This window comes from Megascapheus bottae, chromosome 14 (assembly GCF_031878675.1).
Source record: "Megascapheus bottae isolate mThoBot1 chromosome 14, mThoBot2.hap1, whole genome shotgun sequence".
Lineage (NCBI taxonomy): Eukaryota > Metazoa > Chordata > Mammalia > Rodentia > Geomyidae > Megascapheus > Megascapheus bottae.
The window spans coordinates 1,680,676-1,969,033 of record NC_143522.1 but is presented as its reverse complement, the minus strand read 5'-3'; the positions used below and the strand labels follow the sequence as shown (position 1 = coordinate 1,969,033).

General features: G+C 38.7%; 2 protein-coding genes, 1 non-coding gene and 2 pseudogenes across 10 annotated transcripts; 1 reads left to right on the top strand and 4 right to left on the bottom strand.

The window, feature by feature from the left end:
* Positions 1 to 2,373: 2,373 nt before the first annotated feature.
* Lrrc9 (leucine rich repeat containing 9) lies at positions 2,374 to 77,879 on the bottom strand. Of its 6 annotated transcripts, XM_090344214.1 has the most exons (34): positions 77,755 to 77,771; positions 76,348 to 76,481; positions 70,707 to 70,783; positions 70,229 to 70,447; positions 67,105 to 67,245; positions 66,311 to 66,374; positions 65,937 to 66,007; positions 62,895 to 63,077; positions 55,727 to 55,882; positions 53,081 to 53,277; positions 51,707 to 51,838; positions 46,979 to 47,155; positions 46,546 to 46,663; positions 41,281 to 41,413; positions 38,168 to 38,290; positions 36,843 to 36,958; positions 35,003 to 35,215; positions 32,483 to 32,602; positions 29,660 to 29,851; positions 27,510 to 27,635; positions 25,209 to 25,343; positions 23,613 to 23,790; positions 21,835 to 22,055; positions 18,670 to 18,792; positions 16,551 to 16,681; positions 15,221 to 15,329; positions 13,819 to 13,958; positions 11,233 to 11,369; positions 9,249 to 9,466; positions 8,311 to 8,379; positions 7,149 to 7,289; positions 5,773 to 5,914; positions 3,838 to 4,006; positions 2,374 to 2,592 (listed from the first exon to the last, which is right to left on the bottom strand). In XM_090344214.1, the coding sequence occupies exons 3-34, from the start codon at positions 70,752 to 70,754 to the stop codon at positions 2,553 to 2,555; spliced, it is 4,482 nt and encodes a 1,493-aa protein (XP_090200340.1). In that variant the 5' UTR covers positions 70,755 to 70,783; positions 76,348 to 76,481; positions 77,755 to 77,771; the 3' UTR covers positions 2,374 to 2,552. The 6 variants fall into 6 exon arrangements, with proteins under 6 accessions (XP_090200340.1, XP_090200339.1, XP_090200343.1 ...); XM_090344213.1 differs by lacking the exon at positions 76,348 to 76,481 and having other exon boundaries at positions 77,388 to 77,879; XM_090344217.1 differs by lacking the exon at positions 76,348 to 76,481 and having other exon boundaries at positions 7,149 to 7,232; positions 77,388 to 77,879.
* LOC150054513 (small Cajal body-specific RNA 4) lies at positions 45,589 to 45,719 on the bottom strand. Its single transcript, XR_016537719.1, has one exon.
* Positions 77,880 to 96,983: 19,104 nt separating the features above from the next.
* Rtn1 (reticulon 1) lies at positions 96,984 to 281,944 on the top strand. Of its 2 annotated transcripts, XM_090344210.1 has the most exons (9): positions 96,984 to 97,368; positions 193,189 to 193,959; positions 201,185 to 201,937; positions 273,150 to 273,357; positions 276,376 to 276,514; positions 278,309 to 278,378; positions 278,905 to 278,951; positions 279,035 to 279,093; positions 281,110 to 281,944. In XM_090344210.1, exons 1-9 carry the CDS (start codon positions 97,143 to 97,145, stop codon positions 281,150 to 281,152), a joined length of 2,316 nt encoding a protein of 771 aa, XP_090200336.1. In that variant the 5' UTR covers positions 96,984 to 97,142; the 3' UTR covers positions 281,153 to 281,944. The 2 variants fall into 2 exon arrangements, with proteins under 2 accessions (XP_090200336.1, XP_090200337.1); XM_090344211.1 differs by lacking the exons at positions 96,984 to 97,368; positions 193,189 to 193,959; positions 201,185 to 201,937 and adding an exon at positions 258,817 to 259,002.
* LOC150054511 (small ribosomal subunit protein eS1 pseudogene) lies at positions 160,487 to 161,263 on the bottom strand (annotated as a pseudogene).
* LOC150054510 (vacuolar protein sorting-associated protein 26A pseudogene) lies at positions 223,417 to 226,247 on the bottom strand (annotated as a pseudogene). The gene is made up of 3 exons (XR_016537641.1): positions 226,204 to 226,247; positions 224,727 to 225,944; positions 223,417 to 223,448 (listed from the first exon to the last, which is right to left on the bottom strand). The product of XR_016537641.1 is annotated as a vacuolar protein sorting-associated protein 26A pseudogene (transcript).
* Positions 281,945 to 288,358: the final 6,414 nt, after the last annotated feature.

The following is a 288,358-nucleotide window of genomic DNA, read 5'->3' as shown; positions in this document are numbered from 1 at the left end:
CTAGTTTGTAGCCTGTCAAATTGTTTATGAAAGTGAAAATTAACATAACTCATATAATCAGTCCTGCATATGACTGACTGCATGCCAAAAATTCTTTCAAGACATTTTCTGGAAACAAAGAAATAATACTTTTACTATAGAAGTTACAAGTTTTACCTAAACTACACTGGAAGACAATGAAGAGTCTTTGCATACGTCAGGATTCCATAACAGCTTATTAAACAGCACATTTGTAATAAATGTCACTTACTTATAATTGGAAAAGTAATGAATTTGGAGGTGAGCATTCTATATAATATATACTGCTTTTTTTAGTTTCTTGGATACAAATGGAGACAGCCATATGTCATGCCTATTTCATAGAGTATTAGTATAAGTAACTGAAGATGTGTGCTAGTGTTTGGTAAGTATATTAAAATAGCACTTGTCTATTTTGTTACAGTTTTCTGGTATACTGAGGATAACTAAAAAAACACCTCAGCTTATATATTATTTACTTAAGGATAACTAAAAACAACTCAACTTATATATTATTTACTTGAACATAAAATCACTGCTACAGTATATTTAATGGAATTTTCATTTCTTTCCTGAAGTAGGAGAGGGATGTAGTTATGAGCTGTTGCCTTATGAATCACATGCAACTAAGAGCTTAACTTATCTAGGTGGCCCAGAGAAGTTGTACACGTCAGTGACACTAGCTGTCATGGTAGAAAAAAATTCACAACCATGTTAATTTTCTTCCTTGCCACTTTTATATGAAGTCACTGTGTACTTCACTGGAAGATGTTTCCAAGGTTGGTTCTGTGTCTGTTGTTTGTAGAGAACCTAATGACACGTAAAGTCACATTTAATTATCACTATCAAATGTTTTAAAGTTATGTTTTCCAGGAGAAATTCAGATGTAATTAAAAGTTTAAAATTTATAGTTAGAATTGTGAAATAACTCAAAATTTAATATTGTAAGCTTAAAAATCAAAGAGCTATATAAAAATTCCATAGGAAAAATGGCTAATACATGCCAAAACGTTAAGTGCCTTTGTTAAAGTTGTGTTTCTTTCTGCCTTAAGTATTTTTTATTCTTGAATATTTTTCTCTACTGAAAAATGTTTGTTTAGTCTATTTTAGTTTTAAAAAGAGACATGATTATAGACATACTCAACATTTTATATGTACATAATCATAAAGGATTTAAAAATGAAAACAGATGATGCCAATTTAGCAGACCTGGCCACAACATTGTGACAAAGTCAGTTGTTGCAACTGAAGTGCAATAAAGACATCTTCTGGACATCTTTAGAACTGCAAAGTTATTTCATAAACAAAGGACCATTTTTCCACCTGAATGTAATAGTTATTTAAAAACCACACAGTAAGACATTCAAATCAATCTGTAATTGGGCTTGACATTAAAAATATTACATGATTAAATTACATACAATATTTAAAAGAAAAAAATCTAAAAATGTTGCATATACATTGGAATTATATAATTTCCAAAATATCTTTAAAACTATTTCAAGATAGATTATTATGTATAAATATTTGGGTAAAAACAATATATTTTAACGCAAAAACTATAAATACTATGAAAACTATGCAGTTTGGAATCAATACTTTTAACATGGAATATTTCCTGAATCATGGAGCCAATTCATGTTAAAATGGGATTGGCAATTTAGTCATCAATTTAAAGAACTGTATTAAGCAGATTCAAAAGCATATTTGATTGATTTGTGATATTTCAGGAAATGTAATAACTTAGAAAAACTATTTCTACTCAAATATTATTTTAAAAGTCAAAACTGCATTTTTCTTTGTAGAGCCTGCAACTGCTTGTAAAATAATATTGCAGTAGGCTTTGTTAACGATTTGCATATGAAATCCACTCTTTTCTCGTATTCCTAAGAGAAGTATAACTGGTTATACTCATGGTTAGAAATATTTTGAAACTAGTTTTGATACTCACTACTTGTATTTCTAAACAATTCTGAGGGTAAGCCTCGTTCAAAATTTTTATTTGTTTTTTTTGAAGTATAGTCCTAAAAACTAATCTGTAGCAAACTCAACTAGCAAAACTCATCTTATTTTAGTAATGGTTGTATTTGGCAAAAAATGTATACTTTTAGTTTCATGTAACTCCAAATGAATAGATATTCTACAAATGAAAGTATGCTCATTTCCTAAAATCACCTTTCTTACTATCTTTATATATAACAGACTATTGCTTTTAATACCAGAACTAAGCATTGGACTTTGTTTCATGTCACTTTCACCTTTTAAAATTGTTGGCATATCTTTTTAGAAGTAGTTCATGATTTTTTTTTATAATACAGAAATTGAAGCAACTAATTAAGGTAACCATAAGGAAAGTTTAAGAGAGATGATCTTAAATTCTTTAAGGGTGACTATCTTCATATGGAACTGAAGTGCCTCAGTAACATAAGTAACATGATTATTAGCTTTTCCCCCCACTGGCCACTGTCTGCTAGTTTTTCTACAACCACTACTGCAAAGAGGTGTCCTAGTATTGCTCATTTCTCTTGAGGCAGTTACATTCGATTTGATCTTGAGAAGTTGCTCCCAGGATCTCTGTAAGAAATCAGACATTTGAGTCAAATAGTGGTGACTTACAACTTCTGAATGTGCCAGTTTGCTTCAGATCATCATTCTGCAGTAAACAGTTTCTGTATTTTACATACATTCAATTGCAAAAAGGCAATGTGAAGTTATTGTGGCGATTTAAAAATTAGGCCATTTTGGGGTCAGGAGTTTGGCCTAGTGGTAGAGTGCTTGCCTAGCATGCATGAAGACCCAGGTTCAATTCCTTGGTACCATATACATGGAAAAAAGCCAGAAGTGCTGCTGTGGCTCAATTGGTAGAGCTCTAGCCTTGAGAAAGTCCAAGGACAGTGCTTAGGCCCTGAGCTCAAGCCCAGGACTGGCAAAAAAAAAAATATTAGGCCATTTTGAGGACTCTCTGAAACACTAGTCATTATACAAAGCAATTTGAGACAGTGTCCTGTAGCCCAGACCTCCTATCTGCCAGGTAGGTTTCCCTAAGAGATGAGCAAAGACACTGACGACAGGTAATGTTTGAGAATCCAGGCAGGGAAGCGTTGGGCAGCAGTGTGGATGCAGAATGGAAGGAACAGCGTTCTTAGGATTGACCTCAGCTCTAGGGCTGATCTGGAAATGAAGGCAGAAGAATGAACTCTAAAGAGGACTTTGAAGAACTGATAAAATTCTTAGCCTTCACAGCTTCATCGAACAGGATTTACTTGCAGTTCAGATATAATGACCTACTATGCACACAGGGAGTAGAGTGAGTGGGGAGGAACTACAATGAAAAGTAGTTCCCTTGTTATTATTTTACTAGTGAGAGCTGAGCTTGATGCTGATTCCATCTTGATGCTAATTTCTAGCCTTTTGAATCAGACGTAAGTCTACTAGATTTGGACAAAGGTTTCACGAATGCAGGAGAATAGAAAGTGTGCTTTCTTAACAGTTTATACTTGGAAAAAATTCATGATGGTATATAACAATATTTCCTATATTTATGATGAGAAAACCTGGAAATTTTTTTTTAAGTCATGAATAATACTAAAACCAAAACAGTGGGCTGGGAGTGTGGCTTACTGGTACAGTGCCTGCCTAGCATGCATGAAGCCCTAGGTTTGATTCCTCAGTGACACATAAACAGAAAAAGCTGGAAGTGGTGTTGTGACTCAAGTGGTAGAGAACTAGCCTTGAGCAAAAGAAGTTCAGGCATAGTGTCCAGGTCTGGAGTTCAAGTCCCAGGATTAGAGAAGGAATAATAAAACAAAACAGTTTTACCTTCCTTCATCTTGGTTGCTCTGGTATATTTGTGTAGTTGGAGGTGCAACATTCTGATGTGATAAAAGAGACGGCGACAGAGTCATTCCTCTGAGTTGTTGAAAAGCGATTTCTGCATGGATACTTCGAGGATTATTTGTCAGAATCCCTGTATTCTTGTTTTTATTGTCTAAAATCAAGAATGAAATTCAAACAATTAAAATTACAAAACAGGCCACAAGTTTGGCCTAGTGGTAGAGTGCTTGTCTAGCATGCATGAAGGCCTTGGTACCACATACATAGAAAAAGTCGGAAATGGTATTGTGGCTCAAGTGGTAGAGCTTTAACCTTGAGAAAGCCCAAGGACAGTGCTCAGGTCCTGAGTTCAAACCCCAAAATGGGCAAAAAAATGTATATATGTGTGTGTGTGTGTGTGTGTGTGTGCGTGTGTGTGTAATACTGTGAGCACCATTACATAATAAAGTATGGATGTGTTTGTTTTGTTTTGTTTTGCTTTTTGCCAGTTCTGGGTTTGAGCTCAGGGCCTGAACACTGTCCTTGGACTTTCTCAAGGCTAGAGCTCTACCATGTGAGCCTCAGCACCACTTCCAGCTTTCTTTTCTATGTATGTGGTTACCGAGGTATTGAACCCGGGTCTTTGTGTATGCTAGGCAAGCACTCTACTTCTAGGCCAAACTCCCTGCCCAAGTGGATGTGTTTTTTAGCTGAATGTATGCTGTACAGGTTCATAATATTAATTTAAAAATTCAAATAAAAATATAAAATGGGGATGGATAAGGTGGTAGGTAAATGCCTGTAATCCCAGAATTTGAGAGGTTTCGGCAGGATGGTTAAGGGTTTTGAGACCAGCTTGGATTACAAAATCAAAAAACAAAACAAAGTGAAGCCTATTAAACATTGTAACATACTGTTAATGTGGCTTAATTTTTTAAGGTAATCAATCATTTATAGGTAATTAAAAATATAACATTCTGATTTTCAGGCTGTAATAATGTACAAATAACATGATTATATTTTTCAAAATTAAAATTGGGATAGCACATCAGCAAACAGAAAATAAATTTAGGTAACTTTCCAGAAAGATCCTATAAAATTGTTGCATGACAAATCTTGAATTTGTATGAGAAAAATATATGAAGATGAATTGACAAGTGAATTAATTTTAAAAAATCTGATATTCTTATGATGACATTATACTATAATGGACACTAGTAACAATAACATTCTGGTATATCCAATTTTGGTGTGCATATAGTTCAAACTTTTGGATAAAAATATACCAATTCTCATAATTAATATGTTAAAGCCATAAAGTATAGAAATGTAAGAAATAAATTAGGTAATTAAAATATTTTAACAGAGTAAAAGAATGCTAGGTTTCTCTGAACAGGGATACTTTAAAAAATTGTTACCATGTAGAACAATCTCCCACTGTCAGTAGGTGATTAGATACATTTTGTTAAGTATTATGATGTTTAGCCAAGTGCAATGGCTCACACCTTTAATAACAGCTACTTGGAAAGTGGAGACTGGGGGAATCCTGGTTTCAGGCCAGCCAGATCATATAACCTTACAAGTTGGACAGATGCTATTCCTACTAATGGCTGACTGTGGTGGCATGCACCTGTTAATCTAGCCCCAGGGGGATAAAATGACTAGGTGTGGTGGCACTGGCCTATTATCCCAGTAGGAAAGGACCCTATGTCAAATGTAACAAGGTAAAAGGAGGACGGGGATGTGGCTCACATGGTATAATGTTGGGGTAGGAAACATGAGACCCCGAGTTCAATCTCCAGTACTAGCAAAAAAAAATTACAATGATGGTTCATTTTATTGTCTAACAGTGGTCTGAGGACAAAGTGAAAGGTAAAAGAAATGAACAAAATGACAGCCAGCTAAAAGGCTTATGTTAACCAGAATTAAAATGTAAAATACCTTCAACTTCAGGAGTTAAGGTGAAATCATGTCCCAAATAATGGCTAAATCCATCAGGTAATAGTACATTTGTTATTTTAATGGGAGATGCTTTTACTTGGCAAAATGATCCATCCATACAAGGGCTAGTAAATGGAATTAACTGCACAACAAAATAAAACAGATAAGTATATCCTAGCTCTAAAGCTCAGATAAACAGCATTCATATTTGTCACAAGTTCTACTTGACAAAGTTCTTTTAATCACTAGTTGTTACTTCTGCCATACCTCTTGCACTAAGTAAAAAAACCTTCCCTCTGAATCTTCTTTTCTTTTTCTTTCTGGCAGTCCTGGGGGGGGGGGGGGAAGGGAGGGAAGCTAAGTACTTGGTAGGCAGATACTGGATCATTTGTACCCTGCTGAGAACCTTCTGCCGTGTTCGCTCAAATTGACTGTATTCAGTTTATACATTTTAATGTTCTAATTTCTATCAGTCTATCAGTAGAGCCCATCATACACAGTATGGTAGGAAGTTTCCCTTCACCCAGAGATGTCTACGCTTCTAACTTTGCGAACCTGTGGAGACTTCACCTGAATGACAAACAAGTTTGTAGGTGTGGCTGCATTAAGGATCTGGGGGATGGGGAGGATGACTGTGGATGATCTAGCAGGATGTATAAGGACAGACTGGAAGAAGGAGATGTGATAGCAGAAGCAGAGGACTCTGTGGTGCTCTGCTGGGAGAAGGCACGGAGCCAAGGGATGTGCATGGCCTCCAGAGGCTAGTGAGGGCACAGAGGAGCTCTCTCCTCTAGAGCTTCCTTCCAGGAGGGATCCAGCACAGACAATGATTTCATTGTACCATTTTCAGACTTCCAGCCAACGGAATTACAAGGAAATAAATTTGTGATGTGTGTGTGTGTGTGTGTGTGTGTGTGTGTGTGTGTGTGTCTGTCTGTCTGTCTGTCTGTCTGTATCTGGTTTCGTGTCTAATTTTGTTCCTCATTGCCTTGGAGCTCAGAAGTAGAAGATCCCCAAATCCTGCCACTATACAGGAAAAGCAGGCCATACCATTCTTTTGTTGTTGCTGTTAGATGACCTACATAACATATAGATCCTAGGGAAGAATTCCTTTCCTTTCCATTGAAATGGAGGTAATTCTGTTAGTCCCTATTACATTACAGTTTCTACCTTCGAGTATCATCTGATAGATTGAGCACAGATATTACACAATTTGCCTAATGCCCAAGTCCCCGAGGACCTTGGTAGGAGTGAGTCATTAACCAGTTACTAAGGTAATTATAAAAACAATATAATCCCAACATTTAAGGCAATGTCTAAGATAAAAGATTCATTTACTATAAATCTATGTGTTTTGAAGATTGAAATTAAGTTACCGAGTTTTTTCTTGCCTGCAGTTCAGAGAAGTGGAATTCAGCTTTTGCCCTATCATCTGAGGTTATAGGAATTCCGTCTAATATCTGTAAGTTAGGCAGTCGAAATATGAGCATGTAGCGGTGTAGTACTTTTCTACAGATCTAAAGAAAGTTAGAAACAATTTATTCCTAAAAGTCACTTTTACTTTAAAGATTAACTCATCATAAAAGACAAGCAAAGGAAAAACAGAGATGAGAACAGAAAATTTACAGCGTTAAATGCTGTAGATATTATCTCCTTAATTTCTTCTCATGCCAAATGAGAATAAAAAAGCAAAACATCTTTTGTCCTGAGTGTGTAGAGTGCTTGCCTAACATGCATGAAGTCCTAGGTTTGATTCCATGGTACCACATATACAGAAAAAGCTGGAAGTGGTACTGTGGTTCAAGTGGTAGAGCACTAGCCTTGAGAAAGCTCAAGGGCAGTACTCAGGCCCTGAGTTCAAGCCCCAGGGCTAGCAAAAAAAAAATCTCCTTTTATTTGCCTTTTTCTAAAATTTTTAGCATTCTTTATTTTTTAAACTTTTTTAAAGAATTTATTAACATTGATTTTTACATCATATTTTAAATGACAAGTTTAACATACACGTGTTCAAGGAGGGAATCTCTATTTACAATCACTGGGACTTAGTATTTAGAACTTAATCACAATTTTTTTTAATTTTTTGAGACAAGGTCTTTGATAGCAAACTTAAAACTTTTTACATCATCCGTCCTGAGGGCTGAGATTATAGTCCAGGCCACATGAGGTAGATACTCACTAGACACTATGTTTGAAGTTAACTATACAACTTGTGGGGGAAGGAGGATTGGGAAGGAAAAACTAGGAGAAAATAAGAAGTGATATTGATCAAAAATAAATTTACTCAATGCCTATGTAACTGAAACTCCTTAGTACATCACCTTTACAATAAAAATTTAAAAATATTAGCCTACTGAGTACATTGTAGAATTGCAAAACGGATCTGCTTATGGGTGACAGTGGCACTTAGTACTACAATCAGGTGGAAGAAGACATGAGTCAATAACTAGCTATGCACGTGGAAATAGATAAATGTGTTATATATGTAAAATAGACTATACACAACTATCAGTAAATAAATTAGAAAAGTAACATACTCACTGGATTGCCATAAACTGTAAGCTCTCTGAGAGAAGAGATAACATCAAGTTTTTCCAGTTCAGCAATATCCTGTTTAAAAGTTAATAAATTATTTGGTAAGACCCAACATCTTCCAATGCATGTTAATTTAAAGTAATTTTATGTGTTAGATGCCAGTAACTATGATTGAATCCTGTGAGTGAGCATGAGGGACAATTTTCTGCATTGTTGAATAAAAGCTGAAGATCCTTACTATATATATCAAATACATGATTGACAAAAAAGACAATATATCATGGAAAGTGTGCCATGCACACTCAAAAGAAATGACCAGGGGCTGGGAATGTGGCTCAGTAGTAAAGTGCTTGCCTAGCATGCATCAAGCCCTGGGTTCAATTCCTCAATACCACATGAGCAGAAAAAGCTAGAAGTGGTGCAGTGGCTCAAGTGGTAGACTTGAGCAAAAGAAGTTCAGGGACAGTGTCCATGCCCTAGGTTCAAGTCATAGGACTGGCAAAAAAATTTAAAAGAAATGATGGGACTTTTGCTCAGAATTATGGGGTATTCTAGAATTCGGATTATATTTAGTTAATTTCTTCATAGTATTGACCCACAAGTGGGCCAAGTATATTTGCCAAATTTTAAGGGCCAATGGAATTCTGGAATTGAGATTCAGGAACAGTTCAGATCAAAAGCAATACAGAAACAAACACAAACTCTGGCAGAAGATGGATAAGACAAGCCTCAACATCCTGAAGCTAACTTTTACCAATAGTGAATTTTCATGTAAGTTTGTCCAGCTTATAAATCTAGAAGCAGTGGACATCGCTGTATCATAGCGTTGCTAATATGCCTCCAATGTATATGCTATATTAAGGATAAATAACATACTTGGCACAAATTTCATCAATGTATTTGGAAGCTTTGTGTTTAGAGTAGAAACTTGCAAGTAATGTTACCTGGATTTTATTATACCCTAGGAAGAGTTTCTCTAGTTTTACTAAAGATTGCAGTTTGCTCAGCTCCCGGATCCTGTTTTCTTCTAGGTGAAGTGCCAGCAGTGAACTTGGCTTAGCAAAGGCAGTTTCATTAAGTGTCCGGATTCGGTTGTGGTCCACGACCAACTCCTGAAGGAGCACCAGACTTTCCAGCCCTTCAAGCTGGCAGATCTCATTCCCTAATACAAGGTAAGTTATCATAGAGTGAGTGAGCTCTGGTTTCCAGAATTAAAGATCTGTGTGCATGCAAATACTTTTTGTCAAATGTTTTTTTAAAAGTACATTAGGTCTTAAAGTTGTTACTATATAAACTAATCTTTTCCTACCCTCAATAAACCACCTTTCCTGAAATGACTTTATCTAGTTTTAGTACCGCCTACTACCAACCTCTTAATGCAACTGGAAATAAAAAGTGATCTCTATCTAGTCACAGTCCTAATGTTTCTTTTTTTTTTTTAGCTGCTTTTTAGATTTGCTATTCCTGCTGACCTCTCTGCAATTCAGGCGCTTATTATTATGTCATTAATGTGGGCTAGAACACATATGTCCTTCAGAGTCAGATGGAGTTTGACCCTATCATTACATGTACTCCTTCAAACTATTTAGCCCCAATGAACTTTTTTTCCTTCCCTCCTTCTTTTCTTCTCTTTCCTGTCTCCTTCCTCTCTCCCCCTATCTTTTCATTCTTCCTTACTTCTTTCCTTTCCTTTCTTCTTTCCTTTCCTTTCCCTCCTTTCCCCTCTCCTCTTTCCTTCCTCCTCTGCCCCCTCTCCTTCTCTTTCCTTCCTTCCCCTTTCCTCCCTCCCTTCCTTCCTTTCTTCTTTCCTTCTTTCTTTTTCTTTTTTTGCCAGTCCTTCTAGAACTTCAACTAAGTGCCTGGGCACCGCCTCTGAGCTTCTTTTGCTCAAGTCTACTATGCTACCACTTGAGCCACAGCCACAGCATCACTTCTGGCTTTTTCTGTTCATATGGTATTGAGGAATTGAACTCTGCTTCTTCATGTATGCTAGGCACCACTTAGCCACATTCCCAGCCCTCCACACATTTTCTAAAAGTAAACTTTTACTAAATAAAGCACTTATAATTGACTCTTTGGATCTGATTATTTTTAGAGACTTTTCCAAAGACTTTATTGTCTTTGTTTTTACTTGTTAACTCACAGATACCAGTCACAGCCAGGAATTCCTTCTTTCCTTCCCCAGCTCACAAAGATTTCACTTATTTTCACTTTCACTCTACATTCTATCAATCCCTCAAGGGTCCTAGAGATGACAAAGACTAATGCTTTGATTTCTCTTTCAGTTTCTATTACACTTAAATTAATAACACAGTCATACCTAATTCATCTATGTCTCAGTGTATATGCATAGGTGGGTTTACAACTACTTTAGGACCAGCATCTCAATTATGTACAACCAAAATATTATAGTGCTTCATATCCTTCAGAATACTGAGCACAATTCTGGCTTTCATAAATACTTGAGAATTACTCAGCTGTCACATGTATTGCTTTTTTAGTTAAATATGATACCAAATTAGATTGTGATGTAGGCTACACATAGTATTGTATTTTCCTTTAAAAAAAAGCTTTTAAAAATATGAAGATAGGGACCGGGAGTTTGGCCTAGTGGTAGACTGCTTGCCTAGCATGCACGGAGGCCTGGGTTTGATTCCTCGGTACCACATACAAAGTAAAAAGAGGCCAATAGTGGTGCTGAGGCTCAAGTGGTAGAGCTCTAGCCTTGAGAAAGTCCAAGGACAATGCTCGGGCCCTGAGCTCAAGCCCAGGACTGGCCAAAAAAAAAAATGAAGATAACTGAAGAAAAATGTATTTTGAGCTATTTTGTAAACAAATGAATAAATGGTAAAGCTTATATTTACTTATCAATACAAGATAACAAAAGTCAGTTTAATACATTTACTCACTAACAGTGTTTCTACTCACCCTGTAAAAAGAGGAATCTTAAGTTTATTAATCTGTTAAGTTGTAGCTGGATTAAATTACAAATTCCATTGTATCCCAAATGAAGAACCTCTAAAGTTTGCATCATGGGAGGCAAATTTTCATTGCTTATTGTTTCTCTGAAACATAAAAGTAATTTCAAATGAGCTATTATTGTATAAAGACAGTTTTGAAGTTAAAAAAAGAAAAAAAAATGAATTCCATCTGGAGCAGGAAGTTTGTGAGAATCCCATCTCCAGTTAACTACCCGAAAGCTGTGGCTCAAGTGGTAGGAGTACTAGTCTTGAGGGGAACAAAAGCAAAAGAACAGCATCTAGGCCTGAGCTCATGACTAAATACAGACACATGCGCACGCGTGCGCGCTTTTGCACACACACACACACACACACAGCTTTTATGTGATAAAGTGAATAAAAAGTAAATAAGGTGTATAAAGAAGTCACAATGAAAAATGATAGCTAATGCAATCAAGAAGAAAAAAATTTCCCACATCTGAAAAGATATAAGAATTCTCTTTACTCTTAGATGACATGATATCCTAACAAAACTTACTTCAACTAACAAAATGAATTCACAAGACAAAATAATGTACAAAAAATCAATTGAATTTCTAAACCAACACTAAATAATCTAAAGATAAAATAAAACAATTTTTTTTTGCCAGTTCCAAGGGCTTGAACTCAGGGCCTGAACACTGTCCTTGAGCATTCTCAAAGCTAGAGTCACAGTACCCACCACTTCTAGATTTTTTTTTTTCCCTATGTATGTGGTACTGAGGAATTGAACTTGGGTCTTCCTGCATACTAGGCAAGCACTCTATCACTAGGCCAAACTCCCACCCAGAAAATAATTAAATTTGCAGTAGTACAAAACAGGATAAAATACTTCAGAATAAGTTTCACTGAATTGTAAATTTTTCACACAGAAAGCTAGAAAATGTCATTTAGAGACAATATCCTTTTAATAAAGACATTAGAGTTTCAGGGACCATTTTAAGTTAATGTTTCCATATACCGTGGGGTGAAGGGTGAGGTGACTATTCACATGTGAATATTCACTTTTTTAAGAACCCTATCCTTTCCTCCACTGAATTACATAGACACTTTTGCTAAAAATTGATCAGCCCTCAATGTAAAGTGAGTTTCTGAAGTCACGCTATTTCAATAAACCATCTTTCCAGTGCCAGATTGATTTCATCACTATATTTAATAATAAAATTTGAAGTCAGGGATTAAGGATATGTATAAGCAAAATATTCATATAGCTTTCATGATAGCTTTGAAGTAGACACAACTCAACTGCCCATCAATGGTAAACAGTCTGTCATGTGATCTATGTAAGAGATTACCATTCAGCTGTGAAATGATACTACTTGCTGACATTTGCAGCAACACAGATCTCAAAGCTTTAGATTAAGTGAAAGAACCAGACACAAAACAGTAATTAGCATGTAATTTCAATTTTAAGACATTCTAGAATTACAGAGACAGACCAAGGATGTGGGAAAAGGGGACAGAGTAGAGAAATGCGGGATTTTTTTTTTTTTTTTTTTTTTTTTTATCATGGGGCTTGAACTTGGCTCTTCAGCTCAAGGCTACCGACCTACCTTTGAGCCAAGCCCCACTTCCCATTTTCTAGAGGTTAATTGGAGATAGGAGTCTCAGGTCCTTTTGTACCCAGGCTGGCTTTGAACCTTGATCTCAGATCTCTGCCTATCGAGTAGCTAGGATTACAGGCCTGAGCCACTGCACCCAGCTGAAATGTTGGAATTTTTATGATGGGAATATTTTGTATCTTGATTGTGGTAGGGATTATACTGGTGAATTTTATTATATATCAACTCTACCTCAATAAAGGTGAGATCAAAAGGAATGTTCTTTTTTGAAAAAACTTTAAAAATATTCTGGTTTGATGATTTGAGTTGTTTGTATGTTTGTATACATCTATATGTGTGTGTAGATATATATGTATAAGAAAAGAGGTGGTACATTCTCATTTCAAAAAGAATCTTTGTGATTTTGTGTAGGTGTTGAGGATATTCAGTTTCCTAAAATTTAATTTAGAAATTAAAAAAAGTAATGTTGGGAAAAAATTAAAGTCCATACTAACTGAGTGAGGGGATTCCTTGTGGCAGGATGAAAATGTTCTAGAATGAGGTTGTGGCAATGGATTGTACAATTCATGAACTTACTAAAACTCACTACATTGTACACAAAGAGTGAGTTATATAATTGTGAGTTGTCCCAGTTGAAAATAAAGAAAACTAAGGGTCATTAAACCTACAAGATTTTAATTTTTCCTTTCTGTACTTAAATTTATACTTAAGTTTGAAATAGAAGAAGCAGGGGAAAATGACTAAAAGATCAGTTTGAGTAGCTTTTTCTTTGTGAAATTTGTTAGTATATTAGCTAATATGTAAGTATAATAAGTAATATTTAAGATTATTATTTAATATTTAGTAATTATAAGTAATTAAGATACATAAAATGCATACACTGGAATATGCTACTTCTTTTTAAATTCCCAACTGATGTTATTTGTAATTGTATAAAAGTAAAAGAATAGTACCTATTTATTTTTGAAGGTCCTTGCTGACCATAGCCACTGGAAGGCACTTTCTGGTAGAGTAGTTGTCTGTTGGTTAAGTGCGCCTGAGGCTTTCCTCTAGGTATTATAGATTCAATGTGGTTATAGTTGAGGCATAAAACCTATAAAATAATAACATATTAATCAGCTATAATCTATTAAGTAAAATGATATGGATAATACTTGGAATATACAACATATTTGAAATATATATTAGTTTTGGAAATAAAGTAAGAACTTATATCCCATACAATTTAGATTTGAATTGTGTGTGTGTGTGTGTGTGTGTGTGTGTGTGTGTGTGTGTGTGTGTGTATGTGTATGTGAGTGTGTGTGTATGTATGCCTGTGCTGGTCCTGGCACTTGAACTCAGGATTAGGCACTATTTTGCCTAAGGATAGCACTTTACCACTTGAGCCACAGTTCCACTTTTTTTTTTTTTTTTTGCTGGTTAATTGGAGATAACAGTCTCCCAGACTTAGGATGGCTTTGAACCTCAGTTTTCAAATCTCAGCCTCTTGGGTTGCTAGGATTACAGATTTGAATATATTTTTTAATGATCCTACATAATAGGAAATTATAATACTGCAACTTCTGCTTTCTCCAAGCTAAATATGAATAAAACAGCTCCTTAGTGAGTGAGAACTTGTTTCCATATGTTTAAAAGAATTTGGCAGATGGTTGAGCTGAGTCAACACAGAAGCAGCTGCTTCTAGAACCTTACTATTAAATTTACTTCATGCCCGTTCACTGAACAGGCAGCTTGTTCTACTACTTCCTCCTGAAGAGTTAAGATTTGCTGCATAAAGGACAATTGAATGAAAATGAGGCCAAGTAAGGCAATACTTTCTTAAAAAAAAGGAAACAAAGGGGCCGGGAGTTTGGCCTAGTGGTAGAGTGCTTGCCTAGCATGCAGGAAGACCCGGGTTCCATTCCTCGGTACCACATACATAGAAAAAAGCTGGAAGTGGTGCTGAGGCTCAAGTGGTAGAGCTCTAACCTTGAGAAAGTCCAAGGACAGTCCTAGGCCCTGAGCTCAAGCCCAGGACTGGCAAAAAAAAAAAAAAAAAAAAAAAAAAAGAAAATAAAGCAAAACTTCAGAAAGCTTATTAAGTAAAATGCTATGGATAATATGTGGAATACACAACATACTTTAATTATATAGTTGTTTTAAAAACAAAATAAAAATGTATATTCCCAATGATTCAGATTTGAATTTTCTGTGTGTGTGTGCTGGATCTGGCACTTAAACTCAGGGCTTAGGCACTGTTTTGCTTAAGGCTTTCTTTACCTTAGTAACCTTGGGATCCATTTTAATCCAAAACAAAGATTGATTACACTGTGTAAAGAAAACAAAGAGAACATTGCTTTGTGTGTGACTCACCTGTATATTAGGAAGATAGATGAGCCCACTAAATGAGGTCAGATTATTGTTCTGTAGATTCACATTAAACACATTTATAAACTGGTCAACTGGAATCAAATCTACAGTTCTAAATTTAGACAAAGTAAATAGTTATTATTATTATTATTTTTATTTTATTTTTTGCCAGTCCTGGAGCTTAAACTCAGGGGTTTGGGCACTGTCCTTGAGTCTCTTTGTGCTCAAGACTAGCACTGTACCACTTGAGCCATGGCACCATTTCCAGCTTTTTTCAGTAGTGTATTGGAGATAAGTGTTTCACAGGGACTTTTCTGCCTGGGTTGACTTGAACTGCAGTCCTCAGCCTCCTAAATAGCTAGGATTACAGGCATGAGCCACCAACACCCGGCAATAGACAGAAAAATATTGGAAAAGATGACTTCTACCATATATAAAACTCCCAAAAGCATTCAAAAAGGCCCTCAACTAACAAATTCAATAGAAAGGGAACATTTTAATTTAAAATGTAAGAGATAATGTTCAACTAAATATATTTTTTACAGTACTGAGGTTTGAACTCAGGGCCTTGCACTTGAGCCACACACTCAGCCCTTTTTAATTATTAGTTTGGAGCCTGAATATAATGCTGTATTCATATTAATGGTATCTGTGTTCGAAGATGCTATTGTAATGAATAAAGTGTGATTAAAAGTGTTAGGTAATTTTTTTTTTTTTTGTCAATCCTAGGGCTGGAACTCAGGGGCACTGTTCCTGAGCTTCTTTTCTCAAGGCTAGCTCTCTACCAACTTGAGCCACAGGGCCACTTCCAGCTTTTTATATTTATGTGGTACTGAGTAATCAAACCCTGGGCTTCATACATGCTAGGCAAGCACTCTACTACTAAGCCAGCCTAATTTTCATTAACTTTGATCTCCATAACTTTCTTAATTAAAAATGTAATTGGATTTTTGCTAGGTAACGAGACAGAACACAAGAAGTAAATCTAATACGTTTGGTTGCAAAAGAAAAAGAGAAACAAAATCTGAGCAAGAAATTGGTAACATTTAAAATCATACCCTTGGGCTGGGATGTAGCTCAGTGGCAAAGTGCTTGTCTACCAAGTTCACTGTCCTGGGTTCAATGTCCAGCACCAAAAAAATACAGTTAAAAAGAAAAAAAATCATAGCCTCTAATAATAAAATTAGTAGCATATTTCAAAGGATTTTATCATGAAATTAGAAGTAGGGAAGATGAATTAATGGGAACCTTTAGAGATCTATAAAAATTTGAAGTAGTAAAATAATAATTACATATTTGAATACAATATCAAATAGCATGTAATGAAATATACCTGATGGATGATGAAGTCCAGTTCAGTTCTTGAATCTGTGTAAAGTTCGAATGTCCTTGTCGCTCTGCTATCATGTCTGAGGTAAGTCTGCCACCAAACACATCCTTGGCACTTTCAATTTCTGGTGGTTCCTACATGAGGACATTTAAAAATAAGATTCTCTCTGGGCACTGGTAGCTCACACCTGTAATTACAGCTATTCAGAGGAGGCTGACATCTGAGGATTGCAGTTTGGAAGTCAGCTCAGGAAAGAAAGTCTGTTCATTCGACTCTTCTCCAATTAGACTGGAAAAAGCCGGAAGTGGGAGCTCAAGTGGTAGAACACTAACCTAGAGTAAAAACAAAGCTCAAGGACAATGACTATACCCTCAATTTAAGCATTAGAACAGGCACACACGCGCACACACACACACACACACACACACACACACACACACACACACACACACAAGTGATGTCCTCTCTTATGGGTGAATTCTATGAATTCATCACATAAATTCTATGATTCCAGATAAAAATGGGGTGGGCTCACTGTTCCTCCACTAAACACAGCTAAGCCCCTTCACATTATGCACCGCATAAAAAGGGAAAATAATTTGAATGACAGCAGAACTTTCCTCATTAACAATGAGACTAGAATATGTGGCACATTTTTCAAGTGACTGAAACAAAAGAAGTGTCAACCTCAAATCCTATATCCACACAACACATCATTCAGAATTGAAAAGGAAAATCAAGACATTATCCAATGAAAGAAAAACTGAGCCAAATGTCATCAGAAATTCATTCTAAAAGATGGCTCAGGAAATGCTTTTGTTTTGTTCTGGATTTTCTTTTTCTGAAGACAGTGCCTCACTACATAGCTCAGATTATCTTCAAACTTTCTGCAAACCTCCTACCTCAGCCTCTGCAGTTCTGGGATTACTAGTTTTTAATCGTTATTGCGAAGACCTGGGTTTGATTCCTTTGTACCACACAGGTAGAAAAGCCAGAAGTGGTGCTGTGGCTTAAGTGATAGAGCTCTAGACTTGAGAAAGCCCAAGGACAGTGCTTAGGCTCTGAGTTCAAGCCCCGGGACTGGTGCAAAAAAGAGATGATGTTTGAAACATCTCTCAATGAAAGCTACCTAAACAAAACCTACTGACAATATTCTAGAGAATTTGTATTTATAGCAGAATGTTTTATACTCTCTATTTGGAGGAAGCCCCTGAAAAAAGAAGGCCCTGAAAAGAAGAAGGCTAAGATTAGTAATCTTTTTTAGAGTATCTCAGAATACTAAATAAACAAGATTTGAGTTTCCTATAAAACCTGATGTGTTTTGTTGTTTGGCTGGAGGTAGGGATTACTGTACAGGTTTTATTCTTCATATATCTGCCATGCACTCCCTTGTAAGTTGGACACAAGAATCTCTGTATGCACTTGTTACAGAACGCATGTCTACATGTTGCTTTTGTATTAAGTTCTAAGTTCTGTGCCTTTCATGACCATTTTTAGCAATATTACCATGAAATTTTATATTTGTTGGTTTAAATATATTATCCTTAAATATTAACAACTATATTTTCCCAGGAAATAGAGAGATGTTTTTGGCCCAAGAAGATGACAGGATTGCCAAGCACAGTTTTTCTATTCTGATCCCTAAAATTGTGGTATTTATGTCTTGTTTGTTTGAGGTGCTAGGGCTCAAACCCAGGGATTTACATATGTTAGGCAAGCACCCTGCCATCAGCTATGGCCCAGCTCTTGTTCATTTTTTTATTGTAATTAATAGAAGGGTTACATTATATTCGCCAGATAGAAGGTGCATTACTTCACAAACATTGATACCCCTTCTCATGTTTTTGTCCCCATTTCCCTCCCCCCTCCCCCAGCTCTTGTTCTTTACTTCTAAAGCATTGCATTTGGTGAGTGCAAATGTAGAACATTGTCTTTTCTCCTTTTCCATCTCAAGTTAATATATAACAAATTTGCTAGATTAAAAAAATTGTGAAGTACAGACCTAAAGGAGATTTGGAGACCTAGGTTTTAATAAGCACAGTGAGTAAAGTGAAGTAAAGGACTGACGACAATGTAGAATATGCAGCTAGGACCAAATGCAATGAGTTATAGAACAACTTACAATTGAGATGCCATCCAAAGCTTTCAGTTCTGGAAGATGAAATATTACAAACAATCGGTAGTTTTCTTGATTCCATATAATGATGTTTCCATACAGGTCTAAGATGACCAAGTTGCATAAAGTCTAGGGAATAAGATACACAGATTTATATATGTATATATATATATATATAGTCCTATATATGTATGTTTCAATATATTTAAGAGGCTAATGATCCTTGAATTTTAATATCTGTTCTATAATTTCATAGAATTTGAGTGATTTTAAGTGTACAATAAGTATACGACAACTAAAGTATGATTCTGGGTAGTATTTCTCTGATCTGTGTTATATGATCAGCATCCCCTTTAGAATATGGGTATTAAGGGCTGGGAGTTTGGCCTAGTGGTAGAGTGCTTGCCTTGCATGTACGAAGACCCGGGTTCAATTCCTCAGTACCACATACATAGAAAAAAGCTGGAAGTGGTGCTGAAGCTCAAGTGGTAGAGCTCTAGCCTTGAGAAAGACCAAGGACAGTGCTCAGGCCCTGAGCTGAAGCCCAGGACTGGCAAAAAAAAAAAAAAAAGAATATGGGTATTAAACACTTTATCAGTGGTATAGGCTTAGAGGGAAGAATTGTTTAAGACAATATACTTTATGAAATACTGAGTTATTTAAATGGTATGTTTGTGTGCTGTATGTAAACACATAAAATTGGAATGGAAGATGCTGTCATTTGGAAACAGATAAAGCTGAAGTGCAGAATAATTATTCTTCAGGTGAAATGTGTTTTCTTGTTAGGCCAGACACTTTGCTATACTTTTTAAAAAAGAAATCCCTGTGCAGGTGTGGATAGGAAAGATTAAACCAAGAGGGAATAAATGTATGAGTAACAAGTTCATTCTGTTGTTGATGTTGATGATGAGGTTGCCTCTTTGGCTTCAGAAATGATATGGGGGGCACAATATGGGGAGGGGGCTGAATGTCCCCTCCGGAAATAAAAGGTAAGCTTTTGGTAAGGGTAAGTTTAACAAACAGTGACATTTGAAGCAAATTCCTATTTTGCACTGTATGAACAGTCAATTTTGTTCCAACATTTGATAAAACTTGTAACAAATTTGAGTTAGTGGTTTATTTTCTTTCTTTCATGTGGCCTTGATCTCAAGGCCAGAGAGCTGTCCCTTAGCTTTTGTGTTCAAGGTTATTGCTCTACCACTTTGAGTCACAGCACCATTTCTGGCTTTTGGGTGATTAATTGAAGGTAAGTGTCTCACTGATTTTCTTGCCTGGACTGGCTTTGAATAGCAATCCTCAGCCTAGCTTAGTGCTTTCTTCAAAGAGAGAAAATCTGAGTGAAAGTGATCAGAAAGAGTCACAGAAATAAAAACAGCATAGTACTGAAACAGTACCAACTAGGTACAGACAGGTAGATCAATTAAGTAAAATAGGAGACTCCAAAATAAACCCACACAGCAATAGCTATGATTTTTGACAAAGAACCCAACAACGTAAGTTGCAGAAGATAGCTCTCCAATAAATGGTATTGGTAAAACTGGAAATCCATATGTAAACCAAAACTTGATTTCTCTCATCCTGTACAAAAATTAACTCAAAATGGATCAAAAACCTTAATGTCAAATGAAACCTGAAAGTTTGAAATGACTGGAGGAAAATGCAAGGGATCTAAACATAAGCAATGGCTTTCTTAACATGACTTCAACAGCTCAGCAAACAGCAGAAATTGACAAAGGGGATTGCATAACATCTTACAGAAAGGAAGATATTTGGTGGGAATGAATATCCAGAACATAAAAATTTGAAAAGCTAAATACCCAAAAGAACAGGGAACACATAAAATGTATGGACAGATGAAATGAACAGATGCTGTTCAAATGGAAAGGTATGAAAAAATGTTCAGCATCTTCGCCATCCAGGGAAGTACACATCAGAAACTTAGATCCCTTCTCACTGCAGTCAGAAAGGCCATCATTGAGAAAGCAACAACAAATGTTGGCAAGGTTTCAGGGGAAAAGGAATCCTTACATACGTAGGTAGGAATATAAATAGAATTAGTGTAGGCACTGTGGAAATCAATTATAAAGATTTTTCAGAACAATAAAAATACATCCAGGGTTGGTACAAAAGAACACTGGCTGAAGAAAAACTGGAATGCTCAGGATGCATGTAATTTAAGCATGATTAAGGTAATGGGGGACTGAAGGCTCTGTATCAATTCAGTTGTGAAATATGCATAGGAACTTTTGACAAACTTTGGCCCAAATTGCATGCAATAAATCAGTGAATAACACAGGCTAACCATACTGTATGATCCAATTACACCACTTCTGGGTATATATCTAAAAGAATTTAAACCAGTTAACTATACACTTATTGTAGAACTATTCACAATAGGCAAGTTATGGAATTAGTCTACATGCCATAAATAAATAATTTAAAATGTAGTACATATGAATGTTGGAGTAAAATGTAATTATGCCATTTTTAAAGGAAAATGGATGGAATTAGAAGTGGTATTAAGTAAAATAAGCAAGGTGCTAGACAAATATCCCATGTTTTCTCTCAAATATAGGGCTTAGAGAGGAAAAAGAATATGAATGTTAAGGAGGTCTGAAAGGGGGATAAAAGAGGGTAATGGAGATGAATACAAGCAAATTATATCACATGACTACAAGGAAATGTCACAATGAAACTCCTTTGAATAATTAATAAGCACTAATAAATTAACACAGAAGTTATCAGATTGGAAGACTGGTGTCATTATAGTTATATACAAACACACATATACAAACATATATACAGATATATTTTAGTAAGTATGTTAGTAATATATTACATAAATATTAGTAAATATATGTAATATATTTACTAAAACATATTTAGTATGCTTTAAAATTTAATGTTATTAAAATTACATATTATATAATAATGTTAATAATATATAAAATGTAATATATTTATATAAATATAGTATTATAAAATACATAATAAAATATACAATATTATATTAGAATATATTTTAATAACTAATGTTATACTTAATATAATTTTCTTCCTTATATTTTCTACACTTTCACAATTCTGTTTGAACATATATTACATTATTTCATAATGTAAATAAACAGTAAATGTTTTTAAAAGCAAAAAGTTACTACCCCAGATGGTCACCTTTAGATTGTGGATCTCTTGATTGAGAGCAATATAGTTATGGCTTATGTATAATTCAATCAGCGTAAAAGTTTTTTGTAAACCACATAGTGAAGTAATTTTGTTGTTCTCAAGAGAAAGGAAGTGAAGGTGAAGCATGTTTTCAAATGTGTGCTTTTCCAGGCCAGTGAGGAGATTATTATTTAGGCTGAGACGGGTTAATTTAGTTAGCTTGGAAATGCCTAGAAAAATAAGAACATTCAATAAAAGATTCAGACAGGACTGAAAAGTTAATTTAAAAATTAACGGGCTGGTCATTTTTACTTTTCTTTTTTTTCTAAGTTCACATGGCTTCAAGGCTTATGGAATAATAACTATCATTGCTTTTCTTTCTTTCTTTTTTGCCAGATCATGTGCATGAAGTCTCATTCCATGCATCAAATTCTAATTTTGGAATTTTAGATTTCCAAGTAGATTCATTCTTTTAATATGTTAAGAAAAAGTCATTAGACGCTAAGATAACATCCTCAGATGCTAAAAAATATGGGTGAAACATTTCCTTTCAAATAACATTAACATGATATAATTAACTTCTTCTTTACACTCATGGCACCAAACTCTACAAAGTTCAAAATAATTACCAGTCCTTATTTGAAAGCACGAATGATAAGAAACTAGATTACAACACTCTGAAATGCATTACTCATAGAATCAGCTGCATTTGGAAAACAGAAAAAGAATTTAGCCCAATTATCCTGCTGTATGCCTAAAAGTACTTTTAAGACAGAAGTTTAGAATATCCATCTTATCAGAATCTGAATGATATACAATGTACTATATGCACTTCATAATTGCAGGATAATGCAAAACTTTCTTTTCTTCCCTCTTCCTCTCCATTTCCTTCTTCCTCTATATCTGGAACTTCTGATCTTCCTATCTCGGCCTCCCAAATAACGGGATAATAGATGTACTACCACTTTGCTGAGGATACAAACTCTGAAGTCATAGTGGATCATTACTAAATTTTCAACCACAGATAAATTATGTAAGTTTCTGAACCTTGACTTCTTTATCCATATAGGGGACATATAAGGTTATAAAATTAAATGAATTTAAAAATAACTTTTATTCAGATTCAAACCAGTAAACAATGTTAAGACTAAAAGCTAAAAGGAGCCAGACAATATTTAGTACATTCCTTTAAATACTACATTTTTAGCCTGCAGATAAGCATAAGCCAAAATAAAATGAAGAATGTTGAAAACTTAGTGAGACAGGGAGAAAAAGTCTCTTGTACACTCTGGCTCAGAGAAGAAGTTTTTGATACTGAACTTTAGTCAAACCCACGCTCCCTTATCATCAGCACATCGCTAGAATGCTTAATTGTATGTGGATATGTATAAAGGGCTGTGTTTAGTGTATTCGATGTTCAGTCTCTAGTGATAGATAATTTTTGTTTTGGGTAAAACTCTTAAAATTTCCAAATAGATCTTTAAATCCATATTTGGTAAAATGAACAGAATTGTTAAATCATTTTCAAAACATACCTCACTCATCCCCACATTTAGCTTTGCAGACCAGTGTGAACATGCTAGCTAGTCTCAACATATTTTGTTATAGAGAAGAGGAGAGGCAGCTTGCTGGGCTCGCTAAATTTAGGAGTTCATCCCAATTCCCATCCATGTTTATTCTGAATTCTCTGCTGCAAACCTTCTTGAAAGTTCTGTCCTCAGTGTTCTATCTTTTGCTTTTATTCAGACATCCATACTGAAAGATGTCAGCATTCCTGTGGGCCTTACCTTCTATCTTTGAGATGCAGTTCCCATCTAATGTGAGCTCTTCCAAGTTAACACAGGATTCCAAGCCTTCTATTTTAGTGAGATTATTATTGCTGAATGAGGCCCATTTCAAATTTTCCAACTTTTCTATATTGGAGATTTCAAAGAGATGTTGTCCATCTAAATTTAAGGCAGTTACCTATACAATAATTCACATCGTATGTTACTTCTGAATCTTGTAAGCAAATTCAATTAGTGTTATTAAATTTCACAAGCTAACAATAATTCAAACATGATAAACAAATGTCAAAATAATTCTTTCAAGAGCTAAAGCTATGGTTTAGTGACAAGACTGTAACAGCACAGCATTTTTATGTCTGTCTGGACACAGTGATGTGCTATTCCAATCCCTGTTTGCACCAAGGGCTTGCTGTAGTCAGGAGCTGTCCTGGCAGAGAGCCTTCTGCTGTCAGCCCCTTCAGGGATGACCTCTGCTGCAGACAGACACCTTGCCCAAGGTTACATTCCTTTTCAGGCTGGCTCATAGTCAACGCTGGAGAGGTAGCAAGGCCTCAGTATCCCATCCCATCTTTTTTTTTTTTTTTTCCAGTCCTGGGGCTTGAACTCAGGGCCTGCGTCCTGTCCTTGGGCATTTCCCTCAAGGCTGGCATTCTACCACTTCAGGCACAGCACCACTTCCAGCTCTTCTATGTATGTGGTTACTGACGAATCAAACCTGGGTCTTTGTGCATGCTAGGCAAGCACTCTACCACTAGGTAAAACTCTGGGCCCCATCTCATCCCATCTTGGCTCAAGCTTAAAGGCTATCCAGAACTCCCCATGGGATCAGCCAGTGCTACATTGGAGCTAATTATCAAAACACATTCCATAAGAAAATAATGCCACTAATAGTTTCTATTTTTAAGAGCTTCTTTTAAAACTCTAGTTCCTATAAAGTCTCTCTCTTCTCTCTTCCCAGGTTCTATTTTTCTTACTGGCTCTAAAACGGATTTTGATATATTCAGGCAACTGTGTGTACACCTTGCCATATGAGTTTCAACTTTTTCTCTGGCTCTGAGCCTTTAAAATTGGCTGGCCTATTGGTTTACAGTGTACCTTTATCCTAAATTTTTGGTGGTATGACAATTATAGTTGAGGATCAGCTCCCATGACATCAGTCCATAAATTAACTATTTTTTGAAATGTGGTATGTTTCTAATGTACTTTTTTCTAATAAATTATTTTGTAGATTCTTTCCAATCTTATCAAAGCAAAATTGACAAAAATTGTACATGTTTAAGGCATGGCTGTATTGCAAATTAAACATTACACAATCTCCATTATATGTAGAGGTGTTGTTGGTCAAAGAATACAGAGTTTCAAGTATAAAAGGTAAATAAATTTTGAAAATCTAATGTATACTATTATAGCTAAAATTAAACATACTATATTACACACTGGAAACTTGCCAAGAAAACTGATCTTAAGTGTTCCTTTCTCACTTTAATTTCATTCTCTGAATTTTCTGACTCTTATCTATGAACATAAATCAAAGCTAAATAAGAAAATCAATTTAAATTTAGACTTTTCATTAATTTTAATAGCATCAGACTTTACCTTTAAGTGCCAGTTTCCATTTAGATGTAAATATGGTCCTGACTTTGACATCTGTGTCAGAATTTTGGCAGTTGGTGATATACTAAGTACTCGTGGTCTTTCCTCTTTAGAACTAGAATGCTGCAAGAGAGATAACTAATAAAATAATAAACATATGATGAATAAAAGATCATACAGATGTTCACTTATTTATATATACATATATGTATATAGTTGAAAAAACATTTGCTTCCCGGAGATGAATAGCCCAATAAATAGAATATTTCATTTACCTTAAAAGTACTTTCAATATCCACATATATTTTATACTTATATAACTTCAAAGGTATTACTGCTATATAGACACTATGAATCCACTTATAAACCATTTTACCACCTAAACTACTACTTATCTCTCTGCAGGCCTCCAATCTAAACTTTTTCTATTCTTCCCCTTAGATGTAATCCCTGTGTCAATTTTTCATTCACTTAGTTTCTCTGTAGTTCTATGTTTGTATCAATAAGCCATTTATTATTTAATCTTGCATGTATTTGAGCTTCACATAACTGCATAATATATACTTTTTGATAATATGCTTTTTAGGCTTAACGTCTTATTTATAAAGTTCATTTAGGCTCTGTTTGTAGCTGTCAAGGCTAGTGCTCTGGTATTTGAGCCACAGTGCCGCTTACTGTTTTTTCTGTGAATGTGGTACCGAAGAATCCAACTCAGGCCTTTGTGCATGTTAGGCAAGCAATCTACCTTTAGTATTCATTCTTAAGTTTCTGACCATGAGCATTCGTGTTGATTGTGTTTGGTTTGCTTATTTATTTGTAATATTATGAGTCCATAGTGATAATCTATGGTAATTTTCTTAAAAAGTTTGGTTTTGGATTTTGCAATGAAGGTCTAAACATGTACCCATGTCTTTTATCAAGTAACCTCTCTGGTCAACAAAGACAATTTCCACAGATGTCTGGGTCTCTATTCTATCTTTATTCTGTTCTGTTTCTGTGTGTGTGTGTGTGTGTGTGTGTGTGTGTGTGTGTGTGTGTGTATGTGTGTGTGTGTTTGTGTGTGTGTCATGGGGATTGAACTGGGCCTGGACATTGTCCCTGAGCTCTTCAGCTCAAGGCTATGGCCCTACCTTTGAGCCAAGCTCCACTTCCTGTTTTCTAGAGGTTAAATGGAGATAAGAGTTTCAGGTCCTTTTGTGCCCGGGCTGGCTTTGAACCTTGATTCTCAGATCTCAGCCTCCTGAATAGCTAGGATTATAGGTGTGAGCCACTGTGCTCAGTAGTTCTGTTTTGTTTCTCAGTGCTACTATTATACTGTCTTAAAATACTTTAGGTTTTTATTTCTGGTAGTTAATTTTCAACTCTTCTTCAGATTTAGTGTATTTTTATTAACACTAAAATCCTCATTTTTAAAATATATCTAAATGATATGTTACATTCTTTCAGGAATTAATGCACAAGTTCTCCATAAAGGGTAAATAGCTAGATAAGTAGAGAAACTTATGATTACTTTGGCTAAAGAATAGCTTTCCCTTTCCTTACAGCTCTGTGTGTGTATGGGGGTAGGGGGCGGTCAAACCCCAAGGCCTCATCTATTTGGGCAAGCATTTTACTCCTGAGCTAAATAAAGTATGGCAGCTCCAAATCTAAACAGGATTAATTTTTTTTAAATGCTGGTAATAGGGCTTGAACACACGAACTGGGCACTGTCCCTACTTTTTTCACTCAAGGCTGGCAGTCAATCATTTGGTTAACCATCTTTTTGGTTAAGTGGAGAGTCTCATGACTTGCCTTCCTGGGCTGGCTTCAAACTGGAATCCTCTATGTAGGATACAGAAATGAGCCAGTGGCACCTGGCCCCAACAGCATTCTTAATCTGCATAATAAAAACATTTCCTCTTTTCACAGGTTAATAGCTTTTGTTCTTTTCTGCCAGACACATTTAATGGCAATATTAAGTAATGTACTAAATGCACTGTCAATGCCTCTAAGCTTACCTCATCTGCAGAAAGTTGCTTATTTTTTTTTTTGGTTGTATAAAGGACTAGTGAGTTCAAGTGACTGAAAAAAAGTTACCACACAGGTATTTTGGCAGTACTATTCAGAACTGTAGAAAGCAAGAGAATCTATACTACCAGTTGATATTAAATGTAGGTACAGTATATTTAATTAGACAAAACAGTCAGTAGCATGATCACTATGTGCTAGGAGGAAACACAACATTTTCAAAACAAATAATCAGTATGGAAAATACCAGTTATATGTTCAAAATAACACAAGAAATACTAACGAGTAAAATCTAACCTGAGTAACCTTTGATCCAGCGATAAATTTCATAGCTGCTGTTGTTTCTTCTTCAGAAATGGAGAGTCCATCTAAATGTTTAAGAGTTTTTAATCTGCCAATAACACTCAGCCTCAATGTGGCTGGCTTGGGAAAAAGAGCAACAAATTAATTTTCACAAAATATTACATGTGCCCTGGAATGGGGTGTTTCTTCATTCCTTTCCATGTAGATTAAGATTGGGCTTCTTGTTTACTACATATGGTTAAAAATAGACTTGATTTCCTTTCATTCCTTCCTTTCCTTCATCTTTCTTTCCTCCACTCTTCTCCACGCTTCCCTCCCCTCTCCCATCTCTTTGTGCCAGCACTGAAGCTTAAACTCAGGAACTAGGCACTGTCCCTGAGCTTTTTTTTTTTTTTCCTTTCTGAAAGCTCATTCTCTACCACCTGAACCACAGCCCTACTTCGGGATTTTTGGTGGTTAACTGTAGATAAGAATCTCACAGACTTTCCTGCTTGGGCTGGCTTCAAAACTCGATCCTCAGATTTCTACTACCTGAGTAGCTAGGATTACAGGCATGAGCCACTGGCTGATTGTTTATTCCTGTGTGTGTGTGTGTGTGTGTGTGTGTGTGTGTGTGTGTGTGTGTGCATTAGTGCATATGCGGGCTACTACTGGGACTTAAAATCATGGCCTCTCTAGTGCTCTACCATTTGAACCACATCTTCACTTGTCATTACTACTTGCTAGTTATAGCCGAAGGTAACTCCAATTTGTCAGCCTGGGCTGGCTTTGAACCTCAATCTTCATATCTGAGCCTCCTGAGTAGCAGGATTAGAGGCACCTAGCTATTTCCTTAAATAATAGTTGAAATTATAACAGAATTCAAATTTTTATGGTATGAAGACGGTAATCTAATGAGCTGTTGGAAAGTAACCATGGGAGAAAAGAATTAAAAGAACAACTGTAGCAACTCTTGTTTGTCTAGACGAGCAGTAATCTAACAAGTGTCATAAATGGCTCAACATGGATCTCCAGCCCTGCAACAGGAAGACAGTTGTTCTGTAGTCATCCAGGAATTCTGCTTTGGCAGAAGAAAACATCATTCAGTTTTACTGAGCTTAAAAGAAGAAATACACCATAAATTTAGCAATATTTTCAATTTAATAGAATTAATCATTCTTCAGTGCCTTTGAAAATGGTAGAACATTGCTTTATAAATATAATTTAGAAGCAGAGAAGACTCTTGAAATGATAAACTTGAGGTTTTTTTGAAAACTTGGAAGTGAGGCACTGGTGACTCACTCCTGTAATCCTAGCTATTCAAGAGGCTGAGATCTGAGGATTACAGTTTGAAACCAACCTGGGCAGGAAAAGTCCATGAGACTCTTATCTCCTTTAGCAACCAAAAAAATAAAATAACTAAAATCTGGAAGTGGAGCTGTGGCTCAAGTGGTAGAGCAGTTAGCCTGGAGCAATAAAGCTCAGAAAAAATTTGCCCAGGCCCTGAGTTCAAGCATCAGGACTGGCACAAATGAAAAGAAAAGAAAAAGAAAACTTTGGAGATACTTCTAAATATATCATTCAAGATTAAGTTGCATATTTTATGAGGATCAAAATAATATTTAATCAGACTTCATTTTTATAAGATGACAAAAGCATTAAAATGCAGGTGTATGAGGATAAGTGATTTCTGGACTTAAAGAACAAATAATGCAAAATGCAAAGTACAACAAGTTCGATATAATGAACTGTGAATAATGAAAGATAAGGATAGATCATAAATAAAAGTATGTTTCCTCTTAAGTAGTATTACTGTAACCACGTTATTCATGGTTCTTGTGTGCCATTACCCATTACAGTAAAAAGTTCTGGCCCACAGATCTATCAACGCTCTGGAGGTCCTGATAATGATAGTAATAGTGGCATTACTCTGAAAGCAATAATGCTTTCAAACTATTAGAGATTATAAAACCTTTAATGGCATACAAGTATAGCGTTTTCTTACAGCAACATTTCAGTTCACTCCATCAGTACACTAAATTCACCATAAGAAGGATTTAAAGGATATGTAGAAAAAGATAATTTGCCTATCCTTGGCTGTTATTAAATAGTAAAATGGTTTTGAGATAAATGCTTGCTTTTTTATAAACATGTTTATTGCATACCTTTTGCCATGGATTATGTTGAATATTAAGAGTAAGAAGGCTTGTTGTGTGTTTGCACAACACATTAATTTCATCACCAGATTTTTTCAGTTGGTTCCAGCTCAAGTCTAAGTGCTTCAGTTTCATCAGACCTCTAAATCCCTCCAGGGTTATCACATGATTGTGGCTTGCATCCAGATACTCAAGGTTACTCTGTAACATATAAAAACAGAACTGAGGCTGACAATCACGCCTTGCATTTACAGAGTTCTTTAGATATGTCTCATGCTTGCTTATAATAACAGAAAACCTATAGACAGTTCCCTCACAAAAACGATCAACATCCTAAGTAGTCACCTACGGAGTGTCAGGTATCTCACTTTCATAATTCCCAACTCATAATTTTATTTTTGTAACATAGAGTACCAGTGTGAACGATCAGGTCCCATGTAAACAGGGAATGCTAGGCGGTTTTTCTGGAACCATGTCTGTAATTATTTTTTATATGATACATAACAAGACACACCGAAAGTCAGACAAGATTCTTGGCCTATGCCATGTACATTACTGCATTTGTTGTAGGACATGAAAGAAGGCAAATCCAAGGCAAATAACATTTACAAATGTCACATTCAGGTAGAAAAGCCAAAACATAAAGAGAAATGACTGTGAATACACTGATGGAAAGAATTAACATTACATATGAAGAAGGGAACTAGAAAATAAAGGAGAAACAGGGACCCTGCAACCCATGGAGAGTAGGCAGTGTGGGAACACAAGAGTAGAAGGAGATGGAACTGGCATTGAATGAAGAACATTTCCAAACCAAGTCTGAGAAATGTACAGTATTATTTCGATGGAGACACATTCCAGATATGGCCACAAGTATATGCTTGTTAAGCAAATGAAATCTACATGAAATACATGTTTTAAAGAAAGTAGCATGATAAAGGATAGTGTTTCTATGTGCTGTATGATCTTGTACATGGTATTAATGAAGTCATAGTTATAAAATAATTTATCCTCTAATTGTTTCATTTCATTTAAGTTATTGTTTTTTTCTCAGTTGTGTGGCTTGAACTCAGGGCCTGGGCACTGTCCCTGAGCCTCTTTGTGCCCAAGGCTAGCACTCTTTTTTTTTTTTTGTCGGTCATGGGACTTGAACTCTGGGCCTGGGCGCTGTCCCTGAGCTCTTCAGTTCAAGACTACCATCCTACCCCTGGGCCTGGGCATTATCCCTGAGCTCTTTAGCTCAAGGCTACTGCCCTATCCCTTGAGCCACAGCGCCATTTCCCGTTTTCTGGTGATTAATTGGAAATAAGATTCTCATGGACTTTTTTTAATGCCTGGGCTGGATTTGAACTGTGATCCTCAGATCTCAGCCTCCTGAGTTGCTAGGATTACAGGTGTGAGCCACTGTGCCTGGCAGCGTTCTACTTCTTGAGCCACAGCACCATTTCTGGATTTTGAGTGGTTAGAGAAAACAGTTAATGGGGATTTTTCTGCCCAGTATGGCTTTGAACTATGATCCTTAGATCTCAGCCTCCTGGATAGCAAGTAGGATTGCAGGCATGAGTCACTGGTGCACAGCTAAGTGTTTTGAAAAGGACAAAAGTTGTCCTTTGAGAAAAATAATTCTAATGGATGGAACTGGGTCACCATATTAAGACAAGTGAGTCTGGTTCTTTAGGACAAATGCCCCATTTCCTCTTAAATGTAGAATCATGCGTTCATACATATTACCTATTATATATGTTATATTATATATGATATATTTAATTGTAATACATATCATATATAGTGAGAGACAGAGAACATGATTATAATTGTGAGACTGGGGAGACAAACAGGAGGGGCAAAGAGAAAGAAGACAATGGAGGATGAATAATAATGAAATACATCTGTGTATGAATATGGCATAAAGAAATGAAAGTTGTCCAATAATAGGGAAGAATGTAGAGATGAGGAAAGACAGCAACAGGAAGGGTTAATCTGATTAAAATACATGTAGATGTAAAATGTTAAAGAATGAATGACAGTAATATAAAAGATTCCATTGTGGAGTAGCACCAATGGGAAGTGGGAAGGTAAACAGAGAGGGTGAATGTGGTTGAAGTATTTTATACACATGCATGAGATTATGAAAGTATTTTTTAAAAAGCGGAAAGATGAGGGGGTAAATTTGACCAGAGCACTTACATGCATGTATAGAAATATAATGCAATCCCAGTGTAGAACAAATACATGTCAACAAAAATGTTTAAAAAGAAGTCATTTTTAAAATGTTTTTAAAAAGAAGTCATTTAAGAATGTTACCTAATTTATCATTTGTCCTTGGTTTTATGATTTCCTTTTTGCTGCATGAATCTTTTTAAATATTAAATTGATAGATTAAGCTTGAGTATATTTAAGGTATACAATGAAATGATCTGGTAAGAGTATGCTATGTAATTGTGTAACTACAATCAAGTTATCACCATCATGATCATCCAGGGTGTACATCAGATACATAGAACTGTAAAGTTTATCTTTTTTCTTCCTTTTTGGTACCAGTTCTGGTGCATGGACTCAGAGCCTGGGTGCTTTCCTTGAGTGGAGCCACAGTTCCACTTGGGTGGTGATAGTCTCAGGGACTATCCTACCTGGGCTGGCTTTGAACCTCAATTGTCCTTCAGTCTCCTGAATAGCTAGGATTATATGCCTGAGCTACTGCCACCCAGGTTGAAAGTTTGTCTCCTCTGATGAACATTTTCCCATGTCCCCACCTCTTAGGTCCTGAAAATCAGCATTTTTGTTCTGCGACTATAAGTTCACCCTTTTTAGTTTTCAAAAGCTAGTGCTTACCAAGTGGTATACATCATCTAAACAAGTAAATTCGTTAAAGCTAATGTTCAGTTTTCGAAGCCACGTTAACTTGGCAAGCTCTCTCAGTTTACTCAGACTATTTCCATGTAGATTTAGGCTCTGAAATAAATGCAAGTTAAGATTACATTAAAGTTACATTCTGTGTCATACTGAAGTATGGATATCTAAAATATTTAAAATAAGTTAATTCAGCACAAAATAAGTTATTTTAAATAACATAAAGAGAATACCAATAAGAAAATAAAATCCAGGCCAGGAGTTTGGCCTAGTGGTTGAGTGCTTGCCTAGCATGCACGAAGACCCGGGTTCGATTCCTCGGTACCACATACATAGAAAAAAGCCAGAGGTGGTGCTGAGGCTCAAGCGGTAGAGCTCTAGCCGTGAGAAAGTCCAAGGACAGGGCTCAGGCCCTGAGCTCAAGCCCAGGACTGGCAAAAAAAAAAATAAAATCCAATGTATGATGGTAAAAGGTAAATGGAGTTTGTAATACAATTGCTGAATCTGATTCTTGATTGAGACAAATTCTCACTTGGTCTAAGCTTATTAGTAATTGGCATCAGTTTCTTTTCTAGAAAATAGTTATTAATTATATGGGTTTTGGTATTTACTGGAGGAGGTATACATTTCAGGTTGGCTAGTAGACAATGGAGGCACTCACACCTCAGGAAAGAAATTAAGGAAAAGAGATGATAAGGATGTACCAGAGTACAGGATGAGGAATGGAAGCATGTTGACCTAGAATATAGAATGTCAATGAAGAAAGAGAGGGTTTAGGACAAGACCTATTTTATCGTTTGGCCAAAGCTTCACCTGTTTCTCATATCCTAGGGTACAAGATGAATGTTAATACCTTTATATCTTTTTTTTTTTTTTGCCAGTCTTGGGCTTAAGCTCAGGGCCTGAGCACTATCCTTGGATTTTTCTCAAGGCTAGAACTCTACCACTTGAGCCTCAGCACCACTTCTGGCTTTTTCTAAGTATGTGGTACCAAGGAATTGAACCTGGGTCTTCGTGCATGCTAGCAAGCACTCTACCACTAGGCCAAACTCCTGGCCAATACCTTTATATCTTTAAAGGAGAGCCTGATGCCCATGTTTCAGATCTTTACTGCATCTTGTTGTGAATGGTACTAAGTAAACACTGTGTTTATGTATAGCCTACAAATTAAATGTTGGCCAAAAAAAACTATCAAGATTGTTACAAGGGAATTTTTAATATTGAATTGTTCATTAAGAGAATATAACACTAATTGTTATATTCTGCTCTGCGGTTTTAATTTCTATTTATGTACATTTTATTTATTTTAGTCATGAGAAAATTCAATCTTGTGAGGAAGACTGTAAAATAAAAGAATAAGAGGAATATATGCTGAATTTCTTTCTTTCTTTCTTTCTTTCTGTCTGTCTGTCTGTCTCTTTCTGTTTGGGTTTTTTTTTTTTTTGCCAGTCCCAGGGCTTGAATTCAGGGGCTGAGCACTGTCCTTGGGCTTTCTCAAGGCTAGAGCTCTACCGCTAGAGCCACAGCACCACTTCCATCTTTTTTCTAAGTATATGGTACCGAGGAATTGAACCTGGGTCTTCGTGCATGCTAGGCAAGCACTCTACCACTAGGCCAAACTCCCAACCCTGAATACCTCTTATAATGGTGCAAAGGAAGGAAAGCCTGTTGAAGTGTAAACATTCTTGTTGCAATACCTACTACTCTTACTTGAGGAAGTCCTATAATTTTTTTCTTTTTCTTTTTTGCAGGTCATGGGGCTTGAACTAGGCCTGGGCGCTGTCCCGGAGCTCTTCAGTTCAAGGCTACCACCCTACCCTTGAGCCAAGCCCCACTTCCCATTTTCTAGAGGTTAGTTGGAGATAAGTCTCTCAGGTCCTTTTGTGCCCCAGCTGTCTTTGAACCTTGATCCTCAGATCTCAGCCTCTTGAGTGTCTAGGATTACAGGCGTGAGCCACTGCACCCAGCCCATACAATTTTTTTTTTTGCCAGTCCTTTCTCAAAGCTGGCGCTCTACCACTTGAGCCACTGCATCACTTCTGGCTTTTTTCTATGTATGTGGTACTGAGGAATTGAACCTGGGTCTTTGTGCATGCTAGGCAAGTACTCTACCACTAGGCCAAACTCCCAGCCCACGCCCTACAAATTTTATTTACCTTTAAGCAGCTTAGGCAAATTTAAGATAAAAGTGTTGATAACCTGAACACCAATGGTCACAGGCAGGGTAAGGGATTATGAAAGTATTATTTTCTTCTGGTGGTGACTTTGATGTACAGAACCAATCTTCTTTTGAAATTGTCTTAATTTTTATTGAATGCTTTTAAACATTTTGGTTAGTGTAAATTAAATTGTACAAACAATTTCCTAGTAGTGTCCACATTTGTTATTTGATCAAGTTTACCTGGCGTCATTAGGCAGCTGGCTTTGTGTCTATCTAGTGCTGCACTCAAATTTAAAATATAAATTTCCTTTTCTCCCAATTTCATTCCTCCTAGTACTTACCACAATATGACTGTAAATGTTAGTCTTGGCAAGAGAAACTATTGTTTTATCATCTAAGGTAATAAGTTTTGATTGGGGCTTAATCCTGGGTTCCATTTTCATAACTTCATCATCAGCTTTCAAATCTTGGGACAATAGGGGTCCTTCTGAAAATTTCTTGCTTTCTTCTAGAATAACATTGTTGAATGAAGAAAATAAAGAATGAGCCTTGACCTAAAAAAGATTATTAAAAACATTGAAAATTTGGTTTCTATGTTTATCATTTGGAAAAACAAATAGGCTAGACAGAAAAGATGGGTAAAATTTTCAGTTATAAAGTAGTATCTATGATGAACAAAATAACAATAGAAAATCTATGAGAGCAGATTAAGATTATAGGCTAGGCAATGATGTGTTACCACCTAGTGAAAATGTGAGATAAGTTAGAAATACTTACTTCCACAAAGAGAGAGTACCAACAAAGGCTGGAAATGGTGACACATAAATCAGAGGAACTTGGGGGGTGGAGGGGCGGGTAATAGGGAACAAGACATGTGAAAGGGTATCAATATATGTGAATTAATGCACCTTCTATCTGGCAAATATCATGTAACCCTTTTATTAATTACAATAAAAAATAAAAAAAATAAATCAGAGGAACTGAACTAAGAACAAAAAGGTAACCTCTAGCCAAAACATAGGAGATAGCCACTGTGATGGAAAGAAACTTGATGCTTAGAATGGATAAGTGAAAGAGCAGAAAGATACTCCAGCTAATTATCAGGAAAATAAGTAACTGCAGTAAGGATTGTGAATGAGGCTGGGTGCCAGTGGTTCACTCCTGTAATCCTAACTACTCAGGAGGCAGTTCAAAGCCAGCCAGGGCATGGAAGATTGTGAGACTCTTATCTCCACTTAACCACCAGAGAACTGGAGGTGCTCCCATGGCTCAAAGTGTTACAGTGCTAGCCTTGAGCTGAAGAGCTCAGGGACAGCATGCTCAGGCCCAGAGATCAAGCCCCATGATCAACAGAAAAAAAAAAACATTGTGAATGAATGAGTAAAAATAGCTCTAAAACATAAAAGAACCCAAATAGTCAATCAGAGAATATATATATATATATATATATATATATATTTTTTTTTTTTTTTTTTAATCAACTAGTGGGCTGGGAGTTTGGCTTAGTGATAGAGTGCCCCCTAGCATGAATGAAGACCTGGGCTCAATTCTTCAGTACCACATACATAGAGAAAGCTGGAAATGGTGCTGTGGCCCGTGTGGCAGAGCACTAACCTTGAGGAAAGCCCAAGGACAGTGCGCAGGCCCTGAGTTCAAGCCCCAGGACTAGTAAAAACAATTAAGTATAATAGGAATTTATAATGAAAGAAAAAAATAAGGTAAACGCTTCAATGCTAAAATAAGAATATTTAAGACATGCTGGGAAACCAGATACATAACTGCAGATCAAATTAACTGCATAGAAGGTAATATTGAGAAAATATCCCAGAAAAAAGAAGTAACAAATGAATATGTAAAATGGTGTTGTTACATATATAAATGCATAGAAAAATGATTGAAAGCAGCCTGCTAAATAGTTTGGAACTTTACCAGTGAATCTATAGATATATGTTACTCCTATAATATAGCTACATAATAACAACATTTAAATGTAACTTGATTTGAAAATTAAGTCCTTCACTGAACTGCCATTATACATGAACAGGCACACAGGAGACCCTCACACATTCATAGATAAAACAGACTAAACTTCATGCTTAGACTTCAAATCGCTATTCTGTTCCCACTTAATTACAATTAAAAAAGAAATTCCTGTTTTTAAAACTTTACAACAATTCATACCATTGTGATATACTCAAATTCAACGATGTATTCTGGCAAAACGAGTTCATGATCAAAGACAAACCACTTGTACTGTCGAATGCTACAATCACAATTTCTTTGTCCTGAGACAGAATCTGTAATAAAACACAAAAACAAGCAAAACACTCAAAATAAAATACATGATTTTACCCTTACAGAGATTAAATATATTATAGTAAGTTGGCTGTTAATAACTTCCAGTTATCGAGTTTGTGAGGCCAACTCCTCACTCCCTTGAAAAGAATTCTGAACTTTATAAATACTAGCATCCTTTTTTTCATAAATTATTGTAATTAATAGAAGGGTTACATGATATTTGCCAGATAGATGGTGCATTAATTCCCATACATTGATACCCTTTCACATGTCTTGGTCCCCACTAGCATCCTTTTACTACATGGACTACTGGGTTTAATTTTATTTATGTTCTTTTTGTAGTGTTCCTGTTACTTCTGAATAAAGGATTTATTTTTAGGAGGTAGTGGTAGTAGTTATAGTTCGGTTTGAGTGTAGGGCTTGCCTTAGGCATGCTAGGGTGGTGCTCTATCATTTGAACCACACACGCTCTAACCTTATGTTTTGCTAGTTATTTTCATGTTAAGAGTCTTTCAAACTTTTCTGCCTGGGCTGGACTTACACTGTGATCCTTCTGCTCTCTGACTCCAAAGGTGCTGAGTATAGATGTGGTCAGCTACTGGCAACAAACTGGCTAGAAGGCTATAAACATTTTAAAACAAATATAGTACTCTAAAATCTTTAGTTTTTTTGACCTTTTGAAAATGGTATATGCATATACATTGTAATCAAGATCTACATGAAGATAACATATTTTGAAAAGTATGCTGAATATATAAATTTTTGTCATTATTCTCTAAACACTATATTAACATAGGATTTATAATGTGTTGTATGTGATCAGTAATATAAAAAGTATTTAAGGTATACAGGAAGACTATGTAAGCTATGTGCGAATGTTTTGCCATTTTATACAAACGACAGGAGAATCCACAGATTTAGGATTTTCATGGCTCAGTTGTGGCCCTAGGACCAACTTCCTAGGAATGACAATGTGTGGGGGTACACTTAATTACAACTTTATAATAATAATTGTAAACTATGTACACATACAAATAAATACTATTGCAGTAGAGAACAGAAAAATACTAGCAGCCACAGATTTTTATAGAAAAGTTTATAAAACTTCTTTGAGGCAGATGTTTAAGCTGTAAGCTATAGTATGAGATTAAATACAAATGTTCCGTATTCAGAGAGATGAGAGCACATTCTCTTTCTGGCAGACATACTTGGTATATAATTCTGAGGGATGAACACTGAATTAACCAGAGGGTAGTTGGCTTGAGTGATTGCGTCATGTTCACGAGCTTGCATACTCTGGCCAAGAAAAACCTTTGTAATGAGGAGGATCCCTAAATATGAAGGAAGAGAAAATGATTAGAAACTACATTTTCAGATCCATTACTTGAAGAGATACTAAAGATTTAGTGATCCCCAAATATTTTTTTCTTTCATATTTTTTATTGTAATTAATAGAAGGGTTACATTATATTCATCAGATAGAAGGTGCATTACTTCACAGACAGTGATACCCTTTCTCATGTCTTAGTCCCCATTTCCCTCCCCCCAATCCCGACCCTCATCTTGTTTTCCCCCCTTCCCTATTGATGTCAAATAACCAAATATGCATATATACAATATATCAGATAACCAAGTGAAATACTGTAATAATATGAGATAAACAAGGGATAGCAAAAGAGATGAGAGATAACATAGTACATTAAGGACAACAGCCACTCATTATATGGCTTTTGTTTTTATATCCTGGAGGTCCTTTCATTTAGCCTCATACTATATGGCCTTATGTATCTAGGTTGTGCTGTATTGTAAATCTCTGCTAGGAGAGCCCAAGGTTTCTACTGATTATGACAAATGAGGGAAACCATTGAGCCTATGTTCTTTACTTCACTTAATATGATTTTTTTCTAAGTCTTTCCATTTCCTTACAAGTGGGGTGATGTCGTTCTTTCTGACAGCAGCATAGAATTCTATTGTGTATAAATACCACATCTTGTTGATCCACTCATCCACTGAGGGGCATCTGGGTTGGTTCCATATCTTTTCTATGGTAAATAGAGCTGCAATGAACATTGTTGTGCTAGTGGATTTAGTATGTCCTTGTTTCTGGATGGTTGGGTAAATGCCAAGTAGTGGAATTGCTGGGTCATAGGTGAGCTCTATGTTTAGTCTTTTGAGGAACTGCCATACTGCTTTCCATAGTGGTTGAATGAGTTTGCACTCCCACCAACAGTGTAGTAGTGATCCCTCGTGGCCACATCCCTCCAGCATCTGTTGTTATTAGATTTCTTGATCCTGGCCATTCTAACTGGAGTGAGGTGGAATCTTAGAGTTGTTTTGATTTGCATTTCTTTTATAGCCAGAGATGTGGAGCATTTCTTCATGTGTCCCTAGGCCATTCTTGTTTCTTCTTCAGAGAAGACTCTCTTTAAGTCTGACCCATCCTTTAATGGGCTGGTTGTTTCTTTGGAAATTAGTTTTGGAGTGATTCAATTTTTTGAGCTGTTGATATATTTTAGATATGAGGCCTCTGTTGTATGGTTAGTGAATATCTTCTCCCACTCTATAGGCTTTCTAGTTAATTTGCTAGCTATGTCCTTTGCCATACAGAAGCTCTGCAGTTTAATGCAGTCCCACTTATCCAGAGTTTCTCTGATTTGTTGTGTTTCCAGGACCTTACTAAGAAAGTTTCAACCTATGCCAAGGAGACCTAGTGTATCTCCTTGAATCCCAAAGATTTAAAGAATCTAAAGGCAAAAAAGAAATGCTCATCTACTAAAGATAAACATTTATTTAGTAGATGAACATTTTAGTGCCACTTATCATTTAAACTACATGTTAACTGCTAATGAAACAAATGAATTTTTCATTCAGTTAACAAAAACACTTCTTGTATTTAATAATCCAAGTGATTACTTTTTTACTACATATAAGATGTGAATGTTTTAGAAAACATGAATCTCTAAGAAAACATATTACAGACAAATATAATTTTTTAAGACAGAAATGGAGTCACTTCTTACCTTTGGCTAAGTAAAAAGTAAGAATGATTTTAAAAGTAGCAAATAGTTTTTCCAGGTAAGGAATCCTTAATGTAGTAATTTAATTTTCAGATTGTTATTAACTGTAGGACTGCATGACACATAATTTATAGTTCACTGTGATTCATCCTAGCAGAACTACAATATGGATCTTCGAATGTCATCTTCCTAAATAACCCACTTTTTTTTTTTATGGAGGTAGATCTCAAATCCAGGACTTCACACATGTTCTGTGAGTATTCTACCAATCAGTGCCATATTCTCCACTATAGTGGGCACCCTTGAGTTAGGTATAACCCAAATGGCTGACTATCCATACAATTCTCAGTAGGTTTGATGATTGAGATCAAAGCTGTGCATTGACTTCATGTGTGTAGCCCTCATGATAATGGTAATTTCACAGTTACATGTGATAATTAAAATTTGTAAACACCACAAGGAGAAATTGCAGAATTTACATGACCTATATTCTTATCACCTATCAATATCTAAACATTCAATGAAAGCTTGAAGAACTGAAGAATGAACAGCAGAAAAATAGGAGTTAAGAGAGAACTGGTGAACTAGTATTTTTCCCTGGGCTGTAGGTAAACTCTCCTGGAATTGTTCTACAAATCATTTCTTATTTATATTTACATCTATTTAAGCCACTGCATGGATTCAAACGACTGGTAACTGAATAAATTAAAATGTACCACCTTTATGCTCCATAAGAAAACTTACAAAGAAATCCATATACTTCACAATTAATCTAGCTGATTTTAAAGTATACTTTGGTTGTCTTATCATCTTATATTAAGATGACTCAATAAATTATCCTGTCTTTGTCTTATAAATTGTATGTAACTAATGTATATTACTATATGTATACATATACACATGTTTACTTTATTTTTGACACACAATAATGAATAAAAGCATGTATGTAAGTATGTGTAAATTGGACTAAACATCTTAGCTACAACTAAGTTTTGTCCTATTAACAGTGATGCATAATATGTATTAGCTGAAAATATGGCTAAATTAATAGGTGAGAAGGTTGTGATACATTACTACGTTGGTAAGTATGAAACAAAATGGTTTGAAGCAGATCTCCTGCTTTGATATAAATATTAAAATTAAAATAAAAGTAATTAACAAGTGCTGAAAATGGGGAAAAGTGATAGAGTCTGCCAAATAACAGGCTCTTAGTTAAAACTATAGTACCATCAATAAAGAAACTTGAAAATAAGAAAATAATTAACAAATTTGATGACAAAGTTTCAGAAACACATTTGTATTACCATGTCTGAATTGCTCATGTTCAACTGAATTTTTCTTGTCATCCTTGTACTTCTGCTGTAGAAACTCAATTCGGGGACATTCACACATACTTAGGTTGTTAGCAAGGACAACAGCTTCTTTTGTGGGAGGCAGCTGCAAAGAAAAACAGAATCTGAGTATTTATTTTTTACAAAATGACAATACTTTGACTTTCAATACAGATGGCTTATTATTTTATGCTTATGTGTCTGGGCAAAGATGTTTGCAAGCCAGACTCAGTGAAAGGAAGGAGATAATTCCAGGTGCAACTTTATTATGTAAAGCCATGGAAACATCTTAAATTCATATGGAAATAGTGATAAAGACGCACTGTATTCATGAACTACTTTGTTGAGTGGCAATTCCATTGTACAAGTACTTAAAGATAGCAAAAAATATATTTTTTTAATGACAAAGAATAAAATTGGTTCCTGGAAAAGCAGCCTAAATCAAGAATTACAACACTGTGTGGCACCCAAACAACAGCTTTCAATGAGCACTCTGCTAGCATTCTTGTTAACTACAAAAAGAAAGTTTAGAAACTGGAGATGTGTCTTAAGTGTTAGCTGTGAGGGAAAAGGTTGAGTAAGCCAAGCAAGTAAGAGTGCAAAAACTCTTGAGTTCAAATCCCAGCACCAACACAGACACAACAAAAAAATCCTTCATCAGTGAAGGTTCTTATTGATACCATAATTCTTGTCTAATAATCTACATTGTTTTCCAGAGCATTTTTATTGTGCTAATGCATGGAAATCTAAATTTTTATTGCTACGTACTTTATTTCTTCAAAGTGTTATATCTATAACACTTTTGTCTCTAAAAAAGAGACAAAGCTCTCTCCCCCCCCCTCTCTCTTTTTCCACCTTTTAAGAAAACTAGAGCTAAAGGAAATTATAAAGTCTAAGGATAGAAATAAAACTGGCAAAGATATAACTTGAACTCAGGCTGATTTTTTTCTTTGTACAATTTCAGAGTTTGGAATTCATATTCATCACCAAAAATTATATTATTTCTAAAATGTGGCTTATATATTTTTTCTTATGGAACCTATTATCCAAAGAAGTTGTTAAAAAATAAATAAATGCAGGGCTAGGAAGGTGGCTTAGTGGTAGAATGCTTGCCTACCATGTATGAAGCCCTGGATTCGATTCCTCAGTACCACATAAACAGGAAAAGCCAGAGGTGGTGCTGTGGTTCAAATGGTAGAGTGCTAGCTTGGAGCTAAAGAAGCTCAGGGATAGTGCCTAGGTCCTGAGTTTAAATCCCAGGACTGGCAAAAAACAAACAAACAAAAACTTCAATGTGTTCATATGATCACAAAGTCCTTACTCCTGGTAAGATAAGTAATCTTTTCAGTGAGCAGTGAACATTACTATGTGAATGACATTATCAGGGCAGAACATGACCCCTGACTCTCATTTAATGAAGGGGAAGACAGACCATATAGCTAATAATTAAAAGACATCACAGTACATGTTAAGTAACATAAACCTTTTAACTGAAATGGCTAGGAAAGAATTTAAAGAGGAAATAGGATTATGGGTAAGCCTTAAAACTGGATATAATCCAAATAACTAGATCTCTGAAGGGAAATTAGTTTTTAAAAAATGAGAAAAACATAGGTATAGAAATAGGTGCAATGGACATAAATCATTTGTTCACCTAATTTCTACTAAGCATTGACTCTATAAAGCCCTTGTCTTGTCCTTAGTTAAAGACTAGTAGATAAGTGGACATAAATGATTACATTTCAATACAAAAATATTCTATAGAAACAATTCTCAACTGATTGTCACTCAATCAGCACATGCTTAACCATTTACAGGATTGACTGGTATTTTCTATTCTCTTCATCGGAAGTATAGATATAGTTGTCTGTTGTAGGGCTTGAAGTCAGGGCCAAGGCACTGTCCCTGAACCTCTTTGTGCTCAAGGCTAGTACTCTACCACTTAAGCCACAGCACCACTTCCAGTTTTTAGGTGATTAATTGGAGATAAGGGTCCCCTAGGGATTTTTCTGCTGGTGTCAGATCTCAGCCTCCTATGCAGCTAGGATTACAGGTGTGTGCCTCCAGCACTGGGCTACATGGCATTTTTTAATACATGGATGTACTTCACTCTTATTTTGTCATGATGTCAATTTTGTTCTCAAAGCTGTTATGCCACTTGTATTTGTTTTGAGGATGTAAATTACATAAAGCAATGAAACAGAAAGGAAAGCTGTTTCATTGAAAATTAAATGAAGAACTGGGTATAATTCAAAAGCATGACTGTTGAAAACTTCTGTCAGAACATGTGGGCAAAGATAACAACAAAGTTTGGCCAAAGAGGGTGAAACATGTGAACTCTATGGATTCTTGTATTCCAGTTGTTTTGCAAGAATGAAATGTGTGTCCAAACTGAAGGAAACTAAAATTAATAGGAAACATGGCTATGTCTGATTGGAGAGAGACTATTCAGCATTTTAATTTCATGGTCAAAGGCTTTGGCCCTCCAGAGAAGACTGACAATATAAATTGTGTTTTAAGTCAATTAAGATTTGCTAGCAGCTCTCCATTTTAATGATCTTCTCTGATTAACTGGGTTAGTTAATAGACTCTAATGAATAGACTAGGCAAGAAGACTCCCACTGTTGGAGAAATGGCTTCACAGAGAATGCCCTTAAGCTGACTTTTGAAGGCTGAGTAAGTTTATCACAAGAAAAAAAAAGCAGGAAATGGCATCTTGTTAAAAGGAAACAAAGTTCTAAATTGCATTTAGGAAACTCACAAGGGTAGTACATACTTAATCTGGAAATTTGGTATATCTGGATATAGAGTGTTTAGGTTGAAGGTCATTTCTATAGCTCTACTCCAGCTACCCCTCTGCATTAAAAGATCCTGACAACCTAAACCAAATCTCTCACTTCAACTACTTACACAGCTGTCTATTACACAATGAAGAAAATAAACATATCTATCTTGTTAGTGTTCATAATAGCATAGAAATCTAACTCATAATCTTACATGTTCTTCATCCCATTTCTAGGATGGTATTTGGTAATTGATGGTATTTGGAGAAAGAAGGGAAGATCAATAACCTTTAATTTTTGTTCTTTTCATGTCTAGTGGTAAAGTGAGGAACAAAACAAATGACAGGACATCAGAAAAATAAGAAACAGTACAGTATTATGGATACCAAAGATGGTTTCAGGAAGGAGAGGGAATGAACAACTAGTACCATCTATATTTCAGTCAATAATGGTACAATATCCAAAACTTTCTATACATGAATCACTTACTTCTGATATATTTGAATAGTATTTTATTTAGTTAGACCTACAAAAGATGATTATTCAATATATGATCAATATAATGTCTTTTCTGTTCTAATTTGAAAATACCAGCATTTAAACTTTGAGCATACTAGCCTCAATTTTTTTTCTTTCCATATATTTTTTATTATAATTAATAGAAGGGTTACATTACATTCGTCAGATGGAAGGTGCATTACTTCACATACATTGATACCCTTTCTCGTGTCTTGGTCCCCATTTCCCTCCCTCCCACCCCTAGCCTCAATTCTTATGCTTAATAGTCATGAGAGAGGCAGACACTGCAGTGCATGGAATCACACAGAAGATTATTAGGAGATAGAATTAAAGAAGAAAGTGCAGTTAGCTCCAGTAGCTGCTGGTAGAAAACTACATGAAGTGTTACCCCATTTTTACTTCACCCTCTAGGCCTGTGATGATTTATAGTTCTCTGGATTAAATGTGAGATTCATTCTACCTTCTAAAACCTTGCATTCCTCACCTCCTTATTTCCCTTCCAGAAAAGACACCTTTCTACCAGAACCACAATTCTGGCCTGAGCTACTACAGTAACTGCCATATATAGTACCGGCCGTTTGCTCCTACTTATTCCACTTAATTTTCCCTTTTTTTTTTGATCAGTTGTGGGGATTGAACTCTGGGCCTGGGTATTTTCCTTGAGCTCTTCAGCTCAAGGCTAGACTTGACCATTTGAGTCAGTACCACTTCCTGTTTTAACTATTTTTTTAAACACACAATTCAATGACATCAGGTACTTTCACACTATATTGAAATCTTAACCATAACCACTATCCATCTTCCCTAATTCATTATTCTCAGTTGAAAATCTGTACCTGCTTAATAATAAGTCCCCATACTTTCATCTCCCTGCCTCTGGTGACTTTTGTTCTCCTTTCTGTCTCTAGGTTTGTCTACCTTAAGTAGTTCATATACAAAATCATTCAATATTTTCTTTTTTCTTTGCTCAGCCAAAGTATAATATTGGGTAGTATATCAGCCCTGTAGTTTTCTCCAATAAGGGCTTCTCTCTCTAACCCTTTTTTTGTTTAGGAAAATTGTATTAGTCAAGTTTTATTTCATCAGACTCAGCCTTCTTGGTCCTCCAGTATTATTTAATATTTTCCATTAGATTTGGGCTTTCCATTTTGCATGTTTTTCAAATTCTTCTATGTTGTCACACACGTAAGGATTTCATTTTGCTTTATAGATGTGTATGTTAATGTCTTTTACTTTACCATTTATTTGGTGACATGCATCTGGGTTGTTTCTCTTGTTTTTGGCTATTTCAATAGTGATGTATAAACATTGCCACACTGATAATCCAAAAATGTCTAAATTTATTCTACCAACATTTCTCCAAGTAGAAATCCCTATTATCTTCATTTTATAGACAGGAAGAAATAGGAACAGAGGCAAAGTGACATAGCCAGGGTTCCAAATTCAGCAATGTTATCATGTTATCTGTTCCATGATATGAAACACACTGGGAGGCACTGTGCTAGCTGTGTGCCTTCTCAAGGCTGTGGAGACAGAAAATCTGCTGGACATCTTGGAGCTCAAGAACAACCAGTGACAAAGGCATGGACAATGAAATATGAAAGAAATGATGACAGAAAATAAAAGAGTTAAAGTGTAATTTTTTCAAGATAAGGATGATGTTGGAGAGTAAACAAAAGACTGAAGATTCTTAATAGACTTATACCTAAAGAGACTTCAAAATTATCACATAAAAATGGGATTGCCAAGAAGGATCAAGCAGTGCCAACCAGATAAAACAATGGAAGAATGATAAGCCAAAGAGGAAAGATGTGATGTCCTGACTGTCTTGGGAATTAGCAGTAGAATTTGCCAAGAACCTGGACAGAAGCTTGACTGCTGACAGAAGGTCGCTCATTAGGAAGAAAACATTATTCTAAGTGATATTTTACTCTACCTTGCTTGCTTCAGTATCTTTGAATCCTTTTTCAAGTATGTGGAGCAGTTGCGTTTTCTTCACTGTAATTTGTGGATCAAAAACATAAAAAAGGCATTCCAGCATCTTTTGATAGTTCCTTAAGGAAAATTGAAACAGAAAAGGTTTGAGAATTTCATAAGCCTTTAGAAAAATGACATGAAATGTCATGAATATTTTCTGCCAATTGAATAATCCAGTGTCCTTATTAATACTCATATTCCCCTCCCCTACCTTTCCAAAAGAAATCCAATGTGGATAAATTTCAAGGTTGTCTCAGCTATGGGAGATGTATGAACAGAATAAATTTATGAACAGAGTATATTTTCAATATAGTTAACTTTAAACAGAAGACTTTTTGTAAAATAAAACCAGACTTTCATAAAATTATTTATTACAGAAGTTTACTTCTTACTCTGGGTTATGCATATCTTCATGATCCAAAAATTTTTGAAATTTTTCTTCAAATTTCAGTCTCAGGATACGGTTGTTAACTTTAATCACCCGTTTTACTTTTACTCCTGTAATACCATATGCTCTGAAGTCCCATGTACAGAAACGTGATAAAATCAATTCATAACAGGAATTAAACCTAAGTGCGAATGCAAAAAATGAAAAGAAATTTTCCTTAATATTTTAAAAATATACTACACATAATAAAAGTTATGGCTCATATTTTATGGGTTTATTTTTTGTTAAAGAGATATTTTTTGGTTGAAACTAGGCGTATCTCAAGAGATACTAAATTTTAAAGTACAGTACAAATAGCTATCTTATTGTTTTCTTCCTAATTATTATATACTTTTTATGCATAAAAGCTATGCTGGCTGTGAAGACATCCCTTCCTGAAACATTATTTGGGGAATTCATCAAAACTGCATATTCTTGGCTTCCCTATTAATCGCCAGTAAAGAAATGACAGAAAGCAAAAGTTTATATAAACTATACATAGTTTATAGTTTCCTTTATTGTTCCCTTTATAGTTTCCTTTGCTGATTCTTCTTTGACCTATGTTTTCCTTTTTGTGCTGCTGGTGATGGTACCTAAGGCTTCGTGCATGCAGGCAAGTGATTTGCCACTGAGCTACATTCACAGCCCCGTAACAGACTTCAAAATGTTGGATTTCCCCAGAGACTGTTATTTCATTTTCTTGTTTCCACAAATTCTTCCTGGGTTGCTTTCATTTCTTTTCTTTCTCTCTCTCTCTCTCTCTCACAATATTTCATTTCTAGTCTTTCTCCCTAACTGACTTATTCGGCACCTGACACAAAACTTGCTCCTCCTGACTGTTTTTAAATTTAGTGTGTGGCACATCTCTACCTGGAAGTGATTAAAACTTCTAGAGTGGACTTTTCTCTTTTCCTAATCTAATTCATCTTCAGGTCTATTTGGTTGTACATCTGAAATGTATGCTGAATATTATTTCGGCATCATCACTGCTGATATAATCACCATTACCTCTGCTATATTACCTTTCCCTCTCATTGGACTACTGCAAAACCTTCCTAAGTTAGGATACAGATGTAAAAGAGGGAGTGTTCTTGATCCACTCAAGCCTACATCTCAAGGTAGATAGAAAATAAACAAATAAAGCCATAAGTGAAATAATTTCTTAACTGATAAAGGCCTTAAAGAAAGAGAAGTGTTGGGTACAACGAGGAGGGGACTACTTAAGACAAAGTCATCCAGCAAGATCTTTCAGCGCAGATATATGACATAAGAACTGGAAAGGAAAGAGGGGCTAGCTATATAAAAAGCTTAAGAATGAAATACATACAGAAACACTGTCTAACTCTCTGCTGCCCTCGCTTGGCCATTCTCATACAATTATAGTATGTCTCTTAAAACTACACAGAATTGAAATTAAGATAAAATTGAAAATTAGATCATTTGATAAGGGAGTAAGGGATCCTATATGGGCTACTTTTTTGCCTTTCATGACATGTCTAGGGACAATTAGGCCCTGAACTTGTGGGCTAAAACCAGAGTTAAGTTTCCCAATAAATGTTTCTTTCTCTGAGCCTATTATCTGAGTTCCTAGATTAGAGCACCTGTCTTTCTCTCCATCAAAGGCTTAATTAGTGGAGACAAGGGATGAAGTTGGCAAATCACTCTTATCCTACAGATAAAAAATAAACTAAACCCAGAGGAGGGCCCAGTGTGGTAAGACAGACAGATAGGAATAGTGCTTCCATGCCTGCTAACCAGTTCAAAGGTCATGCTTTCCCTCATGTAAAAGACGAGGTCTAGATGGCTTAAACAATATTCCAAGATCATGAAGACAGAGCCTGAGCCTCAGTCTTCTGTCTCTAACTCCTTTATTTATGGTAAACATGCTTAGCTTGCCTTGATAGTTGGATACTCATATAGAAATATCCAACTGACAGGAAGGCTTTTGGTTTTAACTCCATGCGATTGGCAATGAAGGTAGAAAATGCCTAAGTTATAAAACCACGAGAGACACAATTACAAGGAAGGAATGGTTAACAATAGCAAATAACTGTCAGGAAAGAAAGGCCACCTCACCTTTGTGTGTCCTCACTCATCCAATGAGACTTGAACATGTAAGCACACACACCGGTGTTTATCATTGACTAAGATACTCAATTATATCAGTAATCCACCCTTTGTAACAAATGTAGAATACATATGTTTTTAGATGGTTGGGCTCAGTCTCATCTATTGAAATGCATTTTATAACTCTAGATAAGGGTTCCATAAAAATTATTAACTGAGGGCTGGGAGTTTGGCCTAGTGGTAGAGTGCTTGCCTAGCATGCACAAGGATGATTCCTCTGTATCATATATATATAGGAAAGCTGGAAGTGGTGTCCTGGCTTAAGTGGTAGAGCATTAGTCTTGAGGAGAAAGCCCAAGGACATTGCTCAGGCCCTGAGTTTAAGCCTCGAGTCTGGCAAAAAAAAAAAATTATTAACTGACTCACTTAAACTGTTATGTTCTTAGGTATCAGCCAAAATTTCTCATTGATACAGTCCTTAAATCTTTCATGTAGCTGAATTAAAGAAATTGTTAACTGAGTATAAAGTGATATAAAAGCGTGACTGTAAATTCAGCCCTGTGCTAGATGTTTTGACTTTTAAGACACGCACACGCACACGCACACACACACACACACACACACACACACACACACACACACATGAAACCCCATCATATCTTCCCACAAGCAAGTCACATATATTTTTTGGTGGTACATTACAGTTATTTTATTGTGAAGACAGTGGATCTATAACTAGATTGAATGCTTCTGAAACAAACACAGGATCCTCTGTGCTTTGAAGTCCCCACTTGATGGAGGTTGTCTGGATCAACAGCTAAAAAAACTGGTAAGATACAGGTAAATATGATTTTGATTAAGCTACAGGAATAACAGCCTACTCAATCAGCAAGTCACAGTAAAGTATTTTTTAAATAAAAATACAATAATTGTATTTCATTTAAAAATGATGCTAAGGAATGATAAGTAGTTAGAAATCGTCGATGTCTTTTTTTTTTTTTTTTGGCCAGTCCTGAGGCTTGAACTCAGGGCCTGAGCACTGTGCTTGGGCTTTCTCAAGACTAGAGCTCTACCACTTGAGCCACAGCACCACTTTCAGCTTTTTTCTATGTATGTGGTACTGAGGAATTAAGCCCAGGTCTTTGTGTATGCTCGGTAAGCACTCTACCACAAGGACACGCTCCTGGCCCATAATGCTATTTTAATAAAAGCCCTTTTTACTAAAGTCATAGCTCTACTCAAGAACGTCTTGCAAAGTTCTTGGTCTTAAAATTAATAAAGGAGGGGCTGGGAGTTTTGCCTAGTGGTAGAGTGCCTGCCTAGCTTGCACAAAGACCTGGGTTCAATTCTATGTATGTACCACATACATAGAAAAATGCCAGAAGTGGTGCTGAGGCTCAAGTGGTAGTGCTCTAGCCTTGAGAAAGTCCAAGGACAGTGCTCAGGCCCTGAGCTCAAGCTCAGCACTGGCAAAAAAAATTAATAAAGGAGAAGTCAATATTAAAATAAAACAATTGGAAATTAAGTAATAGTGATTAAAACACTTCAAACTGTTACTTTTCAACATACATAAAAGATAAAATCCCAGTTTTTTCTTTTATTTAGTAATTTTGCTTTTAAAGATTTTCCCCACAAATCTGTTTCCTTAAGGACTTACCTTGCATATTAAAAAGAAACAATATATTTGTATTCTTTCTTTCTTTCTTTCTTTTCAGTCACAGGGCTTCAAGTCAGGGCTTGGGCACTGTCCTTGAGCTTTTCTTGCTCAAGGTGAGCACTTAACCACTTGGGCCACAGCTTCACTTCTGGTTTTTGTATGGATAGCTGGAGATGATTTTCCTGATTGAACTGGCTTTGAACTGCAGTCCTTAGATCTCAGCCTCCTGAGTAGCTAGCCACCAGCGCTCAGCTTATTATTATTATTTCTACAAATTAAGTCTATTCTTATTTGCTTAATTCTTCTTAGGTTGAGTAAATACAATTTTTTAAAAAAACCTTGAAAACTTATTTGTGTGTCCTGCAGAGAGACACCATTCAGTTTCTGAATTTGAAAACTCAAAGCCATATTTATGTGGGACCCATCATCGGTACCTATTATATAAGTGCTTGTGGTTAAGAAAATATAGTAACTACTGGACATATACATACAGTTCTGGTGGTTAACGGGAGATAAGCATCTGTCGGATTTTTGTGCCCGGGCTGGCTTTGAACCATAATCCTCAGATCTCAGCCTCATGAATAGCTAGGATTACAGGCGTGAGCCACTGGTGCCCAGCTGAAAGGAAGTAAATAAGTGGTCCCCTTTTCCTTTGGAAGAGCATCTCACATCTTTCTACACTGGTGAAGATTTTACTCATGCCAACTTAAAAGCATGCACATAAAGAATTTCTTAACAATGAATCCTTGTTTTCCTGACCTGTTCTACTCCATAAAAATGGAAATGTGTTTTGCCACAGGATTTACTTATGCTCCAAGACAATGTACACAAGCACATTCTAAGTATGTGGATCATCTCCACATACTTAAGTAATTATTATGGTTATAAGGATATCTTTAGTGTAAGCCGCTGGTGCCTGGTGAAAAAAATGATTTTTAAAAGTTATGCTTATATATCCAATAGATTTACCAATCATTAGCTCGAGTGCCTTCTTCAAAATGGATATTTCCCACAGTCTCCAATTCAATGAGCAAAAATGGAATCAGTAACCCATGACTTTTCTTCTTTTGTTTTACTTCATTACGATAAATTGTTTCAATGCTATGAAAAAAAATATATACAAGTATCAGAATAATCTAAAACTCATACCATTAAAATTTATGATCCTCTTTTAATTTACATGAAATACAACAGTTTTTCTTTTCTGTAAGTAAAGCAAGACTGGTATTAAGCCAAATAAAAGATACTTTATTACTGGTAATCAAAATTACCTTGAACTTCGTTAACCTCATTCAGAATTATGTGAAGGTGAGAAGACTATTCTAGTGTAACATTATGGTGGGCATTTTCCCAGTTTTCTCAGTGAAACAGAAATATCCACTGTGCTTATATCTTAAAAGTCTACCTTGAGGCTAAGATACAAAATAAATGTAAAACTCATAGCTAAAAGTGATTTGTTAGTATTATTACAGGCAAGTTTTAATGCCTTACTAAATTTTTAAAAGGTATTATAAACCAAGGGAAGATTGTGATGTTTTTACTTTGCGGCAGAAGAGGACAATAATATGACCCAAAGCTTCTCAGAGGAAGCTCACTATTTTTTTTTGGTCAGTTGTTGGGCTTGAATTTGGGCCTGGGCACTGTCCCTGAGCTCTTCAGCTCAAGGCTAGCACTCTTCTACTTGAGCCACAGCAACATTTCTAGTTTTCTAGTGGTTAATTGGAGATAAGAGTCTCATGGACTTTAGTGCGCAGGCTGGCTTTCAACTGTGATCCTCAGACTTCAGCCTCTTGAGTAGCTAGAATTATTTACAGGAGTGAATCACCAGCTCATTATTCTTAAGAACTGCAAAATCTTACACCAGCACTGAACAAGTGATACTTGTATGACCTAGGAATTGGAGCTAGAACTGGGATTGGAAATGCATTTCATGCTTCACTTCATATAGTACTTCTTTCCAGTCATCAGTAAAGCAACTGATGGGCCCAAACATTCTTCTTTTTTTTTTTCTTGGTCATGGGGCTTGAACTAGGCCTGGGCGCTGTCCCTGAGCTCTTGAGCTCAAGGCTACCACACTACCGGTGGGCTTGGGTGCTGTCCCTGAGCTCTTCAGCTTATGGTTACTGCCCTCCCCTTGAGCCAACCTTCAGTTCCTGTTTTCTAGAGGTTAATTGGAGGTGAGAGTCTCAGCTCCTTTTGTGCCCACGCTGGCGTTGAACCTTGATCCTCAGATCTCAGCCTCCTGAGTAGTTAGCATTACAGGCAACAGCCACCCCGCCTGGCCAAACATTCTTATTCTTTCATATTTCAAATCTGAATAACTAGACAATTCATTAAACATACTCATCTATTTTTTTGTTCCAGAATGTTACCCTTTCATTCAAGGCATTTAATTTGGTCAATAACTTCTGTTTAAGGCTTGTAACTTCTGTGGCAGAATCATTTTCCTTCTGTGTTTCAGATTCAGCTGCTTTACTGTTATGGGATCTATCACTAGAGCCTTTCCCAGGCCCCAGGAGCTCAGCCAGTTCCCGTTCCAGCTGTTGAAAACAATGTACCAGAAAACACAATAAAAACAAAATATGGTCAAGGCGAGGTTCTAAATTCAAATATTAGATTTCAATTGATATCTACAAGTTAATTTAAATTAGCAAAGTATAAATCTAGGTAATAAATAGCCAAGCTTCATAAAAATCACACAAAATTTGTGACTTCAACTTTGATGCAAGTTCCTTCAGCTAACTTGGACTTGATCAAAGAACGACATTTTACTTTATTTTGTAGTTATGCAAGCACAATTGAATTTATAAATGACATTTGTAAGAAGAAAACCAAGGAAAATTTCTCAAGAATATTTTAGATTATTTTTCATTTCTGTTTTCCCCATTGTTTATTCTTTTCCTCATCCTGTTCAAGCCTCAGGACCAATACCAGTAATAATAATAATAATAACAATAACAATAATAATAATAAATATACCACAAAGAGTACTTGAAACGTCTGTCATTTGAAAATAAAAGGAGCAAAGAATTACTGTAAATGAAATATTATTCAGTTTGCTTTTATTCAACCAAAATAAAATTAAATTGACAGCTTCGATGTAAAAAATTTTTAATGCTGGGGGTGTAGCTAAATTGGCAACATATTTGCCTAGCAAGCATAAGGTTCCTAGTATTTCAGGGGGAGAAAAAGAGACCAAAACCCTGAATAATTTTGTCATTTTTAACTCACTTCTTTTCTAATTTTTCAATGGTTTTTCAACTATGGTCTTCTGAGGAAGAAGTCAATTGTAATAAAATAAGCAAAAGCTTTCATGTTTTTGTTTTATATTCTATTCCTTCTTCCCCAGTTGGCATTATTTTTGGCAAGATACAAACTGAGGATCCAACTCAGTTTCTCTATGCCATTACCTGAATAATTCATTATTTCTTTTTACTTAAAAACTTACAGCAAGCTGGGTGTGGTGGCTCTTGCCTGTAATCCTAGCTACTCAGGAGGCTGAGCTCTGAGGATCAAGGTTCAAAGCCAGCCCGGGCACAAAAGAACCTGAGACTCTTATCTCCAATTAACCCCTAGAAAAGGGGAGGTGGGGCTTGGCTCAAGGATAGGGTGGTATCCTTGAGCTGAAGAGTTCATAGACAATGCCTAGAACCAGGGGTAGGGAGATAGCCTTGAGCAGAAGAGCTCAGGGACAGTGCCCAGGTCCAGAGTTCAAGCCCCATTACCTCCCCCTCCCCCCAACACACACACACACACACACACACACACACACACACACACACACACACACAAATTACAGAAAATTTTATGTATATATTGATATGGTTCTATTTTAAACAGAATAGTAAATAATTCTTAATTTTTCAATCTATTTCCTCCCTGCCTCCCTATCTCCTCCCCACCCCCCATACCAGACCTAGTAGTACTTTTGCTTAACGCCAGCCATTAGTGATCTACCACTTGAGCCATAGCTCTATTTCTGGCTTTTTAGTGTTTAGTTGGAGATAAGAGTTTCATGGACTTTCCTGCCCAGGCTGACTGGAGCTGCAATTCTCAGATTTCAGCTTCCTGAGTAGCTAGGATTACAGGTGTGAGCCATTGGCACCTGGCCAAACTCTACTTTTAAAAGAAGGAAATAGAAAATAAAAAATCTAAATAATAATATTTTAAATAAAAGCACAAAATATACAATTAAAGTACAACTTGATTTGAAGTTCTCACTTTGTTTATACCTTAATATTACTGGTAAAGTGGTATTTTGTGCACTTAACACAGAAAGTGAATTTTCAGCACCATCTGCTGGTGTCTAATAAAAATGCAACAGAAATGTCTGTTGGGTGCTGCAGTTCTTTGGAATCACACTATCAAACAGCTTTAAAACATTTCACAGCTACAGAATCGTGCATCTTTTCTCTATTCAATAACTGTGTATAATTTCAATTGCAGGTTCATACTTGCATATCTGTTTGTGTGTGTGTGTGTGTGTGTGTGTGTGTGTGTGTGTGTGTGTGTGTGTGTGTGTGTGTGTGTGATGGGTGCTATCCCTACCCCTGGGCTCAGGGCCCTACCCCTGGGCCTGGGTGTTGTCCCTGAGCTCTTCAGCTCTAGGCTACTGTCCTACCCTTCAGCCAAGCCCCACTTCCGGTTTTCTAAAGGTTAATTGGAGATAAGAGTCTCAGGTCCTTTTGCACCCCGGCTGGCTTTGAACCTTGATTCTCAGATCTCAGCCTCCTGAGTAGCCAGAATTACAGGTGTGAGCCACTGTGCTGAGCTTGCATATCTGTTTTCAATTGCACAGGAAGCAGGTAAGTTAATTACCTAAAATCATAACATTTTGGAGGCAAATTTGACTTGAAATTATCTATATATAAAACCTATTATAATATGTGTAATGTAAATATATTTATAAATACAGATGTAAAAGATTTGCTATTATTTGTTAGTTATCTTAAGAGATAGCTATTGAAAATTTACATTATTAAATCTTACAGTTTTTTTTGCAAAGATGAATAATTTTATTCTTTCTTCTGGCAACTTTTGCAATTTGCACTTTCTATCATTCAGTTTTTCAAGGTCCTCATTAAGTTGCCTCTGAACTGTTTTTATTCTCATATTGTAATACATTATTTTTTTCATTGCTGTAGTCTAAAAGAAAGAAGTAAAACCACAAAAGATTATGTAAAAACAAATTACAAATAATTATTAATATTAATGTATGAGTATGACATAAGATTTGCAAGTCTTACTAGATCAGCTGGAGTGACATAGTTTGTAGCTGTATATTTCAATCTAATACACAAAATATAAAACTCCAAAGAGTCAATCTATGCATAATATTTAATGTGGTACTATTCATATTGTTTCAGAGTGATGACATAAAGAAGTATTGCAAACAGAAATTTAATTTATAAAATAGTATCATTCAACTGATGATACAGAAAATCTATGTATGACTACATTGATTATGTTTTGTTAAGTCAGGAAGAAATAAATGAAGGAGAATTAAAAGAAAAATTATTATTTTTTGTCTTTTATGGTACTGGAGATCGAACCCAGGATATTTCTAGGCAAGTGCTTTGTCACTGAGCTACATCCCAGCCCCTTTATTTTTTTAATCCAGCTAAGAATACAATTTAATTTTTATTTCCAAATTTGTGAAAGGAAGTTCTAGAAGAATTAGTTTAGGTATATTATAAAACTGTCAATCTTATCCAGTTGCTTCTAATTTCTTAATAAGCATGGATCACCCTGTAATCAATGATCTATATAATCAACTATAATTGTCAATTGAATATACCATTATGAAATACAACAGCTAAATAATGTATAAAAAAATCTATATAAGGGATCTCCTCTGTGGGTACCTCTTTTATAGAGTCTTTCTACTTTCATGCCTTTCTTTTAAACTTTCAGATAAACTCACTCTGTTCTTTTTTTTTTTTTTTTTTTTGGTCGGTTGTGGGGCCTGAACTCTTTCTTAAGTTCAAGGTTAACACTCTACCACTTTAAGCCACAGTGCCACTCTTGGTTTTTCCTTCTTTTTCTTTCTTTCTTTTTTTTTTTAGGGAGTGATGTGAGTAAAATGTAATCTAATAAAGTATGCTATAAAATTGTAACCCAAGAGGCTAGGAATGTGGTGTAGTGGTAGAGTGCTTGCCTAGCAAGTATGAAACCCTGGGATCAATTGGTTAGTACCACATAAACAGAAAAGGCCAGAAGTGGTGCTGTGGCTCAAGTGGTAGAGTTGCTAGCCTTGAGCAAAAGAAGTTCAGGGACAGTGCTCAAGCCTTGAGTTCAAGCCCCAGGACTGGCAAAAAAAAATGTAACCCACTCTTAACTATTTATAGAAATGATAAAGGCATTTCTCTTCATCAAGAAATCTATATTTCAAATAAATGAAAAGATGTGTACAGTTTAGGACATGTGTTTTCTATAGTTGCAGACTTTTTTTTTACTTGAATGATTTAGCTTACAATGTATAACCTAAATCCTCAATTTCATGTTTGTACTAAGACCAATTTTGATTCCTTGGTTTCTTTGATGACCCCAAAAACTAATTCATAGCTCTACAGAAGTATGCTCCATGGTGGTCACAGTGATTTTTTTTTTCCAGTTCTGGGATTTAAACTCAGGGCTTGAGCAGTGACTGTCCTTGGGCTTTCCTCAAGGTTAGTGCTACCACTTGAGCTACAGCACCACTTCCAGCTTTTTTAGTATGTGGTACTGAGGAATCAAACCTGGGCCTTTGTGCATGCTAGGCAAGTGTTCTACCCTAGGTCAAACTCCTAGCCCAGTCATAGTTATTTTTTAATAGCACTTAACAATTCACAAGGGCTTTCATATATATCAATTCCTTAGATCCTACAATAATCTGTGCTAACCAAAACATACTAATGTCATCACCATCATTTAAATAGTTCAGAAAACTAAAGCTTGATGACATTTGCCCAAATAATAAATTCATCTTAAATCCAAATCTTTTTATATGAGTCCTTATAATTCAGCCTTCTATGTTGACTCTTTAGTGGTCTTGACTTTAGGTTTTGACTTTATTTGCCACTTATAGTTTATACAAGCTATTTCAAAGTCATGGGTAAAAGTATGCAGAATGAATAGCATACTGTTGAAGCTTATCACAGAGAACAGCCACAACTTCTGAGTGGTAAAAAGGAAACTAAGCATTTAGCTGGGCATAGTGGTTCACATCTGTAATCACAGCTACTCAAAAGGTAGTGCGATTCAATGCTATCCTGGGCAAAATGTTAAAATCATAGGCTCAATGGTTTCCCTCATTTGTCATCATTAGTATAAACCTCGGACTCTGCTAGCAGAGGTTTACAATAGGGCAAAACCTAGATACATATGGCCATATAGGATGAGGCTAAATGAAAGGACCTCCAAAATATAGAAACAAGAGCCATATAAGGTGTGATTGTTCTTAATGTACTATGTTATATCTCATCTCTTTTGTTGTCCCTTGGTTATCGCATATTGTGACAGTATCTTACCATGTTATCTGATATATTATATATATATCTATGTTTATTCATTTGAAATAGGATAGGGAAGGGAGGAAAACAAATGAGGGGAGGGAAATGGGGACAAAAACATGAGAAGGGGTAGCAGTGATTGTTAGTAAAGCACCTTCTATCTGGCAAATATAATGCAACCCTCTACTAATTACAATACAAATATTAATAAAAGGCTATGCTCACTAATGCATGCTGGTCATTCTGCTGTGCAGAAAATATAAATAGAAGAATAGCTTTCCAGGCCAGCCTAGGCAAGAAAAAAAGATATTCTATTTGAAAAAAATAATGAAAACAAAGAGATGGGAATATAGCTCAAGAGTTAGAATATCATTAATAAGATGCAGAAACTAGGGCTGGGAGTTTGGCCTACTGGTAGTGATTGTGTAGTACGCACAAAGACCCTGGTTTGATTCCTTGTACCACATATATAGAAAAAGCTGGAAATGGTGCTGTAGCTCAAGTGGTAGAGCTCTAGCCTTAAGAAAGCCCAAGAACACTATTCAGGCACTGAGTTCAAGCCCCAGGAGTGGCAAAAAAAGATGCAGAAAGTATAAAAAAAACTTACACTATTCTTCAAACTATAATTCTTTCGACATATGTGAGGTCGAATCAAACATGAAAATATCAGCAGAACATCTCTTAGCTTTCCTCACAGCCTCCTCCAGTTTCTTCCCCCTCATCCCCACAACCTTTAGCACCCAAAGATATGCAACCCACCTACACCATTTCCTGTGATTCATGAGCTCCCGTCTCTAAGAGCCATCTTCCTGCTTGTACTTCTGTTTATATCATCAACCTGAGAAACCCTCTTAAACAGCCGATATATATTCAACCCCATATTGGTTATATCTCCTTGGCTGTTCAAAGACTGTTCAAACTTTGCATTCCTAAAATTAAATGATAAGTCGTCCTTTTAAACTTACTTCTACCATATCCTTCCCCTTCTCATCAAGTAACTGCTCATTCTTTTCATTGCTCAGATGAATAACTTAGAATTATTCTCTACTTCTTTCCTCTGATCAGCAAATCCATTCTGGTTCCACCTTTTAACCATAACCAGAATCCAGAATCTGACTACTTTATACTGTTTTCTATATTAACATTGTATATCAATATATCCGTCTCAGCTAAATTGCTGTGATAATTTCTAACCTGAAATTCTTAATTGAGTATCCAAAATGATCCCTTTTAAACCTGAGTAATTTTGTTCACCCCATGCTGAAAACTTTTTAGTGGTTGCTATCTCCTCAAAGTAAAAGGAGAAGTATTTAAAAGATGCTACTTTAACTAATGCTGCCTTCATCTCTCTTCCTTAAGCACACTACCCTGTGTTGTTCAGATGAGAGAGGAATGCTTGTCCTGCTAAAGCTGAAAAGCTATTTTCTAGGTATGCACAAGGCTTGCTCCCTCATTTCTTGCAGTCTTCTGCTCAAATGTTGCCCTTTGCATTTACTCATTTTATTTTTCTCCTAGCATCTGTCATTGCCTGACATGCTAGCTGTTGACTAATTTAGTTGCTTAGTGGCTGTCTTCTCCCACTAGAACGTAAGGGATTGATTTAGTCAGTCTGCCTCTCTATTCTTCTGAACAAGCATTAAATACTTGTTAGATAAATTAATCCTATATCTATTTGCTAGCATGTTTCTCTTCCCTTTTGTAGAGTCTTTGCCTGATGCTAAATGACAAAGAAAATAGTGGATGTTTCAAAAATATGGTTGATTGTGTGAAGTTTTGCTCCTGTTACTTAATATTTTAAAGAAGATATTCATTCCAATGACTGAACATCTTCTAATAGACACAAACATTAACGCTTTGTTCACTTTTTTAGACTGAGGATGAAGAAGAAAACACTGTCTCATAACAGCAGTGAAGAGAATGGAATTTGAGAATAAATCCTCAGGTGTCAAAAGAAACAAGCTAAATGGAGAAACACATTCCTTAGCAATACTGACATGATGATGAGCCACAAGAAAAGGGTGGAGTCCTCACTCCAGTTAGAATGATCATGATCAATAAATCTAATAACAACAGATGCTGGCAGGGATGTGGCCAGGAGGGATTGCTACTACACTATGGGTGGGAGTGTAATCTCGTTCAGCCACTCTGGAAAGCAGTATGGTGATTCTTCAAAAGACTAAATGTAGAGCTCCCATATGACCCAGCAATTCCACTACTTGGCATTTACCCAAATGTCCAGAAACAAGGCCACACTAAAGTTACTAGCATAAAGATGTTCAGCACTATTTACCATAGCAAAGATATGGAACCAACCCAGATGCCCCTCAGTAGGTGAATGGATAAAGATGTGGTACTTGGGGGAGGGAAATGGGGACAAAAACCTGAGAAGAGGTATCAAGGTTCAAGAAGTAATGTACCCATTATGAATGTAACTGTGATCCCTCTATACATTATTCCAACAATAACATACAATAAAAAAAGAAAAGGGTGCAGTATCCACATTCTTGACACATTCTAGTCACCAAAAACTAGACTGGATGACTAACTGCATACCAAATGGACTATGGGGCATGGCATATAGACTACTGACTGACTATTAACAAGCATTGAGTTCCATTAAGATATTACTGGATTCCTGTGAGCCAGGAGTTTGGCCTAGTGGTAGAGTGCTTGCCTAGCATGAATGAAGACCTGGGTTTGATTCCTCAGTAGAGTGGTAGAGTGCTAGCTTTGAGGAAAGCTCAAGGACAGTGCTAAGGGCTTGAGATCAAACCCAAAACTGGTAAAAAAAAAAAAAAAAAGATATTACTGGCTTCTTGGTAGCATGCCACAGTAGTCTCCTCATGGGGAAAGTCACTGTCAACAGTAGCTCAGGAACTAGTCTCTTCAGGATTTCAGAAAACAGTATATAAAGATCCATTCACACTCCAGAGAATCTCAAAATGTCTTTAAGTAGGTTAGTATACTCTTTGGTATACTATTATCAACCATAGATATTTTCTTTATTTTTTTTTTGTGTGTGTATATATATATATATATTTTTTTGCTAGTCCTGGGACTTGAACTCAGGGCTTGAGCATGATACTTGGGCTTTGCCACAGCACCACTTCCAGCTTTTTCTATATATTTGTTGTACTGAGGAATCGAACTTGATTCTTCCTGCATGCTAGGCAAGCACTTCTACCACTAGGTCAAACTCCCGGGCCATCAATCACAGATATTTTCTAATTGATATAGCATGTCCCAGGTAAGAGGTGATTACCTGTATTTAAAGCTTATTTATTTGTGGCTGTTATTGAGGATTGAACTCAAGGCCCGGTTTGAGTCCTCCCGTCAGCCCATTTACTTTAGGTACTTTTCCAATAAAGTTTCGAACTTTTGCCTGGGGCTGGTCTTGGACAAGATCCTCCAAATTAAACCTCCTGAGGGGATGGGATTTAGGTTTGCACCACCATAACCACATTATTAGATGAGATAAGGTCTTGCCTAGGCTGGTATTGAGCTACAATTCTTCCTCTCTATGTCTTCTGAGTAGCTTGGATTAAAAGCGTTAGATTCCAATAGTACTAGACCAACTAGTCAACACTGACCACGTTTTGTTCTTTGCCAGACCTAGGGCTTCAACTCAGGGCCTGGGCACTGTCCTTGGACTTTATCAAGGCTAGAGCCCTACCACTTGAACCACAGCACCATTTCCAGCTTTTTATTTGTATGTAGTACTTCCAGCTTTTTTATTTGTATGTGGTACCAAGGAATCGAACCTGGGTCTTCGTGCAGGCTAGGCAAGCACTCTACCACTAGGTCAAATTCCTGGCCTCAACACTGACCATTTTTAAAGACACTTCCTTCCTTCTGTCTGTCCTTCCCTCTCCCTCTCTCCTTTCCATCCATTCCATCCTCATCCTCCATCCATCCCTTCCTCTATCCCTCCCTCCTTCCCCCCTTTCTTCTTTTCCCTCTCTTTTTCTTTCTTTCTTTTTTTTTGTGCCAGTCCTGCAAACTGAACTTAAGGCCTAAGTGCTGTCTTTGATATTCTTTTTCTCAAGGCTAGCTCACTACCACTTGAGCCACAGCACCACTTCTGGCTTTATATGAGTAGTTTATTAGAGATGAGAGTCTCATGGACTTACATGCTTGGGTTGGCTTCCGATGGCAATCCTCAGATCTCAAACTCCTGAGTAGCTAAGATTATAGACGTGAGACAACAGCGCCTGGCTAAGATCTCTTTCTTTTAGTTACATATAAATTATAAAGAATATTTTAAGAGGGCTGGGAGTTTGGCCTAGTGGTAGAGTGCTTGCCTAGCATGCACAAAGACGCAGGCTTGATTCCTCAGAATCACATACATAGAAGAGCCAGAAGTGGTGCTATGGATCAAATGGCAGAGTACTAGCCTTAGGAAAAAGCCCAAGGACAGTGCTTAGGTGCTGAGTTCAAGCCCCAGGACTGGCAAAAAAAGAAAAGAAAATGTTATCATTAATATGCTTCTATTAATTAATGTTATCATTAGTATGCTTCTAGATGAAACTTCCTGCTCACTGAGCAAAAGTAGAATTGGAGACAAGAACTGACTGGAATAATTCTGCCTACTATTGGTAGATACAGCCAGAATGATAGTTAACTAATACAAATTTAAGTCACAGGTACTTGATTAGAAATTTACTTACATCAGCCAATTCCTTGATTTGCTTTGCTGACACATCAAAGGTGTCAAGTCTTTGAAGACTAGGCAAGTGATATAATACATGGGTAGAATAATTATACAGCTGGCACACTGGATTGGTTTTATACTGAGGATCATTCAGACATAAATCCTTCAAGTGAGGCAGCCTGGTCAAGTTAGTGAGGTCCTGAAACAACAGCAAAGGTAAGATTCAAGCAGATATTTGAACACTTAAGATCACTCACAATTATAATAAATACATTGCATCACACACTTAAAACATATTAAATAATTCAATTATCTAAAACATTTCTCTTCGTGAAAAACTTAAGTCTTGAAGAAGGGATCATAAACTAAATGCTGACTCTATACAACTATGCATTTTATAAACTTTTACTTGACCATGTATTCTATCTCTGACATTGGAACCATCACAAGAAGACATGTCTTCATTAGAACATGCTAGAGTCCTTGCCATAACCATGTCGCCTAACAATTGCCTTTGGGTGCTAAATATTATTGCTTCCTTTATTTTCACTTCTGCATTCTATTACCACTTGCTTAGGCTACTGTCCATCTTCTATACCCTCCAGAACTGCTATACTTATTAAAGCCAGCTATCACAGTGGTGACTTCTAGTCTTTTTCTTTCTTTATGACAGGTCTCACTATGTAGCCCAGACAGGCTTCAAAGTCATTTTCTGAAGAATTGGGATTGCAGTTGTGTATTAACTTGTCCAGCTCTAATAATTATTACATCTATTGCTCTAGCCTTAAATTTAAATCCTTCATTTTCAACCATTCATGCTCTACTTGATGGCCTCACTACTTAATTAAACATATTAGGACCAAATAATTCTCTTTCTTCTCAAACTAGCCACATTTTTCTGACTTGTGTATTTCCTGAATTTTCTAGAATTATAATCACAGATTCATCTTTGGGTCCATTGCCATTCACATTCTACTAGTTGCTGGATACTACAACCAAAATGTCTATTATTTTCTGTTTCTTCTCCTTCCTTCCCTTTCTTCTGTCAACACTCTAATTCAGTTTCATAATCTCTCATTTATCCTAGTCCTATAATCTCCTGACTCGGTTTTCTGCTTCCACCTTCTCCAAATCAATAAACATAAATTCCAGATTACTATCCTTGAGGCTCAATCATATTACCTCTGCTCAAACATTTTGACAGTTCTGTGTTATTAACAGAATACAGGCCAAATTTAAGATATAATCAGTGCTCCTAATCACAAACTTCTTATATTTTCATAAATATTCTCTTCTCCAGTCAAATGACAGTGCTGATGCTACTACTCCTTTGATTCCTTACCTCTGTATCTCCCAGTGTATTGAAGAACCATCAAACTCTCCAACAACAACCATTCAACCCTCCAACAATCCCCCAGCCCTGCAACAGTGCCATTTATGCAGCGAGCTTTCCTATGGAATTTGACTAACCACATACAATTTTCCCCAATTTCCTTTTTAAGGTCCTTTACTCAATCTGCCTCATTCCAGTTTCTTGAGGTCTTCTCATATTTTCTCTGAGTAAAAGAATGTCTATTTTAATACTGATCAATTAAAAGTTATTTCCTACTGGTTTTTCTCCATTATTTTCTGTAGGCACTGTTTAAATAGACACCTTCAGTCTCACAATGTCAAAATTATGAATTGCACATGTTCTAGCCAACATTCGATGCAATATATACTACCTTTTAAATTTGGTTACTTCTCTTTCATTCACGAGTAACGACAAAATGTTTACTGAGACTTAGAACATATCCAACATTGCTTGAAGCACAGAAGACACAGAAGTGAACCGAATAAGCAAAGTTACTTCATTAATAGGGCTTGCTGGCAAGTAAGGAATGTAGCAAAACAATGAAATCGTGAAAAAAAAAGTCCTGTAGCCTAGAAGGGGAAGAGGGAAAGGGTTCCAATTTTACCTACACTGAACATGAAAGATATTTCTAATAACCTAACATTTGAACTAAGATCTAAAAATAAAGAGGGCATGAGAGTATACAATAGGAAAAAACAATATTCCAGCAAGTACAAAGGGAAACATGAGAGTGAACTAAGTATGTACAGGGAAAAGAGGAAAAAGAGATGAATGTGGCTGGAATGGAATAAATAAATGGGTAACTTGTAGAAGCATGATCAGGCAGGCTTTAGGAGGGGAGGTGGGAGGACTAGATACTAGTTCCATGTATCATTGTGAGAATTGTTCTTTACTGTGAACATAAGGAGATGCCAAAGGAGGGTTTGGAACAGAACAATGAGTTGATGTGGGATATTTTTAAAAGCTCACTCAGGCAGCTGTGAGAAAAGATTGATAGTAGAGAAAAGAAAAAAAACCCGAACAAATTGTTTCAAAGGTCTTCTAACCCTTCCCTTCAATGATATATAAATTATATATCAATGAACCAGGTTGATAGGGATGCAGGTTCACAGGCGAAATCAACAGAATTTGCTGATTGGTTGAATATGAGGTATGAAAGTCTAACAGGGGTCAGAGATGACAAGGACTTTGGCACAATTAACTGGGAAAACAGAAATGTCAAATCAAAAGACAGGGAACAGGAGGCCTGATAGGAAGGGAAACCAGCTTGAGTAAGAGAGGAGAGATTTAGAGCTGCAGGGAGTTGTTGGAGGGGAGGGAGAGGATTGTCAAGGGAAGCAGAGGTACCAATTTAGGAGTAATGAATCTCAGACATGCTGAGATTTTTTTTAAAGAGAGTAAACATGGATCAGGAACTGTTCACTTTTTAGATGCTAAGAGACAATTAAATCCCAGAAGGTGAAGTGACCAGGCAAAAAGTTTGGAAGAAAACTAAGGGAAAACATGATGTTGAGAACCAAGTAAAGAATTATTTGTATATAAAAGTTTCAGATCATTAAGGCAAATTTAGATTACTCTCAATTTCTCTGAAATAAAAAATAATGACATTATTCCACAAAAGGAACTGTTTAGCCTATTTTCTGTAATTAGAAGGCTCATAATCCAGATTAATAAACAAAAGCAAATTATTCCACAAAAACATACCTTAAAAGAACTTATCTGGTTACCAGAAAGGTTTAGCTTTTCCAGTTTGTCATTGGGGTCAAGACATCGACCTTTAATTTAGAAACAATAAAAGAACATAAAAGAAAAATTGAATTTTGTGTTCATCTTCTTTTCATTTCCTATCATATTAATAATGACCATAATTTCCTTCACATTAAGAAGATTAATGGAGCACTGCATAATTAGTGATCACTGGTTAATAACCAATAATTTTCACATCTTAATCATATGTTTAGAAGTGAGTTGCAAAGATATCAAGCAAAGAAGATCTAAAAGAAACAGGCATGTTATTTTTTTCATGCTGACAAAAATCATTGTTGCATTACCTCAGATTCCAAATGAACAGTACATACCAATGGTGCTTATTAGATTTCCAGCAAGGTTGAGATCACTTAAATTCTTCAAAAAATACAAACCCTAAAATTTAGACAACATGAGATTTAGGAATACAAACCATTGAAATGTAAATTTATAAGCTGTCTCTGATCAATCTGGTTATTTTCCTGGGTGCTCTGAGAGCTGGCTCAGGAAAATGGGTGAAATGAAAACATCTTGGCCTCAAGTAGAAGAAAACTCAATGGAAGAGAGAAGACAGGAGAGGACAGAAAGATAGGTGTGGGGTGGGGAAAGGTGGCTCATGCCTGTAATCTTAGCTACTCAGGAGATTGAGATCTTAGGATAGCAATTTAAAACCAGCGCATTAGACTCTTATCTCCAGTTAACCACTAGAAAACTAGAAGTGTTGCTGGTGCTGTGGCTCAAGGAATAGGGTGGTAACCTTGAGCTGAATAGCTCAGGGACAGAGTTCAAGCCCCATGACTGACAAAAAAATAAGAAAGGAGTGGGGTGCAGTAAGAGCATGCCTCACAGTGTGTTTATAATCTTAGACAAATTACACAACTTTCATAAACTTAAAAATAAATCCTTCAGGGAAGAAATGACACCTTACCTCTCATGCCTGTTGAGAGTAGATGATGATGTACATAATGTCATCCATATGTTATAAAATGCTGCACACATATTAATGTAACAGTAATTACATTATTTGTAAATATTTTGGCCCTTAACCTAAGATGATTTTAGATATTGTGGGTTAAACTCCACAGGAATAACTGGCTTTATATACAAATTGTTGAAATGATCTTACCTCAATATTTTTAATTGCATTGTGGTTCAGCCAAAGAATTTCCAATTTCATTAATTTCTCTAGGTTTTCTATTCTGGAGATTTTATTATAATATAAATATAGTTTTTCCAAATTTCTACATCCTTGAAGACCTTCAATTTTCTGTTACAAAGAAGATTGAATAGTGTTTCTATTCATTTCTTTTTTATTTTATTGTCATGGTGATGTATAGAGGGGTTACAGTTACATTCATGAATTAGGGAGTACATTACTTCTTGAACATTGTTATCCTTTCCCATATTTTTCTCCCACTTTCCCTTCTCCCACTCCCTCCCAAGTTGTAAAGTTCATTTCTAACATATTGCCTTGTCAATATTGCTGCTACAGAGTCACCCTTTGTCATATCATCTTATTTCTCTCCTTCCCTTGTCTGATTCAAATAAATAGATAGATATACATAACAGTATACCAGGTACCAAAGTGAGATACGACAGTAGATGAGTGGATCGAGAAGATGTGATATACATGTACAATGGAATTCTATGTTGCCATCAGAAAGGATGACAATGCCTCATTTGTAAGGAAATGGAAAATCTTGGAAAAAATCATATTAAGTGAAGTAAGCCAGACCCAAAGGAACATAGGTTCAATGGTTTCCCTCATTTGTAATAATTAGTATGTGTCTAGAATTTCTCTAGCAGAGGAATCCAGTAGCTCAAAAACTATGTGCGTATGGCCACAGGAAGCGCCTAAGTGAAATGAACTCCAGGATAGAGAAACAGGAGATTTATCTCTGTGGTTGTTCTTTTCAGCATACTATGTGAAGTTATTTCTTTACTTGCTTTTTACCCCCTATTATTAAATAGTGTTTTGTTACTGATCTTTCTAATACAGTTGGTTGTAAAGTACATTTTAAACAATGTCATTTTATTGTACAATCAACATATAGAAAAATAATGTTTTTAGAAAGAAAAAATGTATAGGTTCTCCACCTAAATAGAATGTTTAATTTAGTGTGTTTCCTTTTCCCTCCCTCCTTCCCTCCCTCCCTTCCTTCCTCTTTGGAAGTCCTGGGGCTGGCACTGTCCTTGAGTTTTTTCAAGGCTAGCACTCTACCACTTGAGCCACAGCATCACTTCTGCCTTTTCTGTGTATGTGATACCAAGGAATCGAACCGAGGGCTTTGTGCATGCTAGGTGAGCACTCTACCACTAGGCCACACTCCTGGCCCTAGTGATTATTATTATTATTATTATTATTATTATTATTATTATTATTATTTTGCCAGTCCTGGGGTTGAACTAATGGCCTGGTCACTGTCCCTAAGCTTTTGTCCTCAAGACTAGTGCTACATTTGATCCACAGCTCCATCTTCAGCTTTTGGGTAGTCAATTGGAATAAGAGTCTCATAGACTTTCCTGGCCAGGCTGGCTTTAAATACTTATCATCAGGTCTCATACTCTTGAGTAGCCAGGATTATAAGTGTGAGCCGCTGATGAATGGCTTCTTTAAAATTTTTAATCTATTCTTATTTTGCGTGGCTATAATGTATATTCTCAATTGTTTTTAAAAACTTGTTACTGTATCTGACTTTGTTACCCAGTATACTGTATATATGTTTACTTGTTTATTTGAAATAGGAAAGGGAAGGGGGAAAACAAGATGATTGGGAGGGGGTGGGAGGAGGGAAGCAGGGACAAAAACATAAGAAGGGGTATCAATGTGTGAGAAGTTATGCACCTATTATTTGGCAAATGTAACTGTAATCCCTCTATACATTACCTTGATAATAAAAAATAAAATGAGGGGCCGGGAGTTTGGCCTAGTGGTTAAAGTGCTTGCCTAGCATGCATGAAGACCAGGGTTTGATTCCTTGGTACCATATACATAGAAAAAAGCCAGAAGTGGTGCTGAGGCTCAAGTGGCAGTGCTCTAGCCTTGAGAAAGTCCAAGGACACAGTGCTCAGGCCCTGAGCTCAAGCCCAGGACTGGCAAAAAAAAACCAAAACAAAACAACTTAAACCAGCTGAGATGTTTCCATAGTAGCTCAGATAAAATACATAATAATCACAAAATATTTTATGAGGCTTATAAAAAATTCCCCTAATTATGAAAAGTCTGAAAAATACTCTATTCAGTATTTACATTTCAAAATTTTAGCTCTTGTTAATAACCCTGGAACAACTCATGCATATTTGCTTTTTTGCTATTGAATTATTTCCATAGAATAAATTTACAATATAGATTTTTGAACCAAAAGGTATATACATGTCTGTGGCTCTTGACATGTTTTACAATTTTGCTTTTCAAAACAGAATGACCAACCATGTCTAACTGAACCATTTCTACTACTAAGCAATACTGACTATAATTCGACTATTAAAAAATTGAATGTTTATTACTTGATTCTTTTCTTTTTCCTTGTATAAGTTAATTGGCATCTCATTTTTCTTTTTTACAAATGAAATTGTCTTTTTTATTTTATTGTCAGGATAATGTTTAGAGGGGTTACAGTGATATTTGTCAGATAGTAGGTGTATTACTTCTCACACATTGATGGTCTCATGTTTTTTGTCCCTGTTTCCCTCTCCCCTCCCAATCATCTTGTTTCTCCCCCTTCCCTTGTTCAAATGAACAAATAAATGCATATACAATATACCAGATAACAAAGTCAGATACAGTAACAATATGAAATTAACCATAAGGGCAAAAAAAAAAGAAAAGAGAAATAACGTAGTACATTAACAACAAAAATCACACAAGGATAAATTCTCTTGTTTCCATATCCTAGATAAATTTGTCTTTTGCTGATGTTTAAATTCAAGCTCATTCATATATTTCAATGCATTATTTTTCCAAAGCCAAGAATTTAGGGTAAGATATTCCATGTAAAAAAATATATGTTCAGGTCCGGAAGCATACTCTAGTGGTACCGTGCTTGCCTTACATGCACAAAGCCCTGGGTTCAATTCCTTGGTACCACATACATAGAAAAGGCTGGAAGTGGCACTGTGGCTCAAGTGGCAGAGCTCTAGCCTTGAGCAAAAAGTGTCTAAGGACAGTGCCCAGGCACTAAGTTCAAGCCCCATGACTGTATATGTATATGTATATATACATATACATATTCATATATGTTCAAACTTACCTCTATGCAGCACTCAGCAATCCAAAGTTCTTTCAGCCGTGAGCATGTCTCTAACCCTGAAATTTCTTTTATATCTTGAGCAACAATTGTAAGACTTGTTAAGTTAGGAAACAATGTTAATCCAACTATACAAGGATACCCTGAGAAAAACATCTCCAGTTTTGAAGTGTCTGATCCTTCTTTTCCAATCATCTCATAAGACAAACCATTGCAAAAACACTGTTGCAAAAGAAAGAAATCAAATTATTTTTCAAATAAGATATTTGCAATTAGAAATTATTAACCATCCTTTGTACTATGCCATTATTTTCACAAAAAAGAAGGTAGCTGTACCACATGCATAATTTTTCTCTGCTTCTAAAACTCATGGAGAAAGAATACTCTTTCAGCTAACCTTCCTGCTCCAGCATGGAATATAAAAATATTCCATATAATAATCTTGCAAATATTATTGAAAAGAAATTAGGCTTTGACTCACCAGTTCTCTAATGACTTCGTCCTGGTTTGGATTTTCACTTTCAATCATCTTCCATTAAAACAATGGTCATAATATGTCTGTTAAAAATTAAAAAATGACATGAATACTAGCATCCTATCATTCCAAGTTGAAGCTACATGTGTTGAACACCAACTGTGGCTAAAATCTTCACATAGCACAATATAGTAGGTACCTGTCTGCACCTCAAGACAGTCCATTCTAGCTTTGCAGCTTTCTGCATTTTGAATTTAATGTTTTCTTATATCCTGAATTTAATTCTCCTTAACTCTCCTTCCTTTGTTCTCATTCTACCTCTTTGGTTCTAATGAAACAAGTACACTTTCCCTTGTTCGAGAAATCTTTAGTATTTCAAGAAAACAGTCCTCTCTATTCATTTCTAATTTCATTTTGTTTTGTTGTGAAGGTGATGTACAGAGGGCTACAGTTACATAAATAAGGTAATGAGTATGTGTATTGTCTAGCATTGTTACCCCCTCCCTTGTTTTTCTCCCACTTTCCCTCCCCCTCCCACTCCCCCCAAACTGTAAAGTTCATTTCCAGTACAGTGAGCATAGCTGTTGCATTCGTTCCTTTGTGTCACCATTTTGTTAGGCCCCTTCCCTTCCCCAAATCAGATAAAGGTATGGACAAAACACAGGGTACAGAATCAAAAACAATGGTGACAGTTGATAAACCAAAAGGGGAGGAAAAAGAAAAGAGAAATAACTTCATATAGTATGTTAAATCACTTTTTTAAAGCTTGCTCTTAGTTCAGTGTTTTCCTTCTCTTACTAGATATTCCTGTTTTCCTCATGTGCACAAGATCCAATTTATCTTGTTATCTTGTAGCTGAACCTGAACATAGTACTTTTGCTTTTTTGCTAGTCCCAAGGCTTGAACTCAGGGCCTGGGCACTAATCCTGAGCTTTTTTTGATCAAGGCTACCACATGGGCCACAGCAGTACCTCTGCCTTTTCCTGTTTATGCAGTACCAAGGAATTGAAACCAGAACTTCATGCATGCTAGGTGAGCACTCTACCACTAAGCCACATTCCTAGCCCTGAACACAATATTACTTTTTGTTTTTGTGGGTCATAGGGCTTGAACTCAGCGTGGGTGCTGTCCCTGAGCTCTCCAGCTTAAGACTACTGTCCTACCCCTGGGCCTGTGTGTTGTTTTTGAGCTCTTCAGCTCAAGGCTATGCCTTACCCTTGAGCCAAGCCCCACTTCCCATTTCTAGAGGTTAATTGGAGATAAGAGTCTCAGGTCCTTTTGTGCCCAGGCTGGCTTTGAACCTTGATCCTCCGATCTCTGCCTCCTGAGTAGCTAGGATTATAGCATTGAACACTGTACTCTTAACTGCAGTTGGACAAAGATAAAAACACAACCTTACCTGGCAAGGTGATAAATATATATATGATAAATATATATGTGTATGTATATATATATATATAGCTTGTCGTGGGCTTGAGCTCAGGGTTTGAGCACTGTCCTTGGACTTTCTCAAGGCCAGAGCTCTACCACTTGAGCCTCAGCACCACTTCTGGCTTTTTTCTATGTATGTGGACCAAGAAATCAAACCCGGGACTTCGTGCATGCTAGGCTAGCACTCTATCACCAGGCCAAACTCCCAGGCCCAAGGTGATAAATATTTAAATGAACTTACCAACTTCTCTTTCAATATTGAGGATATGGACCAATTAATACTCAAAGAGCCTCAATAAAATTTAACCCAATTTTAATAAGTTCAAATATTTTTATTATATAATTTTAATCACATACTGTCTAAAACATAAAAATCTTGTTTTTAATGATAGACAAGACACGCAAAACACCTATAATATATAATTCCTTATATTACAGTAACTCCCCCATAGATGTATGTACTTATGTGATTGTATGATTCAACAAATAAGGAGAAATAAGGAAATAGACATGCTAAATTGCTGGCATGAGTTTCCTTGGATGCAGATTAAAGCAGATGAAGCTAGTGTAGAAAAAGATAATATGAGTAAGACAGATCTAGGCAAAAATGGAAAGAAATATGCTTAGTATTATAAAGTATAAATTAAAATCATCTTTTCATTCATTCTAATGTTGTTGGATATGTGGGTTGTACCTAGCTTGGGCCTAGATTAGTGTTTCCTTGAGCTTTTTGTCATGCAGGACCCAGCTAGTTACACATTTCTCCGGGGCTGACATGATGACATGAAATGACAGAGACAATTATCATTATATATAATAGATGGTATACACAGGGCAACATTATCTTAACAATATTTTACATTAACACAATTTAAATACAATATTAAACAAAAGATAACACACACACAGTGAATACAATCTGTATGAATCAATTCATATAGAACTTGAAACTATGGTATTTGAAGTTAGGATAATGGTCTTTCAGGAATAATTAGGAAGAGGTAAAGAGAAAGGTTTCTAGAATGCTGATTCAGATTTTCTTTTTTTAAATCTGAGTGCTGCTTAATGAGATGCATTTACTTTGAGAAAATAAAATTAGATGCCCACAATATGTGATTTTTGAATCTCTTAATAAAATTGTACTAAATTTTTTATTTAAAAAGTTCTACAGGTTCATTCACTCAGTTTATAAGTTATAAAGTATGCAAAGTTTATGTACATGATCAAGTATTTAGATAAATTAATTTTTTTCCTTTTTCTTTTTGCCAGTCCTGGGACTTGAACTTAGGGCCTGAGCACTGTCCTTGGGCTTTCTCAAGGCTAGAGCTCTACCACTTCCAGCTTTTTCTACGTGACTGGTACCGAGGAGTCAAACCTAGGTCTTCATGCACGCTAGGTAAGTACTCTACCTCTAGGCCAAACTGTCAGTTCCCATAAATTAAATTTGTAGGAGCAAAAGATGATTGTGTCCTCCACCTAACTTTTTCCCAAATCCCACTAGAATGACTAACAGAAAGATGAAACTAAGAAGGAAACAAATTACCATGCTAGAAAAAGAGCAGAGACTGCCAGAAAAATTGGTTAAGGTCTTTTAAAAAGAATGCACAGATGTATTTACTTTGAGAAAATAAAATTAGATGCCCACAATATGTGATTTTTGTATCTCTTAATAAAATTGCAAGGAAAGGTAGTAAAATAAACCTGTCTAAAATCAAAGGTACCAGGGAAATAAGTTTTATTAACCTATTTTTAATATAATCCTTAAACTCTATTAACCTATTTTTAATATAATCCTTGAACTCAAAGAAGCAATGGTCTCGGAAGGGATAACTATGAAATATGCAGAAGGGAGCAAAGCAAAACTTTTAAATATGTGCAGTGGACTATTGCACTGCGCAGCCTGTATTTGTAAACTGAGGACAATTTGAATTTGAAAGTTCAGGTGCACTTTGGTGCACCTGAGTGTGTTCAGGTCCCGTATGGGAGGAGTGTTGCCTTTTCTTTTTTTCTCCCTTCTATCTTCTGCTATGCGAGAATGTCATTAGACACACATGACAGTACCTTTATTTTCAACATCCAGCTTCCAGAACTCTAGAAAATATACTATTTTAAAACTATCCTGGGCTAGGAGTGTAGCCTAATGGTAGAGTGCTTGCCTAGCATGCACAAAGCTCTGGGTTCGATACCTCAGTACCACATACTCGGAGAAAGCCCAAAGTGTTGCTATGGCTCAAGTGGCAAAGCACTAGCCTTGAGCAAAAAGTGTCCAAGGACAGTGCCCAGGCCCTGAATTCAAGCCCCAGGACTGGCAAAACAAAAACAAAAACAAAAAAATCTATCCATTCTTTTTCTTTGGTAGATTGTAGGGCTTGAGCTCTGGGCCTGGGTGCTGTCCCTGAGCTCTTCAGCCCAAGGCTAGTGCTCTACCACTTGAGCCACAGTGTCACTTCCGGTTTTCTGGTGGTTAATTGGAGTTAAGAGTCTCATGGACTTTCCTGCTTAGGCTGGCTTTAAACCATGATCCTTAGATCTCAGCCTCCTGAAGTAGCTAGGATTATAGGTATGAGGCCTTAGCAACTGGAAAATCTATCCAATTTTAAGTATTTCATTATGAACAACAAAGTGGACTAAGACACTGGATAAGGAAATTGAAGAGGGACCCCAAGCTAATGCCATCAAGAAAAACACAAACAAAAAATTATGCAAATATACTTTACTCTATGGTCACTCCCTCCCTCATTCATCAATACCAGTATTGAGGGCACAATCAAAATGAGTTAAGAGGGCCAGGAGTTTGGCCTCGTGGTAGAGAGTTTGTCTAGCATGCACGAAGACCAGGGTTCCATTCCTCGGTACCACATACAAGAAAAAAGCCAGAAGTGGTGCTGTGGCTAAAGTGGTAGAGCTCTAGCCTTGAGAAAACCCAAGGACAGTGCTCAGGCACTGAGCCTAAGCCCAGGACTGGCAAAAACAATAACAACAAAAAAAGGATAAGAAAATGATAGGGATGTGAAGAAAGAAAATTTCTTTGATTAGGTGGACTCTTAACAGAAAACTGAAGGAAAACAAGGGAATGAAAGCCATATGGTAACACTGGGGAAAATTCATCCCCAGGTACAGAGAACAGCAAATGCAAAAACTAAAACAAAAGCAAGGGCAGGTATAAGAGTATACTTGGCATATTTGTATTATATGGGAAACAACAAGAGAACAACATTAACAGAACACAATGAAGAAATAGAAACTGTTAGGGTGTGAAGTCAGAGAGGTATGGTGGCATCAGATCACATGCTATCTTGTAGGCCATTGTCATAATTTTGGATTTTCTTCTAAGAAAGAAAGCTGTGTGAGGATTCTGAGTGAAAGAGCTGTGTTTAGTATTACAAAGGATCCCTCTAGCTAGTTTATTTACAATGGCTATGGGTGGGAAACAGAAGCAAGGAGACCAGTTAAAGAGCAAGTTTAATTGAGGGGGGAGGGAAAGAGAATGGTGGTTGTAGTGGGTAATGGTAACAAGGAAGATGGAATTAGACGAAGGACCTAGCTGGGTTGCCCATTATTTCTCTACTAACCATTGGCAATTGTATGGTTATTACATTCTTGTTCATGTCTTACTTACTTACTGAATGACCACACACACACACACACACACACACACACACACACACACGGACCTAATTTTGGACTTTCTATTTTGTACTCTTCCTGTATCATTCTGTATTAGTATTGATATTTGCAATGTAAATTCCCACCGCATGGATATTCTTTCATTTTGTATTTAATTTTTAAAAATTCAGGTGGGATCCTGATTGCAATTACATTATAATGATGAATATAGTAGAATGTCCACTTTTACAGTATTGAGTCTTTCTTAAAAATAAGTAATATGAACGAATGATTGTTGTCCTTAATGTACTATGTTGTCTCTCATCTCCTTTGCTGTCCCTTGGTTATCTCATATTGTTATAGTATCTCACTTTGTTATCTGATATATTGAATTTATTTGTATTTGGTTATTTGAAATTTGATAGGGAAGGGGGGAAAACCAAGACGGGTGGGGGGTGTGGGGGGGGAGGGAAATGGGTACCAAGACATGTGAAAGGGTATCAATGTACATGAATTAATGCGCCTTCTATCTGGCAAATATCATGTAACCCTTTTACTAATTACAATAAAAAATGAAAAAAAAGTAATATGTCAGGCCTGAAGCATGTACCTTAGTAGTCCCAGTTACTTGGAAGGCTGAGCCTGGAAGATCACTGGAGTCCAGTTGCTATTCTGAGTGTAATCTTAGCTACTCAGGGGTGGTTTGAAACAATCTTCAGCAGGCAAATTCAAGAGATTTGTCTCCTATTAAGCAGTAAAAGGCCAGAAATGGAGACATGGCTCTAGTGGTAAAGCACCTGCCAAGGGCCAAAAAGCCAAGCAAGAATGTTAAGGGTCTGAGTTCAAACCCTGGGAAGCACATATACACATGCATGACTTAAAGTCTTGTTTGAAGACTTTATGACTCTTTGGTCATATTAGAAACATTGTCCATTTTAAGACTCTGGTTTAGGCTAGCACATGCCCTGAATATCACACTTGTCACACTGTATTATGATGTTTTGGGACCTTCCCTCTCTATCAAGTTACATGTTCATTGAGGGCAGGAACTATGACTCTTTCACAATGCCTGGCACATAATAGGTGTTCAAAGGAAATCTGCTAAGTGGTTTGAATCAACTGTCATGAGATAGGTTCCTATATGGCATTACTTTAAAATTATTCCACATAACCATTCAGAACATTACAATCTGGCTATAATGAATCATGTGTCTGTTCTGAAAGTTAGGTAAAGGATTCATTCTGGGAAAACCAAATTTCATTTCTGCAAAGTAAAAGCCCTATTTGGTCGAATTGTTTCTTCTCTTAGTTAAAAAGGGATCCGAATCCATCGTTATCATTGATAGTTCAGATAGTTCCAGGTCTAGATAAGAAGTATCCGGTTGGCCAACTACCTTTGGTTCTCCCAATCCATTACCTAAGCCGGGGTTGTGGGCCACTCCTTTCTTCCTCTTCTAAAATGTGGCGGGTTCACCCTGCCGGCTTTATCTAACACCATGTCACGGCGTCAGATTATTATTATCTAGACACTGCACTATGGGGGGTGTTCCCTAAGACTTCCACATTGTTTCTTTGCGCCTTCCTTCAGGTCCCGGGAGACCAGCCTAAAGGTGATGTAGGCCCAAAGTCCTCCAGGTGATGGCTACTCACCTTATCCCTGAGCGCAGGATTCTTGGGCAGCCGGAGTCAGGTCAGGGTGCACTCCAGGCTCACAGTCTCTTGCAGCAGCAGACAGGACGCCCTCTCCAGTCCCAGGCCTGATGTGTACGGACAGCCCTCCCCGGTTGCCTAGGAAACCCGCTCTTCCCCCGCCGCCAGCTACCGAGGAGCGGGGAGGGGGATGTAGGGGCGGGAAAAGCCCTGGCTGGCTCGAGTCTGCATCACGTGGTAGAGGCTTGCAACCAATTAGCAGAGGCGAGGGTCCGCCCGGAAGCCCGCCCCCCACCCCGCTAACGCTTCTGGGAAAGGATGAGAACGCCTCGCTCGCGGTGCTCCGGCCGCCCCTCCATCTGTTCACCTGCTGCGCGCGCTCGGCTGTTTCTTGACCTTGAGCATATTTAACCCGTGGTGTTTGGCAGGCCGGGGCCTTTCTTGGAGTTGAGCTAGCGAGGCACGGAGCGGTGATGTCATAGGCGGCTCGTGAGCCGGGGCCGAGCCTCCCCGGGACTTTTCCAGTAGCGCCGGGCCCCGCCGTGCAGCCCTGGCGAGTGCGAGGCCCGGCCTGGGAGCGGCCGGAGCCCCGCCATCCCGAGAGCCTCCAACTGCCAGGTCTCCGGTGGCTTCCCGCAGGCCTTTATTGTTGTTGTGAAAGTCGTTGTACCATGGGGTTTCAATCCGGTACGTCAGTTTATGCTGCGACGACGAGGACGACCGTGCGGATCCCCCCCCCCCACCTCCATCCTTCTCAGCCCACCCCTCCTCCCAGGTTGCCCCACAGGCCTTCATGGAGTACCTTTTTCAGTTTACCAGCATATGTAGGAGGTAAAGGAGGAAAGGGAGAACTTTTCAAAGTGAGGAAGGAATGAAGTTGAGACAAGCCAAAGTCATGCCGCTGGCTCTCTCCAGTCCTCTAGGTCTAGAGTCCACTACAGGCAGGCTTGTGTGGGGCTGGAGCGCAGTTCCAGCCCAATGGGCTCCGAAGGCAGTGTGTGTGTGGGGGGGGGGGATGGAAAGTAGTGTAAACACTCGCCAGTATTATTTTTGGAATATCAAGTACTTACATGTTGAAATGGTAAGTTTTCTGATACACGAGGTAAAGGGAGAATATATTGAAATTGTTTCCAGTTTGGAATATGCTATGGGTAAACATGTAAGCTGCTCCAGTTACTCGCATTAGGTTTCTTTTAGAGAGCACTGCTGTTTCTTGGCAGTTCACTCTGTGTGTGTGTAGGTTGATGATGTCAGTTCACGCTGAGTGATAGTGCTCGTTTCCATCACTAGTCACCGTAAGCGATTATTCTAAAGTGCTTTTTCATGAAAAAGCTTCAAACTTTAGAAATATTTTCACTGTTCTAAGAATCGCACATCTTCGGTGGGATTCTTTGCTGTGGTGACTGAGCACAAACTCATAGGAAAAATAAACTAATTTTCCCTCTATTTTTATTTCACAGATTGTTTCCATCCGTAAGTAACAAATTAAAAATGGGAACATTGGGCCAGGAGTTTGGCCTAGTGGTAGAGTGCTTGCCTAACATGCACGATTCCTCGCGGTACCATATGCATAGAAAAAAGTCAGACGAGGTGCTGTGGTTCAAGTGGTAGAGCTCTAGCCTTGAGAAAGCCGAAGGACAGTGCTCAGACCCTGAGTTCAAGCCCAGGACTGCAAAAAGAAAAAAAAAAAAAAAGAACATTAAAATATTTGTGGCTTGGGTTTCAATCTGTCAGCAAATTCCGATTAATATTATTTTTATTTTTACTGTTAACCTTACAAGATGTAGTTGAACAAGATGATCTGTGTTTAAGGAACTTTTCTTAGAATAAAAAGAAGAAATGGAAGATAATAGTTTAGATTTCTAAACTTCAAAGAAATAAATTGCATCACAAATCAGATGATTTACCTACATCAAGTCTCTAATTTGAGGAAATACAATGTATTGGGATGAAAGTAGAGATTATAAGAATACATCATTAGTATATTTTCAGTGTCTAGAGATCCAATGTGATTTTTCCTAAACAGCAAAGAGGAGGAAGATCTAATACACACTGTTCTTATAAATACATAATTTAAAAATGTTTTTATTTTTAAGTAAGACACAAGGATTTGACCATTTAGCAATTGAATCCGAGTACCTGAATAGCTATAGATTAACAACCTTCCACAGCTTACCAAACTTCATCCTTTTTCTGTAGGAATGTGTGTGTGTGTGTGTGTGTGTGTGTGTGTGTGTGTACTGGTACTGGGGCTGGCACTCTACCACTTAGTTAATAAAGATAAATGTCTTGAGAACTTTTCTCCCTTGTTGCTTAGAACTAAGATAATTTCTCAAATCTCAGACACCTGAGTAGCTAGGATTACATGTGTGAGGCACTCACTGCTGACATCTGGTTCCACAATAATTTTACACACTTATCTCTTTGTTCACACATCTTAGGTATTATGGGTAGGAAGATACTTAGAATTAAACACCATAGGAGAAACACAAACCAGCAGCTGTGTTTGTTCATCTCCTTTTCTCACTTTACATTTGCTTTACAATACGGTTTTATGTCAGCACAAAATTTTTTTTAAAGGAAATTGAAACCACTAATAAATAACTTCAAAGTGAATCAAGACTTCATTTCATTCATCTCTCTATTCACACTCTTTGACAAAGGCCAATCCACATAAATTTAAACCTGTTTATGGGTAGAATTGTAAAAACAATTGGGAATATGCATTACACCAATAATAGCAAGCTTACCAACGGCCACCTCCACTAAAGTTAACGTTTATTTTAAGAAAATACAAATGGCTTTACAGAGCCAAATAAGAAAACCTTGAATTACACCATAATCTGTTCATTAAAACTTTCTGGATTTCTTGTTGCGTGTATTTATCAAAAAGTCCTAATCTTCATGGTAGAGAACTGTGGAGCTAATGATAGTTCTGCTTTGCAATGACAGTTCTGCTTTTTAATGACTCTAAATATAACTCCAGAGACTTAAAAATCTGGAGATTTTAAGTGTTAAGTTTGACTTTTATATACTTGTAGATATTTGATCTTTATACAAATGTGTCCTTTTCAACTAATGACTTTATTAGCTTCTCTCTAAAACATTTGCTCTTATTTGGCAGTAAAAGAAATAATTGTGTTGTGTTTATGAAGTTATCAGAGGCCTTATCAATGTCTACAAATGAATACTGTCATACAATAAAATGAATATATTATGACCCAATTAAAAAGAGATCTGAAACAGATTTAATTAGGCCAGAATATTGTTATTAATGGTTTTATATAAAAATAAGTGTCAATGATTTGTGATAGGTAACTAATAGAAAATATTTTCCTAAAAGACAGCCAAATTGAAATTCTAAAAGAAATTTTGGGCTCTGGTAACTTACTTTAGTTTACCATCCTTGTTATATTTCCATTAGTCTCTAGTGTGACATATTAAGGGATATTAAGTTTAAGTAGGGGTGGTAATTTGCTAGAGACATGACTGTTCTTTCTGTAAGATAACTCTTTCCTCCCTTTCTTATGTCTTTTTATTTAGACCTTAGACTTAGAAAGCTGATTGTCAAGCCACAACCTTAACACTGATCATTTGATACTGCCTTTTTGTTTAATTCTATCTACAACTTTTTACATAAATGTGTTTTTTAGTACATGTTAATTATACAGAATAATGGATTTCATCATGAACATAACATACTTTGATATTATACAACCCCTTCTACTGTTTCCCTTTGTCTCCCCACCTTAAATAATATGCCTTCTAACTTTCATGTTACTTCTCTTTGCCCCTCCCCCACCCCAATCTCCTAATTCTCCACATAAAAGAAAACATACTTGTCTTTCTGGGTCTGCCTTATTTTGCTTAGCATAATGACATCCAGTTCCTTGTGTTTTCCTGAAGGTGGCATGATTTCATTCTTGTAATGCGATAATACTCCATACTATAATATGTCCCATTTTCTTTATCCACTAATCGGTTGACAGGCACTTAGACTGAGTCTGAAACTCGGATATTTGGAATAATGACTTGGTAAGTATGAATATAAAATCATCTCTATTGTATGAGTCCTTAGGTTTTACCACTTGAGGCATGCTCACAGTTTCTTAGAAAATCTGTGATTGCTATTTATTTGTTTATTTACTTAATCATTCAGTTGTTAATGTTGGTACTAGAGCTTGAACTCAAGGCCATGCGCTCTCTACTTGCTTGCTTAGGTGGTACTCTACCACTTGAGCCACACCTATAGCCTTTCTTTTTGTTGTTATTTTGGACCTGGAGTTTCACAGAGTTTCCTCCATGTTCCAGCCTCTTGGACAACCCAGCACCTAGCTATGTGTATTTATCTTGTCTGTATTTTCAATTTACATATGTTGGTATCATGATATGCATTTTATCCTCTTTTTAATTTCCTGGGGCTTGAACCTTCTCAAGGCTAGCACTCTGCCATTTGAGCCATAGCACTATTTCCTGCTTTTTCTGTGTATGTGGTATCAAGGAATCAAACCCATGGCTCTGTGCATGCTAGGCAAGCACTCTACCACTAGGCCACACTCCTGGCCCAATTTCATGAAATTTTAAGCTATATCTGTGCTTCTTTATATGTTACACACTGTTTCAAAATGTCTATCAGCATTATGTTTTGTTGTTGTTGTTTCCCTAGGGATGGGCACTTAGGTTGACTTCAGTGAACTACAGTGAGATGCACAGCTTTGTAATTGCTTTCTTTTTTTAAATTGTATTTTATTGTTGGGGTAATGTATATAGAGGGGTTACAGTTACATTCATCAGGTAGTGGGTACATTACTTTTCGCACATGTAATTGCTTTTTTAAGGGACAATTTCTCTGGGATATACAGCAAGAATAGAATTATTGGACAAAGCAACTATAAATTACAAGAAATACTATCTGATAGCTTTCCAGAATGGCTATCCTGGATTTCCCACCTACCAGCAGTACTTGAGAAGTTTCTTTCCCCTTGTTAGAGAAGTATTATTTACAACAAAATCTTCTGCCAACCCCAAACACCTTTCCACAAAGGCAAAGGTTAAAAAAAACCCAAAATTCTGTTATCAAATAGGCATTGAACCAGAATTTAATGCATACCACAGACAAGCCCTTACAGGAACTATAGAAATAAATAATATACTTTTATAGAGCTGAGCAGATACAATCTGTGGTATACATGTTCTCAAACAACAAACTAGTCCTCAAGAAGGAGGACCTAACAGCACTATTTGTCACTCTTTTAGGATGAATCTAAAGTTTAACCTGAATTCATCCGATGACTATTCATTATAGTCCAATGGCTTTGCTCAAATAGGTATAAACGGTCTTTCTGACAGCAGATAGCAAGAAGACATACACATTCAGTCTATTGCACTCTGGATGGTCTTCCTCAATTCATGTAATTATCATATATAAAATGCTTTAATTTAATACCAGAAGCACATCATATTCTCAAATAAGACAACTATCAGTTCAAATCTATGGAGTCTTATCTATTTTTTAGACATGGAAACTCAAGATTCTTGAGGCAAATTCTTCTCTGGCTATAAACCTATGAAATCAAGCAAGTAATATTCTTCCAAAATAAACTCACAGGATGAACACAGGGTAGATATTCCACTTCCACAGGGAGAAATGTTGGAAAGAAGAAAAAGGTAATATGTACCAGTTAAGTTCTGGATCCACAGAGAAAGATACTTTCTGGTTCAAAAAAAGTCTTCGATTATTCTTGTGTGCCTCCTGGGCACACTGAATCAGAATCTCAGGATTCTGGGAGGCTCAGCTTTCATGGTTTGTCCAGACATAGTCTGCACCATGGCTCTCATGGGTTGGAATTACTTGCTTGTCTCCTTTAGGCCAGTGTTACATGTTGGGGGCCCTTCAAGTCGTATGATCCTGGAATGGTCCTGCTTTTGTGTCTCCTCTCACCATTGCACTGGTGGGACTTTGTGTAGTTTTGGAGACCCATAGTCTACAGATGATAAGATGAAACATACCTATTCAGCAAATGCCAAATTTGATTCTGAGTATGGTAGTGATTTTGCGCACCTTTGTCAAGGTGGCATTTTTACTGAGGTTCTAGTAGCTGAGGTGGGTAGGAGAATAATAGTAGGAATTAATGGGAAATGGAGTACAAAGAATATTATTTGTCTAGAACAAGCATTGGTAAACTAAATCCAGCATGAACCAAATCCAGCATGCCACCTATTTTTGTAATGTATGTTTTTATTGGAACATAGCCACACACATTTGTTTGCCTATTACAGTGGTAAAGTTGAGTAATTATAGAACAGAAGTCATACTACCTGCAAAGTCTAATATTTACCATCTGAGTCTTAATAGAAAGTTTGCTAACACTAGATCAGATCTTGGGTAGCACTAAATATAGAGCATTGGTCAGTTTATGAGGCTTTTGTTGTGGTTGTTGGTTGTGGGTCTTGAACTCAGGGCCTGGGTGCTGTCACTGAGCCTCTTTGTATTCAAGGTTAGCACTTTACCACTTTAAGCCACAACCCTACATCTGATTTTCTGGTCATTGACTGAAGATAAGAGTCTCATGGACTTTCTTATCTTGGGTGGCTTTAACCACAACGCTCAGGTAATTTTAGAGTATGTAACAAATTTCTGGGAAAGGTATTTTTGTATATTGGTCAGAAGTTTATTAATCAGAAATCATCTTGATGTCAAATGATGAAAATTTTAAAGAAAAAAGAATCAATTGGCTTTCCTAAGAAGATCTCAATTTCCAGGAAAGATAGGACTAACTTTAGGCAAAACTGAATATCAAATGTTCATTCAAATAAATATGAAGACTCAGAATGTCTCTCTGATTCTGATCTATTATCATTGGTTTCAGTCATTTTACAAAGGAAAAAACTTGCTTGCATTTCAAAGAGTTCATTTTGACAAATATTTTATATGATCAGAGGCACCATCAAAGGCATTATGTCTTTGTATTCCTCCCAAAGGAGTATCCTTCTTTGGTCCGTTGGGTTCATTTTTGAAGAGGAGCACTTCTAGGGAATGCAGGCTTGCAATCTCCCCACTTGTGGACCCTAAGAAGAGGATTTTCTTTTCCTAGTAGCTTCAACACAAGATCTAGGATTCCAGCAGATTGGCTTTAGGTGAATTAGATGCTTAGCAGTATGTTCTGATTGGCCAGTGCTGAGAGGTAGGTACTGACATACTGTAATAACTTGAATTCCATGAAGAGAAAGAGGGTAGATTTCCTGAAGGAAAACTGAGGTGTTCTTAAAAGAAATGCTGAATGGTGAGAAGGAAACCAGCAGATATCCACTCTCATGACCTTTACTCACAATTTATAGAGTACTTTCTCTTAGACACTCACACCAGTGATACTTGGACTCTATAGAGATTCATTTTTTCTTGTCTATAGCATTTTACTTAAAATAACAGTTAAAGTAAATATGAAATCTTGTGGGCCTACTTTTTTTTTTTGATAAGGTGAAGCTAATTTACTACAGAACTCAAATCCCTGTGGATTTGCTTCTGTTTTCATGTTTGCCCACTGTACTGTAGGAGGTAGTACTGTTGTCTGAATTAAACTCCTATGCAGAAAGACTCAGGCCTTCCCTCTTGTGGGCCATCAGGAAGACAGGACTGTAAATTTGGAGAGGAACAGTCTCTAACATTCTATATTTCCATTTGATCTAGCACCAGCATATAGTAAGGAAGGCCTATATCTGCTGATGTTTTCATCTCTAGATAAAGCTTGTGTCTTATTCTCAGTTGGCTCCAGGCTTGGATGGAGAGAAGGGCATATTAATCACCTTCTAAAGGCTGACTTATTGATTTGGGTTAAATATGTATTATATTTATATATGTAAATATTAATCTGCATGTTAAAATTTGAAAAACAAGTGGCACTCAAAATTACCCAGAATATTCCATTAGTTAGGATGAAGAAGTCTCTGGATTGTTACTATACACTTACATGTTAGTAGCATGTACACAAAGATGACAGTAACCTTAGAAACTAGAGTCGTTCTACCTAGAATCACTTACTTTGAATGCTGTGGCTAATTATATACATATGCACCCTTGACAAGAGGTCTTGGAAAAGCAATGCAGCACTGTTATTAAACAGAGAACTCTGAGACAAGTGCTGGTTGCCGTCAGTCCCATTGTGCTATTTGTATCAGAGCAGTCATCACATGACCCAACTGCTAATCTAGCACCTGAAAAGAAGCAAGTTTAAATTGTACAAATACCAGATGAGCTCCACTCTGTTTATAATTAACTTTAGACCTATGACATCAGGAACAAAAAGTCATTCATGCCCTTGAAAACATTAGCAACATGCAGTAAAATCCCCAGCACATGGGAGTCAAACATGGGCGTTCATGCTTGTAATCCCAGTACCAGTCTTGGGACCAGATTATATTCCTATCTCAAAACAAAACAAAGAAAAACAAAACAAATTGAACGCATACATATATGAATGTCTCAAAGGTATGAACATTTGAATGTATGTATTCATACGTTCCTAGGATTTCACTTAAGAAGATGAGTTTTATAAGCAGAGTTACCAGAGTTTTAAAACTATCAAGATTCGCTTGTCTCTTTTTACATTGAACCTGAATCAACTCTAAATTAGTGTAAGACACATTTTCTTTGAAAGATGCATTTAATGCTCTTCCTTATTTTTCAAAATCCCTTCCAGTAGCACATTCACCCTATGGCCTGACCTAAGCTGAAATGGTGCAATATCTTGTTTTCTTTATCTTTTCAAACCTTCAATGAAAATAGCTTTTCTGATATCCATAGTCTAGATAATACTGTTGAGTAAAAATAAAATGTAGATTGTAAATAGAGATTCCCTCCTTGAACACTTGTTTGTTAAACTTGTCATTTAAAATATGATGTAAAAATCAGAAAGAATGACATCGCCCCATTTGTTAGGAAATGGAAAGACTTAGAAAAAATCATATTAAGTGAAGTAAGCCAGACTCAAAGGAACTTAGGCTCAATGGTTTCCCTCATTCGTCATAATCAGTAGAAACCTTGGGCTCTACTAGCAGAGATCTGCAATAGAGCAAAATCTTGATACATAAGGCCATATAGTATGAAGCTAATTGAAAGGACCTCCAGGATATTGAAACAAAAGCCATATAATGAATGATTGTTGTCCTTAATGTACTATATTGTCTCTCATCTCCTTTGCTGTCCCTTGGTTATCTCATATTGTTACAGTATCTCACTTTGTTATCTGATATATTGAATTTATTTGTATTTGGTTATTTGAAATTTGATAGGGAAGGGGGGAAAACCAAGACGGGTGGGCGGTGTGGGGGGGAGGGTAATGGGTACCAAGACATGTGAAAGGGTATCAATGTATGTGAATTAATGCACCTTCTATCTGGCAAATATCATGTAACCCTTTTACTAATTACAATAAAAAAAATAAAAAATTCTTTAATAAAAAAAGAAAATGTAGAACATATATTGTATGTAAGTTTAACTGTTCTATTGGTGAAAATAAAAAAAAGTAAAAACGATAAACATTTAACACAACACAAAAACACCATCATTTTAACTTGTAAATGAAAAGGATTTTTTTTGTCCTGGGCCTTGAACCCAGGGCCTGAACACTGTCCTTAGACTTTCTCAAGGCTAGAGCTCTACCACTTGAGCCTCAGCATCACTTCTGGCTTTTTGCTATGTATGTGGTACTGAGGAATCGAACCCGGGTCTTTGTGCATGCTAGGTAAGTACTCTACCACTAGACCAAACTCCTGGCCCAAATGAAAAGCTTTTGATAATCTACTTTAATTTTTTTTTGAGATGGGATCTTTCTATGTAGCCCAGGCGTCTCAAATTTGCTATGTAGACCAAACTGTCCTTCAACTATCCTGCTAGCTCAGGCTCCAAATGCTGTGATTATAGGCATGCATCAACATATCCTGCTTAATTTACATTACTTTATACTATCATCAAAATCTCAGTATATATTTTGTACTTAATAGCACATCTAAATTCAAGACCAGTCAAATCTCAAATGTTATGGACACCTACAAGTAGTTGCACCATCTTTAATTTTGCAGTTCTGAATGTTTTTTTTTCTACTTAGTATATAGATGGCATTATCCTTAGATTTGACTTCAAGAATAGAAGATAAAAAATAATGATTTTATCAAGATAGACATTTATTTCTCTTTCATACAAGTTACAATATGGTGGTCTTGTTTTGATAAGCACTCAGCTCCAAGTTGAGCCTAGATATTGATGGTTTGCATTTTTTAAATTCATTCTGCCACAAAACAGGTAGAGGCAGTAGCGAGCTGCATAAGCAACAAAGCTTGGCCAAATCTCAGTTTTGTCTGGCTGCATAGAAGACCTTAGGGAAGATCCAACCTAGGTGCAGCAGCATGTCAAATGGGCAGATCAGAGCAACCACAAGGTGAAAACGACAGAAACCAGAAACAAATGTGAACCCAATAAGGAAAAACCCAAGACCAAGCTGCTAGGAGGCAGATTCAAGGCCAGAAAGTACAGCCAGTTTAGGTCTGGAGAGGGTGCCAAGGCACTGTCTCCCGAGGAGAAGACTCATGCACTTTTGATGCAGATGCAGACATTACAAGGTGGTAGTTTGGGCTGGCAATGTAGGCTTAGTCTGATCTGGAAGGACATTTTGTCCTAGTGTGACTGTAGAGAAGGGACAGAATGGAGCTTTTTACTGTCCATACCAGATAGATCCAGCTTTGGTAAAGCAAATGTTTTCCCCACTTTAGCCCCTCTTATCTCCTCATCTTCACACAAAGTTCTCTTTGCCACAGATAACTTCATGTCTATGCAGAAAAATTAAAAACTTCCCTCACTTGGAGGTGGCCACACATCCTGGCCTGACTGGAATTAAGGGGTTCCCTGGGACATAGGATCTTCAGCTTTAAAACTGGAAATATCCCAGGCAAATGGAGATGATGACCCCTTGTTATCACCCAGAGGAACACATATAAAATGGACATAAAGTTGTCATAAAGATCTGGTAGATGTCTTTCCCTGGACACTCTTCCCAGAGATGTCAGTAAAGATTAGTCTATTACTTTAGGCTAGACTAAGCCTATAATATGGATATTATATTCTGCCAGTGATCACTGCCCCATTACAAGGAAAAGTGTCTGAGACACAAAGAGGAATCACAATCACTGATAAACCTCCTGAGCTAGTTAAGCCTGGGACAAGAATTACCCAGGAAGCTTTTAGTCTCTTGTCTGTATAAGCTCGGATTTGATTTCTGGCCTAGCTTTATATAGCTGATTTGTTGGATAAAAGACAAATCAACACATAAACATAACAGAGACTTCGAATATCAGAAGCCCCTTTCATTTCATGCAGTGTTACAGCTAATGTTAGAGACATTCAAAGCATATTGGAGTACTTAAAGTTTTAAGTACTTGAACCCAAGTCTAAGTACTTTCATTCCTTGAACCAATGTCACATGATCGCTAAATTTAAATGATCACAATTTGTCAATAAGTTGGTAGCTTACTGGGCCTTTCCTTGAACTCTTCTGCTAGGTGGTGTCCTTGTTGTACAAGCTGTCCCCACTGTTTTCTCAATGCCCTGTCTCAGCTTCTGTAGCTCAATTCCTTTCTGTAAGTATCCAACCATAATGCCACCAACCACTTGGTAATATTATTTTAATCTCTTCTTAACAGTTTTTTGTGTTTCTAGGCTACTTTACCCTACCTGACTTCCACTTGGTCAAGGCCAACTACTTGCTGTTAGTCCTACTTGCCCTGACTTTAGCACAGGAGGCATCTAGAACCAATTGATGGAACCTTGGCTTAATCATTGGGTGAATGGATGCTTTAGTTGATAATATCCTGATTTTGTCATTGTAGGGTACATAGCTCTTTCGAATACTTTCTCAGGTTTTGTGCTGTTTTTAGTGATCAAAAATGTCCTCTCCATGTTACCTAACTTTGGCAGGGTATTTGGGGAGGAGCTGGGGGTGAATTTGCAAGTAAAGTTTATAGAAATTTGGAATCAGGACTGAGCTTGAAGGATGCTATCAAAGCTATAGTTTTCAAATGTTAGTGTGCATTAGAACAACTTGGCATGCCTGTTTAAAGTATGTATTTCAGAGCCTACTTCAGTGAATCTTATTCAGTAGCTGTGGAGTGGGGCATGGGAATCATTACATTAAGCAAGTGCTTCAAGATATTCTGATATATATATATATATATATATATATATATATAAAAACATAGGCTAGAAGAACAAAGACTCTCCCTGAACGTATGGTTATACTAAAATGAGTGCAAGGTGGATCATCTTTATGTTTTAAAAACTCCTTTTGGGCTTGTAATGATGCTTGGCTCAACTGTTTTTCTCAAGTAATTTGATAGGCAGTCAGTATAGAGAAACATTTAAGAGATTCATCTATCTATCTATCTATCTATCTATCTATCTATCTATCTATCATCTATCATCTATCTATCTATCTATCTCATAATGCTATATAGTCCTTCAACACAAATACAAGAGGTGTATCTCAAAACTGCCTCAATCATGCATATCATGGAATGTCTTGAAGGGAGATTATGCTGGTGAATTGATATTTATCTTATATTTGGAGTAATTCATCCCTCAAAAGCCATTATTGCAACTTAGAGTGGGCTAAGTCCCTAAAGTTGTAAAACAATTGTCCAGAATATAATTGCACCCCAATCCAAGATGCACCAAAAGATGTGTTCCTCATTTGGGGACACTGCCATAGATTGGATGGAGAGAAGTTTCAATTGGATGGAGAGAAGTTTCAGAGTACCTGCATGATGGGCACATTGCAGTTGAAGTGGGGTTCTTACCACAGGATGAGAGCTTCACTAATACTTCAGGTGTATTAGAGATCTTGGTATTTCTAGCATATTTCATATTTGCTTGACTGCTAGCTTCCAGACAAAGTCCAAGCAACTTGTGGGCCTTTCCAGGTGACCTGAATGCCAAGTATAAGGGAGACTACAAATTCCAACACTTACAGGGGATAAAAAGTAGAGTGTTATATTCAGGATGACAGACATTTGGTGAAATCAAGTAGTTATTACTGTATCTGTTCGTGAAGACTGGCTGACAGTGGTTTCTATGTGCATGGGGCTGCAGAAAGAGAAAGGAAGCAGGATAAGGTAGCTTTTGGTTCAGTTTAAATCTAAAGAAGCTCCAGGGACCTGAGCTCTCTTAATTGTCCATCTTAAAGAGGAAGCTATGCCACTTGATTCAGGCCGCAGCCGTTTAGAAGACAGTTTGTTAGTTTTTCTTAGAGTTTGAGCCATATGAAAATGCCAGAGGTCTTTCTACTGAAATTAACTCCCAAAAGTACAAATCCTTGACCAGGATAGGGTGCAGATTGAAGTTACAAGAAAATGCAATGATCTCATTGAGCTGTCCAGGGTTCTGACTTCCACATACAGCATCCTTCCTCTCTTGGTGTTTACACTTATGTTTTACATTGAATTTCTAATACTTTGACCGTAGTCTGTGACAACCTAACCTTGAGTACCTTTGTATTTTACTTTCAACTTTGTTGACTGGCTCAACAAAGGCTATTAGCTTCTGATAATGGCTTACCATATTCAAACTGAAAAATTATTTTTCAAAACTTGTGAATTGGGAATCATGAGGGAAAGTCAGATGACTCAGGCATATGACTGAAGAAATATCTGAATTTTGTTTTTGTTGTTGTTGCATAGATTTTTTATTGTAATTAATAGAAGTGTTACATTATATTCACCAGATAGAAGTTACATTACTTCACATACATTGATACCCTTTCTCATGTCTTAGTCCCCATTTCTCTCCCCCCCACCCCCGCCCCTCATCTTGTTTTTCTCAGGGACAGCAAAAGAGATGAGAGATAACATAGTACATTAAGGACAACAATCACTGGTTATATGGCTTTTCTTTCTATTTCCTGGAGGTCCTTTCATTTAGCGTCATTCTATAGAAATCTCTGAATTTTTTTTTTTTTGCCAGTCCTGGGCTTGAGCTCAGGGCCTGAGCGCTGTTCTTGGACTTTCTCAAGGCTAGAGCTCTACCACTTGAGCCTCAGCACCACTTCTGGCTTTTTTGTATATACATGGTTCCAAGGAATCGAACCCAGGTCTTTGTGCATGCTAGGCAAGCACTTTAACCACTAGGCCAAACTCCCGGCCCTCTGAATTTTTAAGAACCTTAATTTTCTGAATATTCTTAGGCAAAATGTGAAAAATAGATAACAAAATAGTTAACAAAAATACAATATAAAGCCTACTATATATATACATATATATATGAAAAAATATGGTTAGAAAAGTAAGCACTAGTCACAAAGGTAATTGACAAACTAAGAAAGACAAATTACCTATATGCTATGTACAAATGAACTCAAAATAGGTCAAAGACCTAAATGTAAGGTCTAAAACCATGAAACTTTTGTATACATATAAGTACAAATTCTTGTGGTCTGGGGTTAGGTAATGGTTGCTTAGATATGACCCCAAATGTATAAGCAACAAACAAAATAGAATACTGAATTTCATAAACAATGAAATACTTGTGTGCTACAAAGAACAACATAAGGAAAGTAAAAACACAATTCACATAATGGGAGAAACATTTAAATAATGTATCTTCCAGAATATACAAAAATGCTTATAATAGAGAATACAACCCAATGTAAAAATGGTCACAAAATGTAGCAGACATTTTGTCAAAGCTAATATGCAAATGGATAAAAAGCATATGAATGTTCAATATCATTAACTGTTAGGGAAATATAAGTCAATATGCTATATTTCATACCATTAAGATGACTGTGACTTTTAAAAAACAGACAATAGCATGCTGGCAAGAATGTGGAGAAATTGGATCCCTAGTACATGATCAGAGTATTTTCCTTTAACCAGGTCAATGTATTAAGTTTAACAATGAAGAATACTCTCTTGAAATATTTTCTCTCACTAGAGGAAAAGAAGGAAAGAAAAAGCAAAATCCTGTCAACATAGCAACAATGGTTCAACAGTCAAGTCTCTCTGCAGAAGGGATAGTCCAGTAATCTATTGAGTCCCACACTTTAGTTCAGCAAGAAGTTGGGTTTTTGCAGTTTAGTTCTCTGTTATTTATTTCCTGGAGCAAAGACTTATCTACCTGTTTGTTTTCATCGTCCTCTAAGAACTAGATGTGTCAAGATTATGATGTGTCATATTTTCCTCTAGTGAACTATTTCTAACTTACTTTAGTTATTTTTGCATGCTTTGCTTTTATCCACCTTTTTAATTTCTAAGACTTTTGTAAGAAACTTCACCTTCCGGATTGAGAAACTCTTTCTATCTCAACAGCTGTGCTATGAAATAATTGATTTTTTTAGTGTTTTCTTATTTTTTTAATTTGTTCTATCTTGTTGGGATTTTTTTAGATTTAATTTTTTTTCTTGTAGTTGTTACCTGATCTTTTATTTTCTTGATGTTGTCACTAGAATAAGAGTTATCACCATACAAAGATTTTCTTTAGCCTTTAATGTTAATAACTTAATGTGTTTAAGTCATCATTACCTTTAGATTTCCCAAGAGGAACTTTTTCTTTTAAATGAAGGGAAGCTTTCTATGGCTATTTCTTCACTGTATGTAAAGTTGAGAGCTGTTTGACATCCCAGCCTATGATCAGGACTTGATTAAGTGAAGCACTACTGAAGAAGAATGAGAAATCAGGACAGTCCCTCTGTGTTTAGGAACACTGGTTCTCAGGAGGATTGGATCGTGGATAATGTGCAGTCAAGCATGGCTGAGTCAGGGTTGATGTCTCCAGAGCCTCAAGCTCAGTGGTTCTGCTCTTCACTGTAATTTGTCATCAGGTCCTTGTGGCTGCCTATGGGCCATTCAGATATTCACACAGTGACCTGCAGCTGAGATCCAGGCTGCCCCAGCTGCTGGATGGATGAAATTGCAGGAGTTTAGCAGTTTCTTTTTTCTTTTTTTTAGATGGTATAGTTAGTTTGGAAAACAATCTGACATTTTGTCCAACAGTTAAGCCCAGAGTTCTCACATGATCCCAAAATTTTAGTCCTTGTTTTAAATCTAACAGAAATGAAAAGATGTTAGCAAAAATACGCACATGCACAGCAGTCATTATGGTAAGTGAAAGAAGTAGTCACAAAAGACCACATGTTGTTGGATTCCATTTCTATGAAATTTGGAATAGGTGAGGCTATGCAGACAGGATTTATTGCTGAGGTCTGGTCTTTGGGGTGGGGGAAAAGTGAGGAGTGATGACTCATGGATATGGAGTTCCTTTTTAAGTTTTGAAGACATTTAAAATAGTTTGTGGTGCTCGTTTCATGACTCTGGGGACAAAAGAAAAAGAGATGCTTTTGATGTCCTCTGGGAAGAAGAGAGCTTACTGCTCTTCATTGAACCTAGCCTTTCCTTAATCTGTGCTGTTGAATAAAATGACAATTAAAAAAATGTACAACAGTCTCTCTCCATGGATGAAAGGAGTCTGGTGTGGTCTGATTGTGTTGTGTGGCACTTATGAGAGCCGTGGTTGCTGTTTTGGACATCAGCCTACAGCCTCTCTAAATTTTAATTAAATTCTTGCACTGTAGACAGAAATGGAATAGTTTTTCATATTGGATTTAAGAGATTCCACACATTGTAGTAAAGTGAACATCATGTAGCAACCTGATCTGGAATGAAACTGAGTGAAGCAATTCCACAGGCAAGGATTTTGGAGAAACTTGAAGTACAGACTCTTATCCACGCACTCACCTTTCTTCTAAGAAGGCTCAGAAGTAGTATGTTGGGTGGGTTCTGGTAAACTTCAATGTAGGAAAACTGGCTAAGTCCTCTTTCCTATGGAATGTGGCCAATGACCATTGCTCAACAAGCTAAGCATTTATTACTTATCACACACTACATACTATTTACTATTTTTTTTGCCAGTCCTGGGCTTGAGCTCAGGGCCTGAACACTGTCCTTGGGCTTTCTCAAGACTAGAGCTCCACCACTCGAGCCACAGCACCACTTGTGGCTCTTTTCTATGGATGTGGTACTGAGGAATTGAACCCGGGTCTTTGTGCATGCTAGGCAAGCACTCTACCACTAGGCCAAACTCCCAGCCCCTATTTTTAAAATAGGCTATTCTAAGTTGAAATTGTGTGTGTGTGTGGGGTTATGTGATGTACCTTAACAACTTAAAAGAACCTTTGAACTAGTTATAAAGTCTCAGACTATAGAACACAGAAATTAGAAGTAGAAACATCCAACAGTTATTCTATATATATAATGATGCATCTGATAATCACAGAATATTTCTCTTTTCATTTGTTTTAAATAAGTGAAATACCAATGACTCCTTGCTCTATACAAATATATAAACACCAAGATAGAGCTTTTAGCATTATGTCATTACCTGGAAGTAATTTGATATATGCTATTATCCTCATAATACAATTTACATGTGTGAGACATTTAGTGAGACAGAGGCATGACTAAAATCTCCAGATTATAGTTGAGGAACTAGAGCTGGACAGAAACTGTTATACTGAATCTAGGAAGGATTCACTTAGGTTAAAGTTCATTACTAATCCTACTTTCCCTCCATGCCTCCATTCACAGTTTGCCAGTGATACAAGTTACTGAAATTAAGAAGCTAGTCCTAAATAAGTGCTTCTCAGCAGATTTCTTAAGAAACTTTTCTGAACATTACCAAAGAAAAGAAAGGAAAATAAAGCTGAAGAAAAAAACTTGGCAGGTCTTTTGTTTCAAATCTTCTTGAAGAGACTTTTAAAATGCCAACACTTTTATCTCAAAAGTATTCAAACCTTGGAAGTCTATTTCTGACTATGTGTTATGCCATAAATCTTCCAGTTAGAGAAGCTCTAACTGGAGGCACCTTTAAGGCCTTCAAGGGTAAAAGAATACAAATATCAAATCATTTATTTAAAATAATAGAAAAATTTCTTCCCCCGAGTAATTTGCATACATCTACTCTCCTCCTCCTCCTCCTTCTTCCTTTTCTCCTCTTGTCTTACACATGCTAAGCAAGTGCTCTGCCACTGAGCCACATTTTCATCCCACTATGTTTGTTTTCAGCTGATCAAGATAGAATAATTTTATTAAAATGAAACTGCCAATTTCCTCTCATCGAAAGAATCTGAATATACTTCACTGGCCATTTCCTCTACAGAGTCTCAAGTGAGAGTATCAATCAATATCTGATGAAATGTGGAAAATAATTACAATCTTGACTTCACACTTAGTGTTTATTTACTCGGAGGAAGCTTGCACAGTCTTTAGGTTTTTTATGACTTTCATTAGTTTCTCAGAGAAACGAGAAATTATCCTGTATGTAACTCTCACTATATTTCTAATATTCAGTATTTGTTAATAGCCAGTTAAACTTACATGATTGATGTTTTCTAAGATCTTGAGGCATTAATAATAAGACTGGTGTTTTTGATGCTGTATGTTTTAAACAATAGATCTCTGGGAAATTCAACAGTATCCCTGATTATACACCTGGATTAAATTCCACGAGAGATAATAGTGTAATAAACTTTTCATTTTAGTGATTTCTTAAGTACAGCTTAAGAAATTTTTATTGTCTACTCAGTAGACACAATTTATCTGTCATCTCTGGAATATTAACAAGAGATGTGGCTGAATCTGAGACATTCCGGTTTAGCATTTATCAGAAGCATCTGAAGGGTGCTGAAGTTGGTCTTCTAATCTACATGTGGGCAGGTAGGAAATCTTCAGTACCACTCATGCTCAGCTTTGCTACAGAAGACAGAGGCTGGTAAATCATTTTCTTCTACTTCTTATATGGTGACCTAACCTTGGATTTCAGTTTAGGATAGGCATCGAGCACACAACTTGAAAAGATGGGCCTGAGAGCAAATCACTTCCCTCTTCTGTAAAGAAAAAGCAATCCCAGGCGTCTTGGAAGATCTAACTTCTCAAAAATACATCACCCAGACTTTGTAATACCCCCCCCCCCCTTTGTGGAAGGAAACCCTAGGTGCTTTGGGGCTGCCTGTTGATACCCTATTTGCCTCCAGGGCTGCTGCATGTCTGGAAGCCTTTGTTTTTATTACGTTCTTTTTCATGACAGTCCCGTTCTAGAAACGGCTTAAGAAAACACAGTACTGAAGACTGGAGGCGGCCCTGGGGATCAACACCCATCTCCACCTTTCCCACGCTTCCTCGTCCCGGGCCTCCTCCCAGCCGGGGTTGAGCTGGTCGAGCTGGGCGGGCGGCTGCCCCTCTCCCCTCTGCTACCCCGCAGCCGGCGGCTACCTGCGAATCCCCACTCGCGTCCTCCGCCCCCAAACGCCGGCGGATCTACCACGTTCCCCGTTCCGAGCCCACCGGATCCGAGCCTGCCATTAGCAGGTCGGACGTGCGCCGAGCGGGACGCAGCGGGCCATTTCCACCTGCGTAATCGGGGCTTGGGGGAGCGAGGCGGCGGCGGCGGCGACCCGGGTAGGAGGAGCGCGGGCGGCGGCCTCGGCGCGGCCCGGAGGGGGTGGAGGAGGAGGAGGGCGAGGAGGAGGGAGAGGAGGCGGAGCTCGGGCGCAGCGGATCGGCGGGGAGCGGCGAGCGGAGGTTCGGCCTGACTGGCAGCAGCGGCGGCCACGGCTCCGACGCTCCGCAGCCTCCCCGAGCCCGGAGTTCCCGGAGCCGACAAGCCCGGAGCGCACTCCCGCCCGCCCGCCAGCCACCGCCTGCCGGCCCCGCGGAGCAGCCATGGCCGCGCCGCGGGATCTGCAAGAGGAGCTGCCGCCTCTGGCCAGCCCCGGGTCCCAGTGGTTCTGGGACCGGGAGGAGGAGGACGGCGCGGAGACGCCCAGAGGGGCCAGGCCGGAGCTGCTGGAGAGGGAGCCCGGCCGGAGCTTGGGCAGCGGGGCGCCGCTGGAGCAGGGCGCGGGCTCCGCCCGGCCACCGCCCGTTGTCGTGGAAACTGCATCCACAGGTAAGGCGGGTCTGCGGGCACCGCGGCTCCCGCCCGGCCCCTCGCCCGCGGCCCGGGGACCCGGGTCCCGGGGCTGCGCGTCCCGCCGCTCCCCCGGCGCCTCCCCGGGGCCCTCTGACCTGAGCACCCGCCCCCGCCTGGAAATGTCAGCGGACTGCCAGAAAACAGCCGTTCGATTTTCTTTTTCTTTTTCTTTTTTAACCCCCCCCCCCAAACTCGGAAGAGAAGCAGTGCTGTTGACCCTTTCATTTCTTTACCACGCTTGTTATCTGGGCCCCAAGAATTGTCCTCACGGCTCAGCCGCAGCCTCCTGGCTCCCCGTGCGCCCGGGTACAAGTTTCTCCCCGCCGCAGGGGCTGGGGGCTGGGGGGCCGGGGTGACAGGTTGTGATGGTTTCCCGGGACGTGCGCGCGCGCGCGGGCGCAGGGACGCGGCGACACCGTGGCCGGCGGCCAGCGGCCCGGGACCCGGCTACCTCCGAGGCAGCCAGTGACTTGAGCTCCCCCCTTTACCCTGGCCTCGGGGTAGCGCCTCACAGGGCTCCCTGCCAGTCCCCCTGCCAATCCCCCCCTCCAATCCCCCCTTCCCCCCCGCCCCTCTCAGAGCGCAAATCCCTCGGAGTGAGAAACTGATTCTTGCCAGCAGGTTGGGAGTTGTGGCTGCCAGGGTTCAAAACCATTTACCACCCCCACCCTCCCCGCTACCCCGAGGCCTCCATGGTGCTGGGAACATTAAAACTTGGAACCCCAAAATGCGGCAGTCCTGGCAGCAGAACTGGAGGCCTTGGAGGGTGGCCAGTGGAGGAGGCACAGTTGTGCGCCAGTAAAATTCACCCAGAAATTGTCCTGGATTCCGCCTCCCACCACCCCCGTTTGCCTGATACCCGCCTTTGTGGCCACAGCTGACTGGTGCCTAGCTGGACCCAGGGTACCCGGCGCTCTGGGGACAAGGGAGGCCAGAGGCGGGCTGCCGGCCGGATGAGCGCCCTGTCCCCTCCGGAGAGGAGCGGGTGTCGCGTTGAGCTGTTCTCAGAGAAAGCTTTGCTTTGGCGGAGTGGGAGTTGTGTAGTTTGGGCTGTGCAGCGCTAGAAGGCCTGGGAGGTGGGTGCTGCAGGAGGAGCGGAGGGGGGGGGGGCGAGACTGGCATATGTGCGCTTGGCAGCTGAGTCAGGGAAACCCTTTTCTAAAACCACCTCCTCGGTTAAGGATTCTGAGGAGTGCCTCAGATCGCCCTCACCCTGCTCCAGTCCCAAACCAGCTTTGAGGTGAGGGAAGGATGGTTAGAGATTGGGTGAATAAAATGTATTTAATATCCTGAAGGGAGAAAAAGTAAGAGGAGGAAGGAGGAGGAAGAGGACAAAAAGGAGGTAGAGAAGGGAGAGGAAGAGGAGAAAAGAACAAAACAAAGAAAAGAAAAAGCAGGCAGTTGAAAACCTTATGTGTGAGGACGGATGCTGCCCAGACTCTTGCACCTAAATGAAGAAAAAACAACTCTTTATAACTGTCAAATCAGATGGCAAGTGACCATTGACAATTGGAAGTAGTTTATGTGTTTAGCTTTCTTTGCTAAGGGTAGTTCAGAATTCAGAACCTTTACCCATCCTATTCAAGTGATTTCTTCATAAACATTGTCTCCCTCCCATTAGTGTCACGAAAGATAGACAAACTAAGGAAAGAAAGAGAAAGGAACAGAAGCTAAGTGTCCTGTGGTCAGTAACATCCTGTGCACTATCGCAAGTCATTCCATAAATGCTAAGAATGTATCTGTGATGCAAGGTGATGTTTTCATATAGTCTACCTTGTGGAATCATTAAATCAAGCTAATAAACATTGCTAATTATACTTTTTTTGGTGAAAATGTCTAAAATCGACTCGACTATCAGTACTTGTCCACTTTTGACATTTTGACTATAAAAATAGTTTGCTTTGTTGTATGTATTAGGGGTTTCTTAGGCCACACATGCACTAATAAAACCAAACATGATTCTAAGCTTGGGTGGGAAGAGAAAGAGGAAAGTAGAAAGAGCACATATTTTGCATATTTATAGAGAGATGTTTTCATTTATTATTGCTGCTTGAAAGAATAATTGCTGTGGATAGGTTAAGGTTTTTTTCTTCTTTTTTTATTGTAATTAATAGAAGGGTTACATTATATTCGCCAGATAGAAGGTGCATTATTTCACAAACATTGCTACCCTTTCTCATGTATTTGTCCTCATTTCCCTCCCCCCAACCCCTCCCCTCATCTTCTTTTCCCTCCTTCCCTATCCTATTTCAAATAAACAAGTAAACATATATACAATATACCAGATAACAAGGTAAGATGCTGTAGCAATATGAGAATAACCAAGAGACAACAAAACAGGTTAAGGTTTTAACTCTGTAAATTGTCTACTGATAGACTGGCTTGTTACATGAGAGGTGGATGCTGACAGTGACAGCCAAGTAAAATACCACAAATTGAAAAATCCAAATCAAATCTTGGCCAGCTTCCTTAACTTCCATCTTGGCAGTATTATACCTAAAAACCAAGTCACCGATGAATCCTCAAGTGTATCAGAGGCAAAAATCAAAGAAAGCCAATTAAGCACATTGCCTCTTTTGGCTTTTCAAAATGTGGGTTTATTATTCATTTATAAATATAAATTAGCCTTCTTTCAGTTCTAGAGACTAAGAAGTTTAAGATCGAGGTGGCAGCAGATTCCATATCTGGGATGGTCTATTTTCACAATTTCCTGCCTTTTCCCTGTGTCCCCACACGGCAGAAAGCAGCCGTGAGACTACGATGATGATGATGAAGAAGTACAACAAGTGTGAAGCACTGTAAACAGATTTTGTTTCTTTCTCAGATGAAAAATTAAAATGGAAGGCAGATATTGATGTCTCAAAAACTTTTTCTGAAAGAAATACCACCAATTTTGCCATCTGGATAGAAATGCTGTTATTTTTATACATGGATGATAATTAAAGTTGCCAAAGAAAAATTTCCAAAAATATTTCTCAGACATATCCTGGAATGAATATATGTTTCAACATGATTAAAGCCATCCTGTAATCGCCCATCTGTACTCTCTTTTCAGGTATACTCATTGCTCTTGTCCCTTTTGTGGCACAGAAATATATATATATTTTTTAACAGAAGTAATACTAATTGCATTGCAAAGTTTTCATGACTAAAACTGATTTCTATGTCCAAGAAACATTGAATTACTATGTGTAGGCCACAACACATTAGAGCTGTGCCATCATCTAATAATGTTTTACAAAAGAGGTTAAGATTAACTGCTTTGGTTTTTTTTTTATGATCAATTGTTTTATTCCTGGAAACTATTCAAAATGAGCACACAACTAAAGGATAGGAGAATAGCCCTTTGTTTAAAGAAAAAATTTAAAATAGAGCATTTGAATAAAATGAAATGGTGATTAGTTAACTGATTGTCTGCGTTGGAAATTAACTCATTGACTACATGCATGAAAGGCAAAAAAACAGAATGGAGAATGGTCAGGAGAAATCAATCATATTGAATTTTGAATAGTTTGATTTTAACATATATAAATAGATGCAACCGAAGAGATTTTTCTAATTTATATTACTTGAAGCAATGAGCTAATAAATTTGTATTTTTCAAATGTTAAATGTCATACCCTAATAGAAAATTTATTCTTGATCTATCAGGATTTAAATAACCTGAAAATATATCTTGTGTTTATTCTATTGAATATAATCTAAAGCTCCATTACTTGTCATTATTTTCATCCAGATGTTGGCTTGGCTTTCTTCACTTTGGGATGTGTTTGATAGATGTATTTGGAATTATTTCCAAAAATCCTCCTCAGAAAGTGTACATCTCAATCATCTGCTTTTCATTTATCTTTTTTTCTTAAGATTTTATTAACATTGATTTTTACATTATATTTCAAATGTCATATTTAAAAAACAAGTATTCAAGAAGGGAATTTCTATATACAATCACTGGTACATAGATTTTTAGACCATAATTAAAATTAAGCTGAGGGTTTGTATGTCATAGATACATACTAATCTATGTAATAAAACATTATGTCTACAGAGTATACAGCCAATCATAGATTTTTATGTCTATGTTTATATCTCCAAGACCATGTCCATAACTTTGGGTACCCAAATATTGAGTCATCGCTCTTGTACTGTTTGGATCTAATATCCACATATCAAGGATACCATGCACCTTTTGTTATTTTGGTCTTGACATCTCACTCAACATGATTCGCTCCAGTTTCTTCCACTTCCCAGCAAATGCCCTTTTCATTTATCTTTTAAAAAGGCTAATGTGCTATTGAAATGGGAAGGGCAACTCTACTTTGCTTTTATAATCTACTAAAGAACATATAGGAATAAAAGACTTTGGAAGCCTAATGCAATTTTTTTCTCTGGATATAGGCATAGATATAATCAGTTACATTTCTGACAGTAAGTAGAACACCTGACCCTTCATACAGAGTACAGTTTAGGTTAAGTAAAAATTTAGAAACACTTATAATGCTTTTAAAAGGTGTTGAAATATAGATATTAAGGCTTTTAGCCTAACTTTCCGTTCTGAACTGTCTGTTCCAGGAAACCCATTGTGTTCCAATTCCACCCATAGGCTTCACTGCCCCTCACCTTATCTCTTCTCCGTGCACTTATATTTCTGAGAGGTTTGGAGCAGGTTGTTGTTATCTTGCTCATTATGCTGTTTATCCTCTGGAAGTATGCATTACGGAGAGTTTTTATTATCTGTAAATTGAGAAAGCTTGGTGGTTCAAGTTAATAAACACTTATTGAATGTCTTCATTGTGTAAGGATCCTTGCTCAGCACAGGTCATGGGCTTTTGCAGTACATGGACCATTTTGTCCACATTAGTTTTTGGTGTAGCCATTTTTTGTGTCAGTTTTATTTTCCTCATTTACAAGTCATTGCTGGAAACTTGTCTAGGAGGAATATCATTATCCAAGCCCAAGGGAACAAGGGAATGAAGTAGTTTTCTTTCTTTCTTTCTTTCTTTATTTTTTTTTGTGGGTCATGGGGCTTAAACTTGGCCTGGGCGCTGTCCCTCAGCTCTTCCCTGGATCCAAGTGCCACTTCCCATTTTCTAGAGGTTAATTGGAGATAAGAATTATAGGTCCTTTTTGTGCCCCTGCGGGCTTTAGAACCTTGATCCTCAGATCTCAGCCTTCTGAGTAGCTAGGATTACAGGCGTGAGACACTGCGCCCAGCATGAATTAGTTTTCTGAGGTCAGCACAGGAGAAAAAAATTACGAGTACAGCTTGCTCAGACACATGCCTGTGGAAAATGAACCTTCCTATTTCTGATTCTTTCTATGATCTATGTGATTCTTGGCTTCTTCAGAGAAATAACTAGTTGGCCATTGCTCTAAGATTTAATTTTGCTATTCAAATAACTTATGTCAGCAGTGACTAAAGGACATTTTAAAAAGGAAATGGAAACTGTAGAGGAAAATTAAAAAGTATATTTCAAGCGACTAAGACATCTACACATGAATGTGTTCCATTAAAGTCATTGTAAAGGACATGATCAAAAACAGAAGAAAAAAAAAAGACAAGCAACTACTTGTTGAACTACTGTGGGATGGCAGGGCAGTGAGGAGAGCCTGCGCCAGAGCCCATTGTGTGGAAGATGCTGGACTGTGAGCAGATGAGAAAAGAGAAGGAAGCACTGCTCCATTTATAGTTGACCAGGAGAAGTGAACAAAAGATGATGTTCTGAACCGATTTCTGATGCAATAAGATCAGTTCTTCAACCCTTTACTTCTCATGGTATTGAATGAGTGTGCTGGGCAGTTTTCAAGTCATTCCAAGTATGTTTTGAGAATAAGGCAAATTCCAGAAAAGTTAAAATGGGTAAATGAAAACGATGGACATAGCTGACTCTTAAAAGTTATCAACCATGGCGGTTTGAAGGTTCCTCAAAAAACTAAACATAGAACTTCCTTATAACCCAGCCACACTACTCTTGGGTATCTGCCCAGAACATTACAAGTCAGGATGTGGTGAAGACAGTTGCACATCAATGTCCATTGCTGCATTATTTATCATAGCCATGTTATGGACACAGATTGGATACCCTATAATAGATGAGTAGCCAAAAAATTGTAGTGCCTATGTACAATGGAATTTTATTCATACATTGGAAAGAATAAAGTTATGTCATTTGCAGGAAACTGGATGGATCTAGAATAAGTTACATAAACTAAGGTAGTGCGTTTTCTTTCATATGCAGAAGCTACATATAAAATACAACTGGCCATGATAACTTATACAGGACTCTAGGCATACACACATAGACTAAAGGAAGACTAAAGACTCTTAGGGGAGGAAACCAAAGGTGTAACACCTATAAACATTTAAAATATTATTTATGGAGACAAATACTAGGAAACGGAAATATGGACTTTTTGTTATTGTTTGTTTTCACTTTAGGATTTTTGGGTTATTTTAGGGAACAAAAGGGGAGTCACAGAAATGGAGAGAGGAAGGGTAAGCAAATGCAGTTATAGTATCCAATATATACTATGTGGAATATGAACTCCACTATGAGGAATTATGAATTGTGCAGGGATGGGAGGGGTAAAATGAAGGAAAAGGTGACATCATCCAAAAAAGAATTATACTCCTTGTCTAACATGCATGATAACCCCTCTGTACAACACCTTAAGAACAATAAAACTATACAGTAAGGGACCAGGAATGTGGCCAAGTGGTAGAGTGCTTGCCTACTATGTATGAAGTCCTGGGTTTGATTCCTCCTTGCCACATACACAGAAAAAGCTGGAAGTGATGCTGTGGCTCAAGTGGTAGAGTGCTAGCCTTGAGAAAGCTCAAGGACAGTGCCTAGGCCCTGAGTTCAAGACCCAGGACAGGCAACAACAACAACAAAAGCTCTATGCCATAAAAACACCTACAACTTATAAGCTAATGTATTTGATGTTGATTGACAGTATCTAAGACTGCATTATTTTGAAAAATGTATACATTTTTACTAAAGAAAGAATACATGGATCACTAGAAAGTCCCAGTGGTTCACTAAAAATGCCAAAGCACTCATATTTTCTATGATTCTGAATTTCTATTGTGTATATAATACTTATTATGTGTAAAGAACTTTAATATTTAACTTATAAAAAATGTGGGCAACAGGCTCATTAATTTTATAAATTCCAAAGGATAGTTGACATACAACAGGATAGTAATGATATGAAAAAGTCTAGATTATAGTGCTTACTCAGAAAAAATAATAAAAACTTTTCTCATTACTTTTTGCCCTAACTTTAAAATGTGTAGGGTCTACAGGATAAATATGCATGGTTTTTAAAATTTAAAAGGTACCAATGAGTATATAGAGGAAAGTAAATCTTGTTCACACCTTATCTTTTAGCAAAATGGAATCATGTAACTCATTCATTCATGATTATACTGTCATTTGCGGAATGATTGTTATATGCTAGGTATTACTTGAAGCACTGAGAAAAAAAAAACTGGATTAAAAACCTGGCTCCTACAAAATTCTTATTTCTTGATGGAGAGTCCATGTTGCCAGGGGAGAGGTCAAGAAGCCTTGCGACACACATATTCAGAAGTCTGGCTAAGGAAGGCGTCAGGAAGGCAGAGGAGAGAAAGTACTTGTCAAAATAAAGTAGAATTGTGGGAGAAGAAGGGATGTTCAAAGAAGGCCTTTTTCATAAGGTGACATTGAACCAGGGACTTAAAGAAAATGACAGAAAAGTCATTCTGATGCCTGGGAGAGGAGGATCATTTTGGGCAGAGGGTATGGTACTGATGTGAGTGTGTCTGGCACATTGCGAGGCATCAGGAAGGACAGTGAAATGAGGTGAGAAAAAGGAGAAGAAGTGGTAGGGGATGAGCAAAGTGTGAAGGGCAATGGGCAGGTTACACACACTAGGTTCTAGGTTCTTACATTGTCTTTACCTATTATTCTGAATGAAAGGGAACCTTGAGAGAATGTTTGTTCGCTTGCTTTTGAGCAGAGAGAGGGAGAGGGAGAGAGACAGAGACAGAGACAGAGATAGACAGAGAGTACACATATTTAAGTTAAAGTTTAAAACAACTAAATTTCATGGATTGCTCTGATCACTATGTTAAGAAGTAAAATGGGGATGATGTTGGCCTCTTTGGAACAAGAATGAATAAATAGTAGGCTTTTGTAGTAATATGAGGAACAAATCATAATGGCTTGTCCCACAATGACAGCATTGGAGGAGATGAATGTGGTTGGATGCTTAATACATTCTGAATAAATATTCTGAAACTAATAGGTTGTAGATGGTATATAAGAGAAAGGACTCGAAGATCATGCATTGGTTTGGGGCCTGAGCAAAGTGGAGGATGTAAATAAAACAATGCTGTGACTACTCACAGTATGAAGATTGTAGGAAGATCAGACTTCAGGGAGGACTTTGTTTATGCAAATGTTAATTTTGAAATTCTTATTAGTCCTCCAGCTGGAGAGGTGCAGTGGGTTGTGTAGAAGAGGGCTGAAGCATGATCTGAAGTAGACATGTATGTTTGGGAGTTGTAGAATGAGATCATGAGATTATCAAGAGAGAGAATGTTGACAGGAAAGGGGGGTTACGGAATCCAGGACTGCTACTATGTTCAGAAGTCCGGAAAAGGAAAAGTGACTAGAAGAGTAGGAGAACTGAACGTACAAGACCCTAGAAGTTAAGAGTGCTGTATGTCAAAGGGAATTAAAGGACTTGACTCAGCCAAATGTTACTAGTAGATTAGATAAGGTGAGGACTGAGAGTCAACCATTGGATTTGACAGGAAATTATTATGAATTCGCTGAGATAGTTTTATTTGGTGAAATGTTTGAGATAAAACTTGCTTAGAATGTGTCTTAGAAAAAAATGGAAGTAATATATATTTTACATGGTAACCCCTTAGTACAACTACTGAAAGATAACTCTTTTGAGAAATCTACTATAAGGGAAACAAAAACATTCATAAAGCAACTGAGGGATTGAAAGAAAATTTTCTTTCACTTAACTTTTTTTATTGTGGAAGGTATTAAAGCCTGTCTGTGCTTGTCTGATATAATGTGCTTTGATAAGCCACAAGCAGTGGGGCTAGCTAGCCCTGTTCTATAAACCTTCAAAACTGTGAGCTAAAATAAACCTTTCCTCATTGCAGTTTGATTACATGAAGCCTTCGGTATAATAACATAAAGCCATCCAGTGACTCAGTAGACAGGGAAGCACTGGAGATACAAAAAAGTGGCAGTGTTTGCTGCAGTCATGTCTCTGAGCTTGAGATGAGGGGAAATGGATCCACAGCATGGTGGGGTGGTGATGTCAGACCCGAGGACAGTTCACAAAATATGACTAGAAGAAAGGTAGAGGAGAGACACATATGCTGAGAGTGGGTCGACATGTCGGGGGAAGTGTGTTCTTCTAGCTTCTCTTTTATTAATAAATGGAAAACAAGGTCACCACAGAGTGAACACAGGAGTGGAGTTCTTGAAAATGTGAGGAGTGAAGGCAAAACATTATCATCTAGGGGTGATAAAGGTGAAACAGTGAAAGGGTGAGGGAAATGTACAGGAATTCTAAACAGCACTGGGGACTCACTTGGTACTGATGGTCATGTACTTAGAATGAGATTAGTCCTATGTTGTCTCTCATCTCCTTTGCTGTCCCTTGGTTATCTCATATTGTTATAGTATCTCACTTTGTTATCTGATATATTGAATTTATTTGTATTTGGATATTTGAAATTTGATAGGGAAGGGGGGAAAACCAAGACGGGTGGGGGGTGTGGGGGGGGAGGGAAATGGGTACCAAGACATGTGAAAGGGTATCAATGTATGTGAATTAATGCACCTTCTATCTGGCAAATATCATGTAACCCTTTTATTAATTACAATAAAAAAAGAAAAACAAACAAAAAAACAAAACAAAACAAAAGAATGAGATTAGTCATCATATGTATTATAAGTTTGCTTCTTTGCAGTCACATTCATATAAAAGTGAGGTTACTGGTTTTTAAAATTATATTTTTTTGTTGGGGTAACATATAAAGGGGTTATAGTTACATTCATCAGGTAGTGGGTACATTACTTCTTGAACATTGATACCCCTTCTCACGTGTTTATCCCACTTTCCAGCCCTCCCCCTCCCCACTGAGGTTGCTGGTTTTGATGGGTGAAGCTTAAAAAGGTAGTAGTTCCTAAATGGCAACAGTGCCCCTACCTTTACTTTATATTTGGTTATGATGTTGTCACACATTTCACGTGTTTCTCAAAAGTGAGTGTCACACTAAGTCAGAAGCAGTGTCCATCCTAAAAACTTTAAAGGGACTTAAAATTGGCTATCTTTAAGCCCACCCTTACTCCACTGTCTAAAAACCCTCATAACGTGTATTTAATTTTGAGTTATTGACCTAAATGTGAAACACATTATCTACAATATTCCTTTTCTGGAGCTATCTTCATTACTTACCATTGGGTTGCATGCTGAAACTATTCAGCATAAAGTGTTTAAAACTATTTTGAGAGTTCACTGAGTAGTTATACAATGCTAAAAGTACCTTCCAGTTTGCTCTGTTCTTATTTCTCTGTCTTACTCTGTATATTTAGGACATATTACTCACTGCAAGACCACATTTGCTGATTTTTTTCTATGAATTACATTTTCAGCTGAGGCAGTTCTGCTTTCTGATTTTCATCTTCCTTCCACTCATGAATTTTCCAATTGACATCAGATTATTATAAGTCTCGTCACAAGCAAGATTCTGTCTTGGATGTAGAGAATTTATTGAATATCTCATATCTTGTAAGATACCTACATTTTGTTTTATACTTTAAAAAGCAACTTGGAAAACTGACTATTACATATATTTCAGTGATTGCTAATCTTGTTGACAGCAACACAAAGAAAAAACCAAGGTCATGCCTAGTTTGGCATGAGTTTTTCAATGGAAAACAACAACAAGAGAACTTCTCAAAATGTGATATGTAGATAACCTGTTCCAAAATGTCATGGGGGTAATGCACGGAACTCTGCACAGGGAAAGAAGCCTACCAAATGTAAGTGAGATTGCTAGACTTATTAAACGTATACTTGGAGAGCAGAGGAGAGGAGCATGAGTGATGTCCTCTATCTCATTTCCTCCCGAGCTTGTTACTATCCAATGTGAGGCGTGGCTGACTTCTTCAAAATAAAGAAAAAAAAACCCAGGTCAGAGGATAGCCTGGTGATAAAACTCCCCTGACTAGCAATAATTTGAAGAGTTGTATGAATTCTTGAAAGGGATGGAATGTAGCTTACATCTAAAGAATAGATGCAAGAAAAATAAAAGTGAGAAGATAAAAGAGATGGAAATGAGCAGATATGGAGATGAGCAGTAAAGAAAGTATTTCACCTGCCCAATGAGGTGGGAGAAAGGTCCAATTCTTTGAGGGCTTGTCTAGGTTCCTTTCAGGTGGATTCTGACCTCCCTACAGTTTGGCACGTGGGGGAAGTAATGGTATAGATATTGTGATAAAGAGGATTAATATGATAGTAGCCTAGAAGATGAATTTGAGCAGGGATGACCCTGAAATATGTGAAAGAAGAGTATTCCAATAATATCAATTTTAGGCCCCTGAATAAATAACCATAGAACTACTAAAGAGACAGGTGCACGGGAAGAAAGATGGGCATTGTCACAGGAATATTTCAATAGGACTTTGTAACTGATACATTGGACATGGGCAGCGGAATGAGAAAAGAGATGAGTCAAAGCGTTTGGCCTAGTGGTAGAGTGCTGGCCTAGTATGCACAAAGACCAGGATTTGATTCTTCAGTACCACAAATATATAAAAAAATCCAGAGTATTGCTGTGGCTCAAGTGATAGAGCTCTAGCCTTGAGAAAGCCCAAAGACAGTGCTCTAGCCCTGAATTCAAGCCAGGACTGGCAATAAAAAGATGACATTAAAGTTCTATGCTTTATGGTTGGGAAAATATTGGTGCTCTGGGGATGGGGGATGGGAACTAGGTAGGTGGTGAAGACAACAAATTCACTTTTAGTCTTACAGGGTTTGAAATGATGACAGGCGAGTTGAATGGAAATCTGTAGATAAAGGAATATAGCTTTTTAGAGGTCTAAACAGAATTTTTAATACAGAATTAAACAATCAGAAGAAAAACTGTAAAATAGATTAGTTTTTGAAAGCAAGATTATGAAGAATAAGAAAATGGGAGGGAATGGGTGAGGATAATGACAGGGCTGACATTGATCAAGATGTATTCATAAACTACTTTGTTAAATGGCAACTCCTTTCTACAACTACTTAAAATAAGAAAACAGAAGACCAAGGACAAAGTGTGATATCTTTGGAGGCAACTAGCTGAGTGATATAAAATAAGAGCTTTAGATAATATGTATGGATATATAGTGTTAGCATTTGTGGTGATAAAATGATAGCTAGCCTCATTATTGTAGTATTATAGAAGCCAAGATGTCATGGTATAGAATAAAATTCTGACTAAGCAAACAGAATTATTCAATTTGGACCTTGAGATGAAATATTATATCATTGTAAATAACTAACATCAGACTGCTTTTGTCTTGATTTCTTCATAACTGTTATGGACATAATACTGTTTCTGGGTCTTTTTTTTTTTTTGCCAGTCCTGGCCTTGAGCTCAGGGCCTGAGCCTTATCCTTGGACTTTCTCAAGGCTAGAGCTCTACCACTTGAGCCTCAGCACCATTTCCAGCTTTTTTTCTATGTATGTGGTACCGAGGAGTCGAACCCGGGTCTTCGTGCATGCTAGGCAAGCACTCTACCACTAGGCCAAACTCCGGGCCCTTGTTTCTGGGTCTTTTTAAAGAATGAAGCTCTTATAAAGATAAAATGAGGCAATATAAGGAAGAAAATGTTTCATCTTTAAGATGCTAATAATGGGAACTCTGGTCAGTAGAAGAAATTCAGAACAAAGACTTCTAAAACTCATACTATCCCAGTCTTAGATATTTTGATAAAAAAATGCTTGTCATGTTTGGATAGGCCTCAGCCAAACAGCAACAAAACATGATGGCAGAGCAGAGGAGAGTGGGAGTTGGAGAAGTCAGTACTGTAATCCACAGCGAAGACATTTTGCCTAAGAGGAACAGTGAAATGGGGAGTTGCTGTGTTTGCCACATTCTCATGAAAGATTAGTGATGGGAGCAGGGTTGAAGTGTGCCCATAAGGCCAACTGGAGTGAGAGAGGAGAGTGGATGCGATCTTTTCTGATTCTCCTGATCAGTGCAAGGGTAGTAATTGAAGAAAGCTGTGTGTGTTCTATATGAGGAAACCCAACTTATTCGAAATGGTTTACACACACACACACACACACACACACACACACACACACACACACACACAAGGCCACCTATAAGGGAAACTTAAATTAACTGTCTCTGTGTGCTTGTGACAGTCCACAGGCTAGCCTGACAGCTCAGGAAATTGTAAATTCACTATTCATACACTAATTCTCTAGAAAGATGGAGTACTTATATTTTTTCCCTATCCCTTCTTGCTAAAACAGCCTAAAAATCTGGGTTTATATTTAAAACAAGTATTTAAAAAGACTGAAATGCAAAGAAAAGAAGGCAGACTTTCTAGGAATCTTGGGACCTGAGAAAGTACACAGGAGCAAGGTTTCTAGATTCCCTTTCTCCCTCCCTCCCTCCCCCCCTCCCTTTCTCCCTCCCTCCTTTCTCTCTCTCTCTCTCTCTTTTTTTCTTTCTCTCTCTCTCTCTCTTTCTTTCTTTCTCATGATAGATTTTACATAACCAGAAAACACCAAAAGACACAACCTTCCTCCTGCCAAATCCCTTGCTTCCTAGCAAATATCACCAAGAAAAAAGAACCCTAGAAAGACAGAAAACTCCAGCTGTATTACTTGGTAGTCTCATCACTATGACTGAAATATTCAAGAGAACAACTAGGAGGCAGGACTTACTTTAGCTAGTGGTTTCAGTGGTATAACCCCGTATATTCTTAGACAGAGTATCCTTCGTGCTGAGTGTGTGGTAGAGGGGCTTCTTCACCTCATGGTAGACAGGAAGCAGGATTCGGGACTCTAACAGAAAAGGGTCAGGGGAGATACGACTCCTAAATGCAGGCCCTTGTAGTGAACTACTTTATCTACTTGTGCTCACTCCCCACATTTCTACTATTTCCCAACAATCTTATCAAAATTTGGTGCATCTTTAGATCAGAGCCTTCATGATCTAATTACCTCTGGAAATTCTCTCACAAACATGCTTAAGAGATTTGATTTACTAATATCCTAGGCATTTATCAAGCCAATAAAACTAACAATTAAGACTAACCATCACACCAGCCCAATACCATGAAATAGACTAAGGCCCCATTACTACTGCAATGCTGAGACTTCTACTCTTTCAAGGCTATAAGAGCAGCAGCAGATCTGGCGTGCAGGCCACATGGAAGTGTCAGAAGCAGCCAAGTGAAGACTCAGGAGTTTCACTGCTGCTCAATGGTAATAAAGCTTAAGCCAAGAGCCTGACTTTCATCCCTATCCTCCATTAACAAGGCAGATAGAGTGACTTGTAGATAAGATGCACTTCTGTTAACACCCAAATATCCAGTTCAGTTAAAAATCCAGCTCATATAGTAAATTCCGGGAGGATTGAACTAGAGTGACAGAAGAAAGTTAACATCAAAGTAGAATCAGAATTATCTGACAAAGATTTTAAAGTGGCCATGACAAAAATATTTCAAGAATCAAAAGTACGCTTAAAATGAGTAATAAAATAGAAAGCCATAGTAAAGAAATAGTTTCATTAAAGAAATAAAAACAAAGAATATGGCTATGTTGGCATATGCTTGGAATCTCAGAAATTCCTACCCAGGAAAATACACTTCATTATTTTGCATGCAAATTCTGAGATTCTCTTAAAATATGATTTTATTGTTATTATTAGAGTGTTGTGCAAAGGGGTTACCATTTCATAAATCAGGTAATAAATACAATTCCTTTTAGACAATGACACCTCTTCCTTTATTTTTTCCCAATTCACCCCCATCCCTATCTATAAGTCCCATAATTCATTTTCCACATAGTGTATACCATAGCTGCATTTTCTACCTTTCCTCCCTCCATTATACATCTCCTTTTGAAAGAGGGCTTTTATATGCATTAGAGAAAGTAATTTTCTACTTAGAGTTCAGTGACATCAGATACTTCCATATAGATCCCTGTTTTTACAAGAGCAGCCATTTTACAGTTAAATGAAATTATACTAAATTATGCCTTAATTTATTCAATGAATATTTATTACCCAGTATATGAAGTTGGATAGATGACAGTTAAATGTACAATAAGAATTTATAAATTTGTACAATTAATTTATACTAATAAAAATGAAATAAAATATAACAAGATATGAGGAGAACAATATAAGTGAGCAAAAAGTTTTATCGCATAAACATAAGTTTGAGTTTTATTTCTTTTTTTGTGACAGACGAGCACTTGAACTCAGGGCCTGAGTACTGTCCCTTAGCTATTTTCCCACAAACTCTCTATTACTTGGTTCACATATCCATTTCATACTTTTTTGCTGGTAAATTTGAGACAAGAATGTCATGGAATTTTCTGTCTGGGTTAGCTTTGACCCCAGGTCCTCAGACCTCAGTCTTCTCCATAGCTAGAATTACAGGTGTGAGCTGCCAGCGTCTGACGAAGTATGTTTTAACTATAATAGTGAGATGTGTTCTGTGCACATTTAGCTTCAAAATGAGTAAACTGATTTTGCCTCCAACCAAAATGAGGCCACTAAATACCATATTTATAGAAATGTCAGTTGCCACTACTTATCACACCATTAGTTTATTTAACAAAGCTTTTATTATACATAATACAGGAGTAAATTGCCACCCAGCATGCTTGACTTACCAGAATTGAGCTTAAGCAAAATTATTTCTTTAGTCTGATGCATGGTGTTTGAGAAGTGTTTCTATTTTATGTTTTTTCCAGAGCTGTGAGAAATACCAAATACCTAGTATTGCACCATGGTTTGGCTATAGTTTATCTCCCTAGGGTTCATGTGCTGGAAGTGGGTTGATGATGTTGATAGAACCTTTGTAAGGTGGGGTCCAGTCAAAGGCAGTTATTTCATGGGACCTCCACCCTTTAATCCTGTCTTGAAGGAGTAGGTCAGGCCTCTTCCCACTTGGAGAATTTTCACAAGGGCATGTTGTTATAAAGTGAGGCTGTCTTTTGTCTTGGCCAGTTCCCTTTCTGCTTCTCTGACATGGTGTAATGCAGCTAGAGCCCTTCACGTTTCATATTCAAACCAGAACCACGAAGCTAGCTGATGGAACTTTAGGAGGAGGTAATGAAGTATAAGGAGGAATTATCACTCAAGAGACAGGAGGAGAGACAGTGAGGAGAGGGGAAGGGAGAGAAGAGACAGGGCCCAGAGGACGCAGACAGATGATAAGGTATTGATTTGATCCTGGAAATGGACAGAGTAGCCAGAACAGAAGAGGAGGGAGGAAATCAAAATGATGGAGGGTTACAGAAGAGAGAAAGGCACAGAGGGAAGGAAAGACTTTGAGGAAGTAAAAAAATGAAAGGAATAGATTTATAAGAAGAGCGAAAGACAAATAGGCAGAAAAATCTGAGTTCTAGAATCTAGAGTAGGTGAAGAGCAGAAACTCTTGACTTTACCTCCCACAGAAAGCCATATGGAACACTTGTAAGTGACGTAACCCCAGCAGGTTCCTGGAGTCAGGGCAGAAATTGTGGCTGGAGTGCTTTAGTGGGCTATCTAGAACTTTCTCATCCTGGTGTTGGATGAGATCAGGCCGTGGGCTGTCAGGCCTGTGGGCTGAACTGTTCTTTCTTCATCCTGGGGATTTTCTGAAGTACTTACAGAAGCTATCTAAATGAAGAAGAATTTAGCTCAGGGTTTTCCCTCATATATAAAGTGACTATTTATATACCTTTCCTTTCTGCATAACTGGCCCTGAGACTTGCAAATTTAGTGTTCAGATAGTAATTTCAGAGCTTAGTTGGTTTTTCTTTTACCATGTTCAGATCTAAAAATGTTCTCCTTGATTGGAGAATAGGAATAACAAAAATAGATTAGAAGAGAAAAAAATGAAAGAAATAAACATGTATGGAGCCCGTACTGCTAGGATACAGGCACTGTGATACTTCATTTTCCTTCTTCAATTCTAGTTAAGGTTCAGTGGTCAGTTGCATCCATAGCTGAGGGTTAAAGGATTACCTGGCTAATCTGAGTAGTGGTGATAAACTAATTTGCATCATTTCCTTACTTCCTAACAATGCTATGAACTACCTTGAAAGAAGGAAGCTTCCAGTTAAGGTATGTCTTTGCTAGGCTTGTTAGGATGTCCTCTCAAGTAGACGTTAACTAGAAATGTGTGTATTTTCAGCAGTGTTCGTTTACACCACCTTCTTCCAGAAGGGCCTATCCAAATTATTTAGGTAATTTGGAGATCATACCTCCCTTCATAGATAATGATTTGGATATTATAAAGTTGTTAAAATTGTATCAAGTGGTTTGATTCTTCTTGTCTAGACAGAAAGTCCCTTGAGGTAGAAGTTATGTCTCCCATCATAGCAGGGGTTCAAGTATGTGAGTGTCAGAATTTCATCATTTGATGATTTATTTTATCTTTTCCTTTGCCTACATTAAATGCTTTTAATACCATATTGAGATCATAGCACATTTTCAAAAGCTTTCTATACTCACAGAATCAATGACTTTTTAAACTTTAGAAGAGTTTGATCTTCTATTTTTAAAAATCCCATACATATTTTTATTAGCATCAAGTACATTCACAAGGGAGTTTCATTTTGACATGTCCATCTATATGCATGCCATGTACTTACCCTTTCAATCATGGCCCCATCCCCCCTTCCCGTCCATGCAAGATTTTATTTTTATTAATTAATTACTTATTTTTTTGCAAAATGATTTTAAACTCATGATATTGAGCTAGGTGGTTATGATATTTCTGAATCATACCTCCAGTTCTTTGATCTTTTTTTTTCTTTTTCTTTTTGAGCTGGTACTAAGATTTGAGCGTAAGGCCTCTTGCTCTCATTTGGCTTTTTGCACTCACAGCTAGCACTCTACCATTTGAATCGTACCTTCAGTTCCGACCCTTGGCTAGTTAATTGGTGATAAGAGTCAAATTTTTCTGCCTCGGCTAGCTTCAAACCTTGATCTACAGATCAGAGTTCCTCAGCCTCCTGAGTCACTAGGATAATAGTCACTAGAACCTAGCTCACAGTTCTTAGCTTTTTTTAATACATAACTTATATATAGCATGTATACACACACACACACACACACATACATGTATATATATAAAACCATTCCTAAATCAATCAGTTACGGTGTAAATTGTCATATTTATAATAAATGAAATCTGAACAGTTACTAACTAAACATGAAAATGGCTCCAGCCAGGTACCCGTGGCTCACACGTATAATCCTAGCTACTCAGAAGGCAGAGATAAACCAGCCTGGGCAGGAAAGTCCATGAGACTCCTATCTCCAATTAGCTACCAAAAAGCCGTAAGTAGAGATGTGACTCAACTGGTAAAGCACCAGCTTTAAATGAAAAAGGCTTAGGGATGGTGCCCAGGCACTGAGTTCAAGTCCTAATATCAGCACATCAAAAAAAAAGCCAGGTGCTGGTGGTTCATACCACAATCTTAGCTACTCAGGAGGCTGAGATCTGAGGATCACAGTTCAGTGCCAACCAGGGCACAAAACTCATCTCCAATTAAGCACAATAAAACAAAACAAAACAAAACAAAAACCCAGAAGTAGAGCTGTTGCTCAAGTAGTAGACCACTAGCCTTGAGCACAAAAGCTCAGGAACAGCTCCCAGGCCCTGAGTTCAAGTCCCAGGACCCACATTTTAAAAAAAGAGAGAAAAGAAAAAGGAAAAAGAAAGCAGCTCCAGTAAAGTGAGATTTGGAGTTACCAGTGTGCCAGCCAAGGTGGGCTGGCTAAAAAATCTTCATATAGCTTTGTAAACAAGTTCAGAACCTGGTGTACTTTGTGACAACTGGCTACAAAATCTGTGCCAGCTGCCTCCATTACTACTTGGCCTATGTGCGTAGGCTTTTGTCCTTTAATATAACAGAAATAAACTGTGGGCTTAGCAGTTACCTGTGCCGATAGGGAGGGAGAGATCATGAAGAAAGGCATTCCCTGTCACTGTAGGGTGCAAGCAGAGACTATACCTCTCAATGGTCTTCAAAAGATACTTATATTTAATGTGCAAAGTTGAACTTGATTACTTCAAATACTTGTTATATTCCTACCATCAGGATTTTATGGTTTTATGACTAAGGATGTTATTCAATATGTCCTAGGCGTGGCTTTGAAATAAAACTTATGGGATAAGAAATGTGTTTAGATTTTTAAAAAATTTCATTTATTTTTAGATTTTTTAAAAATTGACATGCACATGAGGTATCTTAGGAGGTCTAAGTTGAAGTACAAAATTCATTTATATTTCATATGTCTATCTTAACAAATCTAGAATGTATTAGTATTTTAAATAATTGTTTGCATAAAACAGGGCTTCATGGTTTAGAATTTGAATTTTCAGATTAGGGATGCTCTACCTGTGTTAGAGTTTTATACTTTTTGCTGTAATTTATGCCTCCATATGGCCATTATGGAAAGAATATAAATTAGCAAGTACTTTTAACACTTAAAAATATTCATTTGCTATATTTACAGGAATGCTAAGATAAAATATCTTTGCTTAATAAAATAGGTATGTGATGAGTCATTGTATACCTTTAAGTGGTAGGCAAAAATTTTATAAAGCAGGAAAATACTGAAAATGTAGGGGCTACTTATTTATTATTATATGTGAACCAAGCACGGAAAATACAAAGTTAAAAAAAAATCTTTCCTCAAGAAACTTGTAGTGCAACAATAGAGAAACATAAAGCAACAATTGTGTTTTAACCTAAAGAGGAAATACATAGCAGTTTATGTAAGTTGCTTTGTGAAGCAGCAGAGCTTCAGGGAAAGTAAAAAAGCTTTTTACTGGAAGTGGTTCTGTTAGCTGAGTTTTCATAAATGAGAAATTACAAAGACAAAGCCAGGGGGGTACTATGAGAGACAGCAGAAGGGCTTCAACCATGTTCAAATCATGGTTTCCCGTTCTTGGCTTATCTCCAAGCCTGCATCCTTCCATCTCTTCTTTTCTTCCCTTCTTCCTCCATTTGCTTGTCTTACCTGTCAGACTCTCTAGGATTATAGAATGGTGAGGAAGGATTGCAGAGCTCTTTGTCTGTATTCCTCTTGGATGAATGAGTCCTTGGATATACATCTCTAGATTATTCCTTCTTTGTAAGCAAGGCCAGTCTTCCCAAAGTGGCTTTTTTCTGAGCATGCATACAGCTTTCAGAATTTGGCAGACTGTGCACATCAAACAGGTTTGCAGACACCTGGCTAAGGGCCAAGGGCCCTTAGAACCAGACCAGACAAAGTCAATTTTCTCTAGCAGTAAGTTGTTCAAAACACTGTTGTTTTTTTTTAATTGTACATAAATAGATGCATTAAAGGACTAAATCATAGATAGTTTGAAAATGTGAGTACTAAGCATGTGTCTAGGTTATATCTACAAGCTCTTGAAAGACTCTTATTACCTTTTCCCTTTATGTTTATTTAGGGGAACACTGCTGAGAAACCTTGAACAGAGGAGTGGGTAGGTGCTTTGGGACAAATACTGGGACCTCAGGAGCAATGTGAATAGTCACCATCTCAGGTCATTCTGTTGCACTTCTTTACCAGTGGCCAGTAGACCAGAAAGAAAGGTCAAGGAAGGTGCTGTGGCTCTGGGCCTGGTTCTCTTCTTCCTTTATCCTTACTCTGCAACATCACCACGGGCCTTCTGTGTACCCCAACTTAGTTACTCTTACAGTAACGTACCCTGACTTATTGTTTGTGGACATCAGAGCTGTTGTTACAGAAAAGTCACAGGTTTTGTGCAGCTCCTCCAAGCTTAGATATTGAAATAAGAACTTTCACCAGCTGTTTGTGTATAGTTCTAGCTACAAGTAATCTTAATCTACATAGTACAGCTATGTGTAATGGTAGAATTTAGGAGTTTTCTTTGTTCTTTTAGCATATCCTCTGTTGAATTGTTCTTGGCAGCTGCCTGAAATAAATTCTTCCCCTGAGCCTTGAATAATATTCCATGTTGGAAAATTTGAGATGAGGGCAGTAGCTTTTATGGAGAGGATTCTGTGAAATAAATGAGTAGAGTTATAAAGTAACCATGCTCAAATGCTGACAAGAAGTTCTATGTGGTGCCAGCCACTGGTGGTTCATGCCTGTGATTCTAGCTACTCCAGAGGCTGAGCACTGTGGTTTGAAAGTCCATGAGACTCTTATCTCCTATTAACTACCAAAAGCCAGAGTGGAGATGCTCCAGTGGTAGAGGGTTATCCTTGAACAAAAATGCTAAGAGACAATGTTGGAGGTACTAGTACTGGTATGCTGGTGCATGCGCACATGTGCACATACACACATACATACACGCACATACATACACACACATTCATAAGTCCTATGTAGAAACAGAACGTGTGAATGGGATAGTGGACAAGCTATACTAAGACCTTCAGTGTTTATTCCCTGTGGACTTGGACTTTAAGAGGTATCAGAGTTCTATCTATTTATCTGTCCATCTATCTATCTATCTATCTATCTATCTATCTATCTATCTATCTATCTATCTAATCTCTCTATCTGTCATCTCAGACGTGTATCAGGAAAGTTCGTAGGCTGGAGTCAAGCAGGGTGTTTGTCTGAGGGCCAGTGATACTTCTTCAGATGAGGCCCAGTGAAGCTGAACATGAGGGGTTGGGGTTTTCTGAAACACAGTGGGTAGAATTTGGAGATGAGAAACAGAAGAATTATTTAAGTTTCTGGCTCAGACATGTGGGTGGATGACAAAGCTTTTGAGTGAAGTGCAAATACAGGAAGAGAAAAATCAATGTAAAAATGCTTCTAAAAATAGTAATGCTGTACTGCAAATGTAATGTATTAATATTAAAATCATATTTCACTGACCTTTAAGACATGGTCATCGATAGTTTTGGTTATAGACACATAGCAAAGCTACTAGGAACCACAAGGGCTAGTGATTTAATATCACTGTGTAAAAGATATAAACCATGAACCTTTTCAGTTTTAAAGTTTTAATCAATATAGGAGATCTACAATGTCAAGTTCATTTGTAAGTTGATGAAATTTTACTTTCATTATAATTTTTGCTTTCTGATATAGAGAACACATTAATGCTACCTACTGAAAGTTGATTATACAATTGCATTCTTATAATCTCATTTATTATTCATGAATACAAACTAAATATTGTAAATCTTCACTAGAGAGGAAAACAAAGTTACCTAGGTGCCAGTAAGATGTATCACAAAGATTCCTGAGTACATGTTTACTCATTTGGTAAAGTTATTAGATAAAATAGTAGAAGGATTTTTAAATTTACTTATCTGGTGATCTCAAACTACAATCTTGCTGATCACAACCTCTGGAATAGTTAAGATTATAGGTATGATTTGCAGTACCTGTCTAAGAACAGCTATTTTGGTCCCTACTTACTTCCCTTTTTCTGATTGACATAGTAAGGCAAGAAAGAATTTTATTAGCAATTCTATATTCAGAAACCCGAGTTCACAACTTAGTTTAATGACCTGCTTCATTTTTTCCTGTTTGGAAACTTCATGTTCCCTGATGACTCTCACTTAGGAATGGCTGTTGCCTGGAACAATACATGTCAGGCATAAAGCATATTCAAAGCATTCTAATTGAATGATTGAATTGAACGGATACATGAATAGCTTATTTTTTCTTTAGTACTGGAGACACTGTGGGAAGACAAGCAGAAAAATGTAAGCCCTTAATTTTCCAAGTGTGGTTCTTAGATTTTTCACCATAGGTAGCCTTTTTCTTTACCTATGAGTAGCAAGACAACTACTATGATTTGTTTTTGTCTCCTTCCCACCTCTAAAATCGTGCTTCTAAGACCGGTGTTGCTGTGTGCACTAGGATACCCATCAGTCTTTCTTGTTCCTTGTTGGGTAAGGATTTGCTCTACCACTAAGCCAGCCTGCATTAATGCAGAGGCGGGGAACCCCAAGAGATTCTCAGAGCAGCCTCTTTTGTGGAGCAAATTAAGGACAAACACAAATCATTTGGGGATATTTTGACCTAAATCTTAACCCATTTATTTTCTTAAAATAAATTTCTTTTTTTCCCCAATGCTTTAAAAATGTTTACTTAAAAAAGCACAATAGTATAATTCTACTTTTGGAATTGAAGGCTTTCAAAACAAATGACACTAGTGAAAAAAACCTTCAATTATCATCTTATGAAGTGCATGTAATCATTTAGAGGACATGGGTTCTGTTGGTTTTATATTTCGGTGTTTTATATTTTTATAGAAATTGTACTTATTCTTTCCCTCTTTCACAAATATCCTTCTCAAATCACACATACCTTCTTCCCAGTTGTTTTAGCTTATATTTGCAAGTGCTTGCCCTTACCTTTGCTTTGTTTGTTATTTATATTTCAAAATTAAATAGCGATAATAGTTATAATTTAGTAAACATCAGTTACCTGTCAGGATCATTCTGTGATTGAACCTCAGCTATACCATTTAATATTTTTAAAACACTGAGATGCAATTTACATACAGGAAAGTAAACTAATTGTACTGTTCAGTGGACAGCTGTTATGACACCTATACTACAGCACATTGGAGGTCTGTGTAGGAGAATCATGAACGTGAGACCAGCATGGGTTATATAAAGAGACCCTTTCTTAGAAACCAAACAAAATGAAACAAACAAAAATGCTAAATACTTAAAAGGCCTCAAAGATATTTAATTTGATGGCTCTATATAGTCATGAAAAAGTATTTGTGCAAGTGTTTATGCTAAGTACTCAATGAAATTTCTATGTAATTCATCACCAGCTACTTTTATTAAAAGGAATTGACATCTTTTCAAGCTACAAATTTTGCTACTTTGTAAAATTGAAAACAGTATTTAATCATGAAGAAATATTATTGTTCCCCCCCAAAGAAAATGCATGAAAGAGGAATTGCATGGTGAATATTTTCAGGAATGAGGATGTAAGTATATTTTAGTTTGGGGTTTATTGTGAGACTGAAAGTATGAGGTCGTATTAAATTAAGGAAGTTAGCATTTATTAATCTTGTACTGTGTACCAAGTATTTTTCAAATATTATTGCATTAAATCCTGCAACTAACATATGTGTTAGTTCTCCAACTTACAGATAAGGAAATGGAGGGATAGAACTATGCAAATGGAAGGTGGAGAAAAGAGTATGCTATTAAAGTTTACTGCTTTTCTGGACTATAACAACTTTCTGAGTAGCTGTATAGAAATTTCCTCTTTTGCTGGTAGGAACAGGGAGACAGCTGTTGGTGAGTTCACCAGCTTCATTCAGCGTTGCTGCCAACAGAGCCTACTTTTTTGGGGGGGTGGGGGGGAAGATGGGGGCGAGTTGGGGGGGGCTAAAATAGAACAAAACCACAGGGAGCAGGACTGCACTGAATGAAGCACAGAGCAGTCAGTGGGTTCTGAAGGCTGAAGTTGTAAGTTTTTAAGAATGATTTGGAATCCTGGTAAAAGCTTCGAACTATGGGCACCAGCAGTTCACACTTGTAATCCTAGCTACTCAGTGTCAGCCTTGAGGAAAAAAGCCAAGCCAAGCTTTCCTACAGGCACACATGTGTGTGCACGTGCACACACACACACACACACACACACACGCTGGAAGAGCTGTAGGTGTGGGTCAAGTGGTAGAACACCCAGGGAGTATGAAGCCTTGATGTTTAAACCCCAGTACCATAAACCAACAACAACTAGAATAAGAACTAAATCTTGGAACTAGAAGGAAAAAAGGAAAAGTTGAAAAGAAAATTTAATTTCATATCATCAAAAATTGAATTTATCTTAGAACAAAGAAAGAAAGGTTAAATTTACAGGACAGAAAATAACCAATTACAATTATCTTTTTTTTCTGTACTTTTAACACTAACACTGGATTCTTTATAACTCATCGCATGGAAGATAATTGTACAAAGCCGTTTGTTTTCTGCAATGTGAGAATAAAAATTGATGGATTTTTCCCCCTATGGGTTATATTAAGTTTGTTAAATCTTTAGCCTTAATTTTGGGAAAGATTTTTTGAGTTCCTTTTGATCTATTTTTACTGATTTTTTAAAAGGTATATCAATAACTATGCTGAGCACAAGGTTGCATGGTTGAATACCTGCATAGCAAACACCAGGCCTTGAGTTCAAAACTTAGTACAGTAAATCAGTCATCAACCAATATTTTGCAACATAATAATGGGCTAAACTTTTGCTTTTACTAGTAATTTGATGTAAAAATAAGTATTTTTCTTGAGCAAGCCAATGGAAATAGCCAATAACCTCAGTCCCTCAAAATGAGTGATATTTGAGTAAGTCAAGGACTCTCAAACATTTCTTCATATTTCTCAGAGTTGCTTGACAGGTTATCCACAGACCTGACTTTGAAATGACAATGACTATGGAGATAATGAATGAAAATAATAAAGTATTTATTAGTTGAGCTGAAACTAGGCTAATGTATGTTTTGGACATTTTCAGAAGATAATCAGGTTTTCTGTGATTGAAGGTTTGTGTAGTTCTAGATGCACAAAACTCTGATTTGTAGTATGAACTGGGATACACTCTGCAATGTTAGAGCACTATGCTAGTTCCTCATTTGAGAAGCTTGTTTATTAAATTTTTTTTAAGAAATTGGTTTGGCTTTAAACAATTTTAGATATAAGAATGGGTATTTTGACTATAGAAAGGATTTTTACCTGGTTTGGTCCCCATTGGAACCTAGCGCCAGTAAAAGTGTTTGACACAGAGTCCAGGTTCAACAAAATTTTTTTGGCTTACCAAAATAGAACAAAACCACAGGGAGCAGGACTGCACTGAATGAAGTACAGAGCAGTCAGTGGGTTCTGAAGGCTTACCAAAATTATTATAATTAAAAGAGCTGGGTGCTGGTGGCTCATCCTGTAGCCCTAGCTACTCAGGAGGATGCGATCTGGGAATCCAGCCTGCGCAGGAAGGTTTATGAGACTCTTACCTCCAATTAATCACCAGAGAACTGGCAGTGGAGTGGTGTCTCAAAGTGGTAGAGTGCTAGCCTTGAGTGAAGGGACAGCACCCAGGCCTGAAATTCAAGCCCTCCGCTCCGACCAACAATAACAGCATAAAATGTTTTATTGAGGTACCATTGAGATAAATGAAACTCAAACTCTGATCACGACCAACTTGTCATTTTTTGTAGATTATGTTTTCTCTATTGTGGCTTAAGAAACTTTGCCCAACTCATGGTGACAATGATTTTCTCCTAGAAACATTATGGTTTCAGATTTTTTACATAATTTGTGTTGAGTTAATTTTTGTGATGTGGAATATGGATCGATGGTCATCCTAGGTTTTACTGTTTTATTTTGTTTTATTCTGCTTCTGGAATTCAGTTTTTTAGCACCATTTCATTAAAGATTATCCTTCCAAATGGAAAGATTTAGAAAAAATCATATTAAGTGAAGTAAGCCAGACTCAAAGGAACACAGGCTCAATGGTTTCCCTCATTTGCCATAATCTACTGAAACCTTGGACTCTTCTAGCAGAGATTTGCAATAGAGCAAAACCTAGATACATAAGGCCATACAGTATGAGGATAAATGATAGGACCTCTAGGACACAGAAACAAAAGCCATATAAAGAGTGATTGTTGTCCTTAATGTATTATGTTATCTCTCATCTCTTTTGCTTTCCCTTGGTTATCTCATATTGTTACAGTATTTCACTTTGTTATCTGATATATTGGATATATGCGTATTTGGTTATTTGAAATTGGATAGGAAAGGGGGGAAAACAAGATGAGGGTGGGGGTGGGGGCGAAGGAAATGGGGACCAAGACATGAGAAAGGGTATCAATGTATATGAAGTAATGCACCTTCCATCTGGCAAATGTAATGTAACCCTTCTATTAATTACAATAAAAATTATATGGAAAAAAGATTATCATTTCTCTCCCCTGAATTGTCTGTGTTGAAAATCAGTTACCATTTATGTGTAAATCCAATGATAGAATCTTTATTCTGTTCCTCTGATCTTTCTTATTGAACGTGTTCTGAGTAAAATGTATAAATCACATCACAAACCTTTTCACTATTATTTAATGTTTTCCTTTTGCTTAGATATTTGTTAATGACATGAAGACAGTGTTCATTATGTTTATTTTTTAAACATTCTTTCTTTCCCTGTTGGATTTATGTTTCCCATTCAAATCCGCAGTCATATAAATGTCTCATTTTCAGATAAATCTCCAAGTGAGAATAGATTTAGTTCTCCATCTACTTTTCAAGATTCATAAGGTAACATTCTTGCTATTTGCTAAAGCTTCATTTAGGCTAGATACTCAGATGTGTGTTACCATTAATTTTCTCCTAAGATCCTTGTCGTATTTTTCTCCCCGACATACTGAGAACATGACTTATAGGACTGCTTCCTGATAAGTCATAGTTTTGGAGTTTAGTCTTGATTTATTCTGCATATGCTTTTAATTGACTTCCTATGCTCCAAGGGAAAAGAGAAAAGAAGTGGATTCAATGATCATTTGTGATTGGGAATTCATAAATAAAGAAGGCACACATAATTATATAGAGAGATATATTATAAGGACTTATCACGTTACAGAGGTTGACAAGTCCCAAGGTTGACAGGAAAAGTAAACAATGGGAGTACCAGAGGTGGTGATGGTGGTGGTGGTGGCTGATGGTCTACTTCTAGTCTAAAGACTGGAAGAGGAATTGATGTTTCAGTGGAATCCTGGAATCCTTTTCAGAGTGGCATGGAATGGATTCAGTGGAATCCTACAGGCTGGAAAAGGCTAATGCACAGATAAAAGGTAGTGGGAAAGGAGAAATTGCTTGAGAGGTAGGCTTTCAAATTGGACTAGTCTCACCCACATTAGGAAGGGCAGTCTGCATCACCAACTTGATGGATTCAAATGCTAATCTTACCCAAAGAACATCCTCACAGAAGAACTTAGAAGAAGGCTGAGTCAGCATCTTGACACCCTGGAATCTAGTGATGGTGATTGACCAAACAAACTTTCACAGGTAGGTTGAGGCACTGTAGTCCTTTGTTGGGTAAAACACATTCATTTCTTTTTGATGACCAAAAGGTAAAGTAATAATTTAGCTGTTTTTTTGTTTTTATAACTCATACCTTTAATTTTTATGTCTTGTGCTTCTGTCCCTGTCAGAGACAAAGGGGAGAATTCTGTGTACTTGTATAATAGTAGTAATAACAAAAATAGTAGATAATGAGTTTTAGACTTTGACACATGCCAAGCATTGTTCTAAAGGTCTTACGTATGTTAACTTAGGTTTAGGTTATTATAACCACTCTGGGCCTGTTACTGCCCTCATTTTCCAGAGCAAATCTGGGATTTGTTCTTAGGCCCCTGCCACTCATCCTGGATTCTTCCTCAAGATGCAATGCCTTTCTCCTGTACAGCCTGGGATGAAGAACTCCCTAAGCTATCTAGCCTTTGTGAGAGGATGCTAGTGTTGCAGACATTGTGGGTGGGTGAGAATGTAGACCAGGCTCGTTATAGCTTGCTCTTAGATAATCTTTCAGCATATAATGAGAAGCCAGCCCCAAACACCCTGAATGTTGGTACTAGGGGTATTTGGCCAGTAGGGACTGCTGCTTTTCAGAGAGCATTGCTCACATTTTCCACATCGTCCATATTTTGTGACCCATATTCTATGTAATGCCACTCTGAAAGGATTGTAGAATAGTGTGCTGTTGATATGCAGAGGCCTAAGCAGGAAAGAAAACGACACGCTGTTATATCACAGCTAAATAGTCTGGCAGACAGTATTCTAGTTGAATTCTTTTCAGATTTTGCTCTGTTGTGATAGGAAAGGAACATAAGACAAAAGACATGCCCAAAAGACCTTTGGCTATTTTTCATAGCAGACTCTTCGAAAACCAATCCCTGCGTTTTATCCTCAGGCACAATAGTCATTAATGTTCTTTGATGAATACATCTACATTTCCTCTGAGTACCTACTTCTGCCCTGGAAGTTAGGTAATAGCCATATGGTTTGGCTGGGCCGAGGGACCATAAAAGAAATTATCATATGTAAAGTGGAAGTTTTAAGACTGAGTGTGTGTTTCATATATTTCCTGTCTCTGAGCCTCCCTGAGCTCCCATCATCTATGCTTTTTCTGTTGCAATAGCTCTCAATTTATAGGAAGTTGCAAAAGTAACAGAAGTCTCCTGTATTTCAGTGTTTCCCCAAGGAATTCTGTTGAGCTTATCCAGCTATAATATATTTATTTAAGTCACTAAGATTTTGGGATTGCCTTAGAGTAATACTTCATTAATTAATTCATTAATTATGCAATATGATTTATTTTTTATTTATTTATTTTTTTTTTTTGCTAGTCCTAGGCTTGCGCTCAGGGCCTGAGCACTGTTCTTGGACTTTCTCAAGGCTAGAGCTCTTCTGCTTGAGCCACAGCACCATTCCTGGCTTTTTTCTAGGTATGTGGTACTGAGGAATTGAACCCGGGTCTTTGTGCATGCTAGGCAAGCACTCTACCACTAAGCCAAACTCTCAGCCCTCATCATGTATTTTTATTTCCCTGCTGGCAAACTATCACCTTCCTAAGGGAGCGTGCCATATTCATTTCTAAATCCCCTCCAACATATTGTTGTAGAAGATACTCTAAAGTATTTGTTGCTGAATGAATGCTGGGTTGCTGTGTCATTGCTAATCTCTTAGGGAAGTATGAAAGAAGCTTGGCTAGGGAATTCAAGGGGTTATGTATCCTAAAGTTCACTATCACCAGCTGCTATGGTATTGACCTAGGAGATGAACTAAGGCTACACTGAAAGTTTTGGAGGCTGAAGGAGAAAATATCGGCAGAAATGAGGCTGGCAGAGAAAGGCATTTCTGGTAGAATTTTTATTGCATTAGACATGGAATTCTCCCATGCATCATTTATAGGCTGCTGTGCTTCCTTATTTGACACGTAGAACAGTAGGTTGTTTTGGTTCCATATGAAACTTGTAGGGAGGAGTGTATTGACTGAGAGGATCACAGTTCAAGGCCAATCTGGGCCCAAAATTACCAAGACTTTATTTCACTAAGCTAGATGGTGATGGTGTACACCAGCTATGGAGGACTAAGATAGCATAAACAGGAGGATTACAATCTGAGTGTAACCCAGGCCAGAAATGCCAGAAGCCTATCTGAAGAAAATAACTAAAGCAAAAAGGACAGTGGTTGGTAGAGTGCCTGCCTGGTAAACAAAAGGCTTGGAGTTCAAATCCTAAGTACAGGGAGAAAGAAAAGGAAAGAGATGGAGAGAGGGATAGAGATGAAGAGATAGAGGGAGAAAGGAAAGAAGAAAGTAGTGAGAGGGATGGTGAGAGGGAGGAAAAAACAATCATACTGTGTATTTTCTGCTGTGACCTAGCAGTGAGCACCTGCTCAGTTTCGTGATGTGGATGGACCCTTGTGATAGAAACTAGAAAGTCAGTGTTCCTCAAGCACATGATTTGAAGGCAGTTGTCACTATTGTTTTGCTGGTATGCAAATAGACATTCTGTAGCCTCCCCTCTGCTTGTCCCTATTTTTCAGTCCTCTCTTACTGTCTTCCTTCTGAGCTCTAGCCAGTGATTTCCACAATCTTCTTAAGCTGGGCTTTGACCAGAAATGAGCACAGCACCATGGGGAGAGACTAGTCTGTCTGGGAGGGATCCTGGCTTCTGTTTAGATGTTGGAACTGGCCTATCTCTCTCTTCTTCACGCCATGCAAATGATATATACTTACCCCAATACTTCAGTCATGAAAGTATGATTAGGTCATGGGCCCTGTGCAATCATATTGTTTGAATTCTTTAGCTTTCCTTTGAGACTAAAAATCAACAGAAAATGTTTGGAAGTCTTCAGAAAGTGATTTCCAAGATGCATAGGAAAAATGTCTTTGTCAAGAGAGATGATGCTGAATTATTGCTAGAGATGTCAGAGAACATCATCTAAGCTCCATTCCAGCATGAAGTGAATAAAAGTAAACCAGCCTCTCTTGAACTGTTTTCCAGGTGGAGAAGTAGAATGGGAACTTAGTTTTGTTTTCATGGCTCATACAACATGGAAGAATCCTTTTCCTCTTCTTGGAGAGAAAAATAATTAAGATACAACAGACCAACACAAACAAACCATCAGCTGAAGCTTCTGAGAGTATGTCTTCTAGAAAGATGTGAAATCAAAATGTTTCCAAAAAAGAATGAAGATAGGAAAATTTGCCCAAAGGAGGAAGAAAAGAGCATCACAGAATGTGGCTCTGAAGGTCTTCAGGGCAGACTAGACCATGCCTTTTGTAGAAGTAAGGAAGGAATTGTCTTGAGAAGGCCAAGCTCCTTACATATGAAGAATCAGCAAGGATGATTTCTCTCAGGGGAAATGGCAGCTTGATATATTTTCAATTGTGACTAACTAGTTTTTGGAACCAACACAAAGGGTTATGGAGTGCCTTGTTTTCCAAGTAATGTTTCCATGACTAGTTGCTAGGATTGTGTACATGTCGAGTGTGGGCTCATGAGTGACTGGGTGGGCAAAATAAAATGGACTGCTCAAGTTGCTATGGCAACTAACAGGAGGGCAAGTCCAGTGAGATTATAAAGCCAAGAAAAAAAAGCAAAATGAATATAAAAAAGTGCATTCAGGGCTCATCAGCTGTATGTTCATCTACTGTCCCCGCACCTTCACCTGGCTGGACACAGCTTCTCTTCTCTGTGCCAGTTTCAATGCTACCTCCTCCTGTAGCTACCCACTAAACACTGTTCCTCCATCTCTCTCTCTCTTTCTCTCTCTCTCTCTCTCTCTCTCTCTCTCTCTCTCTCTCTCTCTCTCTCTCCCTCTCTCTCTCTCTCTCTCATCGATTTTATTTTCTTTGCACTCAGCACTGTTGATAAGTGCTTGTTTGTTTACTGCCTTCCCTATATGAGAAGGTAACATTATTCATGAAAGCAGACCTACCTCCTCCCCCCCACCGCTGGCCCTTGCCCGTGGTATGTCTCCCCAGAGCCTGTTATGGCCTAGTACAGAATAGGCAGCCAGTAAACATTTGTGTTTATGTGTTGCATGTCCATGTGTGTTATGATTTACTCATCTTGGAATTTTGAATTCCTAGCCCAAACACATTTACTAAGAGAGAGTGAGCCAAGATGAAACATGGAGCCAAAAGGCCTTGGAAGCTCTCTTTCTGAGGGATGGTTCACAGGAGCCAAGAACCAATGAAAATCCACAGGAGGGAAAATTGGGGACATTGCAGAGTCTTTAAAACCATGGTCCTATAGCCAGGCTGGGGTTGGAAATATGGTAGTCTGAATGGGGAGATGAAACAGACATACATAGCTCATTGGAATACAGAACAATAATTACTATCAGTTATAAAATAGTATGGGCTATCTTCTGGGCTAAGTATTATTTATTTTATTTTATTTTTTTTGCCGTCCTGGGCTTGAGCTCAGGGCCTGAGCACTATCTTTGGACTTTTTCACGGCTAGAGCTCTACCACTTGAGCCTCAGCACCACTTCCAGTTTTTTTCTATGTATGTGGTACCAAGGAATAGAACCTGGGTCTTTGTGCATGCAAGGCAAGCACTCTACCACTAGGCCAAACTCCCAGCCTCAGGGCTAAGTATTTTTATATTGCCATTTTTTTATTCACAGTTATGCAATGAGGCAAGTTCTCTCATTATACCCATTTTACAAATGAGAAAACCGAGGCTCTGAAAGTTTTCGCAACTTACCAAAGGATTACTGAATTGTCTAATGGTGGGTCTGGCATTCATATCTGCTTCATAGGGTCATGTTTAGAGCTGAGTTCATTAGTTTGGCAGCATTTATGCTCAATAAGTTTGTTCAATAAGTATTCTCTCTCCCTCTTCTTATTGATGCCTTTTTGAACTCTGAGTATCTCAGTTTCTTGTTTTGCCAGAAATTGCTCCTTTTAAATGTATCTGTTGAAGAAATATGAGGATTTCATGATACGTTTAATAATAAAAACCATGCAGGTAGAACTAGAAAAGCAATGCTAGAGGATGACATATAGGAACTCGGATTCTAAATAAAATACCATAAATTTAAGATGCTTTCTTCTGCCATGCAGAAGCAATGATTGGCCACGAGGAGGTTACAGACATTTGGTCTGAGTTCAAAATAGTAGTGAGGGTTTCGTTCTCCCAATTAGATCTACAGGACCCACACTGTCTTCACTAAAATGAGCCCAAGATGAGGTATGCTGGCAGGCAAATGATTAGCTCCTGTGTAACTTGTAAGAGCACATGATAGCATTATTCCCTGCCAAATGGTTGGTAGACTTGATATTTTTTCAATTCTTTAGGAATGGAAAAAATGTTCAATTAAGATGTCTTCATACATGTATAAAAAGGGCTCCCATCATATCCCATCACCTTCCTTGGTCTCTCTTCCTTCTTATTTCTCACCACCACTCTCAAGTCATTTCCCTTCTACTTTCATTTGTGTGTGTGTGTGTGTGTGTGTGTGTGTGTGTGTGTGTGTGTGTGTGTTTTAATGAAAACTGCACATATGAAAGGAACTATGGAATATTTGTTGTTTTTAGTCAGGATTATTTATTTAACATAAGGATATCTGCGTCTGTCCTTTCTACTGGAAATGATGTGACTTCATTCTTCTTTATGGCTAAATGTAAATACTTCACTGTATCTATATATGTGTATGTATATACTTATATTCTTTTTATTATTAATTCCTGGTCAATAAACACTTAGTCTAATCCCATAACTTGACTATTATTAATAGTGCTGCAATATACATAGGCATGCAGTTATTATTATTATTGTTATTATTATTTGTCTGTTGTGGGGCTTGAACTGAGGGCCTGGGTGCTATCCCTGAGCTTTTTCACTCAAGACTAACACTCTACAACTTTGAGCCACAGATTCACTTCCAATTTTCTGATGGTTAATTTGAGATAAGAGTCTCACAGACTATGTCCTGCTCAGGCTGGCTTTGAACCACGATCCTTTAGTCTTAACCTCTAAGTAGCTAGGATTACAGGCATGAGCCACTGGCACCTGACCTTGCAATTAACCTTTATTAGATGCTGACCAATTTCCACTTAGCTATAAGACTAAGAAGCTATATCAGTATCATAGGCAGTTCTACTTTTAGTTTGAGGAACTATATTCTGCTTTCTATTTTAGAACTAATATACAACTGTTCTTTTTAAAAAATATTAATCTTTTTATTGTATTTTATTGTTGGCGTAATGTATAGAGGAGTTACAGTTACATTTGTCAGGTAATGGGTACATTGCTTCTTGAACCTTGATACCCCTTCTCATGTTTTTGTCCCATTTTCCCTTCCCTCACCCCCTCCCAATCATCTTATCTTTCCTCTTCCCTATTTCAAATAAACATATATACAACATACCAGGTACCAAAGTCAGATACAGTAACAATGTGAGATAAACCATAAGGGGGAAAAGAGAAAAGCAATAACTTCACATAGCACATTAAGAACAACAATCACAACAATAAACCTCTTGTTTCCATATCTAGAGTTCATTTTGCTTAGTTTCATCCTATATGGCCATATGTACATAGCTTTTGAGCTATTGTGATCCTCTGCTAGGAGAGTCCAGGAGGTATACTAATTATTACAAATGAGGGAAGCCATGGAGCCTATGTTCCTTTGGGTCTGGCTTACTTCACAATATACAACTATTCTTGCTTTTTCTCTATATCCTCACTAACATTTGTTGTTTGTTTTCTTGATGTTAGACATTCTCACTAGAGTAAGGAGGAATTTCAGTGTATTTACATTTCCTTTATTGCTAAGGATATTGAATATTTTGTGTGTGTTTATTGATCACTGTGCTTCTTTTGAGAACTGCCTGCATTTTTTTTAACATTCTTATTTTTCTATTGTTGTGAAGATTGCCATTGGAACTGTGATAGAGATTTCAGTAATGTGGACATTTTCATAATATTAATTCTACTGATCAATGAAAAAGAGAAATATTTTCATCAAGAAGTCTTTCACCTCCTTCATGAGGTTTATACCAAGATATTTTATTTTTCTCAAACATAACCAGAGGAAAAAGGGTTGGATTTATTGCTCAAGAGGGAGCACCTGCCTAGCAAGTGTGAAGCTCCAAGTCAAACCACAGCATTTATGAAAAAGAAAAGAAAAACCCAAGTTGATAATGAAAGTTTTGATCTCCTGAACTTCTTTGTCTTTTTTCTTTTGCCAGTCCTAGGGCTTGAACTGAGAGCCTGAGCACTGTCCATGGGCTTTCTCAAGGCTAGCACTCTACCACCTGAGACAAGCACCACTTCTGGCTTTTTCTGTGTATGTGGTACCAAGGAATTCAACCCAGAGCTTTGTGAATGCTAGGCAAGCACTCTACCACTAGGCCATGCCCCTAGCCCCGTTATTTTTCTTATAACAGAAACTTCTACCCTTTGGAAACCTTGATTTTATCCTTCCTCCGGTCCCTGGCAGCCATCACTCTACTCTTGGCTTACTTATTTCAAATTCCATATCAGGGAAATTTTATGCACGTGAAGAGTACTTACAATTCAAGGCTGGGGGCTCATACCTCTCATCCTAGCTACTCAGGAGGCTGAACTATGTGGGTCTCAGTTCATTTCCATCAGGGGCAGAAAAGATCACTAGACTCCATTTCCAAAGGAAACAGTACAAAGGAAGCTGCAGGCATTACTCTCATGGTCAAATGCCAGCCTAACAAGCACAAGGCCTATACTGAAAAAAAAAAAGAAGAAAAGAAAAGAAAGAAAAGGAAGAGTACTTTCAAATCTAAAGGAACAGGAAATTGAAAATGAAACAACAGACTCAATAGTTGTCACCTAGTGAGTGTTTGTTGCATGCAAGCATTGACTACAATATTGTAAAAACATTATTTAATCTGAGCTTTAGACAGTACTTCAGAGACAGCACTGTACTATGTCTACCTGATGCACAAGGAGCCTTTAGCTTAGAGAAGGTGACTAATTTGTTCTATGTAGCACACTGAAAAAAATGTCAATTAGCTTTGGAAAGCTAGAGTTATAATAAGACAGTGGTTTTAATCTAGTCAACTGAAAAGAACAGACAACGGAATGTGCCGCTGCTCGTCGTGAAGCACCCATGCCGCTGCACTGCGCAGCGCTGACGGGGTCGGAAAGTGTTATGCTAGTCATCTAACATGCCACTCTTCAGAAATCTTTCTCAAGACCCCCCAAAAATATCAAAGGAAGAGTGTGCAAGTAGAGAAGTGTTTATGAAAAGCCCTGTGGGATAGTCTTTATAAGCACAGAACACAAATATTATCTTCTTTGTAACATCCCTTTGTCAGACTCTGAATTCTCCCTTGCAGATTACAGGGCTATTTGGACAGCTGTTGGAAGCCAGTTGCCCCATCGGCCATCATATTGCCCAGATCCTCCTGTGAACAGACTCATAGCCTCCTTTCTTTTCTTCACAGTACTTACCATAGTTTTCAGTTGCATTGCCATCTTCCTCAGGACTAGTGAACATCTGTTTCCTTACTGGCCTATGAGAGGTCTTGTGGGAATAGGGCCCATTACACTTGTAACTCCATATCTAGGTTCCGGCACCGCATGTAGGCACTCAATACCACCGAATTGAGATTTATGTCTGACTATTGCTTTAGTAAGATGCTTTTTCCTGCCGTGTCTTAAGTTCACCATGTACTTGATGGTGAGGCTTGCCTAACTTTAAAACACATAAAGCCACCCTTATTTCATAATTTGATTCTACATCCTGATAATTTTATCTTGGCTGTTGATTACAACCTTTTTTTTCCTGGTTTGAATCCTCCATCTCATGAATCCGTTTCTAGATGTAATACATATTTATCAAGCCCCCTGATCTGTCTTAGGCATCCTGTGAGATGCTAGAGATACAGAGCTAAATTGGATTCCTGGGGATGGAGGAAGGCAGACAATTAGCTGTGTTACCATGTGGTCAGAGCTATAACAACAGAGAAAAAGACAAGCTGCTAGTGGAGATGGATGAGAATGGACAGTGGCTTCCAAGAAATATTTTATTTTCCCAAAAGATGTGTCCCCAAATCATTCAGTGTCAATCATCTATTGTTCATATGTATGTTTATGTTTTTGTTCATTTATCTTAATCTTTAAAGTAGCACATGAAAAATGAAGAGGTAATTATAAAGAAGAGACAAAGACCATCCATTCAGTGTGTGTGTGAGAGAAGTTATGCTTCTGTGTATTTGGGGATGTTGGACTCATCTGGGAAGGCTACATGGAGGTACTTCCTGTCTCTCATGGTAATTGGCACAGTGCTAGGATGAGAGGTACTGCCAGCAGAATAGTGCAAAGCCTGCAGGTCAGAACTAGTAAATGATGCAGGTCACTGTGAGATAGTTGCACATGCAAGGGTGTTCAACGACTGGGAATCAGCAAGATGGATTTGTTTTAGTAAGACGCTAAGAATGTAGATTAGGTATTAAAAAGGCAGAGCCCAAGATTGGGGCAAGGAAGGAAGCAGTGTGAAATTGGTGTACCTTCCTGTGCCTGTGAGGCCACAGAGAAGTTAGGTTTCTATGGAGACCTCCTGCAGAAGTGCCTGGCTCAGCAGGCATTGGTTGATGGGCAGGGAGCTTGTGGCCAGAACTAAGAGAACAGGAATTGGGGAAGTGAAGACAATGTAAAACCCCCATGCAGAGTCTTGATGAGAAAAAATGCCCTAGATAGACCATGGCAAAAATAAGGGTTACCTGGGACTGAGGCAGGGAGGAGAGTTAAGTCAGGGAGGGATTTAAGTATGGGAAGGAAGGGATAGGCAGTGGCACGTCCTCTCTAAGGAGGGGACAGAGAGTGGTCTCCTGTGCATTGGGGAAGATTTAAACCCTGAATTGCTTGCAAGTCCTCAAACATTACTCTCGCTCTATCGGGGCTGTTGTTTTCAGAGTGTGAAATCCAAGAGGGAAATTTCAATTCCGGTTTCAAGTTGCAGTATACAGGAGGGTGAAGGATAAACATTATTTGGAGAGCTGTTAGTGCCTATGACATTGATCTCATAGAAAATTGCTCTCCGAGAAGAAATCATATTTTAGAGCAAATATGAGCTGTCTTTTTTCCCCCAAGCAATTGCATCTCAGCAGTAATTTATTACAAGCCCTGTTTGGAATATATGAATAATGCACAAGGCAGAGTCTTGAGCAATACAAACTAGCTTGAATACACATACACACACACACACACACACACACACACACACACACACACACACTGTGAACTCTAATCTTGGCCTTAAGTTTTGTTATTTCTGCTGTTTTCATAAAGTAGCTATCACAGAGAAAAGGTCCCCAAAATACTGAATATGAGAAAAATCAGTATATCTATCTTTTCTTTATCCCAGAAAGAACTTGGCAATCCTTCTAATCTGTGAACATTCTTTATTTCTTTGTTTGGGTTGCCCATAGAAGCGTGAAATCACTTATGTTGCTTTACATGAGTGAATGAATGAGATTTTTAGAGTTTACTTTTCAGGATTCTTAATCAGGGTTTTCCCAGAGAATATTTTGAAGTAGGTACCAATCTGACTTCTTAAAGCCATATTTAAGCTGGGTGCTGGTGGCTCACACCTGTAATCCTAGCTCCTCAGGAACCCAAGAGTGAGAGAATCATGGTTCAAAGCCAGCTGGAGCAGAATAGTATGCAAGACTATATTAAAAAAAAAACAGCAAAAACAGATCTCAAGTAGTAGAGTTCTAGTAGAGCAAGTACAAGTCTCTGAGTTCAAACCCCAACAGCACAAGGAAAACAGAAAATAAAGGGCATGTAGGATAGATACAGTATTGTTTGCAAAAACGAGTTAATGGGTTTAAACTACGAGAGTCTTTTCCTAGTCTTCTTTCCAGAGGAACTGCTGGCCTGATTTCTTCACAGCCTGTGCTTTCAGAGGGGAGCAGGTTCCCGATGGGTAGTGAGGACCCAGAGCTCTGGTTCAGCCATTTATCTGAAATTTAAGCTCATCCCAGCCCCACACTGGTAACTTGCAGTCAGCTGGCACTCAAACTCTCTGCTCAAGTTCACTACAGTTAACTCTTTACACTCACCTTCCACCTTTGCCTCTCTTCTATCTCTTCTGGTTACATATATAGTAATTGTCATCCCCCACCCTGGATTTTATCCTCTGGATACCTAACCCTGGGGTACCTTAACAAACCATTAACTAATATGTAAGTATGTCCTGCTTTTTTTTTTTGCCAGTCCTGGGGCTTGAACTCAGAGCCTGAGCACTGTCCTTGGGTTTTCCTCAAGGCCACTGCTCTACCACTTAAGCCACAGCACCACTTCCAGCTTTTCTATGTATGTGGTACTGAGCAATCAAACCCAGGTCTTCGTGCAGGCTAGGCATTGCTTTTTTCCCCTTTTTCCTTTCACTATCCATTCTCTATTTTTGTCCTGGACTCTGGACATGCTATCTAAAATACAGCAGCCATTCGGTATGCATGTTAAATAAATCTTAAATAGAAGGAGTGTAGAATGTACATTAATCTCAGCTTGGCACTACCTATATCTATGCTTCTACTTGTTTATTAGTCTGGTTGTTTTTAAAATAGCTGTGCTATAATAGCCCAGGCTGGCTTCAAATTTATAACTGTCCTCTCTATATTCCTAGGGTTGAGATTATAGGTGTGGGCCCCTACACCTAACTGGACATCATTTGCAAAAGCAAGCTAAACCCTTTAAATTGTTTCTGATAACTTGCACTTGAACACATCCCCACTGTTTCATTTCCTATTAATTCTAGCAGTGGTATCCAAAACTTTTTTTTGGATGTGTATACGAATACTGGGTCTTGAACTCAGGGCCAGGATACTATCCCTGAGTTTTTCCACTCAAGGCCAGCACTCTGACCATTTGGGCTATGGCTCAAGTAGAGCCATAGCTTCACTTCCTGCTTTTGGTAGCTACTGGAGGTAACAGTCTCATGGGCTTTCCTGCCTGGGCTGGCTTCACACTGCAATACTCAGATCTCAGGCTCCTGAATAGCTAGGATTACAGGTGTGAGCCCCCAGTTCATGGCTTGAAAACATTCTTTGATCATGATGTCTATTAGTAAAAAAATATGTGGCCCCATTGTCTTTAAACATAAATATTGGATTACATTTTATTTGCTTTATAGTTACATGTGTTAGTATTATACTAGACAAGGGAGAATTAATACATTGAAGATAAAAAGGTTTTAAATAATTTTGTATTTTACTCTGTTTACTGATGATATCGAGTCATTTTAACTCTCAGTACTAAATAAAATAGAGCAGTGTGACTATAATTTAATATATTTTAATTTTTTTGGGGGTAGAAATCTTAGCATAACCCTTGGTGATGATGTGATGGGAAGGTTTGTCTTCAGGATTACTTTAGCTTTATGTTTTGTTCTCAGTTAAATCTAGAAACTATATCTCAAAAAACTGTATATATTCAAAATGTAACTAGATTTTGGCTGAACTTATTAAATGTAGATGTTCATTTTTCAGTCACAATCATGAATAATACAAAACTATTTTGTTTTTTGTGGGTTTTTTTTTGCCAGTCCTGGGCTTGAGCTCAGGGCTTGAACACTGTCCTTGGACTTTCTCAAGGCTAGCACTCTACCACTTGAGCCTCAGCACCACTTTGGGCTTTTTGCTATGTATTTGGGGTACCGAGGAATCGAACCCGGGTCTTCGTGCATGCTAGGCAAGCACTCTACCACTAGGCCAAACTCCTGGCCCCTACAGAGGTTTTTTTTTTTTAATATTAAATGTAGCCAGTAAATTGTGATCTGTTTTGATGATTTCCTAGCAAACTAATTGGGAAAGATGATTTTTATTCTTTAACAATTGGTTTCTCATCATGTGGAAGAGTTTTAGATGCCCTGGAAAATTTCTCCAGTTTAATATGTGCCAATATGAGTTTTTGTATGTGATACATTGTCAGAAAATTATCCAATAATAGAATACAATTGGATTCACTTGCAATTATTCATTTTCAAAATGCCCTTTCCATTGCTTGAGTCTCTTTTCAGAAATGTTTACTTTGTGCCTTTTGGGTAAAATTCCAGAAAGGAGAATTTGATTGTGTTTATTTGGTTTGAACCATATGCCGGTGCTGTACTACCAAAGGTAGTTTAGAAGAGGCCAGTAAATTTAGATTACTTTCTTTTTTGGGGGGTAATATAATTGAAAGTTCATAATTATTTTTTTCTTTTGGCAGGATCCTAACTATCAAACTTTATATGATATAAAAGATCTTTTTAATTTATTTTTCATTGCATTGTAAATTGTTGGAAGTTGATCTATAGTTCTGTTTTTAAAAAAAAGTTTAAGTATAGTCCTGCTATAAAGCTTGCTGTAAATATGAGTTTCCTCTAATGTAATCAATATATTAGGAAGACTTTGTGTACAACTTCTTTCATTGAGCTGAAGTCTTACAGACTTTTCTTTCCTAGCTGGCTGAAACTACAGTCATCCTGTTCCCAGTCTTGCACATAGCTAGGATTACAGTCATGAGCCATGATATCATGGCACTGTGTGGACAATTTCATCCATGGAAAACACTAAGGAACTTTAGGCAAATGCAGAATGTAGTTGAATCATCTAGATAGATGGTACATGCTTATAGTCCCAGTTCCTGGGAGGCTAAGGCAGGAGAATTGAGAGTTCAAGGCCATTTGGCCTACATATTGAGGTCTTATCTTAAAACAACCAAAGAAAGATCTTATCTTAAAACAACAAAAAGAAAATAATGGAATCAAAGCATATAGGAACACACAACACCCCCCATCTCTCTGTCTCTGTCTCTGTCTCTGTCTGTCTGTCTGTCTCTCTCTCTCTCTCACGCACACACACACACACACACACACACACAAACATACATACACACACAACACCATCTCAATCATCTAACAGCTACTTCAGTTTATCACATGGTGTTTGTGTGTGTGTTTAACTTTATATATATATATATGCACATATATACATTACTGTTATTGTAAAGGTGATGTGCAGAGGCGTTACAGTAATATGAGTCAGATAATAAGTACATTTCTTTTTGGAAAATGTCATCCTTTCCTTGCTCTCTCCTGGTTTTTCTCTCCTATCCCTACCCACAGGCTGTGTTGTTTTCAACATAGTGTCTAATGAATATCACTGCTGCATTGGTTCACCTAACTTTGCACCTTTGTGATCCTCTCCTAAGAACATCCTCCTTTGGTCTCTTGGTGTGCGTGTTTTCATATCTGCTAAGCCTTTCATCTGTGTTAGTTTTCTCATTACAGTTATAGATATCTGACAGAAATAATTTAAAGGGATGAACTATTTATTTTGGTTCACAGTTTCAAAGGGTTCCATCCATGCTTCTCACCCAGTGTGGTACTTGGAAAGGACATAATGGTGATAGAAGGATGTTGTTAAGGAGTTTCTTTGCTTCATGGAAGACAGGAAGTCGAAAGAAAGAGCAAGACAGCAAGAGAGCCAGAGCATGAGAGGCGAGGAGGGGAGGGAGGGAGGGAGGGAGGAATCAGGGACCAGCTGTAACTTTCAAGGCACTTTTCAGTGATCCACTTCCTCCAGCTCAGATCTACCTTGTGAAATTCTCAAAACTTCCAAAATAGGATGACCAGCTGGGAATCAAATGTCCAATACCTGAGCCTTTGAGAGACATTTCATATTGAAGCTTTAGTGTGGCCTAATTAAAGACAACCTTTCCTCCCTACTTCACAAGAGTCCAGAAATGGGAACCCTTCCAACCTCCATTTCTACAAGCCTTAAGGCCATTGCAAGTTATGATTCCATTTTTAAACCAAGTAACACATGAGAAACGGTGCTTTTGTTTTTGTTAAATTGTTATGATGTTTCTGAAATGAATGTGTCAAAGGTAACATTTTTGATTGTTGTACTCTTTTCCCCATGTTATTGATAAACCTTGCTGTTTTAATCACAATTTTACATACTTTGGTGTGGTGACATTTAGGAGTGTGTTTTTCCCATTAGAGCAGAACTGGCTGCACACTGATGACTTCCTATAGCAGTTTGTGCACTGCCATTCTGGCTGTAGCTTCCAGGTAAAACTGATTTGCTGGGGAATGACTCTGGGAATGACTGCCACAGTGAGATGCTCTTGCTGCAATCCTGCTTTGGTGTCACCTTCCTAACTAAAGAAGTACTTACAGTGATTCTGATTGCATGGGTCTGAGAAAGAACTGACAGTGAACAAGTTTTAAAACAGGGCCGGGAATTTGGCCTAGTGGTTAAAGTGCTTGCCTAGCATGCATGAATACCCGGGTTCGATTCCTCGGTACCACATACATAGAAAAAAAGCTGGAAGGGCCAGGAACTTGGCCTAGTGGTTAAAGTGCTTGCCTAGCAAGCACGAAGACCTGGGTTCGATTCCTTGGTACCACATATATAGAAAAAAAAAAAGCTGGAAGTGGTGCTGAGGCTCAAGTGGTAGAGTTCTAGCCTTGAGAAAGTCCAAGGACAGTGCTCAGGCCCTGAGCTCAAGCCCAGGACTGGCAAAAAAAAAAGACAAAAAGCTGGAAGTGGTGCTGAAGCTCAAGTGGTAGAGCTCTAGCCTTGAGAAAGTCCAAGGACAGTGCTCAGGCCCTGAGCTCAAGCCCAGGACTGGCAAAAAAACCAAAAACAACAACAACAAAAAAAACATAGTTAATTCTAATGTGTAGTTAGTCTTCAGAATCCTTCATCCAATACAGCTTTTTTTACTGAAACAGATCCAAGCAGCTACCATAAGCTGGAACCCAGTGTCTGCACCTCAATGTGTATCAGACCTCCCACATATTATTTGAATTAATTTTCAAAAGTGTATTTTTATTACATCTTCCAGGATTATTTGCTCTGTTGAAGCATGCACATCTTTAAGAAACTGTAAAAAAAAAAAGTCACATTTTGGTTGACTCCAGTTTTTTGTTCAGGCTTTATATGTCAATCAGGATCACATGACACTAATTTTAACTAGTATTTTAAGAATCAACATATACTTATAAGATAGTTCATCCTGCAAATGATAGATATATTCATATTATAAATTTTTTTTGTAGGTCATGAGGCTTGAACTCAGCCTGGGCACTGTTCCTGAGCTCTACCCTTAAGCCAAGCTCTACTTCCCATTTTCTAGAGGTTAATTGGAGATAAGAGTCTCAGGTCCTTTTGTGCCTGGACTGGCTTTTGAACTTTGATCCTCAGATCTCAGTCTCCTGAGTAGCAAGGATTACAGGCATGAGCCACTGTGCCAAGTAAATATTTTTTAAAAAGGAAACTCTACTTCCTGTGGCTGAATCTAATTGTCATTGACTTCAGCATATAAGTAGCTCATGAAGATAGCAAACCAGAAGTGTCAATCCACTTTCCCTATGTATTTTTTATTTTATTGGCTGCATTGGAGTTGGAGCTCAGGGCTTCAAGATTTCTAGCTAGCCATTCTACAACTTGTGCCATTGTGCCAGCATTTTTCAGTCATTTGCGTGTGTTTGTATTATTACTGCTACTGTCAGTCTGTGGTTTCTGTGCTGCAACCACTTTAAGCCATTGCCTATTTTGTGAGGATTGGGATAATAAAACTAGATAATATAATTTGCAAATATCTTAATCCAGATGCTGCAATGTCATGAAATGCTGAAAGTTCACCAATGACTAAGGAGCATGAATATATGCCCCAGGATTCCCACATGGGCTGTGACACACAGGTGCAAAATAAATGCCACATGAGAGAGTCTTTGCCAGTTCACATATTAGTTATTAGTAAAGCCTAGTTCTTTTTTTCTCAAAAAATCCCATACACAGACATAGTCATTTCGGTGTATTTCTTCCACACCACTGTGGGTTAATTGACGTGTAACTCTGGAGGTCACTGGACTATACCAAATCCCAGGCTTGAAGAGTGAGATAAGGATCTCTGATGTCTACTGAAGCCCCAGCCATGTTTGGGGCCAATCTGGGTTCAGAATATCTGTTCCAGCAAATGACTCGTTCAGTTCTCTGCATAGGCCATGCTATTTTGGTACTGTGGCTGTGTGAGTTCTTGCCCTCTCATTAACCTGGCTGATTTCTTGGAAGACTAGAAGGTTTTGTTCAGATATCACCTCCCAAGAACCTTTGCAAGTGTCCCTTCCTGCAAATTTCACTTTTCCTGTTCCCATTTGCTTTAAACATATTTTTATTATTCTGGGTAACACATCTTAAAATAATTTTTATGTATTTTTGTTCCCCTAAAAGACCTAGAGCTTTTGGATATGAGGAAAGAATGCCATGCAATCAGGTTTGAGGTTTTACCTTGCTGGCAAGCTAACTCACTAGCCATTTCCAGTTTCATGGAGGCTGATGGAAGACAGGAGATACCCGGGCCAGAGAAGGAGAACTCTTACTGACCACAGCAAAGCAGGGAACATGAACTTCTGCCTTTATCCTTGATTCCCATGTCCTGAAGGAGCAATCAACAGCATCCCAAGTAGATGCTACATGCACACTGCATTTATGTAATAGCCAAGGAACACTGAGCTTAGGAAGACTTCTAAGAGCTGCTAGCAGGCCTGACCACTCTTTGCTCCAGATGGGGTTATAATGATATCCCAGTGGAGGAACACACCTGCCTTCTGCTTGGGAGGGAGATACTCTGTCTTCCAAGGTGTTTGCTAAACAAACATTCTTGAAAACAAAGCAGCCAATACTTTGGAAGAGGGTTGAGTATGGTGGCACACACCTGTAATCCTAGCTCTTCTGTAGATAGAGACTGGAGAATCACGAGTTTGAGGCTAGTATACCCAACTCAAAAACAAGCCAGGTGTAATGGTGGACATCTGTATTTCCAGATACTTAGGAGGCAGACACCTGGGACAGTCAGGGCAAAGCTTTACAAGCCTCTATCTTTAAAACAAACTAAAACCAGGAGGGTTGGGAGTAGATGTCATCATGGCTCATGTGTTTGCCTCATCAAGCACAAGGCCCTGAGATCAATTCCCAGTATCCAAAAATAATCCCAGATAAGAAATTTGGGAAGACTGAGCACTGGTAACTCATGCTTGTAATTCTAGTTATTTAAGAGATTTGGGGTCAGCTTAGGTTAAAAAAAAGTTTTTGAGACCCCATTTGAAGAGAAAAAACTGGGCATGGCGAATACACCTCTCATCCCAGCTATCACAGGAAGCATAGATCCCACTTATCACAGAAAGCATACGTAGGTTTGTGGTCAAGGCCATATCAGACAAAAATATAAGCCTTTATTAACTTGAACATCAGGCTGGAGGTATTTTAAGCAGTACAGTGCCTGCCTAGTAAGTATATATATATAAAACCTTGAGTTCAAACCTTAGTACCATAAAAAAGAGATGGGAAATGACACATGAAACATCACATCCCAACATTAATCTTTTTTTTACCTCTCTGGGAGCTAGCACAGGGCTGAGATATACTAGTGGGGGCTCAGTATTTACTGAAAAATGAATGCAGCTTGCATTTTTAAAAATGAGAGGCAGTTTCAGAAGATTTTCCTTGAAAGTAATTGAATAGAGACCACTTTAAAAAAAAAAGTATAAAATGGGCCGGGAGTTTGGCCTAGTGGTAGAGTGCTTGCCTAGCATGCATGAATTCAATTCCTTGGTACCACATGCATAGAAAAAAAGTTGGAAGTGGTGCTGAGGCTCAAGTGGTAGAGCTCTAGCCTTGAGAAAAGTCCAAGGACAGTGCTCAGGCCCTGAGCTCAAGCCCAGGACTGGCAAAAAAAAGTATAAAATAGCCTGGAAATTAGCCTTAAACACTATTACTGCCTTATTTGGCGTCTGTGCCCTTTATCCTTAGGTCAATAGCCTTAAAGGTGTTGGGCAAGTAGGAGATGCTCCTAGGGAAATTCTCTGTGCAGACTGTTGGGCAGGGCCCATGCAACTCTGCTCTTTCCTGTTCAGTGAGTATGTTAAAGCTAAATACTGAATGATCATTCTAATAAAGAAAAATAACAGATTCCTTAATTAAGCTGTTTCTCCACCTATTTCATAAAGCCCTTAATTTGCATAATTACGGCTTTTGGCTTTTGGCTTCAGAAACATTTTGCTAAACCTGACTCCCTGGCATGAAGTTTGGAAATTTCAGTAGACCTCCAGAGATGAGAGGACACATAGTCATTGTAAGTAAGAACTAACAAATAGAATACTGTGTTGGAGAAATAGGAATCACAGAATTCAAATACAAGCATCCTTTCTCCTGGCCCCTGGCGCCACCAGCTTTTTCAGACCTGTTTGATAGGGCTGTTTCTTTCTTCTCTTGGGGGTTCATTTAAAGTTAAACTGGTCCCTGCTATAACTCAGGGCCAAATCACATGGGAGACTCCAGTGGAAAAGATGATGGTCACAAGTCTGTCACCTCTGCCCATTCCAAGTGGTGGCTTCTGACTTTCCAGGATTGAGAGGAGAGGTGGGGGAGGGGAAAGGTCCCAAAAGTTTCCCTTGAAGAACAGTGAAGGAAAAGGCTGATGTCTCCTAATGAGTAGGACAGATGTTTAAGCTTCTGTGAGGTATTAGGGAGTCTCTGTTCATTTCTCCCATCCCTAAATCTCCCTCATCTACAATCCTTCACATTGCCAGTGGATTTTCATATCTTGCAGTTCAACTCTATAGTCAGTTTGCTCAAATCTCCTAATAGTTGTACACTGACTTTTGAGTCTAGGTTTAAGATACCCTGGATTAATTTTGCATTAGCCGTAGTGTTAGAATGCACTTACTGCCCAAAGTCAGAAGTTGTACAGGGAGGTTTCACCTTATAAGTACATGTTTTTTGTTTTTGTTTTTTTTTGTTTGCGTTGTTTTGTTTTTTGGTGCTGCTCCTGGCCTTAAACTTGGGGCCTTCATGCTTTTTCTGTGTTTGTTTTGCTCAAGGCTAGTACTTTACCATTTGAGTCACAACTTCCGACTTTGTTGTTGCTGCTGGCTAATTAGTGGTAGTCTCATGGACTTTTCTTCTTGGGCAGATCTCAGCCTCCACAGTAGCTGAAATTACAGTCCTGAGAGCAACCAACACCAGGCTGTACCATGTTTCTTGATCACCTTTTACATTGTTTGCTCCATCTCTCAGCCCCATCCATTCCCTCAAGTTATCTGCTCCATTTTGACAAATGCATATTGAGTATTATGTACCCACTTTCCCTCTCCCTATTTGTCTGACTCACCTCCCCTTGACTTTCTCCCAACAGCACATTTCAGCTTTCTAGTACTCATTTTGTTAAACTGTAAATCCGTTTTTCAAAGGATCATACTAATTAGGATCTTCCTTTGCATATACTGCACTTTGATTTGTTTGTGTATGTATTTTTTTCCACACTGAATGAGCTAGAGGCAAAGAGTTACTAATCTGCTTTCCCCCTTTGTCTGGAATTTGAGAGTACTCACTACCTATTCTTTGTTCTCAGCCTTTTGGGACTCAGCCAAGTCTGAGATAAAGATACCCATTTAGCAAATTGAGCATTGAAAGATAAAACATGAAAATATATTACAATTTATATCTCATTTTCCTGCTGAATTATAACCAAGTTTAAGCAAACAAGTTATGATATCACTACTGATCTGGGTTGAATAGGAAAATATATAACAATGAGAGGAGAAAAATTTATTTTTATGGGGTTTGAGGCATAACCAAGCATGGGTAATTTCTTTACAATCCATATCATCTCTAGCATATATCTTCTAGTCTCAATGTTGAAAGTCTCTCCAGTAGGATTGAATTCAATAAACTAAACAAAAGACATTCTTTATCTTTGTTTTTCACTTTTTCCTTATTGAATCTTTTATATGTAATTTAGGAGAATACTCAATAATGTAGAAGTCATAACAATTCCTTTAACTGTAAAAAAATGAGTATTGCCTAAGAAATGTAACTGATAAAAACTTTTATGAAAGATGGTTTGATATTAATTTTCACATTATTTGCAAGACAACTCAGGTTTATGACACCATATATGCCATTCAGGAAAAGATCTGTTTATGTGCATGGCTTATATAAACATCAGTGTTTCAGTTCTAAGTTGTCATATGTCCCTAATGTTCATTGTTGGATATAAGTCAGGGCTTGAGGGAGGAGGCAGGTGGGCTGCCATGTCAGTGGTTCAGAGGCAGATTTTTAGAGGCAGATACCCAATCAGACATAATTAAACTCTCAGATCTCTGTGCTAGCAACGCCTGCTCTTTCCTACCTTGCTTAAGCCTCAGAGCCCAACTTCTGTGTTAGAAACAACTTTGGAATTCAGGCATAGAGAAGTAAGGAAAAAAAGTTTTTGGTATCTTTTGAAGTTTACATTCTGGTGGAAATTTGGGGGTAAACACAAAAATCAAACACTATTCCAAGTGTGATAAATGTCAAAAGGAAAAAAATTGAATAAGGAAAGAGGGATGTAGCTTGGGGTTCTTTTGGGTGGGGTCCTGTAGGAAGTTTCCCTGTGGAGGTGATCCTTGAGGAGAGACCTGAGTGAAGGAAGGTAATGAGATGGGCCAATATTTTGTTCAAGAACATTCCAGGTAGTGAGAAGAAGCACAAAACCTTTACCACAAGAATGTGTTCTGAGGCATGTGTGAGGTTCACCCCAGTGAAATAATTCCTGCCTTTGTGAAGATGTTGCTTAAAATCTATGAGAGAAACAATCATTGAGCCAGTTACCATCTGTGAAATCTTGACTGCAGTACCATCTTTAATTTCAGGACGAAGCTCTAACACATACAGTAGTTTGTGGCAACATACTAGTCACCTGTTAAATTCACCTTCCTTCACGATCAGGACAATTAAAACATCTTGCATTTTTTTTGGTACCTGTAAAGAAATAAAACTTCTGAGTTTTAGAAGTAAATTAATCTGTCACCCGATTTTGTCAGAGGCTGGCTTTCTATTCCTTAGTTGCGTTTTAAAATATTTTTTTGTTGTTTTGAGACATCATTTTCTGAAAAACTTGTTTTGAGACATCATTTTCTGAAAATTTCTGTTTTTAGAGTAGCCTTTGGATTTAATTTTAAAAAATGATCTTTAAGTAGTCCTACAAAGGAATTACCATTCAGCAAATTATTTCTGATGGCCTCTACTCCTATGAATACTTACCAATGTACTTTGTGAACCCAGGATATACATGTTTCATGCTTCAGTGAACTCCTCAGGAGTCAGGAGTCACTAGAGTGGAAGAATGTTCTATAATTCTTTTTAAAATTAAATCACTTCACGGGGGGATAGTATTTCAAACATGTATTTTATATACAATTATAGAAACAAAAGCCAGCATTTACAGTCTTCGTGTCATTCAAGGTTTCAGTCAGTAACTTTACAGGGAGGAAGTTCCAGAGACAGAGGCTGATACCACTTAGTAATTCTGCCAGCATTCTAGATGCCTGCTAAGCATGAGAAGAAGACAGCACTGAACTATCTATTCCCTAAATCTTCAACTCTGGCTTTATCATGAGGAAGATATAGACAAATAGGAGTCAGGGGTCAAGTTCACCATCTGTTTGATCAGTACAACTCAAGACTGTGAAGCTTGTGAAGAACATAAGAAAGCTGAGAAACCCATGGCTAACTGCTGCCCAAGGAAATGTGATGATTAAATATAATTAGGCTACCAGGTAGCCTGATTTAATTATTATGAGATGTTAAAAGAGGGTTCTAGAACATTGATCAAGATACATTCTAATCTTTAATGCTTTGTTGAATGGTAACTCCTTTTTACAACTACCTAAGGATAATTTAAAAAATAAAGCCAAATACGTCATTTGAAAAAAAAAAAAGAAAGCGGGTACTAGGTAGTAGAGAAGGAAGCATGAGTAAAGCACGGGCTCTGTTTGTGACAATATATCTGTCAATTTGCTAATTGTAACAAATGTGGCATCAAATATAAGACAACTGCTAGATAAAACTGGTCCAGAAACAACAAGCCGGGTGCAGTGGTTCATGCCTGTAATCTTAGCTATTCAGGAGGCTGAGATCTGAGGAGCAAGGTTCGAAGCCAGCCCTGGCACAAAAGAACCTGAGACTCTTATCTCCAGTTAATCTCTAGAAAAAAGGGAAATGGGGCTTGGCTCAAGGGTAGGGTGGTAGCCTTGAGCTGAAGAGCTCAGGAACAACGTCCAGGCCTAGTTCAAGCCCCATGACCCCCCCCCCAAAAAAAAGAAAAAGAAACACAACAAATTAAAGAAAGTTTGGACAAATGGTACTGCATTAAATTGCAGAGCTGCTGTATGGCAAAGGACATAGCTAGCAAATTAAATAGAAAGCGTGCAGAGTGGGAGAAGATCTTCACTAGCCATACAACAGACAAAGACCTCATATCTAAAATATACCTACAGCTCAAAAAATTGAATCTCTCCAAAACAAATCCCCAAAGAAACAACCATCCCATTAAAAGGTGGGCTAAAGACTTAAAGAGAGACTATTCTGAAGAGGAAATAAAAATGGCCTATAGACACTGAAGAAATGCTCAACATCTCTGGCCATACAAGAAATGCAAATCAAAACCTCACTCCAGTTAGAACGGCCATTATCAACCCCTAGCGGGGTTGTGGCCAGGAGAGATACCACACTGCTGGTGGTAGTGTAAACTTCTGGCCAGGAGAGATACCACACTGCTGGTGGTAGTGTAAACTTCTTCAACCTCTCTGGAAAGCAGTGTGGCAATTCTGTGACCCAGCAATCCCACTCCTTGACATTTATTTAAATGTCCAGAAGCAAGGGCATACTAAAGCTACTAGCACAATGATGTTCATTGCAGCATTATTTACCATAGATTGCTAAGTTATGGAACCAACCCAGATGCCCCTCAGTAGATGAATGGATCAAGAAGATGTGGTACTTATATACACAATGAAATTCTATGCTGCCATCAGAAAGAATATCACCTCATTCATAAAGAAATGGAAAGACTTGAAAAAAAATCTTATTAAGTGAAGTAAGCTGGACCCAAAGGAACATAGGCTCCATGGTTTCCCTCATTTGTAATAATTAGTACACATCTAGGATTCTCCTAGCAGAGGATCATAATAGCTCAAAAGCTATGTACATGTGATCATACAGGATGAGACTAAACAGAGTGAACTGTACGATATGGAAATAAGAAGTTTGTCTTTGTGATGTTCTTAATATACTATGTGAAATTATTTCTTTTCTCTTTTTTTCCACTTATGGTTAATCTCATGTGGTTACTCTGACTTTGTTACCTGATACACTGTATATATACTTACTTTTTTATTTGAACTAGGGAAGAGAAGAGGGAAACAAGATGATTGGGAGGGAAGAGGGGGAGGAAAAGTGGGAAAAAACCATGAGAAGGAGTATCAAGGTTCAAGAAGTAATGTACCCATTACCTGACCAATGTAACTGTAACTGCTCTATACAGTATCCCAACAACAAAATACAATAAAATAAAGAAAAAAAAACTGGATGAAGCCTACGAGAACTTCGTATTCTCTTGACAACTTTTCTTAAGTCCCCCAAACTATTCTAAAGATAAAAGGCTTAAATACAAGCATATAGGTGAGGAAATCAATAAAATCTTTAATATTAAAAAGTCTTAATTCCATAAAGAATGGAATGCCAGAGCCTCAGGTTTCTGAATCGACACATCAAGAAGTGGAAACTAGTCACTCACTGTTTTATTTGCTATTTACTACTGTTTCTCTCTCAGGTCTCAGCTTAGTGCAGGACAGAGCATCATGTATCCGCACAGAAAGTACTTGAAGACAGAAATAAACAGATCACCTCAGTACTTTCACCTCTTGGCTTCTCTGAGGCAAAAGCAATGCTAATTTCCATCATATGAGAATGCTGAGAGATCTTGGCCCCCTTGAATTATACTGAGATCAAATTTTGCCACAAACATCACTTTTAATTTGATTCAGGCCATAGCAGATGTGGGTGGCCTGAATTATCAGGATAGTCGCCCTAATTCTTTACTTTGACTGTAGAGACCTGGCCTCTGAGGGAAGTAGGTCATTCATTCCCTGAGATATTAGCTCCCTTCCTGAAGGATAAATGTTTACTTAAAGGTCTGGAAAGTTTCTACATCTGAATTAAACTCTTGACTTGTAAAGGTATTCCCTCAATGGAAAACTGCTTGCAAAGAGCAGCCAGTCCCACCGCCAGCTCATAGTCAGGCAGTGAAGCTGCTTTCTCTCCTGCAGCAGGCCGTCAGCAATCACAGCTCTGATTACAGGTGTCCTTGCTCCCTCTGAGTTTAGTCAGGAGAAGAGACATCCTGTTCTACTGATTTCATTTAGATAGCCAGCTTTCTTCTGCCTGGACTGTTTATCTGAGAGCAAATTACATGTTCTATTGATCACTTTCAACGAGGGGAAATTTTGTAGCTTCTTCTTCATCTTCTTTAAAAAAAAAAGGAAGTGAAAACTGAATTCCCCATTTGATTTATCCTCTTTGTGAAACTGCTCTTTTATATAGAGCTATTTATATTTGGTCAATATTTTTATACAGGTGAAAACTGGCTCTGGCTCAGCTGGAGTGTGGCATCATTTTGATTAAAGGGGAAAAATTGTTAATACTCTTAAAATCAGTTACAATCTTTAGTTTGGTTTACAGTCAGATATATTGGGAGGGCAAAGCCTGGGAAACTTCTCCAGTGATGAAAGTTTTGGAGCAATCCAGAGGCCTCAAGGAAAATGGCAGCTGAAGAAAACCTTGAATGCAAAAATATATAAATCTTAAATGCATTACTGAATTTTAAATGCTGCTTTACAAGAGCTCACATATAGAAATTAAATATGTAAGCATGTATAAGCATAGGAGCATGCATTAATAATCAAACTGTGGGGCTATGCTTGTTGTCTAATAATCATTTTAAAATTATAAACTTAGATACAGCTGAGATTTGGGAATATGATACATTTAAATGTACCATGATTTAACATTTAGTAGCTTACAGAGAGGCCTATTTCACTCTGTAGAACAGTACCCCAGTGTTATGTAATCACAGTTTAGGAGGTTCTTGATTTTACCTAAAATTCAGTAATGGATGAGGCTGCTGCCATTGGCCAGAGACCACAGTTAAAATAATCGTCCTCTAGCCCCTTCTGAAAAGAAAATCAAAATTCTACTCATCTAAGTTTTAATCAATCCTCAAAAAAATTTTTGATGTCATTTTTACTAGTTTAGTATATGGAACCAAAGAGAAAAAACAGTTCATCTTATGTAGATTTAATTCAGCATGAGAAAAGTTGTCAGCTGTTTCCAAAACTTCACTCATCCAAACTGTGTCCAGGTTTCAGTCCCCAAACCACATTCCTTAGAATGCAAGTGAATTATGAGACTTTCCCTTGCTCAAATACACTGTGAAGTGCTGTAACAGGATGGGCTAGTGTGTTAATATGTTTGAGGAGTTTGCATACTTCTGTTGTGACCCAAATATATATATTTCCCATGAATGGCTGGTTTTTATGGGATGGTATGTGAAGAACTGAAAATTGTAGAATTTTCTCTACTATCAATGTAGAAGACTTTATGTGATTGCAACCTACTCTAACACACTGCATCTCTTCAGGCATATAGGTGTCATAAATTTGCAAGCATTCACATCCCTTCTTCCTTTCCATCTTTTGTGCTTTATACAACTAAGAATAGTCTCAGTACTGTTGCTTTAGCTAATTATCCTTTAAAATGATTTTGAATCCTGTAAACTCCTTTAGACTCAGCTTTAAATTATTTCTAGTGGTCTAAATTTGTGCCTGCTTGAATCTCCATAATTTATCTTTTTCCTGGAAGAACTTCCTGTCACAAGTCTTTCATTGCTTTTTTGATACTAACAAAATCTCCTAACTGTATTTGAAAAAAGCCTCCATTGCTGTGTGGTATTTTGAAATTTTACCTTCTTTTAGTTCTTAAGGCAGTGGTTCCATTGTCTTCTACCTTTTACAATTTTGTTTTCTAGTACCAGTTCAAGGCTTGAATTCATGATCTTGCACTGTTGTTTGTTTTATGCTTAAATCTGGTGTTATATCACTTAAACCACAACTCCACTTCTGGCTTTTGACTGGGTAATTGAAGATATGAGTCTCTTACCTTCATTTGTCTGCCTTATTTGGCTTCAAGCCACGGATCCTCAGATCTCAGCCTTCTGAGTAGCTACGGTTACAGAGGTGAGCCACACCTGAAACATGGTTTCATGTTTAATAATTTCTAACAAGAAGGTGATTGTAATTCTTATCTTAGCTCTTCCACTGTATAAAAATGTTTTCCTTCTGTTCTGTATTTCCTCCTTACCTTTAGTTCTCAGTAATTTGACTATTGTACAGTTAGATTTTATTTTGGTTACCTGCTTGATATTCCTTTGGATTCTCAAATCTCTGAATTGTTCTTATTAATTTTGGAAAGTTCTCAGCCATGACCTCAAGTATTTTTCTGCCATGTTCTCAGTCTCTCTTCTTTGGAGGTTATAATTGCATGTTTTGTCAACTTTTTGATGTTGTCACATAGATCTTAAATGCCCTGCTTTGTATAGGCATTTCAAATATCTACTCACTTATCTACAAGTGCTTCTTTCTTCAGTTGTATCTAGTAAGCTGATGAGCTTGACAAAGTTGTTTTTTAAATTTGTTTCTAAACATTTCAAAAGTTCTCTGTTCATTTTTATATTCTTTTCCACCAGGTCCTTTATTAAATTAATTTTCTTCAAATTCCGTACAATAATTTTGTTGTTTGTGTTGACATTGGGTCAGTTGATTGCTCGGTTTATTTTTCTAATTACTTAAAAACAAAGAAGACATGAGTAGAATTTATGCCCAGAAATGAGCATCCTCCATCCTTTGTGAACTCTTAGGATAACAAATCAATCTAGTTAGTGGTCAAATTAGTCATGGATTTTGTTGCTTCTAAGTTGCCACCATTGCCTTATAGCATCACGTTCTTCGCAGGGAGAATTCCTGTTACCTCTGCTTACTGTCATCTAGAGTCAACAGGCTTTCTGGTTTCCCTGCCTTATGCTCAACTTCTGGCAGGCCACAGAGGGAATCTCTTCTCTCATTCACCAAATGCTTTAGATTTTGAAGTAAGCCAGGGTAGAAGTTTATTGGAAATCCCCAAAGATGTGAGACACCATAGACTGTTCACGTAACTAAATGCTAACTAAATAAGAACTAGAACATATACCATGCCAAGAAGCGAGGGTATTTTCCTGTTAGTAATAGGGCCACTGAAAGTTTTAAGTAATACATTAAGAAGAAACAAAGAACTAGAACATATACCATGCCAAGAAGCGAGGGTATTTTCCTACTAGTAATAGGGCCACTGAAAGTTTTAAGTAACTCATTAAAAAGAAACAAATGAAAAATGTTATATTGATACATAGAATTGCTTATAACTGCATAACACAGTAGTAGATTAGATTATATATCATGAAACCCTGTCTCATGCTTTTTATCTGTCTCAGTACCTTCCACTTGATACATATTTGGTGATTAATAGATCACTTTTGGACATAGTTTATTTTAATGATTACATTTACTACAAATTTCAATTTTGGTCTTTATTTCAAAGACATATTTTATTCCTGAAGAGAGTTCCCTCTGGGCCTTAGGAATGAGAATAAGTTTATTTTAGTGAGATGAATCAGCAGCCATCACATTTATGTATACATTTAAATGCATTGCATTTCAACATGCTAGCCCACATCTCTATAGGCTGCAAAAGTAACAAATATGAATGGCAAGGTTTAACCCTTTTTTAGTAAACATTTGAATAAGATTGTTTTTAAAACTTTAAAAGTGAATTCAGCTTTCTAGGCCCTGGAAATGTGTTTATAAAAGCTATCCTGAACACTAGCAGATAATACAGATAGGTTTTTTTCTCATAGAAAAAGTTTAAAATTACTGGGTGTGGTGGCTACTCAGGAGGCTGAGATCTGAGGACTGTAGTTCAAAACCAGCCCAGGCACTAAAGAACGTGAGACTCTTATTTCCAATTAATCACTAGAAAACCGGAAGTGGAGCTATGGCAGTAGCCTTGAGCTGATGAGCTCAGGGACAGGGCCCAGGCCTAGAGTTCAAGCCCCATGACCCATTAAGAAAAAAAAAAGGAAGAAAAGAAAAAACTTTAAAATTGTGGCTAGCATTGCCAATTTTCCACTACTTTTAACCTTAATCTAGTTGGCTTAAGAAACCAAAGCACCCTTAAAGAGTAATTGCATAATTGATTACATTTGTTTTGCTATCCTTTTATATATGTATATATATATATACACACACACACACACACACACACACACACACACACACACACACACCTTCAAGGTTATCAAGTGAAACCAACTTGGGTTAATTCCAGTTTGTCCTATCAAAGATTAAAATTAGTCACAGAATATTGAAATTAGCCAGAGTTTGAACTTTAGCTGGTATGCACACAAATATACACACAATATGGAACTATTTTCCTGTAGAACTCAGCAGATGGTACTGAAATTCTGCTAAATTGGGCTGGATATTAAATGTGGTTAAAATAACAAATGGAAATGATTTGGTAGATGATAGGAGATAGATTATGGCCTTGATTTGGAACAATCTGTTAAGGTCAGGGAACAGAAACTTCTAGATTTCTTCAATATCCACTTTTTTTTTCAATATTCACTTTTGTCTTCTCCTATAGCAGAAGACTTTTAGGAAAGATATTTGGCTGCATAGACAAGCATATCATAGCTTCAGCCTGTCATCCTCTGGTCAATAGAATAGGACTATGAGTGATGTGTACTATTTCTTAATTGTAGTCTTTTAAAAGAAAAGGGTAAGTCCTTTTCTTTCTTTATCCCTCCAATAAGAAACACTTGGTGTACTTTCAACTATACAAATGACAAGCCATTCTAAGACAAAATCAAAAGATGACCCTCTTTGCAGAACTGAGCCAATAAGGAGTACTGTTGGTTCTGGTTTGAATTTCTAATGATGCCTAAGCAGTGGTTATTGTGTTATTTTTATAAGGAATGTAAGTTTTACCAATTGAATAAGTTCACTTTTCTCCTTGGTTTATAATAAGCTGGCATATTGGTGCTAGAAGTTTAGTCATTGTTGTTTTTGCACCCAGTTCAGAAAGGCCTTCTTTCTTCTCTCCCTATCTTCCTCCTTCTCTCTCTCTCTGTCTCTCTCTGTCTCTGTGTCTCTGTCTGCCTCTCTTTCTCTCTCTCTGTCTCTGTCTCTCTTTTTCAGATTGAGACAGTAACTGAATTTTTATAAATTCTCTGATAAAAGGCCCTGGGCATAGGAATCAAAGTACATATAATTGAAAGGACTTCCCTCTAACATACATGCACACACTATGCACAGTAATTAGTCTTTTATTAGATGGCTAGGATTATGAATTGGGTACTTTTTGTTGTCCTTATTGCTCTTTCTTGGATTTGTCCTTGGGATGGAACCTGGTGCTTCTTTAGTTAAGAAATTCCTAGTTGCATTTTGCCTTTAGTTCTGTCTTTGATCCCAAGGACAGCTGAGAGTTAAAGGTGGATGTCATGGCTTAAATATCCTGAGCCTTCTGTCTGAGCTAGGTATGGAATAGGATAAAGTTTCTATAGAAAATGATTTTGTCCAGAGCAAAGTAGTTTCAAATGTGCTCACTATCTACATTAGGAAGGCAGTGGTATAAATGCCAAGTCCTTGTTTCTGTGTAAAATTACTATAATGTCTGTTCTTCACATTTTTCCTGCCATAGGGTGGTTGTTATGGTTTGATGTTGGGACCAGAGTAAATTAATTGTTCACAAAAATATTTTTAGAGCCTTAAAAAATATGAGACTAAGTTTGGCATGTGATTTCAGGAACGTTTTTATTGTTTATTACCTTGAAGTTGGCACACAGAATAACACAGATCATTTCAATCCAGCGTGACACACGATGAAAAAGAAGCTATTGTGTTCATTTTGGGGGAGGCGTACAAAAGAAAATCATTCTTTAACAATACTTTCCATTGATAGAAAAATATTTACTGAAACTCCCAGGAAATCTGGAAGGGATTATTAATTCTTGCTTCCTTTAAGGTTTTTGAGGTCATTGTAGTTTCTATTAAGTGCAACTGTGTTAACCATATACATTGACTATAAGTTGGCATTTCTGATGAAGTTTAGTTGACACTAAATGTAAAGAAAGCATGAAGAGGATGAGGAGGCAGGGGTGGGGAGGGGATTCTGATCCTCAGAACTGAGTCAATCAAGAGTACTGTTGGTTCTGGTTACAATTTCTGATGATGCCTAAGTGGTGATTATTTTGTTATTTGTACAAGCAGCTTAAACTTTCCCAATTGAATATGCTGATTTTTCTCCACAGTTTATAAGTGGACAAAATCCTAAGAGGATTCCATGTTATTTCTTAATTTAGACAGAAGTGAACTATTGAGTTTGAAGGCCTTGCAAAACTTTCCCTACACCTCCAGTGTCTCACCGAAGGAAGAAAAATCACCTGTACTAACCATAAAACCAACGAGGTGGACAGAAAGTATGGAGGACAGGATGAGATAGTAATGACCCACAACAAATTATCCCCAGCACAGTCAGTGATAGAGCTGACTAGAGGACAAAGGACAGAGTTAACGTCTACAAGGAAGACAAGCTCTCAAAAATAGCCAAAGTCATAATGACAAACAATATCCCTTGAATTTAAGCAAAGATCCATCTGGTTGTAAAATTTCTCTTCTTGCCATGGACTTCTGCTTGAGATAGTATTCCAACTGGGTCAGTTTAATCAGGTTTAATAACAACTAACCAGAAGCTGGCCTTGTTTTCTATTCCATGCTGTGTGGGGTCCTCACTGGGGCAGAAACTTCTGAGAGCTACTGGTCGTCAATGATAAGCAGTGAGGCAGAGAACTACCTCTCACAAAAGCGGGCTGTTTTTCTATGATTGTTGGAGTGTCAGCCAGTAAAACTTATACAAAGATATATTCCTTCCTTTTAGACAATGCAGAATCTTCTCCTGGGAGTCAGAGATGTGTAACACCATTTTGTCCATTATGGATGAATGAAAAAGTGAAAGTCATGTTTTGGAAAGAACAAGAATGTGGAGATGGACAGGCTTAGTGCATTGAGCCTCTCAGATAATGTAATTGCAGCTACATTGCTGGAATGTGAATCAATTTATTCTCCATTTTTCTGTGTCAGTTGCTGTATCTGTGTGCTTGTAATAACAATTGTTGTGGCATAGATGAAGGATAATGGAGACTAAATAACAAAATATTAAAAATGTCTTCAAATAAAAATATTTGCTACTTGATATGTAAACCAGATTAATTTTGAGAGAAATGTTAATTTGCTTAAATAAGTTTCCAAACAGATGGGAAAGAAAGAAATGTATTTAGGTAGAAACAAAATACCAGATGACAAAATTTATCTTGGCATTCGGATCTGAAGAGTTTCACTTTTGTTATAATTTTTTGTTGTTGTTAGCAGTGAGCTTATATCATTAGGCACTAAAATTAACTCACAATGCAAAATGAGACTTTTCAAGAAGAAAAGAATGTAATCCATGTTGCAGGAGGAATTCTAATGAAACAGCTTCTACATTTGCGGGTATCATGGAATGGGTTAAGATAAGTGATTAGAAAACATGTGATTTTGTGAAGGGAAAAGGTATCCACAGAAAGGGCTGTTAAGGCAAAAGCAGTGTCCCGGATGCCCTTGGGGAAGAGTGGCCTTCCTGTTGTTATCTTGGTGGCTCCTCCTCCTCCTCCTCTCCTCCTCTTCTCCTTCTCCTTCTCCTCCCTCTCCTTCTCCTTCTCCTCCTTCTTCTCCTCCTCCTCCTTCTTCTTCTCCTCCTCCTCTTCCTCCTCCTCTTCTCCTTCTCCTTCCCCTTCTCCTCCTCCTCCTTCTCCTTCTTCTCCTCCTTCTCCTTCTTCTCCTTCTCCTTCTCTTTCTCCTTCTTCTCCTTCTCCTTCTTCTAGAGGAAGGTTTGGGATCCCTGAATCTCTGATGTTCAAGTCTGAAGGCTGCTTCCTCACTGCTCTCAGGAAGAAGTCTAACAGAATTTTGTACTTCATCTCCATTGAAAATTAGAAGGCCTGTCAAGGAGGAATCAACTCCTACCTCACAGCTTTGGCCATTTCACCTTTTCATCCTCTCTCCTCCTTTTGCACATTTCCAGCCATTGCATTCTCCACACCTTCCATAGTTCAGGTGATCTGTTTTCCTCACACACCAAGCCTGTCCGGAATGCTACCTAGATCCGAGTCTAATCACTCCCCTGGTGTATGGCTCATTCAGGACAGCTTTATATATGTCTCACTTCATAACTCCGGTGCATCAGTTTTTCCTCTGTCTTTTAAAATATATGGTGGATAATTTGTGATTGACAAACTAGAACCTCATAGATGGAGGGACCTATGAAGGAAGGTGGTATAACATAGAGTTCAGAAGTGTCAGCTGGCAACATCTCAGTCCCTGCCTGTGGACAACTTCCTTCACCTCTGCCATGAGGTGGGGGGAGGAGGGAGGGAGGGAAGGAGGGAGGGAGAGAGAGAGAGAGCACGAGAGAGCGCGCGCACAGCTATAAATCAAGGCCAAACCAGAAAAACAAAACATTATAGCCTGTTAGAAAAATCATTATCGAGTGCTGTGCTCTATCCACTTGGGCTCTTTGTTGGTTTTTAATAATTAATTTAAATAAGAGACTTAGAAGAAAAGGCTGACATAACTTCTTTCCATCCCAGCAACTGTGTGCAATGATGCATTATTGAGGCTTTAACAGGTTTCTAACTCTGCCAACCCAGGAGAAAAGTTTACTGTGTAGATTGATAGAAAGTTATTTAACCTCTCAACTTCAGAATCATACTCCCAGCTGCATTACTTTTTTTCTGTAAAAACTAGGGGATTAAGAGCTGGAGATGTGACTCAGTTGGTATAGAATGCTAGCCAATGAGCAAAATCAGCCTCAGGGACCAAGTCAGAATCTCAGTCTTGGACCTAGGAAAAAAGAAAAGAAAAGAAAAATTAGAGGATTAAAATGCAAATCTATTTCCTACTTTGTAGATAGGGATTTTTGTTGAGTGGTGTTCCTGATAGTAGTCTTCCAATAACAATGCCTTCATGATGCCCTCTCTCTCCCTCCCTTTTTTAATTGTTAATCTATTTTTTCAGGTACATTTATTTTATTTTATCAGGTGCATTATTTGGTTTGGACTTTGGTATTAGACCACCATAAGTGGGTAGATTATAAACAGTAGAAACTTATTTGACACAGATTCAGTGGCTATGCAGCCCAAAAGCAAGGTAGATCCAATGTCTTGTCCTATGACCTAGCCCGTACAGCCCACAACCTAGCAACAGCCCACTTTGCTGTGTCCTCAGATGGCAGGCAGGACTGGCTCTCTCTGTGAGCTCTCTTTTTATAATGACACTGATGTCATTCATGAAGCCTCTGTGCTCATGATCTATTCACCTCCCAAAGCCCCCATCCCATAATACCATTTAATGCCTTTGGGGTGAAGGTTTCCTTATGAATATCAAAAAATGCAGAGCATAGAGTCCTATGTTCACTAAATGCTTAACTTTTATTCCAGGAGGATTTAGAAATTTACCTGTTAATATATTTTATTGTCATGGGCTGGCAGAATGGCTAAAGTGTTAGAATGTTTGCTTAGCAAGTGCTAGGCTCCAAATTTAATCTCCAGTATTATAAAAAATGATAATCTAATAACCTTAATAATTTTATAATTTTAGCCAAGCCATGTGACTGATGGACTTAGAGTACAAAAAAAGTAAATTATAAACTATCGTGACCTTTAAAGTTCTTGTGCTTCTGAACACCTCAAGTCAGAATTATAGAAGCATAGTAAGGATAGTATGGAATTTTTTTTCACAAATAGGCCTTTTATTTGTCACTATTAAAACTCTGAATTTTAAGCAGATTCTTGGACTGGTGGTTCATATCCATCAGCTCGCTCAACTTTAGCACCAGTCTCGTCCCCAGTAGCTTTTCCAGAACTACCACCTTCACCACGAAGCTGCATGAGTTTTCCCAATTCAAACTTGGGCTTCTTCAGTATTTTTACTTTCCTAACAAAGACATCATGAAGTGGATAAATAGACTGGCAAGCCTTTTCTATGTCTTCCCCGATGCTGTCTGGAATCAAGTTATTAACTACTCCTTTCAAGTCATTGGTCTGCTCTCCTTGGGTCATGATTTCCACCATCTTCTTCCCGATTTGGCGGATCTGCTGATGCTGAGCATACGAGGTCTTGCGGATCTGATTATTGAGTTTTTTTTTTTTTTTGTAAAAACCAACACAGAACAGACGAAGCAAATAACCATCTGTAGTCTTAATATCATGGTCTGCCACTTTTTGACCATGCAGCACATTTCATCTCGGGTGAGATTCATGCCATGGAAGTTGGTCGGCAGTTCTTGCCCTGAATGTCCTCAATAATCAGCTTGAATTTTCTAAATGCAACGTCATCATTCTGCAGATCAGCAAGGCTTATTTCAAACACCTGACCCTTGAGGCCATCAGATGCGATGGAGTCCTCGTGACTAGTGTTTTCCCAATATTTCTTATACTGAACATGGTCCGGGCTTTCACATCATACCAATCTTTCTTAAAAAATGGGTCAACCACTTTCTTCTTGGCTCCTTTTTTGCTGCCTTTCATAAAGCACTTGTTCTTGCCAACTGCCATGGTCAGAGAGCCAAAAGGGCATAAGTCTAGTATGGAATATTTTATAACGCTAAAATGTCAAGTGCTATGAATCATGTCAGGACAGGAAGCTATAGTTTGAAATATAGTATGTATTTTAAACAAGAAGTATAGAAAACAAAGACTCAAAATTATTCTATCAATTTGAACCAAGTAAACATCATCGTTGTACATCAAAATAGGAACAGAACAGTGGTAGGAATCTAAAAAGTTGATGACTGACCCTTAGAAATGTTAACTTCTTTAAAGATATAAAGGTGTACAACAAAATTATTAAAATGAAAGGGAAATGGTCCAGGAGGTGCACATTGGTTCTTTTTTCCCCAGTGAACAGTGGAAGGAAGGTGGCCAAATGATAAACTGACCTGGTTTAGATAATTCATCACAGTTTCCATGTTGGAAACTTAATCCCCAAATTCATATGTTGATGGTCTTTGGGGCCAGGACCTTTGGGAAATAATAGCAGTCACTGAGGATTGGGCATCTGTGATGATAGTAGTGGTTCTATGAGAAAAGAAGACAGATGAGAAGCTGTTCCCTGTCTTTTGAGCCATACCTCTACCGTGCTACGATGCGGAAACTTCACCAGAGACACTTCAGTCTTGGGCTTCGATCCTCCACAGCTACAGGAAATCAATTTCTTTTTTTGTTACATCACCATGACTTAATGATCTCCTCCTCTTCTTCCTCCTCCTCCTCCTCCTCTTCCTCCTCCTCCTCCTCCTTTTTCCTCCTCCTCTTCCTCTTCCTCTTCCTCCTCCTCCTCTTCCTCCTCTTCCTCCTCCTCCTCTTCCTCCTCCTCCTCCTCTTCCTCCTCCTCCTCCTCTTCCTCCTCCTCCTCCTCCTCCTCCTCCTCCTCCTCCTCCTCCTCTTCTTCTTCTTCTTCTTCTTCTTCTTCTTCTTCTTCTTCTTCTTCTTCTTCTTCTTCCTTCTCCTTCTCCTTCTCCTTCCTCTTCTTCATTTTTATCATACTTACTGTTTCCTCCCCCTGGTTTCCCATGCCAGCCTTGACCTTGCCTGCTGGACTCAAAACCGTGATCTTTCTTTAGCCTCCCAAATGCTGGGATCCCAGGCATATACCACCATATCTGGCTGTAGTATTCTTTTTATAGTGACACAAAATAGGAATCATAGACTCTGGCATCAGGGAAACCAAGGTTTGGGATACAGCATTCCAATTCTGTCCTGGTGATCTGGTCTAGGTCATATTATCTGCACAATGAGTGTCAGATACCAATTCCATTGGTAAGGTCACTAAGTGAGATGGTGGGGAAAAGTCTCCTTACTATTGGAGTGCCATCAGTATATGTTACTGTGTACTAAGAAGTGTCTTCCACACAGGTAACACATGCTGGAACAGTATCTAGTCACGATACTGTAGGGAGCAGAATAGAAAATAGGGAATCAGAATAGAAAAGGCTTTTGTTCTAAGTCCTAGACAGGGACTCCCTCCTGTAACAGTGCATCTATCACAGTTATAAAAAGAAGGTACAGTGGATAAACAGTGCTCTTACAGCACTTCCTATGTGTACCTTTGTGATCCAACTTCTGCCCAAATGAGCAGGGCTTTTAATTATGAGAAGCAATAAGAACAAACACACAGGATCGAAGTTGTCCTTAAACAGAAAAACAAATGATCCTGGGTTAAGTGTGGGGCTCTGACATCTACTGTAGATATGGACTCTGTTTCTGGAGTTTCTTCATTTAGGTAAACTGTGTTCTCTCCGTGTGTTCTCTCAAGTCTCATAACACAGCTTTCATTTCCTCCTGGATGGGTGGCACCCATTAGGTCATTCCCCCATTCTGTTGAATATTTTTCTTCCCTCTAACTTCCTTTCTGTTTGGTAATAATCGCATATAAGCCCAAGGTGATGTTAAGGTTTTTCTCACATTGGCTATTGTATTGTATCTGACTCCTTTGCATTTATTTGCTGTTGTGGCTGTCTGTACTCTAAGAATGTTAAGTTTTAGTAAAAAATTTGCGTCTCAGCCCAGCCCTCTTTGTGATATCTGGTGCAAATCACCTTGTCTCCCGAGTGTCTACCGTTCTAGCCTTCCTACACCAGGGAGGTCCTTAAGCCCAAGCCCCATGCCTTTCATCATCTTTTATCCTCAGAGCTCATGCAGTGCCTGGCACAGAGCAGTGAATGGAGGATAAAAGCCAGAATATGCAGGGAATACCAATTACTGCAGAGCTATCTCTAAATGCTTCTTTCAAGTCCTGGGAGAACATAGTGTAGGAAGTGAAACTCGATGAGTGTGCTATTGACTATTGACGTAATCCTTGCTAAATCATTTAATATCTCTGCTTTAATGTTCTCCTCAGAGACTGCAGGGAGGTGGTAAGGAAAGGAAAGAAAGCACTGAGGTTAGTCATGTTTAGTCATTAAAGAACTTAGCATCATGTAGACAATTTAAATGTGCCTGCACAGAGCTGGACCAGGTTCACTAAAAGAGGTCAGGAAAATGCTCATCATCATTGAGCAGCCAGGGAAGAATGTTCCAGAACATTATTAAAAGTGCCTTATGAGTATAATTTATCAGGATATGATTTTTCCTTCTGTTTTAGGCATCATTTTCTGTTTCCTACTGTGTATGTTAAAAATGTTGGGAAACTTTACCTCCTTTGCTAAGCCCAGGGGACCCCAGCCTATATGTGAAACAGGTTTGTTCCTTGGGATTCCTCTTTCCTTCTCAGCAGCAGCTCCTCAGCCCCACCTTGCGACACTTCACTGAGAGCTTCCAGTGGGCAACCAGTGGTATGTTTCTCAGATACTCCAAACTCAAGTGGAGTTTATTTTATGTCTTCCAAACCTCCTCTTCCTGCCCTTCCTAGAAGAGGTGGTTATGTACATGGTGATGCCAGGAACATGTGAATCATCCAGTGTCTTTTCACTCTCCACTTCCATGCCCATTGGTTAGCAAATCTCAGCCATTCTCTTCCTCTAGCAACTTCTTTATCCACTTCTCCCATCCTCATTCCTACCTTACTTCTGGTCCTCATTCCTGTCACCCTGGTCCACTGCTGTGTCCTTCACTGATCTGCGACTTTTGACATTGACTTTTGACATCCACTTCCAGGGTGGCTTTTCTGAAATCAGGTCAGATCTCCATTGCTGTGGCATAATGTTTACAGACCTCCGGTGGCTTATGAAGCCCTCTCTGCCATGATTCTCTGCCATGATTGATCCCATCTGTTGAGCTCTGTTCCTACACATCTGGGCTCTCTTCTCTACCTCCTGGGCTTCACACCCATGACTACTTCATACCTCACTCATGAAGGCAAAAAGGCTACATACTTCACTCTTCAGGCCTTTGCCCCCAGGGCTTCCACACTCTACTGCCCTCATCCCTGATATGTATGGTGTGTGAAAAAGTCTTTTCTGTCAAAGTGTGTTGCTTAAAAGCTCCTTCCTTGGCCTCACAATGAAAGAAGAACGCTTTGGGATAAGGAAGGAGTTTTGAAATGTAATGTTTCATCTTAACTGGTTTTTCCAAGATGGAATTAAGACATACCTCGGAAGACAAACCTCAGATTGTTCAGGAAATAGCAGAGGGTACCTGTATATCTTGAGATTACTTGTGTTCTATTCATCTTATTTCAAAGTCCACCTTATGTAAATACATTGTACCCTATTCAAACTAGCCAGTCACAGGCAGATTGAATGAATGAATAAATGAATACATGAGTAAGGCCCCATCACTTAGTGTGGTTTACACAAAGCACTTAGTATGCAGAGCATAGGGTTTTGTGAAAGTCAAAGAATATCATTTATTACCTCAACACATGGCTCATAGTTGCAGGATGAGCAAAAACATACATGGTGCCCTGATGCCAGCCTATCTAGAGAGGAAAAATAAATGAGTCACAAATAATTGCAAAATCACAACAGGTACTGCTTTACAGTAAAGCCCCCTCAGCCAGGAGAGGTCTATGATAGAAAGATCAGGAAAGTCAAGGAAGCCTTTCTGGAATCAATGATGCAGAGGGGTGAGGAGGAGCTGGTAGGTGAAGAGGAGGAAAGTGTTTTCTTAGATAAGGACCTGTATGAGCAGAGGCCAGTCAGAGGACAGCACTTACAAGAACCAGGAAGAAAGCAATTTAGGGGAAGAGGCAAGAGTAAATGAGGAGCAAGAAGAATCTCAAGAGCCAGGTGGAAGTGCATCTTGCAGCCCTGGCTTAGCACAGACAAAACATAATACCATTTCTCCAGGTCTTTACTTACCTTTATTTCCCAAGCCTGAGGAAAAACACTTAGAAAGAAAAAAATATAAAAGCAAATTTGGTGGAACAATCATGAATAAAAAGTATAAAACAGACAATTATATATTATATATAAATTGTGAAAAATCAATGTGATGTTTGGCTGGAAATAAAGTGTGAGTCTTATTACTCATACACTTTGATCAAAAAGAACAATGCTTTGATCCTGAATACTCTTGAAAGAAGGGGACACAGCACTGGGATTAAGAGGCAGGCTCTAAATCCTCTTTCAGCAGAACTGGAGAAACCATGATAAATAATTAGTAGTTAATAACTGAGATTTGAAAAATAGTATGGCAAAATCAGCAAAGAGACGACTTACAAAACACTCACAAACAGCTTCGCAAGATCACAATAAATGTCCACTATGAAATACTGTTTCACTCATTAAGTACTATTTTTCTCATTTATTGAAGGGGCAACCATAGCCAAGTAACTTCAACATTATTTATGGTATTCAAATTTCAAGATAAAGTTCTTGCAGTCAATAGAAACATTTTCCAAATCCTGGCAAAGATACCTGGCTGGCTACCAGTTCACACACTCTTCCATGTACAAGGAGTAGAAGGGATGTAGTAAACCAAACGTGATGCTTCCAAGCTAGTGTTCTTTCTCTCCTCAATTCTGACAAGGTCCATAGGTTAGCAACTATCTTCCTACTAAAAGTAGAGGAAAGTATTAATAAATATAATGGCATCTCTTGCCCATTGGTGAGAAACTACAAGAAAGGATGGAGGAGTAAGAGGTCTGTAGGCTAATAAGAAATAAAAACAAACATGAAAATCAAACAGCATCCCAAGCATCTTAGAAGTATGCTTCTAAGCAAAGAGCAAACATGACAGGGGTGATAACATGCAATATTTGCCATTCTCCGGAAACGTTGCATCAGAGAAGAATGCAAGGCAGAAAGTCTGCAGACTGCTGCTCTGTGGTCTGAGGCTCCCCTGGGCAAAGGGTCAGAATGCTCCTGTGGCTCTATCCAGGCTTTAGCGTGTGCTGCATTCAATGATGGGATGTGGATTGCTTTTTAATTTAGGGGCTATGCCTCAATAAATAATGGGAGCTCCAGAGTGCACATTAATCTCAATTCTTTCTCTCTGAGTTTCTCATCAACCCAGTCATACTTGAACCTCTGTTGGTATTTTATTTCTGGAATACCTGAGGGCCAGGGCGGGGGGTGGGTGGTGGGAGAGGTAGCACAGCCTGAACTGGAGATGGTAAAATGAGCTTCACACAGGAGTGATACACAGCTCTAATGGATGACTAGAGAGAGAGGCAGGCCCTAAGAATGTCTCCTTAGCCACACCCAGCCAAGGCAGGCATAGATTCTTCTGGGCAAGAATGAATAAAATCAGAGAAGAGCTAAAATCCTTTCTTCTATTTCCAGTAGGAAGAAAGTTGCTAACTTAGCTGGGCATGGTGGCTCATGCCTGTAATCCTAACTACTCAGGATGCTGAGATCTGAGGATAGAGGTTCAAAGCCAACCCCAGGCACAAAAGGACCTGAGAAACTTATCTCCAATTAACCTCCAGAAAGCAGGAAGTGGCACGCTTGGCTTAAAGGTAGGGCAGTAGCCTTGAGCTGAAGAGCTCAGGGATAATGCCCAGGCTGTGTCCAAGCCCCATAACCCACAGAAAAAAAAAAAAAACAATGAAGTTTCTAACTTATGGACCTCGTGTCAGACTCGAGGAGAGAAAGAATAGCTCAGCAACAATGGCCATGATCAAGATATCTAATAACAACAGATGCTGGAGGGGATGTGGCCAGGAGGGATCACTACTACACTGTTGGTGGGAGTGTAAACTTGTTCAACCACTATGGAAAGCAGTATGGCAGTGCCTCAAAAGACTAAACATAGAACTCCCCTATGACCCAGCAATTCCACTACTCGGCATTTACCCAGAAACAAGGACATACTAAATCCACTAGCACAACGATGTTCATTGCAGCACTATTTATCATAGCAAAGATATGGAACCAACCCAGATGCCCCTCAGTTGATGAGTCAATCAACAAGATGTGGTATTTATACACAATGGAATTCTATGCTGCTGTCAGAAAGAATGACATCGCCCCATTTGTAAGGAAATGGAAAGACTTAGAAAAAATCATATTAAGTGAAGTAAGCCAGACTCAAAGGAACATAGGCTCAATGGTTTCCCTCATTTGTCATAATCAATAGACACCTTAGGCTCTCCTAGCAGATATTTACAATAGAGCAAAACCTAGATACAAAAAGCCATATAGAATGATGCTAAATGAAAGGATCTCCAGGATATAGAAACAAAAACCATATCATGAGTGATTGTTGTCCTTAATGTACTATGTTATCTCTCATCTCTTTTGCTGTCCTTTGGTTATCTCATATTATTACAGTATTTCACCTTGTTATCTGATATATTGGATATATGCTTATTTGGTTATTTGAAATAGGATAGGGAAGGGGGGAAAACAAGATGAGAGGTAGGGGGAGGGGGAGGGAAATGGGGACCAAGACATGAGAAAGGGTATCAATGTTTGTGAAGTAATGCACCTTCTATCTGGTGAATATAATGTAAACCTTCTATTAATTACAATAAAGGATAAATGAAAAAAAGAAATACAATAGCCTGTAAAATCTTAAAAAAAAAAAAAGAATAGCTCAGCAACCTCTCAACCATTTGGGTAACTACATGCGTGTCGCACTTTGTACCATGAAAGAGTGTGTGAACAGGTGGCGACCCTGGATATGGATATGGAAAATGTTCCTATTGACTGCAACCACTTTATCTTGAAATTTGAATTCAGCTAACAACATTGAAGTGATTACTTGGTTATGATTGTCCCTTCAATGAATGAGGAAAAGATGGTACTTCACAATATAAACAATATTTCACGGTGGACATCCATTTTTGACGCTATATGTGGATGTTTTCTGAGTCACCTCTTTGCTCATTTTACCTTGCTGTTTTTCAGATTTCAACCATGGTAGCCGTGAACTGTTGTAATCAGTTTTATCCATGTTGATCACAATTTATTCAGAAGAAAACGTTAACAATGCGTATGTCAATACAAAATTCCTAAAGAACACTACTTGAATTTCATGAGCTTCACATGCTTTCGTTTGAGGACATTGGTGAGAAAAAAAATCCAGAGAAAGAATCAGACTATGAGCTGACTTTGATCAATGTACAGCAAGACACCAAATAGCTTCTTTCTCAGCTATACTTTTTGGCTTGAATTATTTTCCTAATTACTTCAGCTCTCATTTTTATCCATGTTGACACAGCTAAAACAGCAGGGTCGCAACTGAAAGAAACCAGTCCTTCAGAGCCAACTGTAATAATCTATTGAGTGTTTTATAGATTTTAAAATCACTTTTACACACTTCTAGATTCAGAGTTCACCTTCTGCCAGGTGGGATGCAGAATGGTTCTGGGGAAAAGATATCAATGCTTAAGGTCAGAGTAATAAGGATCTCATATTCTTTGCCAAAGTAAAATAAAGAGCTTTTGTGTCTTCACTAAGTATCATTGTGTTTATTCTGCTCTTTGTAGCATTTAGAGATCATTTAATGGAGTCAGTAAATCAGTGTAGATAACCTTTTGCTAAAGTGTGGGATGTTTGTCCAAGATCTATAAATCTGACATTCCATTTAGTGAACATGGAAGCAAGTTTATTTTAATTTTTGAATAATAGAGAACTAATAGCAACTTTTCTTATTCACACTAAAGAGAGAAAGACATGCATGAATGAAGCTCTTAGGTAACCTAAAATTCTCATTTGAATTTCTATATTCCATCATCCTGAAAGTGAATATCCAAGAATGGGCTGAATATTGGTTTTTCTCATCTTTTGTAGTTTTCTTTCATCTTTTCTTGGCTAAGGTAATTACTGAAATGGTCCAATGGCAGGGTGGAAAGAAGATAAGGAAAAATCCAGGATAAATCAGCCCTGAACAACTGAGAAATGACAGTACACCCACACTTCTAGCTTCATAATCTAGCCCTCATTGCATCTGAAAACAAGATAGGAGTTGATAACCTAGGTGGGGACACTGTCTGATAGCTGTGAAAATTCGTCATGTGATAATTGAAGAATGAATTCCAAATGAGCCTCTTTATCTTTTTATGAATGAACTATTGTTGGTTTGAGATTTTTCCTTTTTTCCTTTTTTAGCTGTGTGTGTGTGTGTGTGTGTGTGTGTGTGTGTGTGTGCGCGCGCGCGCACAATTGAGCACATACATTCTGTTATCAAGCTGTTATCAGACCTGGGCATTGTCCCACTTTTTTGCTCAAAGCTTGTGCTATACCATTTGAACCATAGCTCCACTTCTGGATTTTGGTGGTTAATTGGAAATAAAAGTCTCCCTTACTTTCCTGTTTGTTCTGTCTTTGGATCACAATCCTCAGATTTCAGCTTCCTGAGTAGCTAGGATTACAAGTTTGAGTTGCCTGCAGCAACTAGAATTTAGAAGCAGAAGATAAATCATTTGAGCAGTGAAGATTTTCTCTTACTGTGTTTCCTCTTTTTTAAAATATAAATTTTAGGAATAAGAAGGAATGTAGTTATCATAGGACTTAATGTAAAAATCTTGGGACAACATAGCCCATTCAAATTTAAAATCATTCTAGGATCTTTTAAAAACATGTTTTAAAACAAGTTGCTTTCTCCATTTAAGCTAAGTTAATTGCCTGAGACAAAAACAGAATTTTCTAATGTTCTGCAGATAGCACACCAGTTAGTTGACTAAAATTTAGTTTTTCAGTTATATGAACTTTTAGTTTTCAGATATAAAAAGTAATGTAGTGCTGTTATTTTCAAATGTTCAGTTTTTTTCAGCTTTTATGCATTGTTTTTAGTGCTTATGTTCTCAGAAGTAATTACAAAGGGCAATAGCAGTAAATATTAAATAGTATAAAGAGATCTGGAATAAGAAATAAAATGGTTCTTGGATAATTTATATGAAGACATTGCTTCTTACTGTGCATCTAATTGTCTCATTAGTTAAAAAAACAGTGCAAAATGACATGGATCCATACATAAGTAACTCTTCTGGAAATGTCTAGTCTAATTCACAGAAACACACATAATTTACATTTTATGCCAGCCGTTTATCTACCAATAAGGATAACTGAACATGAAACACTTCAGTGAAGACTTAACCATATGGGCAAAATCTCTCCCTTCCACAGTTTCTCTTCTTTCATGTTTTTAAAAAATTTATAGTGGGTACAGTTGCAAGAAAAGAATATGTTTATGATCTTTAGCAGCTGTTTGATATTTTATCATGAAATGTTTTCACAGCTGAAAATACAATATTCTTCTTCTAATGCACTTCACTTGCTGTCATGTGTATGCAAGATGTGGGTGTCTAATAAATACTACTTGATTATAAGACTTAATTTAGCCATGACATTTTCAGAATGCTTATGATTCACATACCTCCATGGTGCTCAAAGATTCGTTTGGATTTGGATTTTGTAAACGTTAAGGTGCAAATCTTAAAAACCAATGCCTGGCTAGGTGCCAGTGGTTCACATATATAATCCTAGCTACCTAAGAGCCTGAGATCTGAGGATTGCAGTTCAAAGCCATCCCATGAAACTCTTACCTCCAATTCACTACCAGAAGTGGAACTGTGGCTCAAAGTGGTCGAGAGCTAGTCTTAAGCTGAGGAGCTCAGGTACAGCACCTCAGCCCAGAGTTCAGGCCCCACCACTGAAAAAAAGAAGCAACACTTGCATTCCTTGTGAAAAGCTAGATGGGCTTGCTCATTCTTTCTCAACCCATTTATACCCACAAGTGGTCCCTTCTCTAACCCAACTGTTTTTTCAAATATGGGATGAAAATGGCATGTAAGGAATGAGGAGGCCAATGGGCAATCACAAATCCATCATGGCTCTTAGAGAGGTGGTTCAACCTACAGATTACATTGGTGGTGGATAACTTCATTATAGGAAGGAAAGACAAGTTATTAGGTAAATTTTAGACTAAATCATTGAGCTAGGCAAGGCTTTCAGAAAAATGAGCCTGGTTGGAAATGTTGTTTTCATTTTCATTCTTGAATACCCAAGGTTGATCTAATCAATATTAATCTTAATGAAGTGCTAGATTATGAAAATAAGCACTGCAGATATATGTACATATATATACAAGCATGCATACACATGTAGCATATATATATACACACATACAACTTAACTATAGCATTAAGTTTCCTGATAACTGGTGAGTCTCAGTCTCTCTCTCTCTCTCTCTCTCTCTCTCTCTCTCTCTCTCTCTCTCTCTCTCTCTCTCTCTCTCTGTCTCTGTCTCTCTGTGTCTCTGTCTGTCTGTCTGTCTGTCTGTCTCTCTCTCTCTCTCTCTCTCCCTTTCTCTCTTTCTCTTTCTCTTTCTCTTTCTCTCTCTCTGCCAGTACTGGGAATTGACTCAGAGCCTACATGCTGTCCCCAGCTTTTTTACTCAATGGTACTCTACAACTTAAGCCATAGCTCTACTTCAGGATTTTTGCTGGTTAACTGGAGTTAAGAATCCATTGGCCTTACCTTCCTGGATTGGCTTTGAACTGGGATCCTTAGATCTTAGCTTCCTGACAGGTGTGATCCATTGATGCCCAATAAAGGATGAATTCTGAGAAAGAACTCACAAGTTCTATATTTTTATTTTTTGCTTGTATATTTATTTAATTATATTCTCATATGTTGCACCAATGACCTTATACAGACCTTTTTTTTCATAAAAGTCAGACTTTCCCAAGGCATTTCTTACTCCCGATTGTGTGTGTGTTGGGTGTAGGAGAGTTCCTGTCTTCTCCTCTTAGCACTGTGTCCACCTATAGAAACACCAGCTCCTCCGTGGGACACCCCAGTGTGCCTTTCTGTCTTTCTCCTGCTTCCCCACAGCACTTCCCATGTCCTGTATCTTCTGTTCATGCTTGACATGGCAGCTGTCCCTATGTGCTGTGAACTCCTGGAGAGCACAGGCTGGCTCTTACTCACCTTGGAGTTATGAGTGTATGTTAAGGCAGTGCCTTTTATAGATGGGCTCTGTGACCATCGGTAAATCTATGTGGCTTTTCTGGTGAACCAGTCAAGCACAGCCTTGACCTTAAATGTTGTCAGGAATCGTGTAGACGTATGTTGAAAAGGAAAAAAGAAATAGCTCTTTTAAATCTCATTTCTATTTAAGTTTACTCTTAACTGCCAGACAGGTTTTGTGTGGCAGATCTTACTAATACTGCATTAGTGTTCTCTCTGTCAGCTTCTTCCATGGCTGGGACCCTTCTGCAAGAAGCAAAGGCTCAGCCCTTCAGGGTCCCTAGCCCAGCTCTCATCAATCACCCTGGAATGCTAAAGGCAAAGCTGGAGAAAGCATCTATTAAAAATGTATTTCATTTCTAAGGAAGCTTAATAGTGCATTTATTCATTTTTGCAATCCTATTATACTGCAAATGCTCTAAGCCTCAGAAATGCCTGCTGACTTCACCCAAGCGCCAAATCAAAAAGCATCTCCTCAATGTACATATGCTGATTGTGTTTTGGGAAACACCCTGACAGAGATTGCAGTATGGAAGAACTTGACCTTGTAGACAAGGCTCTGACTATCAATATTTTCATTTAATGTTTATAGGTACCCAGGAGAGAGCTTTCCTTCTTTACAGTAATGAACTTTAAAGAAAATCAAGTAGTGTAACATAATGGTCAAGAGCAATTGCTTTAGACTTCAACAAGCAAGTCTCAAAATCTTTAGCTACATAACAGGACTAACTCATCCCAGTTTATCTAGAGACTCACAATATGAGCAATGAGTACTTCTTGTGTAAAGACAGATAATTGATTATCCTAGAATACAGAATAATGTTCACCTACATCATTTACATTATCTATAAAGTGAAAATGCTAACAATGTCTGCTGTTTAAAAGATGTCTATTGTACCTGCTCACCCATGTTTATCTCTGCACTATTCATAATAGCCAGGCAATGGAAACAATCCAGATGCCCAACTGCAGATGAATGGATACAGAAAATGTGGTATATATATATATATATATATATATATATATACACACACACACACGCGCGCGCGCGAGCACACACACACACACACACACACACACACACAAAATGGAATTCTGCATAACCAACAGACAAGATAAAGTAATGGTATTTGCAGGGAAGTGGATGAATCTAGAGCAAATGAGACAAGTCAAGACCAAAGGAACAAAAGGCACATGGTATCCTTAATATATGGGTATTTCATTCAAACAGTACAAGAGTGAGGACTCAAAAGTTGCACACTCAATGCTATGGACATGGTACTAGAAATACAAACACAACTACATAGACATAAAAACTTATGACTCAAGTTTTTGCTCTATTGCAAATCTTGAGTCATAAGTTTTTATGTCTATGTAGTTGTGTTTATAAAAACTTGATACATAAGGCCATATAGTATGAAGCTAATTGAATGGACCTCTAGGATATTGAAAGAAAAGCCATATAACGAATGATTGCTGTCCTTAAGGTGCTATGTTATCTCTCATCTCTTTTGCTGTTCCTTTATTATCTCATATTGTCACAGTATCTCACTTTGTTATCTGATATATTGGATACATTTGTATTTGGTTACTTGAAATTGAACAGGGAAGGGGGGAAAACCAAGAGGGGAGTGGGGGGAGGGTAATGGAGACCAAGACATGTGGAAGGGTATCAATGTATGTGAATTAATGCACCTTCTATCTGGCAAATATCATGTAACCCTTTTATTAAATACAATAAAAAATATAAAAAAAACTTATGACTCGATAGACATGTTTTATTACATAGATTATTATGTATCTATGACATACAAACCATCAGCCTAATTTTAATTATGTTCTAAAATCTAAGTGCCAGTGATTGTATATAGAGATTCCCTTCTTGAATACTTGTTTGTTAAACACGTCATTTGAAATATGATGTAAAAATCAGTGTTAATTAATTCTTTAATATAAAAAAGATGTCTATTGCCTCTTCTCAGTCTTTGCAACTTAGGTTAAATTGCACCTCGTTAAGAGACATGGATATCTTAAGCAATTCACCCCTTCTTACTGATAACCATTCTATTCTTTCTCAGCACTTATAGTTGGTAACTAACTACTGTATTAGTTAGGTTACAGGCTAAGCAAGAAATGTAACACTAGAGTGGTTCAACCAAGTTAGAACTTACTGATGTATGGGTCCAGAGGTAGATATATATCCAGGTTAAAGGTCTACATGAGGTCATCCAGGGATCCAGTTTCTTTTGTTCTCATGACCAACACCACCTCAGGCCTCACCTTCATTTGCATTGTTAGAGCTAGTGGAACGAGACCATCTTCATAATCTAGCTCTTGGGAAAGACAACAGTTACTTCTCCAAGGATTTCATCCAGAAGCAGCACACATCACTTCTGTTCATGTCTCAGTCACAGGTCCATATCTAGGGAAAGGTGGGGCATGTTCAAAGTTAATTGGCCATATGCTTAAATTCCTTGATGGGAGTGGGATGGGAGGTACTGGCACCAGGGTTCAATTAGCAGTCTTAGCCAGACCTTTCTTTCTTTTTTTATATTTTTATTGTAATTAATAGAAAGGTTACATTATATTCACCAGATAGAAGGTGCATTACTTCACTAACATTGGTACCCTTTCTCATGTCTTGGTCCCCATTTCCCTCCCCCCACCCCCACCCCTTATCTTGATTTTCCCCCTTCCCTATCCTATTTCAAATAACCAAATAAATATATATCCAGTATATCAGATAACAAGGTGAAATGCTGTAACAATATGAGATAACCAAGGGACAGCAAAAGAGATGAGAGATAACATAATACATTAAGGACAACAATCACTCATGATATGGCTTTTGTTTCTATATCCTGGAGGTCCTTTCATTTAGCCTCATACTATATGGCCTTTTGTATCTAGGTTTTGTTCTATTGTAAATCTCTTCTAGGAAAGCCCATTGTTTCTACTGATTATGACAAATGAGGGAAACCATTGAGCCTATGTTCCTTTGAGTCTGGCTTACTTCACTTAATATGATTTTTTCTAAGTCTTTCCATTTCCTTACAAATGGGGCAATGCCATTCTTTCTGACAGCAGCATAGAATTCCATTGTGTATAAATACCACATGTTGTTGATCCACTCACCAACTGTGGGGCATCTGGGTTGGTTCCATATCTTTGCTATGGTAAATAGTGCTGCAATGAACATTGTTGTGCTAGTGGATTTAGTATGCCCTTGTTTTTGGACGATTGGGTAAATGCCGAGTAGTGGAATTGCTGGGTCATAGGGGAGCTCTATGTTTAGTCTTTTGAGGAACTGCCATACTGCTTTCCATAGTGGTTGAACGAGTTTGTATTCCCACCAACAGTTAAGTAGTGATCCCTCCAGCCAGACATTTCTTTACAGTTGTCTTTTTGTTTGTTGTTTGTTTCCATCCTTGATTGACCCAGAAAGTATTTATCTCATTCACTGCTCTATCTCCAGAAATGCAAACCTCTCCCCCTCCCTACTCCCCAGTATACTGAGGACACAGTTGTAATGAACTCAAGGCCTACTGATAAATTGGATGAATAAAGTTAAACCTAAAACATAGAAAGCTATCAAGATTGTTATCTAATTATTAGGTTAGACTTATCTTCCTTTCTCTTAAGGTATTACTAAGTATCTTCTTTAGAATTCTTATTTATATACTTGCTGGCATGACTGCCTATTGCAAGTACTCAGCAAAAGTGTTAAGTTCTATTTTTTCTAGTCAGGAAAAGTAAGATTCATAAATAGAATTAAAGTGCCTTAGGAAACAATAGTGGGGATATTATTTTGCAATTAAGAAAATAAATCTGAAATAGTTTCAGTTTAAAATGTCCTCAAACAGTATCATTAAAAAAAAACAAAGCAGGGGCCGGGAGTTTGGCCTAGTGGTTAAAGTGCTTGCCTAGCATGCATGAAGACCCGGGTTCGATTCCTCAGTACCACATACATAGAAAAAAGCTGGAAGTGGTGCTGAGGCTCAAGTGGTAGAGCTCTAGCCTTGAGAAAGTCCAAGGACAGTGCTCAGGCCCTGAGCTCAAGCCCAGGACTGGCAAAAACAAAAAACAAAACAAAACAAAAAAACAAAGCAATCTGATTTCTCTGAGGTCATCCAACAATGATCAGTAGCTGACAGTCAACTGGATAGTGCTTATTCTATTTCTTTTTTCTCCAACTAGAAGTACATTTACTTGACCAACTTCCATATAAACAAAAAAATAGCATGTTGAATATTAAATGTGAATTTGGGATAAAAATGGCCAAAAAAGAAGTTATATGTCCGCTTTGGCCTGTTTCTTGACAATTAGAAAAAGAATTGATTCTCTGCTGTCTTTCCAACTGTTTCATCAAGAAGTATTTTGAAAACTATTTTGTGTTGAGGAACAGATTAAATTGCAATTAGTTGTTTACCAAATTACATTTTTAACAGTCACTTACATGGAATTAACTTCTGTTTATGGCCCAATCTGCTCATTCCATTCTTCAGTAGGCTGAAACACAATTTTTAGGACTGGAGGACACCACATGTCAGACATGGATGATAATGTTCCACAGATTTTTAAGGAGGTTTTTGTAAACCATGAGAATTTAGTGCTTATATCGAATTATTTGCATCATAATTCATTGCTGGATCCTCTCCAGGACACATTTGGTTTTGCCTTCTGCTTATGTCTTATGAAACCTTACAGAACAAATAAGTAAAGTAGCCTTTTGTTTATTCATGGTTTTGACCTAGACCACTAGTAACATACTGCCCCTTTCCTTCATGGTAACAAAAGAAAAGAAAATGAAAGAAAAGAAATGTTGAGGTGGTATCTTGTCTCAGCACCAAGAACATCTTGGATCAATACTCCAAAGCCTGGCACATCAGTGGTTGAGTTATTGTCCTGTCATAGACTGTAGGATCATGATGGTAGCAAAGGGCATTAATTTTTCTCATCTCTTCCTTGTTGAACATGGCTTACCCTACGGCCTATTTTCTATATACCAAGTAGAATAAATTTTCAACATATATATATATATTTATTGAGTATAACTCCTGAATTTTAAGATTTTAAAAATTATTCTTTAGTAGTTGTACAAGAGATCACAATTGCATATGGCAGGATATGAATATAATGCTTCTTAATCACTATCACTCATTCCATTGTTTTCTCCCATTTTTCCCATCCTGTTCCTATCCTCAAGTTATGTGGTATCATTTTTTACATAATGTACACTAACTATATAAACATATGTTTTAATTTTTTGCCGTATCAGGGATTGAACTGGGATTGTACCAAGGGTCTTGCCTATCCTAGGCAAACACTGTTACCAAGCTACATCTCCAACCCATGTCCTGCATGAATGAATGTGTGTATGTATGTATGTGTACATGTGCATATGCATGTATGTACTGTGGCTTGAATTCACATCCTTGCACTCTCTCCAGGCCTTTTCATTCACAGCTGCCACTTTACTACTTGAGTCATACCTCTACATTTCTGTTTTTGCTCGTTAGAGGTAAGAATCTCTCAGATTTGTCTGCCTGTGCTGGCTCTGAACAATGATTCTCAGTTCTCAACCTCTTGAGTAGCTAGGATTATAGATCTGAACAACCTCGTATATATTTTGATGTTGAGTGCATGTAGATATGTAAACGTGTATGTGTATGTGTGTGTGTGTGTGTGTGTGTGTGTGTGTTAGAATGAAAGATGCATCCTAAATTCCACTTCTGTGATAGCTTGTGCCATGCTTGTCATCCATCCATAGCATGAGGTTAGTCTTGAAACAGGAATAACCAAAACCCAAAATAAATATATTAGTTGTATTTCAGGACTAGCAGAACATGTGAGATTTTGAAAATTGGAAGAAGAGAGCACTCACTACATAAAGGTAAAGTGGTTAGCTAATGATGATTACATTTTAAAATAACAGCAATCTCCTTGCTCAGATACTTCAAAAAGGTACTCAGCATGTGAGATTTGGGAATCCACTTTGATGTACCTCCAGACGAATGTAAGTCCCAAACACATACTTTCTTATCATAACTACTTCATGGTTTTTAAGAGAAATGGACACTGATGTGATGAGATGATTTCTTTCTTTTTTGCTGCCTATTAGCTAGTGTGTGACTCTGAATTCAAAGATGTTTAGCTTTGCTTTTAAGAAGCTTGCCACAAGCCAGGCGGGCTCCTTTAATCTTCATGGTGATTCCTAAGAACACAATTGGTAGCACCAGTTTTTGAGTCAGGGCAATCTAATTACAAGTGTTGTTCTGCCATGTCTGTCTGTATATCTGACAGAAAGTTCCTTAACCCCTCTAAGCTCTAGTTTCTTCATACACAAGATGGAAGTGATCTGAAAAATATTTTCCATAAGCTATTTAAAGATGAAATGAGGTAATCCATTTAATTGTCTCCATGAGCACATAGTAAGCAGGTATTGAAAATACTACCTGTTGTTAACTTCTTTTGATGAAGCAGAGACCAAAGGGTTTCCCGAGAGTTTAGTGACTTGTGGATCATACCCCAAGCCAGCTGCTGGTGGCTCACACCTGAAATCCTAGTTTAGACTCAGAAGACTGAGATCTAAGATTGTGGTTTGAAGCCAGCCTGGGCAGAAAAGTCTCTGTAAGACTCTTCAATTAACCATTCAAAAACTGGAAGTGGAGCTGTGGCTAAAAGTGGCAGAGCACTAGCCTTGAGCAAAAAAGATCAGAGACTAACTCCCAGTCCCTGAATTCAAGCACTATAACCAACCAACCAACCAAAAAAAAAAAAAAAGGATCAGAATCCAGATAGGACATGCAACACATGCATGTCCTCTGCTGCTCATACTATAATTCTATGTATCTATCGTGTTAGCCATAGCACAGCAGGCCTTAATACACTACATACCACATCATGCATGTCACATCATCTTTCTGACAGCATCATTTCTGTTGTCATCCTCATTTTTGTCCTATATGCACCTTAGAAAGCATACCCATTTTCAATCTCACAACTGGCATGAAGTAAAAGAAACCATTAGAGGATGGAGGCCTCGGAGACAGCTCTGGGTCCACTGGAAGAAGGCCACTTTTCTCCTCTTTTCTTTTCTTTTTTCCTTTGGCCAGTTCTGGGCTTGGGCTCAGGACCTGAGCACTGTCTTTGGGTTTTTCTGTCAAGGGTAGAGCTCTACCTCTTGAGCTACAGCACTACTTCTGGCTTTTTTCTATGTCTGTGGTACCGAAGAATCGAACCCTGGTCTTTTTGGATGCTAGGTAAGCACTCTACTGCTAGGCCAAACTCCCAGTCCCCAGGCCACTTTTCTTTTGGTTATTGATTGTTTTGTTTTTATTTTTGTTAAGACATGGTATGGACTATGTGGCCACAGAGTTTCCTTTATAAAAACACATTCTAAAGCCAGCCCGGGCACTAAAGTCCACGAGACCCTCATCTCCAATTAACTACCAGAAAAGTGGAAGTGGTGCTGTGGCTCAAGGGGTAGGGTGGTACTCTTGAGCTGAAGAGCTCAGGGGCAATGCCCAGGCTCAGAGTTCAAGTCCCATGACATGACAGACCAAAAAAAAAAGCACATTTTAATCAGAGACTTTTAACTATAGCTACAATTTAGTGCTGTGAGTTATTCCAGATTGAGAAAAATCCACTTTCTGAAGATGATTTCAATCTGCTCCAAATAATAAATGAAGATTTTAGACAATATGAAAAGTCTTCTCTGACTTTAAAGTTTTTCAGACGGATGCAGTATATCCAGTGTAGTGAATGAGTATTTTGAAATCATAGTCATTTAAAGACAACAGCATTATTACCCATGAACTATTTACTGCAGGATGATAGGTTTTTTTAAAAAAAGGTGAACAAAACCACAGGACTCAAAACTGAAGGAGAAATTATCTCACATTGCCTCCATATGATTTGCAGCATATAATCTTGTGCAGGTCAGAGCTTAGGGGAAATATGACAGCTAGAATATATTTCCTGGGTGTGAACAGTGTGCCCTGTCTGGGAATATATCCATGGCTACATTTCTGTGGTTACTTAAGAAAACCTACTTGCTGGGGAAAGAGAAGGTTTAGAACCAGGGGAAGAGTGAAGCACAAACACAGTCAGTGTGAATTAGGAGCTCACAGGTTAAGGAAAACAAAGAGAAGGGAGAAGGTCTAACGTCAGCCATGAGAACTCCAACAAGGACATGCCTGTCCTCAGATGCTTTGAGGGTCTACGGAATGATGCTGAGCATTCTCACAGCCCCTACATTTCTGCTGGTATTCCAGTTCATTTCTTTCTTTCTTTGCCCTTTTGTTGGTGGTATAACTGTGGCTTATGTTCTTGTTCAGCTTTCTTGCTTATAGTTGGTGCTCTACCATTTGAAACACACCTACAACCTGGTTTGTTGTTGCTTAGTTGGAGATGGAGTTTTGAATACTTTTTTACTTGGGTTAACTTCAAACCAAGACCCTCACATCTCTACCTTCTGATAGCTTAATGGGTCACTGGCATGCCAAATTTTATTTGCTTTTAAATGAAATCAAATTCTGCAGAGTAATGCATATATTTGTTTATCTAAAAATCAATGAAATATGTCCTTTACATTTCTGTTACTCTCTCTTTTACCTAACTCCCCATGGATAATAGGATTTTTTGTGCATACTCTCCCAGTAGTTCTTCATACAAATACAACAAATTGCAAAGATTCTTATTCTCTTTTTGTGTACCTTAATTTACATATCCTAGTAGTGTATCTGTAATCATATTTCTGTCTCTGTACATGTATTCTATACCTTACTCTTTCACTTTGTACTTATCTGGAGAGCTTTCTATTATGAGCACATGGAGATGGCTTCACTCTTCCTTACACCCACACAGTAGTCTGTGTAGAAATGCATAGTGCCTTGATGATGAACGTTCCAGTTAATTTCCAATTTTTATCATTTCAAGCTGTGCTGTAATGAGCAACTTACTTTTACTTTCAACTTAGTCTTACTCTGTGTGCAGGTGTGCCTGTAGAATAATTCCTATAAATAAGGTTGCTGCTTCTCAAAGCAAATGCATTAGCTATTTGGACAGGAATTGCCAAAATGCCCCCTGTGGGGATGACACCATATTGCACTCCCAGTGTGACAATGCCTGTTTTCCATCGAAGAGTGTATTGCCTGTGAAATACCATATGAGGGGTTTTTAAATTTGCATTGTTTGTGTGTTCTAGATAATTTACATTGCTTTCTAAGTTGATTGTCTTTTTCTAATAGCTCTTTATTAGGGAGATTAGTCTCTTTATATACACTGTATTATTTCCTAATTATTTCTTGAGGTTTCCAATTAGTAGATCTTTTCTACTAATTAACAGTAAAGACAAAACTTGGACTCAGATCTAGAAGCAATAACATAAGATATTGAAATTCAACTCGAAAATAATGAGCTTTTAATATGTATCAGACATGATGACATAAGTCTTTTCTTTTCTTTTATGCTGGTTCTAGGGCTTGAGTGCTATCCTTGACCTTTTTTCCTTCAAGGACACCACTTGAGCCACAACTCTGCTTCTGACTTGCGGGGGGGGGGGGGGTGGCGTAGTTTATTGGACGTAAGAGTCTCATAGGCTTTCCTTCCTGGGCTGTCTTTGAACCATGATCCTCTGCTCTCAGCTTCTGAGTAGCTAGGAATATAAGTATAAGCCACAGATGCCTGGCCAGACGTGAATGATTCTTAGTACTGTCTCTTGTTTTGTTTTCATAGTATTCTATGAAACATTTCAAAGTGATTACATTTTCAAAATGATATCCAAATCTATTGAGTAGTCTGCTCAATGGCAAATAACTAGTAAATGCCTGATTCAGTATTCAGAGCTGGCCTTATGGCCTACACCTCTAACTACAACACTCTAGATGAGCCATCAGTGGTGATCTTCAAATTAAGGTTGGGAGTTGCTGGCCCTAAATCTTGTAAATGAAATCCTGGACTTGGGAAGAGATTGCATTAGACATCTCAAAGAACGCTTCTAGTCTTTCTCTATTTTTTCTGATAATGCCATATCTAAACAGAAGGATGAATTAGGATAAATGATATGCCATATGGGCCTCTCATCCTATTGGGGTTTTCTGACAAATGCTGCTACTGATTCAGAGCCACTGCCACTTCCGCTAGGAGTGTCTAGCATTCAGTTACAAACAATGGTTTTGTAATAGACTTATTTTTATTTGTAATTGTTATTATAAAGGTATATAAGTGGTTACAGTTACATAAGGCAAATAGTGAGGACATTTCTTTTTGAACGATGTCACCCCTTCCCTCACTCTTTCCCAGTTTTTCTCTCCCGTCTCACCAGTAAGTTGTATAGTTCTTTCCACCATAGGTTTAGTGAGTACCACTGCTGCATTTGTTCACCCTGTGTCCCTCCATTTCTGTGTATCCCACTTACCCTTCCAAATACAGATAAACAAGACAAAAAGAAAACAACAACAACAACAACGAACAAAACATTTTTTTCCTTTTCCTGGAGTTCATTTAGATAAATATGGTTTTATATGATTAAGTAAATAAATAGAGTCATGAGGACAGTCTAGGACACTGAGGATCCTGCACTCCAAGCCACAGGATAGGGAAAGATATCCCTTGGTCATGGTGACATGGGGAATGGGAAGATGGTTGTGTCCAGTGAATGTAGATGGTACAGAGTATGAGAAGGTGAGGCTGGAAGCCAAAGGAGACATAGCAAGCTCATGATAATCTCAATCAAAGAACAAAGGTCTAGCTAGGGAAGTAGCTCTGCAGGCCTCCCCTGCCCCAGGTACACTGAGAACCCTCAGAGACCTAGTGCATAGTTTACCTGCTAGACCCCGGTTTTCCTCTCATGGAAGTTTTTACTGAAGTGAAATCTTCCTGTGCAGTACAAACCCCAGCTCTTTGTAAGAGGAGAAATAAAAAAAAATAAAAACCTCTTACAAAATCATTTTTTATTAAACATGAATTTTGCATTCCCAAAGCGAAATCTATTCGTCTTGCAGACACACGTTAAATAAAGCAGTGAGTTGGGGAGAGAAAGAGTAGTTCCTCATATTCTTAAAGTATGCCATCTGCTTTGGCTTAAGATCTTTGGTGAAAGAAGGAATGCAGGTTTGTTTTTAATTTTTATTTTTTACTTGAGTTCACTCGTGACCTGGATGAAACTGGCAAAGAATGGGTGTGCCTATGTGTGTCTGCACCCATTTGTCAGGGTAAACTACAGGACAATTAATTCAGGAGAAGGTTTTCTAGATGATATATAGGCCCCCGAGTGTCGCTGGCAGATCATCCCTCATGGAGGTCTCTTTTGTCACCTGTGTGGCAGCCTGCTTACTCTAAGCCCGCTGATTGCCTATCACTGGGAAACCATGAGTGGTAAAATACTTCAGCCTGATGCCCATCCATCCCCAGGACAGCCTAGACAAAGGAGTCCAGGAAGGTGAGTGTAGATTCATGTCTGCTCGCTGTGGCTCTTTAGTCTTCAGTTCATGCATGTTTCTCTCTTCCTTTATAGCTGTTATTGCCTAGACTTAAACAATACTTGATCTTTTTGTTGTTGTTTTGTTTTATCATATCAAGAGGAAGGATAAGCCAGATGTTTCTCTAACAGAGCATTTCTACCTCTGTGCCAGATGAACTGTGGTATAATTAGACTTTTTTTTCTGACATTCATCATTTCCATTTTGTAGCAGGAAGAGGTACCGCACTAGTTATGGAAGAGCCCTTGACAGCCATAGGCGCCTCATCTCAACCCTAAGAATGACCGTGAGCTCTATTCACAAGATAGAAAGCAGCTGATCCATACCCATGGGCACTGAACTTTCTCATTCATTTCCTGCCCATTGTATTTATAATCTTCAGCTTTTCAATCTTAAAGCAGTACATCACTAGATAGTGTGTAATGATATCACTTATGCATGGAGGTAGGTTGCTCTAGCCTTGCTCTCTGGGGCAGACCTCAGAAAGTAACACAGGTATGGGTCAGCTACACTAAACTCCTTCTAGTCCAAGAAGGATATGATAATGGAATGACAGCATGTCACCAGAGATAAGGAAACAAACTAAAGTTCAGCTGATAATGTACTTTAAATGACTAGTGTTCTATTGGCCAGAGCGAGGATAATGAACAGCTCTCGTTAATGGAGGATATACTATAAGTAAGTGTATTATCTTCTTTAAGCCAATAAAATAGATACTATTATCCTCCCTCCCACTTTAAAGATGGGTAAACTGATACCCTAGAAGACCAACTGGCTCAGGCCCTCTAAACTGATAGTAGCAGTGCCAGAAAAAAAAATGCCTAAGCAATAGGTTGCCCATTTCAATGAGTTCCATTCTGTGCAGATGAGTCAGCATTGAGAAATGGGATTTTAAGATTGAGCTTTCCTTGGGAAAAATAAGCCATCTTTAGCAAGTCATCTTTGTCATGCCAGTACTCATTGCTGCCAGAAAAGTAAAAATAAAATAGAATAGGATGAACAAAATCCCTCTCCTTTATGAAATTACTACATTTGTCTGCCTCATGATCCCATTTCTGATTTTTGACATTAGTGGATATGAAAGCTGATTCCATCAATTTGGGTGAATAGTGATTATAGTTTCTGTTCATTTTAATCTTTCTTCTACTTAGGGTTTGACTACCAAAGATTTTCACTATGTAACCATAGATTTTTCTACCTGTGTCCTAAGTGTGTTCCTGAAATGTTTTAAATGTATTCCCATAACTGCTTTTGCTCTGCCTCCCTGTACAGCCATCTTCTCAGCTGGTATTATCTTCTGAGCTGGTATTTGTGGCCCACACTTGATTTCTGTGTGTGTGTGTGTGTGTGTGTGTGTGTGTGTGTTGGGTGTATGAGTGTGCGCGCGCATGTCCCTTAGCTGTTCTGCTCAAGGCTGTCATTCTACCACTTGAGCCACCACTCCGCTTCTAGTTTGTTGGTGGTCAGCTGGAGATAAAGAGTTTCAAGAATTTGTCTGCCCAAGCTGGCTTTGAGCTTGGATTCTCAGATCCTAGCCTGAGTAGCTAGGATTAAAGTATGAGCCATCTTCACCTGGCTATTCCTGCCTCTTGACATATATCTACCTTGGTAAAATCAGGCTTCTAGATGTCCCAAGAAGTTGCTGAGGAGAATGGGAAAGAAATGTTCAGAAGAATCCTTTGATATGCCCGTGTAATCTCTAGACTAGATAAGGGAGCATCTTTTTTCTTAGTGGATTTGTATTTAACAGCATCACAATATTGGAACCTTCCTGGGGCAGCTGCTTGTGCAATCTGCCTGGGCTCCCACATCTGCAGCTCTGCAGGAAGCTCTGACAAGGATTAATTGGCTTCTCTGAGTCTCAAGGCTCAGCTCTGCTTCTCAGTCCCAACCTTCCCCACAGGACTCTGCTCTTGCGTAATTTACTGCAAAGCCTTTCTTTCTATAAGAGCTCTGATGGGCTCCATGTAATGCATATAGATTTTCAAATTTCAGTCATTTTGAATCTGAAAATATTTCAGGGTATTTATTTTGATATACGAAAATGGGGAATGACCACATTTTCAAGTGTTTTATGATTTTTAACCTGATCTCACTTAGAATGGGTGAAACAACATTGAAAGAATAATGTGCTATTTGCACTAGTTTTGGCCATAACACCCAAAGACATTTCCAATTACCATAATCCAAATATTGAAACCCCAAAAGATCAAGATTCTTAAAGTCTAAAACTGAGAAAGCTAAAAATCACCAAAATATAATTTTGGAGTTACTTATCTGCCTACCTTCCTTCTTCTTCCCCCTCCCCCTCACCCTCTCCCCCCTCCTCCTCCTCCTTCTCCTCCTTCTCCTCCTCCTCGTCCTCCTTCTTCTCCTTTCTCAGTGTGTGATAGTTCTGGGGCCTGAATTCAGGATGTGGGTGTTGTTCCTGAGCTATTTTGCTCAAGGCCAGCCCTCTGCTACTTCAGCCACAGCACCACTTCTGGCTTTTTGATGGTTAACAGGAGATAGTCTCATGAGTTTTCATGCCTGGGCTGGCTTTGAACCATGATCCTCAGATCTCAGCCTCCTGAGTAGCTAGGATTACAGGTGTGAGCCACTGGCACTTGGTTATTTATAATTTGTTTGTTTGGTTGTTTTTTCCAGTCCTGGGACTTGAACTCAGGACCTGGACACTGTCCCTGAGCTTCTTTTGCTTCAAGGCTAGCACTCTACCACAGGAGCCACACTGTTACTTCCAGTTTGTTTGTTTTCTGTTTATGTGGTACTATGGAATCAAACCCAGAGCTTCATGCATGCTATGCAAGCACTCTACTACTACCCTACATTCCCAGCCCTTAATTATAGTTTTTAAAAGTGATTTATTTACATTCCATATAAAAACTGGATAGAGCACTTCATAGCCCACTTCATGTAATAAATCAGGCAAGAATAGGTCTATTAACAATTGTTATGAAGATATAACAAATATGGGTAGACAAGTTGTATTTGTAAATAGTCAAAACACAAAATATGTAGATGTAGAACACTCTATTGGGAATTGTGTGCACTTAGGTTTGTAACTGTCATTGTTTGGAAAGCTGTGACCAGATAACCTGGGTCTTTACATGAGATTCATCAAAAACTTCCGTGTGTTGCCATTCACATGCAGCATCCTGCCACAGTGCTGAGATAGCAACAAATTGTATCTTTCTGGTATTGAGCTGTATAAAAGGGGCTTGTCTTTACAGAGGCAGTTTCAATCATATATATATATATATATGTGTGTGTGTGTGTGTGTATATATATATGTGTGTATATATATATGTGTGTGTATATATATATGTGTGTGTATATATATATGTGTGTGTATACATATACATGCACAGACTTTACACACAGAGCCGGCTTTGTGATAGTGCATTTTATTACACTGAATTTGAAAAATAACTGCATAAATGAATTAAAACTCATGAAATTGCTTTGCATAATTTATATGCCCACTATCGGAAATGATGCAAATTTGAAATACACGGTATAATGAACTTAAAAAAAGTATCCTACCAATTCAAAATAATGGGGGAAAAACTTTAAAAAAAGAAACACTAGAAAGAACCTCAAACAAAACCCAAAAGAGAATTCAAAGTATAGGGGTTTGCGAGTTTGGCCTTGTGGTAGAGTGCTTGCCTGGCATACACGAAGACCCGGGTTAATTCCTTGGTACTACATACATAGAAGTGGTGCTGTGGCTCAAGTGGTAGAGCTCTAGCCTTGGGAAAGCCCAAGGACAGTGCTCAGGCCCTGAGTTCAAGCCTCAGGGCTGGCAAAACAAAAACGAATTCAAAGTATGAAAAGGTGCATTACAGGGATAGGTATGGTAATCACAGGGAGATAGTTTATAAGAACTAGCCCACTTTTGCAGTCATTAGCTCTACTTTGAAGTCTTCTTTTGTGGAAAGTTTTTCTTTTCTGTTTATGGCCTGGCTGTCTTTGTAGCATTCACATTGGAAATGGGTCTTCTCCACCTAGTCAACTGAAACATGCAATAATATCTTCTGGAAACTCCTTCACAGTCATTCAAGATAATACAATATTAAATTTCTAGGCATCACATAACAGGATCCAACAGTGTGGCTTTTTGGTGGTGATTGGGAGATAGTCTCATGGGGTTTCCTGCCTGGGCTGGCTTTGAGCCATGATCCTCAGAGCTCAGCCTCCTGAGTAGCTAGGGTGACCAGTGTGTAGAAGAGCACTAATTACTTCCCTAGAATTCAGCTTCTAATTTCTTCCAAATAGTTTTTTTATTCAATAGGAATTATGGTTCAGAGATTTGGTTTTGAGAATTTCAGTAGTTGGTATTTTTAATCTTTGAGTCTGTCATTTTTCGATTTTGGGGCACGGGGACTGTAGAGATTTTGATACTTTGGGATGTTGATATTTCTGTGTTGGCAGTCAAGACCATGTCCTTTAAGATTCTGATTGGCTGGAGTTCCTCAAGTGGCTTGGGGCCTCTTCCCTTAGCTAGCTGAATTGGCAGTGTGGCAAAGAGCTCCTTCTAGTTTCATGCTGGGCTCTTTAAGCAAAGTTGGCAGGATAAGAATTGCAAGGGTAAGCGTTCTCCCTAGTTCTGAGTCTACTTTCATATTTTCTCAAATAATGTAGACACAGTCTGGATTCTGTGTCTTCAGTTGTTACCATATATCTGGGAATCCCCTATTTTCAGGGAAAATTACACAAATTCCTTTTTTTTCAGGGTAGGAAGAAGAAATTTGGTCAGATTATTTTTTTATGCCAATCAATATAAAAATTATGGGAAGGTGAAAGGGACTTTCTGTGTTCCCACCTTCCCATAAAATGGTGGTTCTTACCTTGAGAGATACTGCCTTCTCCCTGAATGTATGCCAGGATCAGAGCATTGTTGTTCCCAAATGCCTTGCTTAATAACATTCTTACTCCATTGTTCACATGCCAAGGTAAAAAGCACACTTTGTGTCTTGCACTAATCATTTTTACTTTGTTCTCTGTAGTTCTAAAGAATATGCCGTTAATCAATTGAGTGGGTTGCCCATTTTATATTGAATGCCTACTATGTACAATATAGTATAGGAGTCATAAGCCTCAGACTCCAGGGGCTGACAGATAAGTATGAGATGATATGCACATATGTAAGTCAAATGTCACAGATGTCACATGAATGGTATGAATTCAGTGATATAAGAATGAGGATGGAGAAGCCTAGGGAGAAGTTTGGTTATTATTATGGGTTGAAATTATGTGTTCCTCTAAAAAATTCTTTTTGTGGGTCATGGGGGGCTTGAACTCAGTCTGGGCATGGTCCCTGAGCTCTTCAGCTCAAGGCTACCATCCTACCCTTGAACCAAACCCCACTTCCCGCTTTCTAGATAAGAGCCTCAGGTTCTTTTGTGCCTGGGCTAGCTTTAAACCTTGATCCTCATATCTCAGCCTCCTGAGTAGCTAGGATTACAGGCATGAGCCACCACGCCTGGCTTAAAGGACCCTATACTCTTTTTTTTTTTGCCAGTCCTGGTCTTGGGCTTAGGGTATGAGCACTGTCCTTGGGCCTTCTCAAGGCTAGAGCTCCACCACTTGAACCACAGCACCACTTCTGGCTTTTTTCTATGTATGTGGTACCCAGGAATCGAACCTGGGTCTTCGTGCATGCTAAGCAAGCATTCTACCACTCCTGGCTCCTCCTCCAAAATTTTTTATGTTGAAATCTTAACTGAAATGATGTTATTTGGAGGTAAAGACCTCTGCAAATGATTAGGTCCTGAGGATGAATGCCCATATAAAGATCCCCACAGGATCCCTCATTCCTCCTACCTTGTGAAGTTGCAGCAAAATGACAGCTAGCTAGCAAGCAGGTATTCACCAACACTGATTCTACTAGCATGCTGGAAGTTCCAAACTCAAGAATAAATTTCTGTTGCTTCTAAGCTATACTTTATTGTACATGTGGTTGTTATAGCAACCCTGATGAAGTAAATCAGTTAGCAAATTTGTCATAGATGGAGTAGCATTTAAAGCTTCTTATCACTAATGGCTTGAGGTGGAAAGACAGAGATTTGGATGTAGAAATTAGGATAAAATGTTAGTGACAAGTAGTTTATAAGAAATAGAATTTAATGTTTAAATAGAAGAGTGGAAGGCAAGGCTAGACATGTTGGCCAATCAAGTGTGAGTCTGTGAAAGACTGATCTGGGGAGTGAGTGGGGAACAATGGAGACTGCTGGGAGGGATATGGAGTCAGTCACACTGTGTGAGGTGCCAGGCTGCAGAGATTAAGGATTATCCAGAGAAGCAAGGCAGAGGCCTGGGACTGGATGCTGAGTGAGGCACACTTGTATGTAGGATGATAACTCTGTGGGCCGGAGGGAGTGGGCTGGGGAGATAGTTCATCACAGATAGAGGTGATAATTCCAGGAGCCCAACTGTAGCCCTTGCCATGAAAGCATTGAGTACTGGCTAATGATGCTGCCTGTGACACAGGTCTGGAAGCGATGGCGTCTTCTGTAGTGTATCAGTCCTTTCCCATCTTATTCCTGCAGACCACTCCTATCCTGGACAGACATCCCTCCTTACTTTCTGGGGGACAACTCATTAATAACATGAGCAAGTCACTGTAAAGATAAATACACCCAAACAACAACAACAAACTCTGGTAGAAAAATCTCAGGATCTAAATATTTATAGTGAAATATCTGAGATTGATTTCCTTGGCTCTAGTGAGGTGTGCCAGCAGGCTAAACTCCTGTAATGTTAGAAGCCCAAAAAAACCTTTAAAATAAAAATGTATATGCACTAATTGACTTAAATTTAATAATTTTCTTGGTGGAATATGTTTGCTTAGCCAATATGGCCTATATAGGAATAATAGCATTATAGTTGGAGCCGGGAGTTTGACCTAGTGGTTAAAGTGCTTGCCTAGCATGCATGAAGACCCGGGTTCGATTCCTTGGTACCACATACATAGAAAAAAGCTGGAAGTGGTGCTGAGGCTCAAGTGGTAGAGCTCTAGCTTTTGTCCAAGGACAGTGCTCAGGCCCTGAGCTCAAGCCCAGGACTGGCAAAAAAAAATAGTATTATAGTTTTATTTTGGTCTACCTTGCAAGTGCAGCTGGTATTTGCAATGGAAATGCACAGAAATTTCACTTAAATGCACAGAATCATAAATCAGGCCATTTGATAAATGAAGTCTCATTAGCAATTTGAGGAAATCTGCCAACCTGCATAATCCTGATACTTATGCTCAATTCTGAGCTTCATAATTATTTCCTTTAATTTTGTAAATATTTATTGGGGTCAGAACTTGCTTTTTTGGTAAGTTACCTTAATGAGCAAAACAGTCAGAGATTTCTACTTTTGTAGAATATGCCTATGAAGAAAAGGCAACAAGTAATAAAAATGAGCTCATTGTTACAATACATTAGAAGAAGATAAGTTATAAGGGAAAAATGCAAAAGAGTACAAGGAAATGGGTTCCCAGAAGGTAGAGAGGAAAGAGCAGGTTGAAATTTGAGGCAAAGTAGTCAGGGTCTTCATCCTTACAAAGCTCACATTTGAAGTAAAGACCTGGAGATAAGGAAGCTGGCTGTGGAGTTGTCTGAAGGGATAATTCCCAAAAGAAAAACAGCCAGTGCCAAGCACTAGAAAAGGAGAGCACCAGAAGGGCTTTGTGCTTTTCTATTCCCCATAGCCAGAAAATAGAAAAAAAGCTAAGTAAAGATGAAAGTTATTTATTTGTATTAATGCTAAGGCAAAATTACTTGGGAAAAACATCTTTATAAACTTAAGGAGGTGCAAAGAACATTAGGAGAGGCTTCTGGCTTGTAGGATATTTAGATTTGAATCCTGGCTCCACTACTTATTGCTGGTAAAATCTTGGAAGTTATCCAGCCTCTTTCCCCTTAGTTTTCTCATCTATAAAATGAACCCAATAATAGTACCCACCCTTTAGGATTGCACCAATGAATAAATGACTCATTATATGTAGAATAATAAATATTCAAATGTTAGTTATTTATATTATATTACAACTACTGCTTTGATTATTTTTATAGAAGTTGATCTGTTCTTTGGGTGTGTCCAGAGTTTTTATTGTGGATACTTTGTGTGTGTGTGTGTGTGTGTGTGTGTGTGTGTGTGTGTGTATGTGTGTGTGTGTGTGTTTGTGTGTGTGTGTGACTGTAGAATGTGTTTGTATATAGATACATAAGCAATAAGAGTGTGAGGCTTGATTTGTAAAACTGCTGTAAGGATTAGGTAAAAATCTCACTGCTTAGCAAACAGTAAATTCTCAGTAAATATTAGTGTTCTTCTTTTTTGGCAGTATTGTATGACCAAGAAAAATAAAACAGGGTTTTCCTTTTCTGCTCACAATTAATGCTTTTGTGCCCAGGAGCTGGAATAAAGACAAGGTGAAAACATGCTGTAAACTAAAGCTTATAAACCTGTTTTGCCCTTAGCACCAGTGGGATAGTTAGGATATTTCTGAAAGACAAATAATTGGCCTTAGAGGAGAGAATGAAGGAGAAAGTGAGGGAAATAGGAGAGCATGCCATTGAGCTGATACCTTTTGAGTGATGCTCAAAACTAGGAGCCCCTTTTTCTGAAGACCTTAAAAGGGAAAATGAATGGACTACATCCAAAGGAATGAGGACTCTAAGAGTAAAAGGACTGACTACAGAATCTCTTGAGGGATTTATCAGCTGTGTGAGCTTCCAGAAGCAGCCCTTCTTCCAGCCCATTACATTCTGTATTGACAAACCTGGATTTATCTACATGTCTACCTCTGCTTCAATGGCCAATAAGACTGTTGATGCAAAAGTTTCTTTTTAAATAACACTGAGTTAAGACCCTCTGTGTTGAGGTAGTATGTGTCAAAAATCAGTTTCCTTGTCCCCTTGGGTCTGTCCCCAGAGTGTCTGGGCCTGGCATCATGTGTGATCTGGTGAGTCTGCCCCATGCTGGTGAGTGTGGCCCATGCAAAATATCAGAGCCATGGACTGTGAGGTAAACAGAGACATTCAGCATGCTGGTGCTCCCAGTCCTCCTTAGGCAGGTTGGGTGGGTGGGTCAGGAAGGAGGGAGGTCTGCCGTGAGGTGCCTGCTCACAGTGTGCTACCATTTTAATTGACAGGTGTGGCGGCTGTGTCCAGTGCCCTGGATCACTCTCTCATAATGACACCCAAAGACGGAGAAGGAGCGTGTTACACGTCTCTGATTTCTGACATCCGTTACTCACCCCATGAGGATGCTACATATTTCACCGGAAGTTTTCAGAAGGAAAATGGCCACATCACCAGTTCGGAGAGCCCTGAGGAGGTGGGGTCACCTCGACCCCCCTTACCAGATGTGCCTGGGATGGAGCCTCGTGGCTTGTTGAGTTCTGATTCTGGAATAGAGATGACTCCTGCAGAGTCCACTGAAGTGAACAAGATCCTAGAGGAACCCTTGGACCAGATGAAAGCAGAAGCCTATAAGTACATTGACATCGCCAGGCCAGAGGAGGTGAAGTGTCAGGAGCAGTGTCAGCCTGAGCCCGGAGATAAGGACTTGGATTTTAAAAACAAGGACAGTGATGTCTCCACAAAACCAGTAGGGGTTCGGGAACCTGACAAACCAGCTCCTGTGGAGGGCAGAATTGTCAAGGACCACTTGTTCGAAGACTCTACCTTTGCTCCTTACCTAGCTGATCTCTCTGCGGATCTGCACAGTGCTCCCCTGGTCAGCGCCCCCATCAAGATCACACTGACGGAGATCGAACCTTCTGTCGCTGCCATCCAAGAAAAGAGCCCCGAGAAGCAAGATCTCTGCCTGAAACCAAGTCCTGACACAGTCCCTACGGTCACTGTCTCAGAGCCTGAAGATGACAGCCCAGGGTCTGTCACCCCTCCATCTTCTGGAACAGGTAAAGGCACTGGTAACCCGCCTTTCCCCCACCTTGGGAAAGCCTCGCATATTGGAGATGGAAATCCCAGAGCACCTCCTAAGGAAGGAGGTGTTCAACATGCCTGACTGTGGTCTCCTGCTGGTTTAGCTGATTTAATTACCACACAGCTTTTGTAGGCCTGTGCCTGTTGTACCAAGGCTGATAGGCAGGATTTTACTTTGTCAAGTGTTTCTTTCTCCTTTGATGGAGGGGGTGAGGCTTGCACACTGAAACACCTACACCTGCGTGTTGCTCTGCTTTCACACAAATGTTCAGGTCTCCTGGAGGCCTCTTGGGGAAGAGGGGACCTTTGACTGGACTTCATTAGCAGGGACATTCAGCATTCTCAGGAGAGGAAGAGAGAAGGTAGAACTCTGTTGTCCCTGGCAGTAAGAGAAAACATCAACAAAGAGCCCTCCTCTTCTGTCCCTTCAGTCTTATCCCTTTCAGCTTAATTAATTCACCGAAACTCTATCATTAAGAGATACCTGGTGAGAACTAAAAAAAAAACCAAACTTTAGAATTCACTAGACTTCACCTTTTTAAAATTTGATATTGTCCTGCTCTAAATCAAGGTAGGATATTAAACTTGATTTGAATTGTTGTTTCAAACCCAAAAGTGACTGTGTAGACAGACCCTTGTAAAAGGCCAGAGTGGTGTCAGGAGCTTTATCAACCTTCACAACACATCTTACTCCACAGTATCTATTCCATGCTGTTTCTAACCACTCATCACTGTCTGTGGGGCAGGAAGACAAAGGACTGAGAATTCCCAGACTCTTCCTACATCCTCCCCCCTCCCCCTCCCCCCTCCCACACCCCTAGTTGGTATTATCATCTATATTTCTGATGGAAAGAATCCTGATGATATACTCTGAGGCCTTGTTTTAGAACAGAGCAGGCTTGATGAAAATCTCCCCTCTGGCTGTTTCCCTAAAGACAAGCATAATGGTTCCTCTTCTTTGCTGATGTTACTTCATTCAACTGTACAGGGTTTGCTGCACTCCAATCTCTGGTTTTCAAACACATTCATTCACCCAACAAACACTCCAGACTTACGTTGGTCAGATACTCTGTGGGGCAATGGAGATATGGAAGTTAAAACAAACAAAAACTAGCCTTTCCTTTCAGTGAGACAGAGGATGAAGAAAATGACCCTACTGCATTGAGATTTGTATTCTGAGAGAGGGAAACATACAGTGTTGAGAATATCGAGTCAAATATCTCCCCAGATAATGGAGACTGAAAGTGGTCTTCAAAGGAGCAGGAGGAGGTACAGATATAGAGGTAGGAAGTCACAGTGAACTACATGTAGGATGTTACTAAGATGTGACTGCTGATAGGTAGCAAATAAAGGAACTGAGACTCTTAACTGAAACTACATGTGACTTGTCCCAGCCTGCAACATGAGGTAGAGACATAGCTGAGTGGCAAGGAAATATTTCTTCAAGCTGGAGGCTCTAAACAGATATCTGAATGGAGCATGAGATAAAGCCACACAGGAAACAGGAAAAGGTATAAAGCTACAAGGGACAGCCATGCAAAGGCCCTGAGCTGAGAATTTTGTGTATGTTCAAGGAACAAACACCTGGAATGCTAGTGTGGCCAGAATTGGAAAATGGAAAATGTTTCAAGTGATCCATCTGCATGCTGTGTGTGCGGGGAAAAGCCAGAAACAAAGGGAGACCATCATTCACAAGACACCGTAGCTCACAGGTGGACACCAGCACCTGCAACATGTACAACAGCCTTCCCTTTTCATCTATAGCACCATAGTACCTGCAGCAACAGATACATCATTCTACTTGATGTCTTCCCTTCCCTCCCTCCCTCCCTCCCTCCCTCCCTCCCTCCCTCCCTCCCTCCCTCCCTCCCTCCCTCCCTCCCTTCCATCAGTTCTGGGGATTGAACTCAGGGCCTTGTGCTTATTCTTGGCTTTTTCCACTCAAGCTTGGCACTCTACCACTTGAACTACAACTCCACTTGTGGCTTTTTGGTAGCTAGTTGGAAATAAGAGTTTGCTAAACTTTCATGCCCAGACTGGTTGTGATCTCCACAGATCGCAGCCTCCTGAGTAGACAGGATTACAGGCTTGAGCCACCAGCACGGGTTCCAAGTCTTCTTTGACTCATAATAAGCACACTGTGTTCAAAGTCGCATCTTTGTTGTCCAAAATGGAACTCATTGATCCCTTTTCTTTCACACCTCTATTGATGCTGTGGAGGCAGGAGATGGCTCCATTCCAGCCTTCATGAGTTGAAAGGCTGTATGAGAAACAAGAAGCATGCATACCCCAGGAAGGAAAGACATACTCAGTGTAAGAGCTTTCTCCTGTTCATCAGACCAGATCATTGTTTTGACTTCCCTGTTTCTAGCTATAGAATCCTTGCTCATTTTACCCTCCTAAGCTCAGCATTTCTACTTTTTTTCACCATATGAATTAGACCCTGTGTCTCTTACTTCTCTTTCTTCAGTAATTCTTTAATTTCCCCCTTTCCATTCCATGGTCACTAAAACTCAGGTTATTGTAATATTTTTCTCTCAGTGATTACAATATCCTTTTAATGGGTCAACCCTGTCTCCACTCCTTTGTCAGATTTAGTCTTACTCTTCCAGGACCCACCAGTACTGACTTTTTAAACTAGTTTTTGGGAACTCCTATGTCCCATTTATCTTTTCACTTCAGTACCCTGTATCATTCCCCACAATACTCCAGTTCCATTTTTGCTAAAGCCGCTGTTTGACTCACACCCTTTCCCGTTTCATATCTGAATCTTTGCCCAGGGGATCCATTCTGAGACAATGTCCGCCTTTCATGGCTCTGTTTACATTTTAAGACCAATTCCAATGCACCTTCTTCAGTTACCCCCCCCCCCCAAATTTCTCCGGAACTTGGTACCACTCAGTCTGGCTTGTCTTGCTTTCTTCTTATTCTCTAGAGTAGAGGAAGCTGTGAAACACCAGCACAGTGATGGTAACCGAGACTAGAAGTGGAAGGGGTGGGGGGAGAGGAGGCCTAGGGCAGAGCTCCTGAGAGGCTGTCTTGCTTGGGAAGGCAATAAAGAGTTAAATCAGAAGAGGATAGTGTTGCAAAGCCCTCAGAGGAATGGGCACTATATCAAATCCTATTGGGAGGTCACAGGGCATGAGAACTCAAAAGTGGCCAGGAAATTACCAGTGAACAGAGGTCAGAATTGGAGTTACTCATTCAAATTCACATATTATGTCAATTCCAGTGGCTTCAGATAACTTAAAATTACTTCTTACCTATGGGGCACTCATATGGATATAGGCTGTGCCATTCTGTAAGTGAAGATAACAGCCAAGCTCCTTTTTTTCTTTTGCCGGTCCTGGGCTTGAGCTCAGGGCCTGAGCACTGTCCTTAGACTTTCTCAAGGCTAGAGCTCTGCCACTTGAGCCACAGAACCACTTCTGGCTTTTTTCTATGTATGTGGTACTGAGGAATCGAACTCAGGTCTTCGTGCATGCTAGGCAAGCACTCTACCTCCAGGCCAATCTGGCCACCCAAGCCAAGCTTCTTTCTATGCTTGCTTGCTTGCTTGCTTGCTTCCTTCCTTCCTTCCTTCCTTCCTTTCTTTTTTCTTTCTTTCTTCTCCCTCCCTCCCTCCCTTCCTCCCTTTCTTCCTTCCCTCCTTTGCCAGTCCTGGGGCTTAAACTCAGGGCTTGAGCACTGTCCTTATGCTTTCTTAAGGCTGGAGCTCTGCCACTTGAGCCACAGAACCACTCCCAGTTTTTTCTATGTATGTGGTTCCATGGAATCAAACACAGCTCTTCGTGCATGCTAAGCAAGCACTCTATCACTAAAGTCAAACTCCTGGCTCTTCTGTCTGTCCTTTAAAAATAAAAAGCAGCCATAAATAATACACATATCATATAATATTTCAATGGATTTTTAATGTTTTAATAGAGTTATGATCTATTATCACAATACTTCATTATTTTTTTTGGTCGGTCCTGGGGTTTGAACTCTGGACCTTAGTGCTCTCCCTGAGCTTTTCAGCTCAAGGCTACCACTCTACCCCTTGAATTTCAGCCCTACTTCCTGTTTCCTAGTGGTTAATTGGAGATGAGTCTCACTGTCTTTAGTGCCCAGGCTGGCTTTCAACCTCAATCCTCACATCTCAGCCTCCTGAGTGGCTAGGATTACAGGCAGGCATGAGCCACTGCGCCCATTTTTGTTGTTATTGTTGTTATTGGTGCTCTTGGGGCTCAAACTCTGGGCCTAGGCTTTGTCTCTAAGCTTTTCAGCTCAGGGCTACCACTTTGAGCCACAGTGGCACTTCCAGTTTTCTGGTGGGTAATTGGAGATAAGAGACTCACAGACTTTTATGCCTAGCTTTGAACTGTGATCCTCAGATCTTAGCTTCTTGAGTAGCTAGGATTAGAGGTAGAAGCCACCAATGCCTGGCTACAATACATTTTATAGTGTTTTTATTACCATGAAAAAAATTCTGTGCCCTATTTGGGTATCTTTTAGTTTTGTTTCCCTACAATTTTTTTTTTGCCAGTCTTGGTGCTTGAGCTCAGGGCGTGGGCACTGTCCTTGGACTTTCTCAAAGCCAGAGCTCTACCACGTGAGCCTCAGCACCACTTCCAGCTTTTTTCTATGTATGTGGTACCAAGGAATTGAACCCGGGTCTTCATGCATGCTAGGCAAGCACTCTACCACTAGGCCAAACTCCCGGCCCCTTTCCTACAATTATTAATCAACTTCCAGCCTCTATGGATTTGCTTTTATGAGACATTTCCTATAAATAATCATACAATGTTCAGTTTTTTGTGACTGGCATATTTTGCTTAGTTTACTGTTTTTTGTTATGTTTTATCATGTATCATTGCTTTTTATGGCACCATAATATTCTGTTGTAAGTTGTACCACATTTTATTTATCCATTCTTTATTTGAGGGACATTAGGTTATTCCCACTTTGGGTAATTATAATGAATATTGCTATTAGAAACATTCCTATTTAAGTTTTTGTGTAGATAGAAACCAGAAACCAGAGGAGAAGGGAGCCTATATAATGTACAGAATATAGAAAAAAAGACAGAGTGGACTCACGCAGGGGGGAGGGCACGCAGGGGGAAAAAAAACCAGTCCAATGACACTAGACACTTGTTTCATCTACTCTGTCTAGACTTCAAGCTCTATGTGTAAAGTGCCTGTCACCCCAGAAAGGCTAGCAGATGGAGCTGTGATGCTGTCATTTACAGCTCTGCAGAGGTACAGATGGTTACTTAGTTGACAACGGCCTTTCCTCCCTGTCTTCCTCCTCATTGCTGTAAGCTAACCATTCCAAAGGAAGCTGATGTAACTTATGCACCACTCTGCTGCATAACAGAGAACTATGTGTGCAGTTTACTAAATAGCCAGTTGCTTTGAAAGTAAAGTTTGAGTTTGTAAAATAAATGTACAGTTAATCATCTGAGAGATAATGATGCAGTTGTTTTAAGTTACTTAAGAAGGTGATGACATTATTTCTCTCCTCAGAATCCTCCAGTAATTTCTCTTTTCATTCAGCATATAGCCCGGGAGATCTGAACTCCATGTCTCTCACTTATTTTTTATCATTTCCCCCTCTTCCTTGCTTGTCCAGGATACACCAGCCTCCTGTCCATATCTAATAATCATTGGAACTCCCCCTCTGTACCTCTGTACCATCTATCTGTTCCTGTGGCATCTCCTGCTTTTCCTCTGACAATCTTCATGAGTCACTCTCACACCTGCTTTGAGTGCTAATCTTTGTTCACTTCTTCCTAGGGCCTGTTCCAACCTCCTAACTTAAAGCTACAAACTCAACCCTCCTGGTCCCAGCACTCCCAATTCCTTTACCCAACTTTACTCTGGACTCCTGATTCCTTTACCCTTGGTTTACTCAACTCTCACACTAGAGACTTCCCTTATTTATTACATATGTCCTTTATATATTGCATTCCTTTCCCATTGGAATACAAGCAGGAATTTTTGTGATCTGTCTCATTCACTAATACATACCAAGTACTTTGAAGAGGACACAAGACATAGTAGAGGGCACAAATAATAGATGAATGAAAGATTCACGAGTAAAGTCAAAAGTATTAGAAACTGTGAAAGGTTTGATCCACATGACATAGCCATGATGGTCCACTCCTCTTACCTCCCTAGCTCCTCCCACTGGCCTCCGCACTTGGAGAAAACATTGGACAACTAGTTCTTATTCACAAAAAGACTGGACACCAGTGTCAAGGATATTCTAAAATAAAGCCCGGCTCCATGGCCAGGCAGACCATGCTCCTGAGCACTGTTGTCATGGTGATCTCAGGCCAGTTGCATCCAAGAGAGAAAAAGCTCAGCAAGATTTCCAGAATGGCCTTCAGGCCATCTGGATAAACATCAGGCAGGAGGCAAGCATCCACCCAGGGGAGTAGGGTAGCTGTCTGTGTGTTCTTCTCAAGAGGAGGAGAGGAGAGGAGGGGAGGGGAGGGGAGCGGGGGGGGGGGGGGAAGCAGCAGGCTGCTATTGCTGGAAGCCCTGCAGGAAGGCTTCTGCACAGCTTGCCATGGGGATTGGCAAAGAAACCATACCTCATACTTCCTCCATCTAGCTGTACTTTTACTCTTTACTCAAAAGGAATAAAGATATTGATTCTTAGGGAGAATATGAAGTTCAGAAGTTAAGCTGTAGCCAAGGTACCAAATGACATGTGTTGGTCTTAGAAAAGCCATGGGTGTGGAATGATGAATGAGTCTCATATTTGTAGACGTATTCCTCAGAGTAGCCAACGCATCCTGTGAAGCTGACCCCCTCTGACCCTAGAGAATGACATTATAAAACAAAAATGACCTCTACAATCTTGGCTACATTGAAAGAGAAAAACAACAACAACAACAAAAAACAAGCCTCTGTTGCTATGAAATTATTGGATCTTTCCTGTTTTATTTTTAATAGTTGGATGACCCTGGATAGGTATGCATAACACTGATTAATTGGGCCACAACAGTAATTAACCTTTTAGTTCAGGTGGCCTGTGTTTTCAGCATAGGCTTAGAAACAGACTTATTTCTGTGCTAATGAGATATGTGTTCCTCAGGCAACCACCAAACATGTCCCCTAATGGAATTTTGTTTGATTTCTTCTCTCTGTGTCCATCTGTCCATCTGTGTGCGCGCCTCTCTGACTCTTCTTGGCTCTGCGGGGATGACAGAACCATCTGTGGCGGAGTCCCAGGGGAAAGGCAGCATCTCGGAGGACGAGTTGATCACTGCCATCAAAGAAGCCAAAGGCTTAGCGTATGATCGGCCCGTGGGACCGGTGGCCGACCGACCCGAGGCCAAGGCCAGGTCTGGGCTGCCCACCATCCCCAGCCCTCTGGACCAGGAGGCGAGCAGCGCCGAGTCCGGAGACTCGGAGATTGAGCTGGTGTCGGAGGACCCCACGGCCTCGGAAGACGCGCTGCCCTCCAGCTATGTCACCTTCGGCCACGTGGCCGGCCCGCCCCCGTCGCCAGCCTCTCCATCCATCCAGTACAGCATCCTGAGGGAGGAGCGCGAGGCCGAGCTGGACAGCGAGCTCATCATCGAGTCCTGCGACGCCTCCTCTGCCTCGGAGGAGAGCCCCAAGCGGGAGCAGGACTCGCCCCCCGTGAAGCCGGGCGCCCTGGGTGCCATCCGGGAGGAGACCTGCGCGCCCCGCGGGGAGGAGCGCACGCCCAGCCCGCTGGGCCCCGCTCAGCCCGACCCCTTCCTCGCCTTTCCCCCCTCTGCCCCTCTCATCAGCCCCGAGCCATCCTCTGCCCGTCCAGCCCCCGAGCCCGAGGAGCCCACCTTGCTGTGGAAACCTGCAGAAGCAGCGGCCAGCTCCCACCAAAGCCCCGCAGCCCCCGAGCTCCCTGCGCCGCTGTCAGGGCCCGGCATGGCACCCTCGCTGTTGCTGCTGCTGCTGCTCAACAAGCAGAAAGGTAAAGTGAGGGCTTCCTGATTGAAGCAGGGGTTGCGGGTTGTCTGTCCTCCCCCATGGGTGATTTGGGGGTATCAGCAGGAAAGTCATCCAGGCTGAGGATGACGTGGACCTGGCGCCATGTTGGTCACACAAAGACCCCCTGGTAGCTGAGACACAGCCATGTGGACAATTGTGTCCTTCCTGTCATTGCAGAGCTGGAAAGAGGTGATTTTCTCCTCTCTGTCCCTGCTCACTTCCCCTTTCCTCCTCCTCAATGTCAGGGAGTGGCTAGGCCCCTGCCTGTTGAAACCCACCATTGTGAGATGTCATTTTGTCAACCCAAGGTGTTTTCTTAAATAGGCCACACGCTGAGGTCAGCTCCGTTCTTCCTCTTCACCCAAGGAACAAAGCACTTGGATTATGATAACATTTCTGTGTTTCGGTCAGGAACAACACTAGCCAAAGTTGGCCCCAGAGTTTCTTCCGTCTGTCCCTGAGCAACATGTACTTACTGATCTTGAAAATCATTAGTTTAGTTTGTTCTGCCCATAGGAGATCTTCAAATGAAGGACAATTGGAAGTCATTCGGACACTGTGTATATGTATGTAGGACATTTTCCTCCTGCTCCCCAAATCACTAACAGCAGTACCGGGTTGCTGTTGTGTCAAGAATTCATGAACAAAATCCAAGAATCATATAAGTAAATGTGATCTGGGTCCTCACTTGTTTGTCCTTGCACTGAGCTGGGTAAAGACAAAGAACTTCTGTCTCATTCTTGAGCAGAGAACTCCCAGGTGGAACTTGAAAGCAAACACTCAGGAGCAATGCCCCTCAGGGTCCCCTCCCACCAGTCTCTTCTACATTTTGCTTCTTTACAGGTATTTTGCCTATTGAAGCTGAATGATTTCAAGGGTAAACCCTCTTCCTTCACTTTGCTAACTTGGGCGATGTTACTAGCAGTAAAAGTGCTTCATATAAACACAGAAGGGGAAAAAATCTCGATTATAGATTTTAATCTGGTATTTAGGTACTTTAAAATGAACATATTAAGATTGGAGGAACCTGGAGATGGGAATGAAATAAAAACATAACCCGGCACCATGATTGATGGTGGATCTGTGAGTGTGGTTGCTATTGAGCCGGACACAATTGACTCTCTTTTTTCTTTTTCTTCTTTTGTCAAGCTGGGAATTAAAAGCAGGGATGTGGCACCTGTCAGGCTAGTGCTCTACCACTGTTACCTATTCTACCCATTGACTCTTGATTTCCTAAATAACTTTCCCAGAGTTTAAAGTATATTTAGTGCATGTGATAGGTAGGATATTTCACCGTGATGATGTTTGCGAGGTAAAGTTTCACACTAATTTGGCTTTTTGCCATCCGACTGTAATGGGAGAAAACTCTGCAGCTTGCAAGAGACCAGGACAATAGTATTTTCTTGAACAGCTTTAGACCCCTGGGCCTGAATCAGTTAAGGTTGAGTTGTGATGAGTGCATGTTCATGTCTCTATACCGTAACAGGCCCATGTCTACGTCTTCGTCCCTAATGTTCTTGAAATAGTCACCACAAGCACAGTACTAGTCAAAGATGTTTGTTCTAGCCTGGAGCCAGTGATCTTAGGTCCTAGCTACTCAGGAGACTGAGATCTGAAGATTGAGGTTTAAAGCCAGACCCCTTTATCTCCAATTAACCACACACATGCATGCACACACACAACAACATGAAATTAAAGTTGTGGCTTAAGTTGTAGAATGCCAGTCTTGAGTGAAAGCACTAAGCAACAGTGCCTAGGCCCTGAGACCAAGCCCCTTTTAGGGCACACACACACACACACACACACACACACACACACACACACACAATTTATCCCAAAAGGATGAGAATTGAAGAGGAAGAGAAAATTTGAGAATTTGCAGGTTTTATCTCTGCATGCTGTCCCATACGGCTTGAATCCCTTGAAGGCAAATTTAGAAGTTAGAGTGGCAGTCTTTTCAAAAGATTAAGGTATGCCAGGCAAATAACCTCTGCTCTCCTACACACTGAGGGGTCCTTTGAAATCTTGTCTCCCACTGAAAGTCACTGCTCAGCCATGGTATCTGCGGCCTGTTCTGGGGCAGCTAAGCACTAACGGCCGTGGGCGGATGACTCAGTTCCACTCGCAGGTTATTGAGCTCTGAGATCTCTTCTGGTCTCCGAGTTCCGTCCCAGCAGGTGAGAAAAGATCAGTGCTGCCTGGCCTCCCCAGGGCTGTTCATAATTACTGTCACTGGACAGTAGGTTTGTGTTCATGCTATGCACTGCTTCCTCAGCCCTGAGTTGAAGGCAGCTTGTGGTTTGCAGCTTTAGTCCACTCAGATATATGTGCATTCAAGTTGATGCATGCAAAATGCATACTCCCTACATGCTATCTGGCCGATGCTGATCTTAATTTCAGTAGAGTCTGGAAATATTTAATGTGAGAGAATTTGGCAGATGTCCAATGACATATATATATATATATATATATATATTCATTCCAGGGAGCACCAGGTTTAACCATTGCATGTATTCTACCAAATTCTATTATTATTATTATTATTATTATTATTATTAGCTTTCTACATCCTTCAGAGACCTCTGCTATTGTTAACATGGAGACTATTCATTCTTCATGCTTCACTTTTCCCTCTGCTTTTGTATGTCTGCTCCCTAGTACTTCCAGGACAACCTGTTCTCAACATCATACTCTGAATGGGAATCTACCCATTTCACTAAGGCTAGCCATGTTATGAACATCTGAATGAAAAGCAAATGAGAACTTAGTTTCTGCTTATACTTTCTTTGGAATAAACACACAAAAATCAAGTGAACTTTTTTAGGTGAATAAATTTTGAGCTATGTGATTTATGACTTCTTTCAAAATACAATATGATGAAATGTGGAATTTAGGAACCTAGTTTCTAATAACTAGAATTTTTGGATCAGCATCCTCATGTCAGATTGAAGTCAGGTTTCGTTCAATTGTTTGAGTTGAAATGGTAAGGATAGAAGAACAAAGTTTTGAAGTAAGATCTCCTGGCTCGTATCAAGAATGCTTTTTTCAAATAAATTGATTTCTAGTTTGTTAATTTGTCTTTAAGTAAACCTAAGTATTTTTCTGTAGGAACTGTCTTTTAAGTTTGGAGATTTAAAATTTAATGTCATAAAAATAATTTAAACAAAAGTTTTATGATGGTACACATTATCTGTAGCTAATTCACATTATATGCAACTTATTCAGTGATCAGTCAGATGCATATTTAACCTAACCTCCTGAAAAACATTTCATTAAAAAACCTTTGGTTTGCCAATTGATAGTTTCATCAAGTTTATATAGCATCATATTTTCTCAAATGTTGGAAGTAAAATACTAAACAAATTTTAAGAGTAGATTTTATATATCCCACTAAGATGTGCTATTACTCCAAAGCCAAAACTCAACTTTGACTGTGATTTAGAAAACCTCTGGGGATGTGTATTCAAGTTTCCAAGGGGGCCATGTCTTACCCTCAGAATCAGGACTTACTGCTGGGTCATTTTAGGAGATAATCCTCAGATGCTGAAGACAAAGCCCCTGAGAATCACTTTTTGGGTGCCAGCCTCATCATTCATCTATCAAATCTGCACTAATTTGCCTTTAAGGTGAAATAAAATGGGATCATTCCCTGAACTCCCTGAGGAGTTTATCTCTTTCCATGTGATAATTGTTTGCCTCCCAGATTTGCATGATAGTCATTCTGTACCTAGTAAAGATAATTCATTTCCAACCAAATCAGCATTTGCTTTTACATAGTATAGAGTCATGGCCAAGAAGGTCAAACTGGAACTTCATATCCCAACTATCCTTGTAAGGTGAAGTTGTAACAGTTATTATCAATGGACTCTGATGTTGTTAGTGATATGGGTTGCATCTGGTAAAAGCTCACATCTGCTATGATATTGTGATTGTAACTTTTCCTCCCTCAAAAGATGGCAGAGAGGACCCCTAATGACAACATCAACTTTTTCAGTTAGCCCCAAATGAATTTACCTTACATTAGACTGCAGAAGTTTTGGGGTGGTTACTATAATCAGAATCTTCTTGAATCATAAGATAACCTATGATACAATGTAAGGTTGAGAAAGAAGATCTATAGTTAGAAAATGTGTTGGAGCATCCGTCCTACAGTTGCATAGTTGTATAAGCCTTGCCTCTCTGTCACACTTTTTCCTTTTGTATTCTCTTTTGCTGGTGCTAACCAGTCTCACTGATAGAATTGCTGATGTAGCCATATATATATATATATATATATATATATATATATATATCCTCAAAACCAAAACAGAAGCGCAGAAAACTTGAGAGCCTTAGTAGGACTGGAAAGGCCTTCTATTGAAGGCTAATCCTAGGCAAATTTGGGAAATGGGCACAGTATCTGAGATTCTCCTGCTTCTCATCACTAGGTTATGTAATCCCAGTCTCTGCAGTGTCATTGGCTACTCAAGGCCCCTGCTTGGAACCTAATCTCTGTGTTCTATTTTCCTTTCAAAATATACATTCTTTATATCCTGTTTCTTTGGGGCCTTCCATGTACTCCATTTTTTTGAGTGTACCATACTGGATAAGTGAGTTGGATAAATGTGTTCATTTTTGTGCATCAGTTAGCTAGGGTGTGATTCCTTCCATATAACAGGCTCTGAGCTTAGACAAAGTGCCGGAAGGCTCTGAGGAGTAAATCCCTGTAGGTAAGGCTGGCCTGCTGCATGATATATCCCTTCTTCATCCCATGACCTCCTTCTTGTCGCTTAAGTATTCTGAAACTTATCTGAATGCCTGGTTACAAGTTTAAATTAATATATACAAGCAGTCTCTTATCTAAGAAGAGAGATCAGCCCATGGCTGCCTGGAATTAGAACAAGAACTATGGATTGTTCTCTTTGGAAATGTCTATCATGCTTCAGTGGCCTATGAACTTTCCTGTTCTTGCAGGACTGGAGTCCTCAGCTAGGTGTAGAACCGCTGCTTCCTGAATGTAGGTCTCATGATGTCTTGTGTAACTTCATTTTTCCCTAGACTCCGCATGCTTTTGATCGCTTTTCCTACTCCCCGTTGCAACAAAGAATCACAGTCCGATTGGGTTCTGGCCTTCGATTTGCTACTTATTACTAGTTGAATGACTCTGGGCAAGTTGACCTATGTTTAACCATTAAACATCAAGGGGATAATCATCTTCATGTTACCGGCTTCTTATGAAGATAAAACTTAGGTGCTTACACTCTCATTATGTATTTATATCAATAATAATCTAGTCCACTTACTCATTGAATATAATTTCTACAACATATTCTTTTTCATAAATTTTCAAATAAAAAGTTTACAGGTCTTCTTCAAATGTCACAATTTGCTCCCTTGCTTCTCAGTGGTTTACAGGAAATTGATGTGTCAACAAACTGTGGGACAGGTTGCTTCTTGGGGAGGTTGCCTAAAGCCAGGTGACCCAATCCATCACCATTTAATGAGCATAGCTTTCCATATACAGATGCATAGACCTCACCCTAAATATCCCCAGGTATAATCTTTGAGGATGACGTCTACAACTCATATATTTTAGTAAGCCTGAGGGAGTTAAAAATGTCTGCAAAGGTTTGTAACTGCTAAGTTCATCTCTGCTGTGCGTGGGTTCTTATCTTCTGGCTCCTTTGCTGTCTCTTCTCAGACTCAGGAGTTCCATACTATTGGGACTTGTTTAGCAAATGGATCCTCCTGTAATAAGCAAATCGATCCTCCAGTAATAAGCCTCCAAATCTTCGTGGCTTAGCCCAACATTTATTTCTAGCTAACACAAAATCCTATGCATGTTGATGAAAGCTGTGCTTCATCTAGTGACGAAGGGCTCCAAGCTTTTCTGCAGTCTCCCATCTCCACACTCATGCAACTGAACATCAACCAGGGAAAGAGAGTTTGAGATGCACATTATCTCTTAAAGACCTATTCTTTTTTTTGTGAAACAAACTTGTATTTTTGAAACAATGTACAACAAAATATACACATATTCTGAGTAACTTCTTTCTGGATTTTCTTTGAATTCAAATGACTTCCCTCTGTCTCTGTCATCGTGCCATCTTTTATTATTAAATAATTTTTTATTGTGATGAATAGAAGGGTTACATTATATTCACCAGATAGAAGGTGCATAACTTCACAAACGTTGATACCCTTTCTCATGACATAGTCCCCATTTCCCTCCCCACCCCCCCACCCCTGCTCATCTTGATTTCCCCCCTTCCTTATCCAATTTCAAATAACCAATTAAGCACATATAAAATATATCAGATAACAAGGTGAAATATTGTAGCAATATGAGATAACCAAGGGATGGCAAAAGAGATGAGAGATAACATAGTACATTAAGGACAACAATCACTCATTACATGGCTTTTGTTTCTATATCCTGGAGGTCCTTTCATTTAGCCTCATACTATATGGCCTTATGTATCTAGGTTTTGTTCTATTGTAAATCTCTGCTAGGAGAGCCCAAGGTTTCTACTGATTATGACAAATGAGGGAAACCATTGAGCCTATGTTCCTTTGAGTCTGGCTTACTTCACTTAATATGATCTTTTCTAAGTCTTTCCATTTCCTTACAAATGGGGCAATGCCATTCTTTCTGACAACAGCATAGAATTCCATTGTGTATAAATACCACATCTTATTAATCCACTCAACTGAGGAGCATCTGGGTTGGTTCCATATCTTTGCTATGGTAAATAATGTTGCGATGAACATTGTTGTGCTACTGGATTTAGTATGTCCTTGTTTCTGGACGATTGGGTAAATGCCGAATAGTAGAATTGCTGGGTCATAGGGGAGCTCTATGTTTAGTCTTTTGGGGAACTGCCATACTGCTTTTCATAGTGGTTGAACGAGTTTGCACTCCCACCAACAGTGCAGTAGTGATCCCTCCTGGCCACATCCCCTCCAGCATCTGTTATTATTCGTTTTCCTGATCCTGGCCATTCTAACTGGACTGAGGTGGAATCTTAGAGTTGTTTTGATTTGCATTTCTTTTATGACCAGAGATGTTGAGCATTTCTTCATGTGTCTATAGGCCATTTTTGTTTCTTCTTCAGAGAAGACTCTCCTTAAGTCTTTGGCCCATCGTTTAATGGGATGGTTGTTACTTTGAAGATTAGTTTGGGAGTGATTCAATTTTTTGAGCTGTTGATATATTTTAGATATGAGGCCTTTGTCTGTTGTATGGTTGGTGAAGATCTTCTCCCATTCCGTAGGCTTCCTAATTAATTTACTAGCATGTCCTTTGCCATACAGAAGCTCTGAAGTTTAATGCAGTCCCACTTACCCAGCTTTTCTCTGATTTGTTGTGTTTCTTGGTCCTTACTGAGAAAGTTTTGACCTGTGCCAAGGAGGTCTAGTGTGTCTCCTATTCCTTCTTGTAAAGTTTTCAATGTGTCAGCTTTTACCTTCAAGTCTTTGATCCATTTGGAGTTAATCCTGGTGCAGGGTGACAAAGAAGGATCCAACTTAATTTTCTGCAGGTGCTTAACCAGTTCTGCCAGCACCACTTGTTGAAGAGGCTGTCTTTCTTCCATTCTATTTTTTTGGCTCCCTTGTCAAAGATTAGGTGGCCATAGGTCTGTGGTTTAATATCTGGGTCCTCAGTTCTATTCCATTGGTCTTCAAGCCTGTTCTTGTGCCAATACCAAGTTGTTTTGATTATTATAGCTCTGTAATAGAGTCTAAAGTTTGGTATTGAAATTGCTCCTGTGCTGTTCTTTCTGCTAAGAAGTGTTTTGCTATACGGAGTCTTTTATTATTCCATGTGAAATTTTGGATTGCCTCTTCTATTTCTTTGAAGAATGACATTGGGATATTGATGGGTATTGCGTTGAATTTGTAGATAGCCCTTGGCAAGATTGTCATTTTTATGATGTTGATTCTTCCAATCCAGGAGCATGGGAAGTTTTTCCATTTCCTCAGTTCTGCTTTAATTTCCTTTTTCAGGGTTTTAAAGTTTTCATCCAAAAGGTCCTTTACACCTCTAGGATATAGAAACAAAAGCCAGATAATGAGTGATTGTTGTCCTTAATGTACTATTTTATTTCTCATCTCTTTTGCTGTCCCTTCATTATCTCATATTGTTACAGTATTTCACTTTGTTATCTGATATATTGGATATATTTGTATTTGGTTATTTGAAATTGGATAGGAAAGGGGGGAAAACAAGATGAGGATGGGGGTGGGGGGAGGGAAATGGGGACCAAGACATGAGAAAGGGTATCAATGTATGTGAAGTAATGCACCTTCCATCTGGCAAATGTAATGTAACCCTTCTATTAATTACAATAAAAATATATGGAAAAAAGGTCCTTTACATTCTTAGTTAAGATAATTCCTAGGTACTTTATTTTCTTTGAGGCTATTGCAAAAGGAGTTGCTTTCCTGATGTTGCCTCTCACTGTTGGCATAGAGGAAGGCAGTTGATTTTTGAAGGTTAATTTTATACCCTGCTACTTTGCCAAAGTTTTGAATCAGCTCAAGGAGCTTGGGAGTGGAGTCTATAGGATTCTTTAAATACAGAATCATGTCATCTGCAAAGAGGAAAAGTTTCACTTCCTCTTTCCCTATTTAGATCCTCTTTATGCTTGTAAAGGCCTATTCTTGGAGATGACAAATGCCATTTTTTCCTGGCATCCCATTGGCCAGAATTAATAGCATGGCTTTTTCCATTATGATTTATGGGACACCCTGGAAATTTGGCGAGCCTTAAGTTCTGATTCTCCCACAATGATTGCTGTTTGAGCTTTTCCTAGCACCTATTGCCTGGCATATGATATTCATATATCTCCATTGGTTGATTGCTCTGTTTTTAAGCTCTTGAGAGTGTAACCTTTTGCTTGCTGTTGTATCTCTAGTGCTTACAGTCAAGTCTGTTGCATAGTGGGAACTCAATAAACATGTATGCCTAAATGAATGCTGTCCCCCAGATGCACAAATGAAGTTGCTGAAGTTTACTCTAGAATGTTATTTTCTGTCAGTGTTAAATAGTTGTGCTCCTGGAGTGAACAGCCCAGGAAAGGGCAAATGTAGTCAGCAGAGAAAGATGTATTCTGAGGCTAGGCTGACATAGTAATGGATTTGAGTTGACAAAGCAGAAGGTGATATCACTATAGGCTTGTGTTTAGCCTTTTTTTTTTTTTGCTAAGCCAAACCTACTGAATTTGTAGAAGGCCAATCTACTGACACTTTATAACCTCTATAAAATGGAAACAATGTGTGAATGAATGCTTATTGTTGTTTTGAATATAGCATGACCAAGTTAAAAATAAGATTTGTAATTAAGGATGCTACACAGGCAGACAATATTACAAGGCAATTAAAGTATGAGCTCTGGAATGAGAAAGACTTGGGCTAGAACCAAGGCCCATCATTTCTGGCCTAAAATTTCCCAAGCCTCGTCTCTAAAAATGTGAGTATTGACTTCTGCTTTCTACAATTGTGATATGATTTAATTTAATAATATTTTTACTGGGTTTAGGTTGACAAAAGACCTGGCCTATCAGATGACAACATTTATTCTGACATATGAGAATTGGGTTGTGTTTTCTCTCTACCAGCCATCAGTTAGTAACATTCAAAGACACTGGAAATATGATAGCAAAGGTGGGCTATCCATGGTGACCCAGTCCCTGCCTGGCCTGGCACCTCTGAGGCTGCCTCTGTGGGTCTATGGAGTATTGCTATAGCAGCTGTGCACCGGTCAGCCCATCCTCTGACTATACTGAATAGTAAGGTACCTCTTAAAGGGAAGGACCAGATTGGGTCACTTCCTCATCATCTGAAGTGGAGCCCACATCTCCCAGCCCATCTCCCAAGTATTATTCTTCCTTGTACTTAACATTTAGCTCAAGCCCCAACTCATTGTCTTTCAACCTAGAATGCCCCTGGCAGTAATGTCTTTTAAAGAAAGTACCATTAGGGCCACTTCCTTCAAAGGGACCGAGTTTGGAATGAACTTGACATGAGTCTTCTCCCCCATTTACCAAAGCAAAACATTATACACAAAAAGTTTCATCCCTATGATGCTTTCTATGGGAATTTGCCCTTGGAACCATCAGTTTTTTAAGAATGTTTGAAATAATACTGAGTGGTTGAGTTTAGTTGTGTTCTCACAATGATAAATACAGTCACTCCCTTTAAGTGGATAGGCAAATCTTTAAAGTTAATTTCTTATATAAGTGCCCCGGAGAACTACCATTTTGTTAAAAAACCAAAGCCAAAATAATGGACTGGGAGTGTAGCCTAGTGGTAGAGTGCTTGCCTAAGTAACATGAATGAAGCCCTGGGTTCGATTCCCCAGTATCACATACTCAGGAAAAGCCAGTGGCGTTGTGCCTCAAGTGGCAGAGTGCCAGCCTTGAGCAAAAAGTGTCCAAGGACAGTGCTAAGGCCCTGAGTTCAAGCCCCAGGACTGGCAAGAAAAAAAGCCCAAATCAAGCAAACCACCACCACCCCTTTTTCATTGTGAGTTTTCAATATTTCTGAATGGGAAATGTGCTTTGATGTGGCTCCAACTTAGGGCAGTCTTTTATCCATGACTCCCATAAGGTAGGCAGACCGGCACCAGTTATGAGAAAGGACTTCTGCAGAATTGCTAATTCCATAACACTTTGCTTGTTTGGTGTTTCACTTTCTTGGCCCAACACTATATATTTTCAGAACTAATTGTGCACCATCAGCTCATGCTACAAAAGAATACAAAGTATTTCACAAGCACTGAAAAAGAATTTTAATCATCCATTAAAGAAGGCAAGGTGTGGTTTGGCCCTTCAAATATTAACCTTTCACTTAGGATTTAAAATGTATCCTCATGATTCTATTTTTAAAGATATTTAAAATGATGATCAAAATAACATTCATAGTGTAGAGAGAATAATATAATGAACTTCCACCTATGTCAACAAAATTTAGCAGTTACTCTTTTTCATATCTGTTTTGCCTATTTTTAAAGTGATCATTTTAACGTTAACTCACAGCCATCGATACAGTTCAGCCATAAATGCTTCAATATACATCTCTAAAAACAGAATTCTCTTATATAACTACAGGGCTGTTATCATCTAACACCCAGTTCATTTTCAGATTTCCCCACTATCCCTCAAAATCAATTCTTTTGCCCTTCAATTTTAATTAGCCAATGGGAAAATATCTCTCAGCATCTATTTATCAGCTACAGTACTATAATGAAATATAGAGCAGGGGAAGTTCCCTGCAGGTTAAGATAGCTTGCACTCACTTTTATTTCATATTTTATTATGAAAGCTTTCAAACAGAAAGTGTAGCTATAATGGCAGTCTTCATTACTCACTTGTCTGTATGGTTCAAGCTTTAATTTTGTTCCTGACTTCTTGGTCTTCTTGGTGACCAGCGCTTGGTAGTTTCTTTCCATTCAGTAAGAAAATGAATGGTCCAGATGCATTACACTCAAACTGATGCATTGAATCGAAACCCCTTGGTACAACTACTCAAGGATAATAGTAATAATAATAATAGAATGAGAAGAAGTAAAGGAAAAGAAGAGGTGGAGGAGGAAGAAGAAGTGGAGGAGGAAGAGGGGAAAGGGGAGGGGAGGAAGAGAAAAGTATATGAATACTCAGTGGCTTTTTAGGTAGAATCCTTAAAATCATATTTACAAAGTAGATGTTGAATATGCTGATCACTTTACATGGCATGTAAATATTGAGTGGCTCCTGCCAGGCTATAAATATTATTGAGCCTGACATGGAGTTGCCAGTGCTTGTGAAGGTGTCCCTTGAGAGCAAGGAGCTGGGTGATTGCCACTGAAACCATCACTATGGGTTAGGTGTGAGAATGACAAGCCATCCTGTCTAAGCCTGAAACAGTTGGAACAGACAGTGTTGTTTACACCTTATGCAACATCGGTTGTATTTCAACATTATCCAAAAATATCATGCCAAGGTATTTAGAAAGGAGAAAAACAAATCTGGTTTGGAAAATGTTTGTTTGAGGGTTGCACCATTACCATGGAAATGGGAGAAGCAGATTTTCATGACTTTATCACCCTGAGCCAGATTTAAGCAGATTCCTGCATCTCTTGGTTTCCTCCCTCTACCCTCCTGTTCTGGATGGTTTTGTTAGACATAACCTTGTTTGCATAATATGAATCCATCCTTTGTATGGAAGTACATTAGGTGCTAATGCCTAGTTATTTTTAGCCAAAGGATTTAACAATGCCAGATTCATTTTTCATCTGCATGTTTTTAAATAGACATCCTGTAATCAGCCTTAACACAGAGCTCAGCCTGGAGCACAAGGAAATGTTAGTATAATATTTTAGTGCCATCTGCTGTAAGCTTCATGGCATTCAACCTTAGCTGGCTTACTTGCAGCAATTCCCTTTGCTTTTTTGGGGGTAGGGGGAGAAGGGAGGAGGTGGTACTTAGGAAATCTCTTTCTAAATCTTTCATACTGATTGGCCCTGTTTCTTCTTACTGATCACTGGGTAAGGCTGTTGCCCAAAGAATATGTTCCTTTGGCTCTATTCATTTCCTGAAGAATTCTGGTTCAGTTTGAATGGTGTGTGTGTGTGTGTGTGTGTGTGTGTGTGTGTGTGTGTGTGTGTGTGTGTGTTGCTTGTTAAGCAGTTAACTAATTCCTAGACTCAAATAACAATCTGATTCCCAGGGAGTGATCACATATTTGCCAGTGCAGTAACGTTACTGTACACATAATCACTAAGAACTGGGTACATGCTAGAATTTCTCCCAGTACTGGGGTGGGCCAGCCATGGTCTGTTATTAGAGATGACAGTATACAAAGAAACATATATAGCATGGTATTAGGTGGTGGTATAGGTAATAATCTAGTGAAATAAAAGAGAGGGAGGGAGAATGATAGATGGGGTGAAATTGATTAGGATGTGTTATAAATAGAGATGGAAATCTAATGATGAAATTTTCCCTGATGTAAGCTAATTTTAAAAGAAATAAATAGGTGGTTATTTGAAATTGGATAGGGAAGGGGGGAAAACAAGATGAGGGGTAGAGGTTGGGGGGGAGGGAAATAAGGACCAAGACATGAGAAAGGGTATCAATGTATGTGAAGTAATGCACCTTCTATCTGGTGAATATAATGTAACCCTTCTATTAATTACAATAAAAATATATGAAAAAAAGAAGTAATGTAACCAGTACTGATGAAAGTAACTGTAACTTCTCTATATATAACCGTGACAATAAAATACAATATTTATCAAAATAAAAAAATAAATTAAAAAATAAATAAATAGGCTAAGGGGAGGTATTGTAAATAGGGTGGTTAAAGAAGGCTTGATGGATGATGGAATAAGACACTGAGTAGACATCAATAACATATTAAGGTTGCTAAGGACAGCTACTGTGCTGTAAAGGCTATACTTTGAGGCTCTTATTCATGATAGACAGATCTGACTATTAGCCAAATTTAGTTATAGTTCAACATTAACCAGAAACATTACACAAGTGACAGGCTTGGTCCTTGAAAGCCATCAGAGTTTCTGCTGTCCCTTTGAAAGGAGACAGACCTGGACTTGATTCACTGCTTCAGTTCTTCAATTCAGCATAATTAGGAATAGTCAGAGCATCTGCATGTGCCCAAGCCTTTGATGAGTTCTTTTGGGGAGCACCAGAACACCATTGCTGGTTCTGCAAGAGTTATTTCATTTCATTTATTTTTTGCTTAAACTCAGGCCCTGGTCACTGTCCCCAAGCTTTTGTCTTTGTACTTAAGGCTAGCGCTCTACCACTTACACCACAGAGCCACTTCTGGCTTCCCTTCCACCCCGCTTCTGAGTAATTCATTGGAAATAGGGTCTCATGGACTTTTCTGCCCAGGCTGACTTCAAACCATCATCCTCAGATCCCAGCCTCCTGAGTAGCTAGGATTACAGGTGTGAGCTACCAGCACCAAGCTAGAGGTTACTTTACTTGAATGCTTCACAACCCTCAACTTATCACAGGGATAAAGTAAATGCATTTTGAGCACTTACATAACATCAGCTGCCATCATGATTTATTCTCACTACAAACATTTCCAATCTTAAATGCTATTGGGTTTTGGAAGTAATAAGCTATCAGCATTTACTTAATATTTTATTAGATTTTTTGTGGGTCATGGGGCCTGAACTCCCTGAGCTCTTCATCTCAAGGCTACCGCCCTACCTTTGAGCCAGGGCCCACCTCCAATTTTCTAGAGGTTAATTGGAGATAAGAGTTTCAGGTCCTTATGTGCCCAGGCTGGCTTTGAACTTTGATCCTCAGAACTCAACCACCTGAGTAGCTAGGAGTAGGTGTGAGCTACCTTGCCCCCGCTTACTATTTAAATGGTCATTTGGAGCTGAGCATTGACCATGGTCAGTTGACTAATATTGCTGTCATTAAAAATGCAGAAGATTCTCAGTTCAGGTGATGAGAGTCCCAAAAAGCCCGTGTGGATTCCTGTGTGTGTGTGTGTTCATGAGAATGCCCACACATGCACACATGTTCATATAGTCAAGAATCAAGTCTTAGCCACTGCATGGGAGTTACTGGCAATGTTTAATGAGGCCACAAGATGCAGTCATTGTCCACAAGGCATTTGTAGGGATTTGCGGAGAATAAGTTAAAGCACTACAGGAATGAAAAAGGTATGCTACTGACTTATGCGGCAGTGATAGGCGCATGTGTATTTTGACTTTCCTGTGCCTCTACATCTTCCAAAAAATGCTAGGACAAGGAGAGAAGTATTAGCAGAATAATGAGTCTCTCCTTATCTTACTTGAGGGAGAAAGGTGGAGCTATCCTAAAGTAATGACAGTATTTGTTTTGGCTTATTGGGAAATGAGACACATAAAAAGAATTGTTGCTTTAATAGCTGCAGTATCATTATCAGATGCAGTGATTGTATACCAGTGGGAGGAAAGCAACTAGAATACATTTCCTCCCTGATTGTGTGCTTCTAGTTGGATTTACTGCATGAGAGATTCAGTTGCCCAATGAATATAAACCCTTCTATCCACCATGACTGAGAGAGCATGGAGTAGCTGCAGGGTCGGGGGAAGGGAGGTGGCTGGGAGTATTCTATATTCTCTCAGACTCCCTCTACTCTCCTCCTAGGAGCCTGTGGTAGTCTGCATGGAAACAAAAAGTAAAATTGAGTTTGGGAATAGAGAGAAGCTGTTGAATGTCCTATTTATCTTCTGCTCTTCAGAGAGCTTTTTAATAAGGAAACTCTGGGCACACAGGAGAGACTTAAGCCCATCTGATTTCCCTGACTGCCTATAAGACTTTAATTCAGTTGAGCACTGTTTTTCAGAGCCAGAAAATTATTTGTTGGGCTAACAAAAGCTGTAAAAGCTGATTCTTGCTGAGTGCTTGTATCCATGATCCAGCTTTCTGATTACCCACATCTTCCTTTCCTCAGCCCAATATGCTTGCTTGGCATCAAGATGACAGTCTGTGGTCTGTGGCACAGCCTCAGTGAGAGGTGGGTTTTCTTACAGATCACAGTGTTGAGGGAAAGCAGTAGCAGCATCAAGTCAGACTCCAGGGCTGGCACTGGCTGTCCCCAGCTGCTCTGTCTCATCCATAGCCTTCTCTTTCCATTTCAATGGTTGGCAGTTTGGTTGTTTCTCTAATATTCTTTATATCTACACTATATCAAATAGAACCATGCTGAATTCAAAAGAGAGGAAGCTAACCATTCCTTCACTGTAATGGGGAGAGCCTGACAAGAATGCCCTCTAGTGTGTAGGTGCTGGTGACCTCAGGCCTCTGAAGCTTTGAATGCTCACTGCAGGGTGACATCAGGCTTCCAAAACTCAGGGTATTTCTGTTTGTACTCCTGATGGCAGATGGACCATATGTGTCTGTTGATCTTTCACACCAGCCTCCCGAGACATAAGGAGGCAGGAACAGTGTTAAATATTGCATGGAATGTGGGGAAATGTTACATAGTCTTTACAGTGGATCTTTGAACCTGGCAGAGGACTGACAATTCTTAGAGATGTTCTTAAGGGGTTAGCATTCAGGGATTTTATTTTTTTTCCTAGAACCGCCAAACACCTTGTTAAACAAAACATTTTGTTAAGCAAAGATCCATAGTTGCATAAACGGGCATGGTGGCTCACACCTGTAAACCTAGCTACTTAGGAGGCTGAGATCTGAGGATCAAGGTTCAAAGCCAGCCCAGGCACTAAAGACCGGGAGACTCATCTCCAATTAACCACTAGAAAATGGGAAGTGGGACTGAGGCTCAAGGGGTTAGGGCAGTAGCCTTGAGCTGAAGAGTTCAGGGACAGCATCTAGACCCAGAGTTCAAGCCCCATGACCTCCCCACCCCCCAAAAAGAAGATCCATAGTTCCTTTTATGTCAGTGGTCTGTGACTCAAATATGAGAGAGAGAGAAAGAGACAGACAGACACAGAGAGACAGAGAGAGAGAGAGAGAGAAAGAGAAGAAATGCTGAACTAGAGTGTTTCTCCACAGTGCCATGCTGTTGGATAATCTCAAGAGCTCCAACTCTGTGGATTCAGATCTGACATGAGCCCAGCCTGGATCTCCAGTGGTTATGAGATGCTATCTGACTGAGCATATTAATGATTATCATGAGTGTTTGGTACACAATAGAAATTTCAATGAAATCATTCTGTGTAACATACTGGGTGGTTTGTTTATCTGACAAATATTGCTTCATCTCCTTGGCTAGCCGCTGTGTGAGGCACTTGAGATCCTCCAGTGACAAAACAGATATTTCCCTATTTTCATATGGGAAAAGACATAAACCAGTAAATGTAACACAGTAAATAGGACACAAAACAAATAGGGTTAGAGGGATGGGAGGAAGGGCAGGTCCTTATATGAGTTGGCTGGGAGACAGTACTCATTGTGAAAGTGAGTTGAGCAGAGATTTAAGGAAGAACAACAGCTGAGCCAAGTGGATAAATACCTGGAAAAGTGATCTCTCCAGAGGGAGAAGCTGCCCAGGGGCCCTGCTGCCATAGTTGTCTGACATTTTCATGGAAGGAGGAAGCCAGACAGGGAGAGGCCTGCTGGGGTTGGAAGGTAGAGACCAGAGCATTTGGAGGGGAGAAGGGAGAGTGAGGAAAGATCAGTTCGATCCAGGGCAGGTCAGCCTGGGTCTCCTAGAACTCTTATTCAGCATGTACTCAAGTCCCCAGAAGGACCTTAGTAGGGGAGGGACTAGTCTTTCACACTTGAGTTTTGTGTAGTAAATAGCTGTGCAAGACAAGGAAGATGTTGGGAGAATTTTAGGGGCTCTTGCATGAAGCTGATTGAAAGATGGCATTTTGGTGTTAGTAGTAGAGCTTGAACTATGTTGCTCTCCTTTTGCTTTTTCACTCAAGGTTGGGTCACTACCACTTGGGTGACAAGTGCATAACCACTACCTCAGCTATTGTTGGAGATGGGGTTTTATCAACTTTTTCTCCCGGTAGGCCTTAAACCAGGATCTTCTTGATCTCCCCCTCCCAAGTAGCTAGGATTAAAGGTGTGAGCCACTAAATGCAGCTAGTTTGTTGGTATTTTTTTTTATTTTTGCCCATCCTGAAGCTTGAACCCAGGGCCTGGGCACTTTCCCTGAGCTTCTTTTGCTTAAGGCTAGTGCTGTACTACAGCACTTTTTTTTTTTTTTGGCCAGTCCTGGCCTTGAGCTCAGGGCCTGAGCACTGTCCTTGGACTTTCTCAAGGCTAGAGCTCTACCACTTGAGCCTCAGCACCACTTCCAGCTTTTTTCTATGTATGTGGTACTGAGGAATCGAACCCGGGTCTTTGTGCATGCTAGGCAAGCACTCTACCACTAGGCCAAACTCCCAGCCCCACTTTTTTTTTTTTGGCCTTTTCTGTGTATGTGGTACTGAGGAATCAAACCCAGGGATCTTGCATGTCAGGCAAGTACTCTACCACTAAGCCACATTTGCAGCCCATGTTTGATTAATCTCACTGATCAGAGAGTTCGGAATCAGAGAATTTCAGGGTTGGAAGTAACCACTATTAAAATGGAAGAAGTTTGTTTCCTATATTCATGTTACTTATCTACTAATTTGGGGGTACCATGTAGGCCCCTAAAAAGTATCCTATTATGTTTGAATCTTTACTTCCAGATCCTATCTTACCTATCTGCCTTCAACTGTCACAGAGTGCTTTTGTTGCCATATACCATGTATCATTATATCCTCTAGCTCCTCCAACCTCAGTCCAAGTATTAGATTTCCAAACAAACAAAAAATCTTCCTGAGAAATGTGAACTAGAAAACAGCAAAATCCATCACTTTTTACATGGATATGTATTTGTCCTGATGCAACCTATGGATATATGATCTATTTTGTAGCCATATCACACTGGTGACTTGTATTAACCTACTAAATACCTATTTCTTACCTGTGACAACAATGTTACATTTCTTCTATCTTCTATTCCTAGGTTTGATCTTTTGGATAGGAGTGATATGCCTTGCATTTTATCTATGTTAATCTTCATCTCATTAGGTTTGCTCATTTTTTTTCTTTAAAACATTTGAAAGTATTCTCTCACTCAATATATTTGTTGTCTCTACAAAGGGGGAAACATATACATCAAATACTATAAAATAATAGGTATAACAGCAAAGGCATGAACAAAGAACACAGAGAAGCCATTAATTATCTGAATTGTTTAATGATGCATACCAAAATGAGGTGAGATTTGAGCCAACCTGAGTTATTTATAAAAAGATTATTAAGAGAGTCTGTTCATTAATCAAAATTTATTCATAAACAAACAAAATATCACTTTCCTGGTGTCTTTTCCCTTGGGGAGCAAACAGATCAACAAATTTTGTTTACAGAACCAAATCCATACTTGTGTATCCATTGGCTATTTTACAACGTGACAACAATGTCATACTTTTAGCTTGGCTTTTTTTTTTTTGGCCAGTCCTGGGCTTGAGCTCAGGGCTGAGCACTGTCCTTGGACTTTCTCAAGGCTAGAGCTCTACCACTTGAGCCTCAGCACCACTTCTGGCTTTTTGCTACGTATGTGGTACCGAGGAATCAAACTCGGGTCTTCGTGCGTACTAGGCAAGCACTCTACCACTAGGCCAAACTCCCGGCTAGAAAGCTTTTGTCAGTGTTTCATATGTTTTGGGACCAAAACAGGAAATTCTGAAAAATCTGTTCCTTGACCAGATGGGTGGTCCTTTACTGCTGTGTAAGACTTGCCTCTTAGAACAATGCTTGCCCAGATTTGGCACTCCTGCTTCTTAAACTAGTCTTACAGTCTTAGGCCATGAGAGCCACAGTGAGTTTTATAACTTGCTAGAGACAGATTGACAATAAATGGCTGCCACGCCTGAGGAGCTGCTCCTGAGCTGCAGTGAATGGCATTTCCCATTTCCTCTCTCTACAAAGGCTATCAGATTTTATCTTTTAGAATGTGGGAAAAAAGCAACAACCAGCAAGTAAAAAGAGTCTCTTTCTCCCAACAAAGACCTGAGACTATAAAAGCACTTGTCCACTTACTAAACTGTGGTTCCGACCTTTGTAAGTGGTGTCTTGGCCTTAGAAATGATGAGTGTCTTGGGCAGTAGGCCACCTGAAGAGACCAAGATAATGCTGCTGTGGACCACGCCATTCATTTAGTTGAGTGCATTCATGCTATATAGCAATGACCTTATTAGTTCAAAGCAAAGTCTTCTTTCCTTCTACCTCAACGGAGAGGTATATGGCTTTGTCTTACTGCAGGCAAGTAAATGCAGGCATTAAATTTCTGTTGACAGTAGAAAGGTAAGACTTAGAAAAGTAACTGATGGGCCGGGAGTTTGGTCTACTGGTAGAGTGCTTGCCTAGCATGCACGAGGACCTGGGTTCGATTCCTCGGTACCACATACATGAAAAAAAAAAGCCGGAAGTGGTGCTGAGGCTCAAGTGGTAGAGCTCTAGCCTTGAGAAAGTCCAAGGACAGTGCTCAGGCCCTGAGTTCAAGCACAGGACTGGTAAAAAAAAAATTAAAGTAACTGCTCTGACTTCCACAAAGTCACCTGCTAAAAATATACAAATTTCTTGGCAGCCAGGAATAAAATGAGACTCCCCAAAAGTTAAATACATACACACTCACACACACACACACACACACACACACACACACACACATATATTTGTTTGTATATATAATACTTGGAATCATATCAACAGATCATTGCACATTTTTCAATTTTAGTTCAGTGAGTAAACTGCTAGAATTTCTGTGATGTGCATATATACACATATATTGTGTAGTTCTACCCATTAAATATATTAATATATCTCAAAATAGTGATGATATAATATTTCTCAGGGAAACAATTTTTTAAATTTTAATATTTTATATTTTGTTAAATTTTTGAATTTTAATGTTTTATTTGTTCATTTTCATTTAATATTATTTTCTATTTTATAATATTTTATATTACCTAACAAATAATATCTTATACCATTTCAGTATGTCTCACTGAAAAATTATTGAGCTATGTAATAATCTGTAGATATTTGATAATTTTATATTCTCATTATGTATTACATTTCTTTACTCTTTGGTGCATGTTTTTCAATTTCAGCACACTTCCAGTTATTCTACTCATATTTTTCTTGTTTCCAAACCTTCAACATTAATATTTTCTTGTTTTCTAGTTTTTATCTTCTCACCTTACCATCCCCATTAGGTCATTTTAATGTACAAACAAGAAAATTCACTATTGCTGGTACAGAGTTCAATATGTTTTCAAAAATATAAGTGACAATACTATGACTGCACCAACATATAACATGAAATGATCAATATAACATACAATCCAGTAATATAAAAGCAGTATGTAAAATTAATGTTATGAAATCATGTATTATTTAACTATGCTATGCAATCAAGATAATACAATATTAGATTGTCATAAAATGCTATCACTACTATAAAATAGTAACATAAAAACTATGCCCATCTTCTGTAAGAATTTACTTTTTATAGTAACCATAGTAACCTTTACCTGGGCCTCTTTCCTGGGAACCAGCATCCCTACGCGTTTGGGCTACTTCCCAGAAGCCTCTGTCTGGCCTACAGTTATCCTTGGAGAGAATGCCACCCAATTGTCCCAAAGCACGTTTTAGAGGACAGGAGCCTCATTTCTCCAGGTGGAAGTGGCCAGGTCTTTAGATAGGAATTATCTCCAACTCACCATTTACACTACTCTTGTACAAAAATGACAAGCAGGAGTCATTGCCCAGGCCTGCAGGCTCTTGCAGATGCTGGATATTGGGTTGTGGTGACATAACCCACTTGGTAGTGGAGAAGGCACCCCACCTCTCCTTGGACTGACTCCATGTTGTGTTCAGGCTTTATCTCTTCAAACTTTTCTCCCCCTCCATAACTTCCATCTTCATGGGAAGTCTGAGGTGTTCTCAGCAGCGGTGTTCTGGACAGCATCTTGTCCTGGCACTCAGTGCCCTCCCCTGCAAGGCACAACAGCAGCTCATGGTGGGTCCATCAGGACGATCCCTCTGCAGGAATTGAATTTCTTGCAGTAGTTTCTTGTCTGCAGCGATTTGCTTTTCTGTTTCAGATTCTTTATTACACACGGTTTCAGGCTGATTAAAAATGACTGCTTTTCAAAAACCTGAATATTTTCAAGATTAGTGCATGGAAGTGATCATGAATATTTGGCATTATAAAATTTTGAAACTCCAAAGAGCCTCTGTTTGATAGATAATGATGTCATGTATAGTTGTTCCAGCACATAGTATGTGAAACCTTTGGCCTGTAAAAAAGTTGACTACTGACTTATTGTATCAATTTACCATAGTAGTAAAATAGTAACTAACTTACGTCATTTAGCTTACTCATAAGGTTAACTGACAATTTGCACTGAAGCATAGTAAAACGATGGGTACAAAAACCGGTGAACTGTGTTAATTCAAAGTAATTTCCACATCTCAGGCATTATGTTGGTTCCCACAATCCACATTTAGGGTATTTGCCAGCAGACTCCATGCATATAAAGGGAGAATGGTGATCTTTTCTATATTGAACAAATTTAGTATTAAAAGAAAAATAGGCCAGGTGAAGTTTACACATGACTCGGTACTAGTCAAAGCACCAGATATGCACATAATATTGTCCATGTCTATATAACTGCATATTCATACTGGACTTGCTTAGACCACTTTCCCACATTCTCTACCAAAAACTGAATACAAAGTTGAGAAAATGGTAGTTACATACACATGGCAAAAATATTCCTTAAGTTAAAATATACATTTCAAAGAATGTATGAAGTAAATACATGCTTTTAATAAGTTCTAATATGCCAACATATGCAACATTCACATTATAACAGGCATGGTACTGCAGCAAATTGGCTACTTAATATAGAGGAAAGAGTGCCACAAGACATTCCACATACTTCCTTGGCAAAAAATTAATATTCAGACTACATAAAACTCCAAAAGAGATAAAATGAAAGAAGCCATGCAATGGGAGGCCCACAAACACCTGCGGTGAAATATTCCATATACATGTTTGGAATGCATATGTAAATATATAATTCTCAAAAATATTGAGAAGGCATGTTTTTATAACTGTAGGATATAAGGGCCACTCAGATTTCCTCATTCTACTTGACCACAAAATGGTAATTTTTTGCATGAAGAGAATAAAGCAGTGTGGAAAAGGCGACTTAACATCAACATTATTCAGAAAGAAAGCAAAGATATAAATACCAGATTACTCACATGAAAATTCTTCAATGTCTATGCTGATGCATATGAGTGTTTATTGGTGTTCAGTTTTAAGAAAGCAGTAGTATTGCAAAAGAAAGCACAATTTAAAAAATGTATAAAATACATGAAGAACATTTAGCACTGGAACATGCAACACTGCAAGGTCAAAGGAAGACTATAATATATGGAATTTTGGCCCTTTCCTGCTATAGGCTGTAAACCATCTTGAACCTGCTGAATTTAAAGATTATGGCTTGTTGTTCATTTCTTCCTATGCAGTTCTCATATCAGGCTGTTCAGCAGATGTCTGTAATTCTGGAGATTCAAATCATGGTAAAAATTTGTTCTGTTTTTCAGAAGCTTTTCTCCATAAAATTTCCTGCTGCTTGGAGTACCTTCTGTCTTTCTCATTAACAAGCACTAGATTCCAAAAATTATATTATTGAAAATTTTCTGTTCATAGATCTCATTGTTTTGAAGTGGATTGTACCCTACTAAAAGCAGTCTTGTTTGAATAGATTCACCTTTAACTTGTATACTATTATTTCATATTTGGCAATTGTTTCTGTTTCTGTTATGGTACTGGTCCTCTTTTTTAATCAGCTGTAATTCCTTGTGTTGTATTTTTATTCTTACAAGTAAGAAGTACGTTTTCTTGACAATCATATCCTTTAAATGATACTTTGATTTTTATAATCAAACTATCTTTAGACAATCTTAAATATACCCACTTCCATCTTCATAGAGTTGTTAACATCAGGATGGGTGGCAAGATGAGGAACGATGTGTCATATTTTTTCCAGCAAGTATGTCAATCACTATCATCACCTTAAAACTGCAAGTGGACATTGCACCAATGTAAGACTCATGTGGCTTTTCAACTTGCATAAATTCAAACTCATAACTCATGCTCTGAGTCAGTTCACCAGGTAGGGCTGGTCCTTTCACTAGATGTACAAATGTGTGACCATTACTCTTGTTACTGAAAACTTTTACCTACAAATTCAATTCTAATTTCTTGGCATTCTTGCCTCTTTCCAGGTTGCTTAAAGGCTAGGTTGATCTTTCCTAAAACAAATTCTCCATCAAAGAAGACAGTGTTTTTCTACTTTGCCATCTTTGACTATAATTTCTGCCACTTTCCTGGTTTGCTTATCATTAAGGACAACATTGATCTCAAAAATAAGACAAAAATGCTGCCAAAGAAATTCATTGTGAGGGGGCCCAAACCTGGCCTAGTGGTAGAGTGCTCGCCTAGCATGCAGGAAGCCCTGGGTTCGATCCTCAGTACCACATACTCAGAAAAAGCCTGAATTGGTGCTATGGCTTAAGTAGCAGAGTGCTATCCTTGAGCAAAAAGTGTCCAAGGACAGTGCCCAGGCTCTGAGTTCAAGCCCCAGGACTGGCAAAAAAAAAAAAAATTCATTGTGAAAGTTACCACCACCACCACATCATCCTCAGGAGAACAGGACCATTCCAGGAGGCCTACGGCACCCCACAGCTGGTTTTTTTCTGTCTTCTTTGCTCAGCCATTCTAGGACATTCCTACTCCAGGAGAATGGGGAAGGGGGGTGCACATTCCTAGGCTCTGTGAAATTACCTCCAGCTATTTACTTCCTGCAGGATCTCAGGATCCCCAGATCTCCAAAATCAGCTTTATTATTTCTCAATCGCCATGCAGCGCCTCCACCTCCCTCAACTGCTGATAACAATGTGAGCCAATAGAGTGGAATGCCAGCAGTACTAGGCAGCTAGAATGTGGGCGTGACCTCAATTCTTGTCTCCCATTGGTCAGAGAGAAACATGAACCAAGGGGCATGGCCAGAGCCTTGTGATCCAGGCAGAATGGGTGGAGTTATGATGGGAACTACTGCCATCCATCCTGCGCAGAGCTGCACCAGCTCTAGCTCAGTGCTTTCACAGCTGTGCCAGAGACTGTTTGACCATGTCTTCCATCACACAGCTATAGGCACCAAGTGATCATGAGAAGGTATTCTCAGGCCATGAGACCCTCTTCCGTTATGGACTATCAGGGTGTGGGGGGTGTGGGGGGTGTGGGGATCAGACCTCAGAGCTTAGGTACTGAGTGACAGGCAGAATGGATACCGCATCCCTTTCCTCATTTTACAACTTGGCCTCTTATTTTCATGTTAGAATTTGCCTCCTATGCATTCACCATCTAGTCTTCCAGCCTTTCCCAGTACAACTTTTCCAAGCCTTCCTGAGAAACTCCTGATCCTAGTAGTGCATCTGTTCTCCCCCAACCTGGAACCAATTCAGGATCCCTCTCCTAGCTATTGCTCTTCTCCCTCCCCTAATAGACCCTGTTTCTGCCTGGGCCAGCCAGCAGCAAACCTGGATTCCTGAAATAGGGGGCAGGGACTAGGAAAAAATAGAAGAAAGACAAACAGATGGGGTTCTGGAGGACTACAGCCCAAGTCAGCAGCACAAGAAGGCTGTGAGCTCAAGACTGCAGCCGCCTTTACTTCCAAATCCAAGCTTATATACTTTCTCTAAACCAGGGAACTGCCAGGGGTTACATTCATATGGTAAATCTCAGATCAGTTAAGCAGGACAAGGCCATAAAACAATAAAGCAATAAATCAATAAATCAAAGAGATCAGAAAGTTCACCATACAGACAAAGTAGTTTTAGAAGTTCCTAGGCATGGTGCTACATATGACAGCTCACTTCTTTGTGTGGTTATCAGATGCAGATCAGAGGACAGTTTGATTCCACACTCCCAACATGTTTCCAGAAGAGGCTTTTGCTCTTGGGATTCCACTCCAGGACTGGATCAGGACTGAAAAGTTGCCAGGTGGCACCTAATACACAGTGTGTGCTCTTTTCTCCTATCTGGACCCAACTGTAGCCCACCATCTCGGCTCTCTTCAACATCTTCCCCCATTCTCTGTATTTGGTGGGTTTTTCCATTTTTAACGATTTTGACTTTCTACTTTGGTGTTACTAAAACAGTGTGTATACTCCTCTAGCTTACTGCTTCCAATTGCTGCATCATATTTCTTTGTACATCCATCAGATTTCACTGTCCCATTCGTTGGTCCTCATGACAGCTTCTCAAGTGGCTTCCAGCTCTCCACTGCCATCCATAGTCACATATCATAAATACCCTGCATATGTCTGAAAGACCTAGGGCAGAGTTTCATTGATCTCTTTATCTTGTCATGCGTTTGCCCCTTTGTCAGGCATTTCTTAACTAAATACTGTCAGATTTTTCCTCCCCAGATTCAGTATATATTCTTACTCCCAAGACACTATAAGGTATTTGTCTCTTTCTCAACCAACTTTGGTCAGTCAGACGGAAGTAAGTTCATTCTCTCAAGCCCCCCACCCAACCCTGTGTGTGTGTATGTGTGTGTGTGTGTGTGTGTGTGCATTTGTCTCTCACTCACTTGCTCGCTCTTGCTCCAACATAGAAACACATACACATCTTATTTTAATTACTATTGAGTGTGAGCATCTCTTCATATGTTTGTTAACTATTCTGGTTTCCTTATTGTTAAGGGGAGCATGGAGTGTTAAGGGGAGGAGGGACTGGCGCCATCCAGAATGCCTAAGAGTGGAAGGTTGACAATGGTACAGCCCAGCCACCTTTGCCTTTCTAAGGAGGGGCAACCTTGACCTTCTCCCCACCCCCCATGAGGAGGGATATCCGCTTGGGTGGAGGGGGGCCCTGCTTTGTGTGAAGACCTGTCCAATTTGCGCGCCAACTCCAACTAAGGTGATAGGTAAATTCAAACACTGGGCTGTAGCCCTATTGGCTACCTGCGTGTGGCCAGAGCTGGCAATGGTCCCTCTGTGTATGTAACAATCCCATTGGCCACCTGTGTAGCCAGGTTCGACCGCATGGGTTTTGCCCTTAAAAACCCAGCGTGAGAGCAGCTCGGGGTCACAGTGTCCGCTCCCGAGTCTGCACTGTGTGCCTGGCCGGTCAGTTCACCATCTACTTCCCAATAATTCACCATTTTATATGAGACTGCCTCTGTGTGGTGGACTCTGGTGGGACATGGAATCCCCACCTGGAGGGATGTGGAATCCCCTCCTCTTGACCCCATAACACTTATATTTGAATTGGCTAATCATATTAAATTTGTTTCCCATCTATTTCTTGTTCATGAGCTAGCATTTCTTGTTTACTGTGAAGGTTAAATTTTTATTGGTATGGACTTCCTTCTAGTGTTAAGTCACTTGCTGAATGGTTATCCTTATATTAATATGTTCTTTGGAGTTCAGGATGTTAAAATTTTCAAAGCCACAATATTATTTATTTGAATTTTCTGCTATCTAGACTTACCCTTTCCATTTACCTTTTATATACTAGGGGTTAATAGCTTACTTTCTTTTCATATATGATGTCAGGTTTTACAACAGAATTTATTGATCAATTTAACTTTTCTCTGTCAAATTACACCTGCCACTTTTAACATCAAATTTCAGTTTCTGTGGTTCTACTTAGGAGCTCATAGCTCTCTTCCAATAGTTTGTTTTTCAGTTCTGTGTCAGAACCACATTTGTTATTGCTCTACTTATTGAAGTATTTTCTAGGAGAAATCTTACCTCTCCAAATTGACATGATGTTACATGGTTCTTTTTTCTTTTTTAAAAATTAACTTTTATTGTCAAAGTGATTTATAGAGGGGTTACAGTTACATTTGTCAGATAGTGGGTACATTGCTTCTTGAACACTGATACCTCTTCCTGTATTTTTTTCCATTTTCATTCCTCCATCCCCTACCAATTATCTTGTTTAAATGTAAGAGTACATCCATAACTGATGGATAGAGAAGTGGGATTGTGGTAGGGCTGGTCCTGTATTAGTGGGGTAGAATATTTTAGACACCTCCCTTCCTAACTTCAGCCCTCCTTGCCCTCCTTGCTTTGGTAATTGGGTAAATATTCCTTTTTCTTAACCTGGCTGCATGATAACCATTTGTGGGACTTCAAAAACATTGAAGGTGGCTCCTGGCTTATGATGTCCCATTTGCAATGGTGCAGATGCAGTAACACTTTCTAGAAGACAGAGCCTGCTCTAGAGCTTATCCACTAACCAGTTCCAGCATCAGGAGAAAATGAATGGGAAATAGTAATTCAAACACCCATAATAATAAAAGAAATATTTTTTCTTTTTTTTCTGCGGTACTTATTAGGCTAGCATTCTACCATGGTTAACCCTACCCCTGACTTTTGATTGTTACTTTGGAGATACAGTCACATGGACATTTCTACCCAGGCTGAATTTCAACTTGGAACTGTGATCCTCCAGATATCGGCCTGCTAAATAGCTAGGATTACAGGTGTGAGCCATCAGTGCCAGGACAAGAAAATATTCTTGAGTTTTAGAATGATAGGAATCTTTGTCCTCAATATGTCTATCAGGTATGGAAGGAAACGGACACACAGACACACATGTTCTGATGAAATTTCAGGACTGTCAGACAAAGGATGTACTTCGAGAGTACATGAGGAGAGTAAAGAGTGAAGAGACAAGCAAGCATCAGTCAGGTAACAATGGGTTTCTATGAGCAGCTGTATTTGAGAAGACAGCAAAGAGATGATTTATAGAAAAGGAAAAATAGTCAAGGTATTTTCTGAAAAATTCAGAAAAATAATTTAAAGGGAAATTCAAGGAAAATAATAGAACAAAATGCAAAAAAGTATTTGATGATCATAATCTATTAAAAATGAAGAGATTAGAGGAAAATGTATTGAACCTTAATGTTTAAGTTTTTCTCAATCTGTTGAGCAAAAAGGAATTTGAAAATATGAAGTTCTTGCAGTTCTTTGAAGAAAGACAAATATATAAGTAGAAAAAATAATTCTTATTTTATAAAATATTAGTTCAACAGCTACAGTATTATAATCATATAGAATATTTATTATATATAATTACAGTATGCTATGTATTACATAGTACTGCTAAAAACAATAATCATTCTATGGAATATTATAGGAATCCTATCATTCTCTAAATAGTATAAATTTTAGAGAAGTCCTATAGTTCTTAAAAAGTATAAATTTTTAGAAATCTAGGAACTGAATGTAAAAATCAGTGACAGGAAAAAATAAGTTGCAGTGAAAGTGTACTTTAAAAAATTTATAAAAGTAGTATGTCTAGGAATAGTTACAAAATAAATAGAGCACAGTACTCACATTAGTTTTTTTTTAAGCTGAATAAGAAGAGTTGGGTAGTATGAGGAGGACTTTAACAAAAAGGAAAGAAGAAAGGGAGGAAGAAAAGAAAGAAAGGAAGAAAGAAAGAAAGAAAGAAAGAAAGAAAGAAAGGAAGGAAGGAGAAGGAGGGAGGGAGGGTGGAAATTATACTCATTAAATTCATAAGATCTTTCTTGGTTATATGACTGATATTTTCTCAAAGTAAATGTGTATTGTGTATGTTTTTCCTGAATCCTGTAGAACTGTAAATACAGAAGGCTTTAGGGCCTTTGAAAAGTGACAACTGTAATTATCACTATTAAGAAACTTAACTCGAAGTGCAATCCTCAATATTAAGCACCACGTAAAGATACTCTTCATAGTGAAGAGAGTTGGCTTCAGCAAGAACAGAACGCTAAAAAGGAAATTAGATGGCTCAGCCATTTTCTTTCATTTCAGACAAAGCCAAAAGAACTTTTTTGGACTAATAAAGGCACCTGAAACCAAAGAGGTTAAGGAATAAAAGAGGTTTTCTAAAGCAAGAGAAAGAAATCCTTCCAGGGACCTGCTATTGAGCTAGAATATCTAACCTTTCAGGAAACAGAAATGAATAAACAGATTTGTGACTTAGCTCACCTGATTGAACAACAAAGGAAGTTTTCAGAAGTTGTGGGTAAAAGCCACCCCTGGTGCCATTTAATCCTACAGTGAATAGATCTCGGGAAAGTGTAGTTACTGTGAAGTGTTTGGGGGATTGTCAGAAACATAAGCTTCTTTCAATTTTCTAAAGTTTGAAGAGAAAAAATCCTAGACCAATGCTTAATAAATTAACAATAAAGATTTATATTGAATCCATATTATTTTAAATCTGCAATACATTTTCCATGTCAACCATATTAAATGGTGCTAGTTTTCACATCCCTTATCCAAGGATGATTTAGAAATATTTGCATCAGAAAAGAAGTCATAACATGAAATTTTGTGATTTATTTGTACATATCTAAACTAATATATTTATTCCATTAAAAATCACTTAGTAATTAGTGATTTCCTATAGAAACATAACATAAGATTGAATGTGGAACAAGCCTAAGTATAAAATCAAAATCTCCCTTTGTGAAGGAAAATGAGTTTTCAGATTCAAATATCAATCATAGAGTTAGTGTCACTAAAAATTTTGTGTCACTTGACACTGTTACAAATGAACTATATAACTTGTAGTTGGGGTTGAAAAGAAAAAAACCTGAGATAGAGCCAGGGAAGTGGTGCCATTGTTCAAAAAGAAATGTACTCAATATAACAGTAAAAATGCATATAAAAATAAAGGAAGGAAGGAGAATAAAAATTTTCATCAAAATCAAAAGCCAAGTACTCGGTTTTTGTTGGAGACTATGTTCAAATTAAACATTGTTCCTTGGACATAAAGCTTAATAAGTATTTGGTGGTGGCTTGAATACAAATATTTATTTAGTGAATTATAAATTGCATTCAGTAAATATTCAGATAATAGAATAGAGTTTAGTTGTATAAATTTAGTATGTAAGGAAAGAGGCAGAGAAAAATGAGAATATGAGGTGGGTAAACATGAAGGAGATGGTAGAACAGAGAAGCAGCAAAACAGAGAAAAGTAGCAGAGTTCCCAATACTGTCCCCAGTCACCAAGGTGGAATAGGGTAAAGTACAATACACAGAGTAAAATACACAGACTGCCAATTCCAACTTCAAGATAAGCCTTCACGTTCCCAAGCTTTCAACCAGTGACTGTACAGGTGTATAAGGCTTACCTTGGTGGAGAAAAATATTCCATTGCTCCTTTATCACAGAGGGTGATAGCAGTACTTCATCTTGAGAAAGGGCTTATTGTGTTTGAGACTGAGATACTCTGAGGGGCATAAAAATAAGAAACATGCATGGTTCATTGAGTTATGGGACACCCGAGGCACAGTCTGAATGGAAAATGACTTTTAACAGGTAGTGAAGAAGAATGAGAATACTGAATACAGCCATGAAGAGAAGTTAAAGCTACAAGGAACTGTACCAGCCGCACAGGTCCCTGTGTTAGTAAAGCCTCACTTGACCTTCCTAGAAGAGTGTGCCGTCATCTTAGGCTAAGGCATACAAAGCACCAAGCCTATGATGCTTCTCTGCAGGACTTCCCTCATCACTGCCTGTGTTGACTACTAAGTAGGTCAGGGCTCTGTGTCTAGACTTGTTGAATTACTTGATACCTCCAGCCTTTTCCCTCCATGGAGAGGGGAACTGCTAGGCAGGGTCTAACAGCACTGAGACAAGCTTTAGAAGCTGTATCCTGGAATGTGTTTGATGAGCCATACCTACAGTTAGTGGTGAGGAGTAGTATCTCAGCCTGACCACAATACTGGTCTACATTAACATGGAGAGTATTGCAACTAAAATACTATAGGTGATTAAAATTTCCAAGCAACGATTTGGCCTCCAATGCTTGATGTAGGAACCCAAGTAACAAGAAAACACCCAAGTAATATGAAAAATCAAAGCAGTGTATCTTTGCTCAAAGTCAGCCATTCCACAGTAAATGACTTGAACAAAAATAGAAAAATGGATGAGATTTCAAACAATAAATTCAAAAAGAACAATGGTAATGCTTATCAATAAAGGAAAGAGGAGGGAGGACATCTGAATGAATTCAGAGTATACAATTAAGCAATTAAATGAATTCAGTGAGAATTCTAATAGTCAAATGAAATAAGGAAGAATGTGAAGAACATGAAGAATTCTAAGATATAGAAATCCTGAAAAAGAAAAACCACAGTGCAATCCTATAAATTTAAAAAAATCCAGTAAGCCAAACTAAGAACTCAATTGAAAACCTTAGTAATAGAATGGATGAGTCAAAAATAGAGTATCAGGCAGGGTGCCTGTAATCCTAGCTACGTAGGAGGCTGAGATCTGAAGATCATGGTTCAAAGCCAGCCTGGGCACAAAACAAATCTGTGAGACTCTATCTTCAATTAACAGCCAGAAAACTGGAAGTGGTGCTATGGCTCAAGCGGTAGAGCACTAGCCTTGAGTTGAAGAGCTCAGGGACAACTCCCAGACCCAGGGTTCAATCTTCATGACTGGATTTCCCCCCACCTCCCACAAAAACAAAAACAAAAACCACAGAGTATCATGGATTGAAGGTAATGTTGGGAAATTAGATCAGCTGGACAAAGTACTAAGACATGTACATGAAATAGACAAGACCTTTGGGACACCATAAGCAAAAGCTACTTGTCATGGGTACAGAAGGTGAAGAGATACAAGCTAAAGGCATAGAAAACATTTGTAGTGACATAATAGAAAAATTCCCCAGTCTTGAGAAAGAGAGTGTCATTCGGGAATAAGTTTTCACTAAACAGATCAGAGAAAAAACACCTCTAGATATTTCTAGTGACAGCAATGAATATGAAGAACAAAGAAGGGGTTTTGAAAGCTGCCATAGAGAAGAAAGATATCACATCAAAAGCAAATTCTTTAGCCTAATGGATATTTGTACCAGAAGTTCTAAAAGAAAGGAGGGCATGGAATTATACATCCTAAGCTTGGATTGAAAATAACTGTCAGCAAAGATTAGTGCATCCAACACAACTATCTTTCATAATTGAAGGAATAATAAAAACCTTCCGTGATAAAAATAAAAAACAAAGGATAAACTAAAGGGATTTGTAACTACGAAACTAGCACTTCAGAAGACAGTTCAATGAATTATACACATAGTAGGAAGATAAATGTAGCCAGGAAAATAAAAAATCCCACTCAACAAGTAAATTAACTCCAAAAGGTCAGAAAAAAATGATCAAACATCATAAAAACAACAAAATGACAGAAAATACTTTGTCTTTGCTTGGCTGGCACTTTACTACTTTAGCCGTTCCTCCAACCCAGCTGTTTGCTGGTTAGTTAGAGATGGATGCGGGATTTTTTTTCTGTCCACATTAGCTTAGAACTATGATTCTCAAAGTCTAACTCTTAGGTAACTAGGATTATAGGCTTAAGTCACTCGTGCTCAGCCTCATACATTTCAATATAAGGTTAATGGTGTCAGTTTCTTTATCAAATGATCTAGAAAGGCAGAATGATCTAAAATAAATACCAGATCTTTTATTGCTTATAAGAAATACATCTTACTGACAAATATTGCCTTGGGATGAAAATATGGAGAAAGATTTTCTAAGGAAATGGACTCTAAAGGCAAGTAGGTGTCATACTATATTCATGTCTAATAAAAACAAATTTGAAACCAAAGTTAGTCAGCGGGCACAAATACATCGTTTCGTTTTAATAAAGGGAACAATCCATCATGAGGAGATGATTTTTTTAAGATTGACATGACAAATATTGGTGCACGCAATTTAATTAAATGCATACTACTGCACACATGAGCACAGATAGACTCCAACATTGTAAATAGTGGGAAACATCAATCCTTCACTCTCACCAGTAGATAGATCATCCAAATAATTATCAAGGAAACTTGAGAATTCATTGGTTCTAGAACATCTAGAGAATATTTTATTAGCAGCTACACAATACATTCTACTTAGCAGCCCATGGAGCATTCACTCTTTGGAAAGTTGTCTCTCTGAAAAGATAATTATGAACAATAAACATCCAGCCTCACTGACAAAAAGAAAGGCGTAAAAGACCCAAATGGATATCTTAACAAATACCAATACAATCCAGAGGATAATTAGAGAATACCTTCAAAAACTTGTATTCTCGTGAACTGGCACACCCAAGAGAAATAGATAAAATCCTCCTATATGCATACATATGTATGCATATGTGTGTGTATATATGTATGTGTGTGTATGTGTACATGTGTGTTTATATATATATGTATATTATTTGAAAAAAGGAGAGGTTAAAGGAACTGAAAAAATAGCGAAAACATACTTCAAACAACAATAAAAAAGGAGAAAATAAAGATAGCAACACACACACACACAGACACAATTCAGAAATGTAGAAAGGACAGGATAATTGTAATCTGCAATGCAGTTACCTGGGAAACTGCAGCTAAATTTTCAGCACATTATCCAGATTTTTTCTATCCATTATTTTTTTTTTGTTCCAGGTTAGGGGCTTGAATTTGGGACCTAGGAATGGTCCCTGACCTTTGTTGTTCAAAGTTAGCACTACATCATTTGAGCCACAGCTCCACTTCTGGTTTTTCATGTGGTTAATCGGAGATGAGTCTCATAGACTTTCCTACCCCGCTGGCTTCACACCACCATCCTCAGATCTCAGCTTCCTAAATAGCTAGAGTACAGGTATGAGCCATAGTACCAGCTTCTGTTTATGTTTTTAACATTAAATACAAAGCATATAATAAAACCTGAATTTGGATTCATCAAAAAACTGAGAATTGGAATTAGCCCTGTATTATCAACCAATATATAGGCCAGTTTAAATTATAGGCCTTACTAAACAATAACTGCTATTGCCTATCTTAATTAAACTCTGTCTAAAATTATTTTAAAATGGAGTCCAAAGCACAACACATTCCTGCTTTGCATGATTTCCTTGGAAATTCTCTTCTAAAAAGAAGCATGAAATTCTTCTCCAGTGGTTATGACCGAAGGAAGGGTGATTATTTTGTTTTCAGTACAATTAAGCAATATTTAGTAACAGCTATCTATTGGGGAGGGATTTTATGACCTTTTTTTAACCAACAGAAAATGCCACCTATTCAAGAGCAAAGCTTTTAGGAGGCATTAGCCAGGAGCTTTATTACTAACTCAGTTGTTCCAGCAGGAGGGCTGCTCAGCTTCCATGGTGACAGGTACCATGGAAATAGCACATTCTGTGGCTGCTTTGTGAAGCCTTCTGGGTATGAAGCAGTTGCAGTAAAATTTTATTGTTGTTGCATTGTACAACATGCTAAGCCTTACTCAAAACCTGTGGCCCCACAATAAAAAATGAACCTTTTATTTAAGTGTATTATACATGACACACACATATGTATTCATAAAACAAAGACTAATCCTATTAGAACCAAAATCAAATGAAGACATTTTGTTTAAGCTCACATGTCATTTTAAGCTGATGTGGATGCTCCAGACAATTGTGTGCTATTTGAGAGTACTATGACTTTAACACACACGTGGCCATAGGTGATAGACAAAACATGAGTCATTGACGCCCAATTCCCAAACTTGATATGCAGTTTTTTCCTATCAGTCAGCCTCTCAATAGCCCAAATCAGGTCAAGTTGCCTTGGTTTCTTTCCAATTTTTTCATATATTTTATTGTAATTAATAGAAGGGCTACATTATATTCACCAGATAGAAGGTGCATTACTTCACAAACATTGATACCCTTTCTCATGTCTTGGTCCCCATTTCCCTCCCCCCATCTTTCCAGTTTTTTTATGCCCTTGTTCTCATCTTGGCAAGTTAAACTATCACCATCCAAAGATTGGTAGTCATTGTTGTAAATAACATTGACAAATTTAGCTTTCTAATGCTTAGAATAGAATTTGGATGCCAAGATACTTAGAGTGGAGAAAGAATGTTATTTTTGTAAGAAATACTATTTTAGGGGGCATTTCTAACAGTAAAAGACAGAAATGGGCCATATGGTTTGCTAGGAAATTTCCATGCAAAGCTAAAAATCCTTGTTGTTGCCTTTCAGGAGTGGGATAGTTGACCATTTTTTCTTTTTACTTTTCTTTTCCCTTCTTTGCTTCTTTGCTCCTTCCCTCCCTCCCTCCTTCCCTCCTCTCTCTCTCTCTCTCTCTCTCTCTCTCTCTCTCTCTCTCTCTCTCTCTCTCTCTCCCTCCCTCCCTCCCTCCCTCCCTCCCTCCCTCTCTCTCTCCTAAATAAGATCGTGATTTATAAGTCCCAGCCACCCCTTGAAACTAGATATGTAAGTTTGGTGATTACTTGAACTAACCTAAGAGCAAACCAACCTAAGTTTCACTCCCTTCCCTGCCCCTTTCCCCATTTTGCTATAGAATCTAAGCTCCTATCTTCCTTTTCCAGGGTAATTATCTGGTTCTTGCATCTTTCTCCTCCTTAGAGATAGGTTTTTAATTTGCTATATTTTTTAATTACATTTTTCCAGCACTAATATCAATCCTTTGATTTTGCTATTTTCTTTCGCATCATACTTCAGCTATGCAATGAAATATCTGACTAATTGTATGACCTTTCTTTCATTGTTCCCTTTCTTTCATGCACTTAAAAAAGGAGTCAATTTTTCTTATGCACATAATATTATTATTTTTATCCCCAAATGATAAATACTGTTTCCTCATTGACCAGAGGGATGAAGTATCCTCACCTCTGGAGGTAAAGATGTTATGAATAGGCTTGTTGTGAGTCAATAAAGGAAACCTGTGCCTTAACAAGCTCCTACTCAAAAAAATCAAAGTCTTGTTCAGAGGTGTAACACTTTGATTGTATTGAATTAACATAACATAAAAAGAAGGATCCATGCTCGGTGCTTGTCACTCAGACCTGTAATCCTAGCTACTCAGGAGGCTGAGATCTGAGAATCACAGCTCCAAGCCAGGCCACGCAGGAAATTAACCACCTGAAAACTAAAAGTGTAGCTGTGGCTCAACATGAAAGAACACTTGCCTTGAGCTAGGCCCTGAGTTGAAGCCCCACAACTGACCAAAAAAAAAAAATCAGAATCCAAGGATGCTGAAGGACTCAACGACTGAGAGTCTTCACCAATCACATCAGAAAGAGGAAAGAGAAAAATTCTGGGACAGTTTGAGGTGGGAACCCTGTCTCCTGGCTCAGAAAATGGGAACTAGAACGCTAATAACACTGGAGCAAGACACACAGATAACCTGACAGTGAGTTCTGCATTCTCAGTAGGATAAAATAGAAGCAACAAATAACCTCTCATCACCTGATTGTGTAACACCTTTCCAGAACAATCTGCCTAGGTTCCATCTTTCCAAACGAAGACCAACAGAACTGACCTTCACATTTCATGCTGTGGTTATTTATCTTGCTTCATGGATTTAAGAACTTGTGACTCACTATTTTTTTTTCAGTAAGCGACCCGTGAAACTTGTTAAAAATGACAATTACAGCAATTCTGATTTGATTAATTAGGGACAAGAAGTTAACAGAGCTCTATTGCCCTATACCATTGACACTTTCCGTATTGCTCTGCCTCTTCCTTGACATTCTTCCAGTGTATACTATGGGTATTTGCATGCATGTTTTCCATCTCCAAAGTCTTTACTGAGCATCAATTATGTAGGCAACATTTAAGTTATGACTTCTCTCTCGGCTTCTCCTCAAATTTCATTAATGCCTCTTTGTTTTGAAGTCTGATTAATCTCCCAAGTCATAAACAACCAGTAATTAATTGAATCTGTTCCCTAATTGCTGCCAGTGCAGTTACAAATAGTGCCAATGATAATCTAATGTTATATAGACCACAGCAAGTAAGCAATAGCATTTGCTATGTACGTAGAACCTTCTGGGGACTCTGTGTATACAGAGGACATCAACTCATTAATCTTTACATTCTCAGTGCAAAATCTAAATAGAATTACTCTCTCCACCTGACAATTGAAGGCAATTGATCATAAGTACATAGTCATCCTTCAGTATTTCTCCCGTTAACCTTAATATAGATGGTGCACCTATTCAATAAGTGGATATTTATGGACTGTCTGCCATATGTCAGTCATGTGGGTAGGTAGTTTAATGACAGGATTAGGATTGTGCCCTCTTAGAGCTTACATGTGACTTACATAACAAATGAGAAACCAGTGAGTAATAAGAGCATATATTCTGTCACTCACTAACTTCTCAATGGTACATAATCAGGTAAGTATTTTGGAAGGCTAAAAATCAAATAGGGTGGGCCGGGAATTTGGCCTAGTGGAAGAGTGCTTGCCTAGCATGCATGAAGACCCAGGTTTGATTCCTCGGTACCACACACATGGAAAAAGCCAGAAATGGTGTTGTGGCTCAAGTGGCAGACTGCTTGAGGAAAAAAGCCAAAGGACAGTGCTCAGGCCCTGAGTTCAAGCCCCAGGACTGGCAAAAAAATCAAATAGGGCTAAAGGTCAGAATATGCTAACCCCAGATTATACCTTTGATGGTTAGCTGCATTTAAAACAATCCAGTTATGCTCACAATTTATTTTCTCGTGATTTGTATTTGAACTATAAAATTGAAATACAAAAATAAATAAAAGAAAAAAGTCTGATTTACTAAGGTCCCTAGGAGGTGTTGGATTTGGGCCCCTGTGAGTTCAAATCCAGGCTTCATCACAGTTATATATGGTGTGCCTTTGGACAAATTACATAAGCTCTCTAAATCTTAGACCCCTCATCATTAAGAAGAAATAATCATCACTAAGTCATGAATTGGTTGTGTAAATTAGATGCAAATCATATAGAAAGTGCCCTAGTTTACTAACTGAAATATATATGATAAATGCTTAGTAAGTTTTAGCAATTCTTTTCATGTCAATAAGCCTCAAATAACTATTTTTTACCTTAATTTCTTGATTCCTATCAATTAGCATTCTGTCTGTCTGCTGAATCTACCCTCAAAGACTTTTCATGCATTATGTCTCTATCTCATTATGAACTTCCCTGACCCACCCTAACTCACATGTGCAGCCTAACTCACATGTTCCCATAACTCACTGAGCCTCTTCCTTGGGTTCCTATCACACCATGTGATCACCAGTCTCATTTGCATGCGCCATCAAGCTGGATGGTCTTCCTGTGTGGCTAGCTCACACTCTGCATCCAGTGCCTAAAGGGAACCTGGTCCCATGGTAAGTTTTGCAAATGAGAGTGAAATTTCTTATCATTTCAGGCAAGGAATGCACCCAATGCATATCCATTATCGTATTGGACTCATTTTTAGGAGATTTTATAGGTCACTCATTTTTTTCACCAGGTGCCATTTGAAATTATTTTTTTGTTTTAAATTATTGTTATTCTAAAGGTGATGCACAGAGGGGTTACAGTTACAGAAACCAGGTAATGAGTATATTTCTTTTTGAGCAGTACCACTCCTTCCCTTGTTTTCTCCCACCTCTCCTCCTCCACAAGTTGTGTAGTTCATTTTCAACATGGTATCTAGTGAGAATCACTGCTAAATTTGTTCATCCTTTGTCCCTGTATTTCTGTGCTCCCCCTTACCTTCCCCCAAACAGATAAACTTACATATAAAACAAAAGGTACATAAATCCAAAATAGTGACAAAGGAGAAGGAAGAGAAAAACAAAACAGAAGCAAAATAACATAAAACCTCACACAAGGTGGGGCTGGGAATTTGGCCTAGTGGTAGAGTGCTTGCCTAGCATGCATGAAGACCCGGGTTTGATTCCTCGGTACCCCACATACATAGCAAAAAGCCGGAAGTTGCACTGAGGCTCAAGTGGCAGAGTGCTGGCCTTGGGAAAGTCCAAGGACAGTGCTCAAGCCCTGAGCCCAAGCCCAGGACTGGTTAAAAAAAAAAAAAAAACACTCAAGGGCACACTAAAGTTACCAGCACAACCATGTTCATTGCAGCATTGTTTACCATAGCCAATATATGGTATCAACCCATTTCCCCCTCAGCAAATGAATGGATTAAGAAAATGTGGTATATATAAACAATAGAATTTTAGGCATCCACCAGAAAGAATATTGTACAATTTGTAAGGAAATGAAAAGACTTGAAAAAAATTATATTAAGCAAAGTAAGCCAGAGGTTCCATGGCTTCCCTCATTTATAGAAATTAGAATGTGCCTATAAGTCTACAAGTAAACAGACTGTATAAGACAAATACACTTGGACAGATAAATTATACAGGACTGTAGACATTTACACAGTGAGTCCAAAGGAGAATATTCTTAAGAGAGCATCACAGTCTCAATAGCTTTTGTATTTTTTCAATAGCTATTTGCAATTTTTAGGGTCTTTGTTTACCTCTGTTGTTCCTTCCCATATTATCTTCATTTTCCAGTTTGCAAATATCCGTGTGCAGTTTCTTTCTAATTGTATTATGAAGCCCTGAAATCCTGATTGATCTTTCAGTACCTTGGATATCTCTCATATAATTATGTTCGGTTTATTCTTTGAAGCCAATTTGTAAATAGTTTCTATGCTAGTAATTCACCCAGCTTTAAGAAAATTCTTTTTATTCCAGCTAGTTTTAGAAACTCATTTTGTTTGTTGGGTTGTTATTGTTGTTGTTTACTACTTTTACTGGTCCTGGGGCCTATCAACGGCCCTTGAGCTTTTGTACTCAAGGCTAGTACTCTACCACTTGAGCCCCAGTTCCATTTCCAACTTTTGGTGGTTAATTGGAGATGAGAATCTCATGGACTTTCCTGTGTAGGCTAGCTTTGAACCATGATCCTTAGATCTCAGCCTCCTGAGTAGCTAAGATTATAGATGTGACCCGCTGTTGCCTGGCTTGAGACTGGTAATTTTTAGCTATCTTTAAAACATCTCTTCCAAATGCAGCAGGATACCGCTAGACACTGGGTTGAAAGTGAATTTTATAACTTATGGTTGGGGATGGGAGGGAAAAGCTGGGAGAGAATGAGGGAAGAAGTAACATTTTCCAAAAAGTAACATGCTGGTCACCTGACTTTATAACTGTAACCCTTCTGTACATCATCTCTACAACAATTTATATTTTAAAAATACAAAATAGCTCTTCATCTCATCTTCTCTGCCCCTCAATCTCTACTAAAACCTGAATGTCTGAAGTAACTAAATCAACATTATTATTTCTATTTCAGCCTCCCAGTTGTTGATGAACACCTACAGTTGTTGGTGAATATGTTTCATGAGCAACTCTCAGTCTTGTTTCTCCTGCATCTGGCACATGTGTGAAGCACTGAACACTCAGTAGCTCCTGCTTACATTAAGGTTCAGTAAAGTAGATAATGCAGAAGAAATGTTTTTCCATTACTAGGAAGGCTTCATGTTACAGGTCTCTAGCCAGGCTATAGTGAAGATATAACCTTGTTTTAAAAACATTAATTGATTTCTGTTCATCTCCTTTGGAATTCTAAGACATGGAAAATAAGGATTGGAAATGGAAACAGATAGCGGAAAATAGGAGAGGTGGGTGGATATAAATGTTCAACATAAGAAAATTTGTGGGGTTGGAGCCATTCAGGAGTTTTGCTGTGGCACTAGGAACATACACACATGATCGAATTGTGTACAACTCAACACAAACACGGACACAAACAGAAACACAAGAATAATTAGGAAAATCTTAATAATATTGGGCATTGAATCACTGTCCTTGTGTACATTATGACATTGTATGATTGTTGTGCAAAATGTTACCAATGGAGGGAACTGCACAAGTACACAGAGGAGGCTTTGCACTGCTTCTTACACCATGACTCAATGATCCGTTCAGTTTAAAGGAAGAAAGAATAGGAAGGGAAAAAGGAAGGAAAGAAGGGAAGGAAGGAGGAAGAGATGAAAAGAGAAAGAAGGAAGGTAGAAGGAGAAGGGAGAGGGAGAGGAACTGAAGCAAATAGGAAAGGGGAGTGAAGAAAAGAGAGGTGAAGGAAAGACAGAAAGGAAAGAAGGGAAGGAAGAAAGCCAAAAACCTATAAAGAAAGGAAGTAAAATAAATGTTCTATGAATAATATATGTTTGATTTGATATCAAATTTGACTTTGGGCTCCCTGGTTAAATAAAAATGTCATGACAAAAAAAGACATTATTCATTTGTTCACCAAACCATCCATTCATTTAACAAATACTGAATATGGAAAAACATCATTACCTGAGAAAACGGATTTATTTCAGCAGGACAGCCAACACCTTCCTTGGAAATTAACTGCAAAGTAATTTCCCACACAATGTGCCCTTTTATGAATGATATGAAACTCACAGCGCTATAATGGAAAGGTAATTCCTTTGGGGACTTCAAGGTGTTGAAAGTTACATCCTGTGAGGTCCTGCAGGGCATTGTTCAAGCTGAGGTAACTTAGCACTTCCCTGGCTGGTGTGGAATGGCTTTTCATCTTGAGACATTTTGTCTAGCACTGTGCTGCATTGATGCAGCTGCTACTCACCAAACACCTGCAGTGCTGGCCTATTTTCATAAGTATGGTGAGTGGCAGCTCCTTTTTCCTGGCAACTAACTTGAGCTCTGAGAGGCCAAGCAGTGTCTGAAATAACAAAGCCCATGAGCAGTGGAGCCAGGACTCCTTTGCCTTCACGCTGATTCCATTTACAGGATCATATTCATAGCCCCTAACCTCCCCCCCAAAACCCAGAAGCTCACAGAGAATGTGCCTCTGACATGATCACATCCAAGTCACTGTGGCAGTAGGTTGCATGGCAGCCAAGAAAAGGAAACTAAAGAACTAGGTATCAGGAATATTATGTGTGGGCAGAATCTAATGATGAAATCAAACAGAACACTAAACTACACACTAATCCTTTCACTGCATTGTATTCTATGCCAGATCCCAGCTCGGGGTAGTGGAATTTGGGGAAGTTTAGAACTGCTCCTGGTCTTTCCAGTTTCAGCATTTTAGACCCTCAGTGGCCAGACCTTGGCTTCCCCAGTACTGACAGGGTCTGGCCAGTAGAAATGTCAATAGGCCGAGAGTTAGCCAGGATCCCAGAGCCAGGTGGCCAGGCAAACCTGATCTCAAATCCTGTCTCTACTACCAGGGTCTTTGGGAATGAATTGAGCCTCAGTTTCTCCCTTGATAAATGGGAGGGTTGGCAATCCCTCCTTATGACTCTATTGTGAAATAATCCATATGATTCCCTTATCCTAGCGTTGGTCATTTAGTGTGCCATTATTCATATTACTCTTATTCATTTTAGTGTGGAATATTTTTTTCTTATTCTTTGACTTCCATAAGAGTTAGAAATCATTTTCTGAAAAAGTTCGGGAGTTTTCCCACATAATACTGATGGTTGATCCCAAACTGACTTTAAAAACTGGAAATAAATGGGGTGTGCTGGCTCCCACCTGTCACTTCAGCTCTGTAGGAGGATCACTCTCTCAGGTTGGCCCCAGGGAGAAAGTGAGCATCTGAAGAATAACCTAACAGTATTAAAGGGCTGGTGGTATGGCTCAGGAGTTAGTGTTCTTACCTAGCAAGTGCATATCCTTGAGCTCAAACCCAACTACCATGTTAAAAAGGCAAGCAGTAATCTTCCTATACAAATAAGACATTCAAGAAGGCAAACCTTGCACTCAATATTTGCTCCCTTCTCTACACAACATTTCCATGTGTTTACAAGACAAACATCTCTTTAAAACATTGACTAAAAATACATTCTTCTCCCAGTGTACACTTCCCTGGGACCCTCCATAGACTGATCCAGTCTGTGCTCTATAAGGTCTGGAACCACGAGGATGATAAGATGGTGAAGAGTTGTCTTTGTTCCCAGAAGGTCATTGGTGTCAACTGTGTGCAGTGGCTTTGGTTAGAAAATCCTCAAAACAATAGGTTACATGTAGCACTTTACCAATCCTCCTACATTTTAGAGGAATTAAGAAAAATTAGCTTAATAACTAATCACCTTGATATTAGGGAAGCAAGCCAAGGATGCCACTTCTTGGGTATATTAAAATATTTGCTGAAATGGCTCAAAATACATGCCAATATATTCAAGGCCTTACAACAATTAGGTGTCTCTTACCTTCTATGAGCATGGAATGCTGGTATGTGGATGGGAGGCCTGAAAGACTGCTGTCTCCTTCAGAGGTACTGGAACATAGTCCAGTTGAAGAACATTGCCACAAGATGTACTGATACTTGGGCTGGAACTCAGAGACTAGGTGTTGTCCCTTTGCTTCTTTGCTCAAGGATAGTGCACTATGCTACCACTTGAGCTACAGTTCCACTTCTGGCTTTTTGGTGGTTAATTGGAGATAAGAGTCTCATGGACTTTCTTGCTCAAGCTAGCTTTGAACTGCAATCCTCAGATCTCAGCTCCCTTAGTAGCTTGGATTATAGATATGAACCAGTGGTTCTGGCTCTTAGCAACTTTTACAAGCCCTCATTAGTAGAAGCTTCACTTAAAGGCCCAGCTCACATTTAATCTGAAACTTGCTATTAATTATGAAAGAATGAATACCTCCCTTATAGACATATGAAATTAATATATTCATGGTAGCAAGGATACTTCCTATATACTTTAAGAAGAACTGGTGGGAAGGTGGCTTAGTGGTAGAGTATTTGCTTAGCATGCATGAAGCCTTGGATTCGAGTTCTCAGTACCACATGAGCAGAAAAAGTTGAAAGTGGCACTGTGGTTCAAGTGGTAGAGTGCTGGCCTTGAGCAAAAGAAGCTCAGGGCTAGTGCCCAGGCTCTGAGTTCAAGTCCCCAGGCAAAAAAAGAAAGAACTTAAATGAATTTAACTAATGGTGCGCAGCTGTTCATGTTTTATGAAGCACACTGATCGGGCTGGGAGTTTGGCTTAGTGGTAGAGTGCTTGCCTAGCATGCATGAAGACCCGGGTTCTATTCCTTGGTACCACATACATAGCAAAAAGCTGGAAGTGGTGCTGAGGCTCAAGTGGTAGAGCTCTAGCCTTGAGAAAGTCCAAGGACAGTGCTCAGGCCCTGAGCCCAAGCCCAGGACTGGAAAAAAAAAAAAAAGCGCAGATTCATTCTAGCTGCTTTTTATTCTTTTGAGCCCCTGAGGTTATATGCCACAAAGAGAGTTGCCTCAAAGCATTCCTCCACAACAACCCATTATTTTTGTCCTTTGTCTGCACACCCCTTCCCTGACAGAAAAACATTCCTTAAAATTCCAATCCTTAAACATGGAGACTAGTTTTGCGGATACAGGTAGCTGCTGCTTCAATAGCTTTCTGAATCTTCAGATTAATATTCTTTAAAAAAAAGTTCCTCTTAGATAAATTAGGAGTTGTTCACAAAGTTGCAAGTGTTTGCAAAACCTTACTGTTGTGCAGTTAATGTTTAATGAGATCAGGCCTCATTTCTGGTCTTTGTTCACTAGTGCACGTTCAGCAAAAGAAGTTTTTAAATTTTTGGTGACTTGATACTAACAAGCCTACCTATTGCAAAGTCAGTATTTCTCTTCTATGGTAACTTAGTGAATATGTTCATTCTCCTTTGATTTATTAAAGGATATTCTTGCAATAGCAACTCATTCATTTCCTTAGCCTATCAGAGTGGCCAACGATAACCTACAAAGAAAAAGGCTGAAAATGTCTAACTCATCCCAAGGAAGAAAAATGAGCAGAAAATGGAAGATGTTGTTGCTCCTCACTGTAATGAGCAGATGGTATAATGAAGGAGAGAGCAGACTAAAATGTACACCAGTGTGGACCCTGCTGCTAAACCTCAGTCAGTGGATTTACCATTATGAAGGTTTTTGGCAATAAGGGCAGAAAATCTCACCAGTACCAATGTGAACCACAGCCATTCCCTGTTTACTTAATGAGAAGTTTAGAAGTAGGAGGCCAGGGATATTGGTGGCCCAATAGATTCATAATGTTAGAGTGATAGTTTTAAAGAATCATCATGCCCTCCTCCTCAAAATCACAAGATGGCTGCCCCAGCTCCAGACATCTTTCCTTTTGGAGAGCTGGGGCACCAGAGAGAGATGAGTGTTCCCTGTTTTGCATAAGAAAGAAAGAAAAAAAATATCTCAGGAGACTTTTTAATGTGCTTTATTTTTCCTTTTCTAAAATCGCTCAAGTGCTGCCCCTAGCTGCACTGCATTTGGGAAAAAAGCAATTATACTGGTTCCATAGTGACATGAGAGAAGAGGAGTTGTAAGGATTGTTGATATTTGCTACAGTGGCCCAACCACCTTATCGTAGTCATTCCACGCACTTTGCCCCCCTAAAAATTATCAATGGGGCACTGATGGTTCACGCCTGTAATCCTGACTATTCAGGAGGTTGTGATGTGAGGATTGCAGTTCAAAGCCAGCCCAGGCAGAAAAGTATGTGAGACTCTTTTCTACAGAAAGCCAAAAGTGGATAAAGAAATGTGGTATTTAGACACCGTGGAATATTATTCAACTACAAAGAAGAATTAAGTCCTACAATTTGCAGCAAAATGGATAGGGCTGAATGACATTACATTAATAATAATAAGCAAGCACAGAAAGACAAGTGCAACATGTTCTCTCTCATATGTGAACATTAACTTCAACAAAGAAAGTAGAGTAATGATTACTGGAAGTTAGGAGAAGGAAAAGGGAGGCAAGGTTAGATCTGGAGATAAGAGTCTCAGGTTCTTTTGTGCCAGGGTTGGTTTTGAACCTTGATCCTCAGATCTCAGCCTTCTGAGTAGCTAGAATTACAGGCATGAGCCACTGGGCCCGCTTCAGAAATAATTTTTTTTCAATTTTTTTATAAGACAAATGGTTAGAGATAGAAACAGATATTGATTATGAAAGAAATACAAATGTCCACTACTCAGGAAGCTGAGATCTAAGGATCCCAATTTGAAGCCAGCTTGGCAGACAAATCAAGAGACTCTTATTTCCAGTTAATCAGCAACACCCCAAAGTGGAGGTATGACTCAAGTGATAGAACATCCAAGCTGAGTAAATGAAAAAAAGCCAAGCAAAATCAACTTTAAAATATCAGCTTAAAAAATAAAAAGACACGGGCCAGGAGTTTGGCCTAGTGGTAGAGTGCTTGCCTAGCATGCACGAAGACCCGGGTTCCATTCCTCAGCACCACATACATAGATAAAAGCTGGAAGTGATGCTGTGGCTCAAGGGTAGAGCTGTAGCCTTGAGAAAAATCCAAGGACAATGCTCAGGCCCTGAGTTCAAGTCCCACAACTGGCAAAAAAAAAGACATGTCCAGTAAACATAAAATTTATTGTACCGGGCTGGGAGTTTGGCCTAGTGGTAGAGTGCTTGCCTAGCATGCACGAAGACCCGGGTTCGATTCCTCGGTACCACATACATAGAAAAAAGCTGGAAGTGGTGCTGAAGCTCAGTAGTAGAGCTCTAGCCTTGAGAAAGTCCAAGGACAGTGCTCAGGCCCTGAGCTCAAACCCAGGACTGGCAAAAAAAAATTATTGTACCAAAAATAATAACTAACATAAAAAGAAAATAGAAAGCATGATTGATACACACAAAATGAGGTTTTCATATCCTGTATCACTGATTTCTTTCTGAGATTATTTCTTGAGGCTTTTCCCTATATGAAATCTTTATTGGTTCTTGAAAGAAGAGGATTATGCTAATTCTTGTAAATCATCCAGTGTCTGGCAGATGACATGAAAGGTATAAGGAATCAAATCCCTATTAAGGGGGGGGGGGAAATCTCATAAATATAATCATGCCAATTGCGAACTTCAGAAATCTATCCAAGTTAAGAGCTTGGGAAGGCCAGCAGGGGAAATTCTGAGCTGAAAGGGAGAAACAGGAAAGGGGCAAAAATAAACTCAGGTTGCCAAGGGCTTCCAGAAGGAATCCTGGCCTGATCTAAGAAGTGACTGTGTTGTCAGAGGCTGAGATGGAGAACAAGGCTCATCCAGAGGGCACTCTAAAGAAGCAGTCCAAGCTGTTATGGAAGATTGCCAAATTGCACCCTAGCCAAGATGCCAAGTGAAGCCTGTTGGTAGCTCACAGGCTGTTCACTGAGCCTCACATACTTTTCCAAAGAATAAATCAAGCCAGAGCCAGTGACTCGCACCAGTAGTCCTAGCTGCTCAGGAGACTGGGATCAGAAGCTCACCATTTGTAGCCAGCCCAAGCAGACAAATCTGAGAGATTCTTAACCAGCAAAAACAAAACAAACAAACCTGAAAGTGGAGATGTGGCTCAAGTAGTAGAGTGTCAACCTTGAAAGAAAAAGCAGGGCTTTTGTCTGGCTATTTCAAGCCCCATACTGACACAAAGCAACAGCAAAAATACAAATCAGTGTTTATTTTTCAGTATATTTGAAAAGCTGTGCAATCATTTCAGCACACCGTAACCATCCTAACCAAGAAACAATGCCCATTAGAAGTTTTCCCCCATTTCTTCTACCAGTCCCAGACAACTTCTGATCTCTCATTTCATATAAATGGAATCACATAGTAAACAACCTTACATCTGGCCCCTTTCTCTTAGCATGTTTCAAAGTTGACCCATGTTGTATGTATTGATAACTTGTTCCTTTTTATGGCTGAAAAATATTCCATGGAGTGGATATACTGGTTTTGTGTGTCCATTCATGATCGTTCCTCCTCTTTCTGCCTCATCCTTCCAGCTGCTGGGATTACAGACTTACACAACCATATAGATATGAATTCTTGTGGTGCAATTAAGTCAGGCTCTCTTAAGCTCAGTTAATACCTTTTTCTTCATCCACTTTTATACCTTGTCTTTCTACAACTTTGCCCGTTTCACTTAGTTTGTCTCATGTATTGGGCTGCAGTTGTTTATAGTATTCTGTAATGTCAGGCACAATCTCCTCTCTTTAGTCCAACCAACCAACAGTTGGTTTCACTGATATTTCTATTTTGATTTTTTTTATTGCATTTATGTCCACTCTGATATTTGCTACTTTTTCACAACTGCTTGCTTTGTACTTCTCTCCCTCTCCCTCTCCCCCTCTCCCTCCCCCTCTCCCTCTCCCTCTCCCTCTCTCTCTCTCTCTCTCTCTCTCTCTCTCTCTCTCTCTCTCTCTCTCTCTCTCACACACACACACACACACTTTTTTTCTATTTTTTATCTGAGACTAGAACTTGAACTTGGTACCTGATGCTTTCACTCACTGGATGTTTTTCTACCAACTGAACCGTGCCCCTACCCCTTGCTTTGGGTTTAATTTGTTCTTCTTTCCTTTTCCAATTTCTTAAAGGGTTATGATTGGCCTCTTCTTGTTTAATACAGGCTTTTTTCTTACTGATCTCCTTAGGTTTTTATTTGATTCCCATCATTTCAAAATATTTTCTAATTAGTCTTGTGATTTCTTCTTTGTCCCATTTCTTATCTGGAAGTATACTGAGTAAGTTTTGTTTGTCTTTTTCTTTTTCAGTTTTTTGATAAAGATGTGTCCAGGTATATAATTATTTGTATACAAATTATTTTGAGTTAATTAGGGGGTCTTATAAATTAACCAATTTTAGTTGAGACTGTTGGAAAAATTTTATTATATGCAACACTGGGGCTTGAATTTAGGGCCTGGGTGTTTCTTGACTTTCATGCTCAAGTCTGGCACTCCATCATATGAGCCATATCTTCAATTCTGGCTTATTGGTGATGATTAATTGGAGATAAAAGTCTCATGGATTTTCCTGCATGGGCTAGATCCACACTGTAATCTTCAGATGTCATCCTCCTGAATAGCTAGGATTACAAGTACGAGCCACTGGTGTCTGGCTGAAGAATTATTTCTGTATAAGTACCATATGCTAACCAATTGTGCCACTGGAGCTCCTGAAGAATTATTTCTTAAAACACTTTTTCTGTTCCTTTCTATGTTCTTTCTTTCTTGAATACCAATTGCACATATATTGGCACACTTGATTTTTTTTTATATCACATGTCTCTGCATCTCTGTTCATTTTGGTTTACGCTTTTTCCTGTTTAACACATTAGATCATTTTTATTCATCTATTTTCCAATTTAGTTACTCTATCTTCTGTTATGTTTAATCTGCTGCTGAACCCATCTGGTGAATTTTACTTCTTACTTACGTTTTCATTGCTAGAATTTTCAATTGGTTCTTTTTTAGAGTTTCTGAGCCTTTATCGGTATTTCCTATTTGTTGAGTCATTATCATCCTGTTTCCCATGGTGCTTTACATTTAGTTTCCTTTAGATCTTTGAATGTAATGCGTCTTACACCACATCATATGCTGGATTTTAATTAAATTGTTATCTTGTTTTTGCTTACCATAGTATTTTCATGTTTGAGGCAAGTCTCATGTGGTAAAGCACTTTCCTAGCAGGTGTGAGGTCCTTAGTTCCAGTCCCAGTATCACACAAAAAAATAAAAACAAGCAAGCCATCATATTTTCAGATTCAGTTATGTTGAAACCCTAGTTCATTTTTTGTAACTGTTCTATAGGTTTCCATTATGTGAATGAATAACCCACAGTTTATCCATTTCCCTACTGAAAGTATTATAGACATCACTATAAAATAAGCAACCTTTTCCACAATTGATACATATGTTTGGGAATTTCTTTTAAGTAAGCAACCTTTTTGAAAGTACTATGTCATAAGGACATGGTATTAGAATTACCAAGCTGTTCTGCAGAGCTAGTAGTGCAACATGTGTGGTATTACATATTCTCCATCTTTACTTGATAACATCAAACTACACACTTGGTTTCTCCCCGGTTGAGCAATGTCACTCACAGTGATTCTAGTGTGCTTAGAAGGTGTGTGAGCAGATGAGGGGTTGGGGGGAGGGGGAGGGTTCATTGGCTCAAGGTATTCCCAATTGAATACTTGAGATAGGCACGTTTTTATATTGTCCTATTTTTCTTTTGAATTTCCTTTTACTCATGTGTGGAGTGCATGACTTGATACCTTATAGTCTGGGGCTTCTTTTTCATTAATTTATACTTTTCTTGATCCAGACTTAAGGTTTAAATTTTAATGTAATATCAGTAATTACTGTTTTCCTTTCATATGTTGTACATATAAAATACATATATAATATAATTATGTTATAAACAATATAAAGCTATAGTCTTTTTTCCTAAAATTTGACTTTTCTTCTTAGTCTATTTGTTAATTACTTTTTATAGATAGATGTGAGTTCATTTCCTCTTTTTTGCAGATGCATAGACAATTATTCTAGTACTGTTTTTATATAGCAACACTGTATTAACAACTGTAAAGTAGTGGAAACAGTGATAAATGAGACCATTGGTGTCATCGGTGGTGGTAATAACCAAATCCATCCATGCCCAGCTTCATCTCTAAGCTCACTGTTCCTTCCATAGGTCTACTTAGCTATGACTGAGACAAAATTAGGTTGTTTCCCTTAGAGAATGTACATGTCTTCATACCTAAAAGATGAGACTCTTCTTTCTCCTCTTTCTCTTCCCCCTCTTCCTTACTTATTTTTCTCTTTCAAAATTGCAACAATTGTTAGCATAATTTCTCATCCCCGCATGAATTTGAGGATTGGCCTGGAAAGTACAATGAAAATTTGAAATTTTTATCAAAAGCATTTGAATTTATAGAATAATTCATGGGGGAAATGATTAAAATTATTTCATCTGTGAAACAATGGGTATTTCTGGCATACTGTGGTTTCTTATTTAGTTGTACAAAGTAAAGGGTTTCATTGTGGTTTCCGTACACGTGTACAATGCACTTGGTCATATTCATTGCCTTGATTTCCCTTTCTTATCCTCCTCCACGTTTCCTCTGTTTTTTCCTTCCACATCCCTGACACAGTCCCTCTTCTGCTTCTATACTTTTTTGTTTTACCCCTATATTCCACATCTAAGAGACAGTATACGATTCCTGTCTTTGTAAGACTGGGTTATTTTAATTAATATGATGATTGCCAGGTCTATCGATTTTTTCTGAAAATGGCCTCATTTCATTCATTTTATGGCTGAGTCATTCTCCATTTCGTATGCATACCGTGTTTTCTTTATTCATCCTTCAACGGGCATTTGAGCTCATTCTGTAGTCTGACTTGTGAATAGTGCACTTGTGAATAGTGCAGCAATGCATATGGGTATACAGGTATAAAGTAAGTGGAATTTGAGCCCTTTGGGGCATGTTGTGGTAATTCTATTTTTAATATTTTGAGGATCCCTAGACAATTAGTACAATAGTGTACAACAATGAGTCATTATGAAAAAAAAGGATATTTTCTTTTTAAGATTTCCTTGAAAAGTTTTTATAATTCTCTCTTTATGTTTCTAGATGCTTTTGGTTATGTTTATTCCCAGGAACCTTATAGATTTACTACTCTTATGATAGGTAACTTAAATGTCCTATTTCACAAAAAGAAAAAAAAAGATTTTACCATACTATAAGAACACCATTTAGTTTTGTATCCAGAAGGACTTTAGATGACAATTATTGTCCCTTTCTACTTTGAGAATGTTATTGTCTCAACCTATTATCATTTCATTTTGTGAAACACTGCCATTGACCTAACATGTTCTCTGCCTTTTATTTATGCTTGCTTCCGGATTTTTCTCTTTGTTTTGAATGTCTTGTTGGTTCACTATGCTATGGGTTGAGGTATTGAATTCTTCTCTGTCTTGCTAAACAAGGGCCAAATGTCTCTAACCTTAGTATTTTGCCTTTATATCAATAAGAGGAAATTCCAAATTTGTACCAATTACTCAACTTCATGTGTAACTTCACTTCTAGAAACCCTTCAGTCCCTCCATCTACTGACAGCATTAGTCCACAGGCTTGTCACAATCTGGTCCCTGTCTATTATTAAGTTTCTCAATCCATATCAATTTGCCAAGAAATTTCTGTCAGATTGGTGATGCTATTTCCTGTGCAGGACTCAAATTGAATGATCACATGTTCTTTGAAGGCTTTCACAAAACTTTTTTCTCCCTAACCATCTTATTTTGTGTAATTACTTTTTCCAGCTCCTATATCAGGTAACTAACTTGATCTATTTAGATGTAACATTCCCCCAACCAGAGTCTTGGTAGTCAGTTCATTTGTATTTACAGAGATGGAGTCTAAGTATTGGCTCCATAAATGTCAGTAGATTAAGTGAATCCACTGACAAAAACAAAATCCACAAATGAGAGTAAACACTCTCCATCTCATAGGGGTCTTAAAACAATCGATTATATACCACATGAAACATTTGCAAAATGTTAACAAACTTTGAAGGTTCTAAGTACCGATGCATTGTGTCAGTCTTTTTGATTCCTGCATCAATTTAGTGCCTTGGGGTATGAACTAAACTAGCTGTCTTTCAATTTCCTTATTCCATATGACATAAGCAGAGTGCTGAGTATCCTTTGACCACAATGAACTCTACTTTTAGTTCTAGTTCTGTGCCTTTACTTCCAATTGCTTTACCTCTCAGAGCATAAAAATTAAGACATTTTATGAAAATATTTCATATAGCATGACAATTCTTACATTCTGTCATGAAAACTGAGGACATCTTTGAATGTTCTTCTCCACTGCATTTTTATGCTGCAGTCCTATTCTTTCTTTAGATGTCTGTTCTGACTTTACCTTATAAGTTAGGTCTTTACTGATCTTCCTTATAAGATAGCAGACTTTCACACACATCCAGTCTCTAGCCTCTGCTTTATTTTTCTAGTGCACTTGTCTATGAATGAAATACTTTGTATTCATTATTGAAATATGTTTATTAACTATGTTTATTTGTTATTATTTACTCTTCTTCCTATCTACCCACATCCTATCATATAAACTTCTGAAAGTTAGGAACTTTCTATGCCTAGAAAAGTGGCTAGCACATAATAGGGACTCAATAAATACTTGTTGAATAAGTACATCACTGTGAGTACCACTGATTCTCATGAGTGAATTCCTAATTCCAATGGAGACAGACAATTCAGCCACCCTGGGCATGGCGGCCTTCAACACTCATCAATGTGGGATGAGATTACAAAACTCAACTATTTTGCTTTGCCTTTAAAACAGACTGCCTAATGCATGATTTCATCTCGAAAACTAAAGAAATCGCTTCCTCTCCTGGCAGGCACCTAAACCAAGTTCTGATATTGGCTATGTGAAAAACCCGTCTGTTCTCTACTGGCTTAAAGATAGTGGCAGTTCCTGCCTGCGTTTAGCAAGCTTTCTTTTTTCTTTCATTGCCAAAAGAAAATTTACATATCTATTCTACCCCCCCCCCTCTTTTTTAAAATCAGTTTGAAAAACTGTGTGGATACTTGTGCAAAGGAGCATCCATTTATATTTTCAGAAGAAATGAATTCCTATTATTTCATAAAAGCAAACATCTAAAATGATAACTTATTTGTAAATTACAGAAAGGAGAGAGGGTCCACAGAAGATACAAGGCCACACATAACTAAGTTCCTCAGTGCAAGTGTGTCTAATGCATCTATGTCCTATGATTCCCAGTCAAATGATCTCCTTATCCTGCTGTACTTTCCTTTAACAAACTCACTTATGTTTTTTAACTTCCTGTACAGGAATCTAAAGCCCCACAATTCTTATTTCGCTGATGTAAATCCTGTTAGTGTCATTTGTGGTTTTACTTCTTCAGTTTTTAATCATGTGACCCCTCTTGGATTTTTATATGCCACCAAACTTCTTTTTTCCAGATTTAGCAAGATTATAAATAACGTGGTCCTGGGGTGGGGGTGTGGATCAGTTGGGAGATGGCTAGCCAATGAGCAAAAGTGGACATAGGGACGCCGTTCAAGTCCTGGTCATGGACCTAGAAGAGAACTAAAAGCTGTATGCTGGTGGCTCACACCTGTAACTGTAGATACTCAGGGTGCTGAGATATGAAGATCGTTGTTCAGAGCCAGCCAGGGCAGGAAAGGCTGTGAGGCTCTCATCTCCAATTAACCACCAAAAAACTGGAAGTGGTGCTGGGGTTCAAGGTGGTAGAGTGCTAGCCTTGAGTAAAATAACTCAGGGACAGTGCCTAGGCCCTGAGTTCAACCCCCACAACCATCATTACCACTACCACCAATCAAGAAGAGGAAGAAGGAAGAAGAAGTGGGGGTGGGGGTGGGGGGGTCTTTCAGCCAAGTTGACATTCTGAGGTCAACTTTATAGTCAGTGAGAACGCACAACCCAAGCAGTCTGGCATCATCTGTCCTGTGCTTGAGGAAGAGCTTGCCTGGTTAAGAATGTGCTACTCTCAGCTTGCTACTGAGATTAGCCATACCCATGACACAGGATATCCGATTAACACTGCACACTTGAGGTGTATTTCTCTGTGACTCCCCCTCCTGCACTGAAGGCCCTGCTGGACGTACAGCTGAAGATTAAAGATATCGTTGGACTCCCAGTGCCTCCTAGTGGCAGAGGCTCCAAAGATTCCCAGAAAAGTGGCCAAGGCAGTAGCTACAGCCCACTTGGCAAGCCTTGCCAGTCCTGTGGTTGGTTCTGGGTCTTGTTCTTCTATCATGAAGTGAAAATTAAATCATGATGGATTCATCATCCTGCATCAGTATTTTTAGTAACTTGCTGATTGAATTTCCAGCATTAACCATGACAATGAAAAAAAACAATGTGTGTGTGTGGGGGGGTGTGGGCAGGAGATACAAATTAAACAAGCCACTAATGTCCCAGTGGGAGGCTGCTTTGAAGAGTGCTTTGTAAACTTGTGGGTCACTGTTTTCCTCCCCATCCTCCCTGGGGTAGTTCTGCCATCTTCCTCTTTTTGGAGATCATTGCTGCCCAGAAGTGCCAAAATCACCCTCCTGTAGTCACACTCATTAAACTTCTTCAAGAATTATTTCAGACATACTATAAAGATATGCTGAGAAGCCCAGCTGGTTTCTCTTGAACTTTGTATTCTAAGAAGAAAATGCATAATTGCAAAGATTGTATTTTAAAGTCTATGCTTCATAAAAAATGAATGAAACAGTCGGGTGCTGGTGGCTCACGCCTGTAATCTTAGCTACTCAGGAGAGCTGTTCAGAGCAGGCCTTGGCAGAAAAGTCCTGGTGAGACTCTATCTCCAATTAACCATTCAAAAATAAAAGGCAGTGGAGCTGTGGTTCAGTTCATGGGGCTGTAGCCTTGAGCACAAAGAGGCACAGGACAGTGCCTAGGCCAGAGTTCAAGTCCCACAACTGACAAACAAAACAAAACAAAAACCATCAGTATGGTGGACCAGCATAACACTGAGATTATAGTCCCTAAACCTCACTGACACAGGCTAGGCAAATGCAGATTTGGGTCTGAGAAAGAATGTCTCTGCAGCTGGGGGGTAGGGGGAGGATCCTGAGGCTCCACTGGGGAGGGGTGGAGAAGGGGAAGGGGAGGGGAGGGGATGGGAAGGAAGGGAAGGGGCACCTGTACTACGGGTAAGGCCAGGCCACAGCAAAATGAAGCAGGATAGGCTTCTGTGGCATCATCTGCCCTAGGCATCTTCTGTCCTTCTGTCCTTAAGCTTTGTCTTGTCTCAAGAGACCCCAAGGCAGACAATACCCACATTACCTTCCTTTCTCTTGGCCTTTATCTATGTTTTCCTCATCAAAACACACTCAGGCACTATCCAGGCTCCCAAGGTCTTGGTCTACTCTGGGACAAAGTATTTTATGTTAAGATCTGGTGTTCCTACTTGGACATTCGCATATTGTAACGTTAATCTCTCCGATTACACCACCCACCTCCATCACCCAGTCCCGAAGACGACTCTCTGGACACAGAAGGCCCTCGGCTCTCCCAGGGATCTGTCTGAACGTCCCCTCACTTGGAGCCTGTCTTTCAACCCCACCCCAGAGCCAGGGGTCCCAGGGCGACGACGGGAGACTGGCATCACCCCCAGGGTGGGGGGGGGGACGCTGCACTGCGGGATTCCTCTGCTAGGACTGCAGCCTGCCCACAAAGGGTGGGGAGACTTGTGGACTCTTCCAGGCCAGGGAGAGCATTTGGGCACGTTCTTTGGAAAGAGCCCGAGCCATGGAAACGATCCGGAGGGAAAGCTCGAGGACGCGGCGCTGCCAGCCTCGCGCTCGCCACGGCTGCATCTCTCCCAACAGGTTTCCAAGACTCTGTACCGTGCCCATCGGGGATAGCCCGGGACCCCCAGTCTAACCCTGGATGCTCTCTCCACACCGCTGTCGGGACCAATGCTCCCTCCCTCCACCGAGAAGGCGGCGGTCCAGGCAGCGCCCTGCTCCCTGCGCGCGCCCCCTCGCCCACCCTCCGCCCCTGCGCACCCAGCAGCAGCGCTGGGCCCGCATCCCCGCGCAAGCGCACACGCGCGCGCGCGGGCCACTCCAGAGCCGCGCCGCGCTGATTGGCTGGCGGGCATCTGAACCGCGGCGCCCGCGCGGCCCCGCGCCGCCGCCGCCGCCGCGCGCTCCTGCCGCACAGCCCCAGTCTGTCTGCAGCCGCGCGGCCACCTCGAGCCCTGCCCGGGGAGGGGGCCAGCCGACGCCTGCCTGGCTAGCTCAGCGAGCCACCCCCCCCCGACCCCGCCTCAAGCCCGCACCATGCAGGCCACCGCCGATTCCACCAAGATGGACTGTGTGTGGAGCAACTGGAAAAGTCAGGGTATTCTCTTTATTTCCCTAGTGCATGCCTGCGGCGCCCGCGAACCCCGGGTCCCCGACTCGTCCACCGCGCATCTCTCCACCTGTGCCACCTCTGCATGCCTTACTACCCACGAGCCTTCCTGTGGTCGCGGGTGGGCGGGGGGGTAAATCTGCGATTTCCAAATCAAAATGGATGGTGTGTGACTTTTCCCTGCCCCTCTCCTCCCCCCGCCTTTTTTCCTTTCCCCTCTTTGTGTTCACCTGGTAATGCTGGTGTTTGCCAGGAGGCATCTTTTGCCTCCCCCCCCACCCCCCTGGAGCTCTTTGGGTGTTATCCTTCAGGAATTGTTTCATCTTCGCTCATCCCCAGTATTCAAGGGCTTTCTTATTGTTCCATCCATCTGGGTGCATTGACCTCTGCACGCAGAGTGCCATCTTTTCGTGGCAGAAGCATTCTCCCGTTGCATCTCTCCAAGGGGACACACCCATGTCAGGGTTGTTATTGGTGGCCACACACAAAGGAGTCTGGAAAGACAGACTGGCTCTCCAAATCCTGACACTGTGATGGCGTAGCTACGTGTTAGAATGCTTCACTCCGAAAGGTGTCTATGCTTTTGTCTGTCATGGCCATCACCTGGGAGTGTGATGTATTAATGGGGGGGTTCTGTGCAGGAAATGGAGGGAAATAACCAAGTAGTGGTGGTAGCCCCTGGATTATAACAGATTTATTTTGCAACAGTCCATATGAGCACTGGGTGTGGCCTCACTGGGGTTGCTTTTCAGCCATTTTTATTCAGCCTCATACTTCACGCATCCATCTCTCTCCATTGTTACATCAAAATTCCCTCCCTTACCTTGCCGGGTTCAAAATAAAGAGGAGAAAGAGACACTATGCGGGAATGCAATGTGTGTTGCAACCCGGGTGTTTGTGTCTTTTGATCCATAATAAATTCGGTTCTGAAGAAGGCGCCTTTGGTGTAACCTGCAGCATCCTTCAGGAGAACAAGAATACACTGGAGTAGTTCATTAAAAAGAAAAGGAAAACTTGGCTATCTTTCCCTTGTAATTTTATATCATAGAAGAAATGGGTGCCTTTTCATCTTTAATGCTTGTGTGGGAGATTTTCTGGGGTTCTTTTTTTAAGCAAAAGTGTACACAAATCTCAGGATTAAACGCATGCTTCTTGTCTGTCGCATTGGGTGTCAATGATATATACATATATATAGTAGGCTACTTCAAATTACATGAATCTGTTGGAAAGATGACTGTCAAAAGTAAATAGATGGACCATAAATTTAAAAGCCAATAAATAAGAAATATGTGCCAATTGAGAGGCATCATTTTAGGAAGTGATGACAGTAGCATATGCTGGTTACAGAAAGGCAGCTGGGAAAGGCTTTGTGACATTCTCATTATGTGTTTAGACCCATGGGTTTATTAGATAGATAGATAGACATATATATATATATATACATGGTAACCACTGTTTCATATAATATCATTTAGTTGGACATAAAGATTAGCTGTTAGACTGTGATTATGAGTTCCTTCTAGTCTTGACAAAAGTGGATATCAAAAAGATGGCAGCTTTCCTGTTTTATTTGTGTGTGATACAGGACATTGTTTATCACAATCCCATGTTTTCTCTTGGTTGACTTTGTTTTTTTTTTAATGTACAGACATTTATAATCAAACATTAACACAAAAATGCCATCAATTGTCCACTGACGTCAATCATGTTCCTTTCTAAAGCACAGCTACTCATGAAGATTAATTCAAGATTGTTCAGGATCTGTCACACGCGGTGACCTTTGGTTGTCTTCAGTACACTTACTTCCATTTCTCAGACAGAACAAAACCATTATCATGAAAACGGACATCTGACTAAGTGGGTGGGTTTATCTGCATAAAAGAGAAGTGCTTAGAAATGAATTATTCTCCCTCAAACCTAGTGCAAGAATTTTTTGTTTAAACCTACGATAAGATTTTATTGTTGTTGTTTAGGATTTTCAGCACATCTTCATTTTATTCTCACATTCACCAAAAGCAGTTGTTCTGAACTCTGGCTTCACATTAGCATCCTCTGGGAAGCTTTACAAAACACAAAGGATGCCAGGCCCCACCCTGATAGAACCTCATTCATTTGAACCCAGCTTCCCTATTTTTGTTGTTGTTGTTGTTGTTGTTTAATATTCCTCAGGTGAGTGTAATATGAATCTAGGGTTAAAGAAAACCCATGGGCAAGCAGAAGTTCAGCACACAAATGATATGGGTGTGACTGCAGTGAGCCGTAAATGCAGTTAGAACAAGTCAGCATGGCATGGTCAGGAATGTCCTCTGGAATTATTAGGAAGTGAATGTTTTGCTTGGGGAAAAGATAAATAATGCATGCTTCACGTTTCTTCCATATTTTTAAATATTTATGGAGAAATCATAGCAGATTGAGAATTCAGTTGGGATGAATTACTATGTATCATAAAATCTATAATGTGCATGCAGAAAGATTATATATAACCTTATTAATATGTATGATCTCAGCTATAGGCAAGACTGCTTAGTGGTGGTGCATATCTGTAATCTTAGCACTAAGGCAGGAGGCTAAGGCAGGAAGACAGAGAGTTCAAGGCCGATGTGGGCTGCAGAGTGTCTCAAAAACAACAAAATCAAGCCAACCATCCAAACAAACAAGTAAACGTATTTAAAAGCATATTTAAAAAGATGCTAAAGTCTACGTTATAGTACCCTGTCTAGCCTCTGCCTATTTTTAAATTTAATTTAATCTTTATTGTTATTGTAGAGGTGATATACAGAGGGGTTACAATTACATGAATCGGGTAATAAGTACAATTATGTCTCCCCTTCTCCTTAGGCTCTTCCAGTTTTCTCTCCCTTCTCCGCCCACAAGATATATAGTTCATTTTCTATATAGCATCTAGTGAGTACCAAGATTCTGCTTCTAATTAACAAAGAATTATTTTTTTCTTTTAAAAATAATCTTATTATCCTTAAGTAGTTATAAAGAATTATACTACTGGTACTCAATGTTGCCTAATAAACCAAAGCACATTCTACTCAGTGAAAGGAAATGAGATAAAACAATGACTTAACGACACACTGCATAGGTAAAAATCACAGTGAACAATACTAAAATCATGGGACCATTTTTGCTGTGTGATTTACTTGCATTTTTACATTTCGCCCTCACAAGTCCTCTCATAGGCAGCACTCAAGATCCCTCGCTTGCCAGGTGATGGCTGAGGGTTCTGTCCAGGCCACGCAGCTAGTACTGCCAGAGCCTGTGCTGCTGCAGTGTTGCCACCTGCCTGGGAGGGGACTGCTTTTTCCTCCAGGGTGTTCCTGAGCTGTGTGTGTAAGGGTGATTGTGTGAACTGAATGTGTCTTCTGTTTACAAGTTTTGATTTTGTCACACCTCTCCTTTGAGATTTCTGGTTTACTCTTGGATATTATAAGGCTTAAGGAAATCAAGTGACTTGCTCAATGTTTTGTGCTAAATGGCAACTGGAATAGTAAAAGATGACTTTCTTGTCCTCCCATCCAGAGCATTTTACCATTTCAGCATTACAATTCAGGCTGAATGACAGAAAGTGAATTCCCATTTAGCCTCAACGAGTTATTTTCACATAGACCCTTTCTGTATAGACAAAACAAAATCCAGCAGGGAGGCAGCAGTCTTATCTAATTTATATCATTATTATGAAAATCACCATGATCACCAAATCACCATCCTAAATTCCTATAAATAGTTGTGTTGTGTCAGTTACTGTCCTAAACTCCAATGACGAATCTTATCTTAATTTAGGCTCCAGAAAATGTTGCAGTATACAGTAGGGGATGGAGAGTTTTTGATCAGTAATTTGCCCAGGATGAAACTGGATCCTGAATGCAAGGCAGCCTAATCATAAAGCCTACATTTCATTCTACCACACTATGCCTAAGTCCAAATAATACTGTGTCCGGGGGCAAGGGGAGGGAACACAATTTAATCAGAGTCTCCATCCATATGATTCGGCCGCTAGTCAGAGGTCACGCTTTCCAGATTTCACTATGCTACGGTCACCTGGTAGATCTATAGTAATGTGAAGGATGGGTACCTGTTCTGGGCGTGGCTAAGCATTAGCTTTGGCTCCCTCTTACTGTGGGTGGCCTGTTACAGCGCCCCCCAGCATGGAAAGTATTGATGGAAGATGAAACACTTGCTGCAGATGTCGAACGTAAAAGCATTTATTATTTTTTATACAAAATAAAAAGTTAGAAAACTGTGCTTGCCTACCGTGCTGTCTGGAAACTCATCAAGGAACTTCCTGCTGGTTTGAGATCTCTGTTAAAGGGCTGAACCTTCCAGAATACACAGAGGACATAGCTGTGTAAGCCACAGATATTAGAGGAGATGCTTATCATTTGAAAAAGGAGTTTATCAAAGATAATTTTAAACACATATATAAAGGCAAATCAATAATTTTATCTAAGGTAATGCTGTATTTAGAATATCAGACTGTAAAATTATATTTGATATCTCTCTTTGTATAGATTTCAGTTAGATTCAATAGGAAAGTGAATTTGCTAATTGCGTGTTATTTAGATGTTCAGTTACTACACTATAAAATGAAGGTCTTTTTACAAAATGTATTATCATTGCCAAGAAAAACTTTACAAAGGTATGTCTTACAGTTTGTTACAGGAATGGCTTTATATTTTTTTCTGAAACCTATCATGTATCTACATTATGAGACATTTTATTTTATGAAGAAAATTTCAAATGAAAGCCACAAGTCACCCCAAATTCTACCAGCCAGAGTTACAATTTTTGCTAAATACTGCCCAGCATATTTACATAGCTAGCTAGATACATTGATATGTTGCTGCATCCATTAAAAATAGACTATAAAATTAAGGCAAGTGGACTGATAGCCAAAGAAAGATAATGTCTATAAAGTAAGATTTATAGAACTTCAAAATAGTTTAAAATAATCAGATGGAAGTTGCTAATGTGAGACTGAAAGAACTGTGGAACTTCAGATACATGGTACTTTACAATATATGCTTTTCTTTTTTTTTTTTTTTTTTTTTTGCCAGTCCTGGGCTTGAGCTCAGGGCCTGAGCACTGTCCTTGGACTTTCTCAAGGCTAGAGCTCTACCACTTGAGCCTCAGCACCACTTCTGGCTTTTTTCTATGTATGTGGTACCGAGGAATTGAACCCGGGTCTTCATGCATGCTAGGTAAGCACTTTAACCACTTGGCCAAACTCCCGGCCCAATATATGCTTTTTTTAAAATTAAGAGAAAGACATAAGAACTAATAAGTTAGATCAACTTTTAATTACACTTTAGTTGTAGATTTCACAGGATTCTATAGCATTTAACATTTCTTTAAAAGGATACATACTCTTAGTGAAAAAAATATGACAAAAAGCTTGATAATGTATTTCTTTGTATGTGTTTGAAAAAGTTATATACGGGCATTAATTAGAAATTAATACAAAAATATTTTGAAAACAACTTATAATTTTTCCATTTTAATTTTTATAATGTACTTTGAACATTTTGTACTTTCCTTAAGTTTTTCTATCTGCCTATTTTTCTTTACAGGATGATTATGGCATTAGATCATAACTGATATTGCAGCTTTTTCAAAACCTTTCAATTACTATTTCAATATCTGAACAAAATTTTGTTAGGCACAGAAAAGAAAATCATACCTTCAAGGCAGGCACTAATGGCTCACACCTGTAATCCTGGCTACACAGTAGACTGAGATCTGAAGATAACAGCTAGAAGCCAACCTAGACACACAAATCCAAGAGATTCTTACCTCAGCTACAAAATAAAAAGCCAGAAATGGAGCTATGTCTCAAGTGGTAGAGCCCAAAAGCTCAGAGACAGTGCCAAGACCCTGAGTTCCAGCCCCAGGATTCACATACACACACACCTTCAAATCTGTTATTTTTCTCCAGTTTCATGAATTAACTAATATAATGAATAATAATTTTATTAAAACAATTCTGATATTCTATGATTAGTATATGTCAGAGATTGTGTATAAAATTTTCTACTCTAGCTAGCAAGTATTTTATTTTTCAAATCTCTTTTCTCTCATATTTGAAATGATATTTTGCACCCAGTTCTTTTGCATCTTTAGACTAGTTAATACATTCTGCAACAAAATTATGAAGTAAATTGTATATTTGTTACAATATAATTAAATTCTAAAAGTCCACGGAATTGAGCAAAACAAAATCTATTTTAGTCCAGGAATAGATGGCCTCCAGAATATCACATTTGTTTAAAACAATTAAACATGTGTAACTTTAAACTTTCCCATCCTTTACAACCTGTTAAGTTTCATACAATATTTATACATCAACACCTTTCCTGAATGCAGCCATTCAGAGAAACATAACCAAGCTGCCTATAAATTAAGTTGACAATTTGAAAAATTAAGAAGTTGTTATTAATGATTTCTTTAAAAACTATCTTTTCTTAGGCAACAGCTAAAAAATGGTTCAAAACCATGATAATTATAATTGTGTTATAAATGTATAGCATATATTTTAATTTTTTTAAATGGCCATATGCTGATAGCTCATGCCTATAATCCTAGTTACTCGGGAGACTGAGATCTGGATGATTGAAATTCAAAGCCAATCTGGGGAAGAAATGTACTTGAAACACCATCTCCAATTAATCAGCAAACACCAGGATGCATCGCTTAAGTGGTAGAGCACCAGCAAGTTTAGCTGATGGGAGACCTAGAGTTCAAACCCCAATACTAGCAAAAAAATAAAAATGGTTAGAAATTTTGGAACTTAGAAGTTCAGGATTTGGAATTTTTGTTTTCTTCATTGCCAAAAAATATGTTTGAGCTATATCCTGAAGTTAATATATCCTTAAGCTATATCCTTAATCTGAGCAAAGCTTAATTTCATGAAGTAAAACCTTGAATTCTTTATTTTATGTTTTGCCAAAAGGAAACAGGTAATTCCAGCCTTATTTACAAATTCTTTGCCAAGACTGTTGTTAATTTTGAACAAATGAAAAGTATAAACATAGCAGATTTCAGTTTTTGGAACTTATTGCAAATCTACCCATTTCACAATAAGCAAGCTTTAATCGTGATCATACTTTATCTCCCCCTTCAAGAACCTGTTCACCAAACTGTAGAGTTGCAGATCTGAAATCCAGTGGTAACTAATGGGAGGAAATGACTCACAAACACTGGTGAGATAAGAGCTCATTTCTTTTCTTATACCTTCTTAGTAAAAAATAATTTTAGGGCTTGAGGTGTGGCTCAAAGTGGTAGAGTACTTCATACAAAGAATCATCATGGTCTTAGTTCCAGTTTTAAATTAAATTTTAAATATGAGATATATATACATACTATGGAATATTAGCCATCTATTTGTGTCCATTTGTGGAATCTATACCTAAAATAGTGAGGTGAAGAGGATTGAAGTACATACATTACATGTCATGAAACCACCAAACATTGTGAAAAAGGATGAAAATACCATTTAGGGGTGAGCCAACTATATACATGTATGGAATTGTCACAATAAGACCCCTCTAGAAACAACAACAATAAGAAGCATCAGCTCTCTGTCTTTATGGTTCTCTCTAGTCTACCACATGGTGAATTTAGTGCAACTGTGTCATTTGTCCATTCTTCTTTTTGTGAAATGCTGGTATTTCTGTGACATTCACTTGGCCTTTTTATTTTAAAGTAGCATTAAGTTGTGTTATAACAAGTTGTACAATGCTGCCTGAAACCTTTTCTAGATCAAGATAGGATATAAATACACATTTAAGGAAATGGCACAGTAATGCAGATAGCTCTTCATAATATATTGCCATTTTGTATTATTTACTTATACCACACTTTATCTCATAAATAAAATATAAGTAGCTGCACTGATATCTTGTCAGTTCATACATTTTTAATAAACATTCTAAATTCTGCAGTGACTATTGGGTTATATAATTGAATATGTCAAAAATGGTCTCCCAAATAAAAAATGAATTTAGACTGCAGTAAAGAGATGTTCTGTCCAGAAATATGACCTAGGGTTTAATTTTCAATTAGCTATTCATTCCAGCCTTAGAATCACGCCTCTTATTTTTCTTTTCTGTTATTAATTATATCCTAGGAATGAATATGGAGAACTGGTTTTGGCACTGGGTAATAGGAGCCTTCAGTCTGACAGGTTTACCTTTGACTGGATCCATTCTAAGCCAGTCCCAGTTTGCAACGGCAAACTGCTTTTATCTGTGGTTTGGGGACTGTTAGGACATCACCGCGCCCAGTGCATTTATCAAATTAATAGGACACACTGATGTATCATTTTGGGATCAATGAACCTTTGGAGTTTTAGCAAAGAAGCTTTCATTTTTTAATTGTCAGAGTGATACAGTAATATATCTACCCTAGAGAGCATACTTAGCAAGCAATGTATGTTCCTCTGTTTAGGTTCTCACCTGGCTTTTCCAGGTGAGGAGAATCTTGAAGAAAGTTGTGCACTGCTTGTTGTATCCAAAGAAGAATGGGTTTTGTAGCAGTTAAGAGTTACTTGGATTTTTCTTACTTGGGTTCAAAGGAAAATGTTATTCAAATGTCTCGTTTTCTGGATTCAGTATGGTCTGTGGCAATACAGTGTTACAGTTACAAAGAAATACTTATTAGACTCATAGCTCTGGAGACTCAGTTCTGGTGACCGCTTTCTGCTGGCAGTAGCCTGAAGTGGTACATGGCATCAAATTGTGAAAGAGATATTGGTTTGGAGAGAATGACTGTTCTTACTATGCTACCAGTGGAACTCTACTCTGATGACTATCTGATCCCAGTCATTCCTGAAGACCCCACTTCTAAACACCAGGGTTGGATTACGTTTCTTCCTTCTCAATACCTCACAAAGGGGATTAAAATCCAGAGAGAGTTTCAGTGTGGGCAAGCCCCATTCACACCATAGCAGCTATCATAAAGCTTCCTACACTAGTTTACGACATCCGATGCATGGTTAAAATATGAAAAAGCAGCATGTACCTAGTAGATTTGGAAATTCTCACTCCGTCGTCAGCTCTGGGCACATGCTTGCTCTGACCACCACAGCCCTTATTATTCACACCCTCCCACTCCCCAGCTATCGCCACCCTCTTTCCCAGTCGTGTTCATTTTGATTCTTTCCCCTTGGATTTCACTCCACTTCCACCCGTACTGATCAGAGCAACCATAATCTAGCCCTATTGACTACACTGCGAATTCTTGTCTGTGGCCACACCCACTTTTGGACATTCCTTTTATTCATCCTTTTTGGAATCATTATTTTTCCAACAGAAACAGGATGTGAGCCACATATATGACCAAAATGTCCAGCTGCCATATTTAAAAGTAAATGAGGCAAAATATATTTTGTAATTTATTTTATTCAGTCCAATCTATCTGAAATATTAGCCTTTCAACATATCATTGGTACAAAGAAATGCATTTAAGGAGATATTTTATTTTACATTTTTTTACACTTAAGTCTAAAATCCAATATAGTACTTGACACAGAAAAATTCATTTGGGACCATGTACTTGGAGTACATGGTAGCCACATATGACTTGTTACCATATAACTTATATTGCACAACACAGACCTTATCTTTTCCTACTGTCTTCAAATCCTGCCTACTCCTGACCATTTCAGTCATAGGAAGACCTTTATGGCTTATTCTCCAAAGAGAATTCAAGGCAGCTTAGCTCAAGCCACTTCGTAGCTTAACACGTATCTGTTGCCACTCCCATACCTTCCCGCAAAAAGTCTCCCACTGCCTTTCTTTTCTCCTTTCTTTGAAAAGACAGAGCAACTCTTATCCTACCTTCTCTGAGATCTTGCTGACTCAATTATCTCTGCTCTCCAGAATCCTCATTCATCTTTCTACCAGTGTCCCCAGATTTTGTTCCTGCTCTGTTCTTGGAATTTCCACATCTCCCAACCACTTACATAGCGCTTCCACCCCACAGCTCCCAGCACCTTCTTTGAAGGTATGAAGGACTTTCCAGTTGCAAATGCATTGGTCCCTTCTTTCTTGGCTTTCATCCCTCTCTCTCCCTATCCCTCTCCAGCTTTCCATATGGTACTTTTTCCTTTTCTTGGAACTCCCTTCAACATAGATGCTGTTCCCTTAGACACTGCAGTTGCCACTTCCAACACTCAGGACATATATATATATATATATATATATATATATATATATATATATATCCACACGTTCCTTCTGTTTACCAAATTTCAGTCCTACATTTCCAAATTTTCTGCTGTGCTTACTCTTCTGGATATCAGTGTTTGAATGAGCTGAACTTTTTTTTTTTTTGGTTGGTCCTGGGGTTTGAACTCTGGGCCTAGGTGCTATCTCTGATCTCTTCAACTCAAGGCTACCACCCTACCCCTTGAGCCACAGCACCACTTCCAGTTTTCTGGTGGTTAATTGGAGATAAGCATCTCATGGTCTTTAGTGTCCAGGCTGGCTTTGAACTGCAGTCCAGATGTCAGCCTCCTGAATAGCTAGGGTTACAGGCATGAGCTACCGCATCTGGCTTTGAACATTTTTTTTTTTTAAACTCAAGCCTAGTGTGACAAATCCCAAAGGAGTCATTTAACTTTCCAGATTTTTTAAAAAGGGGACTTTGGTTTAATTGTCTTCTCAGTGGTTCCTGTTTTGCTCCTGCTCCAGACTATGTCACAGTGTCCTGCTGTCAAGTCTTATGTCAGAATCTGGAGGTGGAAACACAAGACCATCTTCTTCCCAAATGAATTCACCCTCAGATTGCTATTTTTGTCACTGGTACTCATCTCTCAATGATCCAGCTTTGAAATGTTGCTTCTACCCATAGTTAACTCTTCCTCCTTTCTCCCACAGCTAATTAGTCACCATTCTTGTCAACTAACCCTTCATAATATTTCCTTTATCTACCTCATCTCCTTAACAAAGTGTTCCCCACATTTGTAAACTACCCCACATCCTCTTACTTCATCAACCCCAGGACTGCTTGGTCCTCACTTTAAAAGCTTGCCACCTCCCACATCACAAGATATTCTGACACTGAGTCAGAGTTTATTTAAGTGAACACACAGTCACCTCAACTAGGCCTTAAGTTTCTTAAGAAAAGGAACAAGATTTGTGATTGCTTGAGTCCTGGGCTTACTAGATAACCAATGGTCAACTATTGATAATGCCTTGTTTTTGCTTAAAAAAATCCCCAGGTGCTGGTAGCTCATGCCTATAATCCTGGCTTACTCAAGAGGCTGAAATAAGATGATCCACGTTCAAAGCCAGCCCAAGCAGGAAAGGCCAAGGTTTATCTCCAATTAACCACTAGAAAACTGGAAGTGGAGCTCTGGCTCGTAGTAGAAGGTCACGAGCCTTGAGTGAAAAAGCTCAGGGACAGCTCCTTGGCTCTATTTAACATACCACATGAGATAGCCAACTATTTTGGGGGGTGGGGGGACAAAAAATCTAGGGGTTCTTTCTGGTTCTTCTTAATATCCATGCAGGATACAAGTTTCTTAACTTTTTGTCACTTTCTCCTAATGGATTTTAGTGCAGGATTTAAATATGATCATGTACTACATGCTCTGAACACTTCAGAATTAAGGTAAATGGGTATCTGTCAAAAGGTGCCCAGAATCCCCTAGCCATTGTTTTAAGATGATTCTTTTGTTAACTTAAGTAGAAATCTTCCTCAGTCTGTGCAACTGGACTGAAAGAACTGTAAGGTGATAACTCCATACAAAACTAAAATGTGATTTACTGCTCACTCCACAGACTACCCAAGACAGCCTAGATTGGATGTGTGCCATTCTGTTCTTAACTTTTGCTTCTTTTTTTGCCTTTTCTTTCTTTCTTTCTTTCTTTCTTTCTTTCTTTCTTTCTTTCTTTCTTTCTTTCTTTCTTTCTTTCTCTTTTTCTTTCTTCCTTTCTTTTTCATTCTTTCCTTTCCCTTCCTTCCTCTTTCTTTTTCCTTCCTTCCTTCCTTCTTCCTTCCTTCCTTTGGAAGATACCACTACTCTAAAAACAGATCTAGGACTGTCTTGGTGTATTGCCTCTCTATCTGCCCCCTACATTTGGTCCCAGGAGGAGCCAGGCTTCTATGGGGCTCTTTCTCCCACTTCTGTCATCTCTTAGGCCAGTGGATGGGGAGTATAGTCTTTCTCCCACATTGTAAAGGTGGGGGTCATCCCAAGTCTTTACCTCTCAGCCCCTGATTGGTACCCAGCTGGCATGAGGTGGGTTAGCATTTAGCTCTAACCCTGTACTACGTCACCTCTTTAGCATGGCATTGTCACTAGGGTATGCAACTTTTTCTGTACAAGATTGGAAAGTTACCACCCTTAATTCACAAATACAAAATGTTCCATAATCCAAAACTTTTAGAATACCGAAGTGATGCCATGAGTGGGAGAGAGCATCCATATGCTGACACTTTGTTTAATGCACAAAATTACTTTTTAAATATCATCTCAAGTTACCTTCATATGTGTATAAGAGGTATTTGAAACCGAAGTGAGTTTCAGGTTTAGCACTCTGGTCCAGTTTCCATACATTCTTATGGGTCTTGTAAATATTCCAGAATCAAAAAAAAAAGACTCTAGAATCCAAACAATATTCTAGAATGCAAAGCATATTTGTATTTCCAGGCATTTTGGCCAGGAGATTTGCAGCCCACATGGTTCTTTCAGCAGTTGCACATGGATGAATGTTGGGGCCTCGTCTTGCTCCCTCATCTCCATTTGCTTCCCCCCAGGCAAGTGGCTGGAATCAATCCTGCAAATCACTTGTCTTCTGGTACTGTGCACAGGAGAGTGCAGTATAAGCCATTGGGATTTACATCTGGTTACAACATGGGACATTTGTTTCTGATTGACAATCACATTCTGTAATGACAATTTGTCATTTGCCAAATCAAAGACTTTGCAGCTGGTGGCTCACACCTGTAATCCTGGCTACTCAGGAGATCAGAAGATAGCAATTTGAAGCAAGCCCAGGCCAGAAACTCTGTGAGATGTTTATCTCCAATAAATTAAAAAAAAATCCGGGAATGGTGCTGTGATTCAAGTGATAGAGTCTTGCTTTGAGCAAAGAAGCTCATGGACAGAGCCTAGTCCCAGAGTTGAAGCTCCCGGATCAGGAGAAAAAGTTTGCAGAGCTTTGTCAGCAAGGTTCATGTGCTTCTCTTTTTTTCATAGTAACTGAAATATCCAAAATATTTCCATTCTATACTATGTGTGAAACACTGTAGCTTGTTTTATTTATTATTTAGTTATGTTGGTCATGGGGCTTGAACGGAAGATCTGGGCACCATGTTTATTTATTTATTCAAGGGCCTGGGAATTCCCAGTCCCAGCTTGCTAAGTAGCTGGTGTATCATTTGAACCGTGCCCTCTCATCTAGCTCTATGCTTTTGAACACAGTTCTAGGTTGAAAAAAGATGACGACTACATGGTAAATGTCAATTTTCAAGCCTGTAGTCCTATTCTCTTCAGTCACAGAGTTTAACAAGTCATGCTGACCAAAAGTTTAATGCATCGTCAGCTCCGGGGTTTGTGGACACAGCAGCTCAGGTCTGCTGGTGTTTATGAAGTGGTCAATCTTCATCCAGATGTGGATGGTATTGCTTATATCACATCTGTGAAGCTGGTGTCCCACAGACGGACTTCATACTTCCAAAGGCACCTGAAAAAAATACAAATTCTTAATTTTCATTGTTGTGCTCTTTCTAGCAGCAGGGGTGTTTATATAACTGCTGTATGACTATACAGGCTGCCACCAAGAAAGTTGTCCTGAGACAGCAAAGTGCACCTGCAATCTGTGCTCTCCCGAAGAGGAGCTTGAGGGCTTCCCAGTGCCCTCTGCAATGAATTCACCTAATTCCGGCCACTGTGTAGACACTGAAGTGCTCAAAGATGCATCTGAGCTCGGCTGTCCGTGGAGTCTTATCCCCTCAGTCTCTCCCAAAGGAAATGGTAGCTGGTGGCAACTGTCCGCTGCTTTGTGTTTAGGAACCTTGGTGCTCGGTGGGAACCTGCAGCCCCCACAGCTGGGCAGATGAGCAGCGGCTCACTCTGGCATAAGCAGGGCTCCTGAGGGGTGTGTTTGTGTCTTCTTTCACAGCTATTGACCTGCTGTACTGGCGGGACATCAAGCAGACCGGGATTGTGTTCGGGAGCTTCCTGCTGCTGCTCTTCTCCCTGACCCAGTTCAGCGTGGTGAGCGTCGTCGCCTACCTGGCCCTGGCCGCGCTCTCAGCCACCATCAGCTTCCGCATCTACAAGTCTGTTTTACAAGCTGTGCAGAAAACCGATGAAGGCCATCCTTTCAAGTGAGTGCCCCATCCCTGCCTGCCTGCCTGCCAGCCAGCCTACATGTCTGCCCTGAGCTCTCCCTTGCCCACAGAGGCACCTGGGTGTGTTTCTCCAGGACCCTGAAGACCTAACATTTGCCATTAGTATCTAACACTGCTGGTGGGTTTCTGTGACCAAACATCAAATCATCATCCGAACACTTCTCCCCGTATTGAGTTTTATAGTACATTACTAACAGTAATCCTAATCCCTTATCTCTGTATACTGCTGTATAATTAGAGAATATTCCAGCAATCACTAAATCCAATCGATGTTATAAAGGAGGACAGGGCAGGCATTGCAATCTCTCTGGGCCAGTGGAAAAGTCAAGTTCCAGGAAGTGACCAGACATGCTTAAGATCATGTGGTCAGTACCTAATGGGGAGCTCCATGTTATTTCCACGTCATCTCTGGAAATGAAACACCACAGGGTCAGGCTTAATGCACAGTTTCACCCAGAGCCCTTCCTTACCTGCGTTTTTATGTGGGGAGATCAGTTTAGAATGGGATATTGGAGCAAAGATGTTTTTAAGGGGAAGTCCACTAAGAGGACACCTACAATGTGGCAGAAAGCCACGCCAGCCTGGCCATCTACATCCACCTAATTCCCCCAATGTATCCCCTGACCCCAGAGGGTAGCCCTGGGTACTTGCAACACTGATTGCCAGTGTCAGTCCCTCACTTGCTAACTAGCTCCACTGCAGTTCTTGCAGACCTATTGTACATCCTTATCCTTTGTAACTGAGGGGCAGTTCTGAGTCCTGTGTGAGGTGGGTGCTCAGTGCTACAGAGTAGTTTCTAGGCCAGCCCTGGGAAATTCACCAGTGCCACCTCTGTAGCCACCCTAGCTCTGCCCCACTCCTCAGCTGACTCAACACCAGAGTGGCATCTGAATACTAACAGAGGAGAAAAAGAAAGATATTGTTCATGAGGCTTCGTGAACAAAGGTAAAAGCTACACGTCAGACTTTCCTTCCCAGCCTCTGGGTCCTGACCTCGGTGTCAAACACAGGTGCACCCTGGCCATCCTTGCCTTAGGGATGCATTGGTCCTTCCAATGCTGTTGTTAATGGGTCTTCTGGGAGATACAGTAACTTGGGTACGTAAGTTCCCATCTCATAGGCTAGGAGACGAGAGCTATGGAGTGTCTTCTCACTTCTAGTAGGGCATACACAAACACTTCAATAGTCCTAGCCTATATGACCTATAACCTGTTGTCAGTTTTATTCTTCCCCTTTCCCCTCTACTGCCCCCCACCCAGTTCTGCCATTTGAGGTCCTACCATGTCCTACCACAGTGTTTCTGCTGTACTCTTGTCCTTTAAGGCTGAATCATGACATGGGGGACTTTGCTCTTACATAGCTCATTTCTTCTAATGCATAGTAAAAGGAATAAGAATATGCCTATAATTAGCTCAATTACATTATCTTCTTTTAGAAGACAAATTTAAAATATTAAAGCCATTTTAATTCACATTTATTTATTTTATTTTAATGTATAGAGGGATTACAATTATATTTGCCAGGTAGAGGGTGCATTACTTCTCACATATTGAGACCTCAAAAAGCCATTTTTAAACTTAAAATATTAAAGTCAATTTTATTCACAAAAGAAATATCTGACTTAGTATGTAATTTAATCAGAATGTACTATTTAGGAAAATTGATATTTTCTCTAAAGAAGAGAAAAGTCATACAATTTTAAACAGTCTCTCAGTCAGTTCAGGTGGCTTTGAAAAAGTACAATGAAGCAGATGAGTTAAAGAACAGAACAGTTTAACTAGAACAGTTAAAAGTCACGGGGTAGGTGCCAGTGACTCGTACCTGTAATCCTGGCTACTTGGGAGGCTGAGATCTGAGAGTCTGCCAGCTAGGAGGAAAGTCGGTTGAGAATCTTATTTCCAATCAACCACCAAAAAAGTCACAAGTGGAACTGTAGCTCAAGTAGTAGAGTGAGAGCCTTGGGCACAAAAGCTCAAAGACAATGCCCAGGCTCTGAGTCTAAGCCCTAGGACTCTCCCTCTGCCCCCTCCACCCACTAGTAGAGACATATTTCTCACTGTCCTGAAAACTGGGAAGGCTAAGATCAGGGTTCCCACATGTTCTACTTGCAGTCTTCTGTCTTCTGGTCATATCATCACAAGGCAGAAAGTGAATGAGAGAACTTCCTTGGATCTCTTTTATAAGACCACTAATCTCAGTCCCCTTAACCTAGTCAACTCCAAAGGCCCCTACTCGTCATTGAAGGGACACGGCATTCCATCATAGTGCTTTCTACAGCGCAAGCCAAATGCTGCTTACTCTTTTATCACAATATATCGAGCCCTTTAAGACCTCTTAAATATCCTGTAGACAGGCAACGTGGAATGGGGCAGGGAAGAGGAGGAAGGATAGCCCTTGGTGCAGGAACATGACCAAGGAAAAGGAATAGGTGAGATGTTTTCACCTTATTTCCAAAAATATTGCATTTTGTACATTTCTCTTATTCGTGAGTTTAATTAACCCCTTGAGCAAATGGAAAATGTCATTACTAAAAGCACCATCCTCTAGAACCAGTGGATATTTTCACTAGTGTAGGTCATTTGACTTTTCTTTGCTCTTTCAATAAACCTGAAAGTTCTAGAATTTAAGCATCAATTCTTAGAGGTCTGGTGAGGAATAATAATTGGCAGCTAGGATTTGCAGATAGTTCAACAGTTTAAAGACATTCACCCCTGTGGAGTCATGAGTGGAAAATTTAAACCGAGGAGTTTATTTTGCACTGATTTTTCTCTGGTCCCAGGCAATTTGTCTGAGCTCTCAGCTCCCACTGTAATGCTTTGGTGGATGGAAAGAATTTCACTCTCCCAAGTTTTCAGTGCCCTGGAAGCAGGCATGTGTGGTGCCCTGCAATCTGCTGACATAAGCCAGGAGACAAGCTAACTCATTGTCCCCGGAGCATGTGCCTGGCACCTGCACACAGCCCTCTAATACATCTCTGGGGATGGTCTGTTGACAGGGCCTACCTGGAACTTGAGATCACCCTGTCCCAAGAGCAGGTCCAGAAGTACACAGACTGCCTGCAGCTCTACGTGAACAGCACGCTGAAAGAACTACGAAGGCTCTTCCTTGTCCAGGACCTGGTGGATTCCTTGAAAGTATGGCTCTTGAAGTCCTTTGCACAGCACTCCTGGGTTGTTTTCCTTAAAAGAAGACTATTATAAGCTGCCACATCTCAGAGAATGCACACTAAGTATTGGTTATATTCTACTCAGAAAGCATCCAGTTAAACAGCACCATAAAGCTCATGTGGTCCGATCTCTTATTTTACAAATAACGAAACTGTGTCTCAGAGAGGTTAAGATACTTACCCAAGGCCCAGTAGTCATTGGCAGGCCTTGGACCAAACCCAGCTGTTGCTAGTTCTATCATGTTTACAGCACACTGTGGTATCTGCCCTTATCCATTTCAATTCCTCAGCCAATTCCCCAAGATTTCATTTTAAAATAGATGTCTAATTAGGCGAATGTGAAAAATATACTCATTTCCTCATTGCAAGAAACTGAATCTCCTAAAATAGTAAGTCTTCTATGTGTCTTCAAGCTGAGACACCTGTTTGCTTACAGTGTTGAGAATTAAACTTAGAGCTGTATGCATGCTAAGAGTAGCTAGGCACTAAGGCAGAGACATGTGGAGGGCAGGAGAATGTCCGTCCCTGTGTGAAATGAGGATCTGGACCAACCAGGCCTTCACCCTGGTGCTTTCACTGAACCCACTGGATTGCTTTTGACAGTGCTTGAGCCTTACTTCAGATTACAGGTGAAATTCCAGTAGATGAATCCTGACTCGGCAAGGCCACGAGCAGAATGCAGGGTGAGAGAGTGTTCTTGCTGTCTAGGAGCTCTGTACCAGAGACTGCCTGGTAGGAGTTCCTGGAAGAACAGAGGAAAGAGTGAGTGATGTGATCTTTTGACCTGCAAGGAACTTACCTGGAATAAGAGCTCACCCTGTAATAACTTAGCTAGAGTGATGATAATTACTTACTGTGGTGCTCTTAAAGTAATGTAAAATAAAAAAATATAGAGTTGGTCAGGAGTGTGGCCTAGTTTCCGGTTGCAAGAGCCAGCAAGCTTTATTTGTAAAAAGCCAGATAAGAACTATTTGGGTCTTAAGTCCACAGCATCTCTATCCAACTTTGGCAATAAAGCACAAAGCAACAAAACACCATCTGTCAACAAAGGATCATGACCATGTTTCCAAATCGAGCTTTACTGACAAACACTAAAAACTGAATTGAACATCATTACACATGTCACAGAGTATTTATTTCATTCAACCTTTAGAAATATAATGATTATTCTCAATTCTTGGGACTATACAAAATTAAGCCAAGGGCCATAGTTTACATGGATGCACACATACTCTCTATCATTAGCCCCTCAAATCTTACATAACATGATTCAAAAAAATCCAAGAGAACTGGAGATTATTCTCTTTCTGTGTTTCCACAATGGTCTTTAAATTGATAAATGCTCTTTTATTTCCCTTGAATTTTTTTGTCAGTCCTGGGGCTTGAACTCAGGACCTGGCTTAGACACTTTTTGCTCAAGGCTAGTGCTCTACCACTTGTGCCACAGCACCACTCCAGCATTTTCTGTGTATGTGGTACCAAGGAATCAAACCCAGGGCTTTGTGCACACCAGGCAAGCACTCTACCACTAGACTATGCTTCCGGTCCTCCTATGAAAATTGCTTTACTAAAATTCATTTCCTAGTTTATCTTACTCTAATCTTGAAAAAAATCAAATTAAAACTTCTTAGAAAAATCACTGAAATAGGTAATACTAACCGGAAAAAAAATTAGATCCCAATCTAAAACAGAAGACAATGCCATAAGACTCTTGTCTGTCAGGAATGGTTTTCGGAGCCTTCACCATTCTTTCCTCTTTTAGTTTGCGGTCCTGATGTGGCTCCTAACTTACGTTGGCGCTCTCTTCAATGGCCTGACCCTGCTGCTAGTGGGTAAGGACGGACTGGGAAGGAGGGGGGATATTGCCTTTTTTCATTTTCTCTGAGAGCATATGCTTCCCAGCCTATTATATTTAAGCCTGCTTTTATATACTTGTAGGAATGAATGCCGGATATCCCAGATTATAGATCATTTCCCTTACCATCATAGCTCAATTAAGCAGTATAAACAGTATTGTATGTTAATAGTGAACTTTTAAGTATAAAGAAATTTTTTTCCTATTAATCACATCTGGCTTCTACCATCTATCAGTTTGCCGCTTAGAAAAGAGAGCTATTCTCATCTCAGTTGGGGCCAGTGCACCTTCATTCTAGGACTAATGGCATATTATCTGTGGAGAACTCAGCATTCTTTTTTTTTCTTCTCACACATTCCCTCTTATCAAAAAAGTGCTACTTATTCCAACAATACTATATTATTGCAACACTACATCATATGGATCTGTTACATCAAATGTGGCTATAAGCTGAATCTTGTTGGCAACTCTCAGAGTTTTAATACCATGTTTTTTTCTCCTAGCTGTGGTTTCAATGTTCACTCTACCTGTAGTCTACGTTAAGCACCAGGTAGGTTCTGTGCCTATCAGGCATTCTTGCTTGTTTTGACCTCATGGTGTCTGGCTGTACTCATGATTTCTTTCTCTTCCTAGGCACAGATTGATCAATATCTGGGACTTGTGAGGACTCACATAAATGCTGTGGTGGCAAAGTAAGTTTCATGGTGCCGTTCGTGAAAAGGAGTCACAAAAATGGGTTAGCCACATATTACACAAGATGGCAAACCAATCGTTTTATTTATATTCGTTTTTCTCTTGGTAAGAAAGTATAAATTTCAGAACTCTTAAATCTTTAGTTGTTTCAGATATCATAATGAATGACTTTTAGTGAATGAATGAAGTTCTACCTAAGGGCTGGCCTGTATCCAAGATAAGGTGTAAATGAAGCCTGCTTTAGAAAAAGTTAACAAATAAGTTGAAAATTTAAAAATAGCAAAAATCTCAATTTTTAAGCAGGAGTATCAGGTTTCCAAGCATTAGAAATGCTTCTAACCTTCAAATGAACATAGGCATAGACTGGTTTACTTTGTTTTGAGTCAGAAACATCTCTGTGTGTGCTAACTTTCCTGGTTACTGCATTTTGTTCTTTTAGAAATGGCCCCCAAATTACATGATGATTGGCACCCTCAATATATCATAGCTTCTAGGGTCTCCCAGCAAAAAGTTAATATAAAAGTTATAGTATAAAGAATATGACATTCTTGAATCATTCATTATTTAATTTTCACTGCCTGGTAGAAGAGATTTTTTGTTTGGTTTATGTTTTTATTAGCATTTGTTTGTTGTACACGGGTATTTCATTTTGACATTTCCATACATGCATGCAACATACTATGAACAAATTCACCCTTTCCCTCACCGTGTCTTCCCACTGTTAAACACTTTCCTTTACCTCTCCATTTAACCTCCTCATCTCCGCTGATATCCTTGCCCTCAAGAAAGTCTGCTTTATATTCCCTTAATTCATTTTTTTAGTGAATAATGACTGAATAAAGGGACTTCACTGTGACATTTCACATACCAAGTTTCCTTATGCCATCTTTATACATAAACACTATTTTAACTGAAAAGTCTGGTGGTATCCTTTTGCTAATTAAAAATCACTTAATGGCTGCTTATGGATTAAGGTTTCTTTAGCATTGGCAAATGAAGGGAATTGATTCCGTATAATCCATATTTGACATTTTGTAAAATTCAGTTACCAAATTTGACGAACTTTTCTTTTAATGTTTGTACTTCAATAATAGATAAACATTTTCTACTGGTAAGCAAGCTATTTCTACTAGTAAGCAAGGTGCATTTCAGATACCAAGAGAATATCTAGAAAGCCTCAAAAAAATACCTTTCCTGCAAAATCAAGGGAGGGATTACAATGTCTGACAAGAAATGTACTTGTTTATCTTGTTTTGTAATTGTAGCCCCTCTTACATCACCTTGACAATAAAATTAAACTAAAAATATACCTCCCCTGTACAAGGCTAAGATCTAGAACTCCAAAATTCAGAGACAGAAACTGAAATTAATGAATCTTTACAGAGAACTATATCTAAGGGCTAATTTGATTTGAATTCATTAACAAATTAACTGGACTATAAAAGCTGTCGGTTGTGATACAACTTTGAAAGTAGAAAACTTAATATCATTTTTCTTTTTGTTTATTTTTTGGACATGGGGCTTGAACTCTGGGCCTGGGTGCTACCCCTGAGCATTTCAGCTCAAAGCTATTGCTCTACCACTTGAGCCACTGCACCACTTCTCTGATAGAAGAGTTTTTAGGCACACACTTAAAACTATTAGATCAGCTGGGTGTTGGTTGCTCACACTTTAATACTAGCTATTCAGAAGGCTGAGCTTCAAAGACACAGATTTGAAACTATCCCAGGCAGAAAAGTCTGTGAGACTCTTATCTCCAATGAGCCAGCAAAAAAAAAAGCCGTGGCTCAAGTAATAAAGTGCCATCCTTGAGCAAAAATACCAATCAAAAGCACAAAGCCCTGAATTCAAGCCTCAGTATACACACAAAACAAACGAAAGAACTGCAATGGCTTCTAGAAGCTCAAGCTACATGGTCACTTGGCTAATGAATGCAACATAGTACAATAATACAATTATCTGTTATGCAATATGAAATGATCTCACTGCTAACCTCTTTTTTATTGTCCTTTTAGAATTCAGGCTAAAATCCCAGGCGCCAAAAGGCACGTTGAGTAAATGAGCATCCCAGCAAGGACTGCACACAACAGGGATGTCTGCAGTGGTAACCGCTCTCTTTTTACTCGTTACCGCAAATTGATTGTTTTTCCCTCCCAGTTACCATAATCTTAGAGGCAAACCTTAAAACAGCTGTTTTTAGGCTGTTCTGTACTCTTAGAATATTTGAGTCACTTGTGTCAAGCACTAAAGTATAGAGAAAAGTGTATTAGATGTGGTTTTTAATTTTGTGTTGCTAAAAAACAAAAAAAAAGTGCATGATGGTGAGAGCCCATGTTATCTTTTCTTCTTTGGTGTTCTCCTTCTCCTCTTCCTCTTCCTCCTCCTCCTCCTGCTCTTCCTCTTCCTCTCTGCAATGCTTCTGTAGCTTCGAATCCTCCACTAGACCTCTCTGCCCAGTGAGCTGACGCAATAGTGGAAATCGCTTATATGTCCTTGGGTTGCTGGTTGGATTAATCTTTAATAACACTATATAGAATTGTAGACTGATGTTTTAGCATTTTTCTGACACACACAACGTAAAAAAATTTGAAAAGCAGTTGATGGTAATCAGTTTTGTATAACTTAAAATAATGGGTAAACCCCAACATGAACACACAGTCCCTTTATTGTATGAGATCAGTAGTCTGATTTACATGTATGGTCACTCAAAAGTTACCAGCATGTTAACTTTATTACAATTTGTATTATTTTCTCCGTAGTTCCTAATGGACTTAATTATGGACTCTGGATATTTGCACTTATGTACTTGATACTGAATGCATAAATAAATGTTACTAAATGTAGAAAGTTCTTCCTGTCTTGTCGTGATCTTACTCGAAAATGCAAAAGAGTTTACTTTGCTTCTTTCTTCCATGAAGCTTAACTCCAGATTGTTTTATATTGTATTTGGGTTAATAATAGAAATCACTGAAGAGTGGTAGGACAATTCATATTTTTCTCTGTATGGCTGACATTGATATTTTAGTTGATAAAAGCTCAAAAGTGATAAAAATCTGTACATCAACTCTTAATAACCACATGCTGTACAACATGGGCATAGGAAATTGTAATTGTCCTATGCTGGCTCTTTTGGCAATGGTTTATTGAGCCACTGCTATTGAATAGTCATAGGACTGTGAATCAGAGTTAACAGTTCCTGCCTTCTCTGTACCAAGTCTTGTGTGAATAGTCACTACTTCTTGTAACAGTCCATTTGCCCATTTTATTTTACTGGGAGACTTAAGAGTCAAAGATGAGTCAGTGGAAGTGAATGGAAGAGGAGCAATGGGAGGTGAAAAATGACCAGAAGAGAAAAAGAATGTTCTCTTGTATAGGCCTCCATTAACCAGTTTTAGGCTTGGCTCAGTAAGTGTGGAAGGAGGCAAGGGAAGGAATGAGAGTCGCAAAGGAAACTTGACACTACCAAGAATGTCCACCATGGTGTTAGGCTGTGAGTAAATGCTAGCTAGACAAAGGGCTCCAGAAAAATCAGAGCTGTGGTACAAGCTCAAGCAACATGGAAAGATTCTCAGGAAACAACCTCAGAACTGGGTCCTGAACTGGGTTTTCCCAGAGGAAGATGGTTTCCAGAATGAAGAAAAAAAAGCTGAAGAGCCAAGGCATGGAAGTGCACGATTTGTGCAGAGAACAGTGAGTATGAGCTGAACTGGGCTGCAAGATGCTTGTGCTGGGAATGGTGGTGTGTGGGAAAGATGCTTTCGGGGGATGGAGAAACAGACACCTGTGCCAAGGATTTGGACTTTATTCTTTCAATTGCAGAGTCACATAAAAACCAACACAATGAAGGCATAAGACTAGAAGATTGGAAGAATACAGGGGATAATTGTAACATAATTCCAATAGAAAAAGGGGCCAAATGACTGTGCTTCTGTGGGAACTGCCACAGTGACACAGAAAGGAGGTTTTCACATGTCCCTGCCATGCCAACCTCTGGCCGTGGTAGGGATGTGCCTGGGAGATGAGACGGAAGGACATGGGCTAGCATTCATAATTGATTTGATGTAGGCTTTCACGCCAGCTTTCTCAAGAGGGATTGCACCCTCCTGCTTCACTTACCCATAACTCTGATCAAACTGAATGGGAAAACACAGCACTATTTTCCAGATAGAAAACCCAGAAAAAAACAGGCTGTGAGAAGGGAAATGATCATCATAACTCGGTGTCTTATTTCCTCTTTTGTGGTTACTAAATGGAGAAGGGGGTTTCTTGAACTAGAAGAGTATAAAGCTCAGTGAGAGGATATGTGCTTCACATACTAGGCGTGGTCCCCCAGCATCTCCCCTCATGTTTTTCAGTGTTCAGCCTTTGCAGTATATAGTTCTGTTATACAGAAATAAGTGTCTTCCCTATTGGCATTCACAGCATTGTCCTCTCTGCTATTGGTCCAAAGGATGGATTTTCATTAGAAGGATCTAATTAGGAATTCCTTTTACTGGAAGTAGTATAGAAGATTCCAGAGGGAAACTTCAGGCTTACAAAACAATCGGTATGGGCATACACCTTTGACAAATAGAACACTGGGTTTGTAGCATGTTGTTTCTTCTCCATCAGACATTAGTCAAAGTGATATTGGAGGTGATCAAAAAATAGGAGGACCTAATGAAGAAGTGGGGAAAGGTCCCAAGGGTGAGGGGGCTGATTCTGGCTGTGAGCCACAGAAATCCCTAGAGCCCCTGGATGAATTTAGTAAGCAACAGGTGCATGATGAAGAGGCTACTGTATACTTGATGGACCATTTCAGAAGTAAAGGCAGTGGGGTGGTCCATACGTTGCGTGCTCTTCCCATTCTCATCTTAAAACAGGATTTAGATTTGAGGTTGAAAACAGGATATTCAATCTCACCTCATTTCTACCTTACTATTCAGATGAATAGCAACAGTAGATAAAATAGATCAAGAATAGATCAAATGATCAAGTGATCAGCTTAGCTACTGCTACAGTGGCTTGACCATAGCTAATGTAAGCCTTTACTATTTCTATGCTAAGGGAGGTAAAGTGCTTAACTGGCAGTAATTTTTCTAAGCACAAAGTTTCACTGTTTTGACCTTCCTGGTTGAAGACAGAAGTTCTTAAATCTAAGGTTTACAGAACAATTCTGGGTGAACGCAGGCAGAAAAGAAAGGACACAGGGCCAGAAGTGGCTTTTTCTGTGTATGTGGTACTGAGGAATTGAACCCAGGGCTTCATGCATGCTAGGCAAGCACTCTGTCACTAGGCCACACTCCTGGCCCTGATGGTTTATTTTCTTCTAGGCAAGACTTAACTAAATAAATTACTATACTTCCTGTGATCATTCTACATTTTTGCAATTTTAGAGATGAGAAAATTGAAGCTTAAAGGTTATAGAACTACAATAGTTTCCCTCATTTGTCATAATCAGTAGAAACCTTGGGCTCTCTTAGCAGAGATTTACAGTAGAGCAAAACCTAGATACATAAGACCATATAGGATGATGCTAAATGAAAGGACCTCTAGGATATAGAAACAAAAGCCATATAATGAGTGATTGTTGTCCTTAATGTACTATGTTGTCTCTCATCTCTTTTGCTGTCCCTTGGTTATCTTATATTGTTACAGTATTTTACCTTGTTATCTGATATATATATATATATGTTTATTGGTTATTTGAAACAAGATAAGGAAAGGGGAAAACACGGTGAGAGGTGGAGGTGGGAGAAGGGAAATCGGGACCAAAACATGAGAAACGGTATCAATATTTGTGAAGTAATGCACCTTCTATCTGGTGAATATAATGTAACCCTTCTATTAATTACAATAAAAATATATGAAAGAAGGTTATAGAACCAGCAATGAGATTATTATACAGAATGATGAGGCCATTCTTCCTAAGATAATTCTCACCCATGGAAAATTTGAACCAAGAACTTTGGAGGTTGAGAGATGAGTCAGCTTTCAAGATGGGATGATGATACTACGGTGAGTTCAAAACATGAAAAATCACCTGCAATGCAGGCTTCAATTTCAAATATTGAAATTTGGTAGTCTGGCAGCATACCCAATGAAAATGGTTATTATGGCTATAAGATTAGAGTTGAGCAGCAGATGGGATTTTTTTGTGTGAATTTGTCCCTCTATGAGGGAACATGACATGAAAAGCTCTAAAAGGCCCAGGACTCCAGGGCTCAGGATGAAGACAGTGAGCCAGAGGTACACATGAAAAGGGAAACATCAGAAAAAGAGGGAAAGTAGGTAGAAAATAGAGTTTGAATAAAAAACAACTAGAAGATGAGTTAATTTAGAATTCAGAATGAAAGGAATACATTATAGCCAAGATGTAGTGACTACTTCATTTTTATTACTATAATGAAATACCAGAGGCTAGATATTTCTAAACAAAAGCATCCTGTTGAGCTGATAGTGTGAGAGGCGACAAGTTCAAACAACATGACACTGATTCTAGAAAGGGCTACCTCAACCACATCAGCTCATGGCAAATAACATTTTAATGGTGTGTAAAGACAATGATACAGCATCAGCAAGCCACAAAGAGGGTAGGGGCTAGTTAAATCTGGCCAGAGGCTTTACTTCTTAAAGAATGCTACCTCAGTACCCCCATGAAAAGAACCAAATGGATGACACCTGAATCCTTGTGGACAAACCATTTGGTAATGAAGGCAAGCATGGAGGTTCTAAAACAGTAGGGGCAGGCCCAGCCTAGATTTAGTCAGAGAAATCCAGGAATGAGATCTGAGCAAGACAGGGAAGATGGGAGGGGGGGGTATTGAGTGGGGGCTGGGAAGGAAGTACTCTGAGGCACTTGGGCAGGAATGGTAGCCAAAGCTGTTGGAACTTACTTTTCTTGTGTTTTTACTTTCCCTCAAGAACTACAAAAATGTCAGCCCTGTGTGTTCCAACATGTGGCACGTCTATTTTGAAAAGACACATTTTGAAAATCAAATTTTCCAACTTACCTGCTGGAGTCATCTTTTCCAAGTCAACTTTGGATGCATCATCTAACCTCATACATTTCTTCAAAACTAAGGATTAAGGAAAATTGAAAATACTGCTATTTTGAAGAATGGGAGTGTTGGGAACATCTTGGAAAATGCCTCAGTGAGCATTTTAAAAGAAATGATCATTGTTACCTTTAAAAGTGAAGAAACTATCTGAAACATAAGTGATTTAAGATAATATGTGAAATTAGGCAGTTTTGCAAAATAAAGCATTGGTTATTTCTGGCCCAAGCCAATTTCTGATTTCTCTGCAAATGCTCACTTGAAGAAAAAAAAATCACCAAACCTGTAATTTACATGCTATCCTCCTGTATTTATGTTGTTATTTCCGGCAGAAATAATCAGCATCCAGCAGGGAGTAATCTAACCTGTCTTCAATAATCCTTCACTGCACACTGACAGCATTATAAAATCCAGCTGTTTCATTTGGAATTGAAAAGCTTGCACAGTGATATAAGGCCCAAAACCTAAATACCTGGTTGGACTCCTGTTTCTCATTGGCCACACTGAAGGCTCTGCTTATAGCCTGTGTAATCACATTGCCCAAACCCCCTGCCAGCCAACAACCTGCTCTTCTTTACAGTGCCACAAGGCCACTCTGGCAGAACAGGCAGTGTCCCCAACCTGAGTCCAAAGCTCCCACTGTGCCACTAACTCTAAGCCTAAGATCACTGAAGGTCTCCTGTCCACGTGATTTTTCTTTAACACTAGGATAATCACAGTAGCTACCCCAGGTCATTGGGATAAAGTCTCATAGAGAACTGCCCATTTTTGCGAGAAGTGAAAATACATGGCAAGAGTGGGCAGTAGTTATAGCATTTCCCTACTTACATGCAAGTGCACCTGGTTGTGAGCTGTGCTTCAAAAAGCACCCCACCTTTAAGTGGAATTGCCCAGCTCCTAGGAAATTGGGGCCAAATCTCATGAATATGTCTTGTCGCAGGGTTGATTACAATATTTTGTGTATGAGACCTACACTGATGAGATTAATGTGAAAAAGTGAACTCTTAGGGAAAATCCAGCAGCTCAGGCTCTTCACCCCTATCATGGAGAGGTGGGAGGGCAGAAGGATTCCATGAGGATGGCAGGTGATGTCTAAATCCCTACCTCTTTCCTTTCTCCTTCCTCTCCCTGCTTTTACCTCTTGCTCCTCTTTGCTAGGAAACAAACAAAGGCATGCTGACTCCTCAGTGCTCTGGTCTGTCTTCCTCACAGGGTCTAGCTCTGCTTCTGCCTCAAGGGCTCTTGGGTAGAGGCTCAGTGACCAGCACCACCCCAACACACAGCAGGCACACCACACACACTGGAGCCAAAGAACCCCAGCACTCACTCACATGTGGCTGTGATGCCTGTGCAGCCTTCTTTCTTCTGTGCTGAGTGAGATTCAACCTCGGAAACTTCCTGGCAGTTTCTGAGAAAAAAATGACATGGAAAAAAAAACAAAACAGTTTCCCAATTCTAGAGTAGCAACTGTTTATACCACTACAGGAGTGAATAGCCAATATTTTCATTCCAGAAAAACAATGCTTTCTATTTCCACTGGCAGAAGGACAAGAAGGGAAATACTTGGCAAGTACTGTGTGGGTAGCACAGCTTCATTCCCCTTCGTCTTAATAATCCCATCACCTCATTTTTGTGTGCTAGTCCTGAGTTTGAACCTGGGCACTAAGTGCTGTCCCTGAGCTCAATCAAGGCTAACACTCTGCCATCTGAGCCACAGATCCCCTTCTGGATTTTTGGTGACTAATTGGAGATAAGAGTCTCCCAGACTTTGTATCACAGGAGGAAGCCAGCAACACCTGACCATAATCCTACAGATGAAAAAAATGGAGACTGTCCAGTTAACTACATAAGCCATTCTGAAGCAGTACTTAATCTGAGGTAGCTAAAATCTGGTCCAAATCTGTTTAAAGGATTTCCACTGCTGGATAAAATCAAGCAGTCAAGAGAGGCAATTGAAAGGAGACTGGTAGAAACATGGGTATAGTCTGGCATAATTTCATCCTGGGCACCAGGATGAAGATGGTATCATCTGCTTGCTTCTCCTAACAACCTGGCACAACCCAGTCGTGGTGACCTTTCTGTCATTTTGCTACACATCACCATATGCTAAAATCACCAGAGCTGAGAAGTGCAGCCAGGACCACAAGATGGATATTTTAGAAGGAGTAGAGACTCTTTAATGTAATGGACCTTTAAGACATACACCCAACTTAGAGGCTTAAACTTG

Excerpts from the sequence above, each read along its gene's own strand:
- Lrrc9 (XM_090344213.1), bottom strand. The coding sequence starts at position 70,754 with ATGATTGAAAGTGAAAATCCAAACCAGGACGAAGTCATTAGAGAACTG. Across the intron at positions 67,246-70,228 it reads TTGCTGAGTGCTGCATAGAG|AAAATTGAAGGTCTTCAAGG; the intron begins GTAAGTTTGAAC and ends TCTTTGTAACAG. Across the intron at positions 55,883-62,894 it reads AAATCAAGGAATTGGCTGAT|ACTACAGCAATGAAAAAAAT; the intron begins GTAAGTAAATTT and ends TCTTTCTTTTAG.
- Rtn1 (XM_090344210.1), top strand. The coding sequence starts at position 97,143 with ATGGCCGCGCCGCGGGATCTGCAAGAGGAGCTGCCGCCTCTGGCCAGC. Across the intron at positions 276,515-278,308 it reads ACCTGGTGGATTCCTTGAAA|TTTGCGGTCCTGATGTGGCT; the intron begins GTATGGCTCTTG and ends TTCCTCTTTTAG. Across the intron at positions 279,094-281,109 it reads ATAAATGCTGTGGTGGCAAA|AATTCAGGCTAAAATCCCAG; the intron begins GTAAGTTTCATG and ends TTGTCCTTTTAG.